At 40.6% G+C, this 288,358-nt stretch overlaps 8 protein-coding genes and 2 long non-coding RNA genes across 40 annotated transcripts; 6 read left to right on the top strand and 4 right to left on the bottom strand.

Moving 5' to 3' along the window:
* Window positions 1-39,873: 39,873 nt before the first annotated feature.
* On the bottom strand, window positions 39,874-46,215 carry LOC121357849. The gene is made up of 3 exons (XR_005955788.1): window positions 46,115-46,215; window positions 44,161-44,266; window positions 39,874-42,347 (listed from the first exon to the last, which is right to left on the bottom strand). It is a non-coding gene; the product is annotated as an uncharacterized LOC121357849 (long non-coding RNA).
* A 22,116-nt stretch (window positions 46,216-68,331) lies between these two features.
* On the top strand, window positions 68,332-74,925 carry LOC121357847. Its single transcript, XM_041475521.1, has 2 exons — window positions 68,332-68,468; window positions 74,084-74,925. Exon 2 carries the CDS (start codon window positions 74,200-74,202, stop codon window positions 74,923-74,925), a length of 726 nt encoding a protein of 241 aa, XP_041331455.1. The 5' UTR covers window positions 68,332-68,468; window positions 74,084-74,199.
* Window positions 74,627-85,502, top strand: RBM24 (RNA binding motif protein 24). 5 transcript variants are annotated; one of them, XM_041475526.1, is made up of 6 exons: window positions 74,666-75,205; window positions 75,671-75,794; window positions 75,993-76,110; window positions 76,894-76,948; window positions 77,303-77,433; window positions 83,381-83,519. In XM_041475526.1, the coding sequence occupies exons 1-5, from the start codon at window positions 75,038-75,040 to the stop codon at window positions 77,390-77,392; spliced, it is 555 nt and encodes a 184-aa protein (XP_041331460.1). In that variant the 5' UTR covers window positions 74,666-75,037; the 3' UTR covers window positions 77,393-77,433; window positions 83,381-83,519. The 5 variants fall into 5 exon arrangements, with proteins under 5 accessions (XP_041331458.1, XP_041331456.1, XP_041331460.1 ...); XM_041475525.1 differs by having other exon boundaries at window positions 77,303-77,417; window positions 83,381-83,518; XM_041475524.1 differs by lacking the exons at window positions 75,993-76,110; window positions 77,303-77,433 and adding an exon at window positions 82,463-82,514 and having other exon boundaries at window positions 74,627-75,205; window positions 83,381-85,502.
* A 1,171-nt stretch (window positions 85,503-86,673) lies between these two features.
* Window positions 86,674-115,076, bottom strand: LOC121357773. Of its 2 annotated transcripts, none has more exons than XR_005955775.1 (3): window positions 113,004-115,076; window positions 106,360-106,480; window positions 86,674-87,465 (listed from the first exon to the last, which is right to left on the bottom strand). It is a non-coding gene; the product is annotated as an uncharacterized LOC121357773 (long non-coding RNA). The 2 variants fall into 2 exon arrangements; XR_005955774.1 differs by lacking the exon at window positions 86,674-87,465 and adding an exon at window positions 91,376-91,618.
* CAP2 (cyclase associated actin cytoskeleton regulatory protein 2) lies at window positions 112,329-179,687 on the top strand. Of its 5 annotated transcripts, XM_041475367.1 has the most exons (16): window positions 112,440-112,621; window positions 118,335-118,444; window positions 120,092-120,176; window positions 122,264-122,317; window positions 124,272-124,396; window positions 127,902-128,002; window positions 145,181-145,258; window positions 157,573-157,716; window positions 157,943-158,028; window positions 159,761-159,866; window positions 171,396-171,591; window positions 172,420-172,595; window positions 173,816-173,939; window positions 174,163-174,245; window positions 176,729-176,869; window positions 178,405-179,687. In XM_041475367.1, the coding sequence occupies exons 5-16, from the start codon at window positions 124,273-124,275 to the stop codon at window positions 178,486-178,488; spliced, it is 1,443 nt and encodes a 480-aa protein (XP_041331301.1). In that variant the 5' UTR covers window positions 112,440-112,621; window positions 118,335-118,444; window positions 120,092-120,176; window positions 122,264-122,317; window position 124,272; the 3' UTR covers window positions 178,489-179,687. The 5 variants fall into 5 exon arrangements, with proteins under 5 accessions (XP_041331298.1, XP_041331301.1, XP_041331300.1 ...); XM_041475366.1 differs by lacking the exon at window positions 120,092-120,176; XM_041475369.1 differs by lacking the exons at window positions 118,335-118,444; window positions 120,092-120,176.
* Window positions 179,688-186,984: 7,297 nt separating this feature from the next.
* Window positions 186,985-196,128, top strand: FAM8A1 (family with sequence similarity 8 member A1). The gene is made up of 5 exons (XM_041475441.1): window positions 186,985-187,509; window positions 191,860-191,980; window positions 194,181-194,304; window positions 194,529-194,668; window positions 194,985-196,128. Exons 1-5 carry the CDS (start codon window positions 187,008-187,010, stop codon window positions 195,127-195,129), a joined length of 1,032 nt encoding a protein of 343 aa, XP_041331375.1. The 5' UTR covers window positions 186,985-187,007; the 3' UTR covers window positions 195,130-196,128.
* Window positions 196,129-198,245: 2,117 nt separating this feature from the next.
* Window positions 198,246-242,099, bottom strand: NUP153 (nucleoporin 153). Of its 3 annotated transcripts, none has more exons than XM_041475433.1 (22): window positions 241,878-242,099; window positions 225,931-226,147; window positions 223,467-223,715; window positions 221,959-222,098; window positions 221,748-221,876; window positions 219,865-219,981; window positions 219,693-219,737; window positions 219,540-219,593; window positions 216,647-216,793; window positions 215,869-215,921; window positions 213,099-213,237; window positions 211,340-211,477; window positions 210,882-210,974; window positions 210,563-210,653; window positions 210,143-210,262; window positions 207,884-208,498; window positions 206,252-206,446; window positions 204,900-205,742; window positions 203,967-204,326; window positions 202,075-202,347; window positions 199,832-199,991; window positions 198,246-199,385 (listed from the first exon to the last, which is right to left on the bottom strand). In XM_041475433.1, exons 1-22 carry the CDS (start codon window positions 241,968-241,970, stop codon window positions 199,301-199,303), a joined length of 4,356 nt encoding a protein of 1,451 aa, XP_041331367.1. In that variant the 5' UTR covers window positions 241,971-242,099; the 3' UTR covers window positions 198,246-199,300. The 3 variants fall into 3 exon arrangements, with proteins under 3 accessions (XP_041331367.1, XP_041331368.1, XP_041331369.1); XM_041475434.1 differs by having other exon boundaries at window positions 221,748-221,849; XM_041475435.1 differs by lacking the exon at window positions 216,647-216,793.
* Window positions 242,100-244,000: 1,901 nt separating this feature from the next.
* On the bottom strand, window positions 244,001-257,305 carry LOC121357817 (tRNA selenocysteine 1-associated protein 1-like). Of its 10 annotated transcripts, XM_041475443.1 has the most exons (11): window positions 256,709-256,847; window positions 255,587-255,751; window positions 254,117-254,197; window positions 253,020-253,096; window positions 252,791-252,924; window positions 252,085-252,216; window positions 251,053-251,172; window positions 248,745-248,940; window positions 248,106-248,151; window positions 247,420-247,588; window positions 244,001-244,308 (listed from the first exon to the last, which is right to left on the bottom strand). In XM_041475443.1, exons 4-10 carry the CDS (start codon window positions 253,047-253,049, stop codon window positions 247,452-247,454), a joined length of 795 nt encoding a protein of 264 aa, XP_041331377.1. In that variant the 5' UTR covers window positions 253,050-253,096; window positions 254,117-254,197; window positions 255,587-255,751; window positions 256,709-256,847; the 3' UTR covers window positions 244,001-244,308; window positions 247,420-247,451. The 10 variants fall into 10 exon arrangements, with proteins under 10 accessions (XP_041331377.1, XP_041331385.1, XP_041331386.1 ...); XM_041475445.1 differs by lacking the exons at window positions 244,001-244,308; window positions 256,709-256,847 and adding an exon at window positions 257,171-257,305 and having other exon boundaries at window positions 247,190-247,588; XM_041475442.1 differs by lacking the exon at window positions 244,001-244,308 and having other exon boundaries at window positions 247,190-247,588.
* On the top strand, window positions 256,812-267,047 carry PAK1IP1 (PAK1 interacting protein 1). Of its 5 annotated transcripts, none has more exons than XM_041475438.1 (11): window positions 256,812-256,944; window positions 258,265-258,427; window positions 260,278-260,398; window positions 260,489-260,563; window positions 261,154-261,206; window positions 261,632-261,777; window positions 261,868-261,965; window positions 262,644-262,743; window positions 263,918-264,044; window positions 264,658-264,853; window positions 266,910-267,047. In XM_041475438.1, the coding sequence occupies exons 1-10, from the start codon at window positions 256,882-256,884 to the stop codon at window positions 264,822-264,824; spliced, it is 1,113 nt and encodes a 370-aa protein (XP_041331372.1). In that variant the 5' UTR covers window positions 256,812-256,881; the 3' UTR covers window positions 264,825-264,853; window positions 266,910-267,047. The 5 variants fall into 5 exon arrangements, with proteins under 5 accessions (XP_041331372.1, XP_041331371.1, XP_041331370.1 ...); XM_041475437.1 differs by lacking the exon at window positions 266,910-267,047 and adding an exon at window positions 266,543-266,673; XM_041475439.1 differs by lacking the exons at window positions 256,812-256,944; window positions 266,910-267,047 and adding exons at window positions 257,438-257,576; window positions 266,543-266,673.
* On the top strand, window positions 266,930-273,947 carry LOC121357818 (transmembrane protein 14C-like). 7 transcript variants are annotated; one of them, XM_041475453.1, is made up of 7 exons: window positions 266,930-267,085; window positions 268,015-268,085; window positions 268,520-268,603; window positions 269,843-269,910; window positions 271,109-271,210; window positions 273,104-273,191; window positions 273,377-273,947. In XM_041475453.1, exons 1-7 carry the CDS (start codon window positions 266,930-266,932, stop codon window positions 273,432-273,434), a joined length of 627 nt encoding a protein of 208 aa, XP_041331387.1. In that variant the 3' UTR covers window positions 273,435-273,947. The 7 variants fall into 7 exon arrangements, with proteins under 7 accessions (XP_041331387.1, XP_041331392.1, XP_041331388.1 ...); XM_041475454.1 differs by lacking the exon at window positions 266,930-267,085 and having other exon boundaries at window positions 267,955-268,085; window positions 269,843-269,916; XM_041475458.1 differs by lacking the exons at window positions 268,015-268,085; window positions 269,843-269,910 and having other exon boundaries at window positions 266,949-267,085.
* Window positions 273,948-288,358: the final 14,411 nt, after the last annotated feature.

Below are 288,358 nucleotides of genomic sequence, written 5' to 3'. Positions count from 1 at the left end.
TCACTGCTATGGAGCCTTTGCAAATACGCCCTCATTTCATGCCGTCAACTCTTAAGACTTTATCTCAGAGTATTTGATTTGTTTCTCTTGAAGGTCCTTTTCCTTGAGTCATTTAATTTTCCAATAATATAATATATTTGGTAAAATACACACACACATACATATATTTATATAATTATTATTAAAAACATAGGCCTTGCTGTTGTGGAGAAAACTTGAAAGTGTTAAGTCCAAAGATTTAAAAAAAGAAAAAAAAAAGAAAAAAAAAAGAAAAGAAAAAAAAAAAGGTGGAGAAATCAAAAGGCAAAATAAAACAAACAAGATATGACCTCAGCTTTTTTTAAAGCCAAGTTCATGACATGTCATGCCTTTACAGTAGCAATACTAACTTTGTTTTACTGAAACAGTCTAAGAAATAATTTGAAATTTTGGAAATGGAATACTTCCATTTGCCTTGTGTCTTTTTCCAAAGATTTTTTATTTTTCAAAATTTTTTCCAAAATTTTTTATTTTTTATAAATAAAATTCATAAATTAAAATTTGGCTTTCTCAAATTCCCACATTTATCAGAATTTAATTTTATTTGTCATTTTAAGAAAAAATTAGCTTTTGACAGCAGATTAGGGAAAACTCTGCCTCCTTTTAGTATCTGCACATGTAAGAATTGTAATGAGTTTTCCCAAACATTATGAGCACTGCCAGTGACTGACCGTCACAGTTGCTTTAAGTAAAAAGGACTTCCAAAAGGTGTAAAACTCTGTTCATTCCCAACAAGCATCCAGTAAAATGACCATTTCAGAAACCAATTCTTTATCCTTAAGGTCATGTCTAAAATGCTGGATGTTACTCAGAGAAAGAAGCAGTCTTAAGTACATGCTGCCTTGTTAGCTGTTGATTTACCCAACATGATATGAATATTCTAGGTCAATTCCTATTTTCCTTCACCTGGATAATACTTGTGCAATTCCTCTTGTATTTTTCTATAATCACTAGATGAAAAGAGGGAAGCGCTCCAACAATTTAGAATAATTCACTTTTCCAAAGGAACGGATGATTCAATAGCTGAAGTTTACCCTACAACCACTACATTTGAGGTGAAGAGGATTTTATTTTTATTTAACTGTTGGAGCTCTTTGAACTACCTCAGACTGGATCTTTAAAAGTTAATGCACATAACTATTAACACCCATGTTCTCTAGTAAGAGTTAATTAATGGAATTTATATTAAATTCTTGGAAGAAATTTCACAAGGGGATCCCCCATACTACAGGCTGGTGTTCAGCCAGTAGCAGTAACTTGCACAGGACATGAACAAGTCTCCAGCTCATGATCTGCAGACAAGGAATTGGCACTTCTGGGAATGCCATATCTTGCCCAGGCAGGCAAGTCCTAGACTCTGTTACAATCTCCTCTTTGCCTGGTGAGTTTCAAGTTATAATACCAAGAGTTTTTTAACTTTCTGTAGCATCATAGGAGGGGAGCAAAGGAAGAACCAGTACAAACAGGGATTTGTGAGCTGTTTTCCTAACTCCATGTGCTCTGTATCTTAAATGTCATACCACAAAGGAACCCTAGGACATGGGACCACAGGACATAGAGGCGATGAGGATATAACACAAGGTCTCTCTTCTGCCCTGTATTTTTCACATATAACGTCTGTAGAATTTTGAGAAATAAATAAAAAAAAACAAAAAAAAACCCATTTTATTTGACATCTTCTGTGAACCACAGAAATCTATTCTGTATACCAGTGGTTACTTCTGTTAGGAAATTACTCAACACACATTCAGTCTACATTTCCTTACATCAAGCTATTTCCTACACTAAGCTTTCTCTTAGTTCCAGCCTCTGGTTCATACAATTCACAGCCTTCTGTTTTTTGGCATTAAAATCTGAATATGATTAGCAGAGCATTGATGTAATCAACTTTCAGCTATTCAAAATGTATACAGGGACATTTTGTTTTCTGTTACTTTTTCTAGACTTATTGTTATGGTGAATAGCATTCTTTATTTACTCTCGAAAGGAGGATGAAGAGTCTCCCAAGGGGAAGAAACAACTTCCTAATACAAAAATAAAGCACTAGAGAATACAGTCCTGGCCCATGTATAAACAGATAGACAAGACATGTAAGAAACAATGGGAAAATGCTTTTTCCCTTGGTAACTAAAGGTCACAAGCAGTGGCATTTACTACTCCAGTTTTTCTCAATTTCCAAGGGGAAAACAGAGGAAACTTTTGTCTTCAGTCAAGTCCCCAAACATATCATTTGATCTTATTGTACTACCTGAACCCTACAGTAATCTGTGACCCATAATACAGTTTCTTTGCACCTATACGCACTCATAGCAGCAAGACCTTGTGGATTGTCACATAATTAATTTATCCATATTCCATAACCTAAATTGGTATTCTTCATACCACTGGTTAATATATAAACCTGACACACAAATACACAGATAAAGATCTCAGATAACTGGTAAATACTTGGTCTGCTTAGCCACAGTGGGCTTGGGGCTGCCACAGCTGTAGGACTGACTGTATGCAAATAAAAAGATGCCTGAAAGGTTAAAGTGTGTATATACCATGTCAAACAGCCCTGCTATGAAAGAAAACATGGTAGCTCCACGTATGTGGGAATATGAGTTTCAAGACAAGGCTATAATCCCTGTAAGGAAGTCCTCCAAATGGGCAGCGTCACTCAAGTAGCTGGCTGCAAGGGTGGGATTTGGTTCAAGATTAAGGCACTTAATATGCAGTCAGTGTATGAATTCCTACTACAGTCAAAAGAGACCTACTCAATCCAGTCAATGAAGCTTATAGAACTATTCTGCTGACAGCTGAGAAGTGTCTGCTCCAAGGTAAACTAAACCACATGATTCCATAAACTCCACTGATTTAACTGTCATTGACTACAGTGGGAACTGAACAGGAACATGACTTGGGTTCTAGAAATTTATACATAAGTATCTACAGTTACAGTAGTTTTCTAAAAACCTCATCTAGAGTTTTGATCCAGGACAAAATTCTGCTCCAAATGGCAGGAGGAACTCCACATGGAAGATGACTTGCAGAACCAAAGGCTGTGTTAGGATTGTGAGACTTAACATTTGGATGCACATGGTGAACAAAACCTCTGAGATCATCAGTGAACAACTTGCTGCAGATGTTGGCTGCACCACTCCAATAGACATAAACATTGAAAGCTGCTTGCTTCCAGAAGCCTCTGGTAAAGAGGCACTCACATGAGTGACTTTATTTAAAGCAGCATTCTAAACATTTCCACAGTTGCTAGGTTTGGCTATGCTGACTTAGACGGACAGTCTGGTCAAAGATGGACCAAGAGTCCCATGGATGCCTTCAGATTCATGCAGCTGTGGCAATGCAATACTGGGTACTCAAGTCTCGTGAACTGCTGGAGGCAGCCTCAAGGACAACATTCCTTTTACCTCCAGTACAGCAGCACGTGTATAGGCCTGCAATGTGTGAGCACCACTTCTGCACCTTGCTCGCAGCTGCACCTACACCTCCTGCTCTGTGACAACAACATTGGTTCTGACCACAGGTCCCAGATGCTGAATTCACAGTGCTGCCCACAGCTGCAGTCCCACTGAAGCAGAAGGATCAGTATCTAAAGCATCAGGGTAATCTAGGGATAACTAGATCTAGAAACATACAGAAAAAGATCAGAAGATGCATTTGAATTAACTGGTTCCTCCCCTTCCTTTCCTTGCCAATCCCCTTCTTGCAAGAGAATATGTCATCAGCCTCATAATTACAACACCCACATCCCTATTACCATAAGAAAAAAAGCAAGGTAGATGCCCTTTATGTGCCCTTTCCAAGTCTTCTGCACATTTCATGCTACTCCCCTAGACATAATGGGCCAGAGTTAACCTGTTTCCTCACCTGACGACTTTGTGACAACTCTCAGCAGACACCGTCTGCAAAAGCCTTTTCTGCAACACGGCAGAGCCAGCCTGCAACAGATCTATTCATAGAGCAAAAGAGAAAAACCTTCTCAGGATTGGAGGCTCCTAGGTGAGCAGCGACAGTAACTGATCCAAATGTTTCCCTTGTATTGTATGATCAGCAAGAATGTGTGTTTTCATTTGAATTTTCACCCTTTAGTTTTCTGCATCTGGTAAATACTGGCAAAGTAAATGTTAAGATGTCAGCTCTCTCTCCTAAGAAGTGATTGACAGTCCCTGAGTGCTCTGGGCTTTTTATAACCAATGTGACTGACAGCTTTTAAGTGGAAGCACTTCGTGCAAGTTTCAAACGTTAGTTGTCTGCACGAATAACACAGAATATTTGCTTTTCTTGTATCTATCTAATGGCATTTCCTCCTGTGCCAGCAGCCGCTCTAAACCCTCAGTTGTTAAAAGAGGGGGAAAAAAGTCTGTGTTCTCTGCTCTGCACATTTCCAAAGCTCTCAGTGTAACAAAAGGCAGAATAAACCAATGCTTGTACTTTAAGTTCTTGCATTTCAAAGCAGTGCAACAAATAATTAATTTCTCTTTGTATCGTGCTTAGCTAAAAATGATGGTGTCTTGTACAGTAATATCTCTATTTTATTATTTTCAAGCACTCTGCACCAAAAACAGTTTCAAGAAATCCAACAGTATTATTACTCTGTCAGTGCACCCAACCAAAGTGCTAGCAACCATGCTACTGAGTTCAGGATATCTCTTGCCGTGCTCCTCTAATAACTAAGGAAAACAGATACACTAAATATTAGACATAAAATTTAATGTACATACCAGAAACGTACATGATACTTCTCAAACAAATGTGCCAAAATTAGCATCTTGTACAATTCTGCATTTGAAGTCCAAGCATAGATAAAAGTCAAAATAGGGAATTTAATGCATGAGAAATTGTTTGATTAAAGGCACCTATTTTTAGTTTGCAACAGGCAAGCAATTTAAGTGCTGTTAATAAGTACATTCCAACTGTGAGAGTAATTTGTAAAAATGTTGCTGGCCCTTCTACCCAGCAAAGAGACTAAAGGTTTGAACAGTGTTCATTTACTGGAAAAGCTTCCCAGAATGGATTTGAAGTAGAAGGAGTTGAAGGACAACCCGTTTTTCAGAGCTACAGAAATATCCATCATTTCATGTATACTTCTACACTGAAGGACTTTAATTTGTATTTCTTCTACACTGTGTAACTCTGGAAATGTTTTCCATGTGAGCACTTCAGTGCAAATCAATCAAAAAACATCTTGTGCTTTCTGAATAAAGTAAGAGGATAGAGGCTTTACATAAAGGTAGGCCACTCAAGATTAAAAAGCCTGTTACCACAGAAAAATCAAAGAGTAAGAGCCCTTTGTCCTTAACCATACTGATGAAGATCAGGTGAAGGCGCACTCCCTTGATTCTTCCACTTTCCAACACTCAGTGCTCAGCACCCCTATCACCCCTATCCAAAAGTCTATGTGCTGCCTGACAGCAGGGAAGGCACAGCTGAGCCACCAGCCAGCCAGAGTCGTACCATCCCTAGTGTTCTTCTCCCCTGACTGACACAGCCCTGCAACTCACGTGGATGATACAGGGTACGTACAAGAGGAACCTGCTCTTCTCTTCCCTCACAATTTCTCTTTGCTGAAATGCACCTCTGCCTAGAAACAACCTTGGGGGCTCAGGAAAGTGAAGCTGCAGAGTTAGTGAAAACACTAGGACACTATTCAGATTTTGCCATGCCATCACAAGAATACTGTTGGAATACAAAACTAACCTTTCCAAATCTGTAAACCACGCATTCCTCTTAGTGGAGAGCCTCTGGCCTCCTACAAAAGAAAAATCAGTTGTATACTATGTGACATTCACCTCACTTTCATGGCTAAGGTACAATATTTTTATAGTTACCTTTTCTTGTTCAGTTACATTACTTCAGTACTTTTTTTAAAGGAATCTATGTAGCCATAATTCGTTAACTGTACAACAAAACTTACTCAGAGAATAATACAATTTCCTCTTCAGCTTCTCATTTTTCTCAGCTTTAATGCAGCTGTGTAAGACTCTACTCTCTCAAGAGGGCAGAAAAGAATCAGGTTAGGTTGGTATCTTCACGACACTGACCTTAAAGTTCACTTAATTTTTTCCCCCATCCTCCCCCACCAGCCTTTCTTAAGTCCTTTCCAATACATTTTTTACTGTTGAATATACCTAAAAATAGAAAATGGACACAGATTAATAATTTTACCTCAAAATTTATCAGTGTGCAAAATAAACAAATTATTGCTCAGCAAATGTAGAAAGATACTTTAATCTTTAGTACCAACTGTGTTCATTCATTTGCTTTCTTTTTATACAGAAAAAAAATAATCCTGGTAAAAATTAGAAAAGAGAATATTAGTTTTATTTTCTTTAAAGAAAATAAGTGAAGTCACTTAATCCTCCTAAGAAAAAAAAACTTCTCTAAGTTTTGGAGAGCAGTGCTTTATTTATACTGGTTTTAGGTACTATAAACAGTTAAGAATTTTTGTGTTCCCTCTGTATAATTGACTTAAACATGCGCAGCAACATCGATTAATCTAAGCCACATAATTTCCTGGAAGTGTTTTCTTTATATCAATGTTTTTCAGGCTGCAAATTACAGCTCAAACAGAGCTAGTGGAAGTTCTACAGAACTACAAGTTATTTTCTCAAATTTCCAAAACCTCCTGCTCCCCACAAACAAGTGGTAGTAAAAGAGGAAGAAGTATGTCTGCACTTGAGTGGTTTTAAAAAAAAAAAAAAGGAAGAGGAAAATTTTCCCATGGATATAAGTGTTTCAAGTTTCTACATCAAGTAATTTGAATTTAGAATACTTTTAAGTTCCTTCCTCCTCAAACTGTTCATTTCATCACTAATATGCACCACCTGCATTTTTAGAGGCTGGAAACCCAGGATTAGATCTGACAGCATGCATTTGCTAAAATAACACATTCATCTATTTTACTCGTTATATTAGCTAAGATTTAGCTAGCAATGATTTATTCCTGAACATTGCACTTGGCATCTGCTAGACACACTGAAAGTGCCAAGGTTAAAAAAAAAAAAAAAAACAACCAAAAAAACCCGAGAGTTTTTCCTGACCCTAACCTTCCTTCCAGGAGAATATTATTAAGATGAGGAATACATACTTTGTATTGGGCATATGATAATTACAACACGATCAGCAAATAAAATGCTCTTCTGAGATTACTTCATTATCCCTCCAGTAAAATAAAGAAAATACATAATGTGAAAAATAAAAGACAATTCTAAATTTTCACAGAATTCTTCAACTTACCATAACAAAACTTCAGTTACAGGAAAGTCAGCGAGCTGGTCAGAAGCAGAGTACGAATTCCTGAGCCATGAAATGGGAGAAGATAGAGGCTTCTCAAACCCAGTGATGCTGGTTTTTAAAGCTGAGACTTTCACCTTTACATAATGAAGCTGGAAGAACAGGTTCCAGCTATTGCACTCAGTAAGAAGAGAATGTCCAAAGAGATGTGGTATAAATAAACATGGAGTGAAGAAATTTGTTTTGTGGTGTAGCCATGTACTGCTGCACAAGATGGTTCCATACACCCCCAAGTATGTGACCTTGGAGGAATATATATATACCTCCAAAGTACCCAGTATCTGTCAGGTACTCTGAATAGAGCATGTCATCACTTAGTTTTGCTCTGGTTTTTAATGAGAAATTCCCTTCATTCTTCAGAGTGGGTTCTGTCTGGTGTAATCCGGGATTGTTCACAGACAGTGACATTTCTGCAAGACAGTGGGGTTATGCAAAGGCTCTGTGGCCTTCCTGACTCAGCAAGGAATATGTTGGTAGGGCTGGAATGAGTCGGCCTGTTTGGAACTGCTCAGGGACCATGGAATTATACGAAGAACTTCTGTAGTGACTCAGAGACATTGTGCTTGCAGAGGTAGTTGGGACTAACCTTTCTTTGGTGAAAGCCTGGTGATGTGTTTAAGGTGCAGCAGGGATTAGAGAAAATAATCTTAAATTGACAAGGTATGACCTGGAAAGTTCAATAACAAACACTGGCAGTTTGCAACCTTAACAAGAAAGATTTTTTTTTCCCCAATCAGCTATGTTATGTAAAAGAGAGAGAACATATATATAATTCAAAAAGGTATTAGAAAGCTAGGATTTCAAACCACTGAGTTTTTTTTAAAAATGTTCCTGCTTCCCTATTCTCTTCTCTTCTACATATCCCAGATCTGTCATATTTGTAAAAAAGGAAATAAGAGTAAAAAATTCCTATTCTTTGGGAAAAAATTGAGTTAGTATAATGCAATATTCTCTAGCTAGCCGTCAACAGCCATAACAACTGCTTAGCTGTAACAGCTTCCTGATCCACTTTTCGAGGAACTCATTCTTGAGCTGACATATTCTATTGACGATACCTAGGCTCAGGGCCTCTAGAACCTAGTTTTAAAGTGGAAGATAACTTTAGCTCAGTTACATTTTGACAGGCCTATGAATAACATACAATTCAACCCCATGAACTGCGTGCAGTGATTATTACAAAGCCAAGCTGTCTCTGTAGAGTTACATTTTCTTTACTGTGCACCTCCATTGAAGATCAAGGGTTTTTTTTTAAATAATATTCCTGGGGAGCTCTCAATCCCATGGTGATATGAACGAGACAGGTACATATCTCCAAGTTACAGCTCAAAGAGGCCTCAAGTCACCTAAGCTATGACTGCACTCAGCTCATATCTTCAAATTTGCATTCAAAACTGTAAATGCTAGGAACAATCTTTATTCATTTATTTGTCTTGTTGCTGGCGCCATGGCAGAGGATCCAAGACCATGGAAAATACATCTGATGGGTTAGCAGAATCTCTCTTACCAGAGGCTAACTTACATTTCCTAGGTACTCAAGCCAGTCTAGTAGAAGACATCAGAACCAAAAACTTCCACCAGAAAATGAATGTGTAAAGAAGGTGGCCTATTTTAGCACAATACCAAAGCAGAGGGATAAGAACAGAGCCAGTAGGGAAGGACAAAGTTAACCAGACCCATCTAGGACTGTCAGAAGAGAATCATGTGCTGCTCTAGATTAGCAGAAAGACCCGCAGTCCCATTAGGTAAAAGGCTAAGGAAAGTTGGGTCAGAACAAATGTGGTCAGTTAGGTAACAGAAAATGGCTTCTTGGCCTGAGCGTGGACAGGAAGAAACTTTAACTGAAAATGCCTTCTTTGGTTAGACAGACTAACTGGTGTTTAGAAACCAAGCTAAGAAAGCACTTTGGTCTCAGCTTAACACTGTCCCTGTGGGTAGCCCCATTTGTTTATTTTGTCTTGAACCTTCCAACATCCCCTTTGCACAAATCATCTGGTCTACAAACTCTTGGGCACTGTCCTCTCTTCAACCACGGCTTTCCGGCTCCTTCACAAAGCTCCAGGCCTATTATATTTCAACCTGCTTGTCATAAAGCCTAACAAGCTCTTTCAATAGCTTCCTAACACTTGAGAGTTACTGAGTTTTCAATGCTTCCTCAGCCTTACTTAAAAGAGGCTGGTATTGGAAAACCTAATATATTCAATGTGACAGGGATGGGTCTACAAATATACTTGTCTGGTTTCTATTGACATTTAAAAACAATGTTAGTGACAAAAATGTAATTATTCCTAAATTATGGAAACAAGGAGCCAGGCAAACTGAATGAACTTTTTTTGAACCTCTATTCATTTCACTTCAGATTTTGGCAGAGGGTTCTGCTGGTTTCTATTTTATCCTAACCAGTTTATCCATGTTCCAGACTTTATATGTTCTCTGGCTGTAAAGCTTTCCTGTGGAATTTGCCCATTGCTGCAGAATTGTGCTGGAGAAATCCAGCTCAGCTCTGAAAAATAAGAGAATTTTCTTGTGCTCACATGTACAGATAAAATCGAGAACATGCTCTGAAGCATATGCTGACATAGTTCACTCTTCGTCATGTTTCAGGCTGCTTCAAATTGCAATTCTGAGAGGTGTGAACTACCTCATCAATTTCAGCTGGGGCTGGAAGGATTTCCCTCTTCCAATCTTTAGAGTCTACTGATTTGCACTGTGTCATGGAAATTCATCATTTTTGCTACAGAATTTTGTTTTACTGCAGTCTAATGCTTTGTTTTCTTCTGACTTTTCTAAAATCCACCTACACAACTGCCTCTTCCTTTCCAATTGCAGTGGGCACAAATTGAAATAGAGGTAACTCCATTTAAATGCCCTTTTAAGATAGAACTTTTACTGCAGGTATGATTGGACACTGGCACAGGTTGCCCAGAGAGGATGTGGAGTCTCCATGGTTGAAGATACAGAGAACATGACTGGAAAAGGTACCTGGGCAGAGCTGAGCACTGGGTGTGGAGTATTTCCAGTGGTCTCTTTTCACCCCAGCTGTTTTGCAACTGGGTGAATTTCCCCATGGAGGAAGATGTTTGCTGTATTTTAGCATTTGTTCTGCCTACACTGTTCCACAGTCCTCTCCAGCAACCACCCAGAGACCTAATGAGCCTATAGAGGTCAAGTCCACAGGTGTCAGCCTACCAATCCATACACTGTCCTACTGCAGCTAGAAAATGATACATCAGCAAAGCCCTAGAAAGAAATTTTCCTGACCAAATGCAAGGATGCTAAGCATTCATCAGAACTGCCTGGGTAGGAAGTGGAGAGCTGCCTTGATGAATACTGCCATCTCTCCAGCTGAGTGAATTCACAGAGAGGAGAAAAAAAACCTAAAAGAACAAAGACGAGTTTTGGTGCAGAAAGATTAGAGTACACCCACAGACGTAGAAGAGGTGATGTTTTGGCAAGGAATCTATGAGTCAATGAGCAGCGTACATACCATGACCTCCACAAACAGCTGTGTTGACTGGATTAATTTCTGGTTCTTCCTACCTCCCAGTACAGCAAAGTAACGCTGAGACTTGCGTAAAATAACTTCAGTGCCCACTTTCAGCTGCACAATGCCCACTCTCAATCCATTTATTCCACCACTGTTACATTTTCCCTTAAACTGTGGTGGGCTTTTGCTTGAACAGATTTAGCCATATCAAATTTAAGTACTTTGTTCAGCTACTCATCCAGGCTCCCCTTAGAACAAATCAAAACAGGCGGATGTCTCAGAGTACCTGAGACAGGTGAAAGAAACAGAGGTTCAGAGAAGGTTGTTGAGCATCTAGGTTTCAGCAGAGAACAACTTTTAGATACCAAAAATTGGTTCACGAGCTTCCTATGGTGGGCACTCACCTTGTCATTGTCACAACACTACAAACAAACAAACAAACAAACAAAGCATTCCAAGTTTAGTTAACTACCACAATAAATATTTTTAAGCTATCCCACAACACCAGTCATCTGACGTGGAGCAATGCAAACTGAAAAGTCTATTAGCAACTAAATATTTTAGTCCATCTACGAGGAGCCAAAACAAATGGTCTGGTATCTCCTGTTGGCGGCAGCTGGTAAAATGAGAGTAAAGGCTGGTCACCACATTTTCTGCTGTTGTCTAAGAAGCAGCAGGTAGGGATCAGAAAGTACTTTAGAGTCACCACCAGGAGCTTCACAATGGACCAAAGAAAATTCAAGATATACTTCATTAACAACTGGAAATGAACCAGGGGTGGGAGTGGTGAAAATCAATCTTCAAAACCATTAAGAAATGAAAGCTACCTGTAAGATACCGTGACAGCAAAAGTTCCAAAATTGAATGAAGCATGAAAATTGCTTTGGAAGAGTAGGACACAGGTGGGAGTCAGAAATCTTTTTGCCTAATTTTGTCTCTGATGCACTGAAATTACTTTGGCAGATCTTTTATACCCTTTGTGCCTCTGTATCCACATCTGTAATTCAGATCACAGCTAACCTGGTAACGTTTACCTCACAAGGACATAGAAAGGCTTGAAAGTTGAGATCCACGATGTGGCTTAGGAAATGCAATTATTTAAAAACTGAGCACTTGGGAGATGATCAATAACAGTTCTGAACAGCATTAAAAAATCAAGAAGGGCATACTCGGGCAGGGGCTCAAACAGCTGGAACCAAAGAAGTGTGTCCCCAGCTTAATTCTTCATGGAGACTGGGACCTCCGTTCACTTCCAGAAGCACACACACCGGCTGCCGGCCATATTGTGCTATTAACCAATGCCTAAGCACAAACCAAACAACAACAAAACCAAACTGCCCAGACCCCACACAGCTGTGACTTCTTGCACCGACACCACAAAGATCCAATAATATCTTTCTTTGGTGGGAACAAGTGTCCTGAAAGTAACTAATCCATAGCATAATGAACTGCAAGAGTAGCAAACTGCAAACCGCCCACAGACACTCAGATGACACCACAGGTAGTAATTCAGCCCTACAGGATGTGGCCTCATTGAAAAATGATGCACCCTGAGCAAGCCACTTGCTGAAGGTGATACAAGGAAATGCTGCAGGATTAATTTACATTCCTACCCCTCTTCAAACATCATCTATACAAAAAAAACCAACATGAAACATAAGGTAATTGAGTTACCATAATGAAACACTGCAATGTGAGCTGATAGGTAATAGTGTCCTTAAACTAGACAAGATGACTTATTTCCTTAAAGACTCAGTTCAAATGCATTAGTGTTAACTAATGACAGCAGGAATTTAATCCCATTTACAACAGGCTGTTTTCGCTATCTGTGAAAAGCTGATGTAGTTAAGCCATGGGAAACTGAAGAAAGTTACTGGAATTAGTGAGGGTGCATATGTTTCTGGGTTTCTAGGAAGGCTGAAGTATGAGAAATTCACAAATGTGTGGAAACTTTTGATAGCATTCCAGTTGAAACAAACTTGCAACAAACCCTGCAGAGAGGTTCATTCAACAGGATGAGCTAAGCAAGAAAACAGTCAGTTCTGGCTAGTTGCACGGATATTAGCAACAGCTGTGAACTCAGTAAACAGCCCTGTTTTCTGGTTGTCAAAGAGCTGCTAAAGCAGATGTGAAATGCATCAAAAATAGGTCACAATCAGAAAACATGCAAGAGAATGCAGCAATATGAGAATGACCTGAAAATAAGTAATGCTGGAACATCTCGGTAGTGTTTATAGCCCTGAAGTGTATGCAGCTCAGAGCATACAATAGGCTGCTTCGTGGGGTTCTTATGATAGGACCTTCCAGAGACAGCACTGTCGGTGTGAGAAGGGTGCAGCACTCTCAGCAGCTGAAGCGTCAGACACAAGGAAAGGTACTGAATTGCACTCTGCTTTCCTCTGAATTTGGTTTTCTGAGAGAGGCTTTCATTCCTGTCCTTCTCCTCACCCCCAATCCCAAACTCTATAATTAACTCAGACTGAGGTATCATAATGAGCCAAGCGTGGAATTTGCCACTACAAACAGATTACAAACTCATTTTGTCTGATAGGCAGCCCTCACACTATAGTCACTCCTCCAGGGACTGGAATCATCGCCAACGTGGTAATTACATTCGCCCTTTTTTTCCTTTCCCATTTTAAAAGCCCATAGAACCCATTCCTTGTAATTCCGTCGCATGGAGATCCACTCAGATCTACTTCTAGGACTCTTGCAGTACTTAAAACACTGAAGTTCCTTTACTACCAGATATATGAAGGAACAAGATTAAACTCTAAAGGGCAGGCTAAGAAAGATAACATACTTGGGCTATAACAGGACTAAACAAGGCACTGACATGTCCCATCATTCCCCGGCGAGCCTCTGTGGCCTTCACAGTGCAGGTGTGGGATCATCTTTGGCCAAGTGCCTTCAACAAGCTGAGTCCAAGCACCGTAGCCTGAAGCAGGCTCGAATACTTCCCACAGTCTGCAGGCGAGGAAAGACACTCTCCTTTACTGGATTGCTTTTACTTCCATTACCATGGCAGGTTTTACCCCTCCACAACCTAAAGACATTGTATCATAAGCATTAATACAGTAAGACTTATCAGACAAAAAACCCAAAATAAACAAAACAAGGCTGTTGATATATTCCATACATGGTAAGGTCAGTCAATTCTTATGTTTAACTGGGAGCACAGGTCTTAGGTAAGCATTCAGCAACTAAATCCCTTAAGTAGCAATGGCTCTGAAACAGTGTTTAACACAGAAACACTGAACAGACTTCATGCTGTTAATGTTTTAGACCAGCAACCAAGCTTCCAGAACTTGTCTTCTCTCCTTCAGAGGAAGGGACGAGAAAAAAAAAAACCAACTCATATCCAACTTAAAAGAAACCCTTTGTGGCTTGCATTCAGTTGGAAGCCTTTGCTGAAACAAATGTTCATTTTAGCATGGATTTCTTAGAGACCAGAATCTAGGGTGAAATGTGGTAATTGACAACAAGGTTAAAAATGGTAAGATCAACATAATAATCATTGCTATCAGCAGTTATGTGACAGTGCTCCAAGGTCCTTTTTTTTTTTAAAGCTAGTCAGCTTTTATTATTATCATTCATCTAAGCAATAACTCAAAAGCAGTCATACTTCCTGAAGCTAGCGGTGTGAATCCTGGAGGCTGAAGCATGCTGCTGCACTCTGCTCTTTTGAAGAACAGTTTTCTACAAAAGGAGCCTACAGAGGGAGAACAGAAAGCTGTTACTTTCCTACAAGGACATAAAAGGATTGTTTCATTCTTTCAGAAGAAATTGGGCTACGTACTTGTACTCAGTTCTTGGCCAGCTTGTTCCCTCCCCTCCTCATGGGGCAGCACGTTACACACATTTGGCCGCTGCTCTCCAAGTGCCACAAGTGCTTTCATTCCAGTGGGGATGTGAGTTTGTGAAGTAGCTTGGGTGGGTAGGGACAGCAGCAGATTTAAACTTTGCTGACAAACCATTTAAGAACATACTTTCTGTCTCTACAGGTTGCAGTTCATGGGTAAGCTCTCACTTCCAAAAACAGAGAAATATGCATTTTTACCAAGTAAATATCATGCAGACAAATCAGATGGTAACTATTTCAGAAAACTTGGCCTAAGTTCCATTTACACAATGCTTTCCAAATGTTCCATATTTGCAGAATAAAGACAAAAACTCTGATCTTTATAGTTTGAACGTGTCTGTTTGGTTTACTTTTCCTTTCTGGCCTAAACAGAACTTTCATGTATATGACTTCTGATGTAATACAGAAAATCTAAATAAATCCCAATGAAATAACTGTCAGCTGACAAGGTTTGGCTCAGAATTTGGGGCTTCTAACACTTCAACTCTATTTTCTCAAGTTGCTTTCAGATGCATTTGGGCTGGACTGAAAACAAATCCCATAAACTTCTTCCTTAAATTTTTATTGACTTAGTGAGAGAGAAATCTTTCCTCAAAGACAACTCATAAACTGTTTGTCATGAAATGCTGTTACAGTCAGGCACTGAGTTACCTTTTTGCTGCAATCTGTTGATAGAATGTTTGAAGCAGTGCTTTCCCCAAGACTTCCACTAGCCGCAGCATGTTTTGAAAATCTGAAATGGCTTACTTCAACTTGCCTGCAATGATCTGTGTTTGTCTAGTAGGAAGCATAAGGAAGTGAATGATTAATTACACTCTTCCCAGTAATTTAGAAGTGCTGATGAATGCCAGGAAAGATTGTAATGAGTACTGAAAAAACCCCAAAGGCAATACATTGGAAGCCTTATTGTTGCTTTCAACAGACACAAAATAATTAAGTTTGCTAATTAGACATCACCTTTCAAAAAATAAGTAACAATAGGTACATTTCACGCTGTCCATATTTTTGTGCAAAAATCACAAGCTGAGCACATGCAACTGTAGCCAACAACTGTTCATCATCACAACCCAACAGCTTAATCTCAAAATTAGCGATGTACATAGACATACACACAGTCAGATAACTTCTCTTCAGTAGACATCTTTCAGCCTGTCATTCACTAAGCAGCTCTGTGCTTCAAGTGCATTCTGTGGCAAAACAAGCAGAAAATATTTCTGTGTTTCACTGTCATCTCAAACTAGGAGATCATGTAAGATACTTTATTTTGTTATTGGGTTCACGTAATCTTTTGCACAGAACAGAAGGGAAAGCTGCCCACTTGGGAAAATAAAACACAACTACATACTTCATTCAGTTATTTGGAAAGCGTTCTAAGCTGTTAATGATGTACATCAAGAATCTGTACAGGATTGGTAAAGTTGAGGATTTTCTCTGAAACAACTGAAAGATATTTTGTTGCCCTATTCACGCTGTATTATTTTCAACACCATATCTTATATAATTAGTTAGCTTAAAAACTGTACAAGGTTTCATACCTTTACTTAATTATGTAATTCTTTACTGTGAGGGGGGTGAGGCAGTGGAACAGGTTGCCCAGAAAACATTCCTGGCAGTGTTCAAGGCCAAGCTGGATGAGCCTTTGAGCAGCCTGGTCTAGTGAGAGGTGTCCCTGTCCATGGCAGTGGAGCTGGAACGAGAGGATCTTTAAGGTCCCCTTCCAACACAAACCATTCTATGACCCAGTGTGGCTTGCAGATTTCCATGAATTTGAATGAACTGGATTTTAGAGTTTATGCTTCAGAGAGCTAACAGGAAAACTGGAAAGTTGGAGCCTCAGAAACCACCACCCTAGCCGCAACCCCCCCCCCCCCCCCATATGCACATATTTTTTATCTTTCTTATCCCTCTTGATTACTTACTATGGTGTTGTGGTTGAGGAACACATTCAGGTAAAAAGTGAGCCTGACATTATCAGGAAACAATTCTCTTTGGGAACTATCCAGTATCCATTCCTTTTTGTTCTTTCATCCCCCACTCTTCCCCTGCACAGCACTGTCACTTCAAAGCAGCACCTTTAAGGGGTAAGTTCCAGTCTTTTTCCTTAAGTAAAAAAAAATAACCAAACCAACCAGCTGCAGTGTCAGAATAAAATCCAAGCATAGTAACAAGCCATTTTCCCATTGCAGCATCTATGCTTGCTAAAATAAGATACTGAAACCCAAAGTAAAGCACACGGTGTAAGCAGTGACAGAATATAACAGGCAGATGTGTCGCTACTCTGAATGCCTATAAAGACGAGAGGATTTTTCAAGCTGCAGAGGAAGAAGATCAAGTGTCGTGCCTGCTGGGTTACACAGCAACATGCCACAGGGAAAAAAAATCATCCAAACATCTGGGAGGCTACAAACATCAAGGCAGGGCTTGGCATGTATCAAAAGGACACGTTAAACAAAATTCCCAGAAAGATGTATGCAGACACTTCCAATGCACTTTAGGGCACGTGCCTTAACCCTGTACATGAGTGACCAGCCGTCCAAAGAGCATCCCGGACACAGAGCACAGAGTGATCAGAGATGCTGCCGGCGCCCTCCAGGGCAGGGCCAGCCCAGGCCCGATGGCAGAGGGATGGCAGAGGTGGCCAAAGCAGCACAAAACACCAGCAGGGGACCCAGAGAGGAAGGACAGTTATGGGCTGCGTGCACGCTCCTGTAGCAGCCCTTTCATGCATGTGGAGGCAACACGTGGCCGATTGTGCGCAGTGCTTTGTGCTGCACCTGCTGCAGAGCTCTCACAGCCACAGAACTGGGGAGAAATTCCCATTATACACTCAGGGGACAGAGCAGAGAGCATTTTTAACTGCCCCCTGGAAACGTTTAACCCAGCCTGGCAGGTTGAAGATGCAGATGTGAATTGTCTTCCCATCCCCTCCGGCTTCAGCAATCTAGTGCCAATGTCCCTCCCCAGGGCACATCCTTAAGAGTTCCCCAGGGAACAAGGGCTCTGCCTGAGCTGAAGCCCAGCTAGCAAACAAGGGCCCCCCTCCCAGAGAGAGTGAGTATGCAGGGCAGCCAAGAGCAGGAGAACCAACAAGTGACGATCATTTGTAGCTGTCACCCTCCCCTTCTCAGCACTTACAGATTCACACAGACTGCTTGTTCTGCCCCAAAAGAGCAGAAGTCACTTGTCAGAGCACCCTCAAGTTCCAATTAACCCAATTAACAACCTCATCATACTCCTGTGCAAGACAAGGTTGACCTTCAAGGCAGACACACCAACTTCATATCTACAGACCCTGAGTGAGGGCATTTAGTTGCCCTCACAACACATGGATGCTTCTGCTTTGTGAGAGCCATGACCGATGGAATCGACGGAGGGGTCTCTAAGAGGCACTCTGAATCCTCAGTCTGGACACTGGGAGAACAACCAGGAGCAACCCAGTGGGACCTGAGGCTCACACTGCTTACGTGCAAAGTGAATTCCAAAGAAGCATATCAAAGTTATGTGATGTTCTAACCTTTGCTATGAGAAAACCTGCTGAAACTTTTATTAATGCAGAAAAAAAAAAATAAAATCCAGAATTTCCTTTCTAACATGCTAGAGACTAACTGAACAGAGACAACCTTGTCCAAGCCCTAAACAATGCTTCATGGCACATGGAGGACAGAGATTCACTTAAATTTATAGATAAGTAGTAGAATACTATTAAGTAGTAGCGGTATTACTATTAAGTTACTTCATAGTTACTTGAAATCAGGTGATTGAGGAAGAGGCTTTATCTAGGAAGAAAAGCTCAGCTGTTTTTTTCCTCCAATACAAATCACTGCTGTAAGGATTCCAGCCTGGAAAAAAAACCCTACACTACAATAAATGTAGAAACGCTCCCAAAGATTTCCTAAGTCCATGCTGCAGGCACTGAAGAGTAAATGTGACCACTACATATTATGTTGGACGCTACATGATATTTGCATTCACTTCAGTGTGGCAAACTATGGAACGTGTGACTAAATAGGAGGGAATACACAGAGGGCCAGAAAGGCTGAAGGGGTTGGGAAAACATTAATGAAAAGAAAACGTTAAAGTACTTTTTTGCTTAGTTAAAGAAAGAAAAAACAAGACACGGTAACAGGTTTCCAAAGTGTAAAAAGTTGGGCTTTTAGACACTAAAAGATTGCACATGACCTTTTGTACACATATTACCACGAACACAATTTTCAGTAGGGAGGATTGAGATATTATGAGGAGAGCCTTTCCAGCTCTAGATATAATTACACTGTAGAACCCCGTGGATCGTGGTATCCTCCTCGTTGGAGAGGCTTACGTTAGAAACTCATCTGTCAAGAGAGTTTAAGTGCAGATCCTGCCTAAAACCTGGCGACATTCAGGCTGACCTCCTGAAGGGCACTCCAGGCTTGCCTTCCAGCCGCGCTCCGCATCCCGCGGCCGTCACAGGCCGGCGGTCCCGGCCCGGCCCCCGCTGCCCCCGTGCAGCCACGCGGCGGCACCGCCGGCCCGCCCGTTCCGCTGCGCTCCCTGCCGCCGGCATTTGTCCCCTGTGCCCCCGGCCCGAGCGGCAGCGCACGGCCGGATCCCAGCGAGCGGCGGCGCGGGAGGGCCTCGGGGCCACCGACCAACAGGGGATGGCTCACGGGGCGCTGCTCCCCGCTCCCGTGCCGAGAGCGTAGGAAAAGGGTTAAAATAGCTAAAAAAACTACAAAAATGGGGGGGGGGGGTGGCGGTAATTATTCTTAATCTATAATTACTCGCAGGACACTGCACTACAAGTGCCCGCTGCCGCTGTGCCGGGAGCCCTCAGAGCCGCGGCCTGCGGCGCGCGGGGCCGCTCTGGGTGGGCGGCGGGAGCTGCGCGCCCCCTGGCGGCCGCGCCCGGCACCGGTAGGATCGTGCGCGAGACTCCCGGTGCGGAAGGGCACGCGACCAGCCGCGCGCGACAAGGCACGAGCATCGGCACGAGACCGGGCACGCGACAAGGCACGCGCAGCTGAGCGCGACAGGGCACGAGACCCGCCGCGAGACCAGCCACGAGATCCGGCCGCGCGACACGGCGCGAGCTTCGCCCACGCGACAGGGCATGCGCACTTGCGCGAGAAATACCACGCGACAGGGCACGCGCAACTGCGCGAGACCCTGGCTCGCGACAGGGCACGCGCACTTGCGCGAGAAATACCACGCGACAGGGCACGGGCAATTGCGCGAGACCTGGGCACGTGCACCTGCGCGAGACATAGCGCGCGAAACGGCACGCGCACCTGCGCGAGACAAGGGCGCGCGATCCGAACTCGCGACAAGGCACGTGACCTGAGCACGCGCACCTGCGCGAGACGCTGGCACGCGACAAGGCACGTGCACCTGCGCGAGACATAGCTCGCGAAAGTCGGCCGCGCGACAGGGCACGCGCACTTGCGCGAGAAATACCACGCGACAGGGCGCGCGCACGTGCGCGAGACGCCAGCACGCGACAGGGCGCGAGATCCGGGTCGCGATGAGGCACGAGACCTGGGCACGCTCACGTGCACGAGATGCGGGCACGCGCACCGGCGCGACACCCAGGCACGCAACAGAGCGCGGGACCGGCCGTGCGACAGAGTGCGGTAGAGCGGCCGCGCGCTGCTGGCACAAGCGCAGTGGCCGCGGTGACACCGAACAGCGCCCAACGGCCACAGCGCGGGGCCCGCGGGGGCGCGAGCGGGGCCGGAGCAGCTGAGGCGGGGAAGCCCATGTTATTATATCCCAGCATTTTATTTATTATTATTATTATTATTATTCTTACCAGCCTGGACCGCTGGCAGCGGCACTAAGCCCGCGCGGCCCAAGGGCAAGCCCTGGCGAGGAGGAGGAGGTCAAAGAGCAAGCGATCCCGTGAATTCCCTCCGCCCAAAACCACGGCAGAGGGGAAGGGGAAAACAGCCAACATTAGAGCCGGCTCTTTGCTGAGTCCGAACCCCGACGACGGCGAGAGGGGTGGTCAGAAAGGAAAAGAAGCAGAACGGGCTGTGAGGGCAGAGGAGCAGACAAGGGGAAGGTGCCGTGTAGGAACACATGGAGGCAAGCCTGGGATAGCTTCAACTCCCACCCAGAAAAAGGGGAATTGATTTTTTTTTTCAGGCTGCGGCTGTAGCCCCAGTGGGATTTGTGCTGTCCTGAGCTGCTGGTGCCGGTCACAGGCTGGCACCGAAGGTGATAACATCACCCCCATGCCTATCTTGTCCCATTGGGAACCAACAGCCCAGTTTCTCCTACCCACTCCCAGACTCGTGGAAGCATGATTTTCAAACCATAGTCTGCTGCTGTAAACCTTTAATTTAATAAACTAAAATATTACAAGGTGCTGCTATAATCTACTGGGACCTGTTGCTGTAAAGTGATTTTGACAATATCAAAACACAAGGAAAGCTCATGTAGCAAAGTCAAAACTATGCAGTAAAAAAATGAACATTTTAATCTGAAGTGTCAACTCTGTTTTTAATTTATATCTTACGATAATTGAAATTCAGTTTGGGCTCGTTTCTCATTTTCATTTAAAAGTTACATTTGAAAGCCATCAGGTGCTTGCTTCTGCTCTAGAAACATTCCCACACTTGCCTGTGCTTTCTCCTCAGCAAAAATTAGCACCATTTGCCTTCTTCATTGAAGCCCTCCATGCTGGAGCGGTTTCAGCAGGTTGGTTTCCCCCACACACCCCAAGGTTACATCGTACAGACTCAGGGATGTTACAGCTCCTTGTTTTCCATTAAGGAGTCCCGTGGGGCTGGAGGCGTGGGCCTACCAGTACCATTTTAGCATCATAATCATCATATCCGTGAGTGAGCACAGCTTCCCTGCAATTTAATTTACTGTTTAAACAAGCACAAGCCTCACAGAATGTCTGCCCTCCAGTTACTCTAGAGGTAGTTCAGAGACACCAACTTCCTAAAAGAGATTCAAGGACAGTTGAATGAAGCAATACAAAAAGTCCTACTGATTTCCAAATCCCAGCCACGGGAAATCTGAAGAAATAGTGACATGTTACTAGCACTACATGGAGAGAAAGGAACACATAGACCCCCAAAAAAACCCAAATACCAAAGTTAAGTCTAACTGGTGGTGGGAACTTGCAGATTTACTGACCAAAGTCCCACCAGTGTCAGTGTGACAGAGAGACGGCAGAGCTATCTTGGCATCAAGTGCCCTACAGCATTCCTGAAGTTTTCCATGAATGAGAAAATAGCTGTCAACTTCTTAATGCTTAGAGACCTCAGCATTTTTTAAACATGGGTGCTGATTCCTGCAGAGCAGACTGAAGTCCCATTCAAGAGTCTTTCTTCTCTCATTTACTTTTAGCATCTCCTTCAGAAATCATCCCAGATCTCCAGAAGTCCATGGATCACCCGTTAAATACTTTCTTACACACATATGCGTCATAGCCTAGAAAACCTAGCACAACCGGGCAGGCAGCCAGAGTCTGTCTTCAGACTTTTTTTTGACTGGCATGACTTAACAGCATCCCTTTTATTTATTTATATGAGGTACTCTTGTGACAGAATGGGGAAGATATACACAGAGATGTTAAGTATCTGTTCAGCTCTTCCCCATCATCTGTATCATGCTGGCACAGCGCCTTGCAGAAAGCAGTGGAGCCTATCCATTTGCATCCTTGGCTAGGAGCAGATTGCTAGTCAGGGTAGAACGCGCCGCCGGTGCATTCCTGTATTCCTATAAGCAAGTCCTTGGGATGTCATGCATGCTACAAATATATATTTAATTAGTGCATCAGTATTTATGCCTGTGTGCCTGAATATGAAATGCAGACATACGTGTGTAGTACTTACGGAAGTACCTCCCCCTGAGGAGAGGTATAAACAGGGAGGTGACTGAAATGATGTAAAAGTTCGTACACATCTCTGAGGCTGCTCACTCAAGGACTGTGCTCTGAGAAGCAAGTGTGCAGACTGGAGTGCACACTCCTCATTCTAACTGCTAAGTCGTCTGTGCTTGTGCTTACTCCAGTTTCCTGCAGAATTCTTCATTCTCCTGCTTCACAGGCTATTGAAGAAATATATATAATATATATAATTAGAACTATTTCCAAACTCTCGTGACAAGGGACTGGGAGAGAAGGAAGGCACAGACAAACCAGGTATTTCTGTGTTCTTCACAATACAGAACTGTGCTGTGAGGAATTAAAGTATTACTTCCTACATATAAAGCAAGCAAGTACGAGTTGGGAAGAGAGCACTGCAGAAAGACAAAAGCAGCAGAATGATGTGTAAGATCATGGGAAATCCTTCTTGAACAAATGGAGAGAAAAGCAGCCCAGATGTTTGTGAACTCCAGAAGAAGCAAGTGTGTGGCAGGGACAAACCCAGTTTCCCACTCTCTGCCATAACACCTCAAATTAGGGTGACTAAAGCAACCAAGAAAAAAAAAAAAAGAAAGCAGTTTAGCATGATGTGAAATTATGCTGTGCTCATTTTTCTCTTTAACTTTGTTTTCAGTTTGTAATTAGCAGTTCATTGTGTGCTCTGCTAGAATCACAGTGTTTCATTTTCAGCACAAAGAGTGACTCAGGCAAGCAGCACCACTGAATAGCAAGGAGAGTGCCATAGACAAACTCCTGGGTGCTCAGGGCTACCAGGCCATACTCCCCATCTCCCTGATGGTGTCAAGTGTGCAGCCACAGATAGGTTTTTCTCTGTGGGGTGTTAGCCAAAACCTCTTCTCCTCCAGCCCTTAATAAGGAATGACACAGCTTCCAGGCTACTGTCACCTCTGATACCTCGCCTGCCATTTAGTTTTCTGGAAGCAAAAGTTAACTTTGCCTTCCTCTGGGTGAAGAATGGGGTGTGATGCACATACATACACATTAAATTCCTTATTTAAAATCAAATCCTTTGCCACAAGAATATTTTAATGACATTTTGTGTCAGACACCACCACCATAGATTGCTTCCTCTGTATCCTGGAAAACATTTGCCCCCAGTTTTCAGGCAAGCAGCCTGTCCCTGTACTATTGGTCTGCTCCAAAACTTCAAGATAGTGATAGAAAGAGGAAAAAACCCGACAAAACCCAACACCTCTAACTCTCCCACGCTGATTTTAGTACACATTATGCTAGCTGGTAGACTAGGCTTTTGTACCAGAGGAGATTACCCAGGATCTGCAGTAGCACAGACAAGGATGTGCATGTATTCTGCTGCCTATAAATAGGCTCTCCACTTAACAAAAACACAACCCAAACAGCCAGCTGTTAACAACTAGACCACAGAGTCTAGGCAGCAATTGCTGCTTGCTGAATAAATCTATGCAACCTACTCATGCTTCAATTGGCAAATGATGTACAGATTAATGTTTGATGAGAGGTGATAATATTAACATGATCTCTGAAGAGGCAGGAGTGAAACATGCTAAGCATGAAAACAATCTTTGAACTGATGCTCAGCAGGGCTGCGAGTGGGGCTTTCCAGAAGCAAGAATTTTTAACTCACAGCTTGCCACTGGCACTTTGGCAAGAACAGTGGGGACTGTCAAAGAGAGGAAGGCCATCCCCACACCTAGGGGACTGTCTTTGGCTTGCAGCCAACCTCTCTCACAGGTTTCTTTGGTGATCAGTTGACCGGCTCTGTACTAGAGATTCAGCAGTACCCTGGAATAGCTACAGGGGTATTCCAAGAATGAATGTACTAAAGACAGGACAAGGCCAACTCTTCTCCTAGCCCTAGATACAGTCATTGCAGGGCAGACTTGGGTCAGGGAACAGAAATGCAGACAAAAGTTTGCATTATGCTAAGTTCAGCTGAGTCTGACAGTTTTACAGGAACCAGCCCTCAAAGCTGTACTGCAAGTACTCTGCAAGAAAAGTAGAGTTTGGGTCATGGGAGAGCCAGTGCTTCTGGAAAAGACTTTCTCCTTGGTGCAGACTACTTGCCAGCAGTCAAGAACCTCAGTGCCATTCCAAGTCTAATGTGTTGACCTGAATAAGGCAGGACAGAGATTGACAAGGCCAGCCTGGTTTGAGTTCCTAATTCAAAAAACCAGCCAAACAAAACACCATACCACCAAAATCCAAACAAACCAACAGCATCAAAACCAACTCCTTCAGTAAAATGTCCAAAACCTGCCTTAAGGCAGATTTTGATAATCATTTGGTCCAAAAGGCTGAGCAAGATGACCCCCACAATTGGGCTGGGGCCCCCTTATGGAGAACACAGTCCTTCTGCAGAAGCTGTGCCATGACAAACTGGTGGCTGACACACATGGACTTCATTTCAGTTCTGTGGCTGAGCTGGAGTTGAAGCTGCTGATTCATCTGGCTTGTATCACCTGTGCCAGAAGGTCTACACTCCTGGCAGGAATGTCTACTTTTAAGTGTTTGAACCAGCCACACAACAGAGGTCCCCTCATCACATGAAACAGCAGCTTGGACATCAGAATATCCATGTAAATAAACCACAGCAGAACTGTACCAATGTCTTGCTTTTTTTTTTCTTTCAAATTAGGGTAACAAGAAGGAAAATCTTTACAGCTTAGTTATTTAAGCCCTGAGATATTTTCCATTAAGTATGCCAATACAGAGTCCAGATTCAGGCCAGGCTTAGACTGCAACAACTTCACAGACTTCCGAAGCAAGACTCCGCTTTAGGTAAGCAAAGCAGAATTATGCCGAGCATTTGGAGACAGCAACTATTACAGAAAGAATCCAAAAAATTCATACACATCCAGAATGACCCAACAAAAAACTTAGAAATCCCTTAATCAGGCACTGCTGAATTTAGCCATGGTAAATCCAAATTGCATCCTCTTCCTTCTCCACCTTGCTTTCAGCCAGAGGTTACTGCTCCTGTAACAGGAGTGGAAAAACACTGCTCTTTTATGTAGTCTTCACAGGCAGCTTATGACAAAAATATAAGGCTGTATGCAAGAATATAAGGCTATAAAAGATTACAGCAAACCCTGCCAGTTCTTACCTGTCAGAGCTCTTAGAGAAAACTACTAAGGCCACACTTTGAAATTTATTTTAGCGCTATTTTTTTACAGGCTGTCATAAAGTTTATGAAGGACAGAGTGCTTAGTCTTTCACCATCCAGTATGGACACCCGCTAGCTAAGGGCAAACTGTGTTGTAAAGTTTGCATAAAATGACAAACTGCATTAAAAGCTTGAAATGCTTTTCAGAGGAAGCTAAATATAAGTCAATATATCTTAGAAGAAAAGCATGGGGGTAGGGGAGGTGATTGATGGTGGAAGGTCAGAGGACACTTTTTACTTCTTTTTGGCTGTGAGGCTCTCACCTGGGAACTGGTTTTGGCATCCAAAGATAGTTTTTCCGGAGTGCACATCAGCTAACAGTCAGTTCTAGAACAGGCTGAGTGTGAAACACCTTGAGAAGCTGACATTGTATCAATAAGCCATGTGTTCTCCTAAATGGCCGCAACAGGAGTCCCTTTTAAACAACAGGAGAAATTATCATGGATATTGAAAGGCTGAACAATTACTTAATTTACTCTGAAGAGAAACATTACTAGTACCATTATGTTGGTCACATGTTAAACTATGTACAGCACCTGAAGATCTATGGTGACGGGTAATTTAAACTAAATCACAGTCCCAAATGGTCTGAAATCCATTTGCAATATTCCTCTGCAAGAATGCAAGTTTCAGAGCTGAAAACATGACGAATGACTTCATTGATATTTTTCATCTTTATAACGTGAATGCAACTGAAAATTCTTGCTCACAAATGTACAATAAAATATAATTTCTACTCCCACTATGCATTATTATAAATGCACCAGTACAAATTGCTAAAGCATTGCCCAACAAGGCTTTTATAAAATTCATAAAGGCTGGCTTCTTCAAAGGTCTTCAAACTGCATTGAAATCCCTAATTTTCAAATGTTTTTCTGTGTGTATTTCAGTTTTGGAAAAAAAACCCCAAAACCAGGTAAACAGAGTAAGCTGCAATTATGCTTTGCTTTTACAATAACTCTAGCACTTCTAATCAGGAAAATGCAGATATTGGATGCTCTTGCCAAGTTTAAACAGTTTTACATTTTACATATCTACTCTCTGATAACTGCTGAAATAATGTTCTTTAGTAACTAACTCACGAAATTCCACGTGTTATCACCCTCAACAACAGCATTTTCTTGGGCACACTAACTTCTTTTTTGCAATAATGAAGCTAGTCTGGAGAGAAGAAATACACAAATGCACACTAAGAAAAGGCATAAAAATTCCAACAAACATCAGCCATGAAATTTTTCTAGAAAAATGAGCAATTGAAATACAGGAGGCAAGATTTCTACTGTGTGTTTGCATTTTGCTTTTTCCCTTTACTGCAGAAACAAACTGTTCTGTTGCACTCACATGGCTCTTCACCCGGTACACTTGCAAAACCCAAAGCCATTTGTAGAGGGAAATCAGCAGAGCAGCTGTCAACAGAAGAGTAAATGTGATGGTCCTGGTGTCAGCACCCAAGCAAAATACTGACTTTGGAACTCCAGCAACCTGACAAGACTGTGAAAGCTCACCGCAACCTTTTGTTGTAAGGTTTCACGTTAGGATTTAATCTCCAATTGATCACACGTGTCAGAAAAGCATGAGATTGTTGTTAGTGCTTAGGAATGCAGCATCTTGTGCATAGAGAGAGGCAGTACCTGGTCAGAATCTGTTAAATCTTCAGCAAAGGGGTTTGAGCTGGAGTAAAGATGCAAGTCTTTTGCTATCTCTACACAGGGGACATTTTCCATTCGGACTACCAGCTACTACATTTCAGTGCCCACTCTTCTGGGCACCTGACAGAAACAGCCCAGGCTTTGCATTGTAGTGTTTATTTCTAAAGCTGGAATTTCAAGCATTTACAGTTACAGGGCATAGCTTTATGAGCTCTTCTCCAATGAAATAATTTTTGTTGTTTGGTTTTAGACTGCTCCCCAGCACAACCTTGCTGACTTCTTTAAAAAAGCATGAAGCTGTGTCTGTGCTCCTCTGGTGGTACTAGTTTGTCATCAGTCCTCACTTAATAAATTAGCAAAGTCATCCATGAAGTGAGCTGGAGAAGCAGCATCGTCCTGTGCTCTCTTGTGCAATGCTGCAGCACACTACTAAAAATAGCTGCTGCCTTTCACTCCAGAGATGGAAGCTTCCTGAGAACAAGGCATTTCTGTACTCGGGGTACATGCACAATATGCAGCACACTGGTATATCACTACTTGTCCATATGTAAAGTGAATAGATTTGCAATATTTCCCCAAACAGAAAGCTGTCCCAGCCACACAGCAAGAATGTTTCTAGTAAACACTCTTCGGCCTCCGCCCCACAGGCTTGAGCAGTTGCATTTTAACTCATGTTTTTTTAATTTTATTTCCACAACTGCCAAAGCAGTTCCATGTTTCTGCTAATCTTTTTTGAAATAGAAGAAAGTGAAAAACGTTTCAGGAGAAATTTTGGAACATCTTCAGATATGTTTTTTTAAAAAAACATATTTTGTTTAAGTAGAAGCAAACAACAAGTTTTTGATCTCAGCTCTCACATACAAATCTGGACCACTCTACATTTAGATGGAAAAATGGAATCAGTCTATTTCTGAACAGAACTGGCTCTGGGCAAGGATAGGCAAAGCATGAAAGCTGCTCACTCAGAACAGGGCAGAAGCTGGAGGGATGTTCCCTGGGCAAAGGGAAAGGATGCACTGAATCAAGGGATGGAAGAAGTGATCACAAAGGGTTCAAATATGGATACAGGACTATGAACCAGCCTGGGAGTCTGAAGGAATTTGCTATTGAGCAGAGAAGCAAAGCTGTGGCACAGCTTCTTTAGAAGCTCTGACAATTTTTCATTAAACATCTGCTAAAACAGTATTTGACCACTGTGTCAAAAGGACATTTCTGATGTGTGACTCCCAGTAAGGACAAACTGCATTTGGCAAAGCAGTAAGCCACTCTCTGCCCCATGCTTCTACAGACACAGGAGATGAGGAATGCTGGCTCCCCTCACTGCACAGCCAGTCTCTCAGCAGCACAGAAATGCCACCAGGAACTAGTAGCTCCTTACCTCACCACTTCTGCCTGCCAAGAAAGCATGAGAGCCCAGTGCTTTGCCTGTTCAAATTCAGGAAAAAGGTGTTTGAAGAGCTTTGCTCAGCACAGCCAGCATTCTGTGAGCAGTGGCAGAGCTCTAATTAACTGCACAGACTTCATCTTAGCATTTTTAAAATGTTTTAAAAGAAATTTTAAAAGTACATGAATACTCCCAGTTAATCCATAAGGCAAAGAGCTGAATCACTGACTCTGACAAGGCAGTCCCTGGAAAGCAGATAGATATGTCATACACTCCATTTCTCATTCCAGGAGCATCCCAAGTCCAATGTGTAGCAAGCAGCTCTATATGCATATAAGCTGAAAGGAGAATGCCAGTTTCCAACACCCAGGAGGAATGTTCAAATCTGGAGTCTAATTAACTTCACAAATCTCCTTCACCCCTAGTGTAGGAAAGTTACAAAGGAAGATTGACTTGACTGCATGCCAGACATGCAGATTCCAAACAACGACATTTCCCCTGAGCCCTTCCATGAAGCCCAAACTGCAGTCAGGACAAGCAAGGACACCAGCTCACCCAGGCTTCAGGGCTGTCCACCAGCCTGGGTCACTTCAGAGGCAGGTGGTGCTCTCTTGGGACTGCGCTTTTCCAGGAGCAGAGCTGTTCTGTCCCACAAAAGGAGCTCTAGCATCACAACAGAGCAAGGCTGATGTCTAGAACATTCCTAGTCCATTCCAGCAACTACAGGTGCTTGAGATCACAGGCCAATTTCATTCCCTTCAGAATAACTTGCCCCTAACCACAGTCTTATCCTAGTGATGAGGTGAAGCTACATCCACACTTCCTTCTCCATAAGCACAGCATCTACCTTGTACCCAGGATTGGAGAAGTATTGCCAAGAGATCCTCTTGTTACATATCCCTCTGACCACACATGTGAGCACATCTGCAGGTTGGGCAGAAAAGTGATTGAGAGCAGCCCTGCAGAGAAAGACTTGGGGGTAATGGTTGAGGAAAAACTCACATGAGTGCAGTGTGTGCTCGCAGCCCAGAAACCCAATGGAATCCTGGGCTGCATCCAAAGGAGAGCGGCCAGCAGGGCGAGGGAGGGGATTCTGCCCCTCTGCTCTGGTGAGGACCTCACCAAGAGTGCTGCATCCAGCTCTGGGTTCCCCAAAATAAGAAGGACATGGAATGTTGGAGCAAGTCCACAAAGCTGATCAGAGGACTGCCCTATGAAGGCTGAGAACATTGAGGCTGTTCAGCCTGGGGAAGAGAAGGTTGTGTGGATACCTCATAGAAACCTTCCAGTATTTGCAGTGGATCTACAGGGAAGCCAAAGAGGGACTCTTTGTCAGGAACTGTAGTGATAGGACAAGGACTAATGGGTATAAATTGAAAGAGGGGGTATTTAAATTAGAGATTAGAAGAAATTCTTTACTGTGAGAATGGTGAGACCCTGGAATAAGTTACCCAGAGAAACTGTGAATGCCCCAACCCTGACAGTGTTTGAGGCCAGGTTAGATAAGGCCTTGGGCAACCTGGTCTAGTGGGAGGCATCTCTGTCCATGGCAGGAGTATTTGGACTAAATAATCCTTAAGGTCCCCTCCAAACCTTAACATTCTGTGATTCTAAGAGCATTCCCTATTCTGACAGGACTTTGGTTTGCCCCTGTGTAGGGGTTTGCACTTCCAGGTTCCTGTATTCCCTTAGGAAAGTGTACTTCAGCTTAGTTCAGCAGTTTAAGAGGAAAAGCTTGGCAATTTCTACTGTACCTTTGAGAACTTACTGGCTTAAAATCTGATGTCAAACTTGATGTCATCAAGTGATCTAGGTAAAATGGTATGGTTCTGAAAAGGCCTGGGGAAAAGGCCAACTCAGCCCAAACTGATGCAACACTTCTGAACTGTTCCCAACCCACCCAATTAATGTGCATTGAATATTTTTGGAAAACAGATGCCACTACGAATTATTTCATACCTGCATGGTGTCGAGTCTGCAAGGACTCTTCAATGACAGAAACACAGGCTTTCTCAGAAAACAGTGACATCCACCAATTCAAATAGGATCTCACTGAGACCAGTAGACATATTCAAAAGACTCATAGACAATTTCAGCGAGGTGGAAAAGGCCTGGTGTATTCAGATTGAAAGCAAAAGGATCTAAAATAGCCATGAGGAGCTTTCATCAAGATCTGCTTGAGAGAGGAGCAGGAATTTTTTGCTTGGGAGGGGGGAAGAGAATACAGAGAGATGCAGATGTACTTCAGATAAGCACCACCCTTAAGCTTTATGGAGTTTTTTCCTAGTTGGATAGGAAAGAAAATGCTCTTGTACCTCTCAGGCAAGCTGTGTTCTGTAGAGAACTGGATGCAAAGGTGGGACACAACATGGAGGTTCTAAACACCATGAAGATCCGTCCTTCAAAACTTACAGTCAAATACCTGTGCCCCCACGTACACACACACAATTAGCACTTCACCATATTACAACTGAAATCATGAGAAGCCAGTCTGAATCCTTGTTCAAGAGAGCAACCAGGCAAAAGTTGCCTTGAACATGACATTCCCTGCTCTCAACTAAGTAGCACAGTTCCTGACTCTACTAGTAATTAATAAGCAGAATTAACTTTTATTTGCTGGACAGGAAGGTAAGCAGCAAGTTTTAACAGAAATTCCCATTTCCTATTTGTCAGCCTTTTCTTAAACTGTTCCGTGTTCATGAGAAACTTCCAACTCCAAAGAGAACACTTTAAGCACCCCAACTCCTAGTAGCAATTCAAGCAGGGTTTCAGTGCTATTCACTTGAATAGCATTCAGTCAGTCAGGGAAGCTGAAACAATAACATATGTGAAACAGCTTGAATCTTGAAGATATGATCTATACAGAATTAGTTAACAGAATTTTTTTCTTTAAACCCACACACTCACCATAACATTCATTTAGTAAATCTGAATAAGAACTGCATTCAAGAGAACACAATCTGCATGCGAACATTCTGCGAAGAGAAGAATGAATTCCATGAATCAATAATTTGCTTCAATTGTCTTGGTTCTGTTTACTATCGACACTGTTTGATGAGTCTTAACTTATTAATGTTGGACATCCTCTCTTTTAAATCTCAGTATAAGGCTCTGAGTGAACACAGTCTGTGTTTACTTCCAAGATAATTCAGCAACTGCCGAAGAGTTTTCCAGACTGAGATGAACTTTATATATCTGCTGTCATAAGTTCAGAAAAAAAAATATTTCTGCATCATGCCAATTTGAGGCAAGAGGCCCTTCATTCAATATCTCTTATTTTGCAAAACAATACTTTTTATATTATGTTGATATCATATATAGTATTGTAGTTAACATTAACATAATAATGATGACATATGTGCTATTACCATTACAACGTTGGCGTGTTGATTTTTAATATTGACAGAGCTGCCCGAAATATCTACTGTTTACAACATTTGTTCTAGCTAAAGAGATTTGGTAGCATTTGCTAATCAACTGCAACCACTTCCCACCCATAAACTGATGCAAATAAGGAAAAAAAAAACAGCTAGAGGGATCCAAAGACATAAACACTTTTACTTATAACTCTGTAAAGAGAAATCCCTCTCTCTCTCTCTCCATATGGCTTTCTCTTGGCTCTTAATCATCTTTTCATTGGCTTCCAGCTGGCTGTCTCACTATCAAGACCAACTTGCTATGCCAAAGTCAGGCTCAGAAAGATGAGAGCTGCAGAGTGGCATGACTGGATGCAGCAGTTTTTACTAGGGGCAAGTCTAGCATAAAGGGTGCATAGCAGGGTCACTTCACTTGCCTCAAAAAGCAGGCACTGCTGTGTTCCCAAAACACAGCAGCAGGTCTATGTTCACACTTTTTAGTAGCGGGAGCAAAGAGCAACTACTACAATTGAAGCTACAGGGAAATTCTGCAGGCAGAAGTGTAATTACCTGAGTGGGAATTCTGGCAGAAAACCCAGACCTCTTTCTCTCCTTAAATAGAAACAAATACTGTGCAGTCACCATGGAGAGATTACGTACAGAATTTGGATCACATACAGCACTGAAATACAACACACACACAAGAAAACCAGCTCCATGGCTGGCTCAGCAAGGCACAACCAAGTCGGGTCTCCACTGACTACAGCCACCATTTTAGCCATCATCCCAGTCTTACAAATATTAAGCTATCTGTCAAAATTCACGCTCTGCATTAAAGGCCAGCTCTGCAAGCTGTTTAGCCCATCTGGGAGTACCTAGAGCCGGACATGACATGAATAAGACAGAGATGGAAGCACTCACAAATTGATCTACCACCACCCAGGTAAGATTTTAAATTAAGAATAGAAGAAAACCACAGGGAAATAAACATCATATAGTGCCTGTATGTGAAGGCCTCTTTGGATTTAGCTAAGCAGCCACTGAAGTGCAGTAGTTCTTGTACAGTCTGTAGAGGCTTTGACTTGCAAAAATTCTTGGTTTTGGTCCATGTCCAATATCTTTGGTTTCCAGTCATCCTGTGCATCCAAGCCTACCTCCTCACCTCTCTCTCTAGCCCTTCCTTCCACTCATTCCACAAGCCAGCTCATTTTTTTGCCTACTCCCCAGCAACCTCCAGACTCAATCCCAGCTTCAGCCCCGCTCTCCAGGGGTGGAACGTTCCCCCTCTATTCCGTCACCCATGTCCCCAAGCCTCCTTCTTGGGCCTGTGATAGCACCCCAGGGGGAGTCACCAGAACACAGGGAAAACAAGCACACTTTTCCTTCTTCAAGCACAGTATGGACTGCAGTTTTGCAGTCTTTTTGGCTTAAAACTCCCCTCCAAATGACTACTTGTGCTCAGTAGTTGTCAGGGCACTTCCTCTTTAGCCGCCTAACTATTCAGTCCTGTTTTCAAAGAGAAATATGGCTGCTCAGAGTCCCTGAAAAATACACCATCACTTTCTATTCTTCATTGTCAGCAGGACTGTTACCAGACTAATCTCAGAAATTTGCCTCTCCCTTTCAAACCAGCCAACCTTTGCTTCATTAATAGTTGCAGTCAGCTTCCAAACCTTAAAAGAATGTTTTTTATCTGCATACATGTCAGGGTGTGATACTAAATGGGAAATTGTTCACTTAGCAGGACTGGCAAAGCCTTGCTGTGTGTCAGAAATGCCATTCCATGGAGAGTACTTTTCTCCCCTCTCTGCAGAAGGTCACTAATTTAGGTGCATAAAACAGAGACGGCTGATAAGGTCACAGATACCAAGATGTCCTGCCTACCATTTAGTTTTCCCAAGCATCCTGCAAGCCATCAAACAGCTTCAGATTTGGAAGTTTTGAAAACAACTCTCCTCGTTTAAAAATAATCATACATTTCAATTTTCTCCAAATACCACTAGCAATTAAAGAAACAGCTTTCTGATTTTGTAGTGATTATTCCCCAGCATGCACATCCCTGTGACTGGCCTTTTTTTCATTCTCATCAGACAAAGCATGGAGAGGCCTGCACCTTTTCCCCCCCCTTCCCGCCATTACTGGCCTTCTCACAGCTCCTCTTTCTCTCCAGTTTCCATGTTGTGCTTCATATAGGCTCCATTCCATGGGTCTTCTTAAAGGGAAATATCTTAATTTGTATTTATGAAAATCTGCTATTTTTTCACATAGCACACATCCTGCTGCCTTGACTGTACTGAAACTTGCTTATTTTTAATGTTACATATTAATGAAAATCTGCTAAAATGAGAGAAAGGAATTTCTATCGTCAGTCAGCATCAGCATGAGAGCAGTCTGCTCTTGAAAGCCTCTAGCTCCAATTGTTCAAAAACATACTGTTCACCATGTCAGCTGAATCATGTGCATCAGAAATTAAAAGTTCAGGCTCTAAGAGCACAAATCCTGTTGAGATCTGAGGAAGTTCTTTGCCATAAATATTAATGAGGGCCAATTTCATGCCACTTGTTACATCCCATGTACACTTACTTCTTCAAACTATCACTTGTCTTGTCTTTTATGTGCCAATAATCAATTTGTAAAGCATAAATCATAAAGCTTACCTAGTTTTTGATTATGCTACAGCCTAGGATTTTGCACTTAATCAATTTTCTTACTTTGATAAGTGACGTTATTTCCATTTTATCATCTTATCTGTGTTTGAAGGAACAAATAAAAGTCACCTCTTTAAAAGATGAAATTTTAATCTATTATTTACTTAAAACCAAGTTTTAGAACTGCACCACCACAGCAAGCATTTAATCAGAAATGCAAACAAGAAGCTCAACCTGTACATCCTGTTCTGCCCTTCATCAAGCATCAATCACATTTCGGCATTACCACATGCAATCTCCAAACATCTGCTAAAGAGAGAAGAAAGAACAGCAGCAACAACAAAATACCCACACACCAAAAGGTTACTTGACTTGCATTCTGTGTGCATTCAGACTGAACACAAGAGTCAAGTCCCTGTTGATCAGGGATGAGAAAGGAACAAGATGTCTTGGAAGACAGCTGTTTCTCGAGGGACAGCAGGTGCACATTTGAGTGCCTTGCAGCACCAGGAGGCCGGCGCAGGTAGGTACAGCCACACGCGTGCTCCGGGCTCGGCACAGGCACTGCCTAGAGAGAACCTGGGAGCCCTGCAGGAACCTTAAGGCAGCGCTTTGCACAGTCAGGCAGGGCGCTCTGGGGCAGGGAAGATCACTTCAGGCTCCCTGCCATGCAAATGAGTTTATTCAGCTTTCCAAGCAGAGCAGCTGAGAGCTTGGACTGGAGACAAGAGGAATGCAGAAGGCTGCCTGCAGCCAGCCGGCCAGAGTGATCTCTTAGGCTGGAGTCACACTGTCTCAGCAGGGGGGTTCATTCGATTCTGAAAGTCCACTGGCCTTACTATTTAAAAGAGGCATTAGTCATGTAAACATCTCAGTTTCTCATAAATACACAGAAAATATGACAAGTTTTAAAGAAATGTTGCCACAAGTCAGAGTAAGGTCATAAAGTGATACTAATTTGTTACCAGGGTCCCAGGAAGTTAAAAAAAAAAAATTCCTCATTGTTATTAACAATTACTTGAGCTTTTGCTCCCCTTCAAAAGGTTTTGAATCCTTAGTTCATACAGAGAGTCTTTCATGTAAATATTTGGGGGGAAAATATGCTCTTTCTCCTAACTATAACTAGCTGATGATGCTAGCACAAGTGACCCAAGTCATGATCTTCTACTGACAGCACTGACTTAACATTTCTCGGCTATCTTTTATAACAACCTCTTGAAAGCATAAACTATGGCTGCTTTTTTCTTTTTTAAAATCTCCTACAGACATCTACTTCTAAGGATGTGAACAGACTCAAACAGTAATCAAGAAATTGTACAATGATCTCAAAGGATGCTTAAAACATTTTCCCTAGCCTGTCCCTGTCTCCCGATGTCATTTTCTCTCATTTAGAAGCTTGCCTTACTGCCTGAAATCCCAGATTTAGAACTGATCTTTTTCCATGGCTAATGGTGTTGAAGTATACTTAACAAATTCAACCAGACATTGAAATATGTGTGTTTTACATGACAGTATCTTGTTCATCAAACTGCTTGAGTTCCCACTGGAGGCTCACTAACACCCTGAATGCCCTATAGAGACTTGGGACTCCAAGACCAGCATCCCAGCTCAACAGACGAAACATACTCCCTCTCATCTTCTGAGAGGAGGATCTGGACAAGGACAGTGATGTCTGTATGCCAGGACATAAGCAGAAAGCTTTCTGTGGAGTTATTTATTGTAGAAACAGGCCCTGGCAACAGTTAGACTCCATGGTGATAACAAATAACCAGGCTCTCAAGGAAGACTTTGGCATTCCTAATCCCTGAACTTGCAGCAAGGAGCAGATGGTCACAACTTCACCCTGGGCTACAACATTTCTATCCAGGCTGCAGTGGCAGAGCTGCCTTCTGAGGGCCTACAGAACAACCAGGGAGTCAAAAGCCAGGTGGTGCCCTCTTTCCCCATGGACTCTGTCTGAAATACATTAGGAGATGCTTTAGCACACGAGTGTACCAGGAGGACATGGGCACACAGAAACATGGTTTTGCTGATGTTAGGGGTAGCTCTGGCTCTGTCAGGGAGCTGTTAAGGAGAAAGGCTGTCAGTCACTCAGCTCCGTGCAATCCTTCTGCTACAGGGAAAGCAGATTCACCATTTGGCCACATGCATGATCTGATTTCAAAGCACCTGAAAAGTTGATTTTCACAGTCTGTCCCACTTGCCTCATTAAAGATACAATTATAGACATTTATCTCTAACACCAGTGATGAATTTTTTCATTACAACACTGCAGCAAGGTGGATTTTGCCTCAAAAAGTTATTTTGAGGCAGGGGGCTTATATAGATGCAAATATTATGTGTGTATATATGTATGTATAAATATTATGTACAAATATTGTGTGTGTATATATATATATATATATGTATATATGTGAAGCCACTTTGTGAAGCTTAGAAAGTTGAGTTGGCTTAAGCCCAAACATCCAGAGAAGAGACAAATAACATCTAGGCTCTAATCCTCCATTATTAGGAGGTTCAAAGCTATTGCTTAGAAGGTGCACAGGCTAACACCTTACCAAGTGCTAATTTAAAACTCAGTATTAAATTTGTAACCAATGTTCTGCACACAGAAGGCCCTTAAAGTACTGAAACAATACTCTCAATAGAGTCAAATGGATTGTGGCCACATTTAAGCTTAAAGTTATGCTTTGTTTTGAAATTGGTAAATAAAAAATGAATTTTGAAATGGTCCAAGAGACCTTCACTCACCATCCACCTGTGACAGAACATGGATAAGATCAGGAATGCCTCTGTCTTCCACTGTACTCTGAACCTCACAGTTCTATAGGAATAGTCTAGATAGCTCCTTACATGTTTAGAAGTCCAAGGAACTTTTCTCATTTGTTTCTTGATCTTGCTGTAGACTAGAAATGACAGCATTGATGGAACAGAGAGAGACCCTCACAGGTTGGGGCAGCTTGACTAAAAGGGACTTTGAAGAATAGAGCCAAACTTGAAGATGAGACAAGTGAGAAAATCTACCCCGAGGAGCCACGATGAAGATTTACTTCTTTTCAGATAACCCAAGCACAGGTTAACAATAAGTGAAGCTCGTAACAGCTTCACAAACACAGATCTAGGAGGAAATAATCTTGAAGTTCTATTGCTACAGCCAACTTCCACACTAGGAATTGTTCATACTGTGACACCATGCAGACTGAGCTCTTAGCACTGGTTTAAAACCATGCCATAGTAACACAGAGTAGCTGATGATTATGTTCTTCAGCATGACTCAACCCTCACTACCAGAAGAAGAAGCAGGGTCTGCACTTTTCTTGACAGATGCCTGAAACAGACCAGGAGAACAAACCCAGCCTTGTCCCCAGAGGTAGCCCTCTCTAACTGAGATTACAGTACATTGGGAAGGGAGGTTGCCCCAGGAGGGCTCTCAGTCTGGTGTTACAATGAGCCAGTTTTTACTGCAGCCAATACAATGCCCTGACAAGCAGCAGGTAGAGACAGAAAGTAAATACCCTGTTATTTCTTCACATTTGCAACCAGAGGTTGCAAGGCCGGTTATAATATTAAAAAAATAAAAACCATAAAAACTCCAGAAATCATCATGGCAACAAGCAAATGTGTGCAAAGAATTCTTTTCTTTCAAATGCAAGTGAGCACTTAAACCCAAACTTTTCTATAATCTTAGGATACCATTGCAGTAAGAGTTGCTAATGGAAAAGCAGCACCATTTTTTGGTTTATTTGAGCCCCCTTATTTCAAAGTTTAACTCTTGTATTTTTCAAGTGCTGTGAACACCTTATGTTTCACAAATACGCTAAATGGAGTATCTACAGTGGTTGGTTACTCTTTATAATACATAAAAGTTGTAACAAAGTATTTTAAATAGAACACAAAAAGAGTAATTAGTGGTGTTTGATAATCATTAAAAAGACTTAACTCCCAATATCACAGAAGGATGTGATGAAAGGATTTTATTTCATATTGAACAAAATTATTTGCTTGTTCTGAAATGGTTTCATTTAACCTCCCTTTCCTCCCACTTTCTAAAGGATAATTTCACAGGAAATTTCTAAACAGAAAGTTTTGAGATCATGCTACAATCTTCTTTTTCAACACCAAAAAAAGACATACCATACCAAGATACTTCAACCAGATTTTTCTCCTGAATGGATTGGTAAAACCAATACAAATTCACATCACTTGTCAGCATTGCCCACTCATCCTGCTTTTATTTTTTGCCAGAATGCATTTTGCTGTATACTGGCTTCTGACATTTGCATGCTCTGACTGACAGCTGAACCCCAGTGCTTTTTGGGTAACTGGTTCGGTTATTTTAGGAGCAGTACAGAGTCAGCTACAGAGTGGTAGATGTTCTGTATTTTTGTTTTACAACTGAAAAATAAGACAACGTTGTCATACTCACTCTGCTTATGAAGACTGGCAGACATCAAATATCTGCAATTTTGATTTGGTCCAGGCATTTGTCATACAAGAGCTCTCACTTCTGCCAATAGAGACTGGGCAGATGGCAGAACTGTCAGCTGAGGGCTTCAAAACACGATGGGTCTTGGCCTTAAAGTTGCTCATTGTTTATTCATGTCTAATATGTGGAAGCTAAACAGACGCTCAGAAGAGTTATCAAATAACTTGTTTTTTAGTCCTAATGCTGTCTATAAATATATAATTGTTGAAATGCTTATGATCAGACGCAAATGTAGCAATGCTGTTGCAACAAAAATCACATACCACAAAAATCCATGAAAGTTTGGGTTTATTTAACAGACAAATATAGTGATCTTTACAACATGGCTCATTAAAAGGCTTGTACTACACCACCCTAGCCTGGCTTTCTTCAACCAGATCACAGAATCCTTAAGAATTAAAACTACCAAGAGCTCCTATGGACCCTCTTTGGGAACAGGCTCAAAAACTGGCTTCACAGGTCTTCAGCATAAGCTGCCATGCTTTCCAGAATGTACCCCTCTGGGTGTAACTGGACTAGGCACCTGCACCATTCTTCAAGCCACTAAAATGTTTACTGCAAACTTTAAGCAGTGAGGAGAGGCACCAGCTGGCCTTCTTCACTGGACAGTCTCACTCTATGCAACATCTTAGACAAAAACTCTGGCATTGGAAACACATCATGAAGCTTTCCTTGAATGCCAAGTGCTATACAAGTATTGAGTTTTAATGTCTACATCTTTTGAAGACACACTGCTCACCAATGAGTTCATCAGTAAACCATCACCCTTAGAGGAAACAGAGAGGCAAAAACCATCATTCTTGAGGAGTTGAGGATGCAGGGAATAATCAAGAGTCAAAGTACCACTGCCAGAACTGTAGAAGCGTATGAGAACAAGGTGAGTGTCACATGAAACAGGACTCCTGCTGCAGCTCTGACTCTGCTGTGAGCACCCTGAGATGCAGCTTTTGCACACTAAAAGCATCATTACACATTCCTCCTCTAAGACTTTTAGAAGCAAGTTGTTTAACAGAGAACTGCATTGTAGGATCGTTAATACAACAGAAGTTGGCAATAGTTTCCAGTTGTTTACAGTTTCTGGGCTTGTTTCAAATGTGGACAAAGGAAATAACAGTACTAATAACTTGCTCTTTGAAAAACTCACTGGAAGTGCATGCCAGTAAGGGATACAAGCTTGCTTCTCAGGCCCATGAAACTAGAAATGCTGCTATCAGGACTTAAAATGGCACTTAAATTAAGACATCAGAAATGTCTAATAGCAACACTTCTGAGAAATCTACAATTCATTTTTGATTTCAACATAAGAAACCATTACAAAATTGATTTTTAAAAAAAAATACAGAACTGATATTTGACAAAGAAGCTAGTGCCCATTTTCTTTGCATTCTGAATGACGACCTGTGGTTTATTTTGGCTTCTGAACTCAAGTTTTTTATTTTGTTGTCAAGCATTGTGTTGAGGATCAGATGCCGATGCCTCTCCTAGATAGGCTTTTGAGTACAGATGTCAGGAAAGAGAAGGTCTGCAGGACACCTGTAAGCAGTTTAAGACCTGTATGGATATGCATTGTTCAAAGCATGATCCCACCACTGTTTGAACGCTGGAACAATTCAAGCTTAAACCTGGGATGATTCTGAGTAACTTTATCATTTGAGGGAAGCCATTCACACATCTCTAACCTCAGCCACTTATATTGTTGAAAAGAAAAATCAAACAGAAACTTTAATATTCTGTGATTCTGCAATGAGAAGGACTAAACAAGCAAGGGCTGCATTACAGTCTGGCCACTGCTGCTGCCTAGCGCATCTCCTTATTACCAGCTCTTTGGAAAATGGGGATAGAGGGTCTCCAAGCACAGCTTATCTATAGCCTTTACTTACTTCACACAGATTTTTGAGTATCCAAGAGGATTGGCCCCTCTGTGGCTAAATTTAGGTAACATACTGCAGGCAGGTTTTTATATTTTTCCCCTTCATAACAGAGGCAAGTGTCTGCTCTTTTTCTCCTATTGTATTAAAAGCTGCCTGGTATTAAATTACACAGACTCTTTTATTGACAGAAACTCTTTGCTATTTCTCCTTAGAGAATTTCTCTTCTCCCAACAGGAAGAAAGCACTTTTTTTAGTCTTAAAATGAGTACAGCTTTTAAAATGAACTTCATATTTTTCACTAACAAAGCCAAATTTTCCAAGCGATACTTTATGTTTGAGCTGGGCCCACTGCTGGGTAGCCTACAAGTGAAAACATAAATCTGTCACTAGCTGTTAACTATTAGCCCTCCCTTAGTAGCAATAGAAAACTCAGCCTGTGCTACCTTCCTTGAGAACAACTTACTCTATTAAAGCCCAAATCCAGCAGATTTCCTCTGAATAGACAGATTAAATGCATCAAACACAGACGCAGTAGAAAAGGTGTAGTACCTGGACATATTGCAAACTACAACATGCAGCTCTGAATTTTGCTCATTAACACACAGGTAAATTCACATCTGAAACTTTGGAACTGACCAGGAATAACCATAAATTTATGCCAAATTTCAGTCCTAGCACTACCTTCAATGAAGAAATGAATCCACAGCCCTCACAACACTATAAAAGATTAGTACAACCAGGTTTGAGATTATTTTTACAGTAATATTGGGCAGAGAACCTTGCTAGAGCTTTCCCTTCCTGTGCATTATTGGAAAAGCAAGGCAACCCCAACATCTGGGAAGAATGATGCATCTGATTCCATGATATCAGAAGGCTAATTAATGTTTACCTTATTATACTATACTATATTACACTACATCTAAACTGACACTGCACAAGCACTCAACAGAATCTCATGACTGACCATCAGGACACAGCTTGCAGAGATTGGTCAAGAAAACAAAACACTCACACCAGAATCCAATTACCAAATCCCTTCAGGTAAACAGTCTTCCATAATGCAATCCACTTGTGCACAAACACAGGCGCAGCAAATGAGATAAGAATTGTTTGGTAATTCTCTTCTCTGCTTCTCTCCGGTTCAGAGAATGTGAATCCCACAGTGCATAGTTCTGCTTCATGTAAGTATCTGCATTCCTTAAGCCTTGGCAGCATTACCCATCTTCTCCAGATTTCCTGCTACAGCCCACACTGTGAAACAGCCACATTAGAAGCTTTGGTCTTCTCGCCATCCCTTACTTTATCCTGAACAAAGCAACTCAAAGCAGTACAGGTTATGATGCCTTGTTATACTTTTTTTCTAAGCATTACTGCTCTAAGGGAGCAGCACCTTTGAGTGCAACATTTCATGGATCTAGCATAACAAAGCCGAGCCATACACACCATGTATAGAGGATAAATCAACCTCTACAATTTTCACAGTGGTTCTTACTAAAAATGCTAGCAGAGACAGAGCTTTTAACTAAGACACAGATATCTAATCTTCTTCCCATTATTACATTTTAGCACCTGCTGGAGGTTGGGGGCAGGGGGAACATCTTTAACCCTTTATTGCTTCAAAGAGATTGTTTATCATGGGATACCTCAAGTTGGAAGAGATCCATAAAAATCATTGAGTCAAACTTCCTGCTTTTTGTAGGAGTACCAAAAACTGGACCACATGACTAAGTGCATTCAGATACTTCTTGAACCTTGACTGGCCTAGTGCCATGACCACTTCCCTGGAGTGCCTGGTCCAATGCCTACCCACCCCTCAACAAGGAACCCTTTTCTAATGCCTAAAGTATCATTGTGATGTCAAACGTGAAAATGTTTAATTCTCACCTCTGAGGAGTAACATCAAACTCTTAATAGACCCCCCTTCTCCCAGAAGTGGCAGGGGTTGAATTACAGGCAGAACAGGATGCCTTAGTGCACTAACAGCTGTAGGATGTCATTTATCAGGTACCTTTTTTCCAAGTCTACTTTTAAAGGCACTCCTACATGTGCAAGCTTTTGGAGAGTAAGCAAAAGCACCAAAAGCTGTCATTTCAAATGGAACGGTCTGTGGGAATTTTATCTCCTTATCATGAGTTATCATTTACAAGGAATGTGCTCAGGTTATTTTAGTGCTTCTTTTGCTGTTAGCTTTCAGTGTGGGTTCATTGAAGCTACGAGGACTCTTGATCTCCAAAACTGTTTAGCTCAAAGACAAGTTCTTTTCTTAGCTTGTATAGACACAGAACAATCTGGAAAGCAACCTGCTTGCTGAATACTCTGCTTTGTTTGGACATATTGGGAAGAATTTTCCAACCATCTCTTTCTATGCAGTCTACAGTTTGTCTTGGGTAAGGAATAACATGGTCAGTGTGCAACACCTTTGTGCTTTCACTGGAATGGTCTTTCTCATTAAAAAGAAGAGTTTCTATTTTCTTTTTAAACCCCTTTTGATTCATTTTTATTATGATTGAACACTGCTTTGTTCAGACTTTTTGTGTCATCTGCATTCAGAATGCCTCCTTTGTATATCAGTTTTCTTCCTACTGATTCATGCTCCACCTTCATCTCACTTCATGAGTCATCTTCGCTACTATTTGCAGCGCTGAACACTTCTGGCAGTGAGGCCTGACTTCTAGAGTTATTTATGGCAATAAAAGGCTGAGGAGCAGATAACTCAGGAAACTTGTAAGAAGATAGTGATTACCTCAACCCTATGTCCTCGGTGTGGGTTTAACACTGCTAAACCTCACATAGAAAATGGCAGAATTCAGCCTCCTGGCTAATCACATAATCACCATATCTTTCAGGACTAAGTGCTGCCCTCAGCAGCAGGGCTGTAGGATTGGGCTGCTCATTTGTATGCAGCAGAGACCAGTGTTATGATTACTAAGCTTCAACAAAACCATTCTTAAATCTCTTCAGCAGTGATAAAGTAACATCTCTAAATCCTCAGGACCTCATTACCAAATCCCCACGTCTACTGGATGTACAGCAACATTGCAAGCTGCACAGACACATCACTCACCAGCAAAGGGGAATTCTCACTGCAGACAACACTCCCTCGTGAGTGAGCACTGAGGTTATTAGCACATCATTACTTCTAGGCTTTTGCTGGTATTGGAGTCCATCACCTCCATGCATGAAAAAAAAAAAAAGGCAGAAGGCAAGCAGCAAAGTGTCACCCCAACAAAAAAATATAACCTGCTGAAGGCTTTTAATGTCTCCACAGAGAGATGCCCTGGCAAAGACACTGAAGAAACCCCCAGCTAGGCTGGAAAAAAATTTGGAAATGAGCAAGTGGGTGATTTTGCAGTGAAGGAGATGAAGCCTTCTGCTGAAGCAAAGAAACAGGTCATCTAATTCTGCTGTGTATTTTTCCTGTGTTTGCTTTATCACCCGAAACCATCTACTTTTTTATAAATCAAGCTAATGCAGATGGTTAATGTACAACCTACTACCAAAATACGATTAACTGCAGTACAGCAGGTCTTGTATTCATCTCAGAGATGTTGCAAGTCCAGGGTTTTTTGCTGAAAGCCTGGAAGATTACTCTAAAAATATTCACAAGAGAGGAAACTTCTGGAGCAGTGTTTTTTTGTTCCTATAGCAAAAGATTCACAGTCCATGGACACCAGAACAAATTGACTAAATTCAGTAATAACTGGAGTAATCTTCTGATCACATTTGGGGTAGAAAGACAGAAAGAACTGCTGTATGTGTTTGACAAATACCTGCTTTCATCCCTCATTACAGAGCATTGTGCATTTTGTTGTTTTGTTCTAGGTTAGGGAAGAGGAACTGAACAAAATGCCACAACACATTATTATAATTTTTCCCCCGCAGAAACTGCTCACCAAACCACAAGGAAACAGACTGAAAAGGACTGCCCAGGTTTTGAAAGCCAGGGAGGTACAGACAGCCTCAGCCCTCACCGTTAGATGCTGAGCCAGGGCTGCTGCTGAAGGAAATAACTGCAGTAGACAGAACAAACAATTGTACTGAGGGGGACACTGTCACTGAGTCTTGGTAACTTACAGCTGCATCAATGAATCAATCTGGGTCTGTCTTGCAAACATAAAGAGCTCCTCTGTTCCCTGCAAATGTCTTTTTTGAGGGCATAAGTAAATGATTTATCATGAGGCGCAGCTGAGTCTTGCTGCTACCTGTCTCACCTGGGAAAAGGTATCTAATCTGTGTGTAACAACACACTAATTAGAAGAAACAGGTGAGAAGAACCAGGAAGAGGCAAATTAGTAATGAGCCAGTCACTAAATTCAAGCACACACACATTATCATGAGTCTATCAAATTTAACTTACACTATTACTATATTATTAAATTTATCCAACTTCTTTAATGGCTCCATAAAAAGATTCCCTGTTCCCAGGGATCAGGAGGTTGGAATCACATTGTATACACACAAGAAGACACAAAAGCAGGAGCACACAGGGAAAAAGCTGGGACCAGCAGGGATCTGGAGCAGTAGAAAAACACGGTGGGACCCTAAGAATTTTAACTTACTGTGCAGAGAGACTGGCAGAGAGGGAAGACCTTCAGACAGTAAGGTGACAACAAGCCCCAAGAACATCTATTTGACAAGCATTGAGCATATGAGGGAAAAACAGAACAGGTACCAAAATTAAAATGCAGAAAACAACTAATGGGCTGAAATGTACAGAGAACACTTGAGTTGCAAGGAGATTACTCTTTCTATTCCAGAGTTGTATGTCTGGTCAGTCTCTTGACTTTGGACTCCTCTATGCCCTACCTTGAATGGGCATAAAACATTTACTACAGCCAGCTCTTCCAAAAAACAAGTACAGCAATTACACCATTTGCAGTCTCCCTGCTATCAGTCCTGCCATCACCTCCTGGTCCATGCCCTCTTCCATTTGGGCCACTGGCTTTGCCCACCTCCCTTCCTCACCAATCTCACACCATGCTCACCTCTGCTCCTGGCCTGGCTTTTTACTTTCTTACCTTCAGCTACAGGTGACACATTCTTCCTTTCCACTTTCCCAGCCAAGGAAATCCAGCTGCAGCACAGGACCACTCTTCTCTCAAATCACAGGCCAGACACTGCAGAACAGATTAAAAGATAGCCCCGATTTTTACAGCTTTGTGACAGTTCTCCTATCACTCTTAGGAATAAAAAAAAGCTTTCCTGCTTTCGCCTCTCTTGACAGACTTGTACTAAATCACTAAGGGGAGGAGCAAGAGATCATCTCGTTTCCTAAGCAGCTGGGTTCCTACCTGAGAACATGAGAAAGGCAGCCCATTACATAGAGCCTACTCTTTCAGCCCACCTCCAGGCCTGGTCCAGTTGGCATGTTTTGCAAAAAAAAAAGTATTAGCAATAGAGAAGAAAACCTGAAAATCACCCTGTGTTGCCTGGAAAGAACAATGGAGAAACAGGAAAATGAGAAAAAACCCCTTAGAAAATAGAGGAACTTAGCTGGTTCAAACCTTTCCAACAACCTGACAAATAGGAAAAGTAAGAGACCTGAGGATACATTCTCTCTACACAGTTAACCCAAGCTGTTCCTTGAATTTTGTTTCTTAGGTACATTTAGCTAAGGTTATCTAGCCAGGTATGGAATAAAAACTGTTGTATGCATATACACACATCCATTCAGACTGTTGCACTGAGTTATCTGCCTGTGCTGGCAATGAAGTTACTCAAGTGCTAATAGTGCCTTGTCATGGTTTCAGAAGGGCAAATGACTGTCTGTTTGCAGCCAATGCTGTTTTTTCCATTATTTCCTGGGCAAGAATTTTAACTCCCTGCAGCACAAAGCCCATAAACTCCTGATGATACAGAGAGAAAAGCACAGCATCAGTAGAAGTGTGTTTTTGTAGCAGGACCACTCATGGTTCTGTCTGGCTCATCTGTGTGTCACACGTGATTGTTAATCTCTCAAATCAACTATTCAGCAAAGATACCTTGGAAAAAGCAATGAGAAGTGTAGGACTAATAGCAGGCTACCTGAGATAAACTTCCTAGAATCAAAGACTTGAGGTGAAACTGGGGCATGGTGTAGATCAGCTGGTGGGCTGAGAAGTGATGTTGTCTAGCTTGTCAGCTTTACCTGGGGAGGGCACAAATCTGTTTCAGAAGTGAAACACTCAATTCTTCATCCTGTGCACATCCAAGGACTTAAGCCCAGAGCAGGTAAGTTTTCCACGTGCATCTATTGGGGCAGGGTTAAAGGTAGGTAGCCTGGTACATGCTTTATGAAGGGGTTGTTGTGTTGTCTGCCTGACCCCCTTAGACCAGGGGGAGTAACATTCTGAATCTTTCTAGGATGCTTTTTGGAAGAGGCTGAACACTGTGTGGAAGGCAACTTCAGAAAAAAACCCCACATGTATTTCTCCTTTTACAATCTTCACAACAACTTTAATTATTGCCTTTATTAGGAGGATCTGCTGAAACCCACAGTTTCATGCTTTTTCATACAATAAGCTTCTGAGCCTCTTCCTGCATTAGAAGATACAAACTCTTGGCTGGGCACACAGTTTAAATATTTTCTGGATTTAGAAATAATTTTAAAATAAAGACCAAATGTCTCTGTTGAGTAAACTAATTTCTGTGTTATTAATAAGAGAAGCAGTTAAAGCCTGCCTTATTGAATTGTGTATTTAACTGAACACTGATCTAACTCCCACTGAAAACATCCATGTCTTTCCATTACTTTCAGTGGATGTTGGACTTCTCTCTTGATGCTTAAAAGAATAGCTAAGCAGGGAGAACTAACTTACATTTCTGAGCAAAGAAACAGCTTGCTGTTTTGACTTAGTTCAAAGGAACAGTACATTGTGAATATTCCTGTGTATAAACTTACACTGAGATGTAGCTGACAACTGCAGGGCTCCTCGCCATGGCTAACAGCTTAAAAAAAGCAGGACAGCAAATAGGTGCCAGGTGTCTGTTTTTAAAATGCCTTCGAGTATTAGATTTCCTCCTGTTTGACTGCTGGATCTCTTACCAAAACCCTTGGAGCACAGTTCAACAGCTCCAATGACTAAGCTCCGTGGACTTGTGTCACAGTCACATTTGCACTACTCCCTGTCCCTTGACAGGTTGAAGAGGCACCAGCAAAGCAATGGAAGCCCACACACCACAGCAACTGTGGAGGAGAGCACTGGTCTCCCTGTCAGTGGCAATTTCTCCTGCTAGCCATGCATGGAGAGAGACACACAAGTCTAGGCAAGGGTAACTTGAGGAGAAGCATCTCTGGAGGTCAACCCAGCCAGGGCTTGCCCTTCTCAGACATAACCATCATGGACCTGTTTCCATAGGAGTAATTTGCCTGAATTTAATCCCTTGATCTTTACCAGAGGGCAGCCAGCTTTCTGAGACTGAACTCGAACTGGCAGAGCAAGCAGGTGAACAGAGTCAGGGCTACAGACGTTTGAGCGCATCAGCATCACTGCTGCAGCCAGAGGATTCCTTCCCCTGCTGTCTGGGGACAAGCCCGCAGTCCCTGCTCGAAACCACGGACGCCCTGTGAGGGGCAGCGAGCCCTTACCTCCCGTAATGTGTGTGGGGAGGCCTTTTGGAGCCTCCTGCTTGCACGATGAAGAAATGGTCGGTGCACGATGCTGTAACGCGTAGTCAAGCTCCTCTGAGCACTCAGGCTTGAGTGCAGCTTGCTGCTCCTGCCCTGGGATTTTCCCTGGAATTCCAACACAAAGCGCCCCCGGCAGGGGTCACCCTGCCCCGCGAAACTCTGTCCCGGCGCCGCTCCCGGCCCCAGCGCTGCCACTGGAGAGGTCAGGTGTTTATTCCTGCCTTTTTTTATTATTTTTTTCCCCCCTGAGCTTCTGAACAGGAAGGGAGAATATTCCGTGCGTGCTGTATTTATGCCGCCGTCCCTTTTAAGTCAGTTTCCTAAGATACCCAGCTAAAAGAAAGATGTGAATAACTTCGTTCACGCTGTCACCAGGAAGAAAAACGGGAGAAAAAAATAGAGTTCCAAGAATACAGAACGACAAGTTCAAGGGAAGTAAAATTATGTATGTACTATCAGTTTGCTTTTTCTCTTACTCCAGAGGCAGCTCTGCCACAGGAAGCAATGCCAGCCATCCTCCTCAGAGATTTTTCCTACAAGAGTCACCTCTGTGGAAGGGAAATGTTCTGTGTGATGCTGAAATGAAGAGGTCAGAGGAAGGGAAAGAAATACTCAAAATAATCAGTGAATCAGGGACCGGTTTTGATTTTTTGTGGGGTAGCATCTGCCTGAAAGAAAGGCAGAAGCCAGGATCCTGTGCTAGTGGGAGCTCGCAGGGCCAGGCTCCTTTGCCTGAGGCTGACACTCGTGTTTGTCCATAGAGCTCATTCCTGGGCAGGTGCGAGTGCTGCCAGAGGTCCCTGTGGAGCATGGTCAGAGTTCCTCCCTTCATGAGTCTGTGTTTCTTCTTCCCTCATACTGATTTAGTCTCTTTCTTTTCCCTTCCTCATTTTGTTCCTCTATTCCTCTGATACTGTTCCTTATGACCCAGTTTGCCTTCTCTCCAGCATGCAGAGGAGTCACTAGGCTTTTTCCTGTCCTTGCTGCACTGCAGTTCTTTATACACTGAACAAGAATGTTCCATTTAAAATACCAGCCCTTGCTGCTGGACCACCAAAATCCTCCTATTTCAAAACAATGTCTGAACAGCTGGGACAAATGTTTTTCTCACAAAAAGCAAGACACAGTTGACCATTATGCCCTACATCCTTGGGGAGACACAAAATACACACCTAGACTACAGTCTCAAATAAGCCCCTAATATTCGATAGATAGAAGTAGCTGGCAGCAACTGAGATGTCTCCAATTTTGAGGCATTTGAACTCAACATCCAAATGGTTTTATGTTGCATAAGTCTCTGTTTTATAAACTGCCTGTAGTGCTGAGACAGTGTGCTGCAGCAGCTCTCGGGAGCTTCTCTCTTGTGAAGCCACACTGTTTCCTAAATTACTCTGTTCTCACTTTTAATATTATCCAGAATGATGAAACTAAATTTGTTCCTTAGAGCTTTGCATTAACTGCCTGTCTCTGTCAGTGCACTTCAGACCAAGCCAAAATACTGAATGGTGGGAGCACAATTGTGCTGCACAATACAATGCTTTGGCATGAGTTCAAGAAGCTTAATGCCAGAAAGGGTCAGTAAATAATGTCACTGCTTTCTATATATACAGAACTTTACATTTAATTACAGACTGTAGTACCATGGGTACAGAAGGACTGTAAATGAAAAAAAAAAAAAAAAAGAACCAGGAGCCTTCAACCTCCCTTTGTTTTTCAATGTTACCTTTACAATTCAAAACAACTTGTCCTCTTTTCAACTTCTGTCAGAAGTGCTGGTTTCCTTTGAGGAGCCAGAAGTTCTTATTTCAGGCAGCATGTCAAGAGAAACCATGTTTTCCCAGCATAAAGTCAGCAAGCACTGAAAAGAGACTTTAGTGACTGCAGAAGCAACTACTGAAAATATCCCAATTGGTGTAAGACTCCTACATCTAAATGTGCAGGGAAGGTTTGGGAGCAGTGGGCATAGGGAAAGGGCAGGATTCATGAGGAGGGAGGGCTGGATACCAGGGTGCTTTAGGATAGAAAAGTCCCTCCCAGAATGGCAGTAACAAAATTGTTTCCCCCCTCCTTTTGAAAAACAAAGCAAAGCAAAAGAAAACACGAAGTTTTGATAAAACAAAGAGGTAACTTTACAAAGTGAAGCCAGTATCAATCACACACAGCAGGTACTCAATTTAGCTCACTGAATTCCCTCTCTTTTCCTGTTGACTTGCAGATTAGGAAGGCACAGGATAAAGAGATCCTGTCAGGGATATTAACAGAGCTCTCCTGCAAAGATACCAGACATAAGCTCTGGTCACAGTCTCTCCTTACCATGAAGCAGCCAGCTCTGGAGATGTGTTTCCAGATGATTGACACTATCTCAGAGAGGGTGAGGACAGAGACAAGCTAGAATGTCCTACCCGAGTGTGTGACCCCTGTGTGCCCTGACTCACAGCTACCCCATTAACCCTTCTGCTTGGGATTTAATTCTGTGGAGTGATTTGTTCTGAAATAGAGACCTGACTGATATGCACATAGCAGAATAAACTTGCCCACTATCGTCACTTTTCCACTCCCATTAAATTCAGTTTTCTTTTGTTCTTTCTGTGTTTTGTGTTTAACAGGCCATCTTTTATTTTTAATATTTGAAAATCTCTGGCAGGTGCTAGATCTGTTCTTCCTCCCTGGCAGTTTTAGCATAAACATTGTTTTGCTTTGGATGAAAGTGGGGAAAGAAAATGAATAAGGTAAACATAAACAAATTCAGAAAAATATTTGCAAAGACAGTACTGGGAAAATCCTCTCTCCTCCACATGAGAGCATTTAGTGTGCTGTGGCAATATGTAGTGACTGGCTACTACAGTATGCTGGTATGACTGCTTCCATTATTTTCATTCTGTCTAGATTCTGGAAGATACTAAAGCCAGGTAGTGATATGGAAGGTAATGGTTATTGGTGATGGCATCTCTGAGAGCTGCTTAGAGTAGAGTCACACTTAAAAATCAAAAGAGTAAGATCCTGCTGCAGAAAGTCCTGCTGGCACTAAAAACTTCCTTCTGAAGTGGTACTCTCACTTAGTTGTGAGAGCCCTTATGTTTCCTGTTACACTCCCTGGATGCCTAGAGCTAAAAACATAAGCTATTAGAGTTGGAATTACTGAGCCAAAGCTCTCAGCCTGGGACTGCAAGGGATCACTATCCTCAGTAAAGCATTGTGACTTCCTCTACAGTGGGAAATTAAACATGCCTGGGGTCAAGTGGCATGGAATGCCAACATATATCCTATTAAATGGTCCTTGATCCAGAGTAACCTCTGAATTGTGCCTGGGAGCTGTTGGGACAGTGCTAGCTGGCCAATGTAACAACTGCCAGAGGCTGTTCTGACATTTGAACTCATGACAAGTTTGTTTATTCTCAGAAATCTTCCTTGGCGCTTTCAATTATTAGAGTAGGCACAACCTGTCTGAAATAATGTTTTTGTCACATTTCTGACCAGTGTACTATTCCTTCCTCTATCCTCAATAAAATGTACCTTTGACTGTACTACCAAAATACTTATAATTATCACACGATTTAATACTTACCTGGTAGAAACTAGCTACTTTAGTTAATAAATGGTCATGTTAAATATGAAACTCATTAACCTGTACCCAGTCTGCTTGTCACAAAAAAGGTGTTTTTATCACCAGCTCTAGCAATTGGTAAGTCTCATGCTTTACCATATTCCTTTTTCCTTAAGAGTTCCTGGAAGATCACCGCTTTGCAATGGCAGTTCAAACATTCTTTGTGAGCACTTGGTGGCTGACAGACAAAAAGGAAAAAAATAAAGAGAAAAAAAGGAAAGCTTTCTGATGGATAGCCCTCATGAGCTAGGAAGTCAGCGGGCTACAAGCGTTCTCCAGCAACTAAGCTGCTCCTAGGCATATCCATATCAGCCTTCAAAAGAAAAAGATATTTCACGATCCTATAGGATACCGAAAACAAGCACTAGATGGAGCAGTGGGTAAACTTCTGGACTCTCTCCCTGCTTTTATTCAATCCATGAAGTTACCAGATAGCCCTCTTGGAATCTGAGCTGACAAGCTGATGCCAGGTCAGTAGTTTGTGAAGACACAAGTGTGCCTTGGGTAGGGCTGAAACATTAGGCCGTATTACACGACTCTTTGGATTCAGGGCAATTTACACTGATGTATAACTGGTGGCCACATTCCTAGATATACTCTTAGATGTTTGTGCATTCTTCTTTGTCTAACAGTTTTGACTAATATGCATCCTTTTTGAAAATTTTCACTAAGGATCTCTAAGTCCACAGTATCCCACTTATCATTTGACTGCTGAGGATGTCAGTCAACAAAATCAAAACTAGACCTTTCTTTTTAATTACGGATAGTGCATTTTGCCTTGTCTGCCTTACAAAAATATCACAGCTTTTTCACAGCTGAGAGTCCACAAAGACTCTGGTCTTCCTTGGTGTTCGAAGATTCCCAGTATAGGGTGTCCCTATCATTAGAAAACTCAAAATGTATATGAAGGGAGAGAAATTTTCACAAGGCATCTGGTCTAGGTTTCAGGCATTTTCCCAGTTGGAGAAAAAGTTATCTTGTTTGGAGAGGAAAAAGCATATTGTTAGGAAACAGCTTCATGATTCTTAGGGTAACTTGGAGGGAAAAAGGAATGCTGAAATGAATAGCTTTTAAGCATTTGGGAATGCCAGTGTGGACTTCAGCTTTCTTTAAAGTACAAAAAATAGAAAAGGGGAGGGAATATTTCCACCTCTTCCCTTGACAAAAACAATCTTTGTCATGTCAACCAACAGCTAGTGCTGGGCTTATCACTGCCTCCACTCTGCCCTGCTGTCCCATCTCAGTAACCTGTTCTGGCTTCTGAAACTCACACCCTTTGGAACTGATTGAATAATGGACTTTTCACTTCAGGCTCTCTCAAATAAGAGAAAAAAATCCTGTGGGTTACATATGGAGTTATTAAATCTAGCTTCAAGATGCTACATTTGAAAATTAATTGTAAAAATGAAAGAGGGTCACTTCTAAAATGAAAAATTAAAAGAGGATTGTTTTGAAAATAACAATTGTTTTAAGGCCTTAGCCTTCCTTGGTTTTTTCCCCTCTGGATTGTTTATTAAAACCTGCCCTAGTTTGCCAATTCCATAGCAAATGACTTCAGTTTTCCAGAAACTGCAGATGTCCCTCACCAGATTACTAAGAAAATAACAGTAGAGTATATAATGTTTGCATGAGAGCTATTTGAAAAATTATTCATGTCAGCAGTTAGATATAAACCTTTATACAAACCTTTATATCACCACGAAGCTGATGACAACCCTAAATTCTTCTCCTAATTTTTTCCCCCCTACTCTTCCCTTTTCTATCATGCTTCCTAAATGAGTCCAATGATTTGCCCAGAATTCATCCGTCTGACTTTACAGCTAGGATATGGTCCAAGGAGGTGGGAACAGCTTACAGCTTGGTTAGAAGGACTGAAAATAAGTTTATTTTATTCATGTAAACCTGGCATTTAGCTGAATTCAAGCATCGACAGGCTAATGGTTGTTGTTTAGCTGCAACACCAATTTATTTTACATTTTAAGACCCAGTGTAGCATCATGCTACATCCCTCATTAGCCCCAGAAGCACCTCAAGAGAGGCATCAGTGACTTTCCCTGCAAGAGAGAGCCCTGCCCAGCCCACACAAACAGTAATTATTGCTTTGTTCATATTGCTCCCCTTCAGTCACTGGTAACAAGAATTGATGCCCAGACAGCAAAGAGTGGTCAAACAGCTCGTTGTCATCTCCTCCAGCACAGGTACCACAGGCAGTCACTGAGGAGGATGAACCACTGGAGACAGGAAATTGCCTTTTATCTGTGCCTGAAGCTGCTCCTGATTCAAGGTGTGATGGCAGAACGTGTCAACATGTGACAGCACCCTTATTTTCACAGTGTATGCAAGATGTCAGCAATAAAACCTGGGCCTGGGAAAGGTTTAAAATAAGCAAAGGAATGCTAAATTACACCTTAAAACCCTACTCCAGAGAAATGCAAAATGATAGTATTAACCTGAGCCTTTAAAAGCACTTGATGTTGGAAGGAAAACCCAAGCAAGAGTGGCTAAATTGACAGAAAAAAGACCTCAGTTTATGCAAATATGAATGACAATATTGATCAAAAACAAAAACATCATTGTCACATAATGGGGAAAAGTAATTTGCACATGGCAATATCCACTGGCAGTATTGCTGTAAATAATTACTCTGAGGTTCAATTTAGTAATGATTATCACTGAGACCATTTTAAAGAAGAAAAGAGTATAGGATGATAGCAGAGAAAAGTTTTGTTTGTTACTTTTTTAATAATGATTTTTATAATGCCTTATTAGTTATCATTTGTATTTTTGTAGAGGCCTTCATTACAAAAGTCACTCTACAGAGAGACCTAATTGATTTTATAGAGAGAACCACACTGATTTTGAAGACATGCACAATAAATATTACATCACTTTTACTTGCTCTTCTGTTGGTTATACAGGAAAGAAATCCTCTTTCTACCACATACTCTCTCTGCAAAACTGCAGACCCAGATGTAAACAGAACTATGCTAAAACAGTGAGTACGCACACCATACTCTGCATTTGCCTAAAATATACAAATTATTGCAGTATGCTCCTATTTCAAATGACAGTTGGTCTGAATTATGATAAAGTACTTTAACTAAAGATTTGACCATTTCTTGAACTTGAAAGCCATGCACTTATTCAGCAGCATGTTATTCCACTTAATGGGATAATGAAGAGTGGGAGCAAAACCAGGCTACCTGCACTTTTTGGCATCCTATGTAGCATTGTCATCAAAGTGATGCTGTGGCAAGGGGAACAGCTCAAGCATATCACAAAGCCCTGAAACAAGCTATGCCATTACGTGAAAGTTCCCATGAAACCCCAGTGACTGTTAAATTATTGAATGTGAATTGCTTGAAAATGCAGTATTTCCGACAACTCTTTTGCAAAAGACTGAAGTTTTGCTCACTACTAGATGTCTCAAGCAATAATAAAACCAAAGCATGAAATCCCTATGCAACAGCAGATTAAAGAGAACGAAGAGAGTGTATAGTATTACTGAAAAATAAAATTAAGGATAATCTTGTATTAAGTGGTTGGATTCAGTCTTCATCCAGAAAGAAAATCCTACAATAAGTACCTATGGATTCATCTTCTGGTAGCAAGAAATGTCACTGGTTTCCCCTCACTGTCACTATGACCCTCTGTGCAGTGCAGTCAAAATTATTTGGCTCATTGCTGTGAACTCTCTGTTCTGTTATTGTCAGGACACAGCACTCCTTTTCTGCCAGAAAGCTGGGGTGTGTGCAAAGCAGGAAGACTTGGGCCTTGCCCTTTCCCCCTTGCCTGTTGCCCCTTCCCCCTTCCCTTTCCCTCTCCTTCCCTTTCTGTGCTTTGCTTGGGACAGCAAAACAGCTGTTGTATCGGTGTGGTCCTGGAGAACTCGGATTAAAGGTCTATCAATTTATAGCCAGTGTACACATATATAGTATATGTATATTTGCATACACAGCATTTCATACCAGCCAGTTTCACGTGATTATGGGACTTGGTTTGCTTGCTGGTAGAGTATATCTTTTATTTAATAAGGAGGAGCGTAGGTATTGCTGTTTTTCCTGGATGCCTCTTGGGAACTTTCTTTGACATCTAAAGCCTTTTTCTGGCAACCAGTTTGTTCTCTAACAACAGCAGGCTGGGAGTTGTGATAGATCCCATTTAGTCTTTTGAGAAACAACTAAATTCTGTGAGCTAACTTGTCTTCTTTTACCATCTAAGGAATATTGGCAGGCTGCAACCATTTTCCTCTGTTAGCCCTTGAAATGATTCTTCATGCTTTTGTCACATAATTAAAATTAGATTATTGCAACTCCCTGCTGGCTGGCCTTAGAGCTTTGTAAACACTCCAGCTGGCCCCTAGGTTCATAGTGAAAGGGATGCTCTAAGCATATTCTTTCTTTGTCCTCTCTTCTCTCATCTGTGTTGAAATCACTGCACTTGCTAACTGCCAGCAGAATGTATTGGGTTATTGCTTTCTAAGGGCAGTGAACATAATGTTAAAGACATTATGTGCCAAAGTCTCTCTCAAGCTTTGCTTGAAAGAGCCTGGATGCAGGAGCTTTCAATCTATTTTCTCTTTGTTGGTGAGGTCTCTTTTTGCTGAAAAGAAGGGAAAGAAGGGGGAGGGAGTGGAGGAGCACAGGCTCTCCTAACACAGCATTCAAATAGAAAATGCATACAGCTACACGATTTCAAAAGCAGGGGCTGAATTTCACTGACCAGTGTGTAAATACCATGGACATTATGCAGTTGGTCCTTCTCCTATGACAAAATTACTCCCTTCCACCCCAAAACATGGAAGCCATTTTGAAATAACAGCACTCCCACTCCAGCCAGGCTTTCTAAGTTCAGTAGGCAGCATTCCTGGCTGGCTTCTTTTTATGTCACATTTGCTTATGGACCGTTACTCCCACATTCACATCCAGCCAGTTCCGTCTTATAAATCTTGCATGGAACACCGCAACTGTGTGAGATTTGCCTGATGAGCTTGTAGGGATATCATATTAAAGTTCTCAAGGGTCTGCATGACTAATTGTTAATGAGAGAGAACAATGCAGGGATAATGGTGCTTTAAAGTAAGTAATACTAATGGCATAGTTTGTGTTTGGATGTGATTGCACATCTTGCTGTTACATGTAGAGATCATCTCTTAGTGTCCTCTGGTTTTATGAGCCCATAACCTCAGCTCTATAATCAGATAGTCAGTAAGCACTTATTCTGCTGAAGGAGAATTATCGTGGTGAAGAAGCACACACAGGCAGTAAAGCTGGCTGTATTGAACTCTGCAAAACTATCAGAGCCTCACCCTGAAGCCAAGAGTACATTTGTTTGGGTTGAGTTTTTACACAGTCTTGGCCAGCCAGTTCTATGAAACGATGACTGTGGCTGCAGAACCACTGGGGTAATACTGTAGAATACCAATATTGTCCTTATTTGTGCTTCACCTTATCTCTCATATTAATGATTTATGTTCCAGCATGGTCACCTCTGTGCCCAGTCACTTTTTCTGTGCTATCTATTCCTTTGGACACCAATATTTAGTCATGCAGTGCTGTTACTAGCCAGGGGCTTGATTTTAAATCCCTTGGACAGATTTCCAGAATGACTCCCCCATCCAGCTGAAAGCATAAGCACTGCGGGTCTTTGGCAGCTCTGCAAATCAAGACTGCAGCTCCTAGAAGAAGTCTGAAAACAGTTGATTTTTACACTCAGCTTCCTGCCACAGTGCAGTTTGTGACTGCTGGCAGCCACAACATAACATAAGCTCCGTTTCTTTTCTGCCCTGTTTCACTGGGGATTTTGCTGACATAAATACGTTACCACGGGTGAGCAAGTGCACAACGCCATGGCTAATGCAGAGAACATCCTCTCCTATGACAGAGATGCCATTTGCCATGCTCTGCTGCCTTCCCAGTGCAAACATCTCTGCTGGGGACCTCACCACTGCAGTGCTGGCATGCCACTGCCTTTGAACAGGGACGCTGCCAACCTCCCAGACAGCCGTAAGCATGCGAAGCCAAGACACCATGTATCAGGGCCTGTGCATGTGTCAAGGACAGGTTTCCCAGCCTGAAATGTCAAAGCAACTGTTTTTTCCCTCAGGAGGTGCATTTGTCTCTATGGTGAAGAAAATGTATTATCACAAGTGTTGCCTTTGAGCTCAGAGCTGGATAAAGACCAAACAGACACTGAATCCAGCAAAATTTCAGCATCCCCCTCTTCTCATCCTCTGACAACTTTTTTTTTTCCAAGAACCAGTCTGCTTCCAAAAGGAGAGAACTGAATACTGACCAACACACTCCTTGCTTCCAGACTTTACTGACAACTGCTTGGAAAGTGACGCTTGAAGTTTGTTCTGTTGAGGACTAGTCTCAAGTCTAGTGCCCTTGTTAGCCAAATTGGGACTCTACTACTTGTGAGCCTGTGTCTCCTAATATTGGCATAGATAAATGGCCTCTAACTGGGCTCTTCGTTTTGCTCCTAACATTACAGACCCCACACAGAGACACAACCCCTGGTTTCAGACCTGGGGACTTGCAGAGGGCTGTGCAGTGATCCTGTTGCTGCTGAGTCGTAAAGGAATGAAGGGGGTGACTGATTCCAGTATGCTGGCAAGCCAGCAAGGACTCCAGCTCCTGACCTCACACCAGCTTCCTTATGGGTGTGAGCTGCTGACTGTGGCTGAGTTACTCACTGATGAGAGCCAAAGGAGCCAGGACCCACAGGGTATTTCACTCTTTAAAACATCTTGCAATGCTGCAGAAATGCAGGCTTGTGGAATAAAACAGACAGTTAAGCAGAAGATGGATACTTCATCACTTTCCCAAAATGGGCAAGCAGAAAATCTCTAGTTGCCTTTCACAAGTCATTTCATGTTATTTCTCCTGTGTTGCTCTGATGTTTTTGTTTCAAAGAGAGTGAGGGTGATGCAGAGTTTTGTTTCTTTCTATATTTTCAATTAGCACCTCTGGGCAGTGACCCAATCAAAACCTCGTCTCCCTAACAGAAGCCTGTCTGACCACAACTTGCATGTTCCAATTTTCATTCACAGGCAAAGACTATCTGTTGTCCAAGTATTTTTACTCTGTCATAATCAAAATACAAATTGTAGCCTAACTTAAAATAGACATGTCAGAAACACTTGACATGACCTGCATACCTGTCAACAAGTGATAATCAAATTTCCTTGCCGTACTAAAGTTGAGCAGAAGACATTTATTTAAAAAAAAAAAAACCAACCTAACCTATCTAGTTTCCATATTATATTGAATTTCTGAGACACAATGGGAGTTTTTCTTTTATGCAAACGAGTCTAAAAGGAGTACAAGCAGTTAAAGGGATTTCTGCTGCAGCTGGGTCAAGGGTACAACTTCTCTTTGAAACAGCTTACATGCAGCATTACTGAAACTTAAAGAGCAGAGGTGGAATTATTTCTCTGATTTTTCCATTTATTGATTATGCAGATACAGTTTCCCTTGTATAAATATTTAGCTTCTCCATTTCTCTCTGAAAAACAAACAGCAGCAGGGCTAGAAAAGCAGGGAACTCAATTGTAGAACTGGCATTACGGTGTATTTGTGAAAGTTGAGAGCACAAACTGTAGTGCATTTTTAATGAAGGTAAAACCCAAACTGACACTGTGCCCTACAAAATTATTGGGAAAAAAATGACACAGAGCCAAAAGGAAACTTCCTACAGAGAAGATTTTTTTTTTTTTAAATGCTGTGATAACAAGGCAAAGTTTAGTAGAAAAAGATAAAGGTATAAGGAAAGAGAAATTATTCCAGTTCCTTTCTGCATAAACTTGCTCTGGAAGTGTTTGACAGAAACAAAAAGCTCATCCCAAGAATACAAACAAATAGGCCTCTATAGTACAGGGTTAAAATCATCAATGTTTCACTAACTTGTGATCCAGACTAAGCAGGGCATTAAAGAATCTAAAAGAGCACAGCTTCTTCTATTGCTGAAGAGACTGAAAGGGTACACTGACATAACAGTTTCCAACAGCTGTGATAACAGCCTGTGCAGGGTCATGCTGGAGCTGATGGACAACAGCCCCTTGCACACAGAGCACTGGAGCCGTGCTTTGCAGGGCTGCCTGTTGCCAGGCTCAGCTCTGGTTACCTTGTACAGTATATCACAGACTAATCCTTCTGTACTTGTCTGGGTCCTCCTCTGAGGGTTCTTCCCCATCTCCTTTTCTGGTTTTGCCAAGGCAGAGGAATGCCTGTCCCTGGCTCCTTTACTGGATTTTGCCTGTTTCAGCTTCTGACGCAAAATGGCCCTTCCTCGCCTGGAGGTGTTGTGAGACGTGTAGAAGAGGGCTTTTCCTTTCCACACTCATTGCATGGGTTTGGGATGCAAAAGTTCCAAACCTCTACTAAATACAGCACTAGAACAAAATCATCTCTTTGTCACGACATTGCTGCTCTAAGACAGGAACTTACTGGGTTAAAATCTGAGACACTTCTTATTTATTTGAACAATCTCCCACTAAGCTCATTGTAACTGTACTGAGAGGAAACTACAGTGGGGACTGCTGAACAGAAAAGCTCACAATTATCAACTAATTATCCCAGGAAACCTATTGCTGTGGGAGACGCTGTTGCCCTTGATCCCATGAGACACAAGGACCAGGACACAGCAAGCTTTGGCCCTCTTTACTAGCCTTAATCCCAGCTCCGGGAAGACCACTGTTCCTCCCTGAAAAACCACTCCATGGAAGAGGACTACAGTAGCACATCCCAGAATACTTCAGCAGGGTAAAATGGGGGGCAAGCTGCCCGCAAACATACATGGTAAGTAAGGAAAGTAGATACCAGGCCTCCTTAGCTGATGAATATTCCAAAATAAACGTCACAGGAAGAGACCTTTCTCCTGTCCAGCAGCACAGCTTCAAGAGGGACATTTGCAGATCAGGTGTTGCCATGGGATGCCTTCAGATACAGTCTCAGGATATCTTTACTGTTTCCTGTGGATTCACAGAGCAGCTGAAAGAGTGAATTCTGAAGATCTTGTCCTCTCTTTATATGTAGTCTGAGGGACCTGGAGTCTGACTCTTCGTAAGTCTAAAAAAATTGTAAATACCATATAATTTCTGGCAGGAGAAAGTGTGACTGGCACCCCAGGGACACTGAGGAGCATTAAAAACTAAAACCCAAACCTGACTTTTTTTGCAAAGATGCCACCTGGATTCTGACAAAAACAGATTTGCAATGCAAATTTGCATATTTTAGGAAAGTCTGAGTGCAGAAGGCTAGAAAGGTGTCAAATGTCTGATATAAACTATGTTCTGAAAATACGTGGAAGCAGTATGGATAAAGATGATGTCAGAGTGTTAACCAGTTTTCTGATTATTTATCTTTGCAGATGACAATTTATGTCAGTGTAATTTTTAAGCTGCTTCTGGAATTCTCCCTTTCTGTTCCTCCAGGTTCAGCTGTCCCTTGCAATCCTATTGATCTGGACCACATTCTAATGCCCTGTGTTGTGCCAAATGGGGAGAGAACCAGTTGCATATGCCATGCTTTGCAGGAGGGGATAAAACCTATGCAAAGCAGTAGGAATGGTAAATTTTTAACCTTTTCCTCTTTCTCACACAAACTGACTGTGATTGCACTTAAAAGGCAGAATTAACGCATGAGAATACAGAGTCAAAGGATGTGGAATTCATATTCTAAGCAAACAATGAAGAGTAGCTGCAAGACTTTTGGCACCTGAGTATGATGAAGCTTTCAAAAGCGTTTCCTCATGAGGGAACCTGAACTATTGGAGATTACACATACTGCACACTCAACTTGTACACTTAGAGAAAAATTCCCTTTTAGGCAATTGTAAAATTCATGTGTTTCAACCATTTCCCTGGCACTAGTATAAACAAAAATAAGGAGGAGAGGACTGCAGAGGACGATTCACAGATTCTGAGGATTAGTGGAAGGAACATGAAACCATGAAAGGTGTACATGCCCATATTTTCTCTAATGCTCACAGCAACAAGTGAGTAAGCAAATGGCCACTCCTAGTATGACTAATGGTGTAACTACTTAAGGACTTATTTCTACTGAACTTTATGAAAGTTAAATCAAAACAAACCACACAGTTTAAAATAGAAATGTGCGCTATCTGCTGTGAGCTGCAGCAGACCATTTCAGCCCATGTATGATTTTAAGCACATGTGCAGTTCTTTGGAAAGAGATGCAGTGCTTAAAACCACATGCTCACATTGCTTTGCTTAAGTGGGTCTCCATCTGACCATACTGAGCTGCACATCCAAAGTCTTTGCAACTTTACTTTGTAGCCATTAGTTTTGGACCCACTGGAAGCTATTTATAAATATCTGAAATAATTAAATAAGATCTGTACAACAGAAAAGGGAACCAACGAAATATGGTCACTATGGCAACAAATATTTTCTGGATGTAATTTTGCTTCTGATCAGCAAAGGCGTCCCCATGTTCCTAACAATGGCAAAAGTTGTCAGGCTTTTCTTGTTTGCTTGTTTGTATTAAATGTGTTCTTACAGAGTGAACCAATAAATGTAACATTCAAGTATTTTAGACAAAGGTCCCTTTTCAGAAGTATTTCACGCTAGTTGAAAAAAAATATTAGAAACTTGAAAAAGAAATTAGTTGTTTTCTCATCTTCTTACTGCTCTCCTGCCTCACTGGTACAGAGCGAGCCTCTGCTAGACTGAGACATTTCATAGGCTCCAAATCTGCATTCAGATATAAAAGTGATCCCTTCACCACCACCAACAGCTGAAAGCAAGGTTAGAAAAAAATGATGCCACAAACCAAACTGCTGTTTTCAACAGGCAGTGCTGGCTGACTCCTTCATCAATATCAAACAAAAACAGAAAATAAAAGATGCTCACACTTCAGCAGACCCCACCTGCAAAATAGTCTTCTGGCCATGTCAATCACAAAAGTTAGGCCCTACATGCAGTACATGCTGGAAATGTCCAGTTCATGTCTTGGTCAGGTACATAGTCTCTGAACTCACCAACTGGGCCACAGCCTCCTTGGAGTTTTGCAAATTTCATGCTTTGTGGATTGAGTCTTTGATAGGTAGATTTTTCAGAGGGGTTTGTGAATTTGTCTGCACTTGGTGGAACTCAAAAACACTGAGGAGTTGTCTGAGCTTGCTCTCTTTTTTATTTTTTTTTTTCCTTGAGTACATAAAACAACTTTTCCAAAATAGTTTCAAACACCCATCTTGTCCATTGCTAAATGAGAGGGCATTTCCAGGACAGGTCTGTATTTCCTCTCCAGTTTTACATTCCTGGTTTTCTTATAATCAGTGGCCTCAAAGGAATGCAGTCAGTCCACCTACTTTTTTCCTTTCCTTAAAAACTAACAAATCCACTGGCAATGTCAACCAAATGCACCAAAGGAAATCAGTCCTCAGAGACTGTCAAGATTTTACAAGTTTCATGAAAATAGTTCTTTGGTAGAGAGAAGTGATCTTTTCCATGCCATGACTCCCAGAAAAGTTTGTTCACTTATCACATATGCAAGAATCTGTGTTAGCACTGGGGCAAGAGGCAAAAAAGTACCCATGCTTCTGATTGCCCCACTCAAGGGAAATAGTTCAGTGAGAGCTGACACCTTTTTTAGACACTGATATAAATCATGGCTCTTCATGAAATCAGCCTTTGTGACTCCCAGTATACCTGACCTTGCCAATCTTACACAGACAATTAAACTGTTAATACAGATCTTTAAGTATCTCTTCACAGTTACCTGTGCCAACTCAGATGGGAAGTTTTAGATTGAGGTCACTCTCCAGCGTAGATTTATTCATTTATTTATTTATGATAATTATCATGTGATATTTTGGAGAAGAGAAATCTATTTATGCAAGAGCCATTAGGTTTGTAAAGCTCAAGCCATGCCCTCCACACAACAGAAACAGCAGCAAAGCCATACAAAGATGCCAGAGTAAAGGATATGCTCAGCAAGCCTCTGACTTGCAAAATCTGGGGTTGTTTTTCTTCTCTTTCCTCAATGCAGGAAATTCACGCTAGCAAAGAAGCTATAGCTGAAATAAGGTATTTAGAAAATCAACAACAAAATAGTTGGAGCTGACATGACTACTTTCCCTCTGATCTCTAGCCTCTGAGCCCCTGCTGTCACAACTCACCTTCTGGATACAGCAAAGAGAGCAAAGGAAACTGATGACCTCTCACCCACATCAGCACCCACAGCAGCAGCACCAGTGCATTAGGCCAGGTTGCTCTGGGAATATACAGCTGGATTTTTGGCATAATATTTATCTTCTTAACTCATACAGTGTCTTTAAGCAAATATTCCTAGTAAAATTAAATGCTGCTAGACCTCTCTTATATTAAAGAATGCCTTCATGTCCCCCTGTGCATGGGTGAGGAATTCATAAAATCTGAGGTCCTTTATGTTTGCATTGAGAGGGTACCCCCACCCTCAACGTGGCTGTTTGTCAGTGGGGTGACAACTGCAATGCAGAGTTATCTGACATTTGTTTTCTAATGCACATGCTATTTCAAAAAGAATAATGTAAATGTAAATAAATGCGAAGGAATCCTGAGGACAGAAAAATATTTACCAAAAAACCACTTAATGAAAAGCCCACATATTGCTCTGTATTGTTTCACTGACCATATATATATGTTAATTCTTCTAAGCCTCATTTGCCTAACAGCATGGAAACTGCCAGCATTTTAAGAGCTGCTATCAGATAACTTGAAATGACATTAGACAGACCATACAAACAGCACGCAGACTCTAGTGACTGTTTCCTTGGATCTGATCTGAGATGCAGCATGGTTTTGCTACATGTAGACTTTAAGGTTGCTGGACACCACCTGAGTCCCTAAGCTTCTGTGGTAAGAGAAGTTACACAATACATTGCAACTCTGAGAAATGTCACGTGTTGGAGACTGATCTGAAATTTTTATTTATACCCTTGCCAGTCCAGGGGGTTGTTTTTCCCTGCTTCTATCTTCTCATACTTGGCTGTCAATTCTTACTCAGTGAGATGAGAAAACTGAATTTCACTTTTAGGACTGTTTTCATGATGCATCTAGGGTCACAGCAGTACAGAGAATCCCCAAGCCAGAACTCCCTGTGCTACACACTAACTCAAAACAGTCACAGAGAGAGACAGGCGGTATGGATCTCAACTGCAGAGATACTCTGAGATCGTGAAAACATTGTGCATGTACTGAACTCATTAAAAGGAGCTCTATTACTTTCTAGGGTCTTTTCACGTGTTTCAGAAGATGCCTGTTAGGATGACAGCACAGACAAAACCAGCAAACTTACAAAGGATGCCTTTACAGAAGAGGGAGGAGAACGGAACAAATCCTCCAGAACAAGCTGTATTTCTAGTACACAACTATGCATCCTTTCACCAAGATTTCCTCCATTTAAATAAGATTATGAAAATATTTTCCCATCCCCTGCATATAATGTCAAATTTAAATTACTCTTCTTACTCACTAGTATTTCTCATGAACTTCTCATCTGGTTGCATTTAGAGTATCTGTTTTTTTCACGCCAGCTGCCTTCCCCCATCTCTCCATTTCAATAAAACCTGTTAACACACTTGAGAGTCAAACATGAACAAAAAATCTCCTATTCCTTCCAAAGTATGGCATTCATGAAGATGTCATAAATAAATAAACATTCTCTAGTGTTCTGTTTCTTTTGTCTAGCTTATTGGTGTTGAGAAACCCTCTTCGTCATTTATTTATGTTGGTATTTTATTTCCTTATTGAGTTTCAAAGATGAAAAGAGAAAAATAAGTACCAAGGAAATAGCTGAGAGATTGAAATGACCAAGAATTTTCCCAGGGAGGTTAAAAAAAATATGCTTTAATATGAAGAAGTTGGTGTCTCATTATTTAATTTAATATACCTGCTTTTTATATGGAATGCACGACATTCTGTGTATGAGAGTAGACAGCAAGCCAGTATAGTAAAATCAATGTGCAGGAATGCAGTTTCTTCCAATTCGGATTTAGTGATATTGCATTTTACTCCCCTAAAAGACTGTTGTGCTTCGAAGCAAGGCAATCCTGCCTAGTCCAGCCTTATTCAAATGGCAGAATATGTACAGATCAGACAGCAAGTCAGTTTTGCACCGATCCACTGAGGTCCCCTGCACATGCCTGCAGCGGATGCAATATCCTTACCTTTCCCCAAATTCCCTAGGGACACAGCATATGACAACATACTTGCAGCTCCCATGAAAAGACAATGTGCACAGGATCAAGTCAGCAAGTGGGATGATCTCTTTATGTCACCTCATACTTCATTAGAGATCTTGGTAAATTGATCAAATCTCAAAAAATTATTGCTCAGACTCTAATTTTAAAACAAATTGATAAACCTCAGTGAAAATTAACAGACTTTGACAAATGCTAATTGGGTAGGTAAGATGCTTATCTTAGGTCTCACAATACAGTCTACCTTTTGTGACTTAAAAACTTCAAGCACTACACCTAATTCTTATATGCAACTAACATGAAAATTTAATTGTTTCCTGTTGCCTGGGTCCATTTTTCAAAGCCACAGTAATTCTTTGGTAGAATTAAATCCAGTTTGATCCTTGTACATGGCTCACCAAAGGACAATGTAGTATCTTTTCTACAGCACTGTTAAATACACTCACAGTTGTATTTTCTCAGAAAAGGTCCTTTCTAGAGGTGAAAATGGAGGCATTAGAACACAGCATGCTTTCTGTGTCCTACTTCATAACCTCACACCTTATATGAACTGTGAAACTTAAGACTAAGGGACAAACATGACAAACCAGCCAAACAGTACTATTTTTATTCTCATGACAAAGCCTGTGTTTGGTTGGTTGGGTTTTTTTAACTTCTTTTTAAAGACAAAAGTCATGCCTTTTCCAACTGAGGACAATAAAGGCTGTAAGAATGCTTAGAAACCTCACATTACCTTACTGGGTTGCAGCAATAAGTATGTAGATGCTACACTGACGAAACTCCCGCTCCTCGAGCGGTAACATGCTCAAACTTCCACTTATTCTGCAAAACAAAACAATAAAAAAACCCCAACCTGCTGCATAGTTTTGAAGCTGTAGCCCTTGGGCCTAGAATCTTACAGGTTAAACTTACAGGTAAATTTTTGACAGAATTTGACTTTCAAATTTGTAGGGTAAATGTAGAAAGCAGTGGTGACAGTGCAGGCAGAGCTCCTCCCTTCTGAGTCACTTCTGCTTGGATATCACAGGAAGACGGGAGCAGTGCTGTATACCTGCAGGTGTCACCTTACCAAGGGATCGTACTACAGCGATCCTGACCTTTTGGCAGGGTGTGAAGAAAGCGTCCACGATCTTTTGCAGATGGAGGGTTATTCCACTTTAGTGTGTGGGCCAAATTCTAACTCTACCTCGTTTCTACCTACCAAAGAAAGAAAACGGACAGGAAAAAAAAAATATCTCCAAACCAGCACAGATCATGTGGTCTGACAACCCTTGAAGAAGAGGAATGCTGTGTTACAGAGGAGCGCTGGCCGTACCACAGCAGCAGGTGGTGAGACTCAATGCAGGGTAGTAAATCTCTCCAAGGTCCTTCTGGAATGAAGGCACTGAACAGCCATCACATGCTGCTATTTTTTTAACAAATCACATCTAATCCAACAAGTGGAACCACCTAAAAGCTATTGTTATATTGAAGCTATTTTTAGTTGAAGAAACCAAGACTGCAAAGTAAACTGGATAGTAAGAAGCTCAGACTAAAAATACTTGACAGTAACATGATATCTTTGGATCAGAAAACATGGCTGTGCTAGTAAACAAGCTACTTTCTCCTACAGCACAACTCATAAGCACGGCAATACACCGTCTGTCCAGAGAGACAACAGTGCATAAATGGGATGACCTCCAGCTAAAGTCCATCTTCCCTCCGAAATCCTCTCTTCAGCCCTTGCAGAGAAAGTCTCAAGCTTTAGTCTGATTGTCCAAGTCACAACATGAAGAATTCCTCCACATCCCTAGCAAAAAATGCTGTGAGAAGAAGATGGAGCACAAATCTAATTCATCTGCATTTCCTCTACGTGTTTTTGTGCCCCAGATACCTCCAGAGGAAAGGAGAAGACAGTTCTCTGGAGCAGTTGTCTCTCTTCTTTGCCCATGCTATGATTAGCAGACATCCCTGGGTGAGTGCTGAGGAACACTGAAACCTCTCTTTTCCTCTAAATGAAAAAGTAGTCAAGGGAACATTTTGGACTCTAATTGCTTCAGCAGTGAGGTGAAAGCAAATTTTCTTGCAAACTCAGCTTCCCCAGTACAAGCAATACTAGAAAAACTAAGTCCTTTAAAAAAAAAAAAAAGGTTGGGTTGAACTTGACAAATGAGGATGTGGTATTTTCTGGCCATAAATTAGAACCTTCCAGCTCTCTGACAGGAAAGCGCAAGTCACTCCTCTGGAGGGCTGAGAGTGCAAGAGGCCGCTGACACGGCTATTCCTGAATCCAGAGCTGCAGCACTATGGCATTCATGTCATCAGTTTCTCACTAAGGACTAAGGGGCTGAAGCATGTTTGAATGAGCTCTTCTCTGCATTTCTAGCCATGTATCCATATTTCATTTCTACTAACCTACTTCTGCTAAGAGATGTGCAGTGTTCTATGAGGCTGATGTCTGGCATACAGCTTGTCGACTGCCAGTTTAATCCCTTGTAATAATAACTGGCGAGGGTTTAGTGTATGTCTTTCACCAGCATCCCCATATTTGTTTATTTTTTCTTTTTCCATTTATTTGACTGCAGGTCAGACGCAACTTGATGAAATTTGGTTTAATTTCTTTGCTTTTAGTAGTGCTTCACCAGTTTAGACTGATTGAGAATTTTTTCTCAACAGTATTCTTTGTACCAGACTTCTTGTTTTGCATACAAAATACAAGCATGTAATGAGTTTTGTGTTTTATCAGTCCAGGCTATGTGTATGTGGCTCAGCAGACAGGTCCAAGCACTGGTTTTCCCATTGGGCACTATGGTGGGGTGTGTGTACAACATTTTAAATATGCACAGGAGTGTGCTTAGCAGGCAGTCATTCAGCTGTCATGCCACACGGAACACCAATGCGATTTTGCAGATTTGTTAAATGTCTCTCAGTTGCCTGTGATCAGGACAGGTAAGCATGAGACTTAGGTGTTTCACACTCCAATTTCTAAGTTTTAGCTAGTCTGCAAATCCCAATTTATTGCTTCCCTGACACAACTGCCTTGCTTTTTGTCAACATTAAGAATCATTTTTCTAACCCTGAGTGTGTTCCATGGTGGGTGTGAGAGCTTTGTGATTCTGCAGGTTCAGCCTCTGTAATTCGCTCCCTCCATTACAGCATCCTAGGACAACTTCAGTTCACACCAGGCACCAGCCTCATTTACTTTCTGAACTGTTCCAGCACTGGACAGCACTGTTCAGTATAGCACCCATGACTTGGTATTCATAAACCCTTTCCCTTGGTTTTTTTTTTTTTCCCTAAGATACCTTTTCCTTGTGTTCCCCTACCAACATGACGTGCATTGTAACTTTTATGGATGCCTTCAACCTCTGGCTTCACTCATCATTCACCTCTGCTTCCCCTGACATGCCTATTATTTTCCTACAGATAGGCAATGTGTCTTAAATCTACAGTTCTACAAGCTTTGAATTTTGTTTGCTGGATCACTGAAATTCTGTGTCACCTCTTCCACTGCCCTTTAAAGGGAAAAATATTCCCATCAGAAATTATACCTGGTGGTTGACATTTGGTGATTTAATTGGGAATAAGGATGTTTTCATAGTTGAAGTTCATGTGGCTTAGAGCTCAAATACTGTAACAAAAGGGACTTTGGAATACAGCAATATTAATAGGTTTCAGGGGGAAAAAAAATCCTATGATGAAATCTGTTATAACTGGGTCACTATCAGGAGAGAGATGGTGGAAGCTTCCCCAGTTAGGAGACTTAGCAGAAATTCACAATTCAAGAACATGAGTGCACTACCTACTTTATGCTTCCCTAGGCAAAGTCAAACTATCACCCATGTAGCACACACTGAGCAGAGCAGAGGTTAGACATTCTGCTCTTCTCTGTAATGGGACATGGTTGGTGGAAGTGCAAAGATTAGCAGACAAAGCTGTGCCTAATGTTATCAGCTGAATGCTTTCACGGAGCTATGGCATTATGGAACTTCAGCAGAAATGTCTCACTGACCGAACTGATCTTACTAGGTTAACAGAGAAAGAATTACTTTTATTTTCAGCCCTGCATAACAAATCATGGTGGTTTAGGCCCCAGGCATTCTAATAATAGTGTTAGCAAATAAAATGTGCATGTAAGTATATGTATACATATATGTATATGTATATGTATATAGAAATTCCAGCCGCGTTTAATTGATGGAGCAGTGAATGTTCCGAAGACCACTATTATTTACTGAAATAAAGCACTAGCAAGAATGACTGGTGTGCAATATAATCAGGGTCTTTGTTGTTTCCAGAAACCTAATGAATGAACACACAACATCCATTGGTTTCCAACATGACAGGCATATGGTGCTCATAAATAAATAAAAAGCATGATATTACAGTTACGCTGATACCACTGAGTGGCAACATTTGGTAAACTGGAAAGCTATCTATTCTATCCTACCTCCTCAGCAAAAACACAAAAATCTCTGAGTAAAACCAATTAATTGTGACTGATAGCTTTTGGGGTTTCCTCCCATTAAGCCGTGTTACTAGGTTCCAAATGAAACACTAGATCACTTTCTCATTTATAGCTTCGGATATATATATTTTAAAACCATTAAAATTACATAGAAGGTAAGTGGCAACTATAATACCCTTCAGCAAAAATATCTCTGTACCTAGGAGAGATTCCCAGCAATATAAAAGACTGCATCAGGACCTGGGTGCCTATGTTCTACTTTGATTTAAAACTGAGATCCTGAAAAGGCCAAAATAGCTGCCTACAGGAACAACCCTGCTCTTTTACAGTGATCTACTGTTCGTGGTACTTACCCAAACATGGGTAACCCTGGTTCAATTTCCAAATTTCCATGTGTTTAGGAACCTCAGTCTCACATCTCTCCCAGGAATGCTCCACCGAGACACTCCTTTTCCACAAGTTCTCACTTCTTGCCCAAACTGCCACACTTCACCAGTGGCATCATTCCTGCAAAATTTGCAGCATATAGGAATACATTTCTTTCTGCTACACTTGCATTCCAAAGCCACAACCAGATCCCTAGCAATAAGTCATTAGCTGATCCACCTCAAAACACCAAAATACACCAAAATACATATTATCTCAAGCAACTGGGAAAATGACACTGGTGAAGTTGTCCACGGACTTCCCTTCAGCACAATAAATGCTGTACAGTCCATGCCTTTAAATCTTAAAATCCATTAGTCTTGACTGCAAACTTAGCCAGACATCCAGCATGGCCAGGTAAACACTGTCCCACCAACTCAAGCTAACTTCAGGCTAATCCTCATCTGAATTCATCCAGATTCATCAGTTTTCTGTGGGACCTACAGATTCTGTAGATAAGCCTCACTCTTCAAGCTTTGGAGAAACCTGCCCTCCACAAAGACACAAGCCCCAGTCAGTCCAGAACATTTTCACAATGGGTGAATCAGAAAGAACTCCCTTTCTAGGCTGTACATGGTAACCTCCTTTGGGTTAAGACTAGCCCAAAATCTGGAGTTAACATATGGTATATGAGAGAAGCATACAATATATTCCTGATCACTAAAGTGTTCAAATGGTCTTTAATTGATTTCCATATGATAGAGGTCACCTTTCTCTTTGGGTAAACCTAAAGTGGTGATTAAGACTGAGATATTATTGGAAAATATTTTTATTTCTGAGGGCAGCTGAAGGAGTAGATAGCCTCGTGCAAGTAGAATCATATCAGCCACAGTTAGGTCATAAGATCATGCATCCAAGAGCTGGAGCTCTGTGTTTGTTTTTCGCAGATTATTCCACACAAAAATAAAGGCTTGTGTTGACAGTGGACTGAATGGACTAGAGGAAGTTGCAAATGATGGGGTATCACTTCTCTGGGATTTAGGTAAGGATTCCTAGGAATCCTAAGGCTGGAAAATCATAGCCTAGATTCTGTCAGGACCACCAAGGCAGAAAAAAGTCTAGAAGGGATGTAAGGTAAAACTGAGTTTTGAGGAATTATACTTCAATAGTAGGAGTTGTTTTCCTGTGATGGTGTTTGTGATACAGTTCAGTTATAGGAATGAATAGAGAACTGTATTTATTCCTGAATTTTACTGGGATTGCCATCTTAAATTGAGGGTGCTAATACAGTAGTAGGACTGTTGTAGCATAGCTTACAGGATATATGTTGATCTGTTAATGGCCAGCTTCACTTCTGGTTTTACAGAAGAGGATGTGTTAGCCTGTCAGAGTAGGTCGAAAACTGTAATGGAGATATTTTGAATTAGCAGTATGAACAAGGGCTGCTTGATGAACCCTACCTAAATGCAAGAAGCTTGTCTTTTGTTGAGACAGAGGTGTGGAAAGTTAGGGTTTTCTTCTGAAAAAAAAAAAAAACCAACCAAAAAACCAAAAAACTAACAGGATTTTTTTCTGAATCCTGGACAACCTGCTGTTGCTGCTAGACCAAAAAGCTAGATTTTGGGTTTGGGTCTGTCAATGTCATCAGTCTTCCACTTGGGCTGAAAAAGGTGAACTCCTAAATACGTCTGCAAGTATTTCTGGGACAGCCAAATGTTGCTTTTCTGGCCTTCATACAGGAGTTTGTGCAATGACCGGAAAGCCAGTCTAATTCACCCTTTGTGCAGACACAAGACACTCAGGAGTGCTGGGCACAGCAAGGAAAAGGAAACATGATGGGGTGGACTACATTTGGTTTCAGATGAACTTTTTAGAAGTTCATCTTCTAGGTCCACAGGGGTCTGAGAAGTTAAATGCACTACTAAGTGGGCTGTGTGCTGCAGGGCTTCATTGAGCACTGACACCCTTAGCTGGGCTACTATTTAAGTTCAGGTCACTGGGCTAGCGTTTAAAGTTACGATTATCCCTCGGAACAGAAGTGGCTGGAGTGTCAGGTTTAACACAATGTTCCAGACCAACAGGAGAGTCAAGCTGGAAGACATCTGGGGACAGAGTTAGCTGACATAACTGAATTTAGGTGAACGTCAAGGGCTTGTCATAATTTAACTTGAAAAGCAACATTTATGTCTCATTGTGCTAGATTTCACTTGAGTTAGCCTTAACATGTTAAAACAAATTTAATCTGGAGAGTCTGAAGGGTCAAGTAGGGTTTAGTGACAGCATGGCTTAGGATTGGTATAGGTATAGGCCATTAGAACTAGGAAAGTTACTGATGAAAAAATCAAATGGAGCTAAGGTTAGATATGGGCAAAGAGGGCCTGAGTTTAGGGCGAAGTGTTCTCATTAGGGTTAATGTTTGGTACCAGAGGGGCTGAAGAACTTTGTCCTGCAAATGTCCTGCAAATGATGCATTGCTCATTTTCCTAAGCGTGAGACTCTTCATAGGGAAAAGCCTAGCAGACAGAAGAAGGTGAAAGAGGAAAAAGAGACACACAGTACTTATCAAGACTTTGGGACTGCAAGAGGATGGTTTAGAAGTCTATACACATATGCACATCTGTTTTCCCCAATCTTTAACCTTCCTCCCATCCTTCCGGTCTCCCTGTGAGTCTCCCTTCCCCCCAACTCCCAAAGTCCTCTGTCTCTTCATGTCACACAGACATTCCTTTCTTTATGTTTCTCTTCATCATTCCCAGTCCCAGCATTGGGCAGAGGCAGCAAGAGAAGAGAAAAACAAGGGAAACAGCTTTACCATTTTTTTCGTCTTGTGACCGAACAAACAGCAAGAACCACAACCACCAGCACCACCACAATGCAAATGGATGTGTTGCAGCACCATAGTCTTGCTAGCTTGGAGAGAGTAGTAAGTGAAGGTTGCAGAGGTTTGACCACAAGCCTTCGGGGAGGGATCGAAGCATTTGAGGACCGCCAGCAGCCAGTGAGCCGGCTGTGCCCGCGGGCTCTCTGGCCGGCCGGGCACCGCTGTCCCCACCGGCCCCTGTCTCCTGGCACTCGCTGTTTGCAGCAAACCTGCCTCGAAGGGCACCGGGCGTCCCCGAGGGGCACCTCTGAGGCCGCCCCTGTGCTGGCGGCCCCGAGGCCCGGCTGCCGCCGCACGGGGGGCATCCAGCTGTTGCCGACAGCTGAGTGTCAGCCCCGGCCGCGCCGCGGCCGAGCGCGGGGTCCGCCCCGCCGCCGTCCCCGCCCCTGCGAGGAGGAGGAGGAGGAGGAACCGAGAGTGACCGACCCGGTGGCTTTTAGGGGGGAGGCCACTCAGTTGTTAGAGCCCAGGCCCTGCACTCCTCTTCCAGCTGCTGTTTCTGCTCGTTTCCAGCACTACGGCCGCCAGGCTGGCTGCTGCCCGGCCTCCCCTCCTCCTTTTGCCGGTACCTACCTCAAAACCGCCCGAGGCTGCGAGGCTCCGCTCTTGAAGGAGGAGGAAGCTGGGTCTGCAAAGGCAGAAGGGAATTGCATTGTAGCTGGGTGGCGGGGGGAAAACGGGGGGCGGGGGAAGAGAGGAGAGAGGAAAAAAAATTAAAAGGAAAAAAGGAGGCTGAGTCTGGAAGCGGGTCTCGCCGCCCAGGACCCGCACGCCCCGGCGGCCACGCGTGGGTGCAGATCGCGGCGCGGCGCGCAGGGCCGGGCTGAAGATGCACACGACGCAGAAGGACACCACTTACACCAAGATCTTCGTCGGGGGCTTGCCCTACCACACCACCGACTCCAGCCTGCGCAAGTACTTCGAGGTCTTCGGGGACATCGAGGAGGCGGTGGTCATCACCGACCGGCAGACGGGCAAGTCCCGGGGATACGGCTTTGTAAGTGCCGGGGCGCTGGGCAGGGCGGTGGGCGGCTGCGGTGGGGGGGCGTCGCGGGGAAACTTCCGCGGGGGCCGCTGTGAGAGCTCGGGGCCGGGAGGGGCGTCCGGCTTTTTGCTTTTCTCTCTTCTTTCTTTTTTAATTTTTTTAAGGGGGGGGAGAATTACTGAATAAGGAGATTGAGGGGGGGAATTGCCCAATTCCTCGCACACCGCCGGCGCGCCTGTTGCTCGCTGATACGGCCGCTGCGGGGTTTATCTGCCGGCGGCCGAGCTCGGCCCGCGCCCTCCACCCTGCGCCCGCCGCGGCTCCCGGCGCCCCGCTCCGCTCGGCGGGCGGGCCGGGGCCGGGGTCCGGCCGGGGGCCCCTCGGCGCCTCCCGCGGGTACGGCCGGGTCGCTGCTGTGGGCGGGAGGCTTCTCCTTCCCCGCGGGAAGGGATCTAACGCGCGGCATCGCCCGTTAAGGTCACCATGGCTGACAGAGCTGCTGCTGAAAGGGCTTGTAAGGACCCCAACCCCATCATCGATGGCAGGAAAGCCAACGTGAACCTGGCGTACCTGGGTGCCAAGCCGCGGATAATGCAGCCAGGTGAGGAAGCAGCCCTGAATGGCTTTTATCTCCGTACCTCAGGTTTCTGAAGAGAGTAAAACTTCAAAAAAGGTGGTGCTGCCCTCCACCTTCCTGAAGTACGCACACAGTTGGGCGTGCTTTGGTTTTGATTTTTAAATGAAGCATGTAGTAATTTTCTGGCTATTTTGCACATGTGCCTTATTTCAAAAACAAAAGCGATCAGAGATAAAATTTCTGGAGTTCCCCAGGAAGACTTGCACAGCTCAAACACTTCATTGGTTATTCCTGCTGCTGGGAATGTGGTGGCGCTGACCATTTACAGTATCGTTGCAGGGTAAGATTGGCCTAGGAGTGAATCGCTTCCAATGTGTGCGGTCTTATTAACACAAACAATATCTTAATACAAACTTCTCAAGCAGATGGGAGCTATTATGCAGATTTTAAAATGAAGTGGCTTTTCCTAAGACCACATCTGAGACAATCTGATGTCCTAGCCACTTCCCAGAATGCTGCTTTGCAGCAAGAGTGAGAGGAGCGTGGAGTGTGTGCACATTTGTGCTCTAAAGGAGGTCATTCTGAATTCCCCTGTGTTTAGCTTGATGAACACTTGTGCGAGTAATTAAGTGCCCGCCAAGGAAAGACAAGGTTTATGCTAGGGTGTCTGGAGAACAGAAATGAAGTTGGGATTTGACCCCCTGTGCTAAGTCCTGATGAGTAGGGGTGACTTAAATTTTAAGTCTGTAGAAATTACACAGCTACACTGAGGAATGGAAAGTACCATACAGTCATTCAGATGCTAAAATTAGGGATCCAAATGGAGCACCAAGTAAAATGTGAACGAAACCCCTGTACTTGTTTAGAAAATGTCATTTTCCTAAACATCTCTAGGAAAGCAAATGCTTTACTGGTTTAAGTTATCTGTGTGTGTGTATGGACTGATATATTGCTTTCTGATTTTTGGTTCTACAGCCTTTCACCTGTTGTTACTGCAGGCTGTTAGTAAAGGCTCTTACTCTGTGGGGTTTTTGTGTGTGTGTGCGTGTGTGTGTATATATATAGCATAAATAAGTGACCACAAAACACCCATACAGGGAATGTGATGTGTTTTTGTTGGTAGGTTTTGCCTTTGGTGTCCAGCAGCTTCATCCAGCTCTCATACAGAGGCCTTTCGGGTAAGTCTCAATGGGACCTCAAACAGGGGAGGAAAAAAATCTTTTTTTAAAAAAAAGGAAAGAAAAAGTATGATTGTTGAAGGCCTCTTGCAGTAGCATCCTTAAAGCTGGCCAGCACTGCTGAAGCTCTCAGATTTATAAATGTATACTCATAAATGCGCTCACCTTGTTGGTCATGTTCTAAATGCCGCAGCTGAGTCAAGTTGTGTGGGACGTGGCCCTTCCGACTAAGCAGTCCAGTCCCACATGACCCTATGATAAAACAAGGAGGTATGACTTGATGCAAGATTGCTGTGCCCCATTTCTCTTTTTTCAGCTTGACTCAATGTTATTTATCTCTTTCTAATCTGACAGGGATCGTTTACAGTTAAGATAACTGATCAGAAGGATATGATGATAAGAGGTGGAATAGTTCTGTTTGGAATTAAACTCTGTAACCAGTAGACTCAAACACAAACAAGCTAAAATGGTGATTAACGATGCATGTATGTTTTTTCATATAGTCAATAGACCTCCGTGTGCTTTTTTTTTATTTATTACAGTAATGAAGTGGTGTTGATAGCTAAACTGTGTGCTTTTATTTAATTGAAAGAGCTGTAGTGAAAGTTTTTTGGGGGGGATCTTTTTTAATTTTGGTTTTGTTGTTGAGGAGTGACTTTGCCATGGGGAGCAAAGGGCCTTTTTTTTCCTTGCTTTCAAGCTGTAGCCTGTGACTTTTTTAACCATATTTTGTAGTGAGTGCTAAATTGTGTGACTTCTTGATTTTTAAGTAAATCAACATATTGCTTGCATGTTCATAATTTTTGGGAGGTTTGTTCTTGGGAAGGGTGTGAAGCTCTTTATTAACGATGTGCGTCCATTTGGGCTTTCTAATTTGAGGGAATTTTTTCTTCAAACTGTCTTTAATATGTAGTGCATTTCTCCTGAATTTGAGTATAAACTATTCCTAAGTGGAACTAACTCTCGCTTTTTATAGGCATATCATTAGGAGGTGAAGTCTGCTATAAGCTTTCCATAGTGTCTCTTCACTAATGCACAGTGACTGAGAAACTCATTGCGAAATAGTGCATTTTGCTAATTAATGCATAAGCTAACAAGAAAGTAGGGAAAAATGAGTCACAAATGTATTTTGTTTATTTGGTTAGAATGGCTTTAGATTATCATACTTATCTGTTATTAAGCAACAACAGCTTCTCAGTAATTTGATTTGTCAGAATGGAAGGAAACAGTTCCTATCCTGAAAACCACAGGAAAAAGTTTTTTCTAGAAACTTCATGTAATTTTAAAAGAGCGTCTTGATTCTTCCAAGAGTGGGGAGGCTGTAAAAACTTTTTGCTTTTTTTTCTACTTTGTTATGATTATCCTCTACTGTATTTTGCTTGCTTCTTTGAACTGTGAGATGACAGTGTGTATGCAGTGATCAGTTTATGATGCCTGCACTAAGGTAGACAGGAGGCAGAACACCTCCTCTCCAGAGCTGTTAAAACACTTGTTGAAAGGGAACTACTGAATTGTGCAGGGATCAGCTGTGGAGAGACTAAGTATTTGCTGAGCACAACAGAAAAGGAGGATCTGTGGCAGTCTCTTGCTTAAAGGACTCTGCAAATATAGGAGTCTTTCTTGCTTTCCTTACCCAGAGCCAACAATAGATGACATAAACCATGTTTAAGTCAGGGAAATCCTTCCAGCAAGCTGCATAAGGTTGGATTTCTAATGCATTGCACATAAATCTGAAAGAATGTTGGTTGCAGAGTCATGTATGTATGAAATTGGTAATTTTTCATCTATCCTTGGCTGTTGCATTTCTTTTACTGTGCGTAAACAACAGAGATTACCAATCCTTCCTCCTCCTCAGAATTTCCAGTGACCTGTACCTTTATCTAAAGTATGTGGTTCAGATTAAGGAGAACAGCATTCATTAGGATGAATGAACATGTCCATTCACTTCATTGACAGTAAGAGGGGATGTTTCAGCGCTTATTTGAATCTCTTTCTGTTGAAGAGTTCACTTTTGCTGTGTGGTTTGCGCTGAAATACATGGTCACCCTGAAGCCTTTTTTCTTCCTGTGCAGTTGCACTTTGGAAGTACACTTCCCTAATACGCTGTGTGAAGCAGGCTGTTGTGGTGATTCAGCGCCAATACTCAGCTAATCCATACACAAAAGCTTCCAATGTTTTGTGGTTCAGTTTTGGGTTTTTTCCCTAACAGTGCAAATTAGTGAGGTACTCCCATATTTTGGTATGGTCAGCTGTGTTTTAGAATCACAGAATCATAGAATGGCCTGGGTTGAAAGGGACCTTCCAGATCATGTTGTTCCAACCCCTGCCATGGACAAGGACACCTTTCCCTAGACCATGTTGCTCAGAGCTCCATCCAGCCTGGCCTTGAACATTTTCAGAGATGGAGCATCCACAACATAAGGTTTCACATCTATCAAATAATAAATTTAAAATAATCTGATTATGTTACATTACTTTTACTGAGAAGATGCAGAAGTTCAATATTCAGACTTAATAAGTACAACACTGTTGTGGTGGAGGGAGACAGAAACTAGATTAGCTTCAACGCATGATGCACTTAAAATGCAGGGAATTTTTTTTTTATTCAGTGCTGCAGAATAACATTTCTTCCTGCTTTTTACATTCAGCATCTATCTTACTGTTGGTATGTTTCATAGAAAGCTGTTTGATCACAGGATTGGTTATTTACACAGCTTTGCTTTCAGGATTGTTTATTAAAATACTATCTCTGAATTCAGCAGGAATTTATGGAGGGGGAAGATGACTTTGCTTCCCAAGATAGCTTTTCTTATTTTGCTAATGTAATTTTTACTTTAATATTGGTGGGAAAAATCAGGATTATTCAGGGGTATTGCTGAAGGACATAACTGCTGTGGAGACTTTTTTATTTTCTGTCTAAAACCTGTACTTATATCAAAATGAAAACATACCCACTGTTTTCAGTAAGACCAGAGTTAAATCCAAAGTTATTAAGCCCATTATCAAATGGTTAGCTGATACAACATGCTTGATATCTTCCAAGATTTAGGCAAATCTGCCTTTCTTAAGAGAGAAGGAAAAGCCCCCTCTTGAGTTTTTGATCAAAAGACCTGTATAATACTAGACTACAGATCGTCTGAAAAGAGGGAATGAAGCTGGAACAGTCAGAAGTTAGCCTGCTGTTACGTCCTCTTAGTGGTTATCAGATAAAAGGAAACATAGTAAGGGTCTTGTATGTTTAATGTTTATGCAACCTATTTCTGTTAAAAGGAGAGCTGTTCATTGGTGAAAATCTACCCTTTAATTATGCTTACAAAAGCAAACAATGCCATGCAAGGGCCAAAGCAAAACATTTTGTTTAAAGTTAAATATCTAGTTTTTTGAGAACGTAATGCTGAGCGTTAAAGATGCACTACGCCTGCTGAATTTCTATATGCCACAGCTCTCCACATTAGTCTCAAAAGTCTTCTTTCCTTTGAAATTATCATTCACTTTATTGTTGCCTATAGGATTATTTTTGAGGTCTTTAGTTAAACATAAATCTTTTGTTATAACAACAAAGAAAGTCTTAAGGCATGTGGCAGGGATGTAGGTCATTGAATTTTGAGTATCTCAAAGCTACAGTTATTGCTAAAGTTAAATATGGCTTCTATTTTCCTTTATTGCAAGAGCATAAAACAGTAAATACACATTCCAAAATAAAAACTGCTGCCAGGAAAGAGAGCTTAAATCCTGTCAATTTCTCACACTATCACTCTGAAAAGCTTTTATTTAAAATTAAGGATAGTAAGGATTTCTGGGGTAACTGGGAATTGCTTTTTCAGCTTTTGACCTGGCAGAGCATGAAAAGCATTTGGGTTCTGAATGGCTGAGATCTTCGTGTCCTGGCCTGTGCAGTAGGTAGAAATTTACTTTGGCCATATAAAGCCATTTTACTTGACTGAAAACAGTTGTAGCATGACAGATGATCAAAAATAGCCCCACTGCAGCTTATGCTGTCAATCATCATGTGTTAAATGGCACGGTGGAGAGGAGCCTGCACAGGGTTTATGTTTATTGTAGGGTAAGATGTGGCAAACAGATAATGTTTCATAACTTCACCACCTGTTAGTTTCTTGGCTTAAATAAACCAAGTCACAAGAGCTTAAGTGGAAGCACATGTATCTTTCTGTCTTGTTCAGTGTCTTCAGAAAATCTTAGTAACATCAGTTCAGGCAACACAAGCAGCCTGATCTTACTGTCTCTTCTGTTAGAATCACTCTCTTCCATAAGTGCTGAATGTAAAGATTCCTTTGATGTGGTGTTAAATGGACTCTTTGTGATGCAAAAGAGGCTCTCTGTGACTTCAGATTTGTTTTTATACTTCTTTTCCTAAATGCTTAAGAAATATGGTGTAATGTTTATTAGAATTGTACTTGATTGGTGACCAATACAAAATGCTTGCTTATGCTCATCCATATGGAGAGCTCAGGTAATGATGTGTATTTAAATGCACAGAGCCAGCTTAAGTATGCTTCAAATGCACTTCTGGCTAATCACTTCATAAATTAGGTGAGTGTTAAAAACCCAACTTACGGTTTCGTTTTATGTTTTCTTTCCCTTCCCAATCCCTCCCTATTTGTCACTCTTTTTTTTTTTCCCTTCCCACAGTAGGAAATTAATTTCATTTTACATGTTGGGTTTTTATGATTGTGGTGTTCATGTCTTAAACATGGCAACTGAACATTTCTCTCTGCTAATACTCCTATTCAAGCAACTGAGCTCTTTTTTTCTGAAAAAGAAAACTAAGCTGTTTTAAAGTCTATCACTTACTTTAAACTGCGTTTTGCTATGATTCCAGTTTACAGTGTCCCCTCTGATTGCAAATGTTTCCTTGTTGACCACTTAGGTACACCTTTAAGCTATTTTAAAAATGAAACAAAAAATCCCCCAACAAACCCTTTCCATGAAATCTTGAATTTGGAGAATAGAGGAAACTTTTTACTACTACAGTTTTCATCTGTGCCTAAAGTGTGTTCAGAGGTTGGTGCAGTCTTTAGAGGTGTCTGTAAAGGTAAAGAAAGTTCACTATGAAACAGCAGTGAATCTGTACAAGAAGTTTTTCATGCATTTATAGAGATTCACTGGCTGGGAAGGAGTTGCATATATGAAGGACTTCTCTTTGGAAATCCAGATGGAAGACAGGGTTATGAATGTAAAATGAGAATTATACAGAGTATGTTTTAAAAATCATATTATATTATAAAATCCAACAATGACATTAACATGTATGTACACTTGTGTGCTAAGGCAAGGATATGACCAGTTTTTTAAAACTAAAGGGCTAAGTAAATAAGCCAAGAAAGCAAATTATGTGACTTGGACAAGATGGGAAAGTGTTTACGCATCTATTCAGAATGGTTCTTTCTTAAACTGTAAATTTGTGGTTTTTTTGCTCTTGTTAAGCACCAGATCTATTTAGACTTAATCTTATGCCCACCTCCCAAAAAACTCTATGCTGTATGTCTTGCATAGAAATAGACAAGCTGGCACAAAACAGGACATCAGTGACCTGATAATCAAACAGGTTTGACTCTTGTGTCCTTACGAACTTTTATAAAAGTGTGATGCACATGTACTTAGGAGTCACTGTTATGGATTTTAATAGCATCTATGTAGCTTCCCCTCAATGGCCTCTTGTGACGGAGTGAGCTGCACTATCGTTCGTTTGGAAAGTGTGATTCTTGCTGTGTTTACCACACTTGTGAACTCTATTTAAACTCCTTTGTCGCCTGTGTTGGTTTTTTTCTTATTTTTAATAAGGGTGACTGAGGTTGCAGAGAAATTAATGTGTGCTGAGTCTGCATAGCAACTTAAGTAGGGTTGCCACAATACGCTCTTTAACACGCTTCCCTGGGAAGACTTGACATAAAGTCAGAGTTCAATCATTTTGTTGCCTTATTGGCTGTTGTCGAACTCATTATAGTGATGCTGTCAAACTGCTCAGTTACTAATAATAAAAGTACTGCAGGAAGTAATTTTACTAAGAGTCGAATGGTTAAGAGAGAAGAGGGGTAATAAAAATGCCTTACAGGTGATTTGAAAAACAAGTACTGCAATTTTTCAGATGGAGTAATCAAGCTTAGTCCTTCAGAGTTGTCTTAAAAGAGACGTCAGTAATGCTGGTCCTTCTGAAGATTTGAATGGCATTAAAGATATTATCCTCAAGGAACACGGAACACCCTGACTTAACTCAGCTACAACGCTGTGCTTTGGAGCGATGCGTCTCTTCGCACCAGTGAACTGATAATTGGTCCATTGAGTCAAGTTATTGTGGCAACCCTATGCACATAACAACAACTAAATTGAGTTTGTTTTAGTTCGGAGTATGGATATGACACTTAGGCACTGACTCGCGTACCGACTCTAACTCCCTCTCCCATCTTTCAACAGGATACCCGCTCACTATGTCTATCCACAGGCTTTTGTGCAGCCCGGAGTGGTAATTCCCCACGTGCAGCCCGCAGCAGCCGCTGCTTCCACCACGCCCTACATCGACTACACCGGAGCGGCGTACTCGCAGTACTCGGCGGCGGCGGCGGCGGCCGCCTATGAGCAGTACCCGTACGCCGCCTCGCCCGCTGCCGCCGCTGGCTACGTGGCAGCCGGGGGCTACGGCTACGCCGTGCAGCAGCCCCTCACCGCAGCAGCGCCCGGCACGGCCGCGGCGGCCGCGGCGGCTTTCGGCCAGTACCAGCCCCAACAGCTGCAGACAGACCGCATGCAATAGCAGATGGACTGCCGAAGGGAGCTCGCGGGCTCTCTCTTCCTCTTCTCGGCCTTCCAGTATAAGTAGTTAACAGAGACGATTTGTAGTAACTAAGGAGCTTTAAGGAAAGCGATGCTATTGTGAAACTAAAGATTTTTATTCCACTGTCTTCATACAGTATGCATCCAAATCTTGTTGCTAGAGGGGAAGGGTAGTGCGGCATGTCTAGTTTCAAGTATCAAGCCAGAAGAAAATGGGGGGAAAAATACTGTACTGTCATGGAAGAGTGGCAGGAGTAGCAATGGGACTTCATATTTTCAAACAAACAAAAAAGAACCAAAAAAGCGCAAAGATGTACTTTCTACAGTATCAGGGAAGCAAAACTGCCTTTTATAAGTAAGAAAATGGTATCTGAGAAGTTTGAACCAGGGAAAAAACTTGAGTCAGCAATATGTAACCTTTATCCATTTAAGAGGAAACGAGCTTAAAGCACTGATTGTCCTTTCTAGCTTTCAGAAGTTGTCTTCGTGAGACAGGACCTTGTCACTGTCTCACTGACGGGCACCGAACAACCCAAGGAAGATGGCCGGCTAGTAAGATGGCGGACAGGCACCAAAGTTATTTTCTTCTCTGTCCTCTGGATGAGTGGAACTATGGAGCAAGTGATGTGGAAGTAAGGGGTGCAACAGCTGTAGAGACAATCAATAACACAGACAGTTCTGGACAGAACACATCACTCGTGCTCATGTGATGAGCTTGTCACATCCTAATCCCTCGCCCCATCCCGTTTCACTTTTGGGAAACTTTAACTGCTGGTGTCAGCTATTCTGATTCTAAAATAGGATCAGCCCTTTACTACAACAGCCTTCTCTTTCTATTTATTGCATCTATTCATAACTTGTGAATAAAGGCAGGAAGAAGCCTAACGAACTAAAACCTTTTAAGAACTGTTTTAAGGGAATTTTCTTTTCTGAAACCATTTGTACAATTTTAATATCTATTTCAGGATTATATTTAAAGTATTTATTAGCAAACATACAGTACACAAGACAACTTTTTGTTACCAAGACTGCAGTTCCTGAAGGGTTAATGGTATGTGATTTATACTGTGCCTTAATTGTTATGCTATTTAAAAAGAAATATTTATTTTGAAAGTTTTACTATGCTGCGCTCTAAAGAAAGCGACTTTAGATGTGACACTGTAAAATTATGTATTCATCTCATGGTATAAATTATTTAGTAGGCTTAGATGTAGCATATTAAATATTAACCTAATTAACTAAGGATGTTGACTTGGATTTATTTAAATTCAGTATGTGCACTGTATGAGGGTACTCTTAAATTAACACTTTTTTAGGTTTTTACATAAAATATTGCTAGTTCATTCTTTTTCCCTCTACTAGTTATTCATGTAGACCTCTCAAATACATTAGTGCCGTTTTCTCACTCATCTGTATGTAGACTGACTATTTTTCCCTTTGCTAGAAAATGCTGCTTTACATTGTCCTGTGAAACTACAATACTTGCAATTTTTATTCTTGACCGAAATGGAATTTAATATTTTACACTGTATTGGATTTTTTTTATACTTGAACAATTTCATACAAGGGAAGACAGGATAGCATTTTTATGGACTTTATCCAATGTCACTGGATTTATTTGAAGTATTCTGAATACTAGCCAGTGTTACAATGTAGACATGACTCTCCTGTGCATATTATTTATTCAGTATGTATATTGCTTTACAACATTTCAGATCTCTTAATCTATTCACTCGTATTAAAACAATAAAAAAATGTTGTCTCATCCTGTCTAGTGTTGTTCTTTCCCAAATTGTCTTATATCTTGTTTAGTTAAAACTAGAGGGGCAATCTTTTATAAAGTTTTCCTGGTCTGTGGGGTGAATAGCAGCATGTACACTGACTTCAAATACACAGATTCATGGGAACTCTATTACATGGAGGACATTCTGTTGAGGAGATGGAGAGGATCCATTCTGAGGTTTGTCCTAAAGTAATTCAGAATGGAAGGGACTTTGGAAGGTCTGAGGTCCCTTATGTCTTTGTCCAGTCAGGTTTTAAAAAATCCCCATGTGGAGACTGCACAACACTGGGTAATCTATTCCACTACCTAATTATTCCTGTTGTGTCATTTTTTTTCTCCCTTCTATCTAACCAGCACCTCCCCTGCTCATTACAGCCCTAGTCTCATTGTTTGGCAGAAAGCCCAGCCCTATCTTCTTGGTAATCTTCTCTTAGGAACTGGAAAATTGCTGTTCTCTTCCATAGGCTGAACAAACCCCAATACCTCACCTTTTCCTCACAATTCTCATGCTTCAACCTCTAGCCATCCTGCTGACCCTTCAGCGGAGTCGTTCAAGTCTGCCAGCAGCTGTCATGTACTGGGAGCCTCTAGACTGGACCCACTACGCCAGCTGTGGTCTAATGAGTGCTGAGTAAAACGGAATAATCAGTCTCCTTGATCTGCCATCTGTGCTCCTGTTGATACAGTCTGATGCACTTTCACTCCTGCCAGAGTTTACCGCTGACTCCTGAGAAGCCTGCCCCAAGCCTCCCACGTCCTTTTCAGCAAAGCAGCTAACTAAGCCATGGGGGTTATTCCACCTGAGATAAAGAGTGCTCTATTTGTCCTGACTGAACTTCATGATGTTCCTGTTGACCTAGTCCTCTGGCAAGTAGAGATCCCCCTGAATGGCAGGCCTGATCGCTAGCATGTCAAGTACACCTTACATTAAGTATCATCAGTTCACAGACCTGACTGTACTGCATCCCATCTCTTCCTCCAAGTTATTCATAAAAGTATCAGACCAGCCAGATGCCAAAGAAACTCCACTGTAACCAGTGGAGACAGAGCATAAGCCCTTTTGACCAATGATTCAGTTTGGTTTTTGCTAACTATCCATTTGAAATTGGATACAAGGATTCCGTGGGAGACTACATAGAAACCTAAACTCAAGGTAGACAACATTGTCTGCTTTCCCCTCTTTGACAGATGAAGTCACCTCATCACAAGAGACAATTAAGTTGGTCTGGTGTGATTTACCTTTGTAAATTCATGCTGGCTGTTACAAGTCACCCCATTCTCCTTCATGTGCCTGGAAATTCTGCCAAGATGGCTTGTTCCATGATTGTTCAGTATTTCTCTAGATTGTCCTGCATGCCCTTTTTCTGAAGCTGGGTGCATCATCTGCTTTTCTGCAGGCACAGAAGATGTCCCCAGTCTCCATGACCTTTCAGTGATGATAGTAAGCAGCTTCAGAATGACAACACCCTTGGGTGCAACCCATCAGGTCTAAAGGATTTATGTGGACTGAGCTTCCTCAGGAGGTCCCTGAATCAATCTCCTTTCACACCTGACAGATTTTTGGTCCTTGAACCCTTCCTACAAGCAAAGTGATGTTACTAAAAAGCTAAAGGTCAGGACACCTTTTTGCACATAGTAATTGAACTGGGAAGCAGTGACATAGCTGCTCAGATACAGCTGATGATGGATTTGTAATCTTGAGGACTACTTAACATTTCAGTGTCAGTCCAAGCCACTAATGACCAAAAGGACCTGATATCTGAAAGAAGGCTGTGTGAAATGCATGGCAGTGTTAGCCAGTTCTTCGAGGAATGGGGCGATGTTCATACAATCTTCATACAGAAATTCATCACTGCAGCTGTCACTTACTGTGACTTCAGCAGAAGCACAAGCTTGACTGCAGAATTTGAGCTGCTCTTTCATCCACAAAAAGGGTCTTTTTCATCTGCAAAAGAAGGGAGTAGTAAAATTGAAGCGATAGAAAAGATTTTTCCTGGTCTTGGGGTCAGACTTCATTTCACCATGGACAATTATGAAACTCCAGAACTGGAACATTCACTAACATCCTGGCCTGATGCTGTCATGGTTCTTAGCAAGTGTTTCAAGCCTGGCTGCTGAGAAGTGTTGCTGAGCTGCCTTTTGCTGACCTTAAGATCTTCAACCTTGCGGAGCACACTGTAGTGCTCTTTCTGCTAAGAAGCGTATAAACACCCAGCAGGAAGGTGAGCAGGAAACGATAAATGTCATTTTCTACTCTGTTCTTCTATTTCCTTAACCTGGTCTTGCTCCAAGGGGTTTGCCTAGAAGACATGGTATCAAGTAGAAATCAAAATCAGAAGTCCCTCTAAGAGAAAGGCTGAGCCCACTGATGGCACACTAACCTTCCCTTTGATACAGGGTGAAGACAGCATCCTTTCCCTACTGATGCACACCCCTGACAATGTCCTTGGGACTTCCCCTGCCTCTGCCTGGAGGTGACAGACACCCCCAGGGAGGGGTGTGAAGGGGAATGCTTGCTGCCCTGGAGGGGTCTATCTTGTGGTAAGCCACAATGGGAACAGAATAAAAGTTTATGACTCAGCTTATAAAGGTCAATTGCATGCTGGCTCTAACTTGACAGAATAAATACGGTCAGCAAAAATGTAAATGTGTGAGCTCCACTAGCAAACTTAGCTTTGGACACACAACATGAACACTAATGCTTGCTTTTGATAAATGAGTAGCTGAACAGACCTTTGTACATAAAATACACCTCAGTAACATCTCACATACATGAAATGCCAAGAGTTCACATTACCAGGACCAAAATAAAATAACTGAGAAATAGCAGCACATAATTATGAAATATGTGAACGCTCAGAAAAAATGGTAGCATTTTACTTGAGAGATGGCATATATGCAAAAAACTGCTCGCAATAAAATTTTCAGTTGAGTTTCCAAAACCTTCAAAGGAGTTTCTATACCGAAAAGTGACCAGTACTGAGTTTCTTGCAGAGGGAGGGAGAAGCTGAAATTAGGAATTGCTAAGGAATGTGTAGATCAAAAAAGGTGTCATGCCTTGAAAGGTTACATTGATGACCTGACTCCTAGAATTGCAGTTTTTCCTAGTATAGTTATTTTCCTATTAACTAGTGAACATAACTTGGCATTGCTAGACTTCATTGATTCTAATTTTTCTTGGGTTTTTAAAACATGTAGAAGGACTATATTAGGATGAAAATAATTATGCAACTCAAAGCACCTCTTAGTCTTGTTCATGAGATGCTTACCCATTTTAAACTGAGCAATTCCCTAGCTATGCTCAAACCCTTGTGAGAAAAATCATTCTGTTTTGAACCTATGTTTCAGTTCTAAAGAGCCTGCATATGTTTAAAAATAACACAGCTATGTGTGAATTTACAAAATGCTTACTATGACTGATGATTGGGCTTTGGGGGTTTGTTTGCAGATACTTCTATCCTTCCAAAATGCAGTGTAAAATTATGAGAAAAATAAGATTGACACAGTGTCAAAGAATAAGGAGAAAACTACAACCGTGACTGCATTCAGGTGAGCACATAGAACAATTATCAGCTTTTCTCAACATAAAGAAAATTAGCTCTGGAATGTTTCCCAGTTCCATGTGCCAATATTGCTGAGATAAGCCATGAATTTTGTCTAGCTTACACTATCATAATTTTTGACCTAAACAGTCTGGGAATAGGGAGGAATCCACCAAAGTCTGTTTCATCACCAAGCATCTGAAAGTCAAAAGATGCTATCCAAATTAATTGGTTAAAGGTCTCTGACATACATATAATCCTCAGCTCAGTATCCTAATGTTAATCTTTGGACCAGACTTCACTGTGCCTCCTGCTTCTTCTCTGTTCTCTACATGTGGCTGTTGTGGGCGATTTGTTCCTCACTCCTTTACAGGGCAAGGGCTCTTGCAGCTGCCTAGTCACTTCCTTCTTAAGACTTAAACTAGGTAAAATAAGAAAAGCCCATTGTCTTTAACCTCAAAATTTACAAAATCTGGAAAAGTCTTTACAAAATAGCTCTTTTTATCTGCAGCTCATCTTCTTCTGAATTTGATGACTCCATTTGAACCTGAGGAAAAGATGTCAGAATACCAAAACTGACAGAGCTAGGTCATAAGCAAAGCTCACTGAATCCATCACCTGTCATTAGGCTGTTAAAAGAGTTTTTTCATTGCACTTTCAAGGACACGAATCAATCTTTACAACACGCTTGAAGAATAGAACACATTTTTATCCAGCAATGCAGGTAAGGGATTTTGCCCCCCTGTGAAAAACTTGGACTTTTGTTGTTGTTGTTGTTGATGTTTTTTGGATTTGTAGTGATGACAAAAATAAAGTATAAAACCCTGCAGTAAACAAAATTGTTTCCCATAACAGTAAAACTGGTTAATTTAAAAAACATTTTCTATTAGCCCCCTCTATTTTTTAAAATAATAAATTGCTTAAAAGCAAAATATCCCTGCACTTAGAAGTAAGAAGAGTAGATTGTTTTTGTTTTTTCCTGACAAGAACCAGTAGAGTTGAAAGGCTTTCAACAAACACACCACTGCATATTCCAACTGCTACAAAGGGAAGGCTGATTACTTGCTCAAGGCTGTGGATACTATGATGTTGCCAAAAATTGGGATTCCCTGGCTACTTGTTCAAACTGCCGGAATTCATCTCCTAATTTGATCACTAGTAATATTTCTGAATGAGGATAGAAATAATGGAAGTCTAGAGGAAAACCTTGTTTTTACTGAGGGTAGGTGGACAATTTAGGAATCACAGAATCATTTTGGTTAGGTAAGGAATTTTAAGATCATCAAGTTTAACCATACTGCTTTATGCAGACAAGTAAGCACAAGGAAGAACAACCCAAGCATAACAAAGCTGAAACACAAGCTTTTCTTCATATAATGGCCAAAGCTTTATTAAGTGGTGGACACTCTCAATTAAAATGTAATTTCTTCATCACAACAGCAATGAAGGACCTTAAAAGTGAGCTGCTCTCTTTGTCCAGTATGCTCTTGTCCTAGCCTTGGAAGATGGTAAGTAGCACATTAGTGGCATAAGGAATGTTCACAATTTCTTTTTCAATATATGGTTATGGAGTAGTGTGCATTCCTTTACATGAATTTATGTTATGAGCACTATTTAAGGAAAATCTGTTCTTCATTAACCAAGGCTTAGGCATCACAGTATGTAAGTTCATGCATCAATCTTTCTTGATTTTCATCAGTATTAGCTTTTTCTCCATTAGAGAACTGCTTTATCAACTAAAATCTTTTCTCCTTTTCTGTAAAGTGAATTCTTTCACTAACCTAAGTGCCATCATCATTTATACTGGTTTTCACGTTAAGTGAGTGATCTCCAGGCTTTAGTCTTCTGTAAATGTCACCAGTTCCATGTACACTATTGTGTCTTGAAACTGGTTTTCCTCTGACCTTATCAAGAAGGGCTGTCTACTCTAACAACACCTGGGATCTTGCCAAAAGAAATCAGAATCTGAGACAGAGTTCTGAGAACAGCAGCTGAGTGTGAAAACAGAATTGTGCCCACCAGCCTACAGAGGGCTGGTGCCAGTGGGGAGCTGCCCCTGACGTGGCTGCAGTGGGTCAGCTGAGCGAGTGCCTGAGAAGGGCACACCACGGCTGAAAGGCTTTCTTTGCCCGGATGCATCAGTTTAGCTTAGCAAAGGCCAGTCAAAGGGCAAAGAAAGCAGCTCTGTAGTGTCTTTCTGGGGAAGAAGGTCTTGGTGCCCACTAGAACTTCAAGAATGAAGCTGGCTTCAAAGACCTTGTGTCTTGTCTTCAATATAATGCAAAAAAACATATGGAGCGCCTTAGCCAGATCCCGACAACAGCAGTGGTGCTTGCCAGCAGTTCTCTAAGAATACAGGTTGGCAGAGATACAAACAATGTGTGGAGGAGCCTCAAGGAATCTGGCTTTCCTAAATGCAGGGAATGGCGTTATTAGGAAGAAGCAGGCACTGTCTCTATTGCATTTAAGATACGGTTTATTTGAAATGTGGCTGTGCTGTATTAATGATCCCTTGTTTCAGCAGGACAGCTGGGATGCTGACTGCCACAGCCACTGCTGCAAAGAGAACAGAATAGCAAGCTTTAGGCACAATCAAATGAGCTTAATATCCAGCCAGGGCCCAGACTGAAAACAGAACGCATGAATATGCCCTGAAAGAACTGCAGGAGACCAGAAAGTTTTGCTCCAAAGGGGTAAAAACTAGTCTGCTTGGTAGTGGTGAAAGTACAAGCAATTGCAAACCTTAAAAGATTCTAATGGATTCTCAACAACATTGTGGCATTTAATGTGATTATGAAGATGGTATGATTGTCTGGATATCAAAAACTGGATGAGAACAAGGGTAGTTATTGCCTATTTGTTGACCTCTGAGGACAAAATCATAAATATGCCAACATGAAAAGAAATTGTTTATTGGTGGAACGTCCTTCAATTTAAGCAGGTTTACCTACAACGTCTCAGGTTCTATCAGTCACACAGGTAAAAAATCTAATGATGCTGACTTTTAATTCCTAATTCAGCAATGATCTCAAGAAAAGAACTATTTAACTGCACTGTTCACTTATCCTGGTATTCAGAAGATTATCAGTGTTTACAAGTCTGTCTGGCTACCCCAGAGAACAACTTATTAGGGCCTTGTTGTGGAGAAGAGCAAGCAGCAAGCAAACCCTTCAAGCAGCTTTGTGTTCTACCAGGCACTGATCAGCTCTCAAATGTACAGAATGGGAACAACTCTTAACATCTGTATGGGTTTAGTGGAAGAACAATTCTGCTGTTCAATCTGATGTGCCGGAAAGAAGAAAAGAGCAGGAACATGTTCATGTTTGTCATGAAGGATTCTCTTCAGATAATGACTTGGTGTAGAGGAGAGGAGAAGAAAAAGAAATATTTAAGCGATGTTCAGTTTCTGTCCCAGAGTTTGAAGCAAATCATCAGTGGTAAAATTTCACATGTTCTCATTTTTGAGGAACGGTAGAAAGCACCTCATCCTGGGATTATTTGAGAAATTATGTTTTGAGTAAGATCACTCACTCAAAGAGCAGAATTTGTGGAAGCCATGCCAACTATGAAATGGATGTATCGTGATCCATTTAAATGGAGCTGCCTAAGCACATCCCTAGTTTGTAGATCTCGCAGCTTGTCTGGATATACAGGTTCATGCTCTTGCTGCAGGAGGTCCTGCAAATTCAGTGTCTCCATGACTGCCTCATTTTAATAAAAATATAACTGACCAAAGCATTTTTTTTTCCTGCAACTGGAATCCTCCTTTCTCAAATTCTACAGCTACACGACCCTGGGCAGCTTTCCTGGGAAGAGACTCTCCTAAGTCACAAGGTGGTGGAAGCTACTGACAAAGACCTTCTTAAGCTACAGGCTGGAAAGCAGGATGTGCAGAAGGCTGAGTGATTTCAACTACCACAAGCAATGCATTGACAAAACCTAGCTGGACAGTGCCTCCCCCATTATTTCTCAAATCCACTATCTTACTTCTTTTCAGATACGTGCACCTGCGCTTATTTCTCAATTTACTTTTTTTTTAAGCAAAAGCCATCTATATTTACACCAGAATGTAGAATAATGAATTGCCTAGTCTGCTGCTAATCATGAAGAAAATAAAAAAGCGAAGATGAAACTTCTTATTCCAAGAGAATAATTTACATAAGTATAAAACATGAAACACAATATCTATAACACAGAATTTCTTGCAAGTTTATGCTTTTGTTTAATTGTTCCTGTTAGAGGTATATAATGTCAAAGGCTTAAAAAAAATCTTATTTTAAAAGACACAATCAAAGGCTTTTAGGTGACTGAAAACTTAATTTAAATGCTTTCTTTGAAAACAATTAATTTGCACTATGAACATGTTTTTTACTCACTCCAAGTATTTTTCTCTTTGCCAGACAAGCATAACTTTCCATTACTGGAAAAGGGAAAGTGCTTCCTGTGCTTTCTGTCTCATTTACTATTTATCATATTGCATTGTAATCCTTTGACCTGACACTATTATTTTCTTTAATTAAAATTTTTAGTATAAGCTGCATAATGAATTATATTTCAGCAATATGTGGTAATAATTCAGATGTCTTTAAAAAAAGTTCATTCTAGTATATTTTAATATGCAGTTTTATACTCTCTCCCCCTTTCAATTTGCTCTATTATTTTATTACTCCACGAGTCTATTTTCATGCCCTTCAAAACTGCTGTTGCTCTTCCTGGACACAACAGCATGCTTCAGGCAGCATGAAAGATCTCAAGAATTTGATGCCTAATTATGGCTTTGTTGTTGTAAAATAATTATTAACTATCTCCATTCTCTTTAACTTGCTTTGCATCCTTCTCTCAGTCTGCTATTTTTTCTTCTCTCAGGCTTCAAGCTGACACTGTGCTCTCTAACATTTTCTAGTTCATTGGAGGTCATTAGCAAACAGCTTCAGAGAAGCTAGACAGCATGTTTGCTCTTTTCATGTTGCTGTATTTCAGTTTTTGATGGGACAGAATCTATTAAGATCTTCTCCTGTATTCTTTTTCTCACATAAGCTCTTTGTTCCTTATGATCTATGGGGAAAAAGTACAAACATACTGTCTCTTGCTTTCACAGCTGAAAAACAGCAGACAAAGGTAAAGAACATGCTATTGTACCAGATACTGGCATATGTCTTTACATCACTGATGCACACACCTCGACTAGATTCAAATATGTAATCACATAAAAGCAAACTAAAAATTCTACATATGGTAAAATACATATAAAAACACACTTGCAAGTGTAAAGCATAAAACCCTGAAAATCTGTCAATTTTTAAAGCTTACTTTCTAAAGTCACCCTGTTCTTACTACAAACTTGGTTTAGACCCTGCCACATTCTAGAGGCAGCTCATCAGGCCTGCCAAGCCTGCCAGCTCCTGCAGCTAGACATCTTTAATATAAAGCCATCTAAATCTTACAGCTCTTACCCAGAATGACATTTGGAGCTACTAAAATCAACCAGCATCTGTGCATTTCCTTCACAGAAAATGATGTTCCACCAAGAGGTTTTCACGTTCAGAATAAAAGGCAGGTGAGGAACCAGACAAAGAGCAGTTAAAATATTGGCCTAAGAGACTCCAAACAAATGAACAGTATTGTTCAGAAATATTGATTTTCTGTGGAGGAAACAAAAGGTCAAGAGGAAGAAGAGGCAACAGAAAAGGACACCTGCAGATTCTGGAGAAAGATCTATGAAAACAAGAGGAACTTAGGAGAGCAGAGAGGAAAAAAAACCCCAAGTAATTCATTTACTGATTCAATAGTCAGCAGAATTTGCATATCCATCCCTTTGAAATTTTGTTTTTCTCCAGCTGTTTTTCTTATCATTTTGGCATGTTTTCTCATCACATGCAGACGTTTAGCTCTCAGATGCACTCGCTAACAGACTGCTGGCACCTTTCAGCTGCTCCTAGGCCTTCTCTTTTAAATCTCCCAGCTGCCTCTCTTACCCCTCATAACATGACTGGCCTACCCAATTTTTAAAAAATTGTTTCCAGCTGCCACATTTGTTGCTCTAAATATTTTCCATTCTCTCCCCCAGAATACGATATTTTGGAGTTTTTCTGTGGGCTGATGAGATGACAGCAGGTTTCCAAAGCCTATTTCTACCCTAATAGGAATCTCATTTGAGTACTTTTGATATTTTCATGCACCAAACTGAAATTTTTATTTTTTGCTATTAGTGAATGCTGGGAAGCTGAGAGGAGGAGGAGAGCATGGTGCTAAATCACCAAAGTGGTAAAAATGCAATGATCTATGACCAGAAAACCAAATCTCACCTCTTGCTGTTCCACAGATCACATGTATGTTGGTTCTCCCTTCCCTTAGAACCTGTCAAATCTCCCACACTGTATGCAACAACTCTGAAATTTAGAAGAAATTTCAGGTCATTTCAGCTTACAATTTGGAATCACTAGCCCAACAGCATCCCAAATCCTTACACTACTCCTGCAGACTGCAGCCTCTGGAACTGACGTGCTCTATGTATCTTTAAGAAACATAGTTTTGTATACATGAGAATCCTTTGACTTTCATGGTCAAGAAAAAAACTTTATAAACAGGTTCCTCTTAACTGCATAAGAGACAGTTTAGACATACCTGGTGGTGATTCTCATGCATTCTTTTGCACTTTAGAAAGCAGGTAATGCTTTCACGTAGAACAGTTTGTAAAATTTTGTCCCAAACTTATACGGTTATAGGAAAGTCTAATTGCCATCTAATTAAATTAAATTTCAAAGGTATTTGCCTTCCCTTTTTTCCACATTTGGGCAAAAGTGAAATGGAATCTGGTCATATGAGGCACTTAGAAATTATGAAATCCTAACTGGATTTTAACAATGCCATTTGAATAAACATACTTGAATGCTCAGAAAATAACAATAATAATTATTAAAGATCTTATCTGCATATCATTTAAGTTTCTATGTGATTCCCACAGGGCTGTTCGTTTTTATTCAAGACCTTTTCTTATCCAGACAGAAGCCCAGATTTAGCCACGGGAGAGGCCTGGGTGAGGAATCTTCGTGCAACAGGTGCCCACTGTGCCCAGATGAGCCAGGACAAAATGTGTTGGCTTCTGGCACTTGTTTTGAAAGAGGTCATGAACTCAGAAAATCCATTTATAAATATTGCACCAGACTGTAGAACAAGGCACATGTTTGGTGGTGTCTGAGAAAGGAACCCTTCTCTACCACTGTGGAGGAAGGATCTTCTGTTCATCTTCTTCCCTTCTCCTCTCCTCATAGCACAGTGCTGCAGTTTCATTCTAACTGGAGAACAACTGGCCAATATCAGGACACACAGGAAGAGGAAAAGGACTCCTGGATCTGTGTGCTCATTCTAAAACTGTTAGAGTGAGAAAGGAACTGTATTATGAGGTCTTGAAAAACACTAAGAGGAGATTGCAGCTTGATTTTAAGAACCAGTTATGTCACTACAATGGTCAGTAGAGAAGCAACCACAGAATTGGCAGGTTCAAGCAGAGGAGAGGTCGGAAGAGAGGTTTTTAGCAGAATCACAAACATTTTCATACTGTCTGAAAACAGTTTCTCTCTTAAAGGGTCTATGGTGTTCTCCACAGCACAGTGAAATTATGGAGAGCTCTCCAGATACCTTCAGAGAACTTCGTGTTGGCTCTTGTGGTCTTGTCTTCATATTACATGGATTTAATAAAGTGCATTAGCAGACATTTTTAAAAACACCTCAAAAGTCATAAGAGCTGTGAGATCTTTGCAAGAAATAAGATTGTTACCAGACCAGAGAACAAAAATCCCAGGTTCCTTCCCAGTTTGGTTTTTATTGCTTGCAAAACGCTTCTCTAGTACAAAGAGAAGGAATTTGCAAGTCAGCTCATGAAATAAAGGAGAACCAAATTCCACAATTAACTAGGTGTCCTAGTTTAGGACCATCACCTAGAACACATAGTTCTCCATTCCTGCCAAGTACTATCAATACTCTAAAAAGAACCCTATTAATAAGAAATGTTGTTATTTGGAATAGACAAAGTTGAGGTTGCCTAGTTCCAAAGAAATCAAATCTGCTGACCATGACACAGCACTCTGAACTTTCCACATGAGATCACTAGATATCTTTGACAGTGAGAAGTGAGAATGGGATTACATATTCAGTATGCAAAACACAGAATCACTTTCTATATCTAGGCTGCATCAAGTTAAATGGCAAGAATGGGTTTAAGTACTTTCCTTCTTAAAAAAAAATCAAATAGTATATATATCCTCCTATTCCTGCAATTAATTAGACAAGCATTAGCAGATAATGCCAAATCCTATGATTCTCTATCTTACATTTTAGCACTGAATACTGCAGTCTGATGAAAAGCAGAAAAATAGAAACAAATTGAGAGTCATCCCCACAGGCTTAACTTTACTAGAGAAAAATCTCCCTAGTCCTGTTCTGTGGTCAAGAGACAGACACATAAATCCTCTGAATTACTGTCAGAAGGATCCTCTTTCTCTTGCTTGTAAAGGGATGCAAAGGGGACTAGCTCACCTAAGGTAAAGTTTGCTTCTGTAGCGTTATTTTCTCAATGTAAAAGATTTTCTGTTGATTTTTTTGTTTGTTTTTCAAATAGAAATAGAAGACAGTGATTGCCTAGCTTTGCCTCTCTGATTAATACTGAATTAAAGCCTAAAGACAATCACAAAAGCAATATAAAAACACAATAAATTATGAATGCATTGTATCAACAGCAACTCTACTGCTAACTCACTACCAGGTTGATAAATATGATATCAAAAAGTGGTGTCTCCAGTACAGAGTTATTTAAAGAAAAAAAAAAGTAAAAGAGAAATAAAAAAACTGGAAGCAACATATAGCACCACACTTTTCATCATTTTAACTTTTGTAAGTACATAATCCAATTAAATGTTCTTTTATGAGGGCAAATGGAAGTGCACAGTGATCTCCAAGTGCTTGGTGAGAACTATATCTGTGATCCGGTTATTTTCAAATTTACTAGTAAATCTACTGTCAGCATCTAGTTAATAGTGATGGCACAGTGGGGATGCTGTACAATGCTCACATTACATGGGATATGTACTCCCATGTAGCTTTTGCAAATGAACATTTGTAATTCTCTAAAGGCCACAGACTGTAAATTAAGAACAGATGCCACAGACTTGAATCCCTATCATGAAATACTAAGGTATGAAAGAATTAACCAAATATAGTAAAAAAATATCGGGTAATTGCATATTGAATTTGTCTTATGTATGCTGTGGAATACCAAAGATGTATGTAACACATTCACTTTATGCATACAACATGTATTTTTTAGATATTGGCTATTTTCTTCTAATCAACAAATCGTTTTACTGCTGACACAAAGTTGCCTGTTTTCACTTACACACATACAGCCAAACATAGTTGGGTAAAAGTCAAAAGTCTTTTCTACGTAGCCTTTTCCTGAACATTTCTACTTTGTTTTGTTGCTCAGTGTGTCAGCTGTGTTTAGTCAGTTCTGCTCACTGCAGTGTGAACACACACACGTGCATGCATCTGTGTGTGGACTGAGAGCCAGACAGCATGTGGAACACCTAAGATGTGCTTGCCAGGTAACTAGCGCAGGTGGAATGGCACAAAGCTGCACACACAAAAGCTTCACAAGACTGTGTGCATGAATTTCAAATAAACTCAGTGTCTGCGGGCTATGTTTTGCTCTTGTGTAGCTTCACTGAGTTTATCTTGTGACATATTGTTGTGGCTGTTGTTAAAAAAAAAAAAAAACAAACAAAAAACCAAATAAAAACCCCACTAGGAAAAAAACAGATTTTTTTTTTTCATTAAAAAGAGAAGGGCAGATTATACCAGTTATTTTGCCATATATGAACTGGGATTATAGTGGTCTTAATGGCCATTTCCACCTAGCCAAGACAGTGAATCAATACAGTGCATCTATTTGTTAAACGACTTCTCTTCAAACAAAAGCAAGTAGCAGGCATTTAATGAATAACTAGTCATAGCAAACCCATAACTTTTAAAAGATGAGCTAAGAAGTTGCGAAAAAATGTAAAAAGTTGTGGCATATAAACAAAATTATGATAGAAAGTTTCATTTCTTCATAAAGCTGCATGAGAATTTCAGAACTGATCAGGGACATGCAATGAAGCCCAACATTACCTCAATTACTGAAACAGTGATTGTATTAATTTGAGCATTATCTTATGCACTACCACTACTATCCTTCCTTTTTTTTGGACAGCACCACAAGTGTCATGTCAGTAGTTACAACTTGTAGAGACAACCAAATGTTTTCTGTCACAACACATTCATGGAGCTGGTAATGGCCAATCCCACCTCATCCTGTACAACACCGGCCAAAATAATCAATGGTGCTGCCAGACTCAAATTATGTCCTCCTGATAATACAAAATGACAGAGTCCCACAAAATCAGATCTGTCATTGTTCTGAAACAGATGGAGCCTTACCAGAAAATTATCATAAAAGTTTATTTGAGTCAGTTGAGCTAACTGAATCATAAAAAAGCTAAACAGCCAAGTGATGTATATTCATTCTCCTGCCTTTTGCCATAGACAGGAACAATCTATTCACTGCATATACAATTACTGGTATGCAGGTTTGATGACAAGGTATTCCTTAGAGCACATAACAAATTCCAGGTGAGTGTATTTGTGTTGAGCTGCAACACTGCAGAGCTATCTGAACCCAGACCCTGCAGCAGCAACAGGTATCGCTGGAACTCTCAAGTGCAAGTTATTCTTATAAATCCCAGTGCAAAGTTCAGCCACTGAGCTTTTGATCCACAGGATCTGGTCTGAGACTCACACAGGAATTTGACATATTCAAACTTTGCTATAAGCACCTTGATTGAGGTTTCTAAGTTAATAAAAAATTATGAGGTAACATATTTGACTGATATCAGTCCACGATTCACTGATCCCTATCAACACCTCAGAGTTCCCACTTCCCAGTGTGATATCTGTGTCCAGCATCTGAATTCTGGGTCTATTAGGAAGTCTGTGTGGGCATGACTGGAAAATGACCTAAAAATATTCATATAGAAGCTATTTTTGATTGGCATGTATTTTTGCTACACCAGTCACATAAGTTTTAAATCCTTAGCAGCATACACATTCCTAGTTTCAGATCATATTTCAGTGAAATAACTGCATAGACACTGGGTCAGATGTGCAGTGGCTATAAACCAGCAGATCTCTGAGCTTCCTGTAAGGTCTGGAGACCTGGAAGAGCTGAGCATCTAACTCAAAGTGTACTGGGTAAAAGTCCCCTCCTAAAATATCAATGGAAAAAATTACTGAATTTGTCTCCATAGATATACTGGCTGATTAATACTACCTGAACACACAGTTCTTGCCTTAAACAGGTACCCTAATCTAAGATGCAAATAAATACAGATAAAGGAAAATAGGAAAAATATTATACTGGAGAGATTCAATACAGTAAAATCTTCAGCTTTCACAGCCTTTTCAGTATTAAGGTCCATTTCTCACAAAAACAGAAGTTTGAAGGAAGAGGGGGAAAGATCACATATTTTTCATGATCCAAATCTAATCTTCATTGAAAACTAAAAAGCCCCACAACACTGTCAAAGCAAAACTGCCACCCCAAGCCACCTCCAACTGTAAAAACATTTCTATGACTGTTTAAAATAACTAGTAATGGCCTCTCCAGAGTTTGTATTCCTAAAATGATCCCCTAAAATAAAGGAATTAAACCCCTGTTAAACGTTTAAAAGGTCATTAGCATAGGAAACAATGAGTTAACAATAATGAGGTGTCAATAGCAGTAATGAGGTAATTTTTTGATCCCAAGCTAATCCAAATAGTTGGAAGATAATTCTCTAATGTGCCAAATAAATTCCATCCCTCTCAATTTTGAGAGACAAAAAAAAACAAGCAAGAAAATAGGGGTGAGGTTTGTACAAAAACACATTCTATGAATGAATCTAGGAAATCATTAAAACTGTAAAAAATTGGAAATAACATATGGATCGACAGGATGGATTTTAAGCTCTTTCAACACAAAGTTTACTTCCATTTACTGAAATCACTCTCACTTACTATGAAACTTCATTTGACATACATATTGTGCCTGAGACAACAAAAAGCAGTAGCTTGGCCAAGTTTCCTAACCAGATCTGTGGATAAGACCACAAAGCTTTAGTCTACAGGGAAAAGCAGTTGACTTGGCAAGTCTGCCTATGGCTCGCTGACCTTTGTTTCAGAAAAGGTCGCTGCAGAGACAGGTTCCTGAACTTCCCAGGTATTCTGCAGCTCTAAAGCTTTTAGACTATAGCATCATGATGGACTAAAGAAACATGAATTAATAAACTCTTTTTTTTTTTTTAATTCCCACAGAACCTTTTCAGAAGTCCAGGAGCAATCAGGAGTGATAGCAGTCCAGTTACTGGTTATCAGCAACCAAGACATTGCCGAAAAGCACTTTAAGAACACACAAAACCAGCTGCACGGAGGTGAAAGGCTGAAGGTTTCTGTGTCTGTGTGAGGAGCTCTGATTGTCTGTTGCTTTCCCTGAGCACAATAATCAGAGTTTAGCTTACAGTGTTATCAAGCTGGCTCTTCGTGTTACATTCAATACAACGAAAAAATAAAAAGGCAGTGAATTTTTTTCCCCAATTATTTTCAGTGGAAGAATAGAACACTGTGCACCTTCAGCTGCAGGAATTAAGCTGTGAACCACAGCAGATTATAATTGATTTGCTAAAGGAGCAAATAGAAACCCTTGAGTTACACAGCATTTTCAGCAAGAGAATGACAGACTGAAACAGGTTTAACACTGATGCTAGGTTAAATCTTAAATTAGGCATGTGCAAAGCCTTTCGGTTTTTCAGGGTGTGGCTCACAAACTGAATGAACAAACCAGTTTTTAAAGAGGTGACACCTCCACAGTTAGAATGATTATTTTAAAGAATTATAGAATAACTCAGATATGGAATTGTAGATGCTATAAAAAAATCATCCTATTATTGTTAGTTCCGAAGGAGCAGTAGCTGCTGACACTGCTGAACTTTGTGATCATTCTTCTAGATTAAACTACTAGTAATTTTCTAAAAAATGAGTTTCTTTTCTATACTTTATGTAATTTAAAACCTTATCTTTGGTTTCTTTTTTGAAGATGTATCAAATAAATGGTTTAAATAAGACAGAAGCAGCTGTATGAAACTACTCTTGCTGAAATGAAAAAGTTGCTTTCTTTGTTAAAAAAAGATAATTTAGGGGCCCATGGATTAGATGACCTCCAGAGGTCCCTTCCAACATAAAAATTCTGGGATTCTGATCGATATTTTTATATATTATATGTTCTATACCTCATAAATGGAATAAACGTTATATTTTTTTTACTTATAAATATTAGTTAATATTAAATCTATTTTCATTACACATTATGCAATTTTATACATTGTATTTTACATATTCTATCATGGAAATAAAACAAAATAAAATCAAACAAGAGATAATGTGGCCATTTTTCTTTAAATAAAGTTAGAAGTATTGGCAAAAAAAAAAATAGTAAGAGAGAAAAACAGATGTTCCTGTGTTCTTGATGGAGTATTTTAACAGCAGTCTCCAGTTCAACGTGTATAGTGACAACAAAGGAGCAGCCACTATGACTATTAGCACTGCAGTTCCTTATCCAAATTATCACTCTATGTGTCTACACATACACACACACACATACACACATACACACACACGACAAACCAGTCCCAACAGAACACTTTCTTTTCCATTTATAATTCTGCATGCAGTCACACCTTTCCACCTATCCCGAACGTCATGAATTTGCACTTGGTGGGGGGAGGGATGTGTACGTCCAGCATCCAAAATTTTTGAAAAAGGCAGGCTGCAACTGCTTTCCAGCCAAGTATTAAGGCCAGGCTGCGTCCACGGCTGCTGGATAGAAACTGAGTAGTCACGGCGTTCACAGGTGGAGCGTGGGAGGTGAAATCCACTGTCAGTGAATGAGGTTGCCGGGCAAGACACACACACACACTCCCACACAGCAGCTGCTACTGCTGTTCCTGTCAATAGCCCCACCATCTGAAGGAGAGAGACATTTTCAAAGGTGAGCTGATTCAACTGCACAACGGTTTAAGGACATTTTTACTAATTACTTCCTGAATTACAGCATCTTCTATTAAATAATGGTAACTATTTAAGCGACTTCGACTGGAACATGAGTGGACACCTAAGAACTGCCACCCACCCTCTCAAATCACTGACTAAACTTGTGCTGACTTCAATCACCCTGGAACAAACAGACCTTTAAACCTGAGGCTCTCCCTCAAACAAAAATGGACTAAAGTCAGCAGGTGTTTTGCTCAGAAAGGCTCCAGTATGAACTTCCAACTACTAAAAACAGCTCCTGGACACACACAGACGCACTGCCCACCATCCATCAAGTCTCTCTACTGAAATGTATTTTTGTAGAAAACCTAAACACCTCTGAGGAGCTGAGCTTTTGCTCATCATTCTCCTCCTGGAGAGTATCAGGAAACATGAATTAATAAGTATATTTCCACCTATACTAAGGGGGTCTAATGCTTGTTATTTGTTATCACTCAGCCAACAGTCAGAAATGTGACACTAAATTTTGAGTTTTGGTTGTACTCTTGAAAATTAGTATTTCCATTTCAGAAAACGAAAACATTAAAAAGGTTGAGATTGATGTTATAGAACTGACATCCAAAATGAAAACAGGAAAGTGGAAATGTAATAACAAATATCAAAATAACTAGTAATACCAAAACAGCAATTGTCCCTTCTACTCTACTTTTATTCATTGAATTCTAACTTACCACAGAAGATATACATATAACCTTTAGGCTGGAGTTCTGTATCACACAATAATCAGTATAATCAATCTCCAGCAACTCCCATATGTGCAGCATATCAGGTTCTCTACCGAATTTGTTCAATAAAACTAAAATTAACATTCTAAGGAAGATATGTTATGAATACCACAGGGATTCCTGGAAAAGCTGCACTTCAGGAAATATTTAAGCTTCTTAAATTTTATAACATCAATACTGATGAACCATTATAAATACTGATGAACCATTATAAATACTGATGAATGACTCTGGAAAGGAATTATATGTGCTGTTCAGCACAGTTGATGATGTAGATGAGCCCGTGGTTCCAAGAATGTTAAGGGGGCCATCATTTGTTTCCCCAGAAGATTTCATTCCAGTGTTCCTATGACACATTTATTTTCTGTTTATTAAGTGCTTTGCAGAAGAACTCTCTGCAATTCACTCCCTGCTGCTGCTGACCCCGAGGCCCCCAGCGTAGCCCCTAACTTTGCTGATCTCAAAGGTACATTATTATTGCACACAAGAGGTGTGTACAATATTGTACACAAGAGGTGACAGTAGCCACAGACAAACCACTGAACCATGCTGAGGCAGCCAAGCACAGGTAAGCAGAACAGGTTTAGCTGATTATTACAGGCTGAATGAAGCTGGTGGCTGGAAGAAGCTGACTTTTCAGGACTGGTCTGCTCAGATACATGAACAACCTTTTGTAAGCCATGGCACAGATGAGTGCCTACTGGTTTGACTTTGTAAATACATTCCTCATGGCAATACCCAACTATGTGCATTAAAACCACTTAACCTTTTATGAATACCACAACATACAGTTTTATGATGCTTTAAACACACTTTATCCAATCTGCAGTGCCTAAGTCTTTCTTATAGTGGGGAAATGAGTTGGAGATGTCCCAGCTCAGCAGCTGGGCAGTAGAGGTAGATGACCTCCTACAGATCAGAGGGACAAGACAGACCTGAACTTCACTGGGATGTGGAAAGGTCTCTTGCTAATCTGATGTGCACATCAAATGAACAACAGTAATCTAATAACAAGCATCTGTAGGCCACAGATTGTCTATGAAGGTGCTTCTAAGTTTTTTCCTTTGTATCTAAACTATTTATATTTCAACCTAATGGGATATATAGGAACTTGGATTAACAAGTCCTTTTATCAACTATTTGTTTCACAAATATTATAAATTACATACTATTCACAGTTTCATTTATATTGTACTCCAAGTATTTCTTTTATCCCTTCAAAACCTACATATATGGTTAGCCTTATTAGCTCAAGGTTAAATATCAAATCTTCATCATATTTATTGTTCATGCTTTTTTCATACTCTGTGATAAATCTGTATATAATCAATAGTACTGTTCCAGAAGTACTGAAACAAACAACTGACTTAAAATCAAAACTGAATTCCTTATTTATACCAAGGTTTTATATATTTTTACTGTTCATGGTCTACTTCATAAATCAGCCTTAGAGTGTTGTTTTCCTTTCTTTTCCTTTATGAAGATATAAGAATGGCACATCTGATGGATTAAAAGAGAACTCCAAGATAAATTATTCATGAGAGCAAACAATATTCTTTTCTAAAGAAAATGATAGCTTTTAGAAACACAGTGCAATATATGCAGATCCTTTGTAAATATAGGGAAGCAAGAAAATAAGAATGAAATAAATGACTGGTTTTGAATAAAAAATATTATTTCTGATACCTACACAATTGGCCTGCATTTATTCAAGGAAAACATTCATTCAGACATGTAGGGTGAAATGCTGACCGTGTCAGTCAGCAACAAAGCACTTACTAACTTGAGGAGAAACAGGACTTCAGCCTATCAGTGTGAAATATTTTTAGTTCCTCCAATCCATTTTAGATATTAAAATTAAGTCTATTTTGTTACTTTTCTTTCTGTTTTGTTACTTCACTTTGCTCCTCCTCCCTTTTTGAGAAAAAAAAAAAGGTAACATGAACTAGATGATCATTTGTAGGTCCTTTCCAACTGAAATATTCTATTCTATTCTATTCTATTCTATTCTATTCTATTCTATTCCTTGGCTTGATTAATCCTAAAACCTTTTTTTGCTTTATATTTCCAAAGTAACACCTTCTTTATTTGACAGAGGAAATCCTTCTGCCACAGATGCATGGGAAAATCATATATTGAGAAAGATTTCAGAAAAGGGACCTAGTCTTAAAAAGTTCACAAAATATTGTAAAATAAAAAGATGCCACTCCACTTGCTATGAAGAATATAAAAGCTGGAGTAAATGACTGTGCTAGGCTCTGTGCTGCTGTGCCTGATCAGCTCTGCATCCCTAATCTGGGTAGTCATAAATTGCAAAATAAAAATTTAGGCTGACAAAACTCAATAATAATAATAATAATAATAATAATAATAATACATAATAATAATGTACTGTACCTAGGGATCCTTGCCAGCAGCATCATTTTGCAGGAGGATATAACACTGAGATATCCTGACTCTTCAAGTTCTTGGTTGAGGGAGAGGTTGAAAGAGCAGAAGAAAACTCGCTCCTGGCATTCTGCATAGGGAAAAGCATAAATCACCTCAGATTCTTTCAAGAACTACGTAAAATATTTCAAAGACTCACAATCAAAACTCATGGGTTTGCCCCCTCTATATTAGGGTAGTAAGTGTATTTACAGAAGATACCTGTCAATAGCTAAATGGGTTCTTACAGGAGAAGACCAAGCACGGTGACTACGTCAAGGTAAAGGTCTTTATTTACCGCCTGAGTGAAATGATCTAACAGGGACTAAGTGCTTTTCTTGCTTTCCCCTCACCCATAGTGCAAAGGGGATTGGAGATGGACAAAACCAACTAGGTACAGCCTTGGGAGAAGGAGGTAGCAAATGTCACCTGGCAGCTTATTAACGTTTAGAGGAATTCTGTCTCTAAGGGGCTTTTTCTTTGATTTACTTAGCCTTGATTGACCACAACTGAGGTTACACTACTTAGGAACCACCGTTTAACTAAGGGCACAGTCTATTTAAATGCTTGGAACAACACTCAATTTATATCCTTCAGAATACACATTAGTTATCTGCCCACATTGCTATTTGGTTATATCCTACAAAATGTTCTCACTGTAAAAAAATCTTATTAAGCTATCAATTCATGTGATTTTACCACAAATATTGTTCAATTAGGTGTTTCCTTTAAAGTACCATTCCCTAGAATCAGGCAATTCTGTATTTTAAACAAACAAAAAAGAGTTTCAAGCCCAGTGGTTTGCACAGTAAATCTTGAATTCATTAACAAAAAGAATCTCAAATATCCCCAGCTTTTCAGGGAAGAAAGTCTTATTTTCTGTGCATCTAGATTTTTCAGTACCTCTGCTGCACCAGCTGTCAGGGCTTTCCAAAGCAACAAGAATATTGACCTCTGGTAAACATTTTTAAGTCTTCCCAGGAAAAAGTTTAGAGCTGACTCCATGCTTTCTACCTCTAGCAGATGGAAAAATAAAACAAACTACAACCAGGATTTACTGGAGAAAAAAAAAAAGGAAGTCACCTCCTCTGCAATAAGCAAAAATGACTTTGATCACTAAATGAGGGATTTTAACTGCCCGTAGTACATGAAGAAGACTGATGCATTCTATGATGATGTAGACACAGCAAGTCTTGACAAGCTCTGATGATGACAGTGATGCCATCACACACATGGTGATGAAAGAAACACAGCAGCAGACACAAGGAAAAACATGTCACCTACTAAGAAAAAAATGCAGCCACAAGAATACACAGATTAAAACACCAGACTTCCATGCCTGACCCATCTGCACATTCTGAAAGTGACTGGAGCTTCAGGGATGGTGGGACACAAGTCAAAGAAGCTGTGGCATGAAGATGACCATGAAACATTTTATTTAACTTCCAGCAGTGTTCAGGTACACTTGCATTTTCCTCTGTTGCAGATGGATTACAAAGCACTGGCAAAGACTAGGCTGAGTGCATGGACATTTAACTAGCTGCAATTATCCTAATAAGATGGTTCACAGCTCATATCTGGGTGTGGAACAGCGAGCCAGCATCATGGTAAAGTTGTCCTGAAACCCTACCAGAGCAGAACTATGCATTCAGCTACTCAGCTGGAAGCAGTAGCTTGCTTTGTTTAGTTGCACTGGGGCCTCACTAGAGAATACTGCCAGTCTCTCTTAAAGATTTGAATCTTCTTCATCCCAGATTGAAAGGAAGGTGAAAACAGAACCAGGAAGCTTAAACAGAAATGCTAAGATTCTAAAATAGGAAAACTAACACTGAACAATGAGTAAGACTTTGTTAATTCCTTTTGACTACTGCTTCCATAGGTTTGATCCACAGCAAGAAAGTTCAAAGTGGCACAATAACACAAGACTCACATACTTGGAAGATTTGCTCAGTGAAATCATCCTCACTAGAAGTTCCTTACAATTTTCTGCCTGTAATTACATGAAAATCAAAAAACTTCACCTGAAATCCATACCAAAATGCAGTAGTGTATAAAACAGGTTGTTTAGCAAAAACACAACACGAGCCTGTACACCATGATCATCAATAGACAGGGCAATGTAAATACTTAGCAGAGCTGAGGCGCAAGCCTACCATATCCACGGAGGAGCTTTGCCAAAACCCCTACAGAACTGAATTAAACCACACAACTACCGTTAGTAAAAGTAGTCTCACAGACTAGTATTTGTGAGATCAGAATAGTTTCCCCTTGGAATCAGCAAAGCCCTTAAACTGAGTTATACTGAATTATACTGAATTACAAAGAAGTGAGTAATTCCATCCCTATGTGACAAGCTGCTTAAATACAACGGGAATGCTTAAGTGCTCTGCTACACGGGGCTGCCATTGCTCTCACACTTAATGATAAGCGTGTGCTCATTACTTAACTTTTTCTGTTGCGATGTCTAAAAAGAAGCATGCGACTAATTAATGTACAATTATGAGAGCCCACACCCCCAGAGCTTACTGCAAAAAAGAATACAAAGAGATAAAAAAGCAGTAGAGTGACAGCTCTGAAATGAAATGTAATTTGAATCTGCTTTCATATTTTACAGGTGAACAGTTTGAATGATGACAGATTTCACCCCAGTTTGAAAGAGGAAAGGCCGTCCACTTCTTTGGCAGAATCTTCCCTTTATTTCTTCCTGCGTGTTTTGACACTTGATCTGTACAAGATAACCACAAAGGGCCCTTCAGGGATCCATTTTGTTAATTAGATATATGTTGTTTTTCAAATTCTGTAGACTAAACAGCAGATTTGGTAAGCAAAAGCAATCTTGACATGTCCTGAATGCACTCCAATATTATTTAAGCACATCTAGCAAATCGCACTACCAAGATTTTCACATGATATTCCAATTTCTTTTCACATCAGTAAGTGCTTCTGCAATTTTAATCCATATATTCTGCATTGCCCCAGCAAAGACAGACTGCAGGAAATTAAGGCAATGAGCAACAATATTTGTGGTTTTCTCCAGACTCGTCTATGAATCACTTAGGTGCAACTTTCATCAACAGAGAAATTTTACAATCATAGACACTGAAAGTCGATTTTCAACACAGACTAGGAAAGTAACAATTAACATTTTTAAGTCTTCTTCTGTGGAAAAAAAATGTATGCAAATAAAAGATGCACCAGAGTATTTTCTTCTAAGTAGGTTACAATGCTGTCATTCTACAGAGATTTTGATAGCCTGTATCTACGGTTACTGAAGTGTACTTTGGGATCCCTGCACAACTTTAGAAATACACTCTTCTATAAAAGGGAATAAAACATGTCAGCCTTGGCACAGATTGTCTGCAGCAGCAAAGTTAGTAAGTAAAATGAAAAAAGAATCACAAAGTTATATTACATCTAATCTACTACACTCCAAGAGCTGCTACATTTTAACTGGGTAACCTCCTGCAAGAGGGCTATTACTGCACCTCTTGCTTAAGAAGAGCTCCTCAAAATTTCAAGAGGACTACGGTTCAAGTTAGAATTTTAAGGCTTCTTTGGAATGTTTTGATCTGGAAGTTGGTGGGCCTGTCTTCACTAAAAAAGTACATAAATAAAAATCTTTAACTGCTAATGTTTCAATTATAGGCATCAATGTATTTTCTATATATCTGAATGTATTGTTAGATTGAGGGCAAAGTGGCCAGCCCCAAGGCCTGATGTTCCAGTCATTCCTTGCTCAGTCTTTCACTTGATGCCAATTCCAATATTACTTTCAAAACTTATTCTTTACTGCTGTCCAAGCCCTCTTCCTGATGGAAGAGAACAAAGGCATGTTATCTAGTCAATTTTCTTGCACATGCAATATTTTGCAAAGTCTAAAATTTGCACATTTCTCATTTTCTTCTCTTTAGGGGGATGTTGCTCAGCCTGAATTGAAAATTCTGAAGTTCTCCAGTAGAACTGCCCTTTCAGATAACCTTTATTTATTACAGAAAGCGCAAGGCTTTCGTCTCTAGCATTTTCAGGCACTACATCTTATATCTTTGCTTGCCATTGGGTTTCCTGCTTTTTATGAGGTCACTTTACAGTTACTGAATCTCTTTTTTTTCTCTTCTTACTAAATTTATTACTTCTTGTTGTTCCTTTTACCTTAGACTAAGCCTTTTATGTTTGCCAAAATTCTCCTTGGGATAAGAAGAAATAAGTTGACTGTTTTCTGAAGAAAGCACTGGAAGACAGGAGCAAAGATGGATTACAGACATGTTTTAGACATGCAGGGGATATGGTCGTTTGGTAGCCTCATAAAACTTTCCATAGAAAAAAAATGCCTCATAGTTTATCCTTCTTTTCTGTATGCCCATTATGTAAAAGGATGATGTGAAGTGCTCAACTGGACTCTTACAATAAGAGCTTATAAAACTTTTCATCACTTAACTACAATACATTTTCTCAAATTAAATTGACATTCTACAGAAACTCCATTGCATTCATCATCCTAAAGCTTCAACTTGTCATGCTGACATTACAGAAGTCTTGAGATTTTTTTTTTCCTCTGAGTTGTAAGAAATATAGACCTGGAGCTTTACTCTAAGTGTAGTAGTTTCACTGTTTCTTAATCTTTTTGGGTCTTCCTTCCAGAAGGAGATCTTCTGGCTTGTTTCAAATTTCTCTTGAGTAGTTTCTGTGTTCTGTGCATTTTTTCAATCAGGTTTTCAATTCCATACTACCTTTACCCTTTTCGAAGGTTTGGCAAGACGCTCTGGTTAAAACATGTGCGTTCTGTTGATTTCATCTGGCTGCTTGTACATGCCAAGGAGAACTAGTTCATTTCACTTCATATGGGCAAACTGTGCCAGTGATTTTTTTTTGCAATTTCCAATGCCAATTACATTGTCTGCATTACTGAGTTTGGATCCCAGACAGATCCTTGCAGTCTGCTTGCTTTTGCTGAACAGCGACTTCAGCCAGTGAGGTGTGTGAGCTGCTATTAACCACGGCATTCTTGTTAAGATATGACTTTCCTCAGCCCACATTTAACTGCTGCACAATTAAAACAAATCCTTATGTTCTATGTTTTATAGTGGTGTTGTCAGACCATTAGAGATGAAACATAAATTCTTCTAAAATAAGCTCTATACGATAAAAAATGTGCTACTGTTTTTCGCATGGCTACATGGTTGACTTGAAAAATATATTGACTTGAAAAATATATGTGGTCTGTTTTATTATCACCATCCAATGATTTTTTTTTTTTTCCCATTCAAGAGCAGACTGTTTCTCTAGAAGCTGTGAATTCATGGTCTTCTCCCAAGACTTCCATGCAGAAAGCCAATTCATTTGCTACGAGCACATGAAGCAGATTTCAGGTGAATGTCCCTTGGGACCACATGGTGACAAGCACCGCACAGTTGCAGACACTCACGCTTCCATTTGGCACTGGCACGGACTGGTGCAAAGCCCGGCGAGCCTGACTGAGGCCTAAGCACGAGGGTTTGCCCACTGGAAGTCCTGATTTCATGGCCACACTGGATGAAGGCAGCAGCCCCACTGTGGGCCCAGCTACAGCTGTGGTCAGGCTGGCACAGTTTAGTCCAGACCAGAGCAGGCAATGAAGTATCCAGGCGTACATGAGGATGCCCTCAACCTTCCTTGCCACGTGAGGTGAGGGGTCTGATGGTCTCTATACGGGCCTCACTCTTCCTTCCCGCTGTGGACCCGACCATGGCTTGTGGGGCGCTCACTTCCAACCCTCTCAAGCCGTGCCCGACCGGCAAAGCAGGGCCACAATACCAGCGGCCATGGGTGCCCTCCACCCTAGGCTGCCTGCAGTCTCCCCTGCTCCTCCGTGATGCTCCACCACTGCCATTTCCCCGCAGATTCCCAGCCGCCGCCGTGAGACACCTCTCCCTCTCCCTCTCTCTCCATTTTCACACTCCACCCACTTTTTGCTTTCTTTCTCCATCTCTGCCACCGTCTCTCTCCCTTTCTGGACTTGTCTTTATTTGGCACTCCCGGAAGCTGCTGGGCATTGCTCTCCCTGCCTGCCCGGGCAGCTGATGTGACTGACTGACACCGGCTCCCGCTGAGGAGGAGGAGGAGAAGGAGGAGGAAGAGGAGGAGGAGGAAGGAGAGCAACGGCGAGGCGAGGGAGGGGGGGAGCGAGTGACCGGCCGCGGATTTTCATTGCAGAGAGGAGGGGGGAAAAAAAAGGCTACGCGGGTCATCAGAACAGGTAACTCAAGAGCAGGCGGCGGCGGGAGGGGCGGGATGCCGGGGGCGGCCCGACGCCCCTGGCCCCGGGCAGGCGCGGCCGGGGCCGCGGGTGCCCTCCCGCCGGTGGCGGCGGCAGAAGCAGCCGCAGCGGACATCTTGGGGATGGGGGAGAGTGATGAGGGGACGACTCCGGGCTCGGCCGGGGGCGGCAGGGCGGCAGAGTTATTCCTTGGGCAGGCAGTGCGCTGGAGGTATCTGGGTCAGGGACCCGCGCTGCCCCTCGACTTCCCTCCTGTCACCTGCGCCGGGCTGCGCACGGAAAACCTCTCCCTCCCTTCCCCCGGGTGCTAAGTGGGAAGGAAGTAATCTGGGCTGGGAGAGGGGAGACCCGAGCGAAATACCACGGCACGCGAGAGATCCTCTGTGGGGCCGAAGCCCGATCTCCTCCTCCGAGCCCCTCGTCAGCGCCGGGAGCGACTCCCCGGGGTGCTTTCGGCTGTGCCCCAGCCCCCGCCCGGGTCCCGGCAGCCGACGGGTTATTAAAAATGCCCTCGGCTTGTTTGTGCAGACCTGGCTGTCAAGCGGTGCCGGTCTTGAACTCTCTTAATCAGCGTAAGATGATCTAATTCTGAGGCAGGCGGCTGTAGTGCCGGTGGGTGTTGGGGCGTCGAGACCTTGGATCCCCCCGCTCATGGGAGCCGGAGGTGTGCGTGTGGTGGAGGTGGCAGGAGAGCCTACAGGTTTAGCCCAGAAGAAAGGGTTAAATAGCATCTTACGGTGAGCGTCCTAAAGGCGTAATATATACCTTTACATAAAAATATATAAAGGATACTTCACATACAAGGTGGCTTTCAGAGGGGGCAAGAGGAAGGCAAAAATGAAGACCCGTGAAGCCGAGGTCCTGCGTTTTGCAGTAACTTGACATCAGGAGCACTCCCCCAGAGACGCAGCCAGCGCAAAGCCGAGAAGAACTTGTTGTGACCTCACCTAAAAATGTGTAATCTGTCCTTTGCTTTGGGGATTGCTGTAGATTTGTATCTTGGCATTACAGCATCAATAGTGAGGATTTTTATCAAGTAGAATTGCGATTTTGTAATGGGTAGGGGCAGTCTTAAAAAACAAAGACCATCTGGGGAAGAAAGCTTTTTTTATATACCTTACCTAAATGTGTTTGTTTCTGAGTGATGGAAAATGTCAGAAAAAAGCCCTTCACAGAGGCCAGTCCATTAGGAAATAGTTGGAAGGGATCTGTTTAGCAGAGGGTCTGAGTGGGATAAACCTGCAGATTTTATAAATTTGTTTCTAATCCAGGCAAAAGTGGCAGTTTATGGACTAGCATGTTTCATTGTTTTGTGAAATTGTAATCGGAAAACTCATCCTACTCCAGAAATGTAACTTGAAAAATTACTGAGAATAGTAAAGTGGTTGATGGAATGAGCTGGAACTCAATACAGTACTCTCAAATCTGGCCTTTTAAGACATTACTGTGAGTCAGATACCCTAATTTTTATGCAAATTTTATCCTAGCATTTCCTTTTAATTACTTATTATGCAAATGATAGTGAACTTTTTTCTGGTTTTATGCATTTTATGCAGTACCAGGATTTCATAACACTGGCTCTATTTTAAGCAAGTTTGCACAAGAACAAAGGCAGTCTACCTTCTGTAACAAAGCCAGGCACATACAACAATATGGCCTTTTTGGTTTTGGGCTTAACAAAAATGCAAGTCTTCTGAATACTGCTATGATTCCTTTGTGTCTTTCCCCCAGAATGCTGCTCAGATGTGGAAGGTGGACAGGCACAACTCCAAACTTAATGAATAAAATATGTTTTCTCAGTTAAATAAAAATGAAGAGGATGTGCATTATTTACTATTATGGTATAACCAACCTCTGGCATGTTTTCATTATTCTTTGTCAGCTGTGGCTCTCACTTCAGTGGAGAAAAGTGCTTCTTAGTATATACCATAAGGAACAAGGGTACTAAGATTACATGTATTAAATTCCCTCCCATCATTAGATATTTTATTAACCATGCAAAATACATTGGGCACCCTAAGTTAAAAAAAAAAAAAGTCATTAAAATTCATCCAGGTCAATTCATGGTAATCTGAATTAGCAGGTACTGGAAAAATAGAGTGAATAAGGAGGGCTGGAAACCAGGCAACTTGTATTCAGCTCTCAGCCTTGAGTTTGACTTGCAACATCACCTGAACAAAGTCAGATGATCTGTGCTTTAATCTGTGGCCTGTCAGTGGCAATAAAGCTGCAGTTGGTTTGAACTCTAGGGAGAGAAATGATGAACTGCCAAATATGTTAAAGAATATTCTTAGTGGTTCTGCACGGGTTCTAACATCACGTGCAACAGCAGCAAACTCAATAGCTGCAGTTGCTGCCTACTGGAACATCTGACTACATGCAAGAGAACATTCTGTGCTTATTGGGGCAAAACCAAAGAAACACCTATGATAGATAAGGCATACATTTTTGCAGTTATTCTTCTGCTTTATTATGAACTGGTTAAAGGATTTTGCTTGATAAAGTACCCCTGATATATATACAAATAATTTTCAAACTTCAGGTGCATCTTTTGCAGTAGAGGGGACAAATGGGAACTTGTCATTTTCATGTGATACAGAGTCCACTCCAGTTGCTTACATAATACTGCAAACTCTAAAGATTTGTCTCATCTTCAGAATGTCACTGCTAACAACTATACCAGAATAGCAACACCTTTACTAAGCATTGCATGCTGAAGTGACAAAAGCATGCATGAGCACAGCAATGATTTTGCTGGTTCAGATGCTTCATCAAGAGTAGGGAGTTTGGGGCTTCTTAAATCTCTGTGACCTCTGTCACCATTTAGCAAGACTTTATGGCATAGGCACCACTACAGTCTGTGCACATACTGCCTGCTGCTGTCTTAATTTCACCTGTGTACTTAAGGTATTCTGACTGTCAATTTCAGGGACTTTTTGTTATTTATGTTGAGGCTACTTTCCTGAGTATATGCTAATGGGAATTGCTTTGTCTGACCCACAGTTTTTCAGGGAACAGCAAGTCAAAGAGGTTGCTTGTAGAATTCCAAATACCAGTAGTAGTATGCTGGGAATTAAAGCCTTAATGCTTTAATGGGCTATATATAAAAAAAAAAAAAAAAAAAAAAAAACAGGGAAATGCTCAAATTACATAATTAAATAGTGGCACATTTTTCCAAGAAGATCTGCTCAGATCCTAAGCTCTAGGCTATGTTTTGTATTAGTTAAAATATTTAATTAATTGCTCTTTGGAAGGAATGTAAAGAATCATTTACATTTCTGTGTGTAATCTGTCATTGTCTAGAAAGAGCAGACTAATTCACCTAGCAGCTCTGGGTCCTCTAAAGCAGCAACCATCCTCAAAAAGGCTGACTTTTACAAGCCTCTAGGGTAGGTCCAGTTTGATTTCTGTGTGTTTTGCAAGACCTCACACTGAAATAGAGGGATAAGTAGTTAAATGTCTGAGATCTTGTACGTGAGCATGGATTATCATTAAAGCTTAGGACCTCTTAAGTAGTAACCAGGTTATATGAGGAAATAGAAAAGTCTGTTTTAGTAGCCGCTGGCCCATTTCATCCTGAATCAGAAGCAAAGGCACAAATTGCAATGCCAGCACTATTGCAAAATCAGTGGGACAAGTTTTAGAATGCGAGGTGCAAGAAGACCTTAAGTTTTTGTGACCAATAAAGATCCCAGTTGAGCTGCAGAGCAGAGAGAGGACTCATGTGGCAAAAAGTTTGTTTAAGCCTTGCTGGCTGCTGCTATGCTGGAGGGAGAGCCACTGGCTACAGGCTGAGTGGAGCAGCCATGATAAGCCTGAGACCATCAGACACAGATTGCAGCAGGATGTTCTGGTAAAAACAGGGACACTTGCAAACATGGCTGAAATCAAGCCCAGCTATTCAGGCTTCAACATAATATGGATATGCATGAGAAGTAGGGTGTGGAAGCTTTGTAAAAGGCCACCAGCACAGCAAATAAAACTGTTCCAAACTTTGGTACTGAGTAACTCTAGTCTTGTCTTTTCTTCAGAAGTAATTTCACAGTTTCTGTTTTTAGAGCTTGCAATATCTTTCACTTAGTTTTAACTTCCTCCTTTGTTTTTTTCCTTTCACATCCTGGAAGTACTGAAACATTTCTACTTTGTGGAATTTACCCTTTTAGAGAGTTCAAATTCAATTTATTTGGAACCATAGCATAAAGGATCTTACTGTTCAGTTATTATGAATTGAACTGAAGCATTTGAATAAAATCAATGCCTGCATACAGTATTTTCTCGGTTCAGCAAGGCAGTCTGCTTACATACAGTAATTGGACTTGTGACAGGTAATTAAATGGCTTGTAAGGCCTTTAGGATGCTTGATTACATGAAGAGCCTGACACTAATATATAGTAAATGAGGTGGCTAAGAACACTGCATTTCTGTTGATTGCACAGATACTAAAACTCGTACACTTCATTTGAGGGAGAAAAGAAAATAAAACCAAGACAAAAGACCATGAGCAGTGGTGACATGAAAAGTGAGCATAAAAGGAATAGGAGAATGTACTTAGAAACTGGGTTGCCTTGGTTATTTTGAGTCAATCATGCTTACACAAACTGTCAAGCAGTCTTGACTGCTTCGGTATATCATTAAATAATGAACTTGCTCTTTGTGATCACAAAATTCATGACAGTCAAAATTATTCAGCAAGGGATAGCAGCTCTTCACAGAACTTCCCAACAATTAGAAAGTGAACTGATACTCCAGGAGATACTAAGCACATACATGAGTACATGCCATATTTTAAAGAATTCATATTAAATTATCAGAGACCTAACTGCAGTCCATGTTATTATTACATACAGCTTGATGTATGCAGTTACTCACCCATATTATGGACCTAAACTGGGATGTGATAAGAAGTCTAAAATGCATCCACAGTCTTAGAGGTATTTGTCAAAACAGAGATTGTTTTACGATGCAAGTTTTACAATTTTTCTGAACAGTGGGATGAATAAAGGGCTCTATTCTTTTTCAGCATGTTTTTGTAGACAGCAGCCTGATCACTAGGAGAGGGAGAGAAGCAGAGGAGGAGCCAGAATGCAAACAGAAAATTATGCTTTGTGGTACCAACAGCATAAGGCCAGACAAAGGAAAACACTTGGGTTAAATGGGAGAGGGTCAGCATGAACCTGCTTTTACTTCTTCTATGCAAATGGTTTTTTTGCTTATAAAAAGTAGCTCTTTAAAAACACAGAGGTTATTCCAAAGAAAGAAGTCCACACGCAAGATAATTGATGTAGCACACTCTTATGCACAGCCATAAGGGACTCATTCATAGCATAGCAGTGGGTTTAACACACACAGTGAGCTAGACAGAAATATTTTATGATGAGTATACTAGAGTCAGCCAAGACTTCAGATCAACTTAATGGCTGAAAATGGCACATCCATCCACAAAAAGCAGAAGTCATACAGACATTTTTGTCTTTTTGCTATTTCAGATATAACTGTCCATCTAAAAAAAAAAAAAAAGGTCAAAATTCTAATACTGTTTGGTATACAAAACTAACTATTTTAACTAGGTTTGAAAATCAAATAATTCTCTGTACTTAAGAATTAATTGCTCCCAAATAAGCTTGTAGTAGATCTAGGGGCAAAACAATAAAAAAGGTTCTGATTTGAAACTCAAATCATTCTTCTCACACAGGGCCTTACTGAGAGGTCTTCTGGTTTAATCCAAATTGACATCAGTTTGAGAAGACTCTGTTTACATTCCTTCCCTACAGCTAATGGAAAAAAACCCACAAACCATACAAGGTAATGTTCCTATTGGTCTACCAACACATACTTTCTTTTCACCACTGTTCCCTTTGCATTCTCTGCCCAGAATCTTTTATGATAGCAACACAAAGAATTTCAAGTGCTCCTTCTTACCACCCAGCCAGCACTGAGCTGCTTCCAAGCTCTGTCTGGGAATGAGGAACCCCCAAGACCCCAAGCCAGTGGGGGTCTGAACAAGAATGGGGTGCAGCAGGAATTTGGGTCTCATGCCAAAGGTGGCAAAGAGACTGCCTACTCAAAACAGCTTGGATTTTTAGGTGTTTGAATGATGATATAGGAAAAAGCCATTTCAGACCCAGGCTGTCTTGTGTTTTTGTCAGAAATGAAGTGCTGTAAGATGCTTTTGTCATTTGAGGGGATGTTCAGGAATGCATTTCTCCTCCCTTGATGTATGTTGACATAAATTGTACAGAGGAACTCTCAGAGGACACAGTGCTTTGGGTCTATAAAATGTTCCTGACTGGCTCTCTGATAGTACCAGCTGGCAATCTGGGGGGTTGTGTATTTTATTTCATGTCTTGGTAGCAATTTATTAAAAGATTAAGAGAGAAAGCACATGTGCAAGGTGCTGTACTTCCAAGGACAGTGTGATTTTCCACTTCCAAGGCAGTGCAACTATGGTAAACACAATTAAAATGCCACATTACTGCCTATATTCTGGTTTAGGCATCTGCGCTTTTTTGGCATAGAGAGAAAATCCAAATCTGACATGTAGGATATCAGATGATGTGCATGAATGAGACCTGCATCAATTTTCAGACGCTAGATGAATTTGGAAGAACTGGTACTGAGTGGGGGCAGGGGAGGAAAGAAAATAAATTAACAGATCATTTCTTTTCCTTTCAAATTAATGGAGTGCTAGGAAGTAAAACAAACTGGAGCTTTGTACTCTATCTCTTGCTGATGTTTGTGAAATCATTTCATGCTTTACAAGGTAGCACCATTGCTTTGTTCAAAACCCCATTTTTACATGCCTGATATGTCAACATACGGGGTTTTTTCCCCTTATGCTACTGTACTGCTTTTCTCTGTGCATTCATTACACTTTTTTTCTTCTTGAGGCTGGAGCAATATTGTCCTCTGTTGTAAAGCACATACAATAGTAACAGGAATCGTACATGTGTGTTTTGACTTAGAGTTTGCTGTTTGGGATCAGTATGCCAGGAAATTCTAGTCTACAGCCAAGTTTTTTTTTCCCCTGATAATAGATAAATGGTGCTTTGAAACAGCTGGGGAGGAAAGTAGTGATCTCCCAAGGCCTGTCTATGAGAAGAAATCCACTCTTTGAGTTTCAGCATGCTTTCTTCTACCTGGTTTTGGCTTTCCTTCTTTTGTGGAAGAAATGACAGATGGTAGTACTACCACATGCCTTTAGCACTCCCAAAAAATATACCACTAACAGTAAACACGGCAGAGCTGTGGATTTTCTCTCTTGATTTTGTGCCCAAGAGATGGTTACCAATGTTAGTGTATAAATGATTTGTCAGTAGATGTGTGTTAACACCTTTCCTGACTGTTAGGTGACCTTATTTTCAGTGAAGGACGGTGTACTTCTTCACCAGGAGAGCAACTGGATAAGAATTTCATGGGAGTTGAAGCACTCATATTTTAAACTCTTTATAGGTGGTCAGCATCAACTCCAAGAAAAGATACATGGTTAACCCTGATAATTACTTCAAGATCAAATCTTTAATTAAAATCCTGACAGGTGAGATAGAGTCTGTCTTGATGTAAAAACATGTTTTAGGAGAGTGGAAGCATGCCATAGACATATTTACATCGTCTTTGTTTAATGTGCAGAGATTTAATTTGACACTGTAAGTAGACCAATCTTATTATTTATTTATAATATCAGCTCTGATGCTGTATCATGGCACATAGTATCTTCACAGAGTCAAGCTGTGCCATTTGTGTTCTGATTCCATTTGAGCTGTGGCTTTATGGTGTCTCTTTGACCATGCAAAGTGCAGTGTGGAATAAGTAATCAGATAAACAGCTGAATATAGGCCAAGAAAATGCTGAAGTGTGTCATAACATGGGCCAAATATGTAAATCCCAATATAAAGGCAAAGATGTCAGTGTTCAGATTGAGAATGGATGAAGAGAATTTTCATGCTATTGTTCAGTGGATGTTTAGGACAGTAATTCCTGTGTTGTTTGTAAGGTGGATAAATCACTGTGTCATTTAATGGTAAAGCGAGGTGTAAATGTAAGATTAGTATATGTACAACTGATTGCTCTTTTAGTGTTATGGACAGTCATCACAAAAGCGTTTTTTACACTTTATTCGTACATGACAGGCATAACTGTGTATTCTTATGTGCATGATGTGCATGTACATAGATGCATAGAAATAGATGCAGATACCGTGTACTCAGGGTTATATAGATGTATAAAAAGGTAGACAGAGTGTAAACATGACAATTATTAAGTGTAATATTCTATATAAAAAGAGTAGAAACCTGACATCCCTAATATTAGGGTAAAATGGTTTCTATTTCTGTTTAAAGACTCTAACAATATAGTATTCTGTGATTGCTGATGATGCCCTGCTTTTGGAAGAACAACATTGTAGTTCTCAAGTTAATGGGACTAGAATAAAACAGTGAAGAATATAGTGAGTAAAAGACTATGTTGTAGCAGGAAAGTGTTGCATAAAAAGTTCCTCCAAGTATTTGAACTGAGTTATTCCCCTGAACTTCTGACATTCTAGTGTGTATTCTTAGTGTCTTACAGAAGGTCATTTTTTGGGTAATACATTAGAAGTCTGCTCATTTGTGAGACTCCTCAGACCTCCTGGTGTGTGCACTCAAATTATTGAGTTTGTAATCAAATAATTGGATTCTTTCACAGGCAAAATCAGGCTGAAGAGGCCGAAAAGTAACAGGTCTTTCCTAGAAGTTTGTGCATAATTTTTGTGACATTTGATGACATCATCAAGGAGAATTTTAAGGCAAATTAAAAAAACCCAAACCTACCAGACTGTATCTTCACATAAAGAAAAACAGATACTATACTATAAATATATTTTAAAATAATGATGAAATTAGTTGACTGTATGCTGTGTTATGCATTAGTATGCTATGTTGCACCATCCAGACTTTAGAGTGGTTGAAAACAGAACTTTTAAAGTAGACATCATTTTAGGCTTTTATGTAGTAGGGTAAAATGTGAAAAGAATGTACTCATAATATTTTTTAGGATTAACAGTGCTTTGTTTTAAGAAAAGTTTTAATATTTCATAAAAGTTTGAATATTTCAGAATTCGTCTCATTTCTGCCAAGATATTTGTAACTTTACAAAAAATTTAAGGTGTGGCTTTTTTAAATTAATTGATTTTTCAAGCAGAATAGTGTGCATTTTGCAGTATAAAGAAAGTATATTGTCAGTGGGCCAAGAGAGATGATCCCACCCCTCTGCTCAGCCCTGGTGGGGTCACACCTGGAGTGCTGTGTCCAGTTCTGGGCTCCTCAGCACAAGGGAGACATGGAGCTCCTGGGGCAGGTCCAGTGGAAGGACGCAAAGCTGACCGAGCAACTTTTGGCTGGTCAAAGTTGCATCAGATGGAGCATCTCTTCCATGAGGAAAGGCTGAGGGAGCTGGGCCTGTTCAGCCTCAAGAAGAGGCAACTGAGAGGGGACTTCATCAATGTCTATCAGTATCTGAAGGGAGGGTGCCGAGAGGACAGATCCAGGCTCTTCTCAGTGGTGCCCAGCAATAGCACAAGAGGCAGTGGACAGCAGCTGATGCCCAGAAGTTCCACCTGAATATGATGAAAACTTCTTTACTGTGCAGGTGACTGAGCACTGGAACTGGCTGCCCAAAGGGGTTGAGGAATCTCCTTCACTGGTGAGATTCAGGAACTGTCTGGATACAATCCTGTGCCATGTGCTCTGGGATGACTGCTTGAATGGGAAGGTTGGACCAGATGACCCCTCTGAATTCCCTTCCAACCTGACCCATTCTGTGATAAGACAAGAGAGCCCCTCTGAATTTTTACACTGTTCCTATGTGTGCTGTCTAATGTGGTCCTCTTTTGGGGGTTTGATTTTTCATTTAATAGGAAAACCCCATCAATTCCAGACAAAACTTTCTCACAAGAATGTTTCTTTCAAGGGTTTCATGCTGTAAAATCTTCTGCGTCACTTTTAGGTCAAACACAAACCTCATTACATTTATAAAGTCTGTAGGTCCCACCCTGTTTGAAAGGCAGCATGACTCAGAGCACAAGAGCTTTGCACGTTTCCACAGTCCTAGTAGCTAATTTCCTCTCATGCTTAAATTTTTAGAAGAAAAATATTACTATATTTTACTAATAAAAATTAGTAGTACTTGTTTGTAAATGAAAACATTTATTTCCATAGCACTTTATTTATTAATTATAACATTTAGGCACTCTGCACTGGCTGTGAAGACGCTGAAGCAGCAGTGTTTGGTTTGGTTGCTGAGTGTTGCATAGTGGTGCAGTTGATTGGAATCTGCTGTTAGGCTTTAATATCTCTGCAATACTAGCAGGCTGTTCTTTAGGAACTAATACATTTACACTTCTGTTCCATGTCTGCCTAACTGTTCTAGTCTCTGAGCCATACGGGAATCAATGTCTTGTGGAAGAACACCACAGGATGATGGCCCCAGAGAGCCTCTGACTCCCTGCTTGCCCCAGCTGGGGATGTGCATTCCCCTGTTGCTCCTGCTTTTGCACATCCCGGTGCTGGGCAGGGGATGGAGCCTAGTGTGGGGGCTGGGCTGGAAGTGGCCACAGGGATCGTGTTAATCAAGAGCCATCATCACCACATACACCCCTTGCTGAATGTCACTGATCAGGATCAAACAGTCAGTACCTTAAGTGGAGAACGTGTACATTAAACTCGCTCTATTAAATGATAGGGGATTTAAACATAGCTTTGCCTTTGCTTATATAACTTTTTCTCACTCTGTATGGTATATAGCACTTTTTCCGAGAGATTGGCCAATATTCAAAAATGTCAATGCCTACACTGCCTCGCATGTAAGAGAGCAGATAATCACATTGTGAGGAAAGAAGGCAATGTGTGAGTTGTTAAAAATGTAACCTAATTTCTATTTAATCTTAAAAGCATTGCAGCAGTACTGCAAAAGCAGGCCTCTGGATTTTTTTTTCTATCCAAATGTTAATTAGCATGTGATTTTAAAAGCTTGGGAAACACTGGTTCATATCAGGTACTTCTGTAAGGAGAAAAGTGATAATAAATCATATAAGAAAAATAAACAGAAGACCTTCTTGGATTTTTGTGTAGTCTTAATCAAGTGGCTCGGTCCTACTACAAAGTGTGAAAGACCGAGGCAAATTTCAGAATGAACCTTTTAAAAAATCAGAGAGTATTAATTGTGTCTGTATTTTAGTCTTTATAAACGCTGACTCAAATCATTATAGGCAGAAGATTTTACCAGCTACTTCTATGACTATTCCAGTCATCTCAGATTCTGGTTTGGAGCATATATATGCATTTTGTCATAAGTTCTTCAAGGGCAGACTGTTAAAAGCTACACTAGCAGTGGTTGGAACCTGCTGCTTAGAAGGAAGAACCAGAGCTGAGTACTGAATTGATTCCCTGCTGACAAAGGAGCAAGTTACCCTTTGTCAGCTGTTTCACTGCAACTGATTGTGTGCCAGAAAGACAGTGCTTAAAAAATAAGAGTTTTACCATAAAAGAAAAAGCCACAAGATGAACAGAACTGCAGCATGAAGCAAGGATTTTACTGAGAGGGGTCTAGCACTGAGAGGGATCTAACACTGTTTCTGCCCATAATGATTTTTTTTCAGAATGGCAGAGACTCATGGCTTAATGGAGAGATTGGAGAAAGCAGTGACTCGACTTGAATCATTGTTCTCAGATTCACACACATCTGGTGGAATGGAGTGTGATGGCATCAATGGAGTCAATGGAAGTAAGTATGTTATTTTGAAGTACCATCTCTCTGTTATTAAAAAATTGCAAATAATATATATGTTTGTCTTCTACAAATTCTGTATCAAAATAAAGTAATATTTAAAAAAAATTATTTAGAAGTGCCATGTAACAAGCTTAGTAGCATGCACAGTTCTAAACTAATATGACCTAGAAAATTAATGATTTTACTGTTTCTTAAATATACTGTCCATGTCTCCAGCTTTATTAGTCTTTCCATTTTAGCAATTATATTTACAAATTATATCATTGTAAATAACTCCCCAGGTGAAAATGTCTGCTTGAGCCCAATTAAGAGAAGAAATGAGACATCCCCTAAATGTACAGCATAAATATTCCCATAGAAGTCACCAATATAAACACTGTTGATTTGCCAGCTCTCTTGGAATTTCATAGTTCAGACCCACTTAATTTGTTTAACATCCTTAATCAAATATGAGTTTGTTTGGAAGCATTTGCTCACTAAAGACTGCTATATATCCATGGCCTTACATTGTTATCTCTTGAGCTGTCTGTTCTCAAGTGGCTCTCCAAAGCACTACAGAGGAGAATATACCAAAAAAAGACTGTTCTTTGTCTTTTCATATCATATCATCAAATCATATTTTTTTGTGCCTTAATTTTTGTGGTACCTGAAGTTATAGGCTAAATAACTTTACATATGTGGTACTTCTAAATATGATGGAGTAGAACTGCTCTTTCCTTTCTCCAAAACTTGTTTTTTCATCCAGAACCCCAACATATGTCTCTTTATTAGCTTCATGTTCTTTGCTTTCTGTATTCCTTGCCCTTTCTTGCATTCTCCAGAGAACAGCACATCCCAGCATGGACTCAGCTGCTGTACAGAAGCTCCAGGACACATGGAAAGTTGCAGGCAGCTTCCTTTACTGACACAGCAACAAGAGAAGTGTGTGAGCTGCTGTATTGTCCCCTATGCCAGCCAACACATGTGAGGGACATTCCCTGCACCCTTGTGTCCATGGGCCTGCACACTGGCAGCTGCTGTGGAGCAGCTGACTGAGATCAGTGTGTTTCTGTGGCAGGAAAGGAGCATCTTCCAGCAGGCTTCCATGGCAGATGAGTTAGCCAGTCACAGAAAGCTTCAGTAAAAAAGTGCTTGCAGTTCAGAGAAAACCTAGGCAGCTAGTAAACTGTAGCAAAGTCAGGGAGAAATATGATCCATTGTACAAACTGACAAATAAATCAATCACCACTTGGAATTGTGCAATTCTCAAAGAATTTAGTCATGTAATGAGTCCATTTAGGTGAATCTGTATTTATCCAGAGCACAGTGTTGCAGAACCAGGGCTGCTTTCAGAACAGGAGACAACTCACCATGCCAGGTACTTCCATGAAAACTGCTTATATTCTTGACCTGACCTAGTCAGGTTAAAAGATTCACCCCCCAGGGAGCCAGAGCCTGAACACCCCAACAGATCCCTAGAAGAAGCCAACTGAGAAGCCTTGTTGAAGTGTGATTATAGAACACATCCACTGGGAGACTGCAGTAAGAAGCTGAGATGAGCAGCACCATGGGGTGCTTGCCAGGCTGCATAATGTCTCCAGGCAGAGTGTCTCACACAGGGATTCAGGAATTAGCTTTTGCTGGTGCAGTTGGGAAAGTCTTCAGTTGGTGTGACTGGTACACCTACAGTGCACCACTCTGTCCACTGCAAAGGAAACAGTCTTCTTTTTTTCCTTCAAAACTGTCACTCATGCCAGAGTGTGACCTTTTTAAAATCTGCAGCTGAAATGGAGGTACATTTCTTTCTTCAACCATGACCTCTATCTCCTAAAAGACCATTCCATTATTAGAATTATTTAAAAAAAAAAAAAAAAAAACAAACCTTGGCTTTTTTCAATTAATACATTTTCAGAAACAGGATGGGAGATCTGTACCTTCACTGTTTTCCTAAATGGCATTACAACAGCAGAACTGCAAATAAATCATTCTGTTGCTCTGCACGGCCCACAGCAAATTCTAGTAAGTGCTTCTGGGAGTGAGCTGCATTGAATAGTAAAAAATAGCATAGTTGCTTTCTAGCTCTGCATAGGAGAATTTGGTGAACTGTTATGTAAAACTCTGCTCTAAAAGGAAAATGTTACAATGAATCTTTTGGAAACATACACAGATTTTGAAAAAGAACATAAATGGGCTTTGGAAAGCATCCCCACAGCTAAAACCTTTTGCATTAGGTCATTTGAGGGGTTTACACACAAACACTTAATATGGAAGAAAGCCCAGAAATTCCTCAGAATTATAGGTGAATGGCATCAAGAGAACAAAAGGAGCCTTGAAATCCCACCTAGCTGACTAACTATATTTTCTTTTTCACACGGGCCACTGCAAACTCCAGTTGCCAGAGCCTGTCTTTTATTCTGTCATGGAGCCAGATGACTCTTGTGGAATAAAGAGGGCTTTCATAACTATGAATTTGGACACAATTGTTATATAGTGCCAAAAGGTTAAAGCAGATTCTCTGGGGAAAGCCTGGTACCTCTTCAGAGCAATCCTCAGGTTTTATTAATGAGGGAGAGAGGCAGGGAAGAATTTTAACCTTGTTCTCTCAGATCCTACATATGTCATAGATTCACATGTGTGTCATTCATGCTGGATCTGGCAAAGGTTCTGAGGCATAGACAAGACATGAGGGAGTAAAGGGAGGGTTGGAAACCATCCAAGGAAAGGTTATTTCTGTTGTCTTAACAGGTACCACATAGTGCCATGTAGAAGCCAGGTGCTTAAGAAACTGAGGCCGATCTGCATTTTCTGATTGTTCACTTAATCAGGAAACTGCGTTGTGTACCATATAGAAAATAGCAGCTTTATTCCTCCTTTGTAATGTGTAGCATATATATAGTCAGTGGGATGTGTTGTCTGGAAGACTTGTTTGAGCTTTCTTTATCCAGTGACAGTTTAGCAAGGTGAGACAACGAAATGAGGAGATTACAAAGCCATATCTCTCTGCATAAATCTACTGTCAACCCCTTCCAAGGACTCTTACTGGAAATGGAATTGGTTGCTATTAAAAGCCGCCAAACATCACAGAGATCTTCAGGAATGGAGTAGTATAAAAATAGTTGTTAAGTACAGTGGAGGTTCTTTTTAAGGGTTAATATTTGGTTAAAGTACAATAGGGGAATTTTGTTAAGAGAATTAGACTTCTCAGGTCACTCCTTTGAAGGGCTGAGAGATGTTTGTTTTAGCACATGTTATTTTAAGACGCAAGAGGCTTCCCATTGCATTATACACAGGAAATTCTCTTGCAGGTTCCTATTCAAGTTCTACCAAGAGCAGGATTTTTTTTCTCTTCTTTCTATCTAGGACAAAAATAATTTTACATGCTTTTTCACTGATTTCATAAATCAGAAATGGAGTTACAGCAATCTACTCAGTTTCTATGATACACCTCCTCCATCTGCTACATGTCCTATGCATTATATACTTTATGAACCCATTATAATGGAACGTTCCTCTTCTACAGGCGTAGCACCATATGTGGAAGCCTTTGATAGGCTGCTGAATGGAAGTGTTGCTGAGTTTCTCAGGTACAGCAAGATTCTCGAAGGTGATGTGAAGACACATGTAAGTATTTACTCAGAATTTCCCATGATGATGGAAGCGTACAAGTCTTGGAATCTGCATGATCAGCCTTGATTTCTGAGTAGAGGAGTATCCTAATAGCAGAACAAACTCTAAGTTATTAATTCTTGTAATAGAGATAGCCTGGCATAACACACTGAGTACAGTTGGTTTGGGAACAGCGCAAGATTGTGTAGATTCATAAGAAGAGATTGCTTGCCTTCTACAGCACTAAAGTTGTACACCATAGAATGCGAAATTATAAATATTCTCAGTCAGAAGCAATTTGAATAGTTTTATTGTCTGCTGAGCTCTTTGCAGGACAGGAACACAATTAAGAACATATGCCAACAAATTAGTAGCAAACAACAGGTGGGCCCAAGCAATCATAACTTCCTGTGGTTGTTTTCTAGGCATGTGTATCATCATTCCAATTAATATAGAGCTATTGCTCGCATTGTTTGTTTTTATTACTCACATCTCTTTCATTTGTAACAATGTGGCAAACTAAAAATGATTCAGCCATTTAAATGACCTTTTGTTAAAAATAAAAGTTATAGCAAGGAAGTACCATGGTATCATTTTCATGATGCAATACTTTCTAACCTTACTGATCTTAACCTTGTGATCAGAACTTGTGTCATTTTATTTTTTTAAGTTGGTCTTCCCTAAAATGGGTGGTGATGGAATTGACAAGGGATGGAGTCATCTTACCAACAGCTTACCGATACAGATTTGGAAAAAGAAAACCAAAAAAACATCCCACACATAAGAGAGCTGGGGTGCAAGCTGGATCTGAAGGAATGTGATGCTTTTGACTTTTCTAGCAGATCCATGCCATCAGGTCTTCCTCTGTGTGTACGGTTCCCAGTTGATTGCTGCTGCCCTACACAACAAACACTGTAACCAGAAAAACATGCAGTCCTACAAGATACTGAGATTCATGTTGCAAGGACAACATAAATATTCTTCAGCACAACCAAAGCAACCAGTCTATTTACAGAGAAAGATGACTGGATTATTCTGTGATCTATGTTTTTTTTCTCTGGTGTTACATGTTCTGGTTTGTAGGACAGAGTTTCTGACCTAGTTAGGCCTAGAAAACAGGAGGGAGTAAGGAGACCAGGCAATCCTAGATGATCTTTGTTTTTCTAAGGAAATGCTGCACTCCCTTTTTATTTGAAAAAGCCTAGACAATTATACTATAAGCTACAATATATGTACTTTGTTCTTCAGAGAAACTAGGGGAAAATAAATAAATGGGGGTCAGAGGGTTGGAGGAAGAATTACAAACCTAACTGAACAGAGGATTGCTCCCTGGAAAGGATTGATTCTAGCTTGGTTTTTGCATTGATTAGATATTATTATTTTGCAGTTGATTTCTCAACAGTTTAGATCTGAGTGATACAAAAATAGTCTTCCAATACTAATCAGGGAAAGGGATTACATTAAACATTCTAAATTGCTAAACCCTTTTTAATATACACTATCTGTAAATGTTTAAATCATTAAATCAGTAAGTGTATTAATTTATGCATTTGTCAGTATTTCTTACTCATAATTGAGTCCATATAAAAGATTATTAATAATTTGTTAGCCAAGTCTGTGGACAGTCCCTAGCATATTGTTGATGATAGTGTAATGCAAGCTGTGATATGGAGTATTTGTTAGTGCTATGAGCTTAGACATTGCATTAGCTTTCTTTACATAAAGAAACCGGTGATTCTCATTGCAGCCTACTAAATATTCTGAAATCTTAGATTCTGCGCTTACAACGTGGAGCAGACTGTGGTTGCCTTATGCTCATGCTTATCACTGAAGCAACATCTGTGCTTTACCTTAACAAGTGGAACAAGGAGTATTTTTCTTCTGGGTGTCTTATAGACCATGTGTCCTCAGCATTATACTTGCAGCTGCTGTCTCTTTCACATAATGAGCTGAAGGGAAGGTTGTATTTTATTTCAAAAAACACCTGTTGCCTTGAAAAACCTCACATACCTGACAGACCAGAATGGTAATATGAGAGAAAGAGAGACTTCATATTGTGCTAAAAAAATGAGGGATTTAACATGATGTGTTTTGTGCTGATGGCTGTAACGGTTGTGTGGTTTGTGTGCCTGGCAAAAGGAAGAATTCAGACACAACTGCTATCTGTTGGGGACCCTTGTTCCTATTTTTCCAGCATGCCGTACTCTAAAAAGTCTGTTGAAAGAGAACAAAACAAACCAACCACAAAAAGAACTAATAGCTAGCTTCTGGCTCTCTTGAACACAGCAGCGCAGTGGGCTTTACAAAGATTAGTTTATCAGAGTCCTGCTTAGGCTCAATCTTAAGAGCAAGATATTTCTCATTCAAATTACAGGGCATATGGTGGTGGATCTCTGAGGTCAACTGCACTGAAGAAATGAACCACTTTTTTAAAAGACAGGGAGAATGGTTAGGCTTTTACATACTCTATTTAAAACAAATTACCCTGAACAGCTAAGATAAGACCTTTTCCCTATTCTGTCACTGTGGAATAAAGATCTGGTGATTATATGGATATTTCTATGAAATGCAAAGTCCCCTACAGGCACAGATTTCATGAAACTGCTTTCTGCTGTCCATATCATAACTGTAGAGTGTGTGAAGTCAGTGAAAGAGTGAAATGTGGCCAGGACTGCTACCAACCAGCTGTCTTTGGCCTGACATACCAGTGTCTTGGAGGCTGTCACCAACCATTACAGGTTGTAACAGCCCTGAAGCTGACTCACCATATATGCCAACACCAAAAACTATCCTTCTGTCAGAATGAGGGAAATTCAAAATCGGTATAAAACAGATTGTGACTCTACAGCATAGGCTATGAATCCAGCACTGCAGAAAATGTGTCAAGATAACAAAGAGCTGCTTGTGGAAGGCATAGTCTACCTTTAGATTGTGTCCCAGTGAAGCTGGGTTCAAGCAGGTTTGATGAGCTCTTCACCTTGGCAAAGCAAAGAAACCAAGACTTTAGAAGGCCAAGAAGCAGGTTTTTGTCATGAGTTTATTACTAATTTCTTCACATTATTTTTGTTTATGTGCTATCTCAAGTGGTGGAATACTTTGGCTTGAATTTGAGTAATGTACCAGATGAGACATCATGATAGGAAGAGAATGTACTGGTTCTAAAAGAGAAGGACAGATAACCTCACATTTCCATATTTTAGTATTTTATGTGGTACAGAGCAGAGCATAATTGCAGCCTTCTGTCAAACACAAAAGCTAATACTTGCCTTTTAAAAATGTTTATTTGTAAAAATCTTTTAACCTCCCAACTCCACCAGTTGAAAGAACAGATTGTCTGTGTGATTCATTTATGTTCCCTCTTCTCTCATCCAAGCTATTTATCTTGGAATGAAAAACTATAAAAATATGGATGTCTTTTCCCTCCTTTCTTCAATCAACTTCCAGCTGCTGAAATGCAGAGCTCAAAACAAAAGCTCAAAGAGCTTGGAGCATTCAGAAATGAAGTGGTAGGTGGTTCAGTTGCTCCTTATTGGAAGAGAGTTTGGATGCAATCCATTACATGTATGGCTGCCTGAACAAGTTTAGCACCGAAAAGTAATTCACAGCACATTATCCAATTTGCAGTTCTCTGTGTACATGCACTTGTTTCTTATCATGGTGAGCAGAGAAAGCAGTGTGCACCCCACAAATGTCATATGCATGTACCCAGAGAATTTCTTTCTCTATTACATGAAAGCCGTGACATGCTTCTCTTCTTCCTAGTAAAGTCCATGTAAATAGAAACTGAGAGAGCTGAAAGCAGGAGATATGTTTTATGAGATATATATGCACTTTGCAAAGTGCCACTCTGTTTGGACTATCAGTGCAGTTGAAAAATCCTACCTTCCTCTTTTTTTTCAATGGAGTAGTTATGACACATGAAATAGCTGCATGTTGTCTTTTCATGTGAGAGATACTGAAGACGGAGTCAATGATGTTCATAGCCCTGAACTTTGAGCCTGATGTGCTGCTGTCTGTGATACACCAAAAAAACCCCCACTTCTGCGCTTTATCTTAGCTAATCTAAATGCAGACTATCAAACCCATTATTTGACTGATTCCTCATTCACAAGGCAATTTGCTTACAGGGCAACAGAATGCACAAGTGTACTCTCGTGTTCATCTTTTGTGCTCAGAGGCTGTGTGGTTTTAGGCATTGTGTTGAAAGTTGAATTAGAGCTCAGAGAAGAGGATGATGTCAACATGCCCAAAGAGAAGCTTGCTGTCAGGCTGCCTTTGCAGTTCTGTGAGAGGTATTTTCTGCTACACGGAATAAACACCAAACCAAGGTGTTAGTGCAGGACTGGGGAAAATGGAGTACGTTAAAAAAAGAATAAAAAAGACAGATATTTTTGACAGCATACAAATTGCACTCAACTGAGAGAAAGAGTCTTAGAGTGTAGAAAATGGTAGTGCTGTCCACCAAAAGGGAAAATAAAATAAAATCATCAGCCTTGGAAATCTGTCAGTGTTCAAAGTTGATTTTGTAATGTTAATTCAGCTGTGTTTCTCACCCTATATATGTACTACAAGATACTTCATAAAATGAACACTAAAGAACATTAACTTTAATAGGAGAAGAAAGATGGAAATGCAATATATGCAGTCTAGCCGAGAGGCTAATTTAGAGGTTAGTCTAGAAAAAACGTGACATTTCTAGGAGTTCTACAACTTTTGATTGCTCTGTTCTAAAGGACAACTTCCCATATGGCCTAGGGATTGAACCTGGCTTTCAAAACAAGCAGGATTTGTTCAGGCGGGTGCAGTGGTATGCAGACATGCTTGTACCTGTTGGACTGTAAGACACCTGGTTGGGAATAAAGATGGCTCCTGAGAATGAAGGACCTGTCCATTCCAAGTCTAGAACACCACCTCCTGAAAGAGTGTGAGTTTTTCCAACAGTTTTCATGGGAACTGGATCAGGCTGTTAGTTTCTTGACACTGACATTGCAGTAAATACCACTTGTTTGGTTTTTTATTATTTAAAAAGGCAAGGAAGATATAAAAGTCAAACAAGTATTGAAAAATAAATGCCATGGTGGTCAATAGTGGGCTTTTAGTTGTGTATTGCTGGCACAAGAAACATGCACCTGTAAATTCAAGGGGGACAGTGGTGGGAATATATAATGAGAACATTCCATATGACATTTAGTCAGAAACATAAGAAATCAGAAACACAAGAAATCGGAAACACAAACACTCAAGGCTGTCAAGAGTTATTCATAACCTGTTTTCAGGGTTTTTTTTTGCATGAGTAGCTCCTGACTTAATCCATAAGCAATTGATTTCAAATTAGTGCTGTTGATCAGGAACCATTACAGACCATTTTAGACCAAAGTCTAAAACCATTGTACCCTAAAAAGGACTTTATTTGTATATGGTTACTCAGTACAATGGGATTTTCTCATGTCCCAAGGATGCTAGAAGAAGGTATCAGAATGATTTGAGTGGGAAACTTTATATGCAGTGTGAAAACAAAGAAAAATCCATCATGTTTGCCCAAGAAAATGTTAGATAAGTTGCTCTTATGAAAAAAATCTGATCATGGAAGGTTCTTTAATTGACCAGATGAATTCAGAATAATATTCAGTGTTTAGACTAAATATATAATGTCCATGTTTTACCAATCAATTTACTTAATGAATGGAGCAATTAATCAAGGCATACATTGCCTTTTTGACCATTTGAAGTCAAAGTCAGAACTGATCATATGCTGTAGCTCATGCTAACTTTGCTATCCATATAAATTTTTTTCTTTGGAGCCCTTTAAGAGAATATTTGAGTCAACTGGCAGGAAACCAGTTTTTCTTGGTGGTTTTCCAGGAGAAGCAGTGTACAGACTAGAAGCATAAGAGTTCCACAAGTTGAAAACCACTGCGTCAGCTTAACCAGAAATCATAAGGTGATAAAATAACATGGCTAAAAGAGCGAGCTAAATTACAGATGGCTTTAGAGTGTGAACCACCTACATTCACAGCCACAAATACAGTGTGAGTGTGTCTCCACAAGCCTGTTGCAAAGCCATTGCCTAGGACACTTGCTGGTGTAAAGTCAGGAGAAAACTTATTAGGGAGGCTTGGATATATGGAGTTGGCACAGAGCCAGGCTCCATGAGGAAACCTTGGTGATTACTTTTCTCTGTTTCAAAGCAGTCTAGGATCTAGAGAGCATATAGGTAACAGTCATGTCAGGGACTCAGCATCACAACTGCTGTGAGGTGTGTGGTTCTCACAGCAGTAATTTCTAGTGACTCACTGCCAAGTTACACTTTCTTGATCCATCAGAAAAACGAAGACAGCATCCTTGCTATTGTCATCAGCATGACTCTCTTGTGACTGAAAATTCTTTTTACTGGTGCTTACAGTTCTTATTTCTCTGCTGAAGGTTATGAGTTGGAGTAGTAATGTAATTCAAACCCATTTGTTTCAATCTGAGAAATACACATCCATTAATGCTTTTTTCCCCCCATTTCTTTTTCTGTTTTGGGACACATGCTTGAATGATGTCATTTGTTGCTACAGGCTATGAGTAAGTCTTTTATTAATTTTCAGTCTCATTCTTTCTGAAGAGCACGTGTACACTTTTTCACTCATCTGCCTCCCCATCCCTGACCTGCTTTTATTTTGCTAGCTGGTTGCAACTGTTTTGAGTGTACAGCAATGCTGGGCTTGGAAACTGAGAAGGCTGTTCATTGTCGTCAGCAAAAAACCAAACAATGAGCTCAGAATCTGGCTCTTCAGTCAGTTTCTAGTAAAAAGGAGTTCAGTGAATAATGAGAATTAAGCCACAAGGGAAACCAGTGTGTGGTTTGAATGTTGTTTTAAATAAGCTGGGAGTGCTGTCAGGAGTGATGAGGGTATAATGTGGCCACAAACGTGCATTGCTTCTTTTTATCCAGTATGAATTGCATGATCAATATGGTCACATTTCTGAATGTTGAAGAGTCCATTAGGATAGATTAAACCATGTCACTGTCACTGCTAACTTCTTTTTAGTCTACTGACACCCATAAATGGGACTATGTATTTCCACAATTAATCTGCACTGCAAAGCAGTTTAAGTATTGATGCAGAGTTTCATAAGTTTAATTATGTGGCTTATCCCAGAGATACAGTAAAAAGATTCATTAAGCATCTTTATGTAGAACTTTGAGGCTGAATTATTTCTTTATTGTTGCTTTAATACATGTTCTGTTTAAAAAAACACTTTAGTTCAGATCTGCTTTTCAATCACATCCTTGCCTTTCAGAGAGGCTGAGGCTCCATCTCAGTGTATATTGTTATTTATTGTTACTGTTATTGTTATTTCCTCTGAAAAGGAAAATATTATTCAGGTGGGAAGAAGTACTATTATAGATGTCTGAGCTTTAAGCTTTGAACTGACTTCCACGTTAGCAAATTTTGGTTGGGCGCCTGGGATTCTTTCAGGGTGATGAAAGTAGAAGTGAGTTTACAGGAGACAAGTTCTGGCACTTTTAGCCTTTGAGTTGCTTTCAGAGAGCTCAGTGGGACTACTAGCAGAGTGAGGTGGCAATGTTACCAGTTGTCTTGAAGTGCATGAGAGGCAGGACATACAAAAAAGTATTTTCCGTATAAGAACCTTTTTGTCCAAGTTTTCTCTCTAAAGGTAGTACAATTTCTTAGATATCAGTGGGTCTTCAGTCTTTGTCAGGCGACTTGTCAGACAGAGAAAGTCAAGAAATCAGTTCTTCAGAAAGTTGCTCAGTGATAACTGCTAAAAGAATATTTATGAAGTAAAACTTCAAGAAGTGCTGTAACCTTTTTAATTTACAGAGAGAAGCATCTGAACTTTCTGGAATTTGTATTTGTTAAATCAGGGACACATCTAAGGTCTGTGAAATTTTAAAGTCTTCTGAAATTTCCTTTGTATGGATTTGGACCTTCACTGAGAAGGGCTTCTGACAGAATAGCTGGTGGCAGAGAGTGGGGGTGCTTAGCAGCAGCCTCAGGGGCAAAGCAGCCCAGCAGAGAAATAACCAGAGTGCCTGCAACCAGCACAGCAAAAGCATGTTTGTGCAGATCACAATGAGACCTGCAGGCCCCGAAATCTCTGTGGCTCTCTGATGTGCTGGCTTACAAGATGTGTTCCATGGAGGAAATGTAGGTTTGCTTTTCCTCAGGGACAAGAGGTCTTTCCACAAATAGTTCCTCAACGCTGGCAACCAGGTCCTCCAAAGAACTCTTAGCTCAGATGTTCATGGGAAAGGAAAAAGGCACCTGAATTTCAAAAACTGTGTATCTTGGTAATAACAATGTTTAGACTTCATTACTTCAGTGCATTGTATGTAGTTTCTGTTTTTTTAAAGAAAGTAGTATTTAAAGAAGTAATGCCCTTTTTCAGAGATGCATAGTGTAGCTTCAGGTAACAGGAGAAACCAGAGGCTTCAAAGGACTGTGAAACTTTAATGTACCCCACTTCCTGTTCTTCAGTGAAATCCTGAACTGAGCTGGTTTCCCTTTGCCATCACTCTCGGAGAAACCTGCTTGTTTATGTAGGCTAGTCAGGATGAAGAGCTGTAAGAGTTCTCTCAAGAAGACTGTGGACAACTTCTACCCTGTGCAGGTTGGGGTGCTTTCTTTTTGTTTTAGCTTTCTTTTAGCTTTTTGTCTACTCTCCCTAATACAGATTACCAAAAAAAAAAAAAATCATTTTGTCATGGCATAATCTTTGGTATGTGATACAAAGAATATTCATGTCATGTTTTTACTTAAATGTATTGCCCCTGGAAAAGCCTTTTACCTTAGGAGTCCTGGGTTATTTAACAAAATAGAGACAGGTCAAATCCCTGCTTATCACTGATTGCTGTTACTCTTACCCTAACACTCATAAAATACAGTATTGACAGTCTTTGGTTATTAGAAACTCCAGACAACAATGGTTGCCTGGTATTTTAGTGATGAAGAGAAGCCATTTGTTCCTATGGTGGTTTTATGCTTGTTTTTAAAATGTTTGGCTCTTTTTATCTGTTTGTTTCTATGGTGATCACTAATGACATATTACAGAGGCAGAAAATGACAGCACAAATCCTGCACAGCTGACAAACAATTTTGTGGCTGTGTCTGGTCTATAGAGAAGCACCAGGGACCAGGTGCTTACATCTAGATGATCAGGTGCTGCAATGTGGCAATAGCACCCTTTACTGCCCACTACTCCACTGATGTGGAGGCTTTAAATGTAGATCCATGGCTGTGTGCTGTGCAGTGAGATGGCAGGAAATCTCCATCAGGTGACTTGGCACTTTGCAGAAGTCTGCAATGGAAATGGCAAACTTGAATTCTTGAACACTTTCAAACCTGCTCAGAAAAGAAAGGTGTTGTAAAGCCACCAACAATTTAGTCTGAAAATAAACCACATCTTGAGTAATGAGTGGACTTCTTATTTTTATACACAATTCTCAGTATTTTTTTTTATGCTAAATTTTCTGGAAGCCCTAACTATCAGTACACCACATCTGTTTTTGGAACTTCTGTGTAAAAGTTGAAATGAACAGAGGTCAAAAGACTCATAGATTTTTGGCTATTGTCAAAGAGATTAATGAAGAATTTGTTAATCCGGAAGAAAAAAAAGCAGCCTGAGCTTTAGGAGAGCATCAGCTAGTCAATAGCTTTGGTCTGGCCTTGCTCTTCCTCTGTTATGGGTGGTGAAGGTTATTTGAGGCGTTTTTGGAGAATATGATCTCCTATTGCTTCACTTGGCAGTAATAAGTAGCTGCAGTGGCCCTAAAGCAAAATATTTATATCTCTTTGAAGCAGTGACAGATGAACATAATAATTGACTGTTTCTGCTACTAATTTTAATAATAATTAATTAACAAAGCTGACATTTAAATAGTATTCATTATGTTTTAAACTTAACAGTCCCTTGAAATCAATCAGAAAACCACATGTCATTCAAAACTGAGAGAGTTTAGAGGAAATTCTGGAACACTGTGGCAGACTTTATTGGTGCAAACAGTGCTGAACATGTATATTCTTTACCCAAGGCAATAATATTAAATTAATGCAAAAACAACTGTTGTGCTTTTAAGTATCCCTTTCCTCCAGTTCATCTGTACAGTTCCTGTTTCAAATGGAGAAAAAAAATGGTAGCAACAATCTACCCCAAAGGATTCCATCCATCTTAAATCATTAATTAGCGCTGAGAGTTCTTAAAGAATGGTGTGGTTCGAACTCCACCAGAAGTAAGAACTCTGAGTGGTTTAAGTCACAGTGAAGCTTACTAAAAATGAAAGTTAATGAACTGAGATACGGATGCTACTCTGAAACAAGTAATACTGTGCACAGTTACAGGATGCAGTGTTTAAGACACTGGCAGATATAAACATGCAGAGAGACCAGCACTGATACAATTGATAGCACTGATTGGTACTGTACAGGCAGTAGCAATGCTGAGAAATTTTAACTAAAATTCCCTAATATAGACATAGCCATAAAGGCTGAAAACCACTAAAAAACCTCAGTATAGGGGACAGCTAATTGGTGGTAGCCAATGTATCTGTCTGAAAGTAGAAAAGAAAATATCTTGGGTGGTGACTGGTTCTGTGAAAACCAATGGCAAATCTCCCACTGGCTTCAATTTTGACTTGAACCTTTGAATTTCAACCCTGTTTTCTGCATGGACCAGTGAGAGAAAGGTGACAAGTTTTTTCTTTTTTACTTTTCATTTTCCAGAGTAAAAAGTGCTCCGTTTGGAGAGCTGCCAGTGACTCAGTGACTCTTTAAGGCTTGGTCCAGTTTTTAAAAATCCCTATCAGCCAATTAGCTGTTCAAAATAAATACTGTCTCTTTCACTAGCCTGGATGGTTTCTATAGCAGCCCCATTTTTACTTAAACTCTGTTCTTTTTCCATTTCTTTTCTCTCCCTTGAAGCCAGCAGCCACTTCACCACTTCTCTTTGAAGAGGCTTTTGAAAGCAAAATGTAAAAGACAAACAGTGTCTCTTCCTCTGGTAGTGCTGTCCCTCTTAGAGAAAGGCTAGGGTCAGTGAAGCTTCATCTGTAGTTTTCATTTGCTGAAATGAAAACTACAGTCAGTCACTGTGTCTTTTGCTAGATACAAAGGACCCATAATTATTTCTGCAGAAACTACATTTTTAACTCAGGACCACTAAATCCCATTTTTCCCTTGTGTCCTCTTTACTATCTAGAACTGTATTTTGGTTTGCTAATTATCTCTGTTAATGTTAGCATGTATATATAAGCAGATGTGTAATATTCTCCAACAATAAAAGTCCAGTGGATTTTGATATTTACACTGTGCTTTTAAATGCTGTGATTTTGAGGAAATACGGTATTAAATACAATGACATTTGACAAATTCAATATTATAAGGTCAGTAGGGTAATTTTCTTGACTAAAATTTCATTAGGAAATCTTATGTTTGTTTCTCTTGTTTCTATTTAGTTGGGGTTTTTTTCAACTAGTGAATTTACATGTAACTTGAGATCTCAGTGCATGTGCCTGTTTCTTCTTGTAGCTTGTTTGGCACATAAATAATATTTATCTTTATTGGTACTTGGATACCATAGTAAAGGTCAACTTAGATTGAACAGAACATTTAAAATGGGAAAGAGGCAGATCCTGAACCCACATGTGCTCTGGAGAGCTGAACCTCAGCAAAGCAAACTGGAAATTCGAGCTTCAGGTCCAGTGCATCTGCATCTACTCAGTTTGAAACAGTGCACGTTTGAGTGGAATTTGTACTCATGCTTCTTCAAACAGGTCAGCAGCATTGTCTTCATCAGACATCTCTCACAGAGCCTCTGGCAATTTTTCAAGCAGTGGCTTCTGACAAATACCAGAGTTTGGCATTATGTTATGACAGAGAAGGTTAAACCAGTTGCTATTTTAAAGATTATTTCTAAATACATATGATTCCTCCATTAACCTCTGCAGGCTTAACTGAGAGGAGGTGAGTCCTTGCTGTTACTGCAGTGGCGACAGAGAGATCACTCGTTGTACTCAACCACAGGTTTCCACAGGATGGAACCGGCCTGTCATGGCACACATGCCAAACTTCAGCTCTTCCAGCCATATCAGTCACCTGAGTCAGCTGTCAAACAGACCTGAGGTGAAGGTGAAGGATTAAGATGTGTTACTCCCCACTTTACCAGTGGGGAAATTGGGGTGGTGCATGGAATGCCACATGGTCCTGGAATTCAGATCCAAAGTCACAGCGGTCTCCTCCCAGCCTCTCGAACAAATTGCTAAAAGCACAGTAGGAAATGCTTTGAGGAATTTGCTTCTTTCAGAATATGCACCTCATCTGAGGAATCTGTCTGATGACTGATGTGTCTGTATGTAATCCCAGGAATGCCAAAAGGATTACCCAAAGTTTTCAGGTGTCAATTTTCTGTTGCTCCAAAACATGTCCATTTTTGTCTGCAGATAGATGTGTGCAAATTGATGGTGTACTCTACTCTGATAAATTTACTCACGATTCCTATACTATTTTTGGCACTCAAGCTTCATTACTATAATTGAATGTAACTGGAAGAGTTTCAGCTGATTTGTTCTGTGGCAGTCTTTTGTCTGAGCCACACAAGCTGTTGAGAAACACACAGATCCCCTCTGGTGTGTTTTCACTCATTACTCTTTGCTGGTTTTGTGGGGGGTGTCTCATGAAAGAGTCACCTCCCTCCAAAATTGTAGTGCTGCCTGCTTAGTTACACAGCCTGGCTGCGAAGCACAAGGAGGTAGCAATGAAGTGTCATGTTTGAAAGACTACAAGAAAGAAATGGAATGGTGATAGACTGAACTAATGCATTCTTAATGAGAGGAAGCTCTTCTGTTGCTTTGAAGGGATGCAGGGAAAAAAGTACGGCATGCTTAGAAGCAGTAAAACTTGAAAGCTGTTTTTAATGCTGTTGCAGAAAGAAGGAAGTCACTGTGGCAGAATGCTTATAAAATTCTTCTGGTAAAATGCAAATACTATGTTAGCATGATCATTTTATTAAGATTTACATTCAGAGGTGAGAGATCTGGCTGCTCTGATCCCTACACAGTTAAAAGCTTTTGGGAGTGGATACATTTTGGGCACATAGCACAAGCCTTGCAATCGATGTATAGTCTACTGACAACTGAATGTTTCAAACATCTTGTAATAAAGTTTGGATAATAAAAAAATGCAAGAAGCCACCATTTAAATGTAGCACAGGTAACTCAAAAGAGTGTTACCTATGGCTTGTGTGCACTCAAGATTTCTTAAAGACAGTTCCCAGACGTTTTGAGAAAGTGGCCTTGGCCACATTCTGCACTAGAAAAGGAGAAGTAATACAGTTCTAGAGGAGAAGTGAATCCTGATTCCACATCCAACAATAGTTTTCACACACATATGAGGCATAGTCAAGGAATGTCAGGCTTTTAGAAACATCAGTGTGTATCATCCAATGGTCTGTCTCCAGCTCTGACCAAATTCCAGTGCTTCATAAAAAGAAATGAACAATGAAACAAGAAACCAATTGTTACTTTGTTCTCAGAGTGGATCAAAAAATCCTCTTCAGCCTCCATAGTGACCACTGGGATCCCAAAAGTGTGTATTTAATGCAGTGTAGACAAACTGCCAGACAGACACATTTTTCAAACCTCATTGATGTTACAGCTCAGTATGTGTTCAAGAACTCAATAAATAATCTTAACTTTCTATATTTAAGGACTCTTTCCTCATGTTTATGATCTGTTTGATCAGCATTTAAAGCTCTGTCTTAAAATAATGCTGCCTCTTTGGAGGAATTGGAAAGATCCCTTCTGAACTTCATTTTTTGCATTGTTGGAAATTTTATAAATTTGAGACCACATTTACTCATGGCCCAGTTTTCAGACCTTTGATTATGTGCTGATACTACCATTTTCTTAATTCTCTGCTATTTTCATTGTCTATGAGAAAGAATTGTCATATTCCTCAGTCACTTTCTTGCTAAGAAAAATAAGTGAAAATTAAATTTTATCTTTGTGTGACAGATATTCATTGCTTTAAAAATCCACGTAGCTTGTCTCAGCATCAACTCTGATTTAAAGTCATCTTTTTTTTTTTAACACAGGTGACTGTTAATTCTGTGCACGGAATGCCAGAGGAGATTCTCTCTAATGATACTAACACTTCTGTAGATCTACTAAAAATACTTTGCCACATCCTCTGTAGAACTGCATACATTCTTTTCACAAAGCCGCCTTCCTGGCTTTTATACTTGTCTATTCCAGTCTTCAGCATTTCCATTTAATCATGGAATTAAATTTAATTCCATATTTACACCGAGAACTATGCATTGTTTTAAAGAGACACCAGGGAGGATTGCTACATTTTATCCAGTTCATATTATCTGTGCCAACAAAATTGTCTTACTCTTCTTAAGTGATGAGTGAGTCCTTCTTGACTGTGTTAAAACCTCCTAACCTTGGGTTGCCCAAGAATATTATGAGTGCACACCTAATTCTTGCTCTTATGACACTAAGAAACATATTGATTGCTCCTAAAACTAATCCCTGAGAAACACAACTAGCAACTTTCCTCCTCTCAAGTACCTTATTATTGCCTCTGCTTATCAAGCTTCTTATCCAACTGAAGAATTTCAATATTAATTTGTGTCATTTCCACTCAAAGTATGAGTTTTCCATGAGGACTCACAATAAGCATTTTATATGACACCCAGATATACTAGATTTGACACATTATCTTTGTGTAAAAAGTAAAGTAATGATTTCAACCATAGGTAATCCCATTGTAATTTTCTCCTGCTTTTCATTTCCATGTGTTTTAATCACTTGTTTCAAATCTGGTTTAAATGTTCATGGTGCTGAAGTCAACAGTCATGATATCACTTGACATAACTTCCCTCCCTCTTCCTGGGCATATTTGCCCAATCCACCATTGCATATTTCTGACACGTAGTACTGTCTCCAAATAATATATATTTAACATCTTTTCTAGTTGTACTTCCATTTGCCTGTGTCTTCAGTAGTCTGGAAAAAAGATAATCTGGACCCAATGATTCTGTCACTGAGCTGCGGATATTTGACTTCCCTTTCAAATAATGCAATTCCCATTGATTTGCCATCATTCTCCTTAGCTAACCTTTCAATATCTTTATGTTCATCGACTTCCTTGAAATTGGGGAAGAGCATGTTATTCAGCAACAGATAATCTATACATCAAAAATAATGTAGACATACCAAGCTTGCCCTTCAGAGCAGTGTCAGGGCTTCACTTCATTGCTCTTTATTGTTCTTCATTATTCTTTATTGTTCCAGTAGCTAAAAAATATGTCTTTGTTTTACTTTCCCATGTAAGGTACAATTCAAAAAAGCCTTTATGCATCATTCCTTTGCTGTATGTGTTACAGTGCCTGAAAAGAAGTTCTGCTTGATAATCCGGGCTTCCTCTCACTCTGTGAGGGTTTTGTACCTATTCTTATTATATTGCTTTCATTATTTGTTCATTTAGAGACTCTAACCCTTTCCTACAATTTTTCTCTCCTGCCCAGTGCACACAGATTATTTCCATTCTCAATGTGAATCCATCCTTTCCTGCATTCACATCATTAAGTTCCTCAGACCAATCATAATTTTTCATTGATTTTTCTATTTTCTAAAAGTTTGCCTTATACCAAGCCTTAGTTACAGATTTATTTTTATCCATCTTGCAATTTAAAAGCACTGAATTCATTCATAATTGCTTCCTCCTCAGGAATATCAGTTTTTCTCAGCTGTTTTACAAGATTCTCCTCACACACAAAAACCCCCCTAAGCTTAAAATAACCCACATGTTGTTGTTTTATGAATTTGTGTACCAAAAAAAAAAGTCATCTGAAATGTCTAAGAATATCTAAACCTTGCTATTATTGATGGTATTTATGTCTCTGGCTGGAAAATTTAGGTTTCCCTTATTATTTATTTCTTTATCTATTTATAGAGATGATTATACCCTTCCAAATCTCAGCCTGTCAGACCATATTATCCCTTTCTCCCCAAATACTGTCCAAGCTGGGTCTCTTTTACCATCTTCCTTGCAGTGACTTTCATCCTAACAACCTATGTTTTATTCATGCCATCACATTTTAAGACGAATAAACACAATTTGGCTGTTTTACTTTGCTACAACATCAAATTTCCTGACTTTTATGTATTTTAAGTTGCATCCACATGGGTCTGTATATATAATTACCTTGTTGTCTCTTTAGATTGAAAAAACCCCAAGGAAAAACGGCGTGCACTTCCCCACCCTTCCACAAAGTGATTATAAATGTACCTATTTATATTAGGTTAACTTAGCAGCATTTGGTTTGGCTTGGTTTGTATTTAGCAATATATTCTAGTTATGAATAATTATTTTCTATGCCAGTAATGCTTTTTCCTAGTCACTACTCCTCCACCTGGATGAGGTAGAGGTGATACTGGAATACCCATTCAAATCAATGTATATCAATAAGAATATATAGAAAATGCATAGAGTTCAAATAAATGAAAAAAAAACCCAGAAATTTGAACATTAGTAAACACCCATCAGTGGAGAGATTTATCACCCATCCAAACTGGTGACACAAAAGCATCGTGTCAGGTCAGCTTTAACCCAAATGCTGGAGTTCTGTGAATGGAAAATTGCCCAAAAACCTTCAGCCACTATGTCTCATGGCCATCAAGTGTGCCCACAGATCACAGGCAAGGAATGAATTACAGCACAGTCCCTCAGCAAATGTGCCAAGCTCACCTTATCCTGAGCATCACCACAGCCTAAGCTGCAGTTCAACACAAAGCTTGCAGATTGCTGTTCCCAGTGGTAATAAGTTCTTGCTATGCACTTGGGTATAAGCATCACCATTAAAATGCCTAGACGTACTCTGAAGTGTTAAAATTAAGTCCTCCTGTGACTAAAAGTAGGAATTATAACTAAAAGCCTGCTTATCAACTCATTTTATTTCCTGTCTGAAGAAGATAGGGAATTTAGACTTAGGTGTAAAAAAAAAAAAAAAAAATTATAGCTAAGCTAGTACTTTATTACATTTCTTCCAGTCAGTGTTGCTGTGATTTAGATGAGAAGCAGCAAGGAAGATTTGAGCTGTCACACTTGACTTTCAGCTGCCACGAAGAGGCACTGGAGGTTACAGGCTGAAGTTTAATTTATATTCCTCCTTTTGTTACAGGCAGAGATGGTACGTGCTGCTTTCCAAGCGCAGAGATCTTTCTTGCTGTTAGCATCTCAATGTCAAGAGCCTCAAGAGGTAAGGAAAGTGACCTGGAGCTTCAAGAGGCAGTGCATAAAAAAGTCTGTGTTGCCATATGTTATTGATCCTGCATTTGCTTTGTCTGTTCCTTTATTTATACAGTGCACTTGGGGGCTTGCTTTCACTTTTATAAGCATGGTGCTGTAATAATCAGAAAGCCATGGTCCTGGGTTAAGAACCTTTTCTGTACTAATTCGTATAAGATCATTGAAGAAAGCAAAGGAGGAGTTCACTTTACATTTGTAAGTGGGATCAGTCTTTTTCTGGAAGCTGGAAACGCCATGGAATAGAATTGCTATTTGCCAGCCCCCCATGGATGCTGCGTGGTACACATTGAAGTTGGGTATAAGCTAGTGAGAGAAAAACCAGTATTAGCCCATGCACTCAGTATTCCCCAAACTGAGGTCCAGGTTAGGCCAATTCTGAGAGGAAGGGGAAAGCATTTTGTCAAGAAAATGAAAAATAAACTTTTATCAAGTTGATTTATATACTTGCTTCAGTGGCAACTGTTTAAATCCTCCTCTCACTAGAAAGTTCAGAGAAGCTGTGGAGTTGTTATGAATCTCATTTGTAGTTTCTAGAAGGCTCAAGGCCAATAGCACTTTATCATTCCTGGGAGTAGCAATTGATTAGCTCTTCTGTGGAACCACCATTGAACCTTCCCCCTTGGAGTATGCAGAAAATGAAGTCTTCCCTTGCCCTGTCTCATCATGGCCTTCAGTTCTGCCTTTTTCCACTAGTTCCCTGCTCCAAAGTGCATTATAATCCTTTTTTGCAAATCAGAACTCTCTGCACATGGTATAATTTATTGAAATTTTGCTGTCACTATTGTTCTTAGAGACACAAATTAGAAGTTTTTCTAATCAGTATGTTTTAATGGCAAGGGTACTTAAGGAAAAGAAAAAAAAAAAGCAAGCCCATAGATATTCAAGGGTAGACTTCAGAGTTCCAAGAAAGAAAGGAGCAGTTGTTTTTCCAGCTGTCCCTGATCTCAGGGAGTAAAAGTGGGTCATGGCTCACACAGAACAGCAAAAATTCCCATTGGTACAGGCCTTGAGCAGTCATTTGTATTGGCTGTGAATACAATTGCACCCAGTGGCCCACAAAATTCTACATGTTCATAGGTAAAATATTCCCCAGTGACCAGTTTCTGATGGCCCGTAATGTAATGCAATGTTCTGAAGTGTTGGGATTGTCCCAGCTCTGGTACAAGAATAAGCTGTGGGTCCTGGTTTGGCCTCCTGTACTGATGTGCTATCAGTAGGATTTTCTCTGCTTTTCCAGTGAGAATAGCAATGGCTTCTCCCTACTCCTACCCTTACAACTTTCTGACCTCATGAGGTCAGAGGTCAAGTCTGAGATTTTTCAAGTGTAAAGTTTAGAATTTTTTATTTTATAATGTCAACTAAACATGCTAAAAAAACAAACAACAAAGAAAGAGTAGAGATAAAAAAAGATTCTCCAGCAATCTAGAATGATGGTTACAGAAGCATTAAGAAAAGCAATAAATAATAAAAACCTTGTCATAAACATCACCAGAGCTGGCCATCCATATGTCTTAGTAGTACATTATCAGGCTTGCATAGATTTCTGCAGTTTGTTGAAGGCAAGAAAGTACACTTCTATCATTTAACTATCCTTTAGCACAGTGAAAATGCCACATGATATGTGTGTACACATCATTCCAAAGTTAAAATACCAGGAATATTACAGACGAAAGTTTCTTTTTATCAGTGAGAGCCAGTCTAGTTATAAACCCAGTCTAGTTATAGTTACTTAAATTTTTTTAAAGACTGTTAGCTACGCATTTTTATAGACATCAAAACACACACTGTTGTCCATTCTTTTTCTCTTTTTTGCATATATTTTTTTGTGCAGACACACTCAATTATACTATGGACAGATGTGAAAATAATTGAAGGCTGCCTATGCTGTACAAATTGAATATTTTTTTTTCCCACTGCAGAGAGTTATGGTTCCAGGTGTTAGGTTTTTTATATCTCCATCACAGTGAGGAAAAAACTTTCTATTATAAAGTCACATTGGTTAAGCATTTTGAAAAAGCTGGTAATCACCAGCTAACCCAGGAGAAGGAAAGAAATAGGCGTCCTGCCCCTGCTCCCCCGGGACCTTATTGCTGTGATGTCACCTCGGCTCTGGCTCTGTATTTATAGCCTAGAGCCATGGAGTCAGTGTGGAATCCAAACAGGAAAGCTGATCATTAGTGTATCAGAATGCACAGAGTGGAGAAAAGCAAATGAAGATGACAGCATATCTATAAATGCAAGAGAAAAGAGAGTAATTCTGTCATTCAGCTGTCTAGACTGTTTGCTTTATAATGTAAAGCTGTGAATGAGCCAGCGAGTTGCGATTATGGCATAGTAGCTTTGCAGACATTCAGAGACAGCGGTGTGGAGACTGAGGGGATTTACTGAGTTCCTGTCAAGTTGGGATGTCATACATGGTGCCTTTAAAAAAAAAAAAAGAGGGAGGGGAAAATGTGCTGGAAAAATAAATTAGCTCAGCTCTTGCAGCTTACAAACTAATGGATAAGGAATTCAAACAAAAAGAAAGCTCCTATATCTATAATAATCCTTGGATATTTTTGTGCTCAGCAAAGAGAGAAACGTGTATCATCAAAAAGTGGTATTTTTTTTCTCTCTATGAAAATGGTGAAGTCCTAGAATTAATTTTGCTCTTTAATTCGTGCTGTGAGTCACTAACAAACATTTTCAAACAGTCAAGATTGCTAAAAGTTGCTTTTGTGGAGTTTTGCTTCTTGTTGATAATGGTTTTTTTTTCATTTGGAATCTGTTGCAGTGCACAGCCTTTATTATCTGTATATGTGAAAATAGTAGGAGACAGGAAGGTAATTCCAGCTGGCATACCAATCTAGCATCAACTGCAATAAATTACTTTGCAGAGAGCATGTTCTGTTACTTTTTATGGTCATGTTCTATATTTGTATGTGCAGTGGAAGAGATCACATGACTAAACCACCAGCTGATATTCCTGTTTGTGTATGTCCCAGCTAATGGCTGCTAGATACAGGCTCATTCAGCAAGATGGGATTTTTCAGTCCATCTACTTATGAGAAATTATTATCTGATACAAAACTTCAAACATTTAAACAAAAAATGTCTGTTATAAATCATTTACTACTATAAATAGTATAAGAGAATATATGAGTTTATAAGAGAGTGCAAAGAAGATGGGAAAATAAATTAGAATATTGCTGTAATCTGTGAGAAGTTGTTTAAAAAGATATTTTGAGACCACATGTTTGCATGTTGCTTGGGCCATTCAGAAGACAGGTTTTAGCATAAACCTTCAAAAAACATTCTGAAACAGTTTGGATCTGATTTTCTATTTCCCACAGTCTAAGCCAAATACAATTCTGACTGAAATGTGTTTTTTATTTCATTGCATAATAGTTTTAAAAGTTATTAATGTTTCTGAGCAAATTTATCTGTTTAACACCTTTTTTTAATTTGCGATCATGAATACTGATCACTGCTCAAAGTGACTGCATTAAATTCTTTGTGAATGGTGACTCATATACTGCCTTCTCTTTATAGGTTGTTATATTTCACTTTAAAAGTTCAAACAGTTTTAAGAGTTGCTTTGAGGGCTTGAGGAATCCATTGTTCCTATACTGAGAACAAATTAATGAGATTATTATTTTTGTGAATCAGTATAAGCATATGCAGGATGAGTGTGTCCGTGGTAAGAAGTACTACAAACAGATTTAAATGACAGATGCAGTTCAGACTATAAATGATTACGTAATTTCTCATTAGAGAAGAATGCTGAGTTCACATGACTGCCAAAGCTCATGGATTTATTCCTAACATTGTGCAGACAAACATTCCAATTAAATACCTAGCTTAAATATATAGATCCTGCACACAGGTGGGAGGAGAGGGGTGGAAAAAAAGTGAGAGGTAAAGGAGAGCTTTCCTTTTTTTTCCTAGAAAAGGGAGACCTTACCCCACTTCACAGAAACCCAAGAAATTGTGTTTGAATTTGGACTTAGAGCCATGAGAACAAGTCGTTCTATTTTTATTTTTTATAGCCAAGCAAAAAGAAAAAAAATGTCTATTGTAGGATTAGTTGTGGCAAAATCTTTGAATAAAGGATTCATTCTCAGGTTTTTTATGTAGAAATCAAAAGATGAAGATTCACAGTTCCCTACTCTGTGTCAGTGTGGGATTGCTCATTTTCTTCTCTTTCTACTTTGAAGTACTTCAATAACAGGACTCCTGGGACTTATTATTCTGCATTCTAGCAGGATTTGTTTTCTAATTACCTTGACTTGCTTATGTCATTCCATTTCCCCCTACTTTTCCTCATGCTTACTGGGATCACCCTTACTGTTTTCCAAAAATACAAACAGTAGGATACTACTCACCTTGTTAATTTATTACATTCTTATGCAAAAGAGTTTGGGCTGAGTTTCCGTGCTATTCTCTCAGCTGGTTCACTGCTGCTAACCTGCTCCTCTGTGTCTAGAAATAGCTTAAAGAGGAATTTACTTCAATCCTTTTAAGGTCTTCAGGCCTCAAACTCAGAGAAGGTGCCAAGAGTGACATGGACAGGAGCCTGAGAGTCCTGAGCTCGAAAGGGAACCCCTTCCCCTGGTCCTGTTCTCTGAAATCTTGCCAAACTGTTGGCATACTTCTGTTATCTGCAAGCCTACAACTGCATGTGATGCGTGGTCACAGCCGCAGGGATGGACCAACAGTTTCCAGAGACTAACCCGCTGCAGTGCAGAGTTCACAGGCTCATTTTTGGATATTGCTGCAAGCTCTTACTGTGTTTCACATCCAGATAGCCCCTGACACCTGTTACCTCATAATTCTGTCTCAAAATCACTCATCTGCATTGTATCAGCCTCAAAGTCATTGTATTTTCAGTTCATAGAATCGTTTAGGTTGGAAAATATCTTTAAGGTCATCAATCATAAACCCAGCACTGCCAACTCCACCACTAAACCATGTTTTCTAAGCACCACATTTACACGTCTTTTAAATACCTTCAAGGATGGTGGTTCAACCTCTTTTCTGGGAAAGTTGTTTCAGTACTTGACAACCCTTTCAGTGAAGAAATTTTTCCTAAACTCCAACCTCCCCTGTTGCATCTTGAGGCCATTTTCTTTTGTCCTGTCACTTGTTACCTGGATGTAGAAACTGACCCCCACCTCACTGCAACTTCCTTTCAGGTAGTGGTAGAGAGCACTCTCTGAGCCGCCTTTTCTAAACACCCCCAGGTTCTTAATTGGCCCCTCACAGGACTTTCTTTCTACATCCTTCACCAGCTTCATTACCCTTCTCTAGACACACTCCAGCCCCTCAGTGTCTTTCTTTTATTTAACTTCTCTAGGAATCCTTGTCCCATTTCACTTTCTTCACTTGTGTTTGCCAAAACTCAGGTCAATAAAAGGTGAATGCATTTGAGATTTACTTCTGCCCCCGTACACTCAGCAGTAAGAAGGCCCAGAGACACTTAGGGATCATGGGAATGCAGATGGGCCATGATCAGGGCAGCATCACCCAGCTTGTACAGAATAGAGGCAGAGATTCACATCAGTGACAGCTCCAGACTGGCTCACACCAACATCCCCAGTCACAGACTCGCCAGCAATTCACATTCTGTGCAAGAATCAGGCTCCAATAACCAAAGGCTCCTTGCACTTGTGACCTCCAGTGTACCTGTATGCTCTGGATCTTCATTTGACATGCTAAGCAATTCTATGGATCTGCAAGCCTTTACTGGAATTCTGCTGTTTGTAACATGATGTCCAAAAATCACCAGGATAGTTTGCAGTCCCTGTAGCAATGTTCATATTCAAACTGTGCCATGTGAGACCCTACCTACCCCTAAGCTGATAGGACACTCCCTCTCCCATTAAGTACCATATTCTTTATTTCTGCTGAACACAAATCCAAACTAGTACTCTCCTTTCTCTGTGTTACACAATTCTTTCCTGGGATTTATGCACATAACCTTCTAAAAAGGAAAGCACTGGGGGTACAGATGACTGAAAAGCAGGGCTTTTTGATTCACAAGTTAGTTAATTATTTTCTTTTTTTCAAATTTTACTTTGGTCTAAATCAGACCACATTTGTGAATTCCAAAATTTACGTCAGTTCCAGGACTGCTCAACAAACTGGGCAGTCTTACAGTTTGGCCAAGGATGGAAACCTGCAACATCTAACATCTCTTTCCTGGGACATGCCCCATGAAAGGTGATTGCTCTTAGCAAAGATTCATAGGATCTCAGATGTTGTGAACAAAGAAACTGTGGCTTGACAGAATCACCTTGCTACCTGGAATGCCCCAGACCCCACTGAACACTGGATTATAATCACAGCATTAGGATTGAGGAGTAGTTAATCAAAAAGTTGAAAACAGTTTATTAGTGTAATTGTTCTTGTTGATTAATTGTGGGATGTTGCCTGTGTGCCTAAAGGAGGAGGACCCTTTCTTGTTGAAAATACTGCCCACAGAAAGCTGCAGTGGACAAGAACGCAACACGCAGAACATTCAAGTCAATTTAAAACCAGCCAGTCCCAGCCAAAGGCAGTGGGTGTGATTCTGCCCTGCTGTAAACTGATGCATGCAGGTTGTATTGGGCCCTGGATTTCTCCACTGGTTAGAAGCAATTTGTCTTTCACATTCCTCTCCCTTTGCCCTGCCTCAGAGTTGATATTTAAAAATAAACCCACAAATGACTAAAGTAATAATTTGTCATGTGGGGTTGCGGGTTGGTATTCCCTGGTTTTTTTCCCACAAAGGACAAAACTGCTACAGCTGATATTGGCTGTTAGATTGAGAATTTTTGTGCTATCTAAGAGGAATAAAAGCCAAATACCAATTAAGTCACTTTGGAAGCACACAAATGTGTCTAAGCTTCTGTGCTGATGAAGCTGACCAGACAGTTACGCAGATTTGTCTCTCTGTGTCAGAGTCCTGCTGCTGCACAGCAGTGAGTTGAAGTGGCAAAACCTGTACTGTTGACCAACACATCAAATACTTGTTACATCACTATGTTGAAGATTTACAGTCTAAGAAAACTAAGCCATAATAAATTAATGTGGTTAGGTAGGAGGAGAGGTTTGAACCCTGAAAATATCAGAATACTAGAGGGACATGAACGTAGTGATCTCAGAGAAAAATTTCACTTATGGTCTCTACAGCCAGTCAGAAAATAGTTGCAGAGAAAACATTGGATAAGGGTGGAGTAGGGTAAAAAAATTATATTTTATATATACTTAAATAAATAGGTTGCTTCTCAGGTTAGGTTATTGACTGATTCCATCCAGGCTGTGAATAAAGAGTTAAAGAAAAAACACAGGCCTTTCTTAAACTGCATACCTACCAAAAAAAGTACAAACTTAAAGTCTTCTTTACAGGTTTTGAAAATACAAAAAAAAAAAAAAAAAAAAAAAAAAAAAAAAAAAGGGAAATTACGGTTAATCAAAAACTGTTTGAGTTATACAGTCACAGCCACTCATAGCAGAAATGCATCTCATTGGTGATCTTATTTCTGTAGACACAGGATGGGCTTCTGCTCATCAGCTTTAAATTGTCAAAGTAGGAATATTGTGTAAGGTGTTTTCCTGGGCTCTCTTAACAGTAATGGCCAGCACCTCTAGAGTCCACTTCTTCACATCTATTAATGTCTTCTAACATATAGTCATCTAATATCTATTAATACGGGCAAATAATTCATCAGGGACATGTCTTTCTTCATTTACAGTAGAGGGAAACAAGTCTCAGCTGAGAGCAGATGCTTGCCTTTTAAATTGTTAGAACTGAGTGGGGTGGTTGCTATCCATGACATCTTTCACCCCTTGAAAGGATGAAATGTGGGATGGGACTGTACTAGGCTGTTTGCAGAGATAATGGCTGTGTCTACATTAGTGTTTTAGCTCACTGTGGGACTGTATTTCTCCTTCAAATCAGCCCCGTTTACTATGTCGTGTTTCACATTATAGAGCAGCTTAAGGTGGACAAAGTGGGTATCTTTCTGGTGAAGTGGAAGATACATTCCCAGGCAGCATCTAAACCACAATTTACAGCTAGTCCCAAGCAGCACTCCCTTACATGCATACTGTGAGTGTTGGAGCCTCAGCACCGTTTTGCTCTGCAGAACCATTCCTATTAGGCTGCACTGCTTGCCAGCACATACAAAGATACCTGATTCAGATCAACTCCATGTTTCAAACTTGCCCCCTAAAAATACAAAGTATAATGGAGATTTTATGTAAGTATGAAGGAGAAACTAACAGACCTGTACACCATGGAATAAAGGTTGTACTCACGCTGTTCGGGTTGCAGCTGAGTAAAAGGAAGGGGCCGTTGGTTCCAAATTCTGAGTTTTCTTTTGCTGCTCCTACGCCAAAGTTTCCATGCCCTCATTTTGCATAACTTAAGAGGGTATTTGTTCTCTTGACATGCTTTTTTCGTAATAGGTCAGGTTGATTTAAACACTGTAATAGTGAGGTCTGAATTGTGTTGCCACTCATTAACATAAAAATCCTTCGGTAAACAATCTCACACCTCAAAACCATGTAAGATTAGCTTAAAAATTCATAAAATCTTTAAAACTATATTTTTTATTTACCTGCTGTGTTTTGTGCCTTTGTGATTCATGCTGGCAGGTTTCTGGACAGCAGTGGTCCTGAGAAAATGCCCATTTTCCCAAATTAAAGCTAAGATTTTCAAGTAATCACTGGCTCAAGCAGCCATAATTTAAGCAAGCCATTCAGTTTAATGTGACTTTACAGGCAGATTTCAAACATCACAAAACCCAAATCTTTGGTCTTTCTCCTGAACTGAATGTCCCTATCCACCAGTCCTATTAAGCCTGTCACCTGGGGAATTTCTTGTGTGGGTAATGCAAATATGTGGAGAAGAAAGTCTGTGTAGTGTGGTCTGTTGGAATACTGGTATTCCAGGCCATTTTATGGGCTGAGACTGTTAAGTCTCTGAAGCCAAAGCCTAAGGCAGTTCTTTTGTATGCTGAAACTTTTTTGGAGTGTTTTGGCTATTCGTGGCAATAGTCTTACTACTCTTGATTTTCTAACAAGAATTACAAAATATTATCAGCTGGCTGGTTGTCTAGTTATTTGTGTTTAAAGTGACAAGCTGGTTTTAATCGTTATTTAAAAAGGAAAAAAGGATACTGGGAATTACTTCTGACATTTGTCAGTTGTGCCCATGTTGCATTTTTAAGCATTTCAGCAAAACTGATATTATAATAGGAATGGTGTTTATAAAGAGACTCTTAAATTTCTGTTAAACAACTGTGCTGTGTCTTAAATGACAAGAAATTTTATCTAGCACATGCCAAAGGCATGCTGAAGATTTTTCCAACAGTTCTGATTCATCTCCTGGAATTCCCTTTTCTTAGAGATACAATATAGACATTAATTGTATTAAGTCAGCTGTTTTAATATTCATTGCAATAAAGAGATTATTCTTCTAGAACCCTCAGCACAACTGTTTCTGCATTGTAAAGCCAAACAAGACTGATTACTGCCGGAATTAATGAGCCTTTCTGTACCCATATGCCATATACGCTGTAATTCATCTGCAGTTTAATCACTAACTAAAAATTTAGAACTGAGACAGATCTCAATTAGTGATTCCTTGCAGGCTGTGTTCCTGTGTCAAACTCTTACACAGAAACTTAGAAGACAAGAAACTTCCACAAACACACACATTTTGTGCAGCCATTGCAGAACAGGATGAGTGCAGAGTGAAAGGGATGCAGACTTTGCTGCTCTACCAAGACCTCTCACATGGGACAAAAAAAGCAAAGCCTCAAGCCCACTCTGGTGTCACTGCAGTGCCAGAGGAATGATTACTTGAGAAACTTTCCTTAACAATACATATTTCATCTTTAAAACTTGCACAGGTTCTGTGAAATTAAAGAAATCCACTTCATTTTTATAAACATTTCTTATAAATATGTAATCATTGGATAGATTAAGTCCTGTGTTCTGAGGGACAGAAATAATCTCTGTGCGACTGACAGAAGATCCTCAGAAAAGTGGCTGAGAGCTTTTCTAGAAGGAATAGGAGGAGTTGCGGGTCATTGTGGGTCATTCAGAGAAATGTTTGACCCTAATTTTGCCTTCTTATCTTTAGAAATCAACGTATTCTACAAAATAAAACAGCTATGTTAACACCATTTCATATCTAGGAAATCAAAGCACAGAAAGCTAACCCAGCTTTCCTGAAACCTGATGACAATTTGGTGGGAGAGCTGCAAAGAGAACCCCCATTTAAGGACTTCCATTTCTGTGCACTATCCACAGAAATGTGCTGCCTCCCAGTGCTCTCTAGATATACCAGGCATCTGTGGAGCTGTATTTTTAGGCCTGATATTCTTTTTGTCTGGAACTGGGCCATGAAGATTCACAGTAAGCTCAGGACTGTAAATATCCCTCAGACTTTATGGGAGGAAAACTGGCATAATATCAAAGCAGAACAAGCACTTTCTTAAATTTCAGTCTTGTTAACTACTGTCATACTTGAAAGATTTCCCTGAAAAATAAGAAAATACCCAAGAAAATACCAGCTGCAGCATGTTGTAAACAAGCAGAAATTAGAAAGGAGAATTTCTGCAGACTTTATCATGTTATGGCAACAAGATCATGTTTTAAGAACTGCAAATCACAGGGGTTTCAGGGCTTTTCAGACTTAATGACTTGTGCTGGTCATTAAGTCATCAACAGAAAATCCTTTCATTTCACAGTAATAGTGTAAATATTTGTTTTCTCCCAACCCATTTTGTTGTAGGGAAGATCACATATGCCCGTGTATTTCTGATTCTTAGGCCTTTCTCAAAATTAGTCTACCACTAAAATGTTCAGGCTCTGTAGGTAGATCAAAATACTTTTCAAAATGCACACCCTCTTTTTGACATGTTTTGAAGTATCTTTCACCCGTGTTAATCTGTAGCAAACATGCTTATTCTAAGGTGACATAAAATTTTCTAATGCTGGAGTCTTCTGGAAAGGTGAAAAGAAAAACCTTAAGATGACAGAGATCAGGCAGGACATATGTGCCCATCAATTTGTGTGTGTCATGGCAGCATTAGTCCTCAAGATCATGAGGATTAGTTGTCTCCAGCAAGCACATCACAAATAGCCCTGGAAAAGGTGAGAAAAAAATGAAGAGTTCTGCTACATCCTGAGTGATTTCCAGGTGAAGTGCCAGGGAGGATCAGAATGGTGCACTGTCTTTGGTGGGACATTATAGGGGTTTGGTGAGCATACTTTTGCAATATTATAGGGTTGCAAGGTACAGCAGTTGTTTTGCCTGTAAACTGATGACTCCATGTCCCTCAATCTGCTGTTTTCTGAGTGGAAGAATTCTTCCCAGTGAATTAGTGCTCTAAATTAGTTTTTCTGAGACAGTGGACTAGTGTGATTAGCATTCACTTTGCACAGGAAAGAGCTTGGATAGCTTCTGCATTCATTTTGCTTTTCTCTTCACTCCAAACACTACTGCTTCCACTCAGCAGTCATTCCCATGGATACCATTCGTTTCTGATTAAGCCAGGAGAACTTCCCCAAACCATGGCTTGCAGGCAGCATATTTCTCATGAAATCCTCCTGCATTACTTGCAGCCAAAACATTAAATGTACCAAGGAGGAAAGGTAAAATTGATCTTGCCTACAGTGTATTACTTTCTCAGTCTTGTTGCCAGATGATAACAGGCAACTGACAAGTAGTTTGTGTTTCTTGGGAAAAACAACTTGGTTAATAACATGAAAAACTCAAGCATCTGAAGAAGTTCCAGGGATATCAGATAAAAATGAAATCATTCTGCTAACTGAGCTATGTGGTCGATATGGGTCTTAATCTGGGCAGCATGTGAAAACGTTGCCACTGCTGAGAACAATTTTTGCTACAATACATTAGTACTTAATGTCTGTGCATTTTATCACTGCAATTATAGGAGGATAATTAAACTGTTGCTGTAATGTAGAAATTTATGATGACCTCTCTTTATAGATGTTAAATCATAGGCAAGGAGGACAATATTTAACCACATTGTGCTTTTGGACCACCCACTGTTAACAGCAGTATCCTTTTTTCTTTTCTTTTCTTTTCTTCTCTTTTCTTCTCTTTTTTTTCTTTTCCTCCTTTCCTCTCCTCTCTCCTCTCCTCTCCTCTCCCTCTCCCTCTCCCTCTCCCTCTCCCTCTCCCTCTCCCTCTCCCTCTCCCTCTCCCTCTCCCTCTCCCTCTCCCTCTCCCTCTCCCTCTCCCTCTCCCTTTCCCTTTTTTTACAGAACGAGGTGGCAATGCTTCTCAAGCCAATATCAGAGAAGATTCAGGAAATCCAGAACTTCAGAGAAAGGAACAGAGGAAGTAAAATGTTCAACCACCTCTCAGCTGTCAGTGAGAGCATCCCTGCCCTTGGGTGGATAGCAGTGGTGAGTGACACACGGTGTGGTTGGGAGGGCTGTTAAGAAGCTTCTGGATGGTGCAGCCCAGGATAGTTCCAAATCTTGCAGTGCTCTGCAGTCTCATCTATACAGTTCTTCAGTCTACTACACCCAAGAAGGTAATAAACCTAGTGTGTCAGGGGAGGTGTCTGACTAATGTTTTACTTCCTTTCTCCTTCTGTTGTTTCCTGCTACCATGGGGTGATGGTCCTAGTCTCCTAAACCAGGCCCTTATGTCAAGGAGATGAATGATGCTGCTACCTTTTATACTAACAGGGTATTAAAGGACTACAAGAACAGGTATGTTGCCAAGCTCCAGTATCGACTAGCCAGAGAACAGAGCATTAACCCTACCAGTAGGGTTCACAGTGCTATCACGGGAAGTGTTTTGTAAACTAAAAAGCATTTGATGAAACCTTCTTGCAGTAGTATAGTTTCCCCTCCTCACCTCTGACCTGCAGCATGCTGCAGTGAGATTGGCAGCAGCATTAGCAGTGCTGGTTTTCACTCTGCACATTTTAAGATTATTTTTTATTTTTCTGGCATTCCAGCATCATGAGCTTATATGCAGATGCCTATTTACATAGTGATGTGTGGCTAGCTGGCTGCTGTGCTTCCTCCTCTCATTTGTGCTCTCATACTGTTGCTGTTCTTGCTCTTGGCTTGAAAATGTGTATTTAGGTGGTAGATATATACAGATTCAAATTCCATAGCTCCTAATTTGATGTTTCTCTGTACCACTTCGCTATTCTTAAAGAGCACAAGGAATTCACAAAAAAAGTTCCATGAATGATATCTGTGAACTGATGGAGAAAGAGAAAAAAATTCAGGTCCTTCTTATGCCCTCTTTGAAAAGTCATGTATAAATCCTGTTGACTTGATGCTTTTGAAGGCCAGATTTTGGCTCTTGATTTTTATATCCCAGTGAAGAATGGTGTTTGCTATTGAATTTTTCCTCTTTAGTGAGGAAAAGGTTTTAAATATTAAAACCTTTCACATATATTTATGTTTCTTGAATGTGTATAAATATAAATTACATGCTATATGTAGTATGTTATTTTATATATATTATATGTTATATCTTATTCCTAAAGCCTGAGTTTACCTACTGAAGGTAGTAACTGATGCTGGGGTAACTAATGATTTTTACAACACAGCATCAGTATTTACACTGGAGGAAAAAAGTGTCTCATGTAATGGTATAAATGGGTACATTATTTAGGTATTTAATTCTTCTTACTTCTTTAATGAGGAATTCTTTTCCTGTTTTTCACTGAATCAGACCACAATGTCTTCCAGAGTATGGAAGGCTCTCCCTTGACTTCAGTAGGCTTTGGATTAAGCCTGTTGACTCAGGTCCTCTGCATTATTAAGGATAAAATTCCAAAGGAAATAAATGTAAGGTAGACACACAAATCTTTGTAAGCCGTCAGTGTTCACTAATAATTTGTTATAACTATGGACTTCATCTTACAAGCAATTTCTCTCTACATATTTCCTGGTTTCATTTATGAGTCCCATTGAAGGACTAACGATAAAAATTCTAAAGCCAACTTGTGACTTGTATTTTAAAAATTCTTCATGTGTAAGTATTTTAGTCTGACAACTGCAACATGACCCAGTATTGCCTTGGCCACATTTGAACGTGGCAACCAGAATATCTTACAGAATCCATGGATATTTAATTTTCTAAAGTTCAGCACCCTGAAACTGTGTCTGGGTACCTGCTGCACAGCTCAATGTGCCTTTAGTCCTTTTTCAGTTGACATTGAGCCTGAGAAGGATGATGACACACACTTCTAGCAGGAAGCACTCTCTCCTAGAGGCATCCTTTGCTCTTGTTTGTCCTCTAGAAGAATCTAGAAGCTTTCCAATGTAGTAGCTTCAGTCTTTGCAGCACTGGGCTGGTTGTTTGCCTGCTAACTGATTTGTCCATGGCTTTAAGGCAGTCATTGGGTTTTACCTGCTTTAAGCAGCACTGCTCTCTGTTTTTAAGTACATTCACACATAAATATTCTCTCTTTTTTTACAGTGACACACGCCATGTTGATTGGGTGAAGTCATATCTGAACATCTGGTCTGAGCTTCAAGCTTATATCAAAGAGCATCACACCACAGGTCTCACCTGGAGTAAAACTGTAAGTACTCTTTCTTTCTTCAAGAAGAACCATAAAAAGCCAGTAACCTATTTGTCTTTTAATGTGGGTCATTGGCTCAGGAAAAATAAATATCTATGCCAGGAACAGAAGTCATGGTCCATGATTTCTCAACCAAGCTAATAAATGTTTGAAATACAGGTGGAGATGTTCAGGCCATTGTGGTACAGATTTGGAGGAAGAGAAAAGAATTACTTGGGATTATTATAGCCATAACTCTCAGCTGCAGATCCCAGGTCACCATTTACTTCTCAAAAAAAGCCAATTTTAACAACTTGGGAACAAAGGGAAGTGAACTAGAACTTTCAGATTAATGGCCTTCCAATCCAAACCGTTCTGTGATTGTATGAAGTGTATCTTAACATGGATTAAGAGCTGCAACACCCTTCCTGTGAAGACAGGCCAAGAGAGTTGGGATTTTTTCAGCCTGGAGAAGAGAAGGCTTCATAGAGACCTTTTTGTGACCTTGCAATATATAAAGTGGGCTTGTGAGAAGGACTGAGAAAGACATTACCAAGGCTTGTGATGACAGGACAGCGGGCAATAGTTTTAAATTGAAAGACTGAATATAAGGAAGAAATTCTTTATATTGAAGGTGATGAGACACTGGAAGAGGTTGCCCAGAGAAACTGTAGATGCCCCATCCCTGGAAGTGTTCAAGGCCAGGTTTGGTGGGACTCTGATCAATGTGGTCTATGAAAGGTGTCCCTGCCCATGGCAGGGGGTTGGAACTAGATGATCTTCTAGGTCCCTTCCAATCCAAACCTTTCCCTGATTCTATGGTACCTGGAAAAGTTGCTTTCTCTCTCCCTCAATGGAGGTTATAACCATGCAAGAGAAGGTAGGTTACTTGTGCTCAGCAACAGACTGCAGCTTTCTCTTCATAACCTTCATGAGACGTTGTACAAGGCCTTTCAGTTCTCAAGTATTTGAGTGCAAGTTCAAACATGGGAGAGAACCGTGATCTGCATGTACATCTTAGTCTGAAGCAATGCAAAAATGTTTGAACATGATAAATTAGAAGACTGTAATTATTAGCTACGTTACAGGTTTCTATAGTAAAAAATTTAAACACTAAGCATGATTCCTTTATTTAGTACAAAATTTCAAACTTGGTACATCCTATTCTGTTATGATCAGTGAACGTGAGAAGACCTAATGATATTTAAATTATTATTACATAAGGAAAAGGAATTGTAGTACCCCATTAGCTGAATTAGCCTGAGAATCTGGGACATAATTCATTCTGTTAATACAGAAAAAGAATAATCTTCACCTTTAATAGAACTTCACAAATGTGGAAATAGTGTTATAAGGTAAAGGTTTGTTACAGCCATTTGATCAAACAGAAGGAGCTCTCAGTGCTGGTGAGTACTGGTAGTCTTACTCAGAAGGGTAGCTGTTGCAGATTATGTTTGACTGGTCCTAAAACCACTATCTCAGCCATTGTGTCCTTATATTTCTCTGTCTTCAGCTGTCCAAGAAATTGCTGAAATCTAGGTGTGACTTGCTTGTTTATATTAAGCATAGTTTCCTGCCGTCAGTGCTCATTCCATCATGAATGATGAGCCCATCACTGCATGTGAAGGACTAATTTCACTTCATTTTGGATATCACTCATATCTAGAAGTTATCTTGGAAGTATGCTTCATTTAAATTACCCTTTATGTGATACAAGTCTGAAACATTAAATTGCAGACTCATTTTTATGGATGTATATATTTTTTTAAGTTTTACTAAATGTGCATGTAAGAAAATTAGAATCCAGTAAGTTAGCAAGTTGTTTAAATTGCTTAAATGTTATTTAAATATTTTTATGAAGCTTGGTAACAAGTACATTCCAGAAAGTAATGAGTTGCTCAAGTGATAATTTCATTTTTGTTATACGTTTTAAAGTGAGAATGGAAGTCACAGATTCACACTGTGTGAAGTTAAGCATTAAGGCCTGCAGAATCAGGGTCTAGACAAAAAATGTGATATATAAAGGCTGTAGATATATTCCAGACACAGTTGTTAATCATTGCACACAGCAGCTTCCACTTACATGCATAAAAGGAAAAAAGGAAAAAGCAGTAGTTTAGCAAGGCGTTAAGAAAGTGGAACATTTATGAAAGGTAGACATTGGTGTAAAAAAGGTATTTTATTACAGAGGGGGAGAGAAAGAAAGAAATGTCTTGGGGCATATAAGTACAGATTTCAAAGTGTGTTATACCAATAATTTACCCTTCATATCTGCAGAAGTCAACAAAGCAATGCATGAAGTTTCTATAAAAAGCTCTTAAGTAGCACATTTGGATATTTCTAACGAGAGTGAAGAGTCAGGAAGAATATTAACTACTTCTTCTCTCCCAGCTGTATTGTCAGTGCTTGAGCTCCTACCAAACCCCAGGAGCATAAGCCTAGATCAGAGGATTTCCTATGCTTGGGTTTCCAAAAAGGGGACAGGATTTTTGAGTTGGCGCTTGGCCCACTGAGCTGTGGGTGCTGTATACTGTGGTGTGCACATTTGTGTCCATGTGATGTCCCAAAGCTGTGCCATTTCCAGCACCCCATACCCTTCCATCAAGCTGCACAGGGCAGCTGCAGCCAGCCTTAGAACAGATCACTGGTACGTACAGGAAAGTGTTCGTGGCTCTGGCAGCAGGCACACAGGCAGACACTTCAGAGGAAAGAGAAAGAAGTGTCTTAATAAATTAGAAGACAGACACAAAAACAGGTGCAAAGGGTTGAAATAATGTTCAAGCAGTCACTTCTGACAATAACAGTTATCTCTATCTGATTTATAAAAAGTTTGTGATAAAAACAGATGTTCATGGATTTTTGGATCTAACACAGGTCTGTCTTGCTTTGGTTCTGCCAAGATGTGTGACAATATTTTACTTATTAAGGGCACTCTATTGAAATGTGTGTGACTGTGTGAGGAGGAAGCCAAGGAGCTAGTGAAGAATCTAGTGTATTTAAGAGTACACATAGAAGGAAATAATGTAGTTAAGGACCTTTAGACTTTTGTGCATCTGAATCTGTTTTGCTCTTCATGTGGAGTGGTGGTACAGAACCGGACTGGACTGTGTAAATTGGCATTTCGATATGGTTAGGCATGATGGATATGGTTAGGATATTTGATGGTACTGTGCTCACAGAACAAAAGTACTTATCTAATTTATGTTTGTGAGCAGGATTGTCCCAGAGAGTAAGAAGTTCCATGTATTTTCAACATAATCTGAAATAGTATTTTTCATTAACTGATTGTGCCTATGGCAGAGAAAATAGGCTTGTCAGTGCAAGTCAGATGGATCTACAGTATTTCCTTAAAAGTGTAATTTTGTAGTTCATTATCTTGGATGTAAAGTGTCCTTCTGCCTCCTACACCCTGTGCTGAGTGGCCATTCACTATATTCACTACATCTCAATTTAACCATCTTGACAGTGGAGACAATAAGCAATTACCAGCCTAATGGAGATTTGTTTTAATTTGCTACCAGATATGACATTCTTAGATGTCAGTGAGTCTTTGGGAAAAGCTGTTGTTACAATGAAATATTTTTAAGTGCCAGGGTAGCATTTTGCCTATGCAGTAAGTGTCATTTTTGCTTGCTACAGCTTTCTGTCTTTAACAAGCAAGCCACAGCTGTAGAAGTGACCTGTCCTGTTTCAGTTCTTTGTGACAAAGAGCAAGTGCCTTTTTTCTTTTTCTTTGGTTTTTTTTTTTTTTTTGTTAAGAAGAGATTCTGTTGAAGCATGCCTCTTTCTACCCTCCACTTCTTTTTGGTGATGCAAATAAATGAACAGCTGTAATATAAGCTCACAAGAATGCCTGATGAAAAGTTTGTTTGCTACAAGGCCTGCATGAGTAATCTGGGGGAAGTGAATCTTCTGTTCCTATTTCTGCTGGTTAACCTTGCAGCAAGAAAACAACCAGTAATAATAAGAGACTGCTGTAGTTTTCCATATATCAAATAAGTGTTAAGACACAAATCTTGCTCAAAGATAATTGTCTTGAATGTTTCGGTTGCAGGTGGATCTGTACTTAACATTTTGTTCTTTGTATACAATAGTAATTTAGAATAGATTTTACCAGCAGAATACAGAATTTCACTCAAGTGATGAGTGAAATCCTCTCCCCCTTTACAAATCAAAACAATTCAGGATGAAGTCTGCACATCTTTAAAAGCAGTTGAGATTTATTTAAATCCTGTTTACATTGAAGCCAGTATCTTCAAGTCTTTTTTTTCCTGAAATAGCATTTTAAAAAACATTTATTACTCCTTAGATAGTACTCTAAAAACAATCTTTAAAAGCTGGAATTCTCCACAAACTCCACACCAAGAAGTACCTTCATAACTCCTACATTAGCCTTACTGAGTGCAATTTTCCTAGTCTCAGTGTAGACTTGGGCATTTTATTCTAGTCTAAAATAATTACCTCCAGACATTTTCTTATAAATTGGCCCTGCCTCTCTCCTGTTCTATTAAAACGTTTTCCTCTAATACATTGTCTCTGTACAGATTGATGTGAACAAGCTGCAAAAGACCAACTTCTGCAGGCAAAAGCCTCCTATTATCTGCCCAGTATCTCTTCTGTGCTGTGTTTAGTTTGACCTACTTATCAAGCAGCCATCGTCTGAGCCACTTCACTAAAGCTAAAGGTCAAAACTGTAGTGCCAAATTCCAACCACAGCCAGGACTGCAATCCCAGGGCCTTGCTCAGATAGAAGTAAGGGCAGCATAGATCTGCCAATTTAGATGCCTGTATCACGGATAAGACGTAGACATTTCCACAGTGCTCAGTTTTTCGCAGTGATAGCCTTTTCTCTCCTTTTCTGTATACCTTCCATTCCTTTCTCTACCCTTCCCCTTCCCTATTCCCTATTCACTTACATGTTGAAAAAAATGCATGCTTTAGTTACAAGTGTTTCTTTCTCAGAGAATAGGCAGTGTTCTGGTTTTTGGTACAGGATCAATTAAAAAAACTGGCTATCCTGGCATCCCTACAATAGTAGTGTAGTTGCCTCTTTGGTGGAGACTGCCTCAATCACATCCCTCCCTGTCCCTTTGAAAGAAAGTATTTTTACTCTCTTATTCCAACAGTGGGTGAAAATATTTGTCTTTATTGTATATCAATTGTATTCTCTTAACTTGGACCAAGCACCATTCAGACACATTAAGGGAAAACCTGGGCAAGGCCTGTAGCCTAGTTCCAGTGGAAAAGAGAAAGGAAATGCAAAACTGAAAGTATGAGAGAGAAAAGGAAAGGTATACGTATTAAAACTTCACTGTCTTGCTAAAGGGATTGGTCTTCTTTTTAACCAAATTTTTCTGTAAATAAAAGATGGTTGAATCTGCCTGTTGGGGCACATTACTTGTTGGCAATTACATTATCATGCAGTTCTCAAATGATTTAGAAGACCATGGCTTTATAAAACATGTCTGGTTGGGTAACTCTGAAGATGTAAGCATCATTTTAAGTCCTGAACAGGTGATGAACAGCAAAAGTATATTACAGGGGGCTGCAAAGCTTGAAAACTCTGCAGATAAATAATTCTGCTGAGACTCAGTAACAAGAAGAGAACATAGCCTGGTTTTTTGTTGTTTTGTGTTTCAGCTGACAAAGATTACAGGCCCTGAAAGTCAGCTGTTTCATCCAGTAAATTGCAGCTCTCTGGGCAGCATAACTCCTTGCAGACAGGTGGCTTAAATAGAGTAGGTAATAGAACTGTTGTGCTAAGCTACTTTTACACAAAAAACACCTTAACAAGAGCTCTGTGCCTCTGAGTCACAGTCCACCTGTTCCCAGAGGCTGATATGTGATATTTTGAGCTCCACAATTCTTGTCTTTGGCTGTGCATATGTATGGAAAAAACAATACAGAATGCTGTAATCATTTTAGGTGTGAAACTAGGATTACTATAAAGGGGGAGAAAACAGGGATATTCTTCCTTCTTTTTTTTTGGGGGGGGGGCGGTAAGAATGTATTCCCCATTAGGATTCCTATTTGTCTGCTGCCATGAAAAGAAGGTGTTTCAATAAATTAAGGGATGGTTTTCATGACCTCTCTCTAAGCCACCTGTTGCTTCAGCTGAAAATAGATACCTCTTAATAGGAATGACCAACGAAATAGGTACTGTATATCATACACATGCATATATCATTTATTTAAATGCATTACTTAGAGGCTTATAATCTTCTGGCTCAGAGTAAAATCAACCACTGCAGCTACAAGAAATGCATTGTTCAGATGCTCCACATCAGGCTCCCAGCACAAGAACTTTGTTGCCCTCAGTGTCCGTGCTGCACTGTGTCAGCTGAAAGCTGGATAAACACAGAGGGACATTGCGGGTGTTTGTACAGGGTCTGGCACATAAGCCCCTCATATCCCCAGAGATAGGAGCCTCTGACTGGGGCTCCTTGCTGCCGCAGTTCTACAAATATAGTAACAGTGACATGGAAGGCTAACCCAGGGAGCTGTTCAACAAGAATAGCTCAGGAAATAGTAACATCTGCGATAAGACATAAAAAGAAATTCTTACTGTCTCTCGGTAGCTGGGTTCAGACCTGAAGACATGTCAAGCTGCATATGGCCACTGAAAAGTAGTGACAGTATGGCATCCAGAGCACTTGTGTTATATCTGAACAGCATTTTATTTCTCTAACAAGATTGGCTTTGCCCTCTGCTCCAGGGGAAGGAAGCCTTTAGGAGAAATGTGCTTAACAAGGCCCAGCTTCTCAAAAGCAAAGGGTTTCACTCAGCTCTGCTGTAATTTCAAGGGAGTTAAATGAGAATTTCAACCAGGCAGCTTTCTCAACATAAACAATAATTTCTTTCTTCCAGCAAGCCAGTTAGGTGAGAAGAAGTAGTGTACCTCACCCTTCTGCCAGTTGTACAAGATGAAGGTAGAAATAGAACATACTTTGAGGCTGTACGCAATCCTGCAAACTCTGCACAGTGACATTTATCAGACCCAGCACTGTGAGCAGCATCAGACACTGTTGCTAAAGGAAGCTTCTCTGCCACAGTCAATGGGAGGCTCTTGGGCCTCTCCACAGATGGCTTGGGCCTATCCAGCAAGGAGCAAACCCTGACCCATTCCTGACACCCCATTTAGAGCATGGGTGGAAGCTGAGGACAGCCCTGAGGGGAAATTTCTGGAATGTTTTATCCCCTACAGAGCTTAGTACATGGTCACAGGGCCTGCATCTCCTCTTCCTGATAGAACCTTACTCAGAGAATTACATTTCCCTCCATTTCAAAAAGCTCCAGGAGCACATTTCAAAGCACATCAAGTTCACTATGATGCAAAGCTACCAGGTTAAAAGTTATAGCTTGCTTTTGTGTTACATTTTCACGAAGTAAGAATGACTCTATCTGTTGTCCCCTGGTAATTCTCATTAGGGGCATATTTGCAAATGATGGAAAAATGACCTTACAAACATGTTAATGGAAGCAGTCAGCAATCAGTATAACTTGACCTGGTGTCTGCAGACACCACAGCACTGAGAACAGCAGCTGTTGCTGAGGCAAACAGCTGAAATAAAAGAGGAAGAAAGGCAGCTTGCAAACAACCGCCTTCACTGGTCCAAATGGCTCCTAATACTTTTTATGTAAAGACACACTCTTGTTAACATCTGCGTGAAGTTAATCTGAAGAGTTGTTTACAAATAGCAAAGCTGCTAAGCACCTGCTGCTTTAGGATAGATGAACTTTTGTGGGCATGTAACATGCTATTTTATTCCCAGCAGCTCTCACAACCACCCTATACAGAACAGAAATGAATGGACTTTGTGAAGGGAACTTCTGTTGAAATTGGATAGGACTATACACACAAGTAGTACCAGATACCAGAGCAGTTTAAGAGCCTGATTCAGAAATATTCTAGAGCCTGAGGGTGTAACTTGACTTAGAAGAATAACTAAGGAAAGCAAAGTAATTGCCAGTGACTGAGGTTGGTAACTTGGAGGTTCATTTATTAATAGATGTCAAAATGAATTTTTAAAAAAAAACATCCTGGAACTACTTCACATGGCCGATTTTTAAGTTGCCCTTTACATAAGTGTGTCTGAGTGCAGCACAGGTCCCATCTTCCTGGCATGCAGGGAATGCAAGAAATGAAATGTGTATTCTGCATTTCCTGTTCACTTTTGTGCTTTCTGCCCCCTTTTGAGAGTTTCCCTGAGCCACTCTCCCACAAAGAATTTCACCTCATTTGAATTTTTTATTTCAGTTAGGTACATTAAAATGGCAAAAAAAAGAAGACTGTAGCCAGAGTTAGACTGTACCCTTCCCAGCAGGTCTGTGCACCCTCTCATTAGTGAGACTTGTCTGTCTTTTCCATGCCATTTTATTTCCATGGGAGATTGTCCTACTGGAGGAGTCCATGTTGTAAGATGGGAGGTCTACAGTGGAGCAGTTAAACCATGTACTTCAGAGACCTTTTTTCCTGTGATTTGTCCTTCAATTTTGCCTAGCCCAATTTATGATTGAAATTGTTTGCAGTTTCCAGAATGGCCCTAGATGTTGAAAATAGCATGTTACAATATCAGTTAGCTTGTGTAGCTGTAACTAAGGTCTTAAGCTAGACAAGATTTGACATGCAGGAGAAAAGCTAACAACCAGGGTTCAGTCTTTCTTTTATTTCTGTGACTGCACAAAATTAAGAGGAAAAGTGGGAAGGGTGACAGAACCTCAGGTGTCTTTACCTTGTGATAGCTTCTGTGTTCTTAATTAAATATAACTCAAAATCTTTTGTGCTCAGTGGAGATAACCACTGACTTTGGTGGAGGGACCAGGCTTGTAAAGAAAAGAAGAGGCAGATGGGCAGCATGAGTGCAATGAATACATTTTTTTCTTACTTTTGAAACCCACTTAAAAGGGCTAGAATATCTTAGCTGCTCAGGTCAAGAATTGAGATTTTTGAGTAGACTTGTTTTTTCATCAGTACTGCTCTAAAAGGAAAAAAGCTCCTAGTTTCCCAGATCCTTTCCTTCATCTTCTGTTTCTTGAAAATAAATATGACAGCAATCTCCAGTCGTACAAAACCATGTCCAAGCTTAACTGATGTGTTTAAAATCTTCCTTTTATCTGTACTTTGACAAGGAAGTTCTTTCAGAGTTCTGGGACAGAGATGACCCCCTTCCACAGATAAACCCTTCTGAGTTTTAGTTCTGGCTCATGACATGGATATTCCCATACTTTAGTTGCCATTTGGGAAACTGCCTTTGATACTCTACTCAGCAGAATTATTTTAGCCTAGAGTGTCTTGCCTTGGTCTGTGATGGTCTTGAGCTTGACACTTGAAGCAAAGAGACTGCCAGAGTGACCTACCACTCTGTGTTATATGCAGAATACCCAGATAGCTTTCAGAATTTTTTTCTCTAATGAATCTTTGCAGCCTTTGCACAATTTAGGTGGTGTAAATTCTAAGTGGATGTGTGAGACTTAACACAAGTTTCTGGAAAATTATAGCCCTGTACTGATAGGCAGGTGGAAGCAGTAGGTATTTTTGAGAAATCAGATGTCAGTCTGGAATTTGGCAAGTGGATTTTTATCTCAGACTAAAAGTTATTAGCCAATGCCATTACTGCTATTGCCTTTCATAAAGCATACATAATTCATAACTGCATGTTCACACTGTGAATGGTGAGTGCCATTTCTGAGTATCTGAGTGTTTTAAAAAGCCCTGGAAATGCAATGTTCATAATTCTGGATAACCAGGGCATAGTGGATTCAGTTGCTATGGTTGCAGGCAACAGAAGGGGAAGATCTGTATTGCAACTCAGGCAGCAGTAACTGATTGTACCACTAAATCCACTTGCATTCCTGTTTTTTTAAAATTACAGTAATTCACAGTTCTGCTGACTCTGCTGCAGGTAACTTCACTAGCACTAGCAGAAGCAGGGAAAAGGCACTGTAAATTGAGGGCTCAGTGAAGAAGTTGTCCCCAGCCTAAACCACTGACCTATAACAAGGAAGAATCCCAGCAGAAGCTCTGAGTTAAATGTATCCATGTAACAATGGAATGGCTCTAAAAGCAGTCAACTTTAGTCCCAGTATATCTTGATAATAAGTTATAATTGGTTCCAAAAGGAGAATCTTCTAATTTGTTTACATTTGATCAAAGATTTAATAACAAGAAGAGAGCTTATTCCCTTAGGAGATCTTGGGCTTTTATTTTTTTTTCAAAGTATATCTGAAGAGTAAGTTAAAAAGGAGCATGTGAACCTCAGCCCTTTTCCTGTTATCAGTTTGGGATTACAGGCCAGAACAAATTTTACTTTTTAAAAAATAGCTGTAGTTTCCACTGCTGTGAGATGCATGAACCAGATCAATGTTTTGCTTTTTCAGTTTAGAGGGAAGCAGAACGAGTAGTACCATAAATGGTTAAAAATATCCTTAGAGGCCAGCTAAGCAGTATCTGTTTCCAGGATGGATTACCAGGGATGCAGTAACAACCTGTATCTGTTAACAAAGGTAGCCAGTTAGAGGAGCTGTGACTCCGTAAGTCCCTGTAATTTTGCCATTGTATCTGCCCACCTGTTAGTATTTGCTGCTGCAATGCACAGTATCTCTGTAGCTACCTGAACTAATCAGAACCAATCTTAATTTTCTCAATAGTGCTTTTAAAAGTTTCTTCTGTGCTGCAGAGAGGTAGGATCAGAGTGACACTCAGTGGCAGGATAGTAAAAGTGATTCTCGGATTGTCTCTAACGTCTATTATTAGGATGTTAGGGCATTCTTATAAAATTTTAGTCAGATAATTATTAGTATTTTCCATCTTTTTGATAATATTCTATGTAGGAATTGTAATACAGATCAAAATATATACTTTTGATTATGCAAACTGAAACAAAGATTGTGTTACTTACTTTGACAAGGCCCCCTTCACTCCTAACTTGTGCTGTGATCTCTTGCAACTGAAAAAAAAGAAAGAAAAAAGAATTTAAGAAATTGAACAGAAAACTCAAAAACTGAATTTCAGAATCAAGATATTTGAATCACCATCATTTTACATTCTGTGGTATTTGAATCTTTACAGATAACTTGAACAGTTCAAAGGATAGCATTTTACATCTTGCATACAATTTATCATGTTCCCTATGTGTAACTGACAGTTCATGAACCTCTCAGTTATTTGTGTTGTACCAGAACATCTTCTTTATCTGGAAAAAAAAAAAAAAAAAGGAGACATTTTCCTTTTTACGTAAGTAAACACTGGAATAAATTATGGAATAGTTACTGTTAGAGATTTTTAACATCAGCCCTTAGAAGTGTTTAAGACAAATATTTTAGGTGGAGTAAGGGTAAAGTGTGGTCTGTCAGTCTTTCTAGCTGTGCTTGCTCGGGTGCAGGGAAGGATTCCTAGGATTATATTCGATTATGAAGCCAGAAATTCTCCTGAGCCTGTGGCTTTCTAGAGTCACCCGAACTCGCAGCATTGAAGGATGCTAATAAATAAGAGCTGTTGTGATACAATGTTCCTTGAAACACTATATGTAAAATTCCCTCTGTCTCAAACAGGGTCCTGTTGCATCCTCCATGTCCATGCGATCTGTTCTAACCAGCGGCTCCTGCCTTTCCCCGCCGCCTCCGCCGCCGCCGCCCCCGGGACCGCCCCCCATCTTCGATACGGAAACCGAAACCGCAAAGGACGAAGGAACTGCATCTCGCTCAGCCCTCTTTGCACAGCTCAACCAGGGAGAGGCAATTACCAAAGGTCAGGAGAAAAGAAATCGAATTGTGATCCAGGACTCAAACTACATCAAGAGCTGTTACATTTTTCACAGCATTTCACAGCTTTCACAGCATTTTTAAGATGCAATCTAGCAGCTCAGATCCTTCTGAGGCTTGCAATGGTCTGATGGAGAAGGCTGTATACCAAAACCTCCTTTAGAAGCCACAGTACCCAAATAAGTTCAGTATACCTGACATTCACACTATTTAGAAGTATCCTTTTAATTTTAAGGCAGCCAAGCTGGATATCTTCAGCCCCCAGTAACTGGTCAGCCTCTTAAGTTGCAATTGCAATAAAGTTGTATCCCTCTTTCTGACTCACATTGAGTGTACAAACCTGTGTCAAAACGTCTTACGTGTCAGGTGAAATAAAGCTTTTTGTATTAATATTTGACAGTTGTAATTTAAGTATGTATCTGTGAATTTAAATACATATGATTGATAGATTTGCATTTAATGCTGCAGGGATAGATCAAATATTGTAATAAATTAGAAAAATAAACTGATGGAAAAACATGATACAACAAGCTCTCAGAGCTTGCTACAGACAGAGAGGGACCTCGAAGACATTGTGGGATTTTCTGTTGAAGATACTAAGAGCCCATGCACAGTAGAAGAGTTTTTATATGATCTGCTAAAAGTATGTCAGCAGTTACACTTCAGGTAAACCTTGAGGAATTTTTTAAAAAAATTAATTTCAGAGAATAACATAACACAATTACAAACAAACTTCTCATGCTTCAACATGAGCACTTTAAGGATTGGAAAGTAGACTCTCTTTCACAAGCACTCTTTCTTTTTGGTTTTTTAGGGCTTCGACATGTCTCTGATGACCAGAAGACTCACAAGAACCCCAGCCTACGTGCCCAAGGCCCACCTGTTCGTTCTCCAACAAAAAGCCATACTCCAAGTCCTACCTCTCCCAAGAATTCCCCACAGCAGAGCCATGCCCCTGTCTTGGAGCTAGAGGGAAAGAAGTGGAGAGTGGTGAGTTCCAGTCACCCCTCTGAATTGCACCTTGGCACATTGCAAACCAGGAGGAGCACTGAAACAGCTTGTCTGTCATTAACATGCAGCAAAACAACGTTGCAACTAAAAAGGGCTGAGTCTTTCATTTCTCTGCATTGCTACAGTTCAACTTTTACTATCTTGTAGGATCTTAAGTTGATTAATTTGTCTCTGAGAATCACTTATTAATTCATCTCACTGGACAATGTCGGAACCAGCATATGAATTCCTTGAAAAATCAGACAATGCCCCAGAAACAAGTCCACTAGAGAACACCAATTAAAATGCCTTTTTGCAGGCCATTCCTGTGAACGAGAGAGAGCAGTCATCACAGACCACACTCTCTAGTTTCCCTAGCCAGTGGAATTATACATTTATATTTCATTGCCCATTCCATGCAAACATGTCTTCTGTGCTTAAAAGAGGAGGAGTGTTTTCCTTTTGCCCCATCTACAGATGGAAAAAGGAGATCTGTTTAAAGTTTGGGTGTTAACTTATGTAGGCATATACCAAAGAATCTATGAATGAAAATTGATGTGACTCTGTTGGTTAAGAGACAGCAGAAAGAATATGCAGGTTTAGTCATGCAGAAGGTTATATACACGGTCAGTGTATATTGCAGTGGAGTCCAGTTTGCATAAGGTGCAGTCACTGTTTTCCTGTATTATGTTGTTATGGTTCTACTACTTGGAACTTTCCTTGTGGATCCCTAGGCTTTCCTGGACATCCATGGAGTGTAATTGTTCTTTTAAGCCTAATGAAAGGAAGTTTCTTTGCCTATTACTCCATTATTATATATGATAATGCCTGTATGTGTCCACAATATTATGTAACACTTGGGGAAGGAAAACTTGCTCTTTTCTTCAGTCTGAATCAGATGGGAGCCAAACAGCCGTTTTGTGAGTGCCTTTTTAAATTGTGAGCATAACATCTTTGCTGCAAAATTAATGGATTTTATCATTGTCTGTGCCAACTTCCTCAGCTCTGCAGCTCTAAAAGATACAGTGTCATCTAAGGGTCAGTTAGGTGAGATATCTGGTCACCAAGCAGATTAGGATTTTAAGCCACAGGAAGGATATTGCTCTGTTGTAACTGAAGATGCAATGATTGGAGGATAAATTGTACTAAATTCTGTCTGACTGTTAGCTAAAGACTGTTAGTTAAAGAAAACCAATTAAATAAACTTTCTTTTGAAATAGGAATATCAAGAGGATAAGAATGACCTGGTCATTAACAACACTGAACTCAAGCAAGTGGCCTATATTTTTAAGTGTAACAAATCTACACTTCAGATAAAAGGAAAAATCAACTCAATTACTATTGGTGAGTGGGTAGCTCAGCTGGACTTCAAGTGACAATCTTGAAAAAACTGACTTGTGTGATTAATAATGCATCTGAATCATTCCATTCACTTTAATGATTGATTATAAGAGTAAAGTCACTCAGCTGTGCAGTGCAGGACTGGGAGCTTTCATAGTTAATGTAGCAGGTGTGCATGTATTTGCTTTTGTCTTGCCTTTCTTATTTATGATTGCTTTTATTTTAGACAACTGTAAAAAGTTTGGCCTTGTGTTTGACAATGTTGTGGGAATCGTGGAAGTGATCAACTCCAGGGATATTCAGATTCAGGTAAATATCCAATTGAGAGATGAAGACAGACCTAGAACAAGTGGGGAGGAGAAAAGCCCAGCACGTAGTTACAAGAGATTTTAAAAACTCACAGGGCACAACAAATGTAAGAAGTGTCCAAATGGATCTTTATATGCTCTAAATTCTGCTAATGTTTTTTAAAAATGCTTGTGAAAACTATTTACTATTACTGAACAAACCTCCCATAGCCTTCTGGTTCTGGTGCAGCTGAGAGATCTGTACACTGGCAGAGCTGTTACTTCTGTCCCTGATCTGCTTGCTTTTATGCTAAGCAACTCCCAGCACTTGAAACTTCAGTGGTGCTTACAGAAGAAATTCTAGCAGTTAGCTAATTGATAAATAGACTGTCAAAGGACAACTAAATGCTATAACATAAAAGTAGGTGCTGGGATTTCAAAAAATCTCCCTGGCCAGTGATGTGACACTTTATATAACTAAGTAGTGTACTTATTTGCCTTCAAAATCTTAATCAGAGATCATCTTCCTTGTGATTCTCATGAAAAGAAGATACACATATTTTAAAGCTACACATTGCCCTCTCTACTGGGGACATTTGTCCTGCTCAAAGTATACAGTCTGCCTGACATTTACAGTACTTCAGTCATCCTGTTCCAAAGAGGTCCAACTACCTGCTCTAATACTGGGTTGTGTCTGACACACAGAGTGTAATCTCAAGAAGGGACTCCAGGACATAATATTTTAAGTGAAAAAGAAATGTTAATTATTATATCAAACTGCCACTCTTCAAAGTGAGGTCTTTTGCTTAAGAAGCTGTGCCTGCTGTATGACATTAAATATAGGCAGTCCTGCTCCATGTTTCAGAAATAATGGTCACAGCCACCACAGGGAATAGGAGCAAGATGGGGTTTTTATATTTTGAACCTTATGCAAGTGACTTGCATTATATTTTGAACTGTAACAATCAGTTTTATTCGTGATCACTACATGTCTTTTTACAGCAGAGGAGATAATTAGTTAAGGATCCCAGGCACTTATTTGAGCAGGTTTAAAATAATTATATTATTTTTAATCATTACCTCTTAAACTATTCATGAAAGCTGAAAAATTAGTATGTAATAAATAGCAAAGCCCCAGCTTGCTAATACTCAAATAAAGTGGAAATACCTTTCATAAGAATCAAAATTCTTAGAATCAAAATTAAGCATGTTCTGTGAATATTGCATAAGGCTTCTATGCATGTCATGGAACAGAGTGGGGATCCACTTAGGAAGGCAGGATCTGGTTATATGCTGTATGCTGCTTGAATCAGGCAGCTCCCACAGGGCTGGTGTATGCCAAGTGCTAAGCACCTCAGTTTTCTCAGTAATTTGAAGACCTGAGTTCATAATGTCTAAATACATGGTATGTTAATGCAACAGATTTCAATAAATTAATCCTATAGATTTTGCTATTGTGACTTCAGTGCCATATTGCTTGTCTCTCCTTTATCTCAGTGGTATCTTTTTTCTTGCCAGATGATTGCAAAATTTTTTAAACACCCCTTCCTTCTATTCTCCATTGCATAAGAACCCATTTAAGAAGGGAAACTTCAAGATGCATTGATCTGCTGTGTAGCTCAATGGATAAGGGTGGGATGCAAGAGGACAGACTGTTTGGTTTACTGCCACATTTAAGGAACTGAAGTTGAAAGATATACTTTAATTAAGTGATGGGAGACACTGTCATTAACAAGTACATCTCTGTCATGTGCTGTCACTGTTCTATGGCCTAGGATAATTTCTAGTGTTTTGATGTCCAGAGTATATTGCCATCCTTGCTAGAGAGGGCAGGAGCAGGATTTTTTACTGACAACCAGTGAGTCAGACTGTTAGCCATGAAGAAATCTTTCAGTCTATAAAATTGTAAACAAGAGAAGATTTCCCTTCCTTGCTTGAAGTAAATCTTGTGCTTGCTTTTAAAGAGACATACAAAATAGTTTTAGAGATTTAATTAAATTGATCTTAGTACATATTCAGTACTATAGCTTGCCTGAAGAGGATAAAAACCCTTTCCTGTTGCATGCTGCAAAAGCTTTGAAGTCTTCAGAGTGTATTACAAATACCTTGTTGAGTACTGCTTTATGCTGTCTTTCCTTTGCCCTTACTGTGTTGAAGTTGACATGTTTGATTTCTTAGCCAGTACTCACTGCTGAACAAGGTGAACACTGCCTGAATATCAGCACAAAAGTACCATTGAAATTAGAGAGAATCAGAGAAGTACTGTCATAAACTGTATATTAAAAGCTTGCTGTACATTACAGGTTTGCTGTTGTGTATAGGTCTTTGTTACCACCACCAAGAATTTTCAGTGTCCAACAAATCAAATGAAAATGTCACACAGGCAGGTGACACATAGATCAGATGCCAGTGGCCAAAATTAGACCTAGAAGGCAATGAGGATTTTATTAACAGTATCTCTGTTTGCATTTTAAGATTTGATGTGAAATAGATTTTATTTTGCAGGTGATGGGGAAAGTGCCAACCATTTCTATTAACAAAACAGAAGGCTGCCACATCTACCTCAGTGAGGAGTCATTGGATTGTGAGATTGTGAGTGCCAAGTCGTCTGAGATGAACATTCTCATCCCCCAGGATGGTGATTATGTGAGTGAGATATTTTTTAAAATTTCCTTTCTGTTTCATACTAGTCTTGTCAGTTAAGAGCACTTAAGCTCCTAGGAAAGAAACTAATGTAACACACATAACTATGTCACTAAAAAATGATCCAAAACAATTTAATTTCTATGTACCTATATCTCAGAAGGAAGCATTCCTCATTTTCTGGGGCACAAAGTAATTTCAGAGATCAGAAATTATGTCCTCTCTTTCCATTCTGATGGATAATGGCTTCATGTCCTATCCATTTGATCTTCTTTTTTTTTATATCTAAATATAATCTCCCAAAGAAATTACCTTCACAGAAGAGCACTTAAGTCTGAAGATGATGAGGCTAAAACTAAGATAAATGTAAAGCTACTACGGGTGAAATAATACAGTATAATTTACTTGTTTTCTCTAAAGCTATTGATACATGGGTAGCAGCTGTAGTACTTTGTACTGTTTTCAACATACGTCCTTAAAAGCCACTTAAACTGGTGCATTTTTCCAGTTCCTTTCCCCTTCTAGTAAAATTTTCATATAATGCACAGTGGCTTTTCTAGTAAAGTCATGCTCTGTCACTTCACACACAAGCAGGCAAAGTGTGCTCGTAATAGTTCCCTGGTGTCATCAATAGAGCAGAGTTGAAATTGCAGTGCATGGCCATAGACAGAACTTAAATTTCTTGTTAGTCTTTTGGGCTGGAATTTAGTACAGGGGTTTAGGCTTTATAAAATAAAATGAGAACTTTTGTGCTTCACATTTCCAAAAGTGACTGCTGGATGCCCAGCTTTAGACAAGTAAAAAGGGAACAATTTTTAGTGGGTTCATATTCACTTATTTATTTTTTAAAAATAGTTCTTTTGTTCAGTCTTGCCTCAAAAACACCATAACATCAGAAATTACTGGATACCAAAACACCTCTTTGAGGTCTAAACAAAAAATCCTTCTCTTTACATAATTTTTTGTTTACTGGGTGCAGAGAAATACTCAACAACATACCCGATCATTTCACGCAATTTGTAGAATAGCAGGGCACTGAATTTGATGTTCTGCTTCATTTTGTGTACCCCAGAAAGGATGCTGACTATTTTGAAGTGTACCACACTTAAAATTACTAGGTTTTTAAATGCTATTTTATTCTTCCATATTACAGTATTGCTTTTGTCCTTAAAATTAGACTCCTGGGTTAATCTCCACATCTAAATCCTCTCTACTGTCTTCCAACCCAGACATCAATGGAATCTGAAGTAATTTCTGACGAGGCTTATTTACTTAGTTGATGCAGATAATGGTGTGAGAGAGATTATTGCAAAGTCGTACCATACCAAGGCTATTTGAAACTGGGTAGCAATCAGGCTTTTTTCCTGTGTGGCACTGTAAAATAACTTCCTAGGGTAATGAAGAAGGCTTCTCTCTAATCCTGGCATGTCTGAGCTATCAATGCTTTCGCAGTCATGTAGAACTAATAGTATTCCACCAGTTTTCATGAGATATCCCCTGTTTGTTTAACCATCTTTATTGCTTTTGTTTCCTACCAGAAAGAATTTCCGGTTCCTGAACAGTTCAAGACAGCATGGGATGGATCTAAGTTGGTCACTGAACCCGCAGAGATTGTGGGTTGACATCCTCACGCCATAGAGCACTTGCTGACCACGGCCAGGCTGCGGCCAGCACACACAAAGCAGTAATGTAAAGAACTAGAGGTAGCAGGAGTTCATGCTGCTGTCATAGGCCTTCAAGCATTAGCTCTGCATGCTAGGAACAACTACACATCTGGCACCCTTTTGTTAGGCAGCCCGGTCCTGGTCACGTCTCCACACAGTTTGCCTTCACATACAGTTTTAATTCTGAATGAGAATGCAATAGGTTAAACCCCCCACCTTCCAGTCACATCATTGGTTTGAAATTTTGTATACATTAAGCAAACGTACTGCATGATACACTTTTTTTTATCATCTTGCTTCAGTGCATTCCTTTTTGTATTTCTGCTAATCAAAACAGCATTAAGACTTCAAGGTGTTTATTTTTGCCTTTTAAGCAATTCCTGTATGATGCAGTAAAAATGTACCTGTAGAAAGTATGCAGTTTCTTGCAGTTCTGTGGCAATCATAACGTGTTCCGTTTCAAACAAGCAAAAAAGGACAACTTTCACCACAGCAATATATTTTGCTAACTGAAAATGAAAAAAAAAATCTGGCCATCTAATCAAAAATGTTTATAATATGCATATTTAGAAGTTTTCTGTGAAGTAAGATTTTACTATGGTTCACAGACTTGCTGCTGCCCTCTCATTTCTTGCAAATTAGTAATTCTTTCTAAGCTAGAGCCTCATCAATGCTAAAACCTTGCAGGAAATTACTTGAAGGTTTTTTGCTCCTTGGAATTCTTTTTTCCCCCTTTTTTTTTTTTTTTTTCTTTCTGGGTGACACAATCTCTCACTTTTTAAAATTTCACATTTTATTTTGTGTCTTATACAGAAAACCAAGGAAGACAGACACATCTGATACCAGCTAGTTGCCCTTACTTATAAAGTTCCTTTAAAATACTTGTATTGTAACTCATCATGTTCATTAAAAGTAGCATCCTCAGGCTTTTTCCCCACATTTGTAGGAGTTACTCAGTTTCAAATACGTTCACAAAGCAAAGCCATAGATTTATGCCATACTAATTAGGAGCCCAAATAAAGGGGTGATTTCTGGTTTAGCCCTTTGACTCTACTTTACAGTCCCTATGCTTTTTTTTAACAAAGGTGGAGTATTGTATACATTTGTACTATTTCAGCACATAGTACAAATAAAACTTCAAAAATTTTAAAAGTCAATTTATGTTTTTGATCACTTGTAATACTTTGTGTCAGTTAAATCACAGTGACATGCTTGCAGAGCTAGTTACAAGCTAAATTTTGTGCCTGACTTACCTTGAAAGTATATTAACTCTTAAGGGTTTTTAAGTATACGTTTGATTGTAAACCCTATACAATACAACCAGTAGTGCTCATTCCTTACAGTTTTGCTATCTGATGTTTAACCTATGTGTATAATTGTGTTTGCTTTAATATATATCATTTTTTCAACAAGTAAACTTCTTATGAAATAAAAAGGAAAATGTACTTGTTTAAAAACAAAGTTGTTCAGAGCTTAACCTATTCCACTGTTTGTCCTATAGGCTTTCTCTTCCTTAAACCATGTTTCAAAAGGTAGAGTGAGAAAAAGTAGCTCCTCCTCCCATTTCACTAAAATAGCACCACTTTTGCTGCCATAATCCACCTCACAGTGAGTAGAGGATATTCTGTATGCTGGTAGATAAACTTGAAGTGTCATGCACATAACTTTGGTGACAGCCAGCAAATTGAGGTTTTCATGATTCTCACTTCTAGGTACACCTGTATCTTCCAGGGATTATGTCTAGGGAGATGATCATGATGTAGTTGGTATGGTTTGCCTTCTATTTTTAGCCTTTCCTGTTGTTTCTCTATATGGCTTCAATCACAGGTGGTCCACTCCATATATCACTTGGATGTGCCTCATCTCTGAAGAATGGGCATCGCATACTTGTCATGATAAAAGGATTGTTGAAGGGCTGTTTAATCCTTATATCGTAATTGTAATGTGTTCCACAAAATAATCTCTTTCTGGAGCATTCTCGCCTGAGATACCGACTTTTTCTTTCATACAGCATCAAAGAGGGGACAAGGCATTATGCAGCAGCAGGATGCCACTTACTGCTTTGGAGGTAAGGCACAAACCAGGTATCAAATCCTGATGATAAACAGAAAGCAGCAAGACAGCCCTGAATCACTACAGAGGCAAATTCTTACAGTTCCTCTGAGGGATTTAACTCCTCCATCAAATACAAAGTCCGTGAAGGCTGATCTGATTCTCCTTAAAACATTTGAAGGCAAATTCCTTCATGGCTAGACCTTCACCTTAGCATTCACGTTAAGTACATTACTTTGACTGGTTACTTAGCAGAAATAGGTCCTGTCAAGTAACAACACATGCCTGACAGTCTGAGCACACCTCAGACCTTTGTCAGAGGGCAGAAGTTTAAAAGAAAAGGACATGCAGGCCTTTCATGGACAGATCCAAGGCAATTGCTTCCACTGAAGAAAAGGATACCAAGTCAATGCATTACTGAACACCAGAAAAGTAGGAGAGGGACTTCTAAAATAGATCATACCCAGCACTCTTAGTCAACCACATAACAACAAACCCATAACCACCTTTTGTCAGTTCAGTTTGGTCATCATAAAAAATACTTGTCATACATTTCCAGTAGGTTGGACTGTTCTTTCCCTGCAACCTGTCATTAAATTTAAAATTACGAAGGAGTGCTAAATGAACAAAGTTCTGCTTCTACTTTACATGAATTTGTGAACAATTAAAGGTTAAAAACTCATTTTGTGAAAAATCAAGTTTATCTTAAGAATAGAAATAGCCAAACTGCAAAAGAGTCATTTGATGAGTCATCTCAACCATGAGCAGTTGCAGCCACCAAGTTTTCAGAAGCAAGACTGATCTGTGTTTGATGGTTGATTCCGGCAAGGAATGAACTGCTAAATGCTGAGCATCCCTCAGGACCCACTGATCTTTTTTTTTACTGCATGCTGTCACACAAGATACACCCCTTGATTTCTGTGTTACACTGCACTAATATTGTGGTCATGCCCTAAAGTCAATACCACTGCCAAAACAGAAAACAGTGAATCTGGTTCATATATTGATATGGAAAAAATGTGTAGGGTGTAATTAGCCAGCTCATTTCTATAAACCTGCATGGGTCAGATATTCACTAATACAGATGCCGTCAATCAGACAGTAAAACACATGTAAAAGGGAAGGTGAGTTTTTAATTTAAGTGTCTAAATGTAAAGAGCTTTTTTCCTATGAAAAGCTTCAGTGGATGTCAAACTTTCTAAAATAGAACAGGGTGCGAAGAGGAGGGAGCCAGATTCTCTTCAGGGATGCCCAGTGACAGGACCAGAGACAATGGGCACACACTGAAACACAGGAGATGCCCTGTGTCTATCAGGAAACTGTTTCCAGGTGCAAGTGACCAACATTAACACAGGTCGCTCAGAGAGGCGATGGAGTCTCCCTCCTTGGAGAATCCAGAAGTCCCATGGACATGGCCCTGCACAACCGGCTCTAGGAGGCCCTGCTTGGGCAGGGGCCAGGTGGACTCCAGAGGTCCCTGCCAACCTCAGCCCTTCCTTCCGCGTTCTGTGATTCTCGCTCAGCTGTTCAGGATATCGGTTGCCCAGAGCCCACGGAAATTAGCGGTAGTAACGCCAGGCAGCCACCAGGTGGCAGGAAACAGCCGAGGCCAGGCCCCCAAGTGCGAGCTTTCAGCGACAGCCGGCCGGAGTGCGGCGTTTGCAAAGGGCGGGAATGCTGGTTGCCATGCAGCTGGGGAATTCTGCCCTCTAAAAGCCACTGTAAAAACACTTAATATTACCTTGATCTTGAAATTATCATCTTGGTGAAAGGCAAAGGTTTGAGTAGGATGAACGAGGAAGAATATTTGTTATCAATTATTAAATAGATCTTTTGGGTTGTTTTTCCTTTTTTTTTTTTTTTTTTTTTTTATGCTGCTAAGCATCTCTCCATTTAAAAAAATACCTGATTGAAATTAAAAGTAATATTTAGCAGAGCCATTGAAGATAAAGGAGTAAGTAATTTCAAATGTGTGTTTGAAAACCAGAAACCTTTTCCATGTGCTAGAGAAGTAGGTGCTTGCTAAGGCTTCCCTGTGCCATAGTTATTTTTGAGACAAGTAATTTTTGTTCTTACTCTTTCCTGAATCCTCAACCTAGCTGGATCTGCAGGAGTTCCTTCAGTGTTACTGCACTGTGTGTTCATCCCCCTGTGACTCACATATCTTTCCTAGAGATCAAACATTTGGCCATTGGAATGCTTCAGGGGCTCAGTTCAGTGTGCACCCTTAGTGCACTCTCCTGATGTGCTGTTCAACTGGGCTCCTTCTAAAATTACACAGCTTCCAGACAAATGGAGGTAAGGTCCAGTCAATTACACAATATGCTAGCAAGCACAGTAGGTACCAAGAACGTACAAGCAGATTTAGTTTCCCTCTTGGAGGTGATCTGGGCCCAGCTGCTGTGAAAATACTGTCCAGAAGTAGCTACTGCTCTCTGAAGATGCCTATAAACAGGTCCCTGGCTTAGGATAAAATCCCCCTCTTATTAGATAAAAATAATAAATAATGCTCCCCAAGGAATGTTCTGACTACCAGAAGACAAGAACCTGCTCTGTCTTTATGGTTGAAATAACCCTGAAAAATCTTTTTGTGTGGCAGAAGTTTTGTAGAAGAACAGAGAACATTCCCTACTCCACCACCCAAAACTCAGTGGTGACTTCCTAGGTTTAATCCTTCTTCCCTAGGTCTTGCTGCATGCTGAGGACCCTACCTGATCACCACTGAACACCAAAGACTCTTACTCTCCAAAGCCATAGTCCCACTGCTGCTTCAACAGAGGCAGCACCATATTTCCTCCCTGGGAAGAGAAGGGAATGTGACAGAGAAGGGAGTTAGGTAACTGATAAGGCTTCCCAGTGCCATGTTCCTGAGTAAAGCTGTTTTGTTGTGACTCTTCCTTCAAACTAGGCCATGGTAAAAGGCAAATAAAGGTGTTTAAGCACAACTCCTAAACAGACAGTACTAATAAACAGGCAACCACACAAAAACCTTGGGTACCCTAAGATAAAAGTGGAAAAATTTGTTGGGTTTTTTTTTTCTCCAGCTGATTTGCTATGACCTTTTTATCAACTGTGACCACCAGGCTTCTGTTTTCTCTGTATTCCACTTGGAGTTGCATCTATTAGAAAGAAGTTGCTACAGTCAACTGTGTAAGGCTTTAGAGCCAATCTCTCCTTCAAGTTCCTTAGATGGATGAGACAGATCAGTTTCAGAGTGAAAGGCTAAATTAATTTAATTTGGGAGGAAGTTGTACCATTTCCCACACTAAATGTATAGTATTTTTCATTATGTAAATGCATACATATGTTTTTTGGCTCAAGTTTCGTGGTCCGTATCTGTCTGCTTGCCCCAACAAGGGGGAAGGTTCTCATTCTTTAGTGACTCTGTATAGTTTCAGTGATGAAGAATCTCTTTAACCATCATTTGCATTTAATTTCACTCTGTACATGATCATAAATGCCAGAAACAAATGTCTAAATAGCACGAATTGTAGCTGCTGGGCCCAACAATAATTAACCACTTTGCAATGACAAGAGCTTGTTGTTGATTAATGTCCAACAACTCTCATCCAAGGACTCTTTAGAAGAGCTCCTAGTATTAGAATATTTCAGCATGATGCAGGAGATGTGATCTGTTATCCCCCAAGCAAAGAAAAGAACTGAACTTCAAAGCTTCGGCAATTCCTCGGTTTTAAAAGTGGCTTAAAACCCTTGAAAACAAGATGCTGGAAGGCATATCAAAAATGAGCAAAGGTACAATGTCTGTAGCTCTGTACAACAGCCAAGATTGACAGCACACCACTGTTCATTACCTCCTATTGACCATGAAGGTTTTGCCACTCAAGAGTGACTGATCAGGTTTTTCAGCATTACCTACACTTAAAGAGCTTAAGGTGAGATTCCAGATTCCCCTTAAACCTTAATTGTTATGACACCAGCTTCTAGGTGCTTACCTCCTTCTTTTGATCTAGTTCAAAACATTTCCTCTTACCTAAGTCTCATTTCTAGGGAAGAGCATATTTAACTGCCAAGGCATTCAACTACTTACTTTCATCAGCTGGTACAATGAGCTTCCCACCCACAAGAGAAAGCAATGTAGCAAGGAATTGGTTCTGCACAAGACTATAAATACTGCCCTGTATGGCAATCTGACACAGCACTGAAACAAGACTCTGTCATCAAAAGCCCAAGCTGAGAGTTTCTCACTACTGGCAAGCTGTGTTGTCACAGAATCTCTGTCATATGCATCCCAGAATAGAAAATCTGAATGCTCACAGAATTTGTGGGTCAGTTGGGTATTTTTTTTTAAGCAGAAGAATGAAAAACTAATAACTGAAAAATTTGGGCATGAGGAAACATTACATTGTTACCTGTTAGTCCCCTGCTCTCTGCTGTCAGTGATTCTGTTTCACCTTGAATATCCAGAATAATCTCATACTGAGTTCTAACTATGGTTATGCCTGTGTAATGCTGCTGCTGGTGAGCCTAAAATTTACATGTGACTGGCAGCATTATATGAAATCTCAGATCTTGTAATTGTACTTTAAGATCTGATCTGGCTTTCAAAACCTGTGGCCATGGAGACAAAAAAAACCCACAAAAACCACAAAACAACAAAAAACCAAACAAACAAACAAAAAAAAAGGCTAGACACTATTTGGTCCTGAAGGGTTTGTGGTAAAAAAAATTAAATAGGCTACAACTCATGAAGGAAGAAATGAAATATTATAGGGAAAGAAGTCTTGTTACATTACATTTATTGTCAGTTTTCCAAAATAGTTTTTCTAATAGGAATTAATATGTGGTTTAAAACCATGTTTCCCTCTATACACATGTCTATCTTCCCTCCTTTCTTCCTTCCTAATCATGCTAGAACTTGGTGTGTTTCCCTAATCATTTACCCATATTGATTTCACCAAGGTCTGTGTTACAAAACATGCCAGTGTAATTAAAACCATACTGAGTGCCAGCACCTTACATAACTGCATTATATTGTATGGGTCACTATTTTATAATCACTTAGGCAATTCATCTCAGCTTGTATTAGAGACTCACTCCACACAAACTTCTGGGACTGAAAGAGTGGAATTTTCTGTTAGATACACGGGAAAAATTCTTTACTGTCAGGGTGGTGAGGCAGTGGAACAGGTTGCCCAGAGAAGCTGTGGATGTCCTACCCCTGGAAGTGTTCAAGGCCAGGTTGGATGGGGTTTAGAGCCACCTGGGCTAGTGGAAGCTGTCCCTGCCCATGGGGCAGGAATCTTTAAGGTCCATTCCAAACCAGGCCATTCTATGATTCTATGATTTTATGAAATTACTTCATTTTAAAAAATTAGGTGAGGTTAAATGGGAAAATAGTTCACCAGGGAGAGGGAGCAACTTCTGGTTTTGTTCAGCTGTGATTTGTGCTGTCTTCAACATGGGAAACATTCCAGGTCCACAGTATGTATTACTTGTTAATTCAGTATTGAGCTGTGTTAGCATCTCTGTCAGACAGAACTCTTGGTCTGGTTGAGATGCTTAACAGAACAGAAACCTTCAAGACTAAAAGTTAGTTAGAAGAACTGTGTTTAAACTTGCTGCTGGTTCTTTGTTCAGCATTTGAGGGGAGCAAGTGCTATGAGGAGCGGCTGAGGGAGCTGAGGGTGTTTAGCCTGGAGGAGGCTCAGGAGTGACCTTGTCGCTCTCCACAACTCCCTGAAAGGAGGTTGTAGCCAGGTGGGGGTCGGCCTCTTCTCTGGAGAGTTTCAGATTGGACATTAGGAAGAATTTCTTCGCAGAAAGGCTGGTTAGACATTGGAATGGGCCGCCGAGGGAGGTGGTGGAGTGACCGTGCCTGGAGGCGTTTAAGGACAGCATGGAGGTGGCACTCAGTGCCCTGGTCTAGTTGACACGGTGATGCTCAGTCATAGGTTGGACTCGATTACAGAGGTCTTTTCCAACCTAAACGATTCTGTGGATTGTGGGGGTTTTGTTTTGGGGTTTTTTGTTTGTTGGTTTTGGTTTTGTTTGTGGGGGCTTGTTTGTGTTTGGTTTGGGTGGTTTTGTTTGGTTGGTTTTGGTTGTTTGTGTTTTTTTTTTTCAGACGACGAACATGATATATGATAGGGGAAAAGATGAAAAAGGGGGAGATAGAGGAGGAAAAAAACCCCCACATCATTAATAAGGAAAATAAAACCGCAGAACTTGCGCACCCGCAGGAGCTCCGCACGCCGCGTCGCTCGCACGTCAGGGGCAGCCGCCACTGCCTCAGCGCTCGCCGATACCATCTCGTGGTGGGGACGGGGGGGAAGCCCGTTTCTCCCCCTGGCGCAGTGCTCTCTTTGTCAGGCTCTTCCCCCCCCCCCCCCCCCTCCGCCGCGATAAGTGGGAGAGGCGAGGCGCGTCTTGGGCGCACGCGCGGTGAACGCTCAGTGCCCGCCGCGATGGAGGAGGTGGCGGAGCGCGGCCGGGCCGGCGCTGGGGCGGCGGCGGCGTCGGCGGCGATGGCGGAGGGAGGCAGCGCCGCCGGAGAGGAGGCAGCCAACGCCAACGCAGCGTCCTCGCCACCGCCGTGCTCCCCTCCGGAGGGCGGCGGGCCGAAGCCACTGAGCGCGGCGGAGTACGCGCGGCGCGTACACCAGTGGCTGTGGGACTCGTACTGCGGGTACCTGGGCTGGCAGGGCTGCCCACCCGCCTTCCTCGCCGCCGCCGCCGCCGCGCAGCCGCCCCCGCCCGCCGCCGCTGCCTACTACAGCCCCTTCTACCTCTTCGCTCCGCCGCCGGCACACACGGCCGCCGCCGGGACGGGGCCCCGCGCCCCCGCCGCTGCCACCCCAGCCTGGCCGGGAGCGGCGGGCGCGGTGTCGCCCCTGCCCAGGGCGGCCTCCGGCAGCGCCGGCAGCACCGGCGGCGGCGGCGCCTCCAGGGACACGGGGCGGCCGGCGGGTGAGTGGGGGCCGGGGCTGGGCCTGGGGAGGAAGAGGAGCCTGATGAGAGCCGCAGCTCCGGGAAGCGGGATCTGGAGAGGGAAGGCGGGAGTGTGCGACGTTGGGAGTCGCTGCGCTTCCGTTGGCTGCGGCCCCGGGCGTGTGGCTGTGCCTTGTGACACAGGGTGACAGCCCTCATACCGACGCTGTAAATCCAGAACCTGATGCATAAGCAGGTTTGGGGCGATTGACTTGCATATACAGCTTCAGAACTTAAGATGTTTTCGTGCATACGAAGGAGTTAATTTTTTTTTCCAGTGGAACTTATTCTTGTGGTCACAGGCTTGTAATGCATCTATAAGTAGCCCACTTGGATTATGAAATCTAAACTAACTTTGCCTGTTTTAGTGAGCTCTTGGTGCTCAAATAAAATAATTTCGTTGAATCGAAGCAGAGAAGTGAAAACATGCTGATGTTGAACAGGCTTAGGCAGTGGGACCCGAGATAAACAAACGTCTGTTGCAGCTGTAAACATGGAAGGCAGTGCACAGCAGGCCTTCTGTTTATATTTTTCGGGAATAAAGCAAACTCATTCTGATCACATGAGAGGTAAAACCTGGAGAAGCAACAACTCACAAGTCGAGGAGTGCCTAGGTCACATTCCTTGAATGTTCGTACCGCTGTGAGCAATGGTAGGAAATTGTGGAGGAGAGCACTGCTGACGGACTTTGGAAAAAAGCCAGAGCTCGTTTCTCTCTGCAGGACAAAGTACGACATTGCTGATCTGTGACATTATTTATAAGCTTAGTGGCCGTATGTGTGTGGAAGATGTTTTTCGATCCTTTTCCCTTATTTTCAAGAGAAGAGAGCCTAGCCTCTGACCTTGTTTCTTAGGTTTTTAAGCAGATGTTTTTTTTAAACATGGTTAGGACACAAAATAGTATTTTCTGTAATTATGGCCTGATTCTATTACAGTTTGGTTATGAACTGATATTACCAGTCATTAAAGGGAGGGTTGGACAAAGGCTAGGCTGAAATGATCCTTGGAATTTTACCTGTTTTTTCAGGAGCTAATTCCATATGTTAAAGATTATTTAGGGTGTGAATAACATTTAATGCTGCTGAACATGGTTATTCTGAGTATTGCATACTATTACAACACATTTGGCTGCCTTGAGGGGACTAGGTATGTGGTGCAGCGATACAATACAGTTATAAACAAAGACTGCTGTGCTGATGCTTTGGCTTCAGATTGCAGATGGATATATCTGGAACAGCTCAAGTGATTATGGCTCCTTGTTCCCCGCTGTAGATTATTGCCACACAGCAGCGAGGCGAGGCAGGGCAGGTCATGTATCTGTCCCTGTGCCAGTGCAGTTTACAGCCCGTGTGCTTACGTAAGCTGAAATAAGTGACAGCTTATGTTAATGTTGCAGATTTCAAACTGGAATGTCAAAAAGTGGGATTGTTAAGTGCCTCTGCCTCTTCAGTCTGCCTGCAGGTGTGTGTCAGAGCAGCAAAATTTAACAGCACCCTGGGCAGTGACAGGCTCTTTGTGGACAGTCACCATGATTTAAGACACTTCCTTGCCTGGTCCCTCCCTGCTTTACTGCAGGAGATTACTGCTCATCCGCTGGGAACAGTAGGGCAAAAGGTGCATCCAAGTCCCAGCTGCCCTGTGGCTGACTGCTGCAAACTCCTCTTAAGCACTATGTGGATGTAGTATCCTAGCCATTGAGCTGGATGGATGTTGAATTTGGCTGTCCTTGCTGAAAAAATAGTAACCCTTGGCAAAAGAGTGGATTTCTGCTATGATGAACAGCTTGAATCATGCTATGTAAATCTGCCAGAATCTAAGGGTTGCCAAGGTTTCATAATATGATGGAGTTAAACATAATTTGAATACTTATTTTCCTAGCCCCATGTAGCTTCTTCTTTAGGTAGTAATTTAATTTAATTTATTCAATGGTGAATAAATCAGTCTCTTCCACCAACTTCAAAAAATGTGCTGCTTTTGACAGAGCAGATGAAAGCTTTCACCTGGTGCTGTGTGCTCAAGCCAGGATTAGAAGACTTGCTATGTTCCCTCCTGCCTTAGTTGAAGAATCTCTAATTAGAATTTAATAGAGAACTTGGACAGGCTTTGACAATGCCAGTGGAATCCATTTTAGTATTATACACGTCATTGTTTGACACTGGCCCAAATCCAGGCACCCACGAGAGTCGCTCGCTCATCCTCCCCTGCCACAGCTGAGTAAAGGAGAGGAAAAAGAAAAAGTTAAAGAAGGCTTCTTAAGTGAGATAAGGACAAGGAGGACTGTTTCAAGGGAAAAACAGGCTCAACTTACATTGCAAAGTGAAATTTATTTCTAACAGAATCAGAGAAGGATAATAAGAAGTAAAATAAGTCTGTAAAACACCATTTCACCCCCAGCCCCTCCCTCCTTCCCACCGACAGTGCAGGGAAATAGGGCTTGGGGGTTTTGGTCAGTTCATCACCGAGATTTTCTTCCACTGCTCTGGAAGAGGAGTCCTTCCCCTGTGACACTGTGGGGTCAGTCCCATGGGAGACAGTTCTCCATGAACTTCCCTAGTGTGGGTCCACTCTCACGAGCAGCAGCCCGACCACACCTGCTGCAAACGTGAGTCCCTCCCACAGGCAGACAGTCCTCCCTCTCTTTCCCCAGGATGCAGTCGTCCAAGGACAGGCTGCTCCAGCCTGGATGCAGGGACTCCCTCTCTTCACTGTGTCTCCCACTGGGTCACAGCCTCCTCCAGGCATCCACCTGCTCTGGCATGGGCACCTCCCCCATGGGCTGTGGGTGGATCTCTGCATCCCCTGTGGATCCCCACAGGCTGCAGGGACACAGCTGCCTCACCATGGTCCTCACCATGGCCTGCAGAGGAATCTCGGCTCCGGTGTCTGGAGCACCTCCTGCCCTCCTTCTCCACTGACCTTGGTGTCTCCATGTTGTTTCCCTCACATATTCTCACCTCCTCCTCTTCTCTAAGTAGAAGCAAAACACATTAGTTTGTTTTGATTTTCATCTTAAATATGTGGTCACAGAGGCATTACCAGCCTCCCTCAGTGGCCCAGTTTTGGCCAGCAGCATGCCCATCTTTGGAGCCATCAGCCATTGTCTCTGTTGGACATGGTGGGAAGCTTCAGCAGCTTCTCACAGGGGCCATCTTTGTGGCCCCCTGCTACCTAAAACCAGGCTATGTGATACTATTGATGCAGTGGCCAGTGCAGCAGGCATGAAACGAAGCTGTATAAACCCAGGTGTGTTAAATAAGAGCTGGCTCTTACCTGTTCTCTGCCTGATTCTTCTTATTCCATTTAAAAGTGCTGTGGGCTTTGGCTTGGCTCTCACAGCTCACAGGGCCATGGATGGTAGCATCAGTCTTAGCAGCTGAACTGGGGAGGCTTATTCTAAATAAATTTGATGATGATTTTTCAGACTAGAGAGTGGTGTGATTTTCTTTCCTCTTTTGTCCTTACTCTGTGTGGGGATAAGTATTCTCAGAAACAGTAACAAAACCAGTTGCTGTTTCCACAGGTTCCATCTGGTAGTAGAAGAGCATTTCTAAATGAAGTTTTCATGTGAGTCATTGCACGTTTCGTGTGAGAATCATGTTCACCCTTTGGAAAATAGAGGAGTAGCTGGGTCCAGATGAAATTCTTCTGCAACACTATTTCTTGGAAACTTTCTAAGACGCTCTTTAATGTTTTCTCTGCTTAAATCACCTGAGTAGCAAAAGCTTGTGACTCCTTACTTTGTGCCCGTTTGCATGTGGCAAATTAAATAGGAGAATATGTTATGTTTTCTGGCTGGGGGTAGAGCAATATGCAGTGTTTTAATAAAAGTAATGTGTAGAAATGTTTATGTCAAGTATGACTGATGTTTTCATCCATTCCTGTTTGTATTTGAGTGGAGATAAAATAGGCTGTGTTTTACTCTGAGAACTTGGTATACACAGAAGCCTTGAGGGTCTGATTTTCTTTTTAATCTGACCTCTCAGATTTACACAACTCTGTTCTCTATGACGTTATTCTAAACCAAAGAACACAAAAACTGATGCCTCTTCAGTGTACTTCAGATCTTTAGCAGGGTGTGATTTTGCCTGTGGTCCTAATTATGAGAGACTCAGTTCTGAAACAGTTAAAGTTCTTCAAGAAGCTTCTTCTAATTCAACTTAAACAATTCAGATTATTTTTTATGCATACATTTTTAGAAGTTTTCTCAGAGAACATGTGAGCAGAGTTCTTGATTATGTTCTTGTAGAGAGGTTAACGTGGGTTTTGCTTTAGTGTTAACTTCGTGTTAGTGCAGTAAAATCTGGGTAATGTGAACTATTTCTGTTGCAGGTCGGGAGTTCCTTATCCCTTCACTGGCACACAGGTTCATAGCAGAGATGGTGGATTTTTTTATTCTGTTCTTTATAAAGGCAACCATCATTTTAAGTATTATGCATCTCAGTGGAATAAAGTAAGTTGAACAATTTAAAGCTTTGTTACATACAGCTTTAAGCTTTTTATGCTCTTTGAGGTGTCACGTTGTATTTATGGTATGTTTTTGCATACGATATCATTAAATAAATGACAGAAGTTGAGGAAAAGCACCACTAGGCTAACTTCACTGTAATCCTGATTTTGGGTCAGTGGATGGAAACACAGAATTTGTACTGGTCTGTAGGCTCACAAACTCACTACTAAGGAAAGATTAGACTTGCACATTTATCGAGGGGGGGAAATAGCAAGATTACTAAAAAGTTCTTTTGAATTTTCAAATTAAAAACATTGACAAACTTTTTATACGGCCTTTAAAATGTACTAGGTCTGGCTGGGATTAAGTTAATTTTCTGTATAACATCTTCTGTGGTGCTGCGTTTTAGATTTCTGACCTAAACAATGCTAACCACCACAAAAAAAAAATCTGATCAAGCAGATCAGACATGTTTGTACTTTGTAAATACAGCCTGGTTCTAGGAATACTGCCACACTGCAGGCTTCACTGGGTGTAAATTGGGTTTCTTAAAAAGTGCAAGTAAGCATTGTGTCAACTGTGCACTAGACTGAAAGATTTGTCATTTCACATTTTGCTACACAGATGGAGTAATTTACCTCAAACACTTCTTTTGTAACTGCTTCTTTAACTGCAGATATCTTCCTTCTTAACTCACTTATTCTGCTTTGGGTTACTGTAATCAAATATTTCAGTCTGATTAAGAGATGAGATCTTGGTGTAGTTGGTAATTCCACTACTGTACAAACACATTTTGGAACCCAGGCTTTCTGCTCAAGAACCATCCAAATGTTGCCTGACTGTAAAGTGATAACAGATACACAGATAACATCTTCCAGACACTTCACCTGCAGCTTGAAAGGGGTGTGGAAGAGGGTCAAATCCGAAACAATAAATACGTAGATGTAAATGATCGCTGGGTTTTATTCAGATAAGCAGCAATTAAAATGCCAAATGTTCATTTCTGTTTAGTGGCCAGATCTCACCACCTGTAACCTGGCAGCTTGTGTTTCCATTTTACCTTTAGTAGGTGGAGAATGATACAAAGTGAAGCACTGGGAAAATGGGGAACAACTATATGTATATTGCTGCTGTAAAATGATGAAAGAATAATTTGCAGCATTTTCAATATTAATAGTTTTGTGAGACAGTTGCTTACAGGGAACTTCAGAGAAATGTTCTGGGGGGTTTTCTGCTTGAGAGACGTGGTGTGCTTGGGGTTAGGCTGAATTGTCATGGAAAACATAGGCCCTCGCAAGCTCAAGAAAGACACTTCAGGCCAAAGCTGTATTGAAGGGAAATGCAGGTTGTGCTACATTGGTTTTTTAATTCCTGGGTTGTTTTGGGTTTTTTTTCAGTCCTTAAGTCTGAATAAAAAGGAGGGCAAGTAGCACAAATGGACTGTTTCAAAGTAGGACTGCACAGTTCTATGTGAGCCTTAATTAGATGCCTGAGTGAAAAATTCTTGCCTTAGCGTGTTGCAAGTATATCCATTCCAGGTATCAGATAAGAATGTTACGTCTGTGGAGTTTATCTTATGAAAATTAGCCATTAACTCCAAATGGATGCTTTGCATAAACCTTGCGATTTCAATTGCTTTATGTTTGAATCCTCCTATTGCATACCAAGGTGCCTCCAGATGAGTATGGTGAGCCGTAAAGAATGAGAAATCCTGATGAGAACCCTGATCATGCAGAGGAGGATATAGGGCTCCCCTGATTTCTTAGGGAGACTGCCAACTTCTCCCTTGCACTCGTAAAGAGTGCCCTTTTCTTTCTCCTTGAGTGTTTGTGTAAGAAGGTACTTGGAGACTTGGATGCCTTCCATTTGTATCAAGTTAGATGATTATGTACAGCATCTGATTACCTCCCAAGAAGTGTGAGAATTTCCAGAACAATTCTGCAGCTCACTACCCAGGGACACCATTGTGCAAAAGTGGTAAGAAAGAATGATCTTTTCTTAATGAAAAAGACAAAACAAACTAGGCAGTAACTCAGAATGAAACTGAGTGTTCTGAATTTTAATGGCTTGTTTAGTATCAGAGAGGGCAAGGAGCTTTTGTTCTCTTATAATACCAGAACGGAGGGAGTGAATTCTGGTATGAAAGGGGTAACACTGGTATTGGAAGAAGTATAGTTTTAAAGTTCAGTTTTATTTTGTACAGGGACATCTCTAAATTTGCCATGCATTACATCATAGAAGAAATAGATGAAGATACGTCCATGGAAGATTTGCAGAAAATGATGATAGTAGCTCTCATCTACAGGTTATTAGTCTGCTTTTATGAGGTAACTACTCATAAACATTAACCCCTGTAATTAATAGTTGTGAGTTGCTGAAGAAATGGTTTTAAAAAGTAATGTTATCGTTGGCCAATAAAGTAAATCCTCTTAACGGTATTTTGGATTATGTTGAAGCTTACGACATTCACATAGTTCTGAGGATAAACAAGTTTGGGAGACCTGTCAACAACACGGTGGTGTGTGGAATTAAAATAACCTTTCTTTTACAGATAATCTGTATTTGGGGAGCAGGTGGAGCAACCCCAGGAAAATTCTTGCTTGGGCTGCGAGTTGTGACGTGTGAAACTTCCGTACTTATTGCACCCAGCCGTGTGTTAGTCATTCCATCCTCTAATGTCAGTATGACAACGTAAGTGCTCCTGGCTCAGTCTCGTTGCATTCAGGTGTACAGTGTCAAAAGCGTGTGATTTGGAAGGAAGTTCACTGTTGCTTTGTTGTTGACCTTTGCAATAATTAGACTGCAACAGCTATTGTCGGATTCTGTGATCTAAGAATAAAATGGTAATTATTCAGTCACATGGAGTATTTTTCAGGGTAGGTGGTTAAATCTCCTCTAGAGCTCAACTTTTGTGCTGTGCAAAATTTGGACACTAAACTTGGAAGTTAACTACTAACGTAAGCAGAAAAGTGAAAGTAAGGCACTGAATGTTCTATTCTGATTTCAGGTCCACAGTACGAGCTTTGATCAAGAATTTTTCTATTGCATCATTTTTTCCTGCGTTCATTACACTGCTGTTTTTCCAGCATAACAGAACCGCCTATGATATTGTAGCAGGAACTATTGTGGTCAGAAGAAATGGAGTCAGATGATACCAAAAAATGAGATTTCCGGACTGGTTCTGAACATCCCCTCCAAGCCCCAGTGAATAAAGACCTACCCCAGGACTGAAATTGAGGTGTCTGTTGGAATCTTTTGCCCTAATTAAATACGAACTGATTCAGAAGCTAAAGAAAATGTATGGTTCCTGTATGATGCCAGCAAGTACCTTCAAAGTATTGGAGTTTTCATAGACGCCAAAGAAGTTTGGGAGGGAAAATATGAATTAAATCTGGGAATATTAACCTCTGACTGATGAGACAAAACCTGTCTGCTTTAACTGCAAAAAGAAACTGTGGAAAGCAGATCTGTAAGAATATACCACCTTAAAAGCTTAAAATTGCTCCTGCAGTTTTGGATGTTGGCAGATAACTAGAAAATGAAGTTCTTTTCCAGGCAGTTGCCTGTCACAGGGTAAGGGGGAAGAAACCTGCAGTATTAGACAGCAAGGCAAATGATGTTAATTAAATTGCCATGTATTTAGAGAGATCAGCAGTGGTTATCAGTGTCTTTTATTATTGCTTCACAGATCATAGTTCCTCACCTTTTAAGTATTTTCTCACAACATTGATGTGAAAAGTTTTTTTGCATGATTGTCTCAAGCACTGTCACTTACTTCACTTGTCCAAGCTAATGAAGAAGTGAAACAATAGCTGCTTTTTCTTCTGGGAAGGGTATGTTACACTGCAGTGTTAGTGACCTGGTGTGTGTAAATAATTCTGGAGCCATCAACAGTACAGACCATGCTAATGAAAGGTAACTTTTTTGCTTCTGTTTGGAGTGAAAGCACTTGTCTACTTCTTGCATATAATGCAGAGCGGAAGTGAATGTGTTTCAGGAGCATGCAGAAAACATTTACTGAAATGTGTTATGGGTGTAAATCTGCAGAAGTACAAATACTGGTTATTTTCACTTTATCATTCTGCCTAATTGTTTGTATATTCAGAATAACTTAAATACTGAATAAAGAAACCTAATATTTTGCATGACTATATCGCTTCCATGATTCATTTATTTAATTGTTATTAGTATCTCAGGAAATTAATGTAAGCAGTATTAATGTTTTACTGAACTCTAGGTCAGAGTCTGGAACTCTTCAGTCGCAGTTTTTGTGTGTTCTTCTCTTAGGCTTAACATGCCGCTCAGTGGCTGCAGTTCTCGCCCTGCCTTCAGTTTTGCACAAGGGCTTGGGTGACAGTAGAAATGTTTGACAGCTTGGTTATCGCTCTTGTCTCCAGGGTAGTAACTTAATCAGTAACGTGTTCATATGCTGCAATATTTTTGTTGGACAGGTTGTGTTCTGTGTATGACTGTACTGCGCATGCATTTCAGTTTTCATTTGGAATGATTCAGGACTAGATCTCGTGCTTATAGTTGCAGAATGACATTTTGCCCTCGATTACGTATCCAGAATGAGGTCACTAACTTTTTAGATAACTACTTTCAAATATTTATTTTTGAAGTAAAGGAAAAAACCGTTGTCTGGGTTAGAACACTGTTGTTAGAGCCCTTGCTTAATCATTTTTGAATACTGCCAGGGGTGGTGATCCTGCTACTCACATGCAGCCTCTTCCAATGCTTGAAAGCCCTTTCCATTAATGTTTTTCCCTTACATCCAGTCAAAACCTCCTGCCACCAACTTGAAACTGTTTTATTGTCCTACCATTTCTTACCTGGGATGAGAGACCAACTTCCCCCCACTCCCTGCCCCTCCTTTCAGGCAGTTGTAGAGAATAAGATCACCTCTGAGTCTCCTTTTCTCCAGGCTAAACACTCCCAATGCCCTCAGCTGCTCCTGATAGGGCTTGTGCTCCATTCTTTCAAAGACTTAAGCACTGAGGTCAAGCATGGCGATCAGCCTGATGAAAGCTAAAGCTATCAGAACCAACTTAAAAGTCCTTTCTAGGGTAATTTTTTCACAATAGGGTAATATTCACAACAAGAACTTTTATTCTCTTTACTGTGGCAGTGACCTAAAAACTAGGATTCAAAAGCAGGGGGATGGGGGAGGAAGGGAAAAGCGACACTGTTGGCTAAAACTTTATTACTACCAATTCAGGTATAAGGGAAGGTATCTCTTAGCCTGCAGAAAAATACCACCCTTATCACAGCAGGTTAAGAAAACAATTGCAATGCAAGAACAGATAGCCTCTCCATGGAAATATGTATACATTGTGCTGTTGGCTGGCTTTTAGTTTGTCTCTTATGCAAGCTGCATCCCAGATGTGGCTTGTTTCTGCTTGAAGGACAAGTGCTTGGCAGGTGATTTAGGGCCAAGGGGGAAAAAGTGGAAATCTGTGGCATTTTTCACACGTAGACAGCTGGAAACAGGTAATAACCCTTTCATGGCTACAGTGGCATGATCTCACTGCCTGAATAGCAGTGGGAGTGTGTGTGTGTGTGTGTTTTTTGACAGTCGAGTTTCTGAGCATTTTCTGTTTCTAGACAGAGACCCCCTACACCTGAAAAGAGCAGTTAGCCTTTGCCCTCTTGTCATGTCCAGCTTGTGCTTGAAAGGCATCTCACCTCATACCAGCAAGAGCAGGGAGCACTGCTGGGATGCATGGCAGAAGTGCCAGCCAAGGCCCCAGCAGTGCCTCTGAAGACATTTACACCACTGACAGTGATGCAGGTCTCTGCCCTTCTAGCTGAGGGAAGAATTCATGTCTGAGTCAGAGATAGACTGCTGTGACTTGCTACAAATTCAGCTGTGGGTCCCCAGATGAACAAACATTTCCTCTGATTTTACTAGAATAATGTCTGTTCTCCAAGAAGTTCCTGTAACTGCTACAGAAGTGCCCATCCACTATTACTCATTTCCAGTCTTCAGTTAGAACAGTGGTGAATGTTTATAAACACTGGGTTGGGTTTCTTTAATAGCATTACAAAAAAATTAGCTGCAGTCAGCTGACACATTGACAAGCTGCTCCAAGCTTCAGCCTACAATAAAACTCTCCTTCCTAACAGGAGACTTCTGAATTTAAGATCCTCTAAAATCAATGTGAAAAAGCAGAGGTTGAAGAAAGCACGAGACATTGCTCAGGCTGAGGGAAGCACACCTCATACAGTTACAGCTGGGGATGCTTTTACAGAGAGTTAGAATTGCAGGTAATATTTCGCAGTTTTTATTGATGGCATTTATCCCATGGTTTAACATGTTAATTATACTGTAATAAACATGGCTTTAATATTAAACTTTTCCTTATTATCCAAAGTCACCACAGTCCATTTCAGTAAATATAAAAATATATACTTAATACTTTGTACAATACTGGTTTTTGGTCCAAACAAAAATGGATCAGAAAAGCCAATAAACTTACTTTAAGAATTCCCAATTTTAAAGATTTTCTAAATGGATTTAGGCAACTTTGAATAATGGGATTTACATAAAATCTGAGACAATACTAAACAAAAATGGCTGTAACACACAAAATTAAAATTTCAATTTCACAGATTTGTTATGCCAAAAAAGTACATAGAGAAACAAAATTGTATTTACACATTTCATAATAAAATAACAAGGCGAGACAGGTGATAAAGGGCTGTAAGAATGAAAATATAGAAATAGCATATAATTATTAAATGAAGAACTACAGATCTAACAAGTCCTTAGCATGGATCATCCTTTAATCAGTCTTCCCCTATCAGAAAATTTTAGTGCACAATACACCCAAACTCACTCACTTCACACATACACCAGCACAAACTCAGCATAGAAATCATTCGTTATCAACATTCTCTACTCTATACAGCATCCCTCGCTGATATAATTACAATTTTGAGGCGTCAGTAAACGCGGATGAGCGCACGTAGTGGTGCGGATGAAGAGGTATCGACAAGCCATTCACTGTGCAGGCTCTACTCAGGGCTACAGCCAGACCATGCCGAGTCAGTGAAAGAAGTAACTTGAGACTTTTGCTTGAGAACAGCCTTGTTGCCAACTTTACTTGCTACCAAAAAAACGTAATGGGGAGAGGGGAGGGAAGGACAGGAAAGCTAAGTTTTATATTCCTTTAGGCAGATCTGACTTCCAACAAGCCAGCGTGAGGTACAATCCCAGTAACTGAACAATTCAGGGTAGTAGCTGAACATTTCAGGATAGTAGCTGAACAATTCAGGATAGTAGCTGCTTCCAATGTTTTTGATGCTTTATCGATCAGGCGTTTACTTTCTACGTCTAACTGCAGTCTTTATCTTCCGACCAGCAACTGAAGGTCCAGAGGCAGAGAAAGCATTTTTCCCGTTAGTCCTATTAAAAGAAATTAGTAGTTCAGAGTTTAGGACAGTGTAGCTGAAAATTCAGTAGCAGCACTGAATAGATATTCCAGAACAAATGTTTCATAGTCTTGTCTCACTAGTCACCAGCTGGCAACAAGCAGCAAATGATGAACAGGAGGAAGAGAGTTCCAGAAATCAATTAAATCTCTCTTATTCAGAAGGTAAGCAGCAGCATAATGGCTGGATACGGGTTCTACCTTTCAAGAACAAGACAACCTCTCATGTGTTGATGGGTGACATTCCTGACAGCTAGGCGGTGCTTAGTTAGCCGGTCAGGCTAATAAAAGGAAGGATGCCAAATTTAGTTTCAAACTCCAAGGTTCATCTGAACACCTCATGATTTAACAGCAGTAGAGGCTGAACACTGTCCACTGATATTACCCAAACCTCAAGGGAAATTCTGATACGGTCTCTTACCCCATTGTAAATGTTGGAGGCTGGTTGAACGAAAATCCTGAAGTGCCAGAAGGTGGTGCAGGAGCTGCTGATGCAGGAGGATTTGCACCAAAAGTGAATACTCCTGGGTTGTTTGGAAAGCTGAAATTAGTAGTATTACTTCCAAACTGGAATACAGAACCTGGGAAGATGGGGTGGAAGCAGAAAGAAGTAAGAAAGGTGAAATCTGAGTTCATTCTTTTCAGCAAAATCCTCATGTTCTTCCCCAGGTTTTACAGGTTGCTCAAGATGACAAAGTTGGGGGCGTGCACCAGAAGTGTCAGATTACTGCAGAAACAGTTTATTGAATTCACAATTCACAGAATGACTAGGTTGGAAGAGACCTTCAAGATCATTGGGCCATGCCCTAACATCTCAACTAAACCATGGCACTGAATGCCACATCCAGTCTTTTTTTAAACACATCCAGGGATGGTGACTCCACCACCTCCCTGGGCAGACCATTCCAGTACTTTATCACTCCTTCCGTAAAAAACTTTCTCCTAATATCCAACCTATATTTCTCATGGCACAGCTTAAGGCTGTGTCCTCTCATTCTGTCAGCTGCTGCCTGGTGAGAGAGACCAGCCCCCAGCTGACTACAGCCTCCTTTCAGGGAGTTGTAGAGAGTGATAAGGTCCCCCTGAGTCTCCTTTTCTCCATGCTGAGCATCCCCAGCTCCCGCAGTCATTCCTCACAGGGCTTGTGTTCCCAGCCCCTCACCAGCCTCGTTGCCCCCTCTGGACACGCTCCAGTGTCTCAATGTCCTTCCCAAACTGAGGGGCCAGAACTGGACACAGCACTCGAGGTGTGCCCTCACCAGTGCTGAGCACAGGGGCAGAATGACCTCCCTGCTCCTGCTGCCCACACTATTCCTGGTACAGGCTGGGATGCCCTTGGCCTTCTTGGCAACCAGGGCACACTGCTGGCTCATGTCCAGACTGCTGTCCATCAGTACTGCCAGGTCCTTTCTGCCTGGGCTCTCTCCAGCCACACTGTCCCCAGCCTGTAATGCTGCAGGGGGTTATTGTGGCCAAAATGCAGGACTTGGCACTTTGATGTATTAAACTTCATCCTATTGGACTCTGCCCATCCATCCATCCATCCATCCATCCATCCATCCATCCATCCATCCATCCATTCACACAGATTGAGGAATTTTTAAAGTAATACTGCTGGCACACTGATAATTAGTTATTTGCTAGCTTCCATGCCACCATTAAATTTATACCTGTGCATACTGAATTTACTAATCAAGTCTTAAACTGTAAATTTATATTCAGGTAAACTTTCCTGTGTTCATGCAATGGATCTGGGGACTTCCTTTCCTTTAATGTGCCAGCAGTACCTTGTCTGATAAAACCCCAAACATTCCAATCCTCAGAGTAAACGAATAAGTAATACAGAAAATCCAGAGAGAACTTCACCTTTAAAATGCTACCTGATTAATGAAAGATCAACTGAGTAATGTGTTGTGCACTAATCTGCTTGTACTGATCTACTGATTAGTACAAAAATATCAGCTACTTTTAATGGAGGCTATTTTGTAAAACTTCTGAGAGGAAAAAAGGAGGCTTTTCCCTTTCAGTATTTGATGTGATATCAAACAGACATTCTGGCACTGGTTTTTGGTTTTTTTTTTAAATTATTACTAGTATGGAACACGTCTTTCTTAAGTTATAAGGTTCATTCTCTACCCCTTTTCCATGGCATTTTATACTTCATTAGTAAAAAGATCTTAATACAGTCTTAACCCATAAATGCTTAAAAACCCACAAAGAATTCTGACTGTATTTTATAAAATAAAATGATTGATTCGATTCTCAAATCAAAAAATAATAATTTTGCACTGTGTCTGCTCTTTTGTTTTATACAATCTTACCAGTGATTACTCCGTTGTTTTCAACAGTTCCTTTTAATCATTAGGTTTCTAAAGAAAATAAAGCTCAAAATTTAGTTGTAGAGTTGCAACCTCCATGTCTGCTAAGTCTCTCGTGGAGAAGGCTTACTGTGAAGCTGGATACCCATGGCACATTGTGTCTCAACAGTTAGGACTGGGACATAAACGACAACCCTATACCCATTATTTTTATGGACAGCAATTCCTATATTTAAACACATGTACAAGGCCGAAGTTGTCTTTCTCCATATAATTCACGGTGCACTTCAAGAAAAATAAAATAAAATATATAATCTTTAAACGGAAGAGGATGGTCGGCACTCACCAGCACTGGGGGTACCAGAGCCAAAGGCTGGCTGATGGGCTGCCTGCTGTCCGAACACCGAGGGCTGAGTGCTGCTTGTCACCGAGCCGAAGGCAGAAGGAGCAGGCTGAGAGCCAGCAGAAAACAATGTTGTCGACAGCGATCCAAAACTTGGAGCGCTTTGCTGGCCGGAGCCTGGGCTTGGGCCAAACGCTGATAACTGACTGGCGCCAAAGGCTGGGCCAGCAGCAGGCGCTGGAGGGCCAGAGCCAAACAGAAACGAAGACGATGACCCTTGGGGGACAGAGAGAGATGTCAGTATGGGTCCCTTCCCTCCCACCCTCAAGAATGAATCCAGAAACAAAAGGTTCTCAAGCCTCAGGTCTGGTAGCTGAATGCTCATTCTAATTTCAAACTAATTGTGTGAGTATATAAAACAGACACTACCTCAGCCACAACAGGAATTGCATCTTTTCTTTTAAGAAACATGAGAAACACTGTGTTCATGAGAGTCTGACAAAATTAAATCTCAAACACACTGGTTGCCTCTTCATGTTGTGCAGATTGAAACATACTGTTTGTAGAAATCTATCTGTATTTACTAAAAGCTGTTTCTACCACATGCATGGAATATTCATTCACACTGGATTTTCAGACATGCAAAATACAGCTCCTGATTTATTACGACTAGGAGAACATGTATCTTTTCTTTTCAGCAACTTCACCCCTCCCCATTAAGTGTTTACCATTATTAACTTCTGGAGGCCAAATCAACCCTCAAAAACTCAGTTTAGCAGAGTAGTTCTCCACCTCTCATCAACAAAGAACCAGCCCAACGGCTGAGCTGCAGGGCCAGCAGAAATAATGAAATTCACCTGAACAGTGACTCGAAAGTACATGGCAGATCTGCAATGCCAAAGGGGCATTTTAAACAGCATTACTAATGCGCGTACAGCAGGAAATACTCTGATTGCACCATAACTTGGAACGGCTGACTTTCTTTCCAAGATGAGATACATGGTAAAACTTAGATTTCTGAATTTGTGATGATATTTGAAATATGGTGTCACCTACTAACACAATTACACCAAATGTAAGCAGTTTAAATTGATCTGTTGGTTGTTGTAATTCAGGACTGTTTTCTGTTTCTGATCCACAAAAAAGTTTGCAAATTAAACTTTTGTGACTGACAAAGTTAAGCCATCAGGATCAAACTAGATTGAATCTGTAAGGGAAAGAGTTAATCTTATTTCCAACATCCTGTATGGCTCGTAGGAATACACATATTTTGGTGTATTTAGTCATGCATTTATTCATGCAATTCAGGCAGTGGAGTAACACACATAAAACATGAAGAAACTCTGTATTTCTTACTGCTGTCTTCTCTAAATTCCTAGAAAATTAACATGCATTGGCCATACTCCTTAGTAGAAGCCAACCCTTAAGCAGCATTAATTGCACGTTGAGGTACTCCCCTTATATCTACTTGTGAGGGAAGGACTTCGCAAAACTTGACATTATTTCCAGGAAATCAGAGTTTTAGGTATAGAAGTGCAAAAGCAGGAACGTTGTAATTCATTGACTTCTAACTGTAAACACTGGACTAACAGTGACTGAAGAAAGACATTATCATTCCCATGGTGAAAAGCTCCTGTGCAAATTGAAATCCAGTAAAGGTTTGTCCTTTACACAAAACAACTGTGGTGTCAGTTCATTCCTAAACTGTATTTCCCACACTGAAGAAAAATGAGCCCAAATTAACATTGCTGAATATAAATCCTCAGTATTTTTCTCGACTTCTATGCATTTAGCCTGCACATTTTCCAAAGTAAAATATTAATGAAACAGCATCTCCTTAGTCTACTACACAAAATAAAATGAGAATATGAGAAGAACAGCTATTTAAAACATACCTGTTGAATTTGACGTAGTTGTGGCTCCAAAAGTAAATCCTGAATTTGCTGCATTGGTACTGCTCTCTCCTGAACGAAAGAGAAACGGAGTAAGAGTCGAGCCAGTGCTGGAAGATGTGGTTGCTGGTTTGTTCTCTTGAGAGAAGCCAAAAGACTGAGATGTTGCAGATTCTGCAGGATTGCCAAAAACAGAGCTGGTCACAGTGTTGCTGGGTTGTCCAAACACAAAGGGAGTGGGAACTGGCTGAGGGTTTGAGGAAGAGAGGGTGCTGCCAAACACGCTGCTGCTGTTGGCTGAAGTGGTGGGTACCACTGTGCTGGAGGAACTGGAGCTCAAGAAGCTGAAGGATGCTCCTTGATCTGAAAGGAAGAAACAACAGTTACTACTGAGTCACTCAAATGGAGTTTAACAACCAAGAACTTTTCACACAGCAACCAACACTGAAAAAACTTTAATCCTCCACTGCAAACTTTCAACAAATTAAAGGATACAAAACTGTGCAATATCTATGAAGTAATTTTTGCACCTTTATAGCAATAGAGAAACTGCAGCACAGCTGCAAGTAGATGGAAAGAAGATATTCCCTCTCTTCTTCCCTTTCACTATAAAAAACAACACTAGTATGAGGCCTCTATACTGTGCCATATTACAGATTTTATCACCAACTGAGCTGCTACTGAGACAGTACAACTTCTGTGCTTACACAAGCAGTAATACAGGTTCCTTAAGGTGTGGCTATTTTTTTTGTCTAAACACAGTATTAAAACTCACTTAAATCTACAGAGAAATTGCCACATAACTGCCTACACATCAACAACTAGAACCAAAGACAGGCTGCAGGTAGTGTATCAATCCCACAGATGTTGTCCAGTACAGCCTCAGAGGTATTATTTGAGAGACAGAGAAGTGAAGGCAAAAGATGTTCTGTTTACCGCAAGTACTGGTTGGTGCCCCAAAGGCAAAAGGTGCCTTTGCCTGCTCACTCTCCTTTTCCAACGGTTTACCAAAACTAAAATTGAATACAGGTTTTGCTGCGCTCTCCTCTTTGGTATGCTCAGCTGTCCCAGATGAAAAGATAGGCTGTGCCTTTAACTCCTCATTGTCAGCTTTCTTTCCAAATGCTAATGGACCAGCAGAAGTGACAGAGTCCTGCTTCTCTTCTGCCCTTCCCAAAACAAACTGTGAGGCAGGTGCAGACTCCACACTGCCGAAAGAAAAGCCTCCTTTCGTTGAAACAGTTTCATCCTTTTTCTCATCTGACTTCTTAAATGGCAAAGCAGGTGATGCTGCATCCTTTTCTGCCACAGTTCCAAAAGTGAAGCCACCGACTCCAGTTTTATTCTCATTAGTAGCTATGGAAGAAGTAGAACTTGCAGCAAAACCAAAACCTCCCAAGACTGGTTCCTCTTTCTTTTCCTGCTGTCCCAGACTCGTCGTCCCAAACTGAAATGTTGAAGGAGCCTGACTGCTTGCGGATGGAAGTCCGAAAGTAAAACTGTTACTTTTACTTTCTTTTTTGCTGTCTTCTGATTTAGAGTCTGAGGAAGAAACTCCAAATTTGAAGTTCCCTGAACCAGTAGGAAACTTAAATCCTCCAGTCACAGTGTTGGACGATGCAGATTCGGATGCAATGCCGAACTTAAAGCTACTTTGTTCTCCAAATTTAAAATTTCCTGCGCTACTTAACGTTTGAGAAGATTCAGAGGATGATGATGGGACGCCGAATGTAAATGATGGCATTGCAGCATTTGTAGACACAGTAGCAGTACCAAAACCTGCAGAAATAAGCAACAATGTCAAGTTTGCAATATATGATGTAATACATGCAGGCTTTAGCCACATGGATGGGATTCTAGTCTTAAGCTTTCCTCGAGTCAAACCTGTCCAACGAAACACACCTCCCCCCCCCAGATAAGTAAGGAAACTCCACACTTCCTCTCCACAGGTATCTTTTTGCAATGGTGCTCTTCTGTGCAGCACCTGGCTTGGAAAGGCACACTGCTGAGCTCTTTGAAAGACCATGGTTTTGTCTAAACTCCAAATGAACAACACACATAAGGGCTTGAAACAAACAACTATGTCACTGTCACAAGCTTTCCTCTAAAAAACCCAATCCTTTTATGGAAAATGGGTGTGGAAACATATGCACAAAATCCTATTTAAGCAATATTCCTAAACAACAAATGGACAATTTTGCCATACTCAAAGGAAAAATCACAGTACTTAAAAAAAGAAGGAAAAAAGTTGCAGAATGCACATCCTTGTTCTTCTCAGTAAGTATTACCTTTGAGCTCTGCTTTGGTGCCTGGCTTTGCACTTTGACAGGCTATGCATTTTGTGGCTTCTGCTTTGTTTTGGACCAAGCAGACCTCACATTCCCAACTTCCTTCAGGCATCTTGAATTTGTCTAAATCCGGAAAACCTCCAGAAGAAGCAGAAAATGCAGAAACACTGCTACTGGTCACAGGCACTGAACTCCCTAAGAAAGGAGCAAGATAGTTAACAATCCTGCTTAAATCATACACAAAACTTTTAAGAAATGCTCACTAAATTGCAAAGCACACAAATGTAACAGTAAAAAACCATCAAGCTACAAGCTGATTTGAGTCAAACACCATCTGAGAATGTAAACAATAGACACACCTGGATTCTTCTTTATAATCTACATATGAATTCAGGAACAAATTGAACCAGTGACATTTAAACAGCAACTACAGTTCATCAGATATAGCAACTCAGCCTATTTCAGATGTAAATTACAGGTGCTGTATTGAACTAGAACTACTAGAAGAATTCCTGGTGACACTAGTTACCAGTAGTCAAACTTAGCATCACTCAAGTTAATAATTACTGTCAAGTGACGCAAGGGTGAGAATTTACTAGAACGATTCATCAGCAAGTCACAAGGACAGGACACATTCAAACTATATAGTAACAAAAGAAAAAAAGGAACTGAAAGCTTCCAAACCCACAACTCTGTGTTCACCACACAAGCTACACTGCCTTCAACAGCATCAGAAATCTACTGCTGCTGAGGTGTGAAATCCAACACTTGCCCTCTGACTTTTCTCCCCTGTAAAGGAAAAAATGGCACTTGATGGTGCACCCCAAGAGCAAACTTCAGCTTCACAAGTGTCAGGAGTGAAGCAGACATCCCAAAGGCACAAAAGCATCACGTAATTGCATTCTTCACCTACAACGAACCACTGAGGGTGGCACTCAAGACAGAGACACAAGGTAATTTCTCAAATTCAAAGCAGTAACGTTTCCTAGACAGGAATGGCTCTTTTCCACAGCACATCCAGCGAATTTATGTCCTCCCATTTTACCTGCTTCACTCGTCCCCTTTACAAACATAATGTAACTTTGAAATTTTGAACATATGGTTTTGTTTTAGCACAAGACAACTAGCTAAAGACTACACTGACTTGGAATCTGGCTTCATACCCCTGCTCAATTCCACACAAATGCTAATTGAAGACATTTTAAGACATGTTGTGCAAATACCGCTTCCACCTATGTTTTGAAAGAGGAAAACAAAACCCCAACAAATCCAGCAGTTTTTAGCTCCTTGCAAGGAGTTCACATTTTTCCCCAATAAAAATGAGTCAATTGGTTTTAGGTTAATCAAGGCATCCATTTTAGTCATCTTTCCTAACTAGCCATAAAGCAGGGTATATTTGCTTCAGTTCAGTTCTGCACTAACACATTTCACAATCAGTTCAACTCATGTGACAGGCTGGAATCTGGGCTGAGACCTCCAAAGTGCCTGCAACCATTCCTGCAGAGAGCCACTAATCCATCCTGCCTGGCATACAGCCATGCTGCTCAAAATATTTTTTATGTGCAACATATTTTATTCTTTAAAAAATGCACATAGACTAAGACTGAAACAACAGAGAAGAAAAGAACAAACCTGGTTTCTCAGACTGACAAGCTACACATTTGCTGTCTTCTGCCTTATTTTGTAAAAGGCACACTGAACAGTTCCAAGAGCCTTTTGGCTGTTTAAATTTGTCTCCAAACCCCAGAGTGACTGTTGTGCCAGTGCTGCTGGAGGTGGATGTCACTGTCACCGAGTTTTCTGTGACAACTGGCATTGTCAGAGCAGGCATCACTCCTGTTCCAGGCTTTGGTGTCTCACACGCTATACATTTTGTAGCTTCAGGTTTGTTCTGGACCAGACAGGTATCACAATCCCATGTGTTGGGTGCCGGTTTAAATTTGTCTTCAAAACCCAGTGGAGCTGCTGTAGGGATTGCTGTCTTGGAGGAGACACACGGACTCACACTGATGGTCTGCTTCGTACTCTCAACAGTGGACACTTTAGCAGCTTCACATGTTACACATTTGCCATCTGTGGTTTTGTTCTGCAGACACGGGTCATGTGTGTCAGACTGCCAAAACGAGGATGCTTGTTTAGAGGCGTCTTTACCTGCAGAAAAACTACTTATTGCGGGCCTTGTATAGACCACTGTGCTCGTAACAGGCTGTGCAGATGAACAGGAGGGTGATTTCCCAGACATAAAGCCTAGTTTAAAAAAAACAAAAAGGAGAGGTATTACTGATGAAGCTGTACCCTGGCTACATGGAAGTTACTTACAATACTAGACAGCACAAATGTAAACCTAGAGTCAATGGTTACAACCATACATTCCAACTAACTGCAAGAGGAAGTCCACGGAAATCATATCTAAAGGGATGAAATTTCATATGCTGAGATGGGACACAACAGAACACTTATTTAAAGCTTGATTTAACTCTTCACTTCCAAGAAAGTTTTAAATACAAATCTCATTTGTATCTGCCACTACAGTGGTAGATACAAGTATAAACAAACAGTTTATACTTGAAAGCTGAATGCTTTCAAGTATAAACTGAAAGCTGATGATCTGTCACCAACTGGAAACAATCCAATTTCATTTTAAGACACCATGCCCAATCAAATCAAATTTCTAAAGCTATTTCTGCCATAGTAGATGACTCACATTTACTTAGTAGCTGTATAGCAGTTGGTTCTTGGAGCAGCAATCCACACAGTATTACCCCACAAGTACTGAGTAATAATTAAGCAATAAAAATTAAGACAAACACACAATTTTTTTTCCTATAAACTTTGTTCAAAATGCACTGGGCACAGGCCAACTATTATTTAAAGGTGCAAACTTTTCAGAAAACAAGAACCACCAATATGGAAACACTAACAAAAATGCTATAGCAACACATTTTAAATATTAGCACAGTTTAACTGTAAAGCTAAAATACAGAGTTTCTCTTTTAATTGTTATATTAGTGTTGCTTTGGGATTGTTTTTTCATATTAGAAGTGGAATCTTCAAACAGTGTGGATTTAGAACCTGATTCTGTTAAACTGCTAAAGAAAACTAATGCCACTTCACCCACAGGTCTTTCCTTAGACAAAACACACAGTGTATTTTGTCTCACTTAGCTCTTCCCAATAGAAAAATAGGCACTGTCTTAAGTTGCACATAGATTTCATAGTAAGTCCTGCTGTATCTCAAAGCTTATGGGAAAGATCAAGTTCAATTCAGTCCTTTTTCCTAAAACAAAAAACATCATCTACACACACTTTACTCAACTACACTTTTTACTCAACAGTTGAAAATAATCACAATTACTTGAAAACCTTTTTTTTTTTAAAGTGAGACAGCTACTTAAAATTTACATCTGAACCCATAGTCATTTAAGGTCAAAAGATATGCAACTTCTGAAACACCTTTAGGAATGAAATTATATTTACCATTCTTAATTTCTGGAGATGGTGAAGGTGAGAGAGGAATGTGTGTAATGTATTTTACAAACATTTCCTATTACATACATTTTATTTATTTAAACAAAACACTTATTCTTTGACTAATTCTTTTTACACTAATTCAAAGTTTGAATTACAACCTAGTTTGTAAAGGAGAAGCAGCGCATCTGGTTTGGAGCTGCAGTTTTCCCATCAGCAATGAAAGCCCCTTATAACAGAAGGGGGCATGAAGCATAACAGATACAGCATTTAAGTCTGTATTTACTGCTGACACTGCCTTAACGGTGACAAATTGTCTGGGGGTTTTTTTGGTTGCTGTTGTGCTGGGCTTTTTAAAAATCAAGGCAGCTATATGCAAGTGTATTCCCTGCAAATTATTTTTTTAAAGAGTTCATTATCTCACCAGGGCTTTTTAGAATGTCTAACACACTTCCTTGCTTTAAGAACTTAGCAGGTTTGCAGAACCCATCATATTCTTCTTCTTCTTCCTTCTTATTGCTGGTGCTGTTTACAGTGGCACTACCTTTAAAAATAAAACAAAACCCACTTCTTACAAAGAAATCCACTTAGAATACATTCACGTTTGCTAGAAACAAGAATTTCCATGCTTCATTCTTCTTAAATAAGAAGCTTCAAAATTTAACCTTATTTACAAGAGTTTATAGTTATAATCTGATTAAAAGCAAACCTGTCACTGAAAGAACACACTTTGCTATCTAACATTAAAAAAAAAAAAAAAAAAAAAAAAAAAAAAAAAAAAAAAAAAAAAAAAAAAAAAGAGAGAGGATTAGCACTCTGTTTGAAATGCTAAAATTTTTGTTACCTGGACTAAGGATGGATGTCACTGGTGTATCAGTGGATCCAGAAAGCTCCGATGACTTTACAACAGGAACACTAAATGTAAACTTAATTTGCTATAAAAAAAGAGAGGGTTTTTTTAGATTCTAAGAAATTTTAATCAAGCTTCACACACAAATAATAATCTGAAACCCAGTCTTCAGACTTTTGGTGGGTGCAGGGTGAAAATTTACAAATCAGAAATCTATATATTTGTCTGCCACCTTACCAGGGCCAATTCTGCTTTAATGTTCCACAGTATTCTACTAAAGCCTTGAGAAAACGTTGGGATTTATTTTACTTACAGACAAGGGAGGTAGCACTTCCACCTCAGTAGATTTCACAATTGGAGATGAAAATACAAATGTAGGACTGCCAACATTACTTGCTGGTTGTACCTGTATTTTCAAAAGAATTAAGGTTTGTACCCAAGAGAAAAACATCCCAGTGAAACAACAGCAGCTACGTGAATTCACTATCTAACACATATTCTGCAGTGAAGTTGGGAAATCTGATGTTTGATATTTCTGATCCACAGCTAAGAGTTCTAAGAGAAAGCTTGCAAGTGAGTGTATAAGATAGAAGCCATATCAAAATATGTCATCCTCCCCACCCCCTGGATCTGAATAAAACCCTGTTTAATTCAACAGGTTACAACTCAGGTTAGTTAGCTTCATGAGCACCACAGAAAAAGTTAACATACAGCAAGGAGGATGTATACTCACCCTGAACAAGTATTCACAGTATACAGCGCAAGATTTACCTTGTTCATCACTGCTTTTGAAACAATGCTGGGTGATGAAGAGACAGCACTACTGGCAGGGAAACTGAAGTTGAATGTTGGCAGCGATGCAGTACTGATGGGCAGGGGTACTTCAGGTAGCTGTTCTTGCTCCATCTCCTAAGTGCAAATTTTAATTTTTGTTAGTTTAATTTTTTTCTTTAAAGAAGCTGCAAAATCTAATTTTTCACTTTCTTTAGAGAAGTTTTAGATTTTAATCTTTCTCTTTCGAGAAAAAGTTGTAAATTTCAGTTTTTCTTTTTCAGTAGGTAGACCTACTACCATCCTACCCTGTCCCCCCATTAGCTTCTTAACAAAATTAAATGTAACAAATAGACCTACAGACAAAGCATGTTTTCAAAAGGAATCCTAACCTTCCACTTAAGTCTGCCACATCATTTTTACTTATGGCAGGCAAGTTTCTATACGATACTATATCCACCACCTGTCCAGTAAGAGTACTGAAAGTAAGCTCAAAATTGTTACCTGAACAGAAGAGAGCGAGTGCAGATAAGATTTATTTTTGGTTTTGTCCTTCAGTTAAAGATCTAGAAAGACATAACCATTCTAGGATTCTATTATTCCCTTATCTCTTTAATTAAAAGCACAACTCCATGGCAAGTAAGAAAGTGTTCCTCTTGCAAAATGAGGTAGGACAGCTGACAAAGTCTCTGAGGTCACTTGAACTTAGAAAAACATAGTATTTTAGGAAGGATGTATGTTCCTTTGAGTACCAAAACCCCTGAACCAAACCAAAGCACAGAAAGTCAAAAATGAAACCCTGATGAGTGACATACAGGATCATACTCTGGTAAATCTAATCAGTATCATGTATCAGGATGCAAATTTAAAACTCAGAAATCAGTATACCTTAAAAACTTCTGCTCTTACCCTTGTCTTTTAAACCCTTTGATTACCAAGATTATATTGGATAGAGTTTAAATGGGAATAGCCAATCTCTTCAGGATTTGCACACTAGTATCAATGTCTACTCAGAAGTGACAAAGCAGAGATGCACTTTGCTACTACAGACATTTAATGTACCTCACAGATGATATATTTCAGAGATCTGAAGAGTCTATCATATCTTGATATTGAGACCATTTCTGTTACATTCTCCAGTATTTACTACTTCTTCATTTTGCATCAGCCAGAAGACTGAGTTAACCTCTTTAGATTTAAGATCCAGTAGTAGGCAGCTTATGTAACACTCAGGCAGAAAACGAATCCTTGGAACAACAATGACTATCATTGCATTAAATGGAGTTTCCCCATTAAAACAAAAAAAAAATCCCTTTCACAAGGAGTTTGATCAAGTGCCAACAATTGTGAATGATTATTAGCAAACATGCAAAACACTGTCTTCTGCCTCAGGCTCTTGGCCCTTACCTTTCTACATGACTTACATATTAAAAACAAAAAAAAAAAACAACCCTTTTTTTTGATACTTTGCACTTCATTCCTTTCTAAAAATTCTACAAACCTCTACCTAATTTATTCATTCAACAACTAATAAGAAATTTTATCGCATGAAGAATATCCAAGAAAATACAATGAAAGATTTTAAAAATATAAAACCAAAGTTGAAGCACTTATACAGATAACTAAACTGGAGCCTGCTCTGAAACCCACAGCCAAACACCCACAAAACTGAAATGGCATTATTGTAAATTACTAAGAGGCAATGAAGCTACTTATCTCAGTAATCACAGTGAGATCAATTAACCTGAGGGACCCTTACCAGTTGCTGTTTTTGTGCAGGTCTTGATGCACAGTATCGCTCCCTTTCCCTTCTCATCTTGCCACAGGCACTATCCATCCTTCCTCCTGAAGACAGGCCGTTGGATGCAGGAGTATCAAGTTTGGGGTAGCTCAAATTGCTGGCACAGAACAAAAATACATAGTTTGAGGAAGGGGATTAAAAAGAAAGAAAAAAAAAAAGGAGAAAACCTTTAAAACCAGAATTTATCAAGTAACTGTTTCAAGCTATTATAGCCACTATTAATTCTAGAACTGTCGTGTGCTAATTAGAATCAGAAAAAACTATCCCACAAGTTCCTAAATGCTGGTAAATCGCTGGTGATCAAAACAGCACAAGATGAATAAGATCAGCAGTGAGAATAACATACATAAAAAACAACATCCATAAATGAGTAATGACTAAGCCAGAAGACCTGAAATAGAAGAACTGATTTAGATTGTTATTTTCTAATGTTTGCTTTTAATAGTCCAGACAGTGGAAATTTTGACTGCCAGTTCTCTGATTCTGTGATGAGCATGAATCTCTGAAGGGACATAAAAGAATAACTAAAAATATACGGGCAGGGGGCGGGCGTGTGTGTGCGCGCGTGTGCCCACAGGAAATGCTGCCAACAGCTCTTCTGGAATTGAGAGGCTTAAACTTGTGTGGCAAGAAAATATGACAGAAGCTGCATAAGCAGCTCTGGCTTTCCTGAGGCCATCAGCAGAAGCAGCAGAGGTGTTTGGGTGTGCCAACATTCCAGAAGTCTATTTAGACATGAATACAGATCCCTTTTGTAAGGCATACAAAGGCATTTCTCTGTTCATTACAAAAGCCTAGATCTAAACCAGAAAGACTCCCTAATCCAAGTGGGAAGGGGAAAGAAAAACAAAAAACAAAAGAAAAACCTCAAAACAAACAAATGTGTACCTCCCCACGCACACAAACCCCCCACTCAACAACGAGAAATCAAACCAAACCAAAGCCATATCCCAAAACAGAAGTGAACTAAGGAATAATAACAATAAAAAGTAGCATGGCATTATGATAAGTATCCTTGAAAAGAATTACTATATCAAGTTTATCCTGCAGCCAATCAGTCAGTCATTACAAAAGTACATTGGATGACACTGGAAGATACCAGGTCAAGGTCAAGGTCTGAGGAAAAGTCAAGGTCTAGAGGACTGAGGAAAAGTCATTACAAAAGTACATTGGATGACACTGGAAGATACCAGGTCAAGTGTCTAGAGGACTGAGGAAAATAATTGGTCTAAACCTCTCAGATAGTTGCAAACATCTGCTCAGCACTGTAACCACTGACAGGAAACCAGATCCTTAAGGCCATATGCTCAAACTTTTCTGTAATCCAAAGTGACAATCAATTTGAATTATGAAATAAAATTGCATGTCAAAATAAACCTTTATTCAGACAATTACAGCATGTCTATGATAGTCCATATTCCTCTCTTCTGTTAACACTTGTCAGCTTCTAAGGGGCAAAGACAGTTCTGTCTTCAAGCAAGTCAGTCCAATCTACAGTTCTGACACGGGTTTAAAAACTAAACAGCCCTTGTTAGGCTGAACAGAGATGTACCAAAGTATTGCAGTTTAGTTGCAGGAAGAGACTCTGGCCCTTACTAGGTTGTATTCCTACTCCACAACATGACAATCAATAGAGACTGGCTTTATGAAAGAGTTAAAATACAAGGACCATCTAGTATTAAGTCAAAAGCAGAAACAGCAGTAAAACTTGTGGAACAAATGAAAAGCAGCATCAGTTTCCTGGACCTCCCTTCTACATGGAAAAAGGAATTGCACCAAAGAAAACTTAGAACAGTTTGAATACCCACAATTAAAACTTAACACCTGTTAGCACCCCTGCCAAAACCAAAGACGGTTCCTGTAAAACCAAACTATTAGACTGTAAAACAAAGGGTCGGCTTTGGGGTTTTTTCCAAGCCAAAGAATGCCCAAGGCAATGTAAGAATTGCTTGGAAGAAGAACACAGAGCCAACACATTAGGAGATTCCCTAATACTGTTATCTGAAAAGTCTGAATCTTCAAAAAAAAAAAAAAGGTATCTTCTGAGCACACAGTGCCGTAATTCACCCAAAAGATTAGTTCCCCAGAAGGGACAGTCATCAATATTATCTCATGTTATTCTATTCTGAGCAAGCAGCATAATGCAAGACAATCTCCTCAAGAAGAAATACAATTATTAACTCTCCCGTTTTTGTTTTTTTTTTCAGAGACAAGCTGGCATTTGTCTTCAGGTGACTCTAAAGGGCTTCTGCTTTTCATGCAAACTCACAGGGCAGACAAGTGCCTTTGTCATGTAAGGAAGATTAAAAAACCAATCCTTCTCTAGGTTTTTGTATGAATAAATAAATAAATAAATAAATAATGAGAACAAACAAATTCCCAAACAAACAAAACCAACACCACAAAAAACCCTAAAAATTGAATTTACTCCTGAACTGTAAGACACTTCACATTATAAAGAATTTTTCAGAAAGAGATTCCTGGGACACAAAGCCTTCAGACACCAAGTAATTATTTAATTACCTTAAACTAACAGCTGCTCCCCTAATGAACACCAAGTTACACAAGTAGTTAAACTTTCTCATAATACAATTTTTTCACTTTTTCTGTTCCCTTTTACTGAGAACTGCTCCTGCTCCTCCAAAAGAAGGCAAGCATGTAGAGTGTACTGACAAAAGGGGGGGGGCTTTCTTCTTTCAAGTGTTTTAAATTAATAGATTTGCCATACCTTTCAGATGATTTTACAGGCTTTTCTGCAGGAAAACTCTCCTCCATCATGTCCTGCAAAATAAGTTTTATTTATTTCAAGATTTATCTGAATATATTTATAAACAAAACACAAAGAGAAGACAACCAAACACACATTTTGTGCTGTTTTGGTTATTTTATTTATACCACTAAATATACCTCATCTGCTTAAGCCTGTTCCCTAACTACCCTGACTATCCACCTAATCTTCAGCCCATATATTTAATACCTGGTCATTTTTACATTCAGAATAATACTGAAACCATGGGTGATTTTTTCCCTGAAAGAGATACCAGTATTGTTTTAAGGAAAGTTTATCAAGGACTCCATCAACACCAAAGTGATCAGAATGGGCAATTAAAAAAGCAATCTGAATTGGTAATTGCTAGAAATCTCGCAGTTCACCTGAAACATTTTATACACAACATCAGCATGTTCCATCAGCTTTCTGAACAGCAGCATATGTAAAGGAAATTTGTGTTTCTGTATTTTAATATTCTTTCACTGTGAAAACCCTGGCACAACAGCACACCACCACATTCTGAAAATAAGCACCAGCCACTTAGTATGCCAAAGATACAATTATATTCACAAAACTTCTCAACAGCTCTTTCACAATGCTTCCCACAGTCTTTTCTTAATGCTTACCTCAAGTATACTATTGGTGCTCTTGCAAAAAAAGAGCACTTTAGTAGACTGGTTAGACACATTCCAATTTTGCAAGAAGCAGGCAAATTACGACATGAAAATTTGCTTACTTGATGGTCTGTATCTACCCTTTGGTGAATTTTTCTGGAATTAGTAGCTGATTTCAGAGATGGTTTAAAATACGTGATCCGACTCCCTGTCAGGGAGATTGGCTTTGGTGTCACAAGTTTCTGGACAGGAGGATGTTGCGAATCCACCTTTGAAAGGGAAGCAGCAATCAATTTATCCTTGCACCCACCCAACTTACCACAGCATTGACTGATGATAGAAGTTACAGAACTATAAACCTCCCACCAGTCTCAGCACCCAGTGAAAACTATGTGGAAGTGTTGAAAATATTTAGCTTGCAGAAGATCACCAGAAAATCAGTTATAAAACCCAAAGAGCTATAGGAAAAGTCTGAATGTTGTGTCAAACTTTGGCAGCTACTTCACAGACAAGATAAACTATAAGCAAAATAACTCATGTTGCAATAATATGCTCCCATCCTTTCTACTCCTCTGCCCTCACCGTGATTTTTTTATTGACTTAATCCATTGATTTAATATTGAAACTCTTAAGCAGAGTTAAACCAGGTTCTGGGTTTCTTTTTTTTCTACATTTTTTTCCTTTGAAGTCACACTTTAAAAAAAAAATTGTGAAATATTTTTAAAGAAGTCTCATTAATACATGTTCCAGCATTTTAGATTTGCATTTGATGCTCTTAAAAGCACTGGTCTGACTTTTCTTGTCAAAGCTTTTTTAGAGACAAAGGCAAATTATTAAACAGAAAGCACTATACATTCTGCAAAATTGGCTTAAGTGAATAGAGAAAGAAGGAAGACCCAAAAAGGCCCCATGATATATCAAATAACCTGTAGCCTTGGTGATAGGAAGAGTGAGACTTAGGATGTACCTAGTATTTAAATTAGTATCAACAGATGGTTGTGCCCCAATCCAGGGGCAGAACCGCATGACCTTCACATGGGCCCACTTCTTCTAGAGCTTGTCCTGGTCCTTCGGGATGGAATCCCTCAGATGTGTCAACTGCACCGCTCAGTTCGGTGTCACCTGCAAACTTGCTAAGGGTGCACTCAGTCCCGCAATCTCAATGATGACAATCTGGCATTTGGATTTGTTAAATTTCATCCCACTAATGACTGCCCAATGCTCCACTCTACCTCTCTGCAGGGACTCTTGTCCCTCAAGAGTCAGCAGCCCCTCCCTGTTTCATACCATCAGCAAACCTGCTAAGGGGGCATTCAGTTCGTGCCTCCAGATCACTGAGAGGTATTTTGAACAGCACTGGCCCTAGAACTGATCCTGAGGAACACCACTGGTGGCTGGTCACCAGCCAGATGTAGCTAAATTCACTGCAACCTTTTGCATCCTCCTGTTCAACCACCTTATCCCAGACCTGGAGAACTTGCTCAGAAGGATGCAAGAGGGACAGTACCAAAAGCCACACAAAAATCTAGGAAACTACATCTGCCACCTTATCTTCACATGCCTGGCCAATGACATTACTGCAAAAGGGTACCAAACTAGTGAAACAGGTATGTACAACAAGAAGAAAAAGGAACACCGTTACATGTTCATTACACAAAGAGTTATTCTGTCTACTGTAGATCCTCAAAATAAGAAAAATACCACAAAAAAAGGAACAAAAAAACCCCCAAAAAATCAACAACAAGAACAAAAAACACCACCAAACAAAAAAAAAAAAAAAAAAAAAAAAAAAAAAAAAAAAACACACCAAAACACACCTGTAAAACTTCTGCCTGAGTACCCAAGTGTCCTGTCAACCATTTGTTCACTTTAGCAGGAAAACACACAACCCTCCTCTGGGAACATACAATCCTGTCCTCTCTTTTCATCAAGGGCTACCCTTTCTCCCTGCCAAATTTTATGAATTCTAGCATTATGAGTAGACAATTTCTCTATTTTTACCCAGTGACAGCTGTATGCAACATTCACTTTCTGACCAATGCCAGGGTCTCTGCTGCAAATCTGGTAGATCTTTTTAAACCACATATCACAGGTGTGGTTCTGCATTTTAATGCAGAATACATATCAACTTTGTTTTTAATTACTGGGATAATATTTAAGAGGTGGTAAAAAACTTACATGTTCTACTTTTCAACATTCTTGTAATTCATCATATGGCCAAAGATAGTACAGAAGATCTGAGATGTTTATAAACTCCTGAGCGACTGCAGAATTTATTATACTTCTAACCAAGCCAATAGCATAGAAACGTTTAAAAACATTCTGTCCACATGCTCATTACAACAGTAGATTAAAAGTTTGCACTGAAGAAAAACCATTTTTCTTCCTTTGGTTGTTGGAGTTAGAAGTAACCTTTTGTGGTTTCACAATTTAATAAATATAATACTCCAACATTTTTTAAACAAAACCGAGGAAATCATGATTTACCACAGAAACAATTTTGTGCTACTTACAAATAGGAATTTAGGAGCATAAATTTACAGAAGTAACAAAATTTAACGACTGTCCCAATTTTCTCCTTGCCTTGAGCAGTAATAAAAAATGGAAGTATTTATTTTTTGCTTAAAATAAACATGGAAATCTGCACAAGACTGAACAATCAATTGATATTTTTCTATTTCTTGTTATTTCTGCAAGAGAAAGCTTTCTGAAACAAGAATGTTATCATGCAAATTAACCCCAAGTTGCAGGCCAAGATAAAACCACTTTGTGTGTTCTAGCGACATTGTTCTTGATGTATCAGCACAACACCACAAAAAGATAGTGAGTAATGTTCACAGTCCTTCATCTAGTGTGGATTGAAAAGACATTTTTACCAATTTCCACACAGCCAAGGCAGCTATAAATCACACTGAATTCGAGTGTGTGTTGTCATTGAGGTTTGTGATATTTCTTCTAAGAGCTGTAAAGCAGAGAAAGTTACCGACCACAGCTTAACATGTTACTGGCTCTTACCTGGTTTTGTCTGGATTGGAAGCTAGTCACATTCAGCACACTCCTGTCCACAGGCTAACAGGAGAAAAAAGGGCCAAAATTAGAGGATGGTTTTTTTTCCCCTATAAGAGGGTTCCATCCAACAAAAACACAGGGGGTTTGTGATCAACTTACAGAAGACAGCGGACTAGAAACAGAAGATGGAATCCTTTTAGCATCCTGTTGAAAAAACAGGTGCAATAAATTAAAGTGGACATGACATCAAGTAACATCTTCATCCTATACTGGCACATTCACTGTGTTTTTCAAACACATGGAATAAAACACTAAAAGGAGCGCCACTTACCGCCAAAGGGCTTGACATCTTCTCCAATGTCTGCAAGATGCGCCGTGCTGTGGAACTCGTCACACCATAGGACTGCACGTTTGCTTGCTTAGCTTTCATTTGTCTTTTTATCGGTGGCTGAAAAATTAGCATTGCCAATGTTACGATGGTGGATTCTGAGTTACACATGTGTGCATTTTATGCCCTACGGCTACACTGGTGACACAACCAATACTCTCATAATGACAGAGAAAAATGCACTCAACTCAGCATTCAAGGCATGAAGAAGAAAAATATACTCCACTGACTTTACAGAAATTTAAGTGGGGCCCCGTATATCTCGCACATGGGACAAAGCAACAAAAGAAATCCTTAAATGTAAAAGGCCATAAAATGAAGACACTGGGCTCATAGGGTCTCTGAAGCAGTGATTAGGAAAACAGAAATTAAGCCAAAGCTTGCGCTGCAGAAAGTACTTTCAGTAGCAAAACGGATCTCGCAGTTTCATGATGGTGTAAGCATGGCATCTTAAGCCAGAGTATTAAATCATCATCATGAATATCTAGTTCTACTTCTCTTGTTTCCTCCCTTCCCCCAAGACTGCAGCTGACTGCAGATCTTTTCTGTTTAGAAAGATAAAGATCTGATTTGAACTGTAACAGATCTAAAATAATACACTGAAGAAGTCAATATTGTACCACATGACTGAACATAATTTAAAAAAACCTCATTGTGACCATTTCTTAAAAAAAACCATGTTACACCTCTTATGTAACCACGTCATGCTTCCTACATGACGTGAAGACAGAAAGCAGATCACACAACACACAGAACACACAAGTGAGACTCACTGAATGCAATAACGAACAAGCTTGTCTCTCCTTTAAAAGCCTAAAATTTGCTTCCTCTTTCCAGTATAATCTAGAATTTTTGTAAAAAATAAAAATAGCTGACCCAAGAGGACTTCTAGCTTACAGAAATTTTAAATGTTCTTAACTTTGACTCAACATCAAGTCAGGAAAACCCTGAATCAGGAAATTGAGACCCCTTGTTCCATGGTAGAAACAGACTGCCAAAATAGTTCCAGCAAACTTATCCTCAGTTCCTTGAAGTTCCTTTTGACTTTTTAGTTTTCTAACAAAGGGCATTCTCATTTAAACAAATTAAAACCAAATCAGATTTTACTGACTTGCTTTTAGATTCAATTCTAGCTACTCAGAGCAGTCAGGATTTTTAATTTGCTGGTTCATTTTACACCACAAATAATACAAGCAGCTCTTCTCATGAGCCATCTGAACGACAGTAAAATAGAGAGCATCTTTTTGTTTATTGTGATATGTAGCATGTAGGACTGCATGCCTCCCTCTCAGTAATAGAACTGCAAAGGATGAGCAAATTTGCCTTTTGTATACTACTATATTAAAAATGCACAATATGTTCATAGTTTGAGTGCTTGTGTAAGATCTACAGGCAAGTATCAGGGAGGTAACTTTTGCTGCTATTAACAAAGTTTTCAAAGTTATGCCATCATTGTAATTATTGACATGCTATTTTACCATAATACAGTCAGAGGCAGACCATGGCAGAAAATGGAAATTTCTGGAAGACATAACAGAGGAAATCCCTAATACAAGAAACTGCCCAGCAAGTAAGATGCCCAGCAAGTAAGATGCAAGTAAGATGTAAGTAAATGCTTATACTTTACTATAAGCATGCTTATACTTTATTATAAGCATTTCTACATAAAGTGTTACACAAGAATTGAAACAAAAATTTTAGGCTGAGTGGGCAAGATAGGAACTGTTGCCACATTTTTCAAGTCCCAGCTCAGAGCTTTTTTGGCCAAGCTCCCCATTCTGTATTTCAGTTAAGTTTTCCCTCACACTGCACTACTGTTCTCATACCTGGTAAGCAGAAATCTGCACTTTTGTCTGTCTCGCTGCTGCAGCTGCACCACCATAAGAGGTCTTTCCTGGGTAAAATGGAGAATCCCCAAGCTGTCGTGTCTTAAAGACAGAAGTGTTTCCAAGTGACTACAGAAAGGTATTACGGTAAGTGGTTAGTAAAATGGCTACACATTCAACTTGACAAAAATTAATACAGTGCAGTACTTACAGGAGAGGGAGATCCAAAAGCAGACAAATTAAATGCAGGTTTTTTAGAGCTAGATGCAGGATGCTGTGAGAGGGAATGAGATCTTTCAGCCTCTGGGGACCAGAGCAGTGGTACTGAAGTATTTTTTGAAACTGTGATATCTGCCAAAATGACAAATGCCATATGTAAATGCCTTGTGTACATAGAGAAATTTAGTATCAAACATCACAAAAACTCCAGAGTTCTCCACAGAAACATCTCACAAAATGAAAAGGTCCCTTAACACTGGTTTCTCTGGCACTCTAACCTTCAGAGCTCTTCAAACAGATTAATTTCACATATGGTATGAAACCCAAGTACCAATTATGAACCTAAAATCTGTTCACAGAACTGCGAATATATGACCTTTCAGTTATCTTTCAAAAGCTTCCACAATTTAATAGCACATTTCCAATACAACAAAAATTTTTTTTCTTCTTTCATGATAAAATAAAGGAACTGCATAAACACTGGTGCATCTCTAATGATACCAAGTTTTTCCTATGTTGGTAGAGGGGGGAAACCAGCATAGGACAGAACTGACCAGGTCTTAAACCTGAAAAACTACCCGAAGGCTGAATTAACACTGTTAACCATCTATTTTCTGTATGTCTTATGGAGACGTACCAGAAAGTTCTAGCAAACTCAGGTTGTATTGCTACACCCTGGAAACACCTACTCCGAATTGTCAAACTATGGTCTCCAGAGAAGTGGCTGAGCATGCCTCCATCCCCATTTATATGGGGAACTAGAAAAATTTGCAAACTTGCTCTTTTGCCCTTTCCCAGTGAGACACCTAGGTCACATTCTACATAAATACAATGTCTTGGGGGTTTTCTTACTTAAAAATGGTGTACATTCTTTACGGAATTTGGCAAAAAACAAATTATGCCCTCTACCAAGAACAGAAAAAAAAAAAAAAAAGGCAGCCCAAACTTGCTCAATCAGAATAACTGCTTTATTGACTCCTGGTGAAAAAAAAAAAAAATTGATCCCTCCAAAAAAAAAAAAAAAAAAAAAAAGGCAGCCCAAACTTGCTCAATCAGAATAACTGCTTTATTGACTCCTGGTGAAAAAAAAAAAAAATTGATAATATCTTGTGTTTTTATTTTTCAACTGTATTTACTCATATTTAGCCAGCTGTGAGATATTCTGAATCAATCCTCCTAGGCAACCAACCCAGCTATCAAGCTACAGGAAGTCATCGTCATCTCCTATTATTCCTATTCAAGATCTACAGATAATCAAGCTAAAATTGTATTTATCAGCACTGACTCTTTAGAATATAACATACTCATACATGTATTCCAAGAATGGTTATATTTAAAAGGTGACAGGATTATATACTTCTAAAATACTAAAAATTAAATTTAATTCTAACATCTAGAGCTGACATTCTCCTACTTTATTTACTAAGGCAATGTGGAATATTAAAGAACACAAAGTACTTCATGTTATCAAACAAATCAAAGAGAGAACATAAAAGTTACCTTTATCAGATGCTCTAGAGGAGAAGCCACTGGTTGTTGAGATGTTATCGTCATCATGCTGAGAGGTAGAATCTTTTATTTCCTTTACGAGGGACAGCCCAGGACTGCTGATGCCAAGCGTGGAAGATGTGGAGGGCTGACAGTGTGGGACTGTAGAATCCAAAACGGTGCAGTTCAAATGGCTCCGGTGAAGGGAGGGTCTTGTTAACACATCTGAGAAGTTGAGTGCAGACCTGCTCGTGGATGGTTCTAAACAAGAACAGCGAGACAATCAGCTTCCCTACAGACAAGCTCACAGAAGCCAAAACCTGTTTTCTATCGACAGCCATGCTTATAGCCAAGTTCTATGCACAAAAATAGAGAAGCCGAATTTAACTTCCTCACCCAGATACGGTTTCATCTGTCTGATTACAACAGCAACACTGCTTGCAATACCAAGCATTAATGTCGCATTAAGAAATACTTAAGGATGGGATTTTTCTGAATTTCATCAAAATCTGACTCTGCACTCAAGCGCTTAAACTGTGTCTTTCACTAAATCAAACATCTATAAATTCCTTCTCCTCCAGATAATGCTTACAATAAACTGTCCAAAATTTGAGATTACGTTGACAAGTTACGGACAGTTTTCATCATCTTGTAAAAAAGATGGTGTTAGTCTGAATATGTAACATAAAAATATGTATTTGCAAAGATTTTTGGGTGTTTATTTGTTCTGGTGCCCTCATCCTCCCTTCCAAATTCTATGAATTCCAATTCATATCAGGTCATGCTACAGGCAAATTATCTCCTATCCATTGGTTTTTGAGATTTTGGCACAAAGGACAAGTAAGCAACGTGGCCTCAGCTGTAAGACAGGCATTTTTTCCTCATGAAAAGTGTTTGTAAGCACTGCCAGTGTCCTGCAAGAGGTGGTCTCACAGCTCCAACCTGCCACATGAACAGAATAGCAATTAATGACCATCTTGCCTGATACCCGTATGTCTATAGTCCCTCCCATGATTTCTGGGTATGAACATAATTTTGAGACACTATCGTCCTGACATTTGCACTGAAGCTTGAACTAGCTACTTCAATCTTCATAAGCACTGCACTGCTGTAATTAATTCTCCAAAGCACTGGTAGATTTGTAATACTGTCTTTTTTGAGATGAAAGAAAGTGTTATCAGACCAAAGGCTGGCCAAGCAAAGGAACACAGGCTCTTGCACACTGGTAACTCAGAGCCAAAGAAACAGGCTTTCTAAAATAAAAATACCAGTAACAATAAAAAAAAATATTATGAACTATAGCTAGAAAGATTAACTACAACGTCCACAAACTGCAACATAAGCTACTGAAGGTTCTAGTGGGTCCCATCTGCTCCTGATTTCTTGGAGCTAGAAAGCTTGCTGTGCAGCTGTTCTCACTGAAAGGTCCTTTCACACACAATTCTTCAAGAAAGCAAACACATGTTACTCATTCATGAAAACCTTCTCTATTCCTCTATACAAACTCATGCTCAAGCTACAGCTACACAGAGAGCAGTAAAGCTCCTTATTTACAATTAGATAACATTGGTGAGAAAGGTATTTCCTCATTCTGCCAACAACAGAAGCAGCTGACTGTCCACACAGATGGTTATGTGCATGTGCTCAGACAAAATTTCTCACCTAATTAAAAACGGAGTTGCCAAAACTGCTAATTTAAGAGAAACTCAAATGAGCATACACAAATCTACAGAGTACTACAGAAACAGTGAGAAGCATAGATATAAAGCACAGATTAGTTTTAATATGATAAAAGAGTTGGAAACTTCTTTGCCAAGGATCCAAATACTTTTCAAAGATCCCAAGCTAGCAATGCCACATAATGTTGCAAAATATTTCAAAAATAATAATGTCATAACCAAAGTTCCCCAGATCTCCACTAAACTAACAAGGAAATTTAATAAATTGATTGAAGAAGCCCAAAGGAAAAGAAAAAAAATCAGGACACACGAAGGAATTCTCCTCTGGCATTCTAGCATCTGGTCTTTTCTTTTGAGGGTAATAAAACAAATTAATGTTTCTACTACCTTAAGCAATTAGATAAACTTTCGTCCCAGATCCTTTAAAAAGAAAACGTAACCCAACACACTTGCAGATGAATGCTAGCAATATTTTGCACTTGGCTACTTGACTGCCTGAAGTTAACTCATGACTTCCAAGGGCTCTAAGTGAACTTCCAGTATGTTTAAACTTTGAAGCTAAGGTAGTTCTAAAACTGAGTTACTGAGGTTTTTTCCTTTGTTTTTCCTATGTGTGGGGTTATTTTGGGTTGGGGTTTTCAGCAGGTTGGTCATTTTGGTTTGGGTGTTGCAGGGTTTTTTGTCTGCTTTTTTTCTGTCCAAACGCTCCTTCCAGCCTCCCCTAGAAACGTAGATTCAAAACTAGAAATCTGTGAATAAATACAGATGGTCAGAATACTAAATGATATTTCACATACCTTCTAAATTAATTCTTGTTGATTCAGGCGTGACTCTCCCATCAATTACCATGGCATCTTCATTTGCATAATCGTGGTGGTAGTTCACTGGATTCTCTTCCTCACTTGCAGATTCATTCATATCTACACATTTATCTTCCCTTTTATTGAAATACTTCTGCAACCATCCTGGTACAATGTTCTTCACTGATTCAGTCACTCTGCTAAGGAGCCCCAGCTTGAAAGAAAAATATATGAGCACAGTCAGCAGCATACTCTGGGATGCAACCTTGCACAGACCTCAAAGACAGACATTAGATAGTAATATTCAGATGAGTAAGATCAGAAGGTGGCGGATCCTTCATAAAGAATTCCTATACTTCTGGAACATGCATGACAAAAATGCCCTTAACATTGATTTACTACTAACCCATCAGTTTCTGCACTTCCCAGTGACCTTGGCAAAACTTCTACATCCTGAAACTACAGCTGAACTTCACTAAAGGTTTGTCAAGTCACAAGGTCATAAAGAAATTAAATTTCTAAATAACTCCTGATGTACAACTCCTGATGTTAGAGGACTTTTCCTTCTAACACCTTCACTTGAAAAACCATCAACCCAGAAGGTCAGCAATTATCTATAGCAATAGTGATGAGCAGTAATAGCTACTAAAATCAGTGAACTTAAGTATTTATTTTTCTAATGCTGAACTGCAGGAACAATGCTCACCAAAACCCCCATTATTATGCTCTGAATAGTGAAGGGATCCTGAAAGGGTCTTGGAAGAAACAGCTACAGTTGAACAACAGACTCTTCACTACAGGACTGTTGAACAGATTCAATGTGATAAAATTTCATTTCATGGTATGTTAAAATTTTGTATCTACAAACCTTGATATTTGGCAGTTACTGAATACATAAAAGCCATTTCCATTTTGACATTTACCAATTATTTGTAATGACTACATTCTAGTAAGAAGTATTTATTTAACATTTTGTTTTAGGCAGTCACTTGTTCCCCATCACATCCTCAAATTTCAACACGTCTTCTTGTCAAATCTCAACCCTGTGCAGCAGAGTGCTTGCAACATGGAGCTGCCCCTCTTACACTGACTGCAGCCACAGAACCAGCTGCTAACCTCTGCAGGCTGAAGAAAGTGCTGAAGCTACCTCCACAATTTCAACACTTTGGAAACTGAAAAGCAGCAAGAGCATAAAAAAGATTTTTGTTGAACTTTACTGCCAGTTGCTAACATATGCATCAAGGTACTTTCTTATTCTTCTGGGTTTAGGCAACAACATTTTCTAAAAATTATTATTCATATGTAGAAAATGGAGAATATTCTTTGAACATGTAGTAGTTAGTCTAGTAAACAACTGTGAAACAAGAACCCTGTTGTATTCAACTTTCTTTAAAAATTCAGCACACACGGAAGAAAAAGCCCGTATCTGTCATTCACATCTTTCATACACTGTAACACAAACACCAACTTACAGGACACCCTTGAATCTGGAGTTAGGATGGGAGCTGGCAAAGAGGAGAAAAGGAAGGTAGGAAACAAAAGTCTTTTCACAGAAAGAAAGTCATCTTAATTTACAATTTGACGTTTTTCATAATGATCTGTAATTTAATCTTTTACTTGCACAAAGAATATCTAGCCTGGGACAGCTTAAACTAGATAGAGTACAGCATAATAAACGCATCTATCACAATTACCACACTAAGACGCACACTAATATGCCATGCTTAGGGTGCTGCTGCTCTTCTACATAAATACTAAGCCTCAGCTTTCCAACAACAAAAACCGTGCAACACCAGAGCTCACAAGCATGGCATCAACAAAGAGGCAGTCTGTACTCTGTTCCCAGCCCCTCATTTTCACCTCTACTTGCGACACACTGTCCCCCTTCAGGGGAGTGAGTATTTTGCTGCTATGAATAAAAGCGTATCAGGAACTCAGAGGAGTCAAAATTTGCCAAAATAACCAAATGGTCAGGACACAAACTGCATCCAAGACAATTGCTCTTTCCAAAAAGCTAGGCATTACTATATTCAGTATTGCTAGAGAATCTCTCCATTACAGAGTAAGACATTACTGGTCATAAAACAGGTGCCAGTATGATCCTCTTGCTGAGGAAATCCTACCAGGACTGAAAGCTACCTGAGACTCAAGATGGAAGAAGCCACAAGTATCCAGAAGAGTAAACACCCAATCATTAGTAATCCTAATGAGTAACTGGAGAATGTAGCTAGACTAGTAATTAACTAAGATGACATTTTACCATCCATATCTGACACCAGACTGGTTTGACCCTTTTGTGCAAATGGCAGCCTTGCCATTCTCCACATAATCAGCATTCCAAGCTGGGTAACACAGGGTAACTTCCCAAACCTACCCATGAGCTGGAACTCAGCACAGCTGTACTGCATCAAGTACTAGCGGCCTGCTCCATCTGGCTTAGGCACAGTGACAGACAAGAAGCATAGTTTTATACTCCACAATAATGCTGGCTTAGTGACAAAGCAAGAGAAAGCAAAATACATGTAAAGGCACCTATATTTTCTGTCAGCAGAATACATTAAAAGCACTGTGAAAGAACTGTGCAGGCACTATGAATGAGCCAGCATCAAAAACAGATCCCATTAAAAAAAACACCTTCCCCCTAGAAATATTACACATTCCCCAGGTATGCCTATTCAAATACACACAGACGACACACTAACAAAAAAAAAAAAAAAAATCCTTTCATCATCTCTTATCTGCCCATCAGAGCTAAAAGCTAATCAATAAAGCTCTGTGGTTGGATTCCTGATTTCCTGATCAAGTCACAGTTAAGATACCACTGACCAACTACACATTTGAACATGCATACTGTTTATTCCTGCCAGAACAATTTATGCCTTACACTGTCTTCAAAGCTGGCATTTTAATCTTACCCTAACTTGGAGTTTTCTTATACTTCAACTTCAGCACATGCATTTGAACACCCTTTCCCTCTCTCTACACATGCAAACAAGCCAACCCTGCCAGCAGTAGAGCACTCCCCCTCTACCACTTCTGTGTCACCAGCTCTGCACTTTGTCCATCCCACCTCCTCAGAGAGGAATCACTAATCCTTCTAGAAGGCTGACAAAGATAGTACACATCTCATTGATGCCAACAGCTCTTCAGATATGAAATACAAAAGACACAGCAATAGACAACTCTAGCAGGCTTATTCTCCAGCAAACTGCTCAGATCCTGATCTTCTCATGCCACAAATATGAACCAGCCTCTTCAAGAACACCTTCATTCACTACAGCTACTCTGAACACGCTACTGCACAAAAACTGTTCTAGTTCCCAGTCTCAGGTTGGGAGCAGAGGACGTGGCGCCGGCACACGCAGTCTGATGCTCATAACTTCTCATTTCTACAGGCCACACAGGTACCAAACTTAATATCACGGAAGGGCAGAAGACTCAGAGGGGCAATCCCAACTGTGTGACTGATGTGTTTTATTCAGTGAACATGTTTTACTCCTCAACTGACTAATTTCAGAGGTTTGAATTGCTGTCAGTATCAACTGCTATCACCTCAAATACACTCATCCAAAAAATATCAGCAGGAAAGCTGAACAAAATGAAAATCCACTAGAAAGACCCGGTAGCCTATGAATAGGTATTTATAACAGTTTTTTAAAATCTGTGGATCATCTCAAGCGTCTGCAGCTCTGCTAGGTCTATCTAAGTCTATGTATACAAACATCATAGCAACAGTAACTACAGTAACAGCTACTCCAAGGCATATTGGCTTGACATCATGGAATCACTGAACTATTAAGGCTGGAAAAGACCTCTTAGATCATTGTGTCCAACTGTGACCCAAGAGTCTAAACCCTCCTTGTTTGGGCAGAAACACTCATTACTGAATTTCAAGCCCTGCTCCTTAGGTCCCAAGACTCATCTGAAGGGCCCAGAGCATTATTCTGAAGGCTCCAAGTCTGATTTGGAATGTCCAAACCCTCATTTGTAGAATTCAAAGTCTTCTTTATAGAGCACAAAGGCACACCTCCAGGCCCAAACACTAGCTTCCAAAGCCTCCTCTTTAGGATTCAGCCTTTTACATAATGGACTCAAAGTCTTCCTCTATGCCTCCAAAAACCCATTTCTAGGGAGCAGAGCCTCAGTTCAAGGTATTGAAGCATCATTTGAGGGCACAAAATCCAAGAAAATCTAACCTCAGGGTTCAAACCCTCCTACTCACCTGCAAAAGCCCATTTCCAGGGGTCAAAGCCCTGTGCAGAAGACTCAAATCCTTCCTTGGAGGGTCCAAAGCCCTCTTCTCATAAGGTCATGGAATAATTAAGGTTTGATGATCCTTTAGGATCATCAAGTCCAACTGTTAATTCAGCACTACCATCATGTTCACCATTAAACCACATCCTCAAGTGCCAGCTCCAACTGCCCCCCTCTGGACACGCTCTAGCCCCTCTGTGTCTTCCTTGTAGAGAGTGGCCCAAATCTGAACACAGGATTCCAGGTGTGGAGTACCTCACCAGTGCAGAGTACAGGGGGACAATCACTGCCCTGGTCCTCCTGACCACACTGTTGCTGATAGAGGCCAGGACGCCACCGGCCTTCCTGGCCATCTGGGCACAGCTGTCTGCTGTTCAGACACTGCTGACCAGCACCACCAGGTCCTTTCCTGCCATGCAGCTTTCCAGCCAACCTTACCCCAGCCAGTAGCACTGCAGGGGGTTGTTGTGACCCAAATTCCGGACTTGGCATTTTGTCTTACTGAACCTCACACAAGTGGCCTCAGCCCATCTACCCAGCCTTCCCAGACCCCTGCCTAGAACTTTCCTGTCCTCCAGCTGATCGACAGTCCTGCCCAACTTGGTGTCATCTGCAAACTGGCTTAGGGTGCAATCGATCCCCTTGTTCAGGTCATTGATGAAGATGCTAAAAAGGACTGGCCCCAATATTGAGCCCTGGCGAACACCATTTGTCACTGGTCACCAGCTGGATGATGTAACCCCATTCACCACCACATTCTGGGCCTGGCCATCCACACAGTTTTTTACTCGGCAAAGATCACACCCATTCACACCATGGGAAGCCAGGAAAATGCCATGGGAAATAGTGTCAAAGGCTTTATTAAATTCTAGGTAGATGACATCCAGCATCAAGAGCCTTTCCCTCATCCACTAAGTGGGTAACTCTATCACAGGAGATTGGTCAAGCAGGATCTACCTTCATAAACCCACACTGGCTGCAACACTAAGCAAAAGATATGTAGACAGAAGTTAACAAACTGGTGTAATAATTTACTACTTTAAAAGACCATTTCTCAAAAGGATTTATATGAAGAAAGAAAGAAAATTCAGTAGTTTGTGGTCACAGTTTGAATTCCAAACTTAAAAGCAGGCAATAGCTGGCCAAAATATATTTATTGGCCAAAAATATTTACAGAATAGGACAGTTGTTCCGGCTTGTAAGGGTCTTTCACATAGCACAGAGTGAGGAAAGTATTGGCAGAAGCACTCAGCAGTGACACATTACTCGAAAACATCCGTTTTGTAACTGAGTTGATTTCAGTCCAGGAGGTTTAAGTATGAAAAAACTGTATGAAAATTATTAACAGTCATACACTTACAGAAATTTGTCAGAGAGGGAAAATACACAACTGGATACAAGAGCTGATTTCCACTTCACTGTACTCACACCTCTGAAAAGCATCAAATTCTTACCTCTCAGAGACTTTCTTACTTCCAATTTCAAAGTTATCAGAACACATGAATCAGTATGTCCCCAAAAAGAAAACTATCAGTGAAGTTCACTGAGACAGAGCAGATCAATCTAACCAATTCCAAACACCAAACAGGAATTTTCTTGCCCTCCAGCCCCCACAGTTAGCTCATGCCAGCTCTGGCACATAGCAGGCTACTCTCCATACTAGCTGAATTCATTAATCTGCCAAAAAGTACATGTTTCTCTGCTGGGCCAATGAGTTAAACTGGCTCAATGCACCAGAACTGGCCTGAGAGAAAGCACGATCAGGCAGCCAGAACCGGAGGAACATGAAATAAAACTTCTCCCTTCTTTCAATCATCCTGTGTCTGTGTTGTCATTAAAAACACTGTCCCATTCTCCTCTTCACCTCACCCTTCCCTGTGCTGCGACTAGCACATACAAGCAACCAAATGATGAACTGTAGCAAGGCTCTATTAAATAGATCCAACCAAAAATCTGTCTATAAACTATGACAGTGAGGACTACCCCTCAGGGGCATCAGGTTGCTGGTGCAGCTTACTATGTGCCTGCACTGATGCTCATGCAACAGCAGGAATAGAAATGGAAACGTGACATAATTGTCTCTTGCAGCAGCAGACTTAGACCGGATTAGACTAACTCTGCTTTTGCTATTCAGGGAGTGGCTTCAATTTGGATGTAGGACAGCAGAGTTTGATATTTCATTTAGGAAAAAAGACAATAAAACTTATGACTTAATATGAACAATATGTTTCAGGAATGTTATTAATTATGTAACATTTGAAAAACAACAATTTTATTTAAGGCAAGTGGACTAGTTCACATTTATTCCTGAAAGTCTTGAACAAGGGATTATATTACCAGATGCCTGTGTATTTTTTTCTTATTGCTTAAGTGAGCCTTATTTTCCTTAGTCTAGTTAGCTTTAGAATAAACCTTCCAGGGAAATTCAGGTATTTTCTGGCACTGTATGCACATCTGTATACATGATCATCACTTACAAATGAGAGCAAAACACAAGTATGTGCTCTGAGAGATAAATCAGTGCCTAACATTCTAGGTTAAATCCTTGTGAGACTGAATGGTTTTTTCTGAAGTTTTGTCCACATCTTCAGTTGACACAGTGACATTACAAAACGCACCACGAAGTACAAGGCACCTTTCTTTCTTCCTTTCAGGAAGCACTACACAGGCACAAGCTAACCCTCAGCAGCAATGAGCAATGGGCACTGTAAATTACATTCAGTATTACACTTTTATATGGAAATCTATCAGCAGCAAAACCAAACAGTTTAAGACTCATGAGACTATTTTCCCTTACAACTTCAAAAGCAGTTTTAAAATTCTTTCTTTCCCAATTTAAGAAGGAACTCCAAGTAGTTAATACTTTTTAACTGAAGACTGCTCAACTCAGCTGCTATAGTGTGTCTCCAGGTATGTTTCACAAGCAGTATCTAGAATTATATTAACTGAAATGCTGCTCAAAATATCTTTCCTGTAAGGAAACCCTATAGTCAAAACTTACTACTTTTATTTCTGACATAACCACATGGAAAAGTTTAAAACTAGAATGATCAAGAAGTACATTTCCCATGGCAACAGATGGTCTTTACAAGTCCATTAGCACAAGTTATCAGATTTTGCAAAGTATAACACACATTTTATATTTAGGATTTAAACACATTATTTACGCATAAAATTGTTTATCTTATTTATAGGTATTCTATAGACATTAAGATGCAATTCATTACAGTATTTCAACATCACCAAACATAACTGGTAATGGCAAAGCCTTCCTCTTTCCTGCATTTAGAGCCAAGGAGTTCATGCATACAAGGGCTATCAATGCATCATACTCCACACTACAAATTCGCTACCTGCTACAATGCACAAGGCTCCCAGCAAAGAACTAAACAATTTCAATGTCATTTTGCCTGAAAGCACTCACAAACAAAACATGGTACCATCACACTATGGCACATAGTGGTGAGGACACACTATGTATTTAAACCCAAAAAAGGGCAGCCCAAATTCTGCAATAACTCCTGAAGCAACGGTTAAATTCCATCTGAGGTCAACTTGCAGCTTGCCAATGTCCATCCCTATGTCCAGTGCCTCCTAGTGAGGATAAGGCTTGAAGGTTTGAAGCATATTTCACAAAACTAAGCTACAAAATCTCACTCCTGACATTTTGGAAAACACACTCTTCAAAACAGAAGACCGGAATTAAATTTTTAAAGATAAACAGTATTAGGGAAAAACAGCAAAATATTCACATCCTCCCACTGAAATATCTTTTCTGTCCATGTTGATCTATAAACTGATCTGATAATACCACATACCAGTCATTTCCCAAAATATACAGCCAATCCTGTTCCACCTTCGATAATTCACAAATTGTAACAGGTAAATTAAAATCATCGCATTTAGTTATTTGCTGTGATAGTCTGGTACTTCAGCAAAACTCAAAGCCTTCCTACCTTTTAAGTATCATCTACAAATATGTATATATTCTACAACTCTGTAAAGTAAGTTTACTAACAAATACTGAGGGCTGACATTAGAACACGTGCACTGTTATAGACAAATTTAATATATATCTGAATGAACCACAGCAATTCCTGAACATAGCTACATTTAAGTTGGTTTAAGCCTTGTTTTTATCTGTTTTTCTTAGGATAATTTTAATTACAAATGCACCTGTATTACAGTCTCACCAACTTATTATCTCATTACTATAAATATTTCAGCGCCTCACTGCAATTCAGTCTCAAAGAAAATGACAACTGAACAGTTTAGCTCTTTGCTTGGTTTACTTCAGTTTTGGAAGTCACTAGGCCTTGAGCTCTAATAAGGGAAAGAGTCTTGAGACATATCTACTTCAAAAACATTTGATTCAAAATACAATCATAACTAAAAGCAAAGCCAGCCAGCTCCCCCAAGACACTCTCACACAACTTTTTCCAAGAGCAGAACCATCAAAAAAACATTAAATAGACTCAGCAAGAAGTAAGAAAATTTTCTACTGGCTCATGTATTCGGGAATTGTGTATGTGCTATTCACAGGTGTAGGACTCAATCCATGCTGATGTATCTGTGTTAGCACACACATTTCATTCCAGCAAATGGGAATGCAAAGATGAACTCAAGTTTAGTTGAAAAAACCACAGTAGTCTCAAGCCAAACCCACCCAAAAATCCTGCACTTAATCGCAACACATATAGGTTCATAGAACGTTTTCAGTTGGAAGGGACCTTTAGAGGTCATCTAGTTCAAACTTCCCTGCAATGAGCAGGGGCATCTTCAACTAGATGAGGTTGCTCAGAGCCCCATCTAACCTGACCTTAAATGTTTCCAGGGACGGTGCTTCAAAGTCCCTTTTCGGTTCTCAAACGTGTTTATAAGCCTGTCTTCATAGGAGAGGTTCTCCTGCCCCCTGACAATTCTTGAGGCCCATCTCTGGCCTCACTCCAAGAGGTCCATGTCCTTCCTGCCCTGAGGACCCCAGAGCTGGATGCAATACTCCAGGTGGGGCCTCACCAGAGAGGAATAGAAGAACAGAATCCCCTCCCTCAACCTGCTGGCCACACTGCTTTGGAGGCAGCCCAGGATATGTTTGGCTTTCTGTAAGCACATATTGCCAACTCATACACAGCCTCTCATGTATCAGCAACCCCAAGTCCTTGGCAGAGCTGCTCTCCATCTACTTGTGCCCTAGCTTGCATTGATACTGGGGTTGCACCAAGCCAAGTGCAGTAAAATAAATACTGAATTGATTACACAGAACATCAAAAAGCAAAAAACACAAGATTTTTTTACAACTTAATAGCAGAAAAATGGAAAAGGGTATCACATGACCTACCACTAAAAAGACAGAAGACATTTTCAAAAATTGGTCAGCAAAACAACAACCCTAGGAAAAAAACCTCTTAGTTACTCTCTTTCTGAGGGCAAGCTCGCAATTTACTCTGGAAATACTGCAAGTGAGACAGAGGCATTACTTCCTTTCTCAAGAGACAGCACAACCCCAAAGACAGAATTAGAAGATGGACCAGCAAAAGGATTACCAACCCAGAGCAACAGTGACATTTAAGCTGAAACCATGCCCGTGTGTGCTGCGTGGTCCAGCTGCAGCAGCTGACAGAGCCACACACACACACACACAGACAGAGGCTGCATGGCACCCCAGAGATCACCTACTGCCACAACCTCCTCCTCAAGAGAATGGCCAAAACCAGCAGGTTCACCTGGGTTTTGAGACATCTCTGGGCAGTTCTTCCAACATGCTGGCTAGCCTCACAGCTAAAAGATTTTTCCTATTATGAAATCAGAATTTCCGTTTTGGCATCTTGAGCTCATTGTCCCTTTGTATTGCTATGAATCTCCTAGAAGAGCCTCACTACACCTTCTCTATAGTCTTATTAGGTATCTGCTGCTCTTAATCTGAACACACCCAGTTCTCTAAGCCAACATGATTTTGGCGTCTCTCAACCAGACTCACTCCTGTATGTTTTCCTTGTCTTGTTTTAAACTGGAGAGGCCAAAACTAGACACAACAGTCCAGATGCAGTCCTAGAAGTGCTGCATGCAGGGGAAAAAGCAACTCCCTTAACATCGTTCGCACACAATTACTAATACCTCCCAGTATGCAGCTAGCCTTCTTTACCTCAAGAGCATGCTGCTGACTCACGTTCAACTTGCTGTCCAGCAGGTAGGTGGGGTTGTTTTGCCCCAGATGAAGGACTTCACATTTGCCTTTATTAAAACTCACAAGGTTCTTGGCAGCCCACTTCTGCCAAGTTCACTCAATGACAGCCCTATTCTTCATTATGCAACAGGGCTGAAGTTCCCAAGGGTTTGGTATTATCTAGGAAACTGCTGAGGATCCCTGCCATTCCTTCATCCCAGGTTGTTAATAAAGACATGGAACAGCATCAGCCTCAACAGCAACCTCTGAGAGCTCTATTAGCAATTGGCTGCCCCGGGATCCTTGCACTGCTGGTCACAACTCTTTGAGGTCAATGGTCCTGCTAATTTTCCAGTTGCTTTACGGTCCACCTGACAAGTCTGTATTTCACCAAGTGGACAACAGGGATCACATGGCAGACCATGCTGCAGGCATTGCTAAAGTCCAGGTAAACAACATCCACCATTTGCCCCACTTCCACTGAGCCAGTCATCCCAGTGTGTGATGAATTCATTACATGATGCTATGGCAGCCCACCACCTGCAGCAACCTGGAATACTTTTTCTCAAACATTTTTGGGCACACAAAAGAGATCCTGAACTTTGTCCTGCCGAGTTGTTAGAATCAGCAGCAGCTCAGCTTGTCCATGGCAGGGGAGCAAGAACTGGTTCTAATTACTGACTGGAGGAATAAATAACTCAGAGGAAGTGATGTGCTGCCAGCAACCAAAGACAATTTGCAGTGTCCCAGCTAACAGTCAATTATTTCATCTGCTTTTTTCTCCTCCTAAGATACCACTCACTAATACTCTTTGTCCCCAACACTTCACAGCCTCCAAGACTGTCACAACACTTTGAAACAAACCCTAGAATATTAATGAAATGCTATAGCAATCATCATCTGCAATTTGTACAAGTGTACAGTACTACTAGCCTAAATGAGAGGAAACTGGCAATATCTCAGTTTTATAAGTTCTTCCCAATTAGGATACATGATTTTTTACAGTAGCAGTAGAAAGCCAAGTGCCAAATTTAAACACCTGTTTTGCTAATACAGTATCATACTGCTGAGACAAAGACAAAACTTCTGATGTTGACTATCAGCCCATCATTTAAAACAAATCTTCAAATACACATTAAACATTTCTTCAAATCTATTTGTTTTAGCTCAATGTGCTAGCTTACTACTAAACCAAATCAAGCAGAATTTCATACAAATACAACCATATTAAGTGTGCTTCAAGGTCCAATCCTGTTGACTGGAGTTGATACAATGGTATTTGTGTAGGTCCATACAGACATTCTTAATAAAGTCTTTTAAAATTAGTATTTTCCCATTTAAGGCCTATGAAACATTACTTAGGTTACATTGCTCAATATGATACTCTAGGAACCCTTAAGCATCAGAGTTTCAAAATTTCCTCACAAAATAAACCCGGTGGTTTGTACGATCCCTTCTGCCCACTGCCTGCACTCCCTGCCAAGCAAGGCCTACCTTCAAGACAGCAGCAGGCAACAATGCAATGCTGTAGACACTGCTGCATACAGTTTTCAGTTCCCAGTCCTGTAGCTAGTCCCTCTGGGAAGAATTTTACAAGATGTCTCAAGTGACTTGGTGAAACTCACAAATCCAGAGGGGCTTTCATGATCCAGACCTGTGAAAGTGGCTTCCAGTGGCGTTCTGGTTCCCTTTGTCAGGTTCAGTCCTAACTACATCAGCACAAGACCAATTATAATACATGCACAGACTTACACTGGTTTCATCAAGGAAAGCATCTCTGGATTTGGACATCTACATTATAAATATGCACTGGCACATACACATGTAGAAAAAAGGAAAACACCACTCCTCAGCGGAAGTTTTAATCTACAGACATTATCTCTAATATCAAACAGCTCTAAGCTAAAGCTTAACGTGAATATAGTTTATGGGAAGGTTATAAAAACTTTTCAGGTAACTGTTTTTTTCTCATGTTTAAATCTGCTTGTATGAGTATAAATAAAAGTGCAGGAGAATCAAAGTTCTCTGACTCTTTCATCTGAATGCTTAATACTCAAATAAAAAAATTACCACAAAAAGTTATTTTATTCTCTTCGCCTTTAAGTCACACTTAAAATCTCTGAAATCTGTTACCTGGATGAGAATGGCACTGTTCCAAGTTAAACCAGCACAAGCACACACAGGAAAGCACAAAATTAAACATAAAATGAACAATAGGAACATACAAATACTCTTCTAGAAGCAGTTTAATAATCCAGCAATGCAAACATCCCTCCCATTTAACACATAGGCATCGGTAATTCCCATCATCAGTCTATCCAAATGACCAGGACAAACCAGCACTTAGAAACACTGGGGCCACATCTGGAAGATGAAACCCAGATGCTGGACACAACAGCTCCCTCACTTGGTATGTGCTTAGCTCTCAAAGAAGCTGTAACTTTAACCCAAGTGCCTAAGCTCCTTAAAAAGTGCAGGAGGAGGCAGGATATTTCAGCATGGGATGGCCAAGTAAAGAGCGTGCTGAGCACAGCTCAATGCATTCAGTGTGGAGCTGTCAACTCTACCCCTAAGAAAGCACAGTCAATGGGAAGGACTCCACAATTCTACTCCAAGAACACCAACCAAAGAGATGCAAAAAGACTCTTTTCATCCTGATATGTGACTCCCCCACCTCAAATCTTCATGATAAGTGAGTGGATACTGTCCTTACCTCATGGTGCTGCTACTTTTTGTTTCTGGGTTTAATAGTACAGCTGCTAACAGTGCACTTTTTATAAAGTAGGATGGTAGCCCAGAAAAAAAAAATACCGTGGTTTAGTTCCTTCACTAGTGGGGGAAATCTACTCATAGCTCCATCTTCCAAGAGAAAATACAAGCTGCAAGTCACATCCTCCAAGCAGCATCTGTTCATCCCTCCTGTTTGAGACTGGTTTAAAAAAAGACTCTACAGTTAAAAAAACACACATGCAAGCAAAATGAAATATGGCTCTATCAGGCACCTGGGGAGAAAAGGGCAGGAAATTCTGCACTTTCCATGTTTATTCCAGGAATATATAAAACAAATAACTTCTGAAATCATGGATCAGAGGCTGTACGTCTCCACTTTTGGAAGGTAACATCTTATACATCCTCTTCCTGGCTCAATGAATCACACACTCTTTTTCTGGATAATAACACAGTTTCAGTCAGAAGAACTCAAAGACAACACACAGCTTGGCAACTGGGATATTTGCCCAGAAAGTGGAAGATGTAGGTTGATGTCTCTAGGCAAAAAAAAAAAAAAAAAATCTGAAGCAGGGTCTACCACATTTTGAACAAATGCTTCAGCTAATCATCTTTGAAAAGCAGCAGCATCTCCTCTTCCAAATGTCTTCTAAAGCCGTTGCTGCTCTTAATGGAAGACTGACTCTGCAGCACGCTGGGCATGACTGGAGAATTCCCACCTGACCAAGCTCCCTGGGAGATTATGGCAAAATAACAACATCAAGAAAGCATAACAACTATAGAAAAGCACACAACAGACTTACTACTGTAAGCCGGGCATCATGCTACTCATCTTTCATACAAGTGGAAAAGAATCAAACACCCCAAGAACTTCAAAGGTATTAGCAACATGGCGTTCAGTGCTTAGGCACCTTTGGAGCCTGGTGATAAGACACTTGAGTTTTCAGGACTGCAGCCCTGACCCCAAGCACTTAGAACAGTTTTAACACAGTACTTCCATGAGCTTCCTTACTGACAATAGTTAGGGGAGCAGGAGATCATATCCAGACTGCATTGAGCACTTCCACGTCTTCCCAAACTCATTACTGAGAGACAACACCAAACCACACAATACTTTCTGCAGAGTGGATGTTATATTGAAAATAGGAACACTTATCAATTAATTCCAGTTCAAGTCAGCTGTCTACCCAGAGTTCATCTTTTTATGTAATGCAGGTTAGCAAGCTACACAGAGTTAAAAAGCCATCCCTTACAACAAATGCACATATCTGACACCTATCTCTCTGACTATTTAGCATTTCTTCCCCAATACATTACTTGTTAATTTGATTGATGTATTTGACTTTCAGCATCCATGCTCTGGGCAGAATCCCACAGCTATCCCCCCAAGCACGTGTTTGCTTTGCCCCATTGTTTAAATAAACCTACTAGAAAACACACAGAGGTAACAGACAATAGAATAATCAGAAAACCATCTCACCTGATTATTTTAAATTAATCTGTTTTATCAGTTATCTACACAGTATCACCACGTGCAGGATATTGCAATTTCAACATTACTCCGTTGTTCACGTAAGAGCTTTCAACATTTGCTCTGCCAGTGCAGTGATTCTTTAGATGAAGCGTCACCCTGCCCGCTTTACAAGGACAACACTGCTGATCAGTGTGCTATACAAAGGATTAAGTATAGTACTTCCCAAATAATAAAAACTAATTGGGCAACAATTTATGCGTAACATGCCCTCAATTTTACATATAGTATTTAATCTCCTGGCTTATATTACTGATTTAATAACGTAAATGCTTTGATTTTACAGTCAATTTCAGGTTCATAAATACACGTGAAAGGCATTTCCAGAGCACTGTCTCCAAGCATTTTGAAATTCTCTGACAAACAGCAGTTGGGAAGGATCTTTGGATCTATGTACTGCAATTTAAAAACTGGGTTTTTTCTGTTATTTATCTATTCTGTCCTACAACACAAAGAACAAATGCCTCATGAATTACATTTTGCACCAGCACGTTTAGGCACAGACAAGACACTGAAGAAAACCTAAGGGTTTCGCAGGCAGCATCCTACAAAAAAAAAAAAAAAAAAAAAAAAAAAAAGAAAAAAAGAAAACAAAAAAGAGAAAGAAAAAGAAAAGGAAATAAAAGAAGGGGGAAAAAAAGGAAAAAAAGAAACTACGATGGAAGATGCCTAAGTATCCAGCACACTCACAGACTCATTTGCAAGCTGGAATTTGTCATGAAAAGCAAATATTGGAAGCGATGCACTTAAATCTGACGAGTAACTCTAACTTGATACGCCAGTTAAGCTCAATTTAATCAAGATTTAACCGGGCAGCCCGGAAACAAAACGAGCATCCCACGGAGCGGGAGCCAGCCCGCTCCAACCGCGAGGAGAGGGAATGCGCACCTACCCCTTCCCAGCCGCCTTCTCCTCCTCCTCCTCCTCCCGCCTTTGCTCCTGCCCTAGCGGGGGACAGGCGGGAGACAAAGGGGAGGCGAGAATCCCCCCGCAGCCCGGCGGCGCCGGAGCGGGGTGAGCGCCCGGAAATCCCACAATCCCCACGGCCCCGGCGGGAAACCCTTCCCTCCTCCCTCCCCACGGGCCGCTCCACCGGGAAACCCCGGCCCGAAGCCGCGCACGTGGGACTGCGTGGAGTGCGGAGTGGGGGGAGGGCGGCGGAGGGAAGAGGTCGGGCCTCCGTGGCGCCTCCTGCCGCCGCTGAGGGGAGCGCCGGGGAGAAGCGGGCTAGGAGGGGAAGGGGTTCACGGGGCTGACCCGCGACCTCACCTGCTGCTTGCCCCTCGCATAGGGCGGCTTCGCGGCGCCCAGGTGGTGCCGTCGGGTCCGGATCTTGCCGCCGCCGCTGCCACCCGAGGCCATGATGCGATCCGGCCCGCCGCCGGCGGCGGCCTCGTCCTCCTCCTCCCGGTGCGGCCGCTGTGCTCCGCCGCGGCCCGGCAGCGCTGTCGCTGTCACCGTCCCCGCGGGGACGCGCCCGGCCGGGCCTCTCTCGCCGACGGCCCGGCCGCTCCCGCGCACGCGCACCGCCCCCGCTCTGAGGGAAGCGGGAGGGGCCGGGCCGGGCCGGGCCGGCTGCGCGGGAAAAGCGCTCGCTGGGAGCAGCCGCGACCCGCAAAGGAACGTGGCGGGGGAATCGTCTGCCCCCGGGCGCAGCTCAGGGGCGCCTCGAGGGCTAAGAGCGGAGGTTTGTGCCCGCGTCTCGCCGCGGGTGATTCCACCGCCGTCTCCCCTCTTCCCGCGGAGTTTCACAGAATGACTCAGGTTGAAAGAGACCACAGTGAGTCATGTGGTGCAACCTTTCCGCTAAAGCAGTGTCGTTCCAGAGCACATGGCACAGGATTGCATCCGAACAGTTCCTGAGTTTCTTCAGTGAGGGAGACCCCACAACCTCTGTGGGCACCATGTTCCAGTCTGCCATCATTCACGCAGTGGTTTTTTTCCCTCGTATTTCGGTGGAGTTTCCTGTGCATAGGTTTCTGCCCCTTGCCTCTTGACCTGCTGCTTGGCAGCACCGAGCAGAGCCTGCCTCTGTCCTCCTGACACTCTGCCCCCATGGACACAAGTTATCCACGCTGAAACTCCCCCAAGGGACAGGAACAGCGTGGAGAACGAGGCAGGAAAAACGGCACCGGGAAGTCTGCGGTGCGCCTCCAGGCTGCCAGTAGCGAGTGGGTTTGTGTGAGCAAGAGAAACAGCAGGTGCAGGTTTTTCATCGGTTAGTGGTGGCATGTGGAAAGGAGGTACGGGGAAAAAGCTTCGCCCTAGCTTTTACTTCCTCAAAACATGAGGAAGAGTGCATTCCTATTACAAAGTTAAAATATGTAAAAATGTGGGGTTTTTATCTTAGTGAAAGTAAAGTTGAGAAAAAATTATGGTTTCACATTTTATTTTTAGTATCAACTTGCCGTGGGAAGGATGGAGCTGAGCACTGCAGAAAATCACAAGCATCTTCCCTATGTTCGAGTCAATAAAAACGTTACTCAGGACAGAGCCCTGATGCACCACACCCCCCCTTCCACCAAAAAAAAAAAAAAAAAAAAAAGAAGAGTGATTCTGAAAGCAGGCAGAAATGTCAACAGGCAGCAGCTAGATAAGAACAGCTGCAACAAGAAATGGTACTGGGGAATTTTGTGCTGCCTCATCTCTGCTTCATACTGGGTTTTTCTGAAGTTCACTGGGGTCTTCCCAGCTCTCTTACAATTTCTTTGTCCCATTTTCATTATCTATAGGAAATAACCATTATCCAATACCCAGCAGAGTGGAGTTACTTTCCATATATTTCTCCTCATAAACTACACTCTTACTCTCCTGCCCCGCAATTGGGAATACAATTTTACATGCAGGGGAATGACTTGCAGTGATAGATTATCCCTATCCTGGAATATACCTGTCTGAAGTCACTTGCAAGAACCACCTCATTTTGTGTAAATGGCTGGTGTGCTGCAGCTGCGGCCTAATTTTAGAACAAGTGGTCTGCTTCCACAATGGGCATGTCAAGATCTACATCAACATAATTATCAAAACAAAAAATAGTATTTTCACCTGGATTTGCAACTCATTTGTCCAGGAGCTAATTACCATGCTAGCTTTCAGCTTAAGAGGAGGGGAAGGAAGGCTAGCATAATGTGTTTCCATTATGGGAAGAGCTAGATTTACAGAGGGGATGGAAACTGTGCCCGCTGGTAACATACATTCATTAGTGACGATGCTGGCTTCTAAAATGGTACCTGTGTGGGGAACTGACTAATTCATTCCTGTGCTGGTCAGGTAGGAGCTGAACAAATTTAAAAGAAGCTTCCCTCTTCATGCATGCCAAGAATATTAAGGTAAGCTGTAAACACATTTTCTCTTCCACATACATGTCAAATGCAGCTACACTAGACATTTGCTCTGTAAATTCAAGTGCTGCTTTATTTACTTATTTTACCTATTTAGAACAATTTCCATATGGTGACATACCTTTAAAGAAACTCATGACTCAGAAATACTTGTTGATGTAGTCAAACAACATCTATTGACATGAGTCACTGAAGTTAAATAATTGTCATTAAAAATGAGACAAAACAAAAGGCAAATATATATGTATCTCCAGCAGAATGATAGTGATCATCACCATTTGATCAATCTTCCCTGTGAGTTATATCTGCAAGTTACTTTGAGGTAGCACTAGAAAGAAGCTGTTGGTCCAAGAGCATCCCTGCAAAAAGAAACATTCACGGCTTAAGTACCATTTAACCTTTTTGAACACTTTTCAGTCTTCACTGGTTTTTAGCCTGTTTTTTTCTCCCTGTTCACTGACTGCAGGATCATTAGCCCCTCAAACCATGGTACTAAAGCTTTTCTGTTCAGAGAAGTGGAAAACAAAAACATTACTCTTCTTCAAGAAATAAGCGGGTTTCAGGTAAAGGCACTATCTATCACAGCTAGGTACAATGAAGAGTTTATAAAACCAATACTAGATATTCTTCAAAAAAACCCCTTCAGAGTTAAAAAAAACCCACAACATTTCATCTGGGTAAAACAGACAAAACACAACCAAAGTGAAATAGTGTGGTGTTGAAAACATTGCTCCCAATAAATTTTTTTAATGTTTCTACTGCAATCAGCTCTTTGTAGAATTGAGAGCAGGCATCTGTATGATGAACATGTTCAGGTCTTTGTGTAAGCTCATTAATTCAGGCAGTAGCTGGAAGCTACAGACCAGTGCTGGAAGTTTCCTCAGTTAAAAGTCTCAGCAATGAATGCCAGCAGATCTGATGCGCTCACTTTTTCTCAAATTTGTGCTTACACCAATACAGAAGCCTTTTCAGTGTGCATTTACAGTAAAGAAGTGTGCTGCACACAGTATCTTGATCCCATATATACACTCCTAACTGGTAAGCAGCATAGACTAGAAAGGCTCACGAGACAGAAAACAAAGAGAGCTATTTAAAACACTATCACACAGGTTGCAACCAGCAGACGTCCCCTTCACCTCACTTTTCTTCTGTGCTGACTAAAGAAAATGTATTCCCCGACATTTCTCAGGTTTGCACAACTAATGGCCCAAACAACCTCTTTCACTACATTTCATGAACAGAATTTTCACTATAGGGGTACTTTACAGGCCAGAACAGAAGGTGCGTATCTGACAACAGTCTAATGCAGAGTGTGGAGACCTTGCTAAGATGTAAAATCTGCATAAATATGGTGACTACAGACTCTTGAGGTTTATGTGCTGTGGTGATACAGTGCTGATCAAAGTGAAATCACACAACTACAGGGGCTCCTTATTACATAATTCACACATGGATCAACCTCCCAAAAGCTAAAAAAAAAATCAGTAGCTACTCTATAGTATTTCTACCAAGCCAGCATGCACCCTTAGTATCTGATAACACAATGAAAGGTTTCCACAAATTACTTGCTGCAAGTAAAGTACGGTGTTAGGTACTAACAATGCTATGCAAAGCAGGATATGCACTTCAAAGCAGGAAGCTGCCAGGTCTCTGCCTGGGTTATAATCTTCAGCTTGTGATGACGGTGCTCGCTAGATACAAAATCCTTTGCCTAGCAACTGGTCTGTACTACCAAGCTCAAGCACCACTGTGCACTACAACTGAAGTGACATCAAATCCAGCATGGTTTTGAAAGTTTAACATCCCCACAAGCAAATTCTAGGGGCCTGCATCTATGATCTTGAGCTTCCTCCCTTCTGCAATCCTGTGAAACAATTCTATACAGACACACGATTCCCTTCCCCATCCAGATTCTCTTTGCTTCATTTATCCCACTTTCTGTCACATTCTCATTATTAATTTCCCTATTGTGACCCTCCAAAGACTGACCAGCTCACACCAGAGAAACATTAATGTACAAAATCCCAGCTTTCAGCCATTTTGCAACTAGTTCTCGCCAAAGACTGTGATAGTAATCTCCCTGCCTAAATGAAGGACTTTTGTTTTCTCTTTCTACATACATAATGCACAAAATTCATGAAGAATGAAACTCCTATATCACACCAAGAGACTTTTCTAGTTTAGACCACCTGTATTTCATGGGTGGGACTTAAAAAAAATCCCAGCTGAAATTAAACTGTGAAAAGAGGGAGATTCTGGTGAGCAGGTAGAAGGGACCTGCTGTGCCAAGTCATCACTCTGCAATGCAGTACAAGTTTCACATTTAGGAACAGCATATAGGTTATGACCACCACTTCAATGTAATTAAGTCATTAAAGAAAAAAACCCCTGCTATCCTAGCAATTATTGTTTAGACTGCTCCCAAAACACACGTCAGTACCAAAACACCTTGAGTACCTTTCACATGTATTAGCTACATGATAATTTCTACCTTTTTCTCTTCAGGAAGTACTTTTGTTTCCAGCCTAAATTTATTTCATTGTGTACATTAAGTAGTAACAGGAGTTTAAATTGACCCTATGACTGGAAAATACTTTATACACTTTTAGGTAAGAACAGTTTAGAGGAAGCCACTCAGAAGTTGCTATCTTAAAGCAGAACTTTCTTCATTGCCATCTCCCCTAACCTCTTCTGACTTGAATACTGAGAACTGTCATCCTAAAGTGTTATAAACCTTGTCACTAAGAAACATCTGAGCATGAAGACTGAACAAATAACATATGTTTAGGATAGGGTGCAACTTAGTTGAAGAGGATACTGGGATACTTTAATTCCTGATGGGTTTTTCTTCCTTCCTTAAACCACAGGGTTTTCTCCAATTTTTATGGATAAGAACACGTATTATATTACACCAGTTTCTTTGCTGTAAAAGGTCAGATGAGAAGACTAACAAGAAGGGCAGAAATAAAACTATCAGTAGGTATCATCCTTAGTCTTTGGAATGTTTGCAGCAACAGCAGCTCTGAGTTTACCCTTCTGTATGTTAAAACTGTACAGCATGTTAAGATTAAGACCTTGTAAGATTGCCTGGGTATCTTGGAAGTATGTGAGAGCTGGTTCTTGCTAGTGCTGATGCCCATACCAAAGACAAGTGAAATACCTCCACTGCCTCCAGCTAAACTCCACAAGCCAGAAGGAGAAGGTGTTTTGCATATATAAGTAAAATCCCTTGCTGGCCAGTTTGCAGAAACAAAATTTTATTTACACAGGCAAGTCTATCTTTAGACCCCATTGAACTCTTTACATTTCTAGAATATTTACATGATTTCAAGATGCTCCAAGTGATGAACAAAACAAAACAAAAAAAGATTACAGAAACTGCCAAAAGCATAGCAAAAAAACCCCCAACCTATCATTGTGCTTTAAAACTTATGATCTAGAGTAATGTAGAAGAAATGTAATTTTAGCACCTTGGTCATAACGGTCATGCTATATAAGACACTTAAATAGCAGAGGGGATGTCAGAAGTGACCGTATCCAGAGGTTGCCAGTGACAATTCATGAGGGCATCATAGAGTTCTTCACTTGTCTCCATAAATTGTCTGTTCATTTCATCAACATCCAAGTACAGCTGTGGATCTGAAAATAAAAGCCTGGTAATTACAAGTGTCAGAACATGGGAGAACTGCACACGAAAACCTGAAGTAAATGCCTAACAAAGTGTACTTTACGTAAATTTAACGATTTAATAAACTTAATAATACACCTAGTAAGATGTTTACTCACCTAGAATTTTAACAAAGCTAACAAGTCCAGCTTCTTTTGGAATTAGTGCAGTCAAATGCTAGGACTGGTATTTTCACATGAAGCAGAGATTTTGGGATAATTAAAAATTTTGGACACTATTACAAGATGTCTCTACTAATAAGCTTAACATACAATAATCTTAGCAGAATCAATACAAAGATATAGTATCTTCTCCAACAGACCATTCCAGAAGGAGAATGAAGGCAAAGTTACAAGAACCTACTGCAAAGCTTTAAAATTCTACTTCATCTTAGCTATAACCCATTCTTTATCCAATAGTCACTGGCTTGTATTGTTAAAGGGCAGAAATATGGCTAAATTCAACCTCCAGTGATAGAATTATCATTACCTTCAGTTATTAGGTCATCATTGATTTCAGTCATAGCTGAAGCTTCCTAAAAAAAAGAGAAAGTATTCATAGTCAGTTTCAGAAAACATCACAAACTCAAAGTAATTTTATGCTCCCTAATATTCGCCTCCTCCCACAACTATAAAATAAGCAGGAGCAGGTGGTGTTTGTTGGGGAGGGGTTTCTTGTGGGGTGTTTGTTATTTTTTAATGCTTTGGTTGGGTTTTTTAAGAAAACCATAGTATAGTTCCACTTAAAATGCACTTTTGGAAGGTGTAATTGATCAACTGGCTGATATGATCCTAGATATGATCACCATACAACAAACCTAGATATGATCATCTTACAACAATTCTGTATTTTGCTTTAAGCAAAGTATATCAGAAAAACAGGGTGAGAGAAACAATGCAAAAACTTGCTGTCAGAACTGTTATTTGACATACATGAACAAATACTACTGCATAAATATCTAATTCTACAGATGCACTCAAGCACTTAAATCCAAAATTCTGAACATAACCTTCACACTTATCTAACTACATGATTTCAGTTTTAGGACTTTTTTCCTCTGATTTACACAACCCATATGACATGTTAATTATGTTGGGTTTTTTTAAATTAATTGTGTAGTATCTTTACCTCAAAAACAGCTGGAGCCATAACAGCATCTCCTAAAGAGCAGTCTCCAACAGCTTGCATGCTATCATAGGGAGTATAGGAGCTGTAGTTGTAGTCAGCATAAGGATCGTAATTCCACTGTGAATAGTAGTTCTGATAATCTTGATAATAATCATTATAGTTGTATGACTGGTACCGCTGGAATTCTGCTTTCAGTCTGAAATATGAGAAGGTATATACAGTTAAGAGTTTGAGAACAAACAACTGTAAATCCAGTGCTGAAGTTAAACAATGTCATACACTTCCAAATTTATGAGGAAACTTGCCTAAATAGTTGCCAAAGATTTATGTCACAGCACAATACCTCATGTTTATGAGGAGAGCAAATGTTCACCTTCACCAATGCCAAAAGTAATTATTTCTATGGATTAACATAGGTTACACTTATCTATATTAAGTTTAAATATTTTTGGTATTGTTTAAGCAACCTACTGATAAAAAAAATTATTAAGATCAGAGACCCTTACCAAGCACTACTTTCTTAAAGGTACTTGAAATGTTTAATTAGTCCTTCATCTTTTGTTTTGTTAACACTAAATCTTGTTATTTCCAGAAGCATAGGGTAAAGTCAGATTATCTGTTTCAGAGGAGCATCTGACGCTGCCTGTCAATTTACCATGTCTACCTTCACCTTCTCAAGTTTTGGTCCATGAACAGCTGCCAAAGCTTAGCTGTCAGGTGAAGTCAGCACTGCCGTTATCCAGAATGAAGCCAAAGCAGCAGGAAAATTACAAAACTTATTAGTTATGAAGACCAAAGGGCCAGGTGATTAGATTTCACTGCTTTCCCTCGCCTGAGGAGATTTCTCCCAGGGGCAACTTCAAGTTGACTAATGACAAGTATCAACAAACAAGAACAGTCTGTTCTAAAGCAGAGATGTATCACATGAAAAACATTGGGATAAATCAGCTACACATTCCAAGAAATCCCCTATGCTGAGACATTTCCTCACTGATTACATACAAGCAGACCTCCTGTGTTTGCAGTGTCCAACATCTCTTTATCTCCATTTCGCTACAGAAAATTCAGATTGGGGCTTTTTGCCAAGACCACAAACTGAAGGAGCTCAGAAATAATTTCCAGTGTCAGTGACTTAATGACAAACTACTCTGACAGCTGGATTTTTGGATGCTGTGAGAACATAGTACTCAGCCATTCAGAAATGGGTGTAGATTAGAGGTGTGTATTTCAATACTCACACTACATTTCCACTTCATTACTGTGAAGCTACACACACATTCTAATAAATAGGTATTTTATTGTCTTACTACTGTAGTAAATAAATAATGCTTCATAATGTCTCAGTCTTTTGTTTCCAACTTCTCTCCTACATCTATCTCTGTAGGAGAAACATCTAAAAATACTGCTGACATTCTTCTGGATAGCAGAAGTGAGGAAAACTTTCTTTGGGACCTCATTTTCATGAGCAAGTTAGTGAAAGCAAATCTGGACAGTGCTTTCTTGGGAAAGGGCACTTCTGTTCCAAAGCAATGAGGCAACATTGGCAAAATTATCCAGGGAAGAGAAGCAGGAGCTGTTATTTTTAGCCTTCTAACAGAACACACAAGCTAACCTCATCAATATATACTGAAATTGTTTCACAGACAGCTCTATTTTTGTCTGTATTTTGGATCACAGTTCATCAAATTTGGTATCAAGCCTCTAACTGGATTGTTTTGAATAACTGACAGACAACTGAGCTGGCAGGAAAAAACCTCTCAAACCCAATCAACTTTCAATTTCCTGCTGCACTAATCACTTGAGGAGCAAAGAGTAGTATTCTAAACAAACTATTCAAGCAACATCTCCTTTGGCTTTTCCCCCTCTATATTCTGTGTTTTTCCACTAACGAGCGCCTTCCTATGCCAGCCTACTTTAAAATTATCAATGTGCTACCTTGTCTAAGCCAAGGCGAAAGGCCTAGAAGAGCTTCCTAGCATAAAAATAAACATTTGTTGTCCCTTCTACCTTCTTCAGGCCCAAACATGAAACACTTACAAATACATACAGCTTCACTACCACAAGCATTAAGGCTGGTCACAACAGCAGCTAAGCCCAAGTTATAAAATCTGGCTAGACTTAAGAGCTGGATTTCCCCAGCAATCCTCAAAGAGGCTGATGGACCCAGGTAGTCAAAACATAATGCTTCTTGATTTTGATTTTGTATCCTGTACAGCCATTATAACAAGGGCCACAGTCTTTACAAAGGCAGAGCTAAAAGAATCCAATTATTCAGAATTACTTTATCAATGCACAACTCATTTGTTACCTTTTAGAAATTCCTATGCTCAGCCGGATTCGTTTTCCCCCCAGACCTGGTGCATTCTGGCAGTCTTGCAGTGCCCTCATCTGATCACCTTGCTCACCAAATCTGACAAAGGCATACCCTCTACAATTTTCAAAAGGGAGAAAACAAATTCTAGTATTCATAACAGTTACAAAGCCAATTAATTCAATTTCTGTCTTCATGAAAACAGTAGCTACTATAGCTTCTATTACCTAAGCAACCTCTCTGGCATGTGCGCATGCACAGAAGATGCTTTCACAAAATTAAAAACTTGGGCCAGAAGCAAAAAGCTTTGTTGATAGCATTAAGATGCAACTTGCTGAAAGCCAGCAAAACAATACATGTTAACTGCTATCTGTGTAAGTAGCCAGATTACATACTTCTGCACTTACAGCAGTTCAGTATATTCAATGTATCAGTATTAACCCATTCCTACTGCTCTACAGCTCTAACATTCTTTCTAAATTTGCTCTCTCAGACTTCCTTTTTGTTTTTTTTTAAGGTTTCTTGAATTAGTCCATTACACCCAGTGGTTTCTGAAAATTCAGCAAATTCACTTATCCCTGCTTCACTCTCTGCCTGGTCAGTGTAACTTCTACTAAGCTTTATTTACTAATACTAGTACTTCCATTTCCCAACCCCCTAAGATTTGCTAGGCCTTACACTTCCCTTCCACACGTAAAAAGGGAATTATTTTGTCGTCAGTACTGCACTAAGTGGACACACTGCTGCAGGTAAGCACAGATGTCCATGCAGAGCTCTCCTTTCTCCCACCATCTAACTGCTTTCATGCGGATATGCTTTCGGCTGAATTGAATCTTAACACATTAGTTAGCTAAAACTAACCATAAAGCTTCAGAACCCCAAGGATCTATGTTGTTAAAAATAACGCCAGAGAATAATCTCTCTTCCTGCCTCTGAAGAAAATTCAAAACCAGTTCAAATATAAGTTCTCATACATTACTTATAGTAACACACATACTGACAGCATTAACACATTTTCACAGGCATTACCTGGAATATCCCAGTAGGTCTGTTGCTATTTTGCAGTCAATACATGAAGGGTACCTCTTTAGGAAATAGTCATAGAGCTGAAAATCATCTACTTCTGGAGTCAGCTCCCCAACAAATATTGAATAATCCGGTCTTTAAAAAGATAGGAGGACCACCATTAAGACTGAGAATAATACAGTTCACGTCAGTATTAAAAGTCCCTAACATACAAGCAAGTAGTTATTACTGGACAAATAAGGAGACAAAATACAAGGAGTATTAACTGCAAAACTCTGCTAAGCACTGTACAGAACTGCAATGCCATCACTCCAGCACGTTCTTAATTTCTGAGTCCATTCTACCACTTTTGCAAGCATTTCAATAAAGACTCAGATCTATTAAAGAATCTCTTAGAAGTTGGTTTTAGAAACTATTATTTGTTGTCTGAAGGGCAGGACACCCAAAAACACCAAGAAAAAATATTAAGTTACAGCCAGAATTCAAAGACAGCTAAGACTATTTTGACACCACATCTCAAGCAATTATGAAAAAGACAAGCCAGGAAAAAATCATTATTCAAATGGCAATTCAACTCCATAAGCAATACTTAGCGTATAGACACCAGATGTGCCATTTCAGTATTTTTTAAATAACTGATGACATTCACTAGTCATTAGCAATTTCAACAGATAAAGGGTCAGAGCTGCTCCTTTCTAAAGGTCTTTACCTGGTTGTGTTAGTACTGCTAGGGACAAACTCTATTCTTCCTGGTTTTATTTTGTTCTTTTTCTTCCGTTTCTTCTGTGGTGTTCTCCACCAGCTGTAGGCCTGGAGACATTCTCTTTTTTTTGCCATCAAGTCCTGTAGGGAGAAAAAAATCACCTTTATAGTATTTAGCCTCATTTACATTCCTCCCTCCCACTCCCCATCACCACAGGTGATTTCCCCATATTCACCTTGCCCTTGAAAGAAGCCTGGGGTCCCATTTCTCCCTCCGCCTCCCATGAGGGAAAGCAGCCTCTGGGGAAAACGCCTGGCAAAAATAACAGAGCCAAAGGATTGTATGAACAGCCATATTCCCCTGACTTGTCAAGCTGGCTAATGGATTGACAGCTTCCTCTGGGAATTAGGGACAAACCAGATAGCCTTTTGATGCTGGCCAATCCTAAATGTTAATTAGCTTCAGGACTGGACTGTGTTCCGCTTGAGCTCCAGGATGCAAAAAACCCTGCCGCAGCACAATCTGAATGATGAAGAGGCAGGGAAATTGTCACTCTTGCCTAGAAGGAATCTCCACTGTCCCTATCTCCCCTCACCCAGGAATTCTTCTGTGAGATGCCTCTCCTCACTACCCAGCAGCGAGTCACTCTCCCAGGCCAGGAACAACAAGAGGCCGATTAATGGAATTTAAGGAGAAAGCAGACCAGGAACAGGCACTAGCTCGGCTGAGGGAAAACTCAAACCCAGATGCAGGGCCAGGAAGAAAGAGGCATAAAAAGTGCCTCTTAGGGAATTTAAAAAAAAAAAAAAAAGGAAAATTTAATAAAAAAGAAAAAAACAAAACCACTAAAGCCCCAGAAACCACAGCTCAAAAAGGAAGTGAGTGGGGCAACTACACAAAAGAGGAGGGGAAACAGCCTTGTTAACACCGGTTGCCTCCCTCAGTGAAGATTCTGAAGAACAAGGACTTCCAAAAATAAGAATGTTCCATAGCATTTACTTACGCAGGCTTTAATGCTCTTCCTCTATAACATCTCCACATGTATCTTATACAGAAAGTGTTATGCACAAGATCCTTCAGAAGAACTTGCGCTCAAATAATGCAAACTGCAAAGCTTAATGTAATGCCCCCCAACCTGCTTGAGTCGACACAATTAAGTGTCCTGAGAACAGCCACCAATTACCACACTGCCGGAAGAAATCTTAGGACAAAAAGAACATCCAACTCAGAGCAAGCTAGCTATATCAGCTTTACATTTATTAGGAATTCTGAGTATGGTTGTGGAATCCATTTAGGCACTGCATGCCTGTATTTCTGACTAAATGATCTTACCTGGCTTGCCATGGTTCAAACTGTCTTCTGTCTTTCTCGAACAGTAAAACTGCACAGGTTCAATTTATTACACTCCTTCAGCTGAAAAAAATGTGGGGGGAGAAAAAGAAGATGAAGGATTTTATCCTCAATATTAATTCCTTTCAAATATGCTCAACCCACCATATGCTTTAATGTTATTAATTCAGAACTTCAAAAATTAAGTTCTGACTTGTCACTGCTAAAACATCGGAGATAAAAAGGATGTATGGCCAACAGGATTATCATTAGATCTAATATTCACTGTTCTAAACTGTAACAAACCACAAAGTTTTCCCACTGTCTAAACCACTAGAAAATTCTAGAGATCTTTTAAGTCCCCTATACCTCACCTTTAATTCTGAAATACCTACATATAATAACCCAATCATCCAGAAGATTCTAAAATAGTTAAAAGCAAGGCAAAAGACAGAGGTTTCATCACGTTTTGTACAACCTCCCTGGTTTCTTCCCCTTTTAGCCAAATTTAAATTTACTTGTACCACAAACTACGCAGCTGAAAACAAGCAGTGGTACTTCCTATGTGCTAAAGGATATGAGAAATACAAGCAGGATGAGGGCACAGCACAAGCAAATGTGATCTTTCGCCGCACCTTTTCTCCTCCCTCTCACTTTCTCCACATACACACTTCACTCATTACCATCAAAACCAAAACCAGAAAGTAACATTTTACTGCCATCACTAAACCAGTGGCCACATTTTCCTGAAGAGTTATATATCTTTGTTGATCCCAATATTGCTTTTTATAGGCTTTTTGCCCTAGTCATCCAACAAATATATATCAGTGCAAAAACCAATTTCATTTACAAAATACTCCGCATTTACTTTCACACACAGGCGTTCTTCACCCCTACCGATTTTTTACATCTGGTGTAACTCCTGTGCAGATACTTGACGGCCACAGTTCTAGTTCACATTTCCACACAAGAATTTATGTAATGTTTTACATCTTGGCTGATTAAATCCACACCACATAATGCAATAAACACAGAGCATCTACAATGCCTTCAAGGCTTGCCTGCAGAGTGGAGCAGTTCAGAGCACTACTTCTGAAAATGGATCAGACTAATTTGACACAGGAGAGCCATAAACCATAATTAGAGCATCCACCCATGGTGCTATTCAGAACGACTACAGACTTCATCCCCACAGCCACTGTGAAGCCAAGAAAAGTCAAGTAGAAACAGGCCTAAAATACTAGCAAGGTTTGTGTATGCTACACTAAGCAAATGCTAACCGAAAGTAATTGTGTTCATATCAGCAGCAAAGTCTTCCTGTTAAGGGTGACCATTATTAATGCAAATATCCACATAACAATGTTCCTGTAACATTAGTTTTCAATAAAAATAACCATGAGTTCCTCCATGTTCTCAGCACTGTAATACTGATTTTTCAATTCACAACTGCGCAGTAACTTTTTTTAAACTTACCACTTTTAACTTGTGCAGACCTAATGGAAGATGGCACACACGACAGAGCGCTCTTGTTGTGAGAGGCTATCGGGAGGGAAGTGATACAACTGCTTCTTGGTAGGTTACCACCAACTTTTACACAAAACTGCTTTTATGCCTCCCTGTCCAATGTTCACCTTTTCACTAGAAAACAAGAACATTTTAAAAGCAGTTAAAACAGCATGTACTAATATAATACATTTTCTTACATTTGTTTTAACTATATCTACAGTCACAAGCTTTCATTTAATTAGTGGGGCAGCTTCAACCTCCAGAATTCAAACACATCTTTAACTGGATTACACACACACCACAGCAGTTTTTTATTTTAGTCCACTTTCTTGCATTACTGCGGCCATACGGGCAAAAAGGTGGGCGAAGCTGTTCACGGCCTGAATCGCCGGCGCAAACACCGCTGACGCAGGCAGCGGGCAATCCCCCCTCCCCTTCCTCTGGCACTAATTTCGCTCACACGAGGCGCTGGGGCAGGGCACGGGGATGAGGGAGCCTCCCAGAGCTCTTGGGGCCGGCGCAGTGACCCCGGCCGAGCCCAGGCCCGAGCCGTGACGCATTTCTCTAACCGAGCCACTCGGCACGACGGGAAGAGCCCGACCACAAGTGCGCCCCGCCCGGCCGCGGCCCTCCGCAAGCGGCCGCACTGGCGCCGGGGCCGCGCTTCCTGCTTATTGTACTACGCGATAAGAAATTAAGTAATGAAAAAATATAAAATGACCCGACGAAATAGCAATAAAAGCCGCCGGGGCCTGGGGTTAGGGAGGGGCTGGTTCTCTGCTGCCTCGGCACAAGCGCCGCCGGGGCCTCCTCGCCCCGCGCGCCCTGAGGGAGGCGGGGGACCCGCGGCGGGGAAAGGGCCGAACATCCCAGCCCATCCCACCGCGCCTACTTCCCAATAGATCGGTTCGCGCTCCTTTTCACCGCTAGCAGCCCCCGATCCCGACCGCCGCTCCCCCTCCCCCCCTCGCGATCCCGGCACTAACGCCTCTCGTCCTCCCCGCCGCCATCACCGCCAGCGCCGCTTCCGCCCCGCGAGGCCCCCCCTGCGCGGGCTGCCCCGCGCGCAGCCTGACCCCTCGCCGCTACCTCCGGCGCTTCCCGCTCCGCGGCGGCTCCCACGGGATTCTCCTCACCCGCAGGGAGCGAGCGCTGCAGGACGCCACGCGCGGAGCCAGCGCGGAGCGGCGCAGGCAGCGCGGCGGACGGGCGGGCAGCGGAAGAGCCGGCGGGAGCCCCGGGGCGGCGCCGTGCGGTGGCGGATGGAGCTGGTGGCGGGGTGCTACGAGCAGGTGCTGCTGGGGTTCGCCACGCGGCCCGGCCAGGTAACGGGAGCGGGGGGGACGGAGGGCAGGGAAGAAGCACAGAACGGTCTGGGTTGGAAGGGACCTTGGAGGCCATCTCGTTCCAACCCCCTGCCATGGGCAGGGACATCTTCCACGAGACCAGCGCGTTCGGAGCCCCATCCAGCCCGGGCTCGAACGCCTCCAGGGACGTGTGTGGGGGAAATGCCCCGCTCGCCCCTCTGGAAACGCGCCCCTCCGCACTCACCGTCTCGTCCGTCCGCAGCCGCGGTTCCGGGCGCCGCCGGGGCTCTTAAAGCGCGTTGCGGGGGCGGGGCGGCCTCTCCGCGGCCTCTGCCGTCAGACTCGGCCCCCTCGCTGGCCGAAGGGCGCCCGGGAGCGGCGGAGTGTCCGGGCAGCCACGTGCGTGCGGCGGACCGCGGTGCGGGGTCGCTCCTCCCGACGCGGTGCGCAGGATGGATGGGACGTGGGCTGGGGGCAGGTGGAAGGCGTGTCTCCAGCCTGCCGTGATGGAAAACGAGAGAATCCGCCTCTCTTGCTCTTGGGATTTATCTCTGTGCAGAGACAGCTTCGTCTAAGCACAGCACTGATTCCAAGGGGCGGTTTGCACGCTTAAATCCTTTGGACTAATCTCCTAACAGCACATTAACTCAGTAAGATCCCATTATGCTTACAGCTAAGTATAATTCCTCCTCCTGTACTCGAGGTGCGGCCACACCTCGAGTGCTGTGTTCAGTTCTGGGCCCCTCAATTCAGAAAAGACATTGAGATGCTGGAGCAAGTCCAGAGAAAGGCAGTGGAGCTGCTGAAGGGTCTGGAGTACAAGTCCAATGAGGAGTGACTGAGGGAGCTGGGGTTGTTTAGTCTGGAGAAAAGAAGGCTCAGGGGGAACCTTATCATTCTCTACAACTGCGTAGAAAGGAGGCTGTAGCCAGGTGAGGGTTGGCCTCTTCTCTGAGGTAGCCAGTGACAGGGCAAGAGGACACGCCCTTACACTGTGTCAGCGGATGTTTAGGTTGGACATTAGGAAGAATTTCTTCATAGAAAGGGTGATTAGACGCTGGAATGCACTGTCCAGGGAGGTGGTGGAGTCACCATGCATCGAGGTGTTTAAAGAAAGCCTGGAGGTGCCACTCAGTGCCATGCTCTGGTTGACAAGGTAATGGGTTGGACATGATGATCCCAGAGGTCTTTTCCAACCTATTTGATTCTGTGATTCTGATTTTTACACATACACTTTTTCAGCTTTTGCTTTTAAAAAATAAAATTACAAGACAATGAAGTGGAAGCTTTCTGTTGTGGTAAGCTGGAGAAAGACCTTGTTTTGCATTTCATTTACAGTCGTGGACAGTCGTCCCTGATTTTACACATCATGCCCACACCGCCTCATTGTCAGCAGTAGCAGTGAATAACAGATATGTGGTCACTGGAAGCAGAGATGAGACAATCCAAATCTATGACATGAAAAAGAAGATTGAGCATGGGGCGCTGCTACAGCACAATGGTAAGGGAGCATTTCTTTGTAAAAAAACCTTAATGATAAAAAATTGTGGCTGAAAAATTGTTCCTTGCTAGAAGAAGAAAACTGATTTTTCTTTTTCTAATAAGACTGTAGTAGTGATGGTGTTGCAGCCATGATGGTGTGATCATACAAACAAGGTAGGCTTTTGAGCATAGAAGGTAAAAACAATTATTCTGGTATTAGCTCCCAAATGCTGCTGCTGCTTTAAATTATTTATAGTTTTGACTGGTCAAGAAGTTATGAGCCACAAATGGCTTATGTGCCATTTTTCTTCTATCAGGACGGTTTACCTAGACCATGCCTACTCCCAGCTACTGTCTTTCCTGGTCACAAGTGTACATGAGCCACACAAAAGAGAGTTTGTGTGTGAGAGCAAGCTGCTGCTGCCAGAGGAGTTAACCTGGTATATTTCCCACTGTATGTGCTACCTAAATTACAACTGCAAAGTACATGATAGAGTCACAGAACAGCTTGGGTTGGAGAGGATCTTTTACATGTCCTCTAGTCCAACCCCACTGCAGTGAGCAGGGGCATCTTCAACCAGATCAGGTTACGCAGAGTCCCATCCAATTTGGCCTTGAATGTTTCCAAGGACAGGGTATCAACCACATGTCTGGGCAGCTGTTCCAGTGTATCACTGCTGTCCTTGTAAAAACACTTCTTCCTTACATCCAAATTGACTCTATTTAGTCTAACAGTCTAAAACCATTACCTTGTCTTATCACAACAGGCCCTGCTAAAAGGTTTGTCCCTATCTTTCTTCTAAGCCCCCTTCGAGTACTGCAAGGCCACAATAACATCTCCCTGCAGCCTCTTCCCATCTGAACAATTCCAATTCTTTCAGCCTTTCCTCACAGGAGAGGTGTTCCATCTCTCTGGTCTTCTTCATGGCCTTTGGACTTGCTTCAACAGGTCCACATAATTCTTATGCTGGGGACCTGTTGGAGCTGGATACAGTGTTCCAGGTGGGGTCTCAGAAGAGAAGAACAAAGGGGCAGAATCCCCTTCTTCAACCTGCTGCCCACGCTGCCTTTGATGTAGCCCAGGACACATTTGGCTTTCTGGGCTGGAAGCGCACATTTCTACATCATGTCCAGCCTCTCATCCCTCAGCAAGCCTAAGTCCCTTTCAGCAGAGCTGCCCTCAATCTGTCCATCTCCCAGCCTGTGCTGATACCAGCTTGCCCTGGGCTTTGTGGAACTTTGATGTTCCCATGGCCCACTGTTCATGTCCCTTTGGATGGCATCCCATCCCTCACCACTCACAGAGTTTGGTGTCATCTGTAAACTAGCTCAGGGTGCACCCTTTGTCTCTATCATTGGTACAGTCATCTGTTAACGGCTGTCCAAATAAATCTGTTTGGGTCATTTGTATCTCAGTATTGATTAACCAAAAAGATCCAGGAGCTAGGCTGAGCATGGTAGATGCATTTAACTTATGTATGATACATCTGGTGATTGTGGGGAAGCAGCACGTGCAGTAAATTCAGCTGTGTGTCAGGAGCAGGGCTTTGACATGGGAGCATTCCTATCCCTGATAGAAGCTCTGCCATCTCTGCCATGGTGTTTGAGTACTGCTGTGACAGAGAACAGACCAGATGGAGTGCAGACATGTGTGGGTAACGGGTGCCTCACAGAACATATCAGACTATTGAATATAGCAAGAAAGTGTGAGGGCTTTTTGGAGAAATACTTAGGAAAATAGATTTTCCAAAGGTTAGGGTAGTAGCTGGCATGCCTTGGTGGAAGAAGCTTTTCTGTTAAGTTGTACATTCTCTGTTAATTTGTGTAATAACTGTTTGGTGTGTACAACATTTTTGATTGTATTTCTAGGCACGGTAACTTGTTTGGAGTTCTATGGGACTACACATCTACTGAGTGGGGCTGAAGATGGACTCATTTGTGTTTGGAACACAAAGAGATGGGAATGTCTGAAATCCATTAAGGCACATAAGTAAGTTTCTTAAATCTTCATATTCACGTACATTGTAATGTAAACGTTTCTTGTAAATAATACATGTGACTAATGTTTTGTTTTCACCAGGGGACACGTGACATCTCTTTCTATTCATCCTTCTGGGAAATTAGCTTTGTCAGTTGGAACTGATAAAACATTAAGGTGAGTCAAAACTGATGAAGGAATGCTGAGAATCACAAGCAACAATTCCATGTTGGGACTAGGCCATGCAACACTGATAAAACATATTTTTTATCAACTGGTTCAAAGATCCATTGGTTTTTTTGTCTTTTGAAGTTCTAAGTGCCAGCTGTTCATACCTTTTTGTGAGCTCTGACTCTTCATGAATCACTTGCATATGTATAAATATGTTTGCATTTTGGAACACAATTTGCTTAAATTTTTGACAAGTGCAGGTTGTGTTTAGTGTGATTTTTCACTTGAAGTGTTTCCATGTTGCTGTAGATACCTGTTTTAGAGATGTAAAATGCTATTTTAATAGCACAAATTTCTATTGGCCTCCTTTTGGGCTCAGTAATGCAAACAGTGGTTTAGAAAATAAATAACACAAGTTCAACACTATAGTGTGCAAGCAATATATGAACTCATCATTTTCTTCTGCATTAAGAAGGCAGAAAAATGCATTGAGAGGCTTAAAAGCTTCCTTTGGGTGCCTCATGACAGCAGATTGTATTTCAGTTTCGCTGTGCTGTTTTTAACCAGAATGCACATTACCTCTTGTTGTGTTTCAGAACTTGGAATCTTGTTGAAGGACGATCAGCCTTCATCAAAAACCTGAAGCAAAGTGAGTTTATCAATCTAAATCCACTAATTAAGTGCAATTTGATAGTTTTATTTTTCACGTAAAGAAAAGTTGACTGAATTAATCAAGTCAGTTAATTGCAAACTTTCACAATGTTATTTTTACACATGCAGGCAAGCATACGTAAGCTCATGTCCTTAATAGTAATCATTTAGCAAAAGGAAAACATCGTACCACTAAAGTAAATTCTTTCCTTTAAATTTGAGGTCAGAGCATTTAAATTAATGTGTTTCAGTTTGTTTTTCTTTACATGATTCTGATAATCATAAATAAACATTTAAGAGCATAGCTGTTTATTCTCGCTTATTTGATTTTTCACTGAATATTTTCTTAGGTCTAGGTAGAAAACAGTGTCTAGCAGCTTCTAAAGATTCTTACCTTTAGATTCTCTGTTTCATTGTGTACAGATGCACACATAATTAAATGGTCCCCTGATGGAGAGAAGTATGTGACCGTGATAACAAACAAAGTGGATATCTACAGACTTGACACAGCTTCAATCACTGGCACCATTACAACAGAGAAGAGGATTTCTTCACTTAGATTTATTACAGTAAGTACAAAAATGAGAGGTGTTGGAAAATTAACTGGTTTGAAACACATGAAATTAATCACATTTGCATTTCTCTTTCTTCATTCCAAGGATTCTGTCCTTGCCATAGCGGGAGGTGATGAAATGATTAGGTTCTACAGCTGTGACTCTCAAAAATGCCTGTGTGAATTTAAAGCTCATGAAAACAGGTATTCTATATTTGTTGACTATTTAAATATTTATGGCAATGCTGAGTCCTCTCTAAAGTTCTGCAGCTTGTAATGTTCAGCATATTTTGCTTTTGTTTTAGTATAGAAAATTAATTTATTTATGTGCTAAATTCCAAACAGACTTGTTTGCTTTTTGTATGGGCACAAATACTGTGCTGTCCATGCATGTTACAAAAACAGTAGGGTACAGAATTAAGAATATTGCTAAATTTGTGAGAGTGTGTGTGTGTTTGTGTTTAACCAGTCTTTACTGAATCTGACTATTTAGAATGCTTCAAAACAAACCAGTTTTATTCAGTTCAAACAATAGGAGTGTAATTACATATTCTGTTTTTGAATACCAAATATTTGTCCAAATGTTGCTTTGAATTCATCAAAATACAAAAGCATTAGCAGTAATGTTACTGATGTGTCTAATAGTGTATTCTTTACAGTATTAAAGAGTTCTGAATTGAATCCTAATAAGCCTAGCAAAAGCAAATGGTCCTAATATAAATGACAGCACTCAAAGCAGATCCAAGTTCCTGCCTGTCACTTGGGGGTTTTTTGTTCATACTGATTTTTTAGACTGTTGCCTATTCATCTTTAATTTATCTCAGCTTACTTGTCTGAAGTGAACTGCGATACTATAAGATAAAAATGTATTCCTTTTCACAGAATAAAAGATATTTATAGTTTTGAAAGAGAAGGACAGCATGTCATTGTTACTGCATCCAGTGACGGTTACATTAAAATGTGGAATCTGGATCTTGATAAGGTTGGTGTATTACACTGCTTGTTACATTTAAGAAAATCAACAGAGAACCAGAATTGCAGACAGTCCTGTTGTAAGAGTTTGTTTTAAATCATTGAGGAAATTTCATGTGAAATATGGATGTCTTGATCTTCTTCCATGTTATGTTCAGTAGAGATGTATGTCTATGCACATATATTTATGCACTCATATTTTTTTTCATCTTTGTACCTTTTTTTTTAACAAACTATAAAATCTGATGATATTATGATATTTCATCTCCACTTTTTGTAAAGTCGTGCTTCCCATCAGACCTAGCCAGGCTTATGACTATCTAATCAGTTATGTATGTTATGACTATGTAATTTGTTAAGGACTGCTGTGAATTTCTGTAATGTTGATGACTATTGCTACTCTTCTGAAAGCACAAAGTCTGTGGTTTGGGCAAGGGAAGGTGGTTGTTCATGTCAGGGGAGGAACTTATCCTTTGGAAAAATTCAAATACATAAATGTACTGAGTACTTGTATTTCATGTATTTTCAAACAGTTCTGAGTAACACAGTCCAACAAGGAATCATGTCTTACCTTTAAAGTTTATTGTGTTTATTGTTTGCTCTTAAAACCAGAAATAGATTTTTACAATTTATTGCCCAGTTACAAAGGATCTACTATATTTTATGATAAGTATCTTGGATAGTTCAAATAATTATTTCTCAACATCTATATGCTTCAAATCTGAATTTGCCTGTTTATAATTTCACCCACTCTGATTATTTTTATACTTGTTAGTGCAGGAGTGATCTCCCTCTTTCCTGTTCACCTTACATTTCTGTTCCCCTTGTACAGAACTGACAGAGTGATCTTTACCTTTCTGTGTAACATTGTATTTATTTCGACCAAATTCCTTTCCCTGCAGGCAAAGTTTTGCATAACTGTGTGGGCTGCTCTGTGCAGCTGTGAGGGGTAGAATATCCTAATACAGTAGTTTCCAGTGGGTTGATGCTGTTAACACTGCCCATGTGTCTGTGATACTTTATCCCCTGATATCTGTAATAGAATATTTGTATTCCAAAAGCTGAGTGATACAATTGCCTAACAATGAAAGTGGGCAGTAAGGTGCTTTCTCACTCCAAATACTTAATTAAATTTAACCAGAAAAAAATAAGGTTTAAGTGATCTTCTTTTATGTTTTCTTCAGATTAGAGATGGGCCATCTTTACTGTGTGAAGTCAATACCAAAGCTAGGCTGACGTGTCTTGCAGTATGGCTTGACCAAGCTTCAGAAAAGAAAGAAAACTCTGATAAAACTGCAACACCATCTCAAGGTAATAGAACTTTGTATTTTGAATTGTTAATGTGATTGTGAAATGGAATACACCAAGTGGGAGGCTTCTCCTGTATCCATTGGGAAATGTTCTGGTATTTTGAAGAAGTGGGGATATGATGCTGGCAAGCGATACAGATACACTTACCAATCTGATAGTGTCTCAAGGCCATATGTTTGTTGGAAAACATAAGCCTCTTATCACTTTTATTAAAGTTCTCTTTCTGTTTACTGGAATAACATACTGAGGAGGCCACTTCAAAGCTTTTGAGACAGATAAGAAAACAAACAGTTGATTGTACTGCTTGTGTTGTTTTCCTATAAGCAAAATTAGGCATGAGGCCACTGTAGCAGGGCAAACTTAAGAAGTCTAGCTCAGATTTGTTTGGGTTTTCTGCTGTTGTTTTCCTGCACTGTGATCTATTTACATACTTGATCTTTATGTGTTTTAATTTCACAGGCAAAACTAGCATAAATGGCACTTTCCACTATAAAATAAAAAGCTATTTATAACCCTTTTTAAAAAATGAGATACAAATAAGTCTCTGTGCCATTTAGACTACAAAGATTGGACATAAAAGTCAGTGTGAATAATTCCTTGCTTTTTTTTTCAGAAACAGAAGATGAAAAATCATCAATAGCCAGGATAAACAAAGATTTTTGGACTACTAAAAGGGTTAAAATAGCAAAAAGAAAAAGAAAAATTATTCCAGATAAACAAAAGCTGGAAGCTCCAGTGCAAAAGAAGAAAAAGAAAAAGACACAGAATAGTTCGGCATGAAGGCAGCTATTTTCTCTCCTGTATAAAAAGTAAATGCTGGTGTTGCCCTAGTTTTTATAAGAATCTAAACCCTAACAGGACATATACCTCTGATCCAATGTATTGTTTAAAAGTAATTAATGTTCTTACCCTAATAAACTGACTGATCATTCTGGGAACTTTCCCTAAGTGAACAAAGCAAAAATAAATTCATAATATGCAATGTTTATATTTTTCTATTCACAATACCATACACTTTTTAACTGGCTCTGAAAAAGCCAGCTAAAATAATAAAAATAGCTGCATCTGTCTCAGTTGCATTTTTGTTTCACTTAAATGCATATTAAAAATGTGTACACTTTTTAGTGTTAAAAATGTTACTGTTCATTTAACTCAAGGTATAGTCTGCCTTTGTCCTGCATTTATTTTCCTACTGTAAGAAAAAACATGTTAAAATTACTTAAAACATGATGATCACATCCCATTCTTACAGTTATGGAAAACTGTAATTTCTGATTTTTGACATGGACTTATACATGGACTTTATAAGCACAATGTTTGGCTTTTTTTACTGTGGTCATACTTAAATATATTTATTTTTTTAAAAAAATCTTTGTACCCATGGTTCATATCACTAAAACATTTGTTCAGGATATGATACATAATTTTAGGCAGAAGAGTTTATATCAATAAGGTTTTACCTTTTCTTCCCCCTTCCCAATGTGTTTTTTTCAAGTTCTTGATCTGAGCCATGTTGTTAAAAAAGAATTATATAATACCTGAAATTCTTGCCGTGCTGATTAAATGTCATCTCTTTTGTTTGCATTTAAAAAGTAAATTCCTGACCTTGTCAGTCCATGGGAACAGGACTTCATCCTTAGCGTTATTTCAAATATACAGTGGGGAAAAACAAAGTTGAATAAGATCAAAGAGGTGAACTAAATGTTTCCTTTATTTTAAGGTGTAAGGCATGTTAATGTTGTTTTCTGCACTCCTGGAGTAGTCATTACTGTTTTCAAGAGTAATTGGAATTATGCTTTGTTCTGATTCACTTCATCTATTCCTCCTTATTTGTGTAGCAAGAGAAAAAGTAGAGAAAATCGGAAAAAAGATAGAGCCAAATCTGGAGACAGGAATGCAGGCTAGTTTAGAGATATAAAACAGGATGTAATTCCAGTTCAGCTCGATGCTTTTTGACACTGAAACAAAGCATCTGTAACATCATCAGTGTAACATCTGAGCATCATCAGTGCTGTTACAGAATTGTTCATGTGGCAGTAGCAGTATTCTCTTGGAAGTGGGTATCCGTATTTTCCTTCTGTAACTGTTTTCCTTACTTAGATAAATGATCAGAGCCCCTTGTTTGGATATTCAATAAAGTTGATTTATGCAAGTTCAGTTTAATTCAACATTAAAGGGATTAATTTTGAGCTTACACAGCTTTTAATTTTAATGATACCCTAAATGTTTGTGTTCACAAACACATGCAAATAAATGTAGGACTTCAAATGGTTTGTTGACTTGACAGAAAGGTGCCATAAAGGTGCCAGATTTTTAATTCCTAAGGCTTCTACAGTAAATGTAAGAATTAAAAGGCATAAGATTAAATAAGGGAATTGTGTACAGCGATTTCACTTGTAAAGCCTTATGTCTATTTGATAGTGCTTATCTTATGTCCTTGACAAAATGTCTGCCACTACTAAAGCAGTTTTTATTGTTTGTATTTTTAAATACATGAGCTCATGGACACAGTCATCACCATTGCAGAAGCAGGTTTGCAGAAGCACTAGGGAAAAAATCCAGTCTGCATGTAACTTTAAGATTAAAAAGCAAAATTTCCACAGAATTTGGATTCTAAAGTTTGGACTTAGAAGTAAGTATTACACATTTGTAAAAATCCCAACCCCCTGTGTAGTAACAAAGAATTATGCATCTCACAAGACTCAGAACAATTTGTGAACTGGAGACAGAGAAGAACAGTCCTTAAGGGAAAACCCATATTTTTTTTTACCTTTAGTGAATACTCTACTAGTAATGAGTACTTGGCAATTTGTTGTGGTTGCATCTTTGTGTACATCTTCCTTTTCAGCACGTTTTCCATTCTAGTTTTCAGGGAACTGCTCAGAATGGTAGGGGGGAGGCAGCAGTGCAGAGGGGAAATGTCAGCGGTGACAAAGCTGTCCTTGTCAGAAGGCGTGGGTGTGCATGACGCTGGGAGAGGAGATGGAGCCATAGCTGCAAGGAACAACAGCTCAGGGAGCAGCGTCTCACCTGAGCCCCCGGTGAGTTCTACAGCTCCAGCAGCTGTGGATTTCTTCCAGTTCTCTGCTTCCCTTCTTCGGGAATCCCTATGCTGGATCACAAAGCAGAGCCCAGTGAAGCTTGAACATCATAGCTATTACACAGCTTGAATTAAAAAGGAAATACCATCCACTGTAGCTTAGATATGTGTTAGTTATGGCACTTTGCACTGAGGGAGGAGATTCCTACTGAGAAACCACTGAGGCCAACAAAGGAATTAAAGTGCTCCCCACTTTCTGACCATTATGCTAATTCATAAAGATGGCAAAATCTGAAAACAGCTACAGAAAACTGCATTTTGCAGAAAGTACAGGCCTCTCATGTTTGATGCCTTCTGTTATGAAGAGGACTCGAACCCCTTCAGTTTAGGGATCTGGCTACAGGAGTATTTTCTTTCTATATGGTGAAACATCCATGAGAAGGAAGTGCATGGGCAATTGGAGTAATATCATGGAGGACTATTTATATGAAGAAAATCCATTTCAGCACTCAGAAAAAAAGAGTTCAGCTTAGTGGGCAGTTATAAACATTTATATAAGCAGTTATATACATTTTTCCAGGCTAAAAAAAAAATGTCCAACTTTTCTTTACAAGCTGTTTCTATCTCCCACTGTTGAATAACTTTTACAGGAGAAGACTGCTTTTTCTGGTGTAGTAGTTTGTACTTTGGAGGTCCCAGTGTTCCGTACAAGAGCTACACTGAAATTACTGATCAAAGCTGGAAGCAGCCTGTAGACTGCCCAGCGTTGTAGCTCGTGCTACACCAAAACCCAAGCCCAAATGCTCACAGTAACCTCACTTCTGGATGAGGACCGGGGTGGATTAGGTGCACACGACTGCAGTTCCGCAGGAGCTTTGCCCCTCACTGAACATGAGCACAAAACCTGGTTTGTTACTGAGTCATTTGCAGGCACCAGGGCTCGCTCGGGCATCCCGACAGCCGCCTCCCGCCGTGCCGGGGGAATCCCGGGAGCTCTGCAGGTAGGTGGAAAGACACCCACGCCTCCTTCTCCGCAACCCCTGGCTGCGAGCCTCACCCTGCCCTGCCTCTCGGGTTTGTTTTTGCTTGGGTTTCGTGCTTGGAGCATCTCTTTCCTTCCCCAGAACAGCCGGAAAAGGGAAGCTTTGGGCGGTGCGTGGCTGCCTCGCCTCCCCTTCCGCCGCCTGCTCCGCCCCGGTTGCTGCGGAGCGGGGCGGCCGCGCAGGTGGGACCCGGCGCTGTCCCTGTGCCCCCGGGGCTGCCTTCCCCACAAAGCCGGCTTCATCTCCTCATCTCTTCTAAAGCCAAGGGCCTAGGCTTTAGGCAGGTCTTGCTTGTGGAAAAGCTTGCCATAGCAAATGCTTTACTTTTTAAATTTTTCCTCCCTTGAAAAAGGTTAAGAGGTGCTGATCTTCACCCCAATTTTCTCTTCCAGTTTTCGGCATGGCAGTGGACTGGCTCGGCTTTGGCTACGCCGCCCTGGTGGCATCAGGAGGGATCATTGGCTATGCAAAAGCAGGTAGGGTGCCGAAAGGTGCTTCCATCTCCCTCCCTCTTCCCCCACACCCCCTCCTCCCTCTCCCCAATAACTTGGTGTGAGCTGGGCAGCTTTTTACGAAAGCCTCTTATCTCGAAGTTGACCCGTATGTAAATTTTATCGGTTTGTGCCATGTGCTGATAACTTGCTGCTGGTGGGGTGTGCTGGATTTTGAGTTGAGCTGGTGCTTTGGGCTGATAAGGCCATAATCTGCTTTCTGGTGCATGCTGATATCTGCCCGTGCTCTTTGGGTGAACTGTCATAAGTTTGCTTCAGAAAGGCTTTTTCTTTGCTCTTTAAAATACAAGCATTCTGTAAGTGTTCTGTATCTTCAAATGACATAAATCACCACTTTTCCTCCTTAAGAGATTTATTGCCATTTTAATCTGTGATGATAACAGTATACTGCAAGCTGCAGAGAGCTTTCAGAACTATCTTTTCTCCAAGTGGAGCTGAACAGCACAAATCAGTCCTTAAACTTGTTTCTCTTCTGGGCTCTGCATCATAAGTGTACCCTCTGACCTACTGCTTTCATTTCCTGTCCTTTTTCTGAGTTCGCCCTCCTCCAGACAGAACTGTGGATTCATTCCTGCTGCAACACTGTCTCTTTCAGCTTTGAAAATCCCTAAGCCATCTTGGTTTTTATGATAGGAAGGGGCATTGCTGAAGACAGTAAGACTCTTACCAGTGCATTTGACTAGATAGATGCTAGTGCCTATTCCAGTCTGTTTTCCATTGGCTTGGATTTATCCTTTGGGTTGTGAATGGAGTTTAGGACAGAAGGGACAATACTGAGAACTTAAGTAACTAATTGCATCTATATTTCTCCAAGGCCATTATGAAATGATGGGTGTCTTTCTTGTCCTCTGGAACACAATTGGGAGGACATGGTTATGCTGGGGCAAGGGAATCCAGGTCACAGGATTATTGAAGGGGAACAGAAACTCTTATGGTAACTGCTGGAGAGAAGGAAAAAAACCAACCATACAAAGGAGCCATTGTATACTTATTAATAACTTGGAGAAACCAAAAGAAAATGGAACTTTCATGCGTAGAACTAAGTTGATCTGATCTGTTCTTTTACAACCCGATCTATCTACCCACACAGACAGGGGGCAGTAGTAGGTGCCTTTGGAACAGTATGAGAACATGGCAATCCAAGGGTGAGTGAGTAGGGAGTGATTTATTGATTCATTGATTGATTTTTCTGTCTTCATTTAGCAAGTTCTCTGGGTCCCTGTGTTTTGAGATCTGTGAACTTCTTGAGCCAGAGGTGATGTGGTTGTGCTGTAAGTGTATGTGTCATATCTGCTTAAACAATGCCTTGAGGCAAAATTCAAGGAAATGATGGATGTTTCTTGGCTCCCAGGCTTGTGGAAAGCATTGTGGCTACCACAGATTTGTTTTAAACTCATATTCTGTGCAAAGCAGCCACCTAGTAGAGTGTGTACCTTTTCCTTGCACATGTACAAGTATATCAGGTGCTTTCTGTCATCTTTGTCTCCTGCTTTTTGTACCAAAAGCAGGATACAAAGCAACCTTGTTGATGATTGAAAAATGATTACTTTCTGGAAGCAATATGCAGTCCTCCTTTAACATTGAGAGGAGATATTTATCAGCTTAGCTTTTCAATCTCAAGTCTTTGGAAGGTGACCTCAGAAATGCAATGTATAAAGAACCACTTTCAGTAGCATTAAGTCCTTAATTCTCCATTGGCCTTATGGAGGGCATTCACCACTCACAGTGATCATGCTAATTGATTACTTGATATATTCTATAAATCACCAATTTAGGTGTGGTATCCTTTATTTTCTGGTAGTTTGGGATGATCATTTATACTGAGGACTTGATTCAAAGTTTAGGTGCGTTTCTTGCAAAGTCTGCAGCTACCTTTGGATCAAATCTCAGGTGTACTTAGGAGATATGACCTCTCTTGTTCAACTACGCCTTGCTCCTTGGCAATTCTTTGAATGCCCTCCTGCCCAATTCCACTCACCTGTCCTTTTTTCTGATTTTAAATCCTTACAATTTAGTCCTACTGTTTTACTGCCTCTCAAGCAATTTTCATAATACTGTTTTGAAGCAACATGCTTCAGTTTGTGCAAGGAAAACACCAATTCTTTTGTTTTTCTCACTCTTCTTTCATGAATGTGTTAATGCCTTTGCTTTACAGAACTAAATACTAACTCTGTATATATCTTATGCAAGAGTATTTGAAGTGTTTCTTGGCTGATCAGCATGGTCCCAATATCTTAAAACCCCCCTTCTCTAATCTTCTTTATGTCAATGAATTATTTGAAGTGTTTCTTGGCTGATCAGCATGGTCCCAATATCTTAAAACCCCCCTTCTCTAATTCCTTTATGTCAATGAATGATGAATGCCCTTTTTTTTTTATTATTTCTATAATTTTTGGTACAAAACAGTTAAGCTGCTGATCAAGATAATCTTTAAGTTTCTAAGAAATGCATTATCTTCCATTTATTCAGGTAGTGTTCCATCACTAGCTGCTGGCCTTTTCTTTGGGAGTTTGGCTGGACTGGGTGCTTATCAGGTCTCACAGAATCCAAATAACATTTGGGTTTCTCTGAGTAAGTAATTTAAAATTTTATTTGAAAAGGATAATATTTACCCTATATATTTAAAATGAGTACCTAAAAGTCTTTGCAGAAGAGTTAAACGCAGATTATGCTACAAATCTAACTTCAGTGCTTTCTAAACTTTACTGAACCGGTGGCTGCCAACATGCATCTGTCTCATACTGATGTGTTTGAAGGATCATAATGCAAGGGAAGTGCTAATAAATGGATTTCTGATATTTTTTGCTGGATCCTTTGATTTGTACTTTGAGCATCCTGCAGGAGGCTGTAAGATTTTGGGAGGAGGGATTTCCCCTTCAGACTGACCATACCCCTAGCAGACTATTTTATTATCACAGAAAATGGCAGAGATTGTGATTGGCTTATTTTTATAAATGACAAATATGTGAAGTTACAAAGGTGTTGATGCCTGGGGAGATTTAAGAGAGAATCAAGCTTCAGTAATGCTGTTTCTTCCTTCTCAGAATTGGAGCTTCCCTTCCCCCTGATTTGAGAAGGTAACTGTGGAGAATTACTGCTTAGCCAGTGTTTAAAGAGCCACCACTGACTACAGCATTTTTTCTCTGAAGCAGTGAAAGAGCATCAAGCAGTGAAAGAGTGTCAGGAGCATCTGCCTCTTTGACATGTGAAAGTCAGAAGTGAAAGGGGAAGGCCCAGCATTTCTCTCACTTCAGCTTTGTTTACAGGCAGTCCACTTCCACAGCTACTGGCCAGGCCAAAAGCTGTGCATGGTCAAGTCTTAATAACTTAATAAACTGCTGATACAGCAAGCTTAAGATGTGTGAGATTAAGTGTTTTCCCAAATGTGAGAGACAGATGCATTTCTGTAGCTCAGTAGCATATGGAGTCTTTTCCTCTTCGTGCTTTAAAGTTTTTGGAGAAGATGTGTTCTGCTGCCGTTTGAAACAAAATTTCATTGTGAGGTGTGCATATTCTGAAGATCTGTTACTAATTAGAGTTTGAAGCATTTTAATACTGAAATATTTTTGTTTTATTGTGTGTTAGACTATGGTCCCAGTCTCTTACATATCTCATTACGTGAGATTAATAGATGTCAGTGACAATATTTTGGCTGGTGTTAGGGAGGAAGGATGTCATGGCTAGGACTGAAGATGAACTGGATCCTGCAGGACCAGTCATCACATAGAAGCAATGGTAGGGGATAAGAGTTGGAACAACATGTGTGTAGCTGTTACCACTGGGTAGCAGGTGCCTACTAAGGATAAGGATTTAATCAGTGTATGTTTTTCTTACATTTTTTTAGCATTCAGTAATTATTTGAGATACCATGTTCAGGGACTGTCCTTTCTATCTTACTGAGTCAGTGAAACTACCTGGCTTCTGTCTCTGTGGCAAGTGGTCTGGGACAATTAACTCTCACCTTGGTAATGCTTAGCACGCTTCCCTTTTGAAGTAATTTGAAAACAATTTAGTTAATTCTCAGAACATTACTACAAATTAAACATGATGCTACATGTTAGACATGATTGCTACAAGTTAGACAAATGCTCTCTCCCTTTTTTGAGAAGCGAGGGAATTATGTGGACAAGTTTAGTGATTTGCCTGTGTGGAGAAGGAGTGAGTTCTAGAGCACTGTATCATAAATTATTTCCAGTCTCAAAAAGAACACATTTTGAAAAACAAATTTGAGAAGTATGTGCAGAAGCATATGGAGAGCACTGTCTGCTAGAAATTGATATAGAATACTTACTCTTTACAAACTGAGGCATTTTAAAATTTGCACAATTTATTGATTCTCTTAGTCTGTTAAGTGCAGTAACCCTGTTTCTCTTTTTACTTGATGCTACTACTTCTCTCTGTTTTAATTATGTTTCTCCCACACATGCATCTCTGCCGACTGGACTGTACAATCTCTCATTTAAGTTACATCTGGAGCACTGACTGCTGTCATGGGAACAAGATTTTACCACTCCAGAAAATTCATGCCTGCAGGGCTAATTGCTGGTGTCAGGTACAATCCTTTTCTTTAACCTCCTGTGTGTGATTTCTTATTTGCTTAATTAAACTGAGATGGAGTGAATCATATTTTGTGTATTATTTTTGTTCCTATGCATCACTTGGATGAAGTATCTGAAAATGAATTGAGAAATTGTTGTTGTTATTGTTAAATTATATGTTTTTTTTCCCCTTACACAGTTTGCTAATGGTTGGAAGATTAGCACTGAAGATGTTGGAAAAGCCCCAGGAAAAGTAACTGTTAATTTTACATCTTAGTATTTGGAAAAGGAAACCTGATCATGGAATTGCATGAATGCAGAAGTGAGAAGATGGAAAAATTTTCTGTATCAAGACATTTTTTAATCTTTTTTTGTAAGTGGGAGTACAGTGATGGGACAGATAGTTATTATATGAGGTAGAGCTGTTTGTGTATAGAGAGAAATTGGTCCTGATTTGATTTTTCTGGCATGTTTCAGTGTATTTTAACACTTCCATGTTTTTATATTCCAAAATGTACTTCTGACATGTATGAAGCAGATAGAAAATATCCTGTAATTAAGAAAATATCTACAAAGAGGCACCAGGAGTAACTGGCTAAATACAGTAGTGTGTCTCAAACCTTTTACACTGAGTATTATGGTGTGCTTTACCTGTTGCATTCTGAATTGATACACCATGTCTTTATAATGTCCAACAGATCTTGCTTTTTTATTGTGAAATGATGCTAAAATGATGCTTTTCTATAAGTAAAATTTGTTACAAACCTTTATTTGGCCTTTTTTCTTTTTTTTTTTGTACAATTTCTGTATTTGGGGACAGGAGTATTTTTTTCACCTTGTTTTCTCAGTGGAAGTCTTTGCAGTGGACTGTTAGTTTCCAAGTGCTGTCTTTCAATGATATGTAAAAATCACTTTATAAATGGAGGGACAGAAGATTAAATTATGGGCCTTCATTTAAGAAATTGTAGTTGCTTGAAAGGAACTTACCCTGAGGATTAATTAAATGAGATTTGTGCTAGGCTAAATGGACAGTTGAATGTGATCTAGACTGTATAACTGGAGTAAAATACCCTAACACTGTGCAATTCTGATCTTGCAGACTTACTTGACAATAGAATGTATCAGCATTTTATTTTTATCTCTTAGGAGAGTGGCTGTGCCTCTTCAAATGTGTCTTTACTAGGAAACCCTGGAGTCAGAAGGGTTCCTTGTTCTGCTGTGATGCCTGGAGACTGAAGTGTGGAAGAGGCATCAGTGGCATCTGGTGCTTTTGTTGTCACTCCATCCTTGATTGCTTCTCCTGCACTGAGTCTTGCAGTTCTGTTAGTGCAGGCACAGCTCACATGAGCTTAGCACTGTGGTGGAAGGGAGAGGCAAGAAATGTGTGAAAGAAAATCCTTTATCAGCTTATTCTTTAGTGATACATAATTATTGATAAATTAGGATTCTTACCAAGTGTAACTCTATTTTAAAGTGATATTTTATGTAGTGACTATTTAGGATTTTACTTTGGGACCTTTGTACCACTGATTATATCAGAACCTTGTCAACTGCTTAACATGATAATGGCAAAGCAGGTTTAAATTAACTTACATGTTACACACTTTACATTTTGTAGTGTTTAAAGGAATTGATAAAAATTGTCTCAAACTGCATAAAGCAGATACCAAACTACGTAATTTCTCCATTTTGTTGGCCACTTCAATGCTTGTAGTTCCTTTTCTGGAAATGGCATTTAGTAGTATTGAGTCAGAGTGACATTTCTACTGTTGTGAGTCAATGGTTACCCATATGGTAGTAGACAGGAAGCTATTGTAATAGAAAGTAGTAATTACAAGCAGATCTACTGGTGTTGGGCCAGTTGTGCTGTGTCTTATCAATTCTCTTAGCAAAAGTTGTAAAATTAATTCCAGGTTTTTTAATACATTTCATATTGTAACCTCTCTTGTTTCAGGCACCTAATCTCTAAAAACCTGATCTGTATAGAATGAATCTCTAGGGATCAACACTGAAAACATGTTAAAGCATGTCTGAAATTCTAGTCTCAGTTAAATCATAGTCTCTTTTGACTATACTTTAAGCAAAATCTAACAGAAGTTTTGTAATTACCTTTTTATGTATTTAAATCACCCCATGTAATTGAATAGAAAATTCCATCATTGATACAGAATTTTTTACAGCTATTCAAGAATTAAAGACATAAATATCCTTTCTCCAGATTGCCCCTGCTTTTAGTCTGATTGTTAGCTACTTCTAAAAGATTTCTTTCTGGGTTTTTTTCCACTGAGTCTCCCTGTAAATTGAGATAATTACTTTTGCATTAAATCCACTGTGGCTATGCCATGGCTTGAGTGGAATTTCATGTTATGAGTCAGCTTGTACATGGATTTTGGAAAGAATGATTTAGTTATTTTTGGGAAATGACCTGCTAAAATAACTCTTAAATTAAGGCTGCTCTGTTCAAAGCACACTCTGAAAATAAAAATATTAGTTTAATATTTCTTACAGTTTCAGCTGTCAGCACAAGCTGAAATGAATACTGATTTTAAAAAAGTTCCAGGAGCAGGAAACTAGTTTTACTATACACATACTGAGTCACCAGGACTCAATAACTCAGAGTTTAATCACATATCCAGAACGTTACAGTATTGAGAGGAGAAAAGAATTTGAGTTGTCAAATCCTCATTTCCTAGAGTAAGGGCCCAGGTCCTCCATTCCACGCCTGCTTGCCTGTAGAAACTGGGTGGCAAGAGGAGATGTCAGGTATTTTACCCCTCTCTTGAGTGGCTTGCTCAAGACCAGAGGAGGGAATTTTCTAATCACTTTGGTAGGTAAGTCATCTCTTGAAAGTAGGAGTTTGTCCTAAATGTTGTAATTTTTGTTTAAGCCTGTCTTTGTAATAGGAGTTGCTTACCTTAAGTCCTGGAAAGCAAGAGATGTTGGGCTCCCTTCAGTTCCTGCTCTGGATGGGTTCAAGTTCCCTTCCCAGGGAAGGGCTCCTTCCCTCTGACCATAGGATATCCTGCAGGGAGAATGTTGATAGGGGGAGTCACACCACAGCTGAGAAGAGATTGCAAAGTTCCTGGGATCTGTGGGAAAAGAATCAACTATTTTTTAAGTCTTATTTAAAGCTAGATAGTAACTGGCAAAAATGCGGAGACATCCTGAAGCTGAGCAATGCAACTCAGATTCCTCTGCCCAGAGTGGACAACCTAGATTTCACCTTTATGTTTGCTTCTGGTTACCTTCTGGTTTCCCATTCAGGATCTTACCTGTGGCGCCCCAATTGCTGACACTGAGGCAGCATCACATCCATACAGGTTTGGAATGTTACAGAGCACCCAATTAGTGAAAATGTGAGCAAATATTTTGGGGGGAGGGTCAAAATATTGGACAATTGAGTGCCTCAGTTATGGCTCAGTCTTTACAGGTACAACACTGAGACCCCTAGTTCATCAGTAATATACTCAGGCTCAATTGCACCACTGAGTTGAGGTTACTCACACACTGGTAGATGTCACAACCTAAGCTGTTCTTCCAATTGATGTGACATTTGCAGGTAGCAAAAAGTCTCTTTAATTTAGTACAAATGTGTGTATAGTGTAAGAATTCAGGCAATGTTACATTAGTAGTATGGGCAAACTGTCTTTCACAAGCCTGCAAAGGAGAATGGGAGGTGGATGAAAGATGTTTCAAGTGGAATGGTTTGGAAGGGAAGTAGTCATGTGCTGTCCTACTTTATCCCTTGTTCTAAGAATATGGTACAAGCCTGTTTTAATGCAAAGCGAGTCCCCTAACTCTTATTCTGCTGCAGGCTTTGAAAGTGCAATTTGCCATGTCCCAGTTCTGTCAGTCATTGTGTTGGGAGCTGTTGGTGCTCTGTCATCACCAGCTGAGGGTCAGTCTGTGCTGAAACTAATATGGCCTTAAGTATTACACAATTATCCTTTTGTGGTGTTAAAATTGCTGGCTTCTTGGCATTATAGTCATGCTTTCTGACTGCACAGCTTAATCACCTGGAAAAATGGGAGGGGCAAACAAAGGTCAGGAGAACCTCCAAGCAGTTATGACATGAGGAGGAAAGTCTTTGTTTCTCCAGAAGCCCTACAAGTAAAAATGGAAAAAATGTTGTGTCAATAATAGCACAGAGGCATCTGCCCTCGGCTCCTCTCCTGCTTTCTTGAAATGCCATGATGGAACAGATCAAAGTGCTTATGCTTTTATGCAATATTCCCAGCTCAGTCCAGTGCACAAGTGACTTTGGGTGTTCCCTTTAGTCTTTTTGTGTTTCTCTTCTGAGCTCTGAAATAGAGATAATGTTTTCTGTATCCCTCGCCCTCTCTGTCTTTTACATTGCTGCCTTACACTGTGTGTGGCATAAAATGTTCCCTGCCTCAGGAGCAAGAATTGGTAGCTGGAACAGATACTGTTTTAGCGCTGGTAGTTCATACAGTGTTTTGATACTCTTTTAGAAAAACCCTCATGAGAAAAAATATGGTACAACTAAAGTCTATTTGCCTTATTTCATCAAATGTTAGCATTTGCTAATATATTGCTATTGTATTTTGAGATCCTGTCCTGCAAGCACGGTAACTAAGTGGGATTGAGCCTTAGTGCTAATATTTGTTGTCATATAATATTCTGAGTTGGAAGGAACCCATGAGGATCATTGAGTACAACTCCTGACTCCACACAGAACAACCTAAAAGCGAAACTATGTGTCTAAGATCATTGTACAAGTGCTTATTGAACAGCAACAGGTTTGGGACCATCACCACTTCCCTAAGATCTTGTTCCAGTGCTTGGCCACTCGATCAAGAGCAATCCCTCTCCTCTCCTCTCCTCTCCTCCCCCCCATTTTTTCTTTTCCCCCATTTCTTTTTTCCACCTTTTCCTGCCTTTTTCCTTTCCCCCCGACGTTTTTTGTAATTTTTTTCCCATGTTCTCCTTGGTGCTTGTTTGTTTGTTTGCTTTCCCTGGTTTTATGTCCCCGTTGTTTGTCTGTCAGGCGGCGGCTGGCTGTGCTGGGAATGCGGAGCTCCTGGCAGGCTTTGCAGCGCTCGGAGCCGGGAGAGGGCGGCAGCGCGGCTCCGCTGCTGTCAGCCGGGGGAGAAGAGCACCCCACCCACCCCGCGACGTGGAGACAAGGATAAATAATAATCAACCTAATTCCACTGTAGGGTTTGCCCACTTGTCACTATCTGACCTGGAACACCAAACGCTGGAACACAAGTGCTCGGCTCTCTCAGCTGAATAGGTCTTTAGCTTCTTTATTAGCTTTGCGCTGGCCCGAGAAATGAAAGGAAATGATCCTGGGGCAAAAGGCTTTCCTCACCAAGCATACTGTGCAATCCAATGGTCGTGCTGCTAAGGAGCTGATAATAATCGCTCGAGGAATGAAAATAAAACCCTTCTGCCACTCTTCTTACACCCCCTGAAGGAAATCTCTTATCTGCATTGGAAGATCAGCCCAGTCTTTCTCACCTATTCACAGCAAGAAACAAAATCTGCGGGTTGTCAGCCTGATTCACAAGCAGAAGAGATTTAGCAGGACAGGCCTCCTTCTCTAAGCACTTTTAGAAAACACATAAGTGTTTTGGTTTTGTAAGCTGTTGGAATAAATATATATATAATGAGGGAGAGGGTGTTGGCTAAGTTTCTTTGGATACGCGCTCTTTCAGCAGTGCTATAACAATAGAAATGCCTGGGATCAAATCATGTGCTGTTACCTGAAGGCATCCCACTAGTAGGAGAGTTATTGGATGCGCTGAAATTCCTTCTGACCCCTCTGTTCCTCAATAAACCTGCACACAACTTCCTCTGGGGATGGGCCAAGTATTGCTCCATTAGTATGCAGCACCACAGTCAGCAGGGCAGGAAAATACACACCAGGAGGAGAGAAAAGAGATGAAAAGCAGCAGGAGCAAAGTAAATGCTTTTAAATTCTGGACAGAAACTTCCCTCCACTGAGATTCCTGCAGGTCTCTGGTGTCATGACAAGATGTAAAATATTCTGAGGTGAGAAGAAGGTTGATCCATTTACTCAGGTTCTGTTTCTGTTTAAAAAATGAAGCCTAGACTGGGAGGCAGGGAAATTTTTTTTTGTGATGGGGCTAGGAATCCAAAAATTGTGACAACAGACACAAAGCAACAATCCTAAAATCTTCTGAAAGTATTTTAATCCATAAAGATATTGTGAAAATGATCATTCTGGTTCTCTGCATGGTTACATATCCCTGGTGTTTAGCAGCGTGCTAGATGCTCCAGTCTGCATTGCTTGTCCTATATGCAGCAATATCTTCAGTTCCCAGACACTACCTCACCTGGCAACCCTGCAGCATTTACATCAGCTTGGGGCCTGTCGCCAGACTTTCTCCTTCGTGTGCCACTACTGTCTCCTCCCTGCCAAGAAATAAGGACACTGTGTTCAACTTACACCTATAAATATCATCTATATGAATTTATTTTCATGTAAATTCATTTATTTATGTGAAGGACAGTACGTTGTTTAGCATCCAGTTTCTCGGGCAGCACAGAGTCACTGATCAACACAGACCCAACTTCAGCCACGTCCTCCTTATGGCCAGGTGGGCAATGAACACACACATTCATGCTTCTGCACAGACAGTACCATGGTTGCGCAGGAGTTTTATTTACACTTTTAAAAGCATTTTGTTTGCTTATCTATGGTTTTGCTTTTTACTAGTGATAAATACCAAATAACAGTGATAAAAAACAAATAACATTTTCTTCTGTATATCTATTCCCATACTGTCAAGCAAGCAAATATGGCCAGTATTAGAAGGCATTGTGACTTTCTGAGATAGAGGTGGCAGCAGCCTGCAATTCCTGCTCCTCCTAGCTGTCAACCATTAGGCTACCAGCTTCTTTAGGGAATAGTGTGTTGCAAGGAGGCAGAAAAGATCCACAGATTTTCTTACGATATATTTGATTTACAGAATATATCCCACTGAGTGCCCCCTCAGGGCATCTCAGTCCTCAAGGATCACGACTTTCCTCAAGAGTATTCCTTTCACATGAGTGTTAACTTTATGGTGTCACCTACAAACACTCTGCTTTAGTCAGGGCTCTCCATAACAATGCACCAAAATATGCGCTTAAAGATGATGGTAAACTCATTCAAATCCTCCCTTATCAACCACAAACAAGGTGTGGTGCATATGCTAAAAACGCAGCAGCAGGAAAGAGGAGAGTTAACTGTCAAAAAAAAACCCCAAAAAAACCATGTTAAGTGACACCTAATTAGTGCTAATCTCAATTTTCTCTTTCCCCCCCCCCTTTTTTTTTTTTTTTCTTTTTTTCTTTTGGTCCCCCGGAGCAGTGAAAGTTTTGGCGAGGAAGGGTAAGAGGGGTCAGCCTACTGCTAATTGCTTCTTGTTAAGCTGGGTCACTGCACTTGACCTCGTTCAAATCTGTGTTGGGTTGACCCTGGCTGGATGTCAGATGCCCACTGAAGCCACTCTTATCGCTCCCTTCTCAGCTGCAGAGGGGAGAGAAAATATAATGAAGGGATTTAAGGACAAGGAGAGATCATTCACCAATTAACATAATGAGCAGAACAGATTGGACATGGGTAAAATTAATTTGATTTATTACCAATCAAATCAGAGTAGAACAGTGAGAAATTGAACTAAATCTTAAAAACACCTTCCAGATTCACTCCTGATTTTCTCCACCTTCTCCCCACAGTGGCCCAGGTTGATCTGGAATGGGGTTTGAGGTCAGTTCATCACACATTGTCTCTGCTGCTCCCTCCTCCTCAGGAAGAGGACTCCTCACACTCATTCCCGGCTCCAGTGTGGGTTCTTTCCCATGGGAGATGGACCTCCATGAACTTCTGCAAAGTGCGTCCTTCCCATGGGCTGTAGCTCTTCATGAACTCCTCGAGCATGGGTTCCTTCCACAGGGTGCAGTCTTTTAGGAACAGACTGCTCCAGTGAGGGTCCCCCATGGCTGGACCTGCCAGCAAACCTGCTCCAGGGTGAGTGTCTCTCTCCATGAGTCCCTAGATCTTGACAGAAGCCTGCTCCAGCACAGACTTCCCAAAGGGTCACAAGCTTCTTCAGGTACATCCACCTGAGCTGGAGGTGGATCTCTGCTCCACTGTGGACCTGTATGGGCTGCTGGGGAACAGCTGCTTCACCATAGTCTGCACCATGGTCTGCAGGGAAATCTGGGCTCCAGCACCTGGAGCACCTCCCTTGTCTCCTTCTTCACTGACCTGGCTGCCTGCAGGGCTGTTTCTCTCACATGTTCTCACTCCTCTCTCCAGCTGCAGTTGCTCTTGTGCAGTAACTTATTTCCCCTCTCATATGCATTATCCAGAGGAGCTACTGCTGCCTCTGATGGCCTTGACCTGACAGTGTGGCAAACAGGGCATTGTTCAAGTTCTTTTACCCCACTCCAGGCAGACCATCCTGCTATGTGTTCTACCCAATCTTTTGTTTGTTTCCTCAGCTGTTTCCCTACTCACTGATCCGTGTCCTTGCAATGCATGTGAGCAGAAGATATATTTAAGATGAAATTTTCCTTTATACTTCTGAAATACAATATCTAGTGATTGTATCAATAAGTAAAACAATTGCTTTCTGTCTGGATTGAATCTTTATAAATTATTAAATGCTCTAGAAATATGACTTCAGATAGAAATCTTGACCCTTCATTATTCCTCACCGCAAAAGTCTTTTTCATATTAGCCTACAGCAAAAAGCACAAATGCCAGCAATCTGTCTCTGGTAATAAATGAAATTCAGGTGAAAAAATCAAATATAATTTATTTCTTCAGAATCATAAAATGATATGGTGGGTGAAACATGGTAGAGCCATGGTAATACACTATAAGCTTAAAACAACAGATGATATGGTAAAAACATATCATATGGTAAAGATTATATATGGTAAAGATTACTTTATTTGGGTTATGGACTCCATGAAACCCAAATACCAATAAGCTTGCTGTTGCCAGCTTTATTGGTTTTGTATGGCTTGGATTTGGAAGCAGGGGAGTCTACAGGGGTGGCTTCTGTGAGAAGCTGCTAGAAGCTTCCGTCATGTCCAGCAGAGCCAATCCCTGGTGGCTCTAAAGATGGATGTGCTGCTGGCCAAGGCTGGGCCAATTAGAGCTGGTGATAATGCCTCTGTGATAACACGTTTGAGAAGAAATCAAAACAAATGTGGTGCAGTTGTAACTTGAACCAGAGAACAGCAGAATGAGAACATGTGAGAAGAACAACTCTGAAGACACCAAGGTCAGTGGAGAAGCAGGGCGGGAGGTGCTCCAGGTGCCAGAGCTGAGATTCCTCTGCAGGCCATGGTGAGGACCAAGGTGAGGCAGCTGTGTCCCTGCAGCCCGTGGGGATCCATGAGTGATGCAGGGATCCACCCGCAGCCTGTGGAGGAGCCCACACCAGAGCAGGTGGATGCTTGGGAGGAGGTTGTGACCCCATGGGACGCCTGTGGAGAGAGGGACTCTGCTCCCAGGCTGGAGCAGCCTGTCCTTGGAGGACTGCAGTCCATGGAAGAGTAACCCAGGCTGCACCAGTTTGAGGGGTACCGCTGCCCATGGGATTGACTCACATTGCAGCAGTTCACAGGGAACTGTTGCCCATGGGATGGACTCTCACTGGAGAAGTTCATGGAGAACTGTCTCCTGTGGGAGGGACCCCACAGTGCATCAGGGGAACAACCCCCTGAGCACTGGGAGAAGCCATGGCTGATGAACTGGCCATAGCCCCCGTTCCATACACCACTGGGGTAAGAGGTAGAGCTGGAAGGAGAGCAGGGTGGGGAGAAGCCATTTTTAAGGGATTGCTTTACTTCTCATTATCCTGATCTGATTTTGTCAGTAATTAATACACTTCATATCTCTAAGCTGAGCCTGTTTTGCCCACAATGGTAATTGATGAGAGATCTCTTCCAGTCCCTATCTCAACCTATCGACCTTTTGTTACATTTTCTCTTTGCTGTCCAGCTGCAGAGGGGAGTGAGTGAACACCTTTGGTGGGTGCCTGGATCTGGCCAGCATCAATCCCCAACACCAGATTTGATCACATTTTAGAGCAATTCCAGCTGAATTGCTCTATTCACATTACCAAGACTGTGCCTGACTCCAAATGTCAACCCAGTGTAGCTGAAGTGGAATCTAGCTGGTGGGCAGAATGGGCTGGATTTGGAAATGAAGACGGCAACTAATTTTTCCCCATTCCTGCTACCCTTCTCTTAAGTTATTGTTGCCATTGTTTAGGTAGACAGGCTCTCTTTCCCTCTTTTCCAAAGAAGCAACAACGTGATAGCTTGCAGAAAACTCTCCAAACAGTTCTGTTTCCCTTATGTAGTCTCTCATATCTGTAGTTTGGTGCCTTTGGCTGCCCAGATACATAACCAGGACTGCACATGTGTGTAAGATTGTGCCCGCCACGTAAAAAGCCAGTAAAAAGGACCCCTTCTCATGGAAACATGGGAGTGGCCATGTGCAGCCAAATGCCTCAGCATGGAGCAGGGTACCACGTGATGGAGAGGAGGAGCTGCAGAGGCAAAGCTCAGTCCCCTAATGCAAGTGTCATAGACCACCCATTGATTCCTGCACACTGTGACTGAAAACCCACAGTCGTGGGCAGTTGCTACTCTAAAGAAAACATCAGCCCTAAAACCATCCCAGGGCAGCAATAGATGGGGGCTTGCTGGATGGGTACCCCTGCACACCTTCATCATGCTGCTTCCTGGGGGGTACCACCAACCCTGGTGTCACCCTGGCCACTTCAGCCACCCTTGCTCAAGAAAAGGGATATTTTTGGTCCCTGCTCAGAGCAAACACTGTGGATTTAGCCCCTCTCAGGGAGGAGGTAGGGCTGACGGCAGCCCGTTCTCTCCAGAGTAATTGACTAAAATGAATTAAATGATTACAGATCAATTAGCATTACCATCTTCCTGAAGCCAGCTGTTGTGTGACCTGTCCATAGCTGGGATGCTCTCCATTTCTCTTGGGAAAATAATGCATTTCTCCTCCAGAGTGATCTGATGTGTTTATCAGGTGAGAGGAAGGGGATTATTTGAAGGAGGCCAGTGCTTAGGTGAAATCACTCTGGTAGGCTACATAAAGAACTATAAAGCACCCAGTCCTGAAGCAAAGCAAATTTCCTGCAGTGCTTCTGGCAGTAAACAGGTTGTTAAATGCTCCTGGGTATTCCTACCCCTCATTATTTTTGCCATCAGTGTGAAGGTGCATCACTTGTGCAGGGCAAGGATTTGTCCATCACTTGTGCAGTTGAAGGCAGTGCACGGGTGAGGCAGGGGAGAGCTGTGCACAGCTGGGAAGGGGCTGATGGCTCGCTCCAGGCTGGGGCCGGCTGTGTCACACCCTCCACACCTTCAGGCTGGTGAGTGTGGCTGCTATGGGGCACCTGACCCATGAGGGAGCAGCAAGTGCACCCCAGTGACAGCAAGAGTGTGGCACCTGTTTGTGGTGCAGATGGGCTTCCTGCTCTGCCTTGTGTGTTTGCAGTGTTTTGCCACTGCAGGCAGCAAAACCACAATTTCATAAAAATGGAAGGAAGGGAGATAAGGGATAAAACCCACCCTGGCTGGTTGGTTCTCAGTAGAGACCTGCCCTGAAAAAGGAACCAGCTAAACCCAACCAATCAAAATTGTGAAATTCTAAGTCCAGGCTGAGCTGCTTTTCAGTGTTTGCTGGCATGCTAGGGGGGTGGGGAACAAAGAGAGATCCTGGAGCTGCCACTGTCTGGCTCTCAGAGGAAAATACTGATCTAAGCATATTCAATGTAGTTTGTATTTTCCCTAATGTGACTGTATTTTATATACAAGGATATACACTATATTTTAAGAAAACATATCTCTGAGGAGAATTAAAAAAACATTTACTTAACAAATTATGTTTGTTTCTCAAGTAAGTCTGATCTAAGGCAAGGAACCATACATATTTAAACTTGGAAGTTGTTTTTCTATGTATGATTAACACTGATTTCTAATGTATACGGTGTCACTTCTCCAGCTTGCTGCAATCTGCTTCATAACTTATAAGGGAAATTTCAGTGCTCTCTACTGGGCTGTGACAGAGACAAAGGAAATTTTAGAGGACAAATGAAGGATGCTCTTGAAAACCACGGCTGTTAATTGGTACTCTGTCCTGTATTGATCTCACTCTGCTCCTGAATTTGACTGAGATTCTGTAACTCCAGCTCAGGCAGTTTGCCATTAAAGAGTTTTTTCTGCATTAAACCAGCAGTATAAAACCCTCAGAGGTTCTCATATCCACCTTCTGAAGCACCAGAGATGTCCATCCAACAGACTTGCTTTCATTCCATTGCCTGCCATAAAAACTCAGGAATTTGCCCATCCAGCTGATCTCTTAAAAATTAGCCAGCATTCCCTGAAAAAACCCACCCATATGGCTTGCAAAGCATCACTTAGTCTTTTTGCACTGTTATGCTTCATTCTGCAGAATTGCTGATGGTGTTGTAGCTTCAAGTTTCTCCACATTAATTGCAATGATATTTTTCAGTCTTTTCCTGCCAGCCAAGCTGCTGGCTTTTTATCACACGTGTTCCAGAAAGAAGCAGTGCATTGCTGTCAGCTGGCTCCCGTCTGTTTTGCCATGGAGGGAAGGGTGACGTGCACAGGACTTCTGCAACTGAACAGAGAAAAAATATGATACATGGGTTACATAAAAGTAAGGGATATGTAGGAGCTTAAAATCCCACTAACCAAACCCAAGAGCCACTTTTTATACAATTTTGAATGGAGTAGAGGTTGTTTCTATCCCTGGATTCACTGCTGGGCTAAGACTGACTCTAGACTTCCACCTTCCTGTGCTTCATAGGTGAATTAGAGATAAAAATGCCAGACTTCTATATAAAGTGTTTTGGAGCCTGCTGATGAAAAACATCCTTTGTGGTGATGTGCCCTATGGGCACATAAGAATTATTTCTGTGGAGTGAAAAGGCACTAATAGATATGTAACAAATAGGTGAAGTTGCAGTCAGAGATAAGTAAAGATCAACAGAGCTCCCACTGTTTTGGCTGAAAAGAGGCACCACATGCAGCCTGTTGGAGACCAGCCTGCACACAGATGAGTTATGGATACAGGGATGTGCAGGGAGGTCTTTCAGCAGGGACAGAGAAGCCTGTTGATATTTGCAGATAAAGGAAGATCCATGTGGAGGGATGTCACGTTTCTCCCTAGGAGATTCTGGGTACAAAAATGCCCACATGTGTGACAAAATGCCTCCCAGTTCCTGGAAGGCCATGGGTGTGTGCTGTACAGATGGTTTTTTTGTGCTGGGCACCAGCAAATTCTGAACCTGTGGTGATGCTGTGCCCACACATGTGAAAGGCTGTGTTTACTGGGCATCCAGTGGATGCCTGGTCTGCCAGACAACCAATAAGATGATCCTGGATGAAAGTAAAACCCAAAAAAATCAAATGCTGACTTGGCATAGTGTGCATGCAAAGGCAACAGGAGATACCTAGGCACCTTATCTGTGGCTCCTCTTCTCCTGCACCTACATGGCTCTTGGTGCCTTCTGGGCTCGCTCCTCCCCAAGGAAAATTTTGTTATGTGTGTATGAGTTGCCCACCTGAAAAAAACACACTATTTTGGGCTTCCAGTCAAGGGAAGAGCTGCATGGCTAAACCTCTGCTGGGGGTTTGGGAGACTTCATGGGCTGCTCCTCAGATGGGCGTGCAGAAAGCATTACAGGCAGGGCCACGGCTGTGTGGGCTCAGCTGTCCCCAGGCTGGTGACGCAGCTCTCACACAGCCCTATGGCACCACTGCCAGGCCATCACCACTGGCACTCAACCTGCTCATGAAGGGCATGAACCCTGGTCCCCGCTTTGCCTCTCAGCAGCTCTGTCATGGCAAAGAGTTGGGTTTTGATTTTGGGGGGAAGGGATGAGAGCAATTACCAGGTGTGAGGTTATCTCCAGCTCCTTTGCATGGAAGTGCTGTAGGGAGCTCCTTGCAGATCAAGGGAAGAGAGATACATTAGGGAGGGAGGCTTACCAAAATACTCTGCAGTCCAGCTCACTGGCAGCAAACATTGTACAAGCCTCTTTCCAGGGGAGTTGCAGGGAGTCCAGCTTTGTTTGGAAGGAAGAAAGGCTTGACAGGACTTGTGTGATGGATAGTGTAGAAAGTTCCCAGGGAGCAATTAAAAAGGGTAAGGGCAGGCAGACTCTTCTAGCATTTTTCCATTGCCACTTGGGTAACTGGAAGAGCTACTTTTGAAACTCTGAAGCAACCATAAATTCCTGGAGAGAGGCAAAATGCTCCAAATATTTTTTTTCCCGACAAAAACTGTTATAAGTTTTGCTCCCTGCAAACAAAAAGTGGGGAAATGCCAAACCAGTCATCCAAGTAACTGTACAGTTCAGTGCTTGTTTTGTGCTGTCTCTTTTGGGTGCCTCTTCTAAACTGAGGGTTTTTTTTCAAATCCTCTTCTTTCCCTGTCTAGCTTGACATTTCTTTAGAACATCTTCATATTCACTTTGTAAGGCAACAAATTCTGCTTCTCTGTTCTATTTTGTCTCTCCCCTTCCCTTGTGTCTTCTGAGAAGAGCACAGAGACATTTCTTCCAGATATTAAGCAGATATTCCTGCACCAGTAATTTCTGTTTTGTCTCAGGCAATCCATCAATCTTGTGTGATTAAAAGGTAATGTCTGTATGAGGCTTGTATCTCTTTCTACTGATAAGATATTTCTATACCAATATATTGGGCGAGGCAAACTTCTTCCAGCTATGAATATGAAATTAATGTAAAAAAACTATCAATTTGAACCAGACTTCCAGAAGTCAGTTGAAGGAACACTAAACAGTTACATGCAGGAACCTGCCAGGATCACTGTTTTGAAATGCAAACTGAAATTTTATTAATTTGGCAGCTTTTTGACTAGAAATCACAGGAGAGTTTTGAGAATCATGAGCGGAAATCAGGGAATTTTTTGCTTTTAAAGCTCTTTAAAACTCAGTGGTGCTTCTCCTCCCCTGGAGGTTTACGAGCATGCAGCAAGTTCTGTGTTTAATAAAGAAAGCAAGCACAGCAGAAAGACTGAAAATATTTTCCAGGGGTGGTGGGGCTCAATTTTCATGTGATAACAGACTAGAAAATGTGGTTTCTGGAAATAAAGTCTTCAGCATCTTGG

Source organism: Pyrgilauda ruficollis, unplaced genomic scaffold, assembly GCF_017590135.1.
Source record: "Pyrgilauda ruficollis isolate IOZ18807 unplaced genomic scaffold, ASM1759013v1 scaffold35, whole genome shotgun sequence".
Lineage (NCBI taxonomy): Eukaryota > Metazoa > Chordata > Aves > Passeriformes > Passeridae > Pyrgilauda > Pyrgilauda ruficollis.
Note: the sequence above shows the minus strand (reverse complement) of the source record. Positions and strands in the feature narration are given on the sequence as shown.

Bases quoted from the DNA above. Each gene is read 5' to 3' on its own strand.
- LOC121357847 (XM_041475521.1), top strand. From the start codon at position 74,200: ATGCAAATGGATGTGTTGCAGCACCATAGTCTTGCTAGCTTGGAGAGA.
- RBM24 (XM_041475522.1), top strand. From the start codon at position 75,038: ATGCACACGACGCAGAAGGACACCACTTACACCAAGATCTTCGTCGGG. The intron at 75,795-76,893 runs GTGAGGAAGCAG...TTTTGTTGGTAG, and splicing joins GCCGCGGATAATGCAGCCAG to GTTTTGCCTTTGGTGTCCAG. The intron at 76,949-83,380 runs GTAAGTCTCAAT...ATCTTTCAACAG, and splicing joins CTCATACAGAGGCCTTTCGG to GATACCCGCTCACTATGTCT.
- CAP2 (XM_041475364.1), top strand. From the start codon at position 124,273: ATGGCAGAGACTCATGGCTTAATGGAGAGATTGGAGAAAGCAGTGACT. The intron at 145,259-157,572 runs GTAAGGAAAGTG...CTTTTTTTACAG, and splicing joins AATGTCAAGAGCCTCAAGAG to AACGAGGTGGCAATGCTTCT. The intron at 174,246-176,728 runs GTAAATATCCAA...TTTATTTTGCAG, and splicing joins CCAGGGATATTCAGATTCAG to GTGATGGGGAAAGTGCCAAC.
- FAM8A1 (XM_041475441.1), top strand. From the start codon at position 187,008: ATGGAGGAGGTGGCGGAGCGCGGCCGGGCCGGCGCTGGGGCGGCGGCG. The intron at 194,305-194,528 runs GTAACTACTCAT...TTTCTTTTACAG, and splicing joins TATTAGTCTGCTTTTATGAG to ATAATCTGTATTTGGGGAGC. The intron at 194,669-194,984 runs GTAAGTGCTCCT...TTCTGATTTCAG, and splicing joins TCTAATGTCAGTATGACAAC to GTCCACAGTACGAGCTTTGA.
- NUP153 (XM_041475433.1), bottom strand. From the start codon at position 241,970: ATGGCCTCGGGTGGCAGCGGCGGCGGCAAGATCCGGACCCGACGGCAC. The intron at 213,238-215,868 runs GTATGGCAAATC...GTTCTGTGCCAG, and splicing joins CCTGTAAAATCATCTGAAAG to CAATTTGAGCTACCCCAAAC. The intron at 202,348-203,966 runs GTATGTTTTAAA...CTGTCCCCCAAG, and splicing joins AACTACGTCAAATTCAACAG to GGTCATCGTCTTCGTTTCTG.
- LOC121357817 (XM_041475445.1), bottom strand. From the start codon at position 253,049: ATGGGACCCCAGGCTTCTTTCAAGGGCAAG. The intron at 252,217-252,790 runs GTAAAGACCTTT...ATCTTTTTAAAG, and splicing joins AGCAGTACTAACACAACCAG to ACCGGATTATTCAATATTTG. The intron at 248,941-251,052 runs GTAACAAATGAG...CTCATATTTCAG, and splicing joins AGCATAGGAATTTCTAAAAG to ACTGAAAGCAGAATTCCAGC.
- PAK1IP1 (XM_041475438.1), top strand. From the start codon at position 256,882: ATGGAGCTGGTGGCGGGGTGCTACGAGCAGGTGCTGCTGGGGTTCGCC. The intron at 261,966-262,643 runs GTATTCTATATT...TCCTTTTCACAG, and splicing joins TTTAAAGCTCATGAAAACAG to AATAAAAGATATTTATAGTT. The intron at 264,045-264,657 runs GTAATAGAACTT...TTTTTTTTTCAG, and splicing joins AACTGCAACACCATCTCAAG to AAACAGAAGATGAAAAATCA.
- LOC121357818 (XM_041475453.1), top strand. From the start codon at position 266,930: ATGGTAGGGGGGAGGCAGCAGTGCAGAGGGGAAATGTCAGCGGTGACA. The intron at 268,086-268,519 runs GTAGGTGGAAAG...TTTCTCTTCCAG, and splicing joins GAATCCCGGGAGCTCTGCAG to TTTTCGGCATGGCAGTGGAC. The intron at 273,192-273,376 runs GTACAATCCTTT...CCCCTTACACAG, and splicing joins GGGCTAATTGCTGGTGTCAG to TTTGCTAATGGTTGGAAGAT.